At 51.9% G+C, this 281,157-nt stretch overlaps 13 protein-coding genes, 1 long non-coding RNA gene and 1 pseudogene across 25 annotated transcripts; 4 read left to right on the top strand and 11 right to left on the bottom strand.

Moving 5' to 3' along the window:
- Window positions 1-42,497: 42,497 nt before the first annotated feature.
- On the bottom strand, window positions 42,498-45,722 carry SPACA6 (sperm acrosome associated 6). Its single transcript, XM_049802458.1, has 8 exons — window positions 45,449-45,722; window positions 44,825-44,899; window positions 44,421-44,489; window positions 44,145-44,168; window positions 43,981-44,058; window positions 43,613-43,716; window positions 42,979-43,132; window positions 42,498-42,652 (listed from the first exon to the last, which is right to left on the bottom strand). The coding sequence occupies exons 1-8, from the start codon at window positions 45,720-45,722 to the stop codon at window positions 42,498-42,500; spliced, it is 933 nt and encodes a 310-aa protein (XP_049658415.1).
- Window positions 45,723-51,540: 5,818 nt separating this feature from the next.
- On the top strand, window positions 51,541-54,332 carry LOC126039378 (fibrinogen-like protein 1-like protein). The gene is given in 4 exon segments (XM_049802457.1): window positions 51,541-51,544; window positions 52,066-52,197; window positions 53,703-54,247; window positions 54,249-54,332. Coding segments are annotated over 4 exon segments (765 nt in total).
- Window positions 54,333-57,505: 3,173 nt separating this feature from the next.
- Window positions 57,506-84,083, bottom strand: LOC126039989 (fibrinogen-like protein 1-like protein). Its single transcript, XM_049803950.1, has 3 exons — window positions 84,008-84,083; window positions 59,315-59,434; window positions 57,506-58,246 (listed from the first exon to the last, which is right to left on the bottom strand). The coding sequence occupies exons 1-3, from the start codon at window positions 84,030-84,032 to the stop codon at window positions 57,612-57,614; spliced, it is 780 nt and encodes a 259-aa protein (XP_049659907.1). The 5' UTR covers window positions 84,033-84,083; the 3' UTR covers window positions 57,506-57,611.
- Window positions 66,585-70,397, top strand: LOC126039988 (fibrinogen-like protein 1-like protein). Its single transcript, XM_049803949.1, has 3 exons — window positions 66,585-67,027; window positions 68,622-68,684; window positions 69,769-70,397. The coding sequence occupies exons 1-3, from the start codon at window positions 66,844-66,846 to the stop codon at window positions 70,395-70,397; spliced, it is 876 nt and encodes a 291-aa protein (XP_049659906.1). The 5' UTR covers window positions 66,585-66,843.
- On the top strand, window positions 73,666-76,246 carry VPS37D (VPS37D subunit of ESCRT-I). The gene is made up of 4 exons (XM_049803948.1): window positions 73,666-73,804; window positions 74,786-74,957; window positions 75,315-75,397; window positions 75,583-76,246. The coding sequence occupies exons 1-4, from the start codon at window positions 73,679-73,681 to the stop codon at window positions 76,069-76,071; spliced, it is 870 nt and encodes a 289-aa protein (XP_049659905.1). The 5' UTR covers window positions 73,666-73,678; the 3' UTR covers window positions 76,072-76,246.
- DNAJC30 (DnaJ heat shock protein family (Hsp40) member C30) lies at window positions 83,388-85,215 on the bottom strand. Of its 2 annotated transcripts, none has more exons than XM_049803952.1 (2): window positions 84,008-85,215; window positions 83,388-83,753 (listed from the first exon to the last, which is right to left on the bottom strand). In XM_049803952.1, the coding sequence occupies exon 1, from the start codon at window positions 85,213-85,215 to the stop codon at window positions 84,580-84,582; it is 636 nt and encodes a 211-aa protein (XP_049659909.1). In that variant the 3' UTR covers window positions 83,388-83,753; window positions 84,008-84,579. The 2 variants fall into 2 exon arrangements, with proteins under 2 accessions (XP_049659909.1, XP_049659910.1); XM_049803953.1 differs by having other exon boundaries at window positions 83,388-83,704.
- Window positions 85,216-85,267: 52 nt separating this feature from the next.
- Window positions 85,268-91,413, top strand: BUD23 (BUD23 rRNA methyltransferase and ribosome maturation factor). Of its 2 annotated transcripts, XR_007506295.1 has the most exons (13): window positions 85,268-85,355; window positions 85,461-85,498; window positions 85,831-85,926; window positions 86,143-86,225; window positions 86,323-86,419; window positions 87,244-87,340; window positions 87,704-87,754; window positions 88,279-88,364; window positions 88,580-88,625; window positions 88,936-88,997; window positions 90,108-90,197; window positions 90,347-90,684; window positions 91,334-91,413. XR_007506295.1 is itself a non-coding variant. In XM_049802356.1 (12 exons), exons 1-12 carry the CDS (start codon window positions 85,308-85,310, stop codon window positions 90,399-90,401), a joined length of 849 nt encoding a protein of 282 aa, XP_049658313.1. In that variant the 5' UTR covers window positions 85,268-85,307; the 3' UTR covers window positions 90,402-90,737. The 2 variants fall into 2 exon arrangements, 1 of the variants encoding a protein (XP_049658313.1); XM_049802356.1 differs by lacking the exon at window positions 91,334-91,413 and having other exon boundaries at window positions 90,347-90,737.
- On the bottom strand, window positions 91,074-185,705 carry STX1A (syntaxin 1A). 2 transcript variants are annotated; one of them, XM_049802354.1, is made up of 10 exons: window positions 185,614-185,705; window positions 167,161-167,238; window positions 165,861-165,960; window positions 121,355-121,429; window positions 117,690-117,763; window positions 104,436-104,544; window positions 97,413-97,486; window positions 96,958-97,095; window positions 95,073-95,183; window positions 91,074-94,382 (listed from the first exon to the last, which is right to left on the bottom strand). In XM_049802354.1, the coding sequence occupies exons 1-10, from the start codon at window positions 185,641-185,643 to the stop codon at window positions 94,305-94,307; spliced, it is 867 nt and encodes a 288-aa protein (XP_049658311.1). In that variant the 5' UTR covers window positions 185,644-185,705; the 3' UTR covers window positions 91,074-94,304. The 2 variants fall into 2 exon arrangements, with proteins under 2 accessions (XP_049658311.1, XP_049658312.1); XM_049802355.1 differs by lacking the exon at window positions 91,074-94,382 and having other exon boundaries at window positions 95,078-95,287.
- Window positions 141,052-144,296, bottom strand: LOC126039324 (uncharacterized). The gene is made up of 2 exons (XR_007506296.1): window positions 143,916-144,296; window positions 141,052-141,403 (listed from the first exon to the last, which is right to left on the bottom strand). It is a non-coding gene; the product is annotated as an uncharacterized LOC126039324 (long non-coding RNA).
- Window positions 185,706-196,797: 11,092 nt separating the features above from the next.
- LOC126039377 (Meckel syndrome type 1 protein-like) lies at window positions 196,798-220,955 on the bottom strand (annotated as a pseudogene).
- An 8,657-nt stretch (window positions 220,956-229,612) lies between these two features.
- LOC126039375 (schlafen family member 11-like) lies at window positions 229,613-234,932 on the bottom strand (the record flags this gene model as incomplete). The annotated part of the gene is given in 5 exon segments (XM_049802453.1): window positions 229,613-230,480; window positions 231,508-231,828; window positions 231,866-232,172; window positions 232,175-232,264; window positions 234,800-234,932. Coding segments are annotated over 5 exon segments (1,719 nt in total), but the record flags the coding sequence as incomplete, so codon positions are not given.
- Window positions 234,933-237,075: 2,143 nt separating this feature from the next.
- On the bottom strand, window positions 237,076-241,394 carry BCL7B (BAF chromatin remodeling complex subunit BCL7B). Of its 2 annotated transcripts, none has more exons than XM_049803448.1 (6): window positions 241,221-241,394; window positions 240,740-240,815; window positions 239,985-240,081; window positions 238,713-238,898; window positions 238,408-238,487; window positions 237,076-237,999 (listed from the first exon to the last, which is right to left on the bottom strand). In XM_049803448.1, the coding sequence occupies exons 1-6, from the start codon at window positions 241,310-241,312 to the stop codon at window positions 237,907-237,909; spliced, it is 624 nt and encodes a 207-aa protein (XP_049659405.1). In that variant the 5' UTR covers window positions 241,313-241,394; the 3' UTR covers window positions 237,076-237,906. The 2 variants fall into 2 exon arrangements, with proteins under 2 accessions (XP_049659405.1, XP_049659406.1); XM_049803449.1 differs by having other exon boundaries at window positions 238,713-238,883.
- Window positions 241,395-241,967: 573 nt separating this feature from the next.
- TBL2 (transducin beta like 2) lies at window positions 241,968-246,731 on the bottom strand. Of its 8 annotated transcripts, XM_049803213.1 has the most exons (8): window positions 246,556-246,731; window positions 246,340-246,470; window positions 246,020-246,204; window positions 245,501-245,542; window positions 245,210-245,361; window positions 243,947-244,073; window positions 242,951-243,103; window positions 241,968-242,559 (listed from the first exon to the last, which is right to left on the bottom strand). In XM_049803213.1, the coding sequence occupies exons 1-8, from the start codon at window positions 246,680-246,682 to the stop codon at window positions 242,103-242,105; spliced, it is 1,374 nt and encodes a 457-aa protein (XP_049659170.1). In that variant the 5' UTR covers window positions 246,683-246,731; the 3' UTR covers window positions 241,968-242,102. The 8 variants fall into 8 exon arrangements, with proteins under 8 accessions (XP_049659170.1, XP_049659163.1, XP_049659167.1 ...); XM_049803206.1 differs by lacking the exon at window positions 245,501-245,542 and having other exon boundaries at window positions 246,556-246,730; XM_049803210.1 differs by lacking the exons at window positions 246,020-246,204; window positions 246,340-246,470; window positions 246,556-246,731 and adding an exon at window positions 245,786-246,019 and having other exon boundaries at window positions 245,456-245,542.
- A 306-nt stretch (window positions 246,732-247,037) lies between these two features.
- MLXIPL (MLX interacting protein like) lies at window positions 247,038-269,619 on the bottom strand. Its single transcript, XM_049803447.1, has 17 exons — window positions 269,085-269,619; window positions 260,741-260,847; window positions 260,501-260,583; window positions 260,207-260,296; window positions 259,394-259,438; window positions 258,889-259,087; window positions 258,015-258,092; window positions 253,364-253,536; window positions 252,688-253,285; window positions 251,978-252,051; window positions 251,344-251,524; window positions 250,547-250,659; window positions 250,252-250,371; window positions 249,778-249,905; window positions 249,289-249,412; window positions 247,959-248,088; window positions 247,038-247,488 (listed from the first exon to the last, which is right to left on the bottom strand). The coding sequence occupies exons 1-17, from the start codon at window positions 269,378-269,380 to the stop codon at window positions 247,367-247,369; spliced, it is 2,661 nt and encodes an 886-aa protein (XP_049659404.1). The 5' UTR covers window positions 269,381-269,619; the 3' UTR covers window positions 247,038-247,366.
- Window positions 269,620-279,131: 9,512 nt separating this feature from the next.
- Window positions 279,132-279,781, bottom strand: LOC126039374 (fibrinogen-like protein 1-like protein; the record flags this gene model as incomplete). Its single annotated transcript, XM_049802452.1, is given in 2 exon segments — window positions 279,132-279,256; window positions 279,259-279,781. Coding segments are annotated over 2 exon segments (648 nt in total), but the record flags the coding sequence as incomplete, so codon positions are not given.
- Window positions 279,782-281,157: the final 1,376 nt, after the last annotated feature.

Raw genomic sequence — 281,157 nt, 5'->3', positions numbered from 1 at the left:
CCAGGAGGAGCCCACCCCTGTGGGCAAGGAGACAGCCGCAGCAGCCACCCTATCTCGACCCCATCCAGGTCCCGCAGGCAGATCCTAGCTGCTCGCAGCCATGGAGAAAGGGAGCTCCACAAGAACCACCGTATCTGTACCCCATCCTCGTCCTACCGACAGCCAGGATGTGCCCAGCCCTGTGGGCAAGGAGAGAACCGCACCACCCACCCTATCTCGACCCCATCCAGGTCCCACAGGCAGATCAAAGGTGCTCGCAGCCATGGCCAAAGGGACCTCCGCAAGACCCACTCTATCTGTACCCCATCCGCGTCCTACAGACAGCCAGGAGGTGCCCACCCTTTTGGGCAAGGAAAGAGCCGCACCACCCACCCTATCTCGACCCCCTCCAGGTCCCGCAGGCAAATCAACGGTGCTCGCAGCCATGGCCAAAGCGAGCTCCGCAAGAACCACCGTATCTGTACCCCATCCTCGTCCTACAGACAGCCAGGAGGTGCGCACACTCGTGGGCAAAGGGAGAGCCCCACCACCCACCCCATTCTGTAACATGTCACCGTCCCACAAGCAACTGGAGGGAACACGCAGCCACGGACATTCTCAGCTTTGCAGCCTTTCACAGCAAGACAGGCGCAATTCCCACGCTCCACGCAGAGACACCCTCAGCATTGCCAGCCACTCGTGGACGCACGCTTCCACACTGGGCCACGTCTTCAATGCCAAAGGTGTGAAAGACCACCTTCCGAAAACTCAACAGGCGTCTTTCTTCCAGAAAAGCCCTCAAACCCACCACTCTCAGCAGCAAGTACCACCCAAAGCTTCAAAACAGGGCCGTGGCTACCACCTGCTGCTTTTCGTTCTCTTTTAACCTTTGCCGAGCTGCTGCTCTGTACCCTCATCCTACAGCCTCCTCCTTTCCATCCCCAGCACTACCACTTCTTCTCTTCTAGTGCATTGCATCGTTTATTGAACTGCGCTTTCTCACTGGACTGCTGGAAAAGCGGGATCACACGGATGCAGCACCAACTCCAGGCACCAGCCCACCCTGCTGATGTCACGGCCACCACATCACAGCCAGCAGACTGCTCCTGGTGCTCCATGTCACAAAGGCGCTGCTGACACCACTAGCCCCACAAAGGGATAAAAAGGGCTGCGCCAAGCCAGACTGCCAGACGAGGGGGCAGGGGAGTGAGACCTGAGAGGACCAGGCACCCAGGGGGAAGGCAAGGAGGCTGGGGCTTCCCACAGCAATGGACGGTGACTTCTCTTTTGATGCTTCTCCTGACAATTACAGCCAGACTCCTGCAAAGGGACGCAACGAGGCCACGGCTCCTGTCCTCGCCCACCTCGTCACTTGCACGGAGAGCTCTCAACACGCTACAGGACAGGTAAGACAGCCCTGGCCACTACCCATCCGGGCCTCGCAGGGAGCTTCCAAAAGGCACGGGCAAAAGGAACGACACAAAATTGTGCCCTGGGGGGCTGAGGGCTGCTCCCGAAACAGACATCCTGGCAACAGCCATGGCCATGTCACAGCCAGCAGAATACGCCTGGTGGTCCACGTGGGAAAGGGGTTGGACACACGGCTGGCTGCGGAACGCTAGAAAAGGGGCTGCACCAGACCAGACTGGCAGACGACAAGACGGGCTAGCAAAGACTTACAGGCTCTGAAAAAGCCACCGTATCTGTACCCATCCTCATCCTACAGACAGCCAGGAGGAGCCCACCCCTGTGGGCAAGGAGAGAGCCGCACCACCCACCCTATCTCGACCCCATCCAGGTTCCACAGGCACATCAAAGGTGCTCGCAGCCATGGCCAAAGGGAGCTCCGCAAGACCCACCGTATCTGTACCCCATCCTCATCCTACGGACAGCAAGGAGGTGCACATGCTATTTCACAAAGTGAAAGGCGCACCACCCACCCCGCGTCTACACCATCCTGGTTCCGCAGGCAGTTCAAAGGTGCTCGCAGCCATGAACAAAGGGAGCTCTGCAAGAACCACCGTATCTGTACCCCATCCTTGTCCTACAGAGAGACAGGAGGAGACCACCCCTGTGGGCAATGACAGAGCCACGCCACCCACCCTATCTCGACCCCATCCAGGTCTCACAGGCAGATCAAGGAGCTCACAGCCATGCATAAAGGGAACTCCGCAAGACCCACCGTATCTGTACCTCATCCTCGTCCTACAGACAGCCAGGAGGTGCCCACCCTTGTGGGCAAGGAGAGAGCCGCACCACCCACCCTATCTCGACCCCCTCCAGGTCCCGCAGGCAAATCAACGGTGCTCGCAGCCATGGCCAAAGCGAGCTCCGCAAGAACCACCGTATCTGTACCCCATCCTCGTCCTACATACAGCCAGGAGGTGCGCACACTCGTTGGCAAAGGGAGAGCCCCACCACCCACCCCATTCTGTAACATGTCACCGTCCCACAAGCAACTGGAGGGAACACGCAGCCACGGACATTCTCAGCTTTGGAGCCTTTCACAGCGAGACAGGTGCAATTTCCACACTACACGCAGAGACACCCTCAGCATTGCCAGCCACTCGTGGACGCACACTTCCACACCGGGCCACGTCTTTAACGCCCAATTTGCCCGCTGTCATAGGCAAAGGCAGAGGTGCACCACCCACCATATCTGCAGAATATCTAGGTTCCACGGCAGCTTCAAGGTGCCCATTTGCCGTGGATGAAGGCAATGGCAGAACACCCACCACCTCTGTACCATATCATGGTTCCTAAAGCACCTGGAAGCATTATGCAGCCATGGACAATAAGAGCGTTGCAACACCCCGTTTTATCTGTACCCCAGCATCATACCAGATATATCTGAAGCTTCATACAGCTCTTCACAAAGGGAGCACCATACCTCCCATCATATCTTTACCTCCTCACAGTCCCAGAGCCAGCTAGAAACTGCCAAGATTTTCTTTCATGCGTTAATAATCATCAGTTACAACAGTTTAAACGAGGATTTCTATTTAAAACTTAAACATCCACAGGGTGTTTTAAAGCAAGTTTTGGTTTGTGACTATCTTGTAGCAGTTTATTATGCCAAGAAAAAGAAGCAAGTGTAATCTTGGTGACATACACATAGTATTTGACATCTCAGTTTTGCTGTTCTAGTCAAATTGAATGTTATGCATCCTGTAAGAAATTAGTTTGTACTAACGTACGAGCAATGCCTTTGCAGCGGGTTTTACAATCAGTCATAACTGAAGAGGTAGGACATGGTGTGGAAATCAGCAACCTGGTTCTCAAATAGATTAAAATGTGCCTGGGTAACCTACATTTTTTTGCTCCCCAGTATTCTGACACAGCATCACATATTTCTCTGACAGGATACTATCTGGTATTCTAAGAACAGCTACATAGAAGAAATTGAAGTTTAAAAATACTATTAGCTTTTTTAAGATAAAAATGGGGGTTTCCCCGTGTTTTGAAGTTGTTTAGGGCTACTTCCCTGAGTTTATCATTAATCTGAAATTATTTTGTGTCACCAAGTGAAAACTCAGGAGAATTTTAGACAATCTAACTGGAAACTTCTACAGAGCTCTACAAAGTTCCAATGATGTCCATTAAACTAAAAAGTCATTAAATCTATTTAACAAAAAAATAAAAATAATTTTAAAAAAAACACACAAAAAAACCTCAATACAAATGGAATTCCTTACAGAAACAGTTTGCACTGCAATACGTACGTCCATCTTTTGGCTGGATGACTGTTCTGTTGTGTCAGTACTTATTGGACAAGACAAAATAAATACACATAAACACCCAGAGACACAGTCAAAAGCACTAGCAGAACGTTTGCTTTTTGCACAGCAAAACTACCAACACCAAAAATAATCTGCAATATAAAGAACATGAGCAGGAAGAGCTGAGATGCTCAAGAACTTTGTTGATTGTATAGTAACTTGTTAAGATTCTGTAACATTAGGGCCTCCAAACACAGTTTTAAAGCCTTCACGAATCTGGAGATAAAGTAATTTAATCTATCCAAATAAGAAGCCAAGAAAAAATAAACGACCTACAGTGTATTCCAGCCATGAAAATTTGAAGAGGCATGCAGTAAAACATACAAATATTCATAGGAATTGGCAAAGTTCTATATATATACACAAAGACACACATACGTATACACTCTAACAACGCAAATACATAAACAGTAAAAAAACTAGTTATATATAAGAAGATCTAAGTTAAATGAAAAAATTCATCCTTCTCTTACTCTATCCAAGTATTTTCAAACATCTCCCTTCACACTGAAAACAGGCACTCAGGCTGTTGTTAGATGGCAGACTATAGTACCTCACACACAAGCTGGCCTTATTCCATATTCAGAAATCAAATTTGCAAGATAATGAGACAGTAAAGCACAAATTTTTGCTCCTTAGAGGCAGGTGTCAAGAAACACCATCATCCTCACAAAATCCTAGCAGAAATCTACCACAGCTACCGCATTAAGATTTTGTCCTGGAAACCATGTTGCCTCAGGAGATAGCCCAGGCTGTGGGACCTATTGTGATTTGGAAGGAGAGGAACACGTAGAGAAATATTTGTCCATTTCTGTACCTCACAAGCACTAAAAATCCGTGAATCCCCCATTAAGAGAATTAATTTGTAAATGGGAGATCACACTTTAATTCAGGATTTAATTCAGGACAATGTTTCCTTCAAAGACTTAAGTATTCCTTTAGTAAATTGCTTCTGGCTTATATTACCTGACACAAATACATCTGGAGCTAGGTACATTTTCCTCTGATCATGTCATAGGCACATTAGTTTGTCCTAAGAGAGGTCTCAGCCTAGTTTTTCAAAGGAAATCAGAAAGTCGAGGTTAGCTTTATCCCAAAGAGACACTCGCTAAGGGAATACACCTGAGAGATACTATAGTGGACCAATCTACTTCTGGCTGACATCAGTAGTTTCCAACTCTCCATAGGTTTCAGTAGAAGGTGACAAACTATGCAGCCAAAAAAAGGCACTGAGGGACAATCAAGCTAGGTGACAGCAGAGAACTTGATGACATCATACGTGACAGATGATGTTCCTCACTAGTTTAATTACAGAATTCAAACACATGACACTGGAAGGTTTTCAGTTCTTACCTGTTCTTTTCTTTCTGTCCACATAACAATACTTGATTTCATAATCTTTAAATAAGGCATGGATTTCCTAAAGAGAAAAGTACAAGTAACATCAGATAAATAATTCACCAGACCAAATAGGTGCATAATTCATCTTTGGGGGGGGGGACACGACACACGGGATGGGGAGGGGATGGGGACAGGACACACACACCCAAAAAAAAACCTCCCCAAAACCTACCCAACCAAAAAACTTCCCCAATAAACAGAAAATCCCACCATAGAAACACTATCAAATATTTGTTTTTAAAAGAGCTCGTTATACTACTGTATCAATGATTTTATCTCATATATAAAATTGGCTTATTGAATTTGATTAATTTACTTTTCGTTACATAAAGTCACATAAGCACAACAGCATGTCCTGTTGACTGTCTTTTGATAAAGATGAATAACATCACAGTTCGTTAAATACCAAACCCCCCACAATTTCTCCGAAGTACAGCTAGCATAGTTAAAATACCACACAGACAAGAAATACCGGCAACATCACATCATGCAGTTTACTGAGGGCAGAACACTGTCATAAAATACAACAGCTGGTTTAGTTTCCTATAAGTGCTCAAGTTCACTTTAACAGATTTTCATTCTTTTAATAATGAATATTCTTTCAACCAGCAGATAATTGTGCCCAGAATACCCCCCGGAAAGTGTCTTCTATCAATTACTGCACAAATGCTCAATGAAGAATCAATCCCAAGAGCACTATTTGCTCCCACTAATTAACAGAGAGAGAACAGGGCTGTGGGAGGGGTGGGGTAGGAGCGAGTGTAAGAAAGAGGTGTGTACCAGTTTGCTGTGGCTATTCCCCAACAAGAGCAAGGCGTACGCACATGACCCACAAAAACCACAAACTATTACGAGTTCAGTGGTGAGAATGCCGACATGAACGTTAATCATCCCCAAGAAGAAACTGAGAGTAGTAACGTGGATATAAGTATTCTTTTACGTGGATAAGTCCCATAAACAATAGCGAAAGACCATCCAGTAAGCAAAATAATCAACCAACTTCATCTGAAAGTTTAATTGCAGACAATTTCCAGTAGTCCAGTCTACTTGCCAGTTTGCTAATTCAATATATATAGCCTAAAGGTTAACTGGGTTCTCTGTGACCGGTATCAGGTGCACACCTTTTAGTCAAGCCAGCACCAATCTCTAGTTTCACCAGTTAACAGCTGTCAAATACTACATTAAGAAAATATGGCAGCATTTCACAAGCTACCAGCTATCCTCTAATCAGATGCCATAAGGATGCAGTTTTGGAAGAGCAAAATACACCAGGCATAATTCAAAGATTGGGACCAGGTCGGCAATTTGACTGTGGACACCTCTCTAACGAGAATTAGACGGTGGTTCATTCTCAGTCATGGGAGAGTGAGAAGACACTTTCTGCACAGTTTTGTACAGCTCAGCTGTACTGTGGCACTGAGGACTCTAAAGAAGTTATTTCTGTCCCACTTAGAAAAAGGGGGACATCTTTACCTTTTTTATTTCCTAGATTATTTTACAAGAGTAACACTGAAAATTACATATGATGATTAAGCAGCAGGAAACACTATTTCAAACAGCTCAGAACACCCTTGAAAGCCATCTGTGAATCAGATGATTCCACATGATTTCCCAGTAACTGTTTGAAACTTCAATTGAGAGGGAAAACAGCCTGTATTGAACATATCTTTGTGGGATAATTATGAGGTCTCATGTAAAAAATGATGAGAACATAAGGAAGATTTAAAATGAAAGCCTAATTTAAGCAAAGTAGTTTTAGTAAAGAATTTAACACCAACTTCCACAGGTTGTTGCAAACACTGCCAGGGTTGTGCAACAGGCTCTTCCAGGAAGGTGCTTGTTCTTGTGCTCTCATGGCCCCCAGTGGCAGGGCTGAGACCTCTACCTGTGGAATTGGGTTTGTGTAGTATTTCAATGAAAGCATTTTTCACATAAAGACCATTTGTGACAATTTACAAAAATAAAACACACTATGCTGTCTCTTAAGCAAATGTGTACTCCTTCAAATTAAACAGATACATAGATATCTGTGCACATTAGACTAAGATTCTTCATAATATTTTCAGAATTACAAAGCTGGCTTTTGGACTCGGGCACTTCTCTAAACTTTACCTTCAACATCTTTCAACACTTAGGTCCCTTAGAAAAGGACAAACACTACCATTTTAATCTTGTTAACAGTTTCTACTCCCGACAGCTCAGAGCAGAACTCTCAGGGAAAGCAACAAGAACACTTTACTTGCTGTTCCTAACCAGGTTCAGCTGTGCACCACCAAACATCATGCACCAACCACACTGAACATGGTTGGTCCCTTTGGTGTAAACAGTTACCCAGTATTTGGGCCAGGAAGGAGTGTTTACTCTGGGAGGAGAAACAGGTCATCCAAGTCGGGTGTATTCTCTGGCACAAGCCTATTAACTTGCAACGAATGTAAGCAGAGGGCTGTTTGCCCGAACACAGCAGAAAAAAACCAGCCACTGTTTATTTCCCATTCCCAACCTCCCAGCAGCCCGCCAGCTCATGCACCCAGGAAGCCCAGCCTCCACACCCCCAAGCCCAGCTACGCCAGCCCTCTCCCCATGTCAGGACTTACCACCACCACTGCACACCCCCACGGAGAAGTCATCAAGCCCCTACCCACACTGTGCAGGAGGAAAACCTTTCGCCCTCCCCAGGTTAGCCTCCCCTTGGCACTGCCTTGTGCTGGGCAGCCATGTGAGAAGGGCAACGCAAGCACTCACCATTTATCATCACACAAGGTTTAGCAAAGCAGTAATAATAAACCCCGTGGTCGTACCACACGCGAGCACTCGCTGCCATCCCCAGTGCCACCACTTCGCCCATGCTCACAATATCCACATCCAAACCACCTGTTGGGCAACCCAGGCCACTATTAGTATTTTTTCCACATAACTTTTACAAAACTGCTTCTCCTAAAGGATGTTTTCCTCTTTTATAAATGAATGAATCTACTAGCCTAAAAAAGAGTGACTGACAATTACCATGATAATCATGATTTAACTGTGTCATACTAAGTCTAAACAAAACAGCAATATCCACTAACATGCTGAAGGTCTAGCTGCCTGAGCGTCAATGCACTGAACATCAGGCTAGATTATGGTATTTTGACAACAAAAACTGTAAGCAGTTATAAAGCTATCTGGCAGACATACAGCAGTCATGGATCCCCTGAAGTTTCCAACACAAACGCTGTTTATAGCGGTGCCTATCTTGGCCCTCAATTACTGCTCTCCTAGGATTGACTCCTAGTTGGCTCCTGAACCAGATGTAAAACTCAGCAACTACTCTTGGGCACCGAGGCGTGTCTGTACCTGAGCAAAGTCCCCGCCAGGCAGCTCGTGGGGGGATGTGTCCCTGGTCAAAGCAAGGATGATATGTACCACAGAAACGGAGAGGAGAGAAAATGGAGGACAGACCTTGCTCAGAGTAACAGCAGTTGCATAAACACATGGGCCGTGCCAGCAGCTCTAACTGAACATCCTGGAACAGAAATGTAACCAATAATGCTTTGCTACTATACAGACCCTTAAACTTTCAAAGTTCTTAAAAGCAGACTTTGAAAGCTACTTTATCTTAACATCAGTAAAAATTAAAATCCTAACTAGAAAATAATCAGTTCATAATTTAAAATTAGCAGAAAAAGCAAAACCAAATATATTAAAGGGAGTTTAAGAGAAACCACTAGTAAGTACAGGCTGAATATACTTTTAAAATGTATTACTTACTACTATAAGAAATGTGGTCTTCAAATACTTCAGTTCTTGGCCTGTCCTGTCTTGCCTTGGGTAGAAAACCTGGCAACATGAGTTTTTACCACATACTATCCGTTTGAAATTTGCATCTCTCAAATGGAAAGAATGCCTTCCTTAGAGAGGATCTGTCTTTATGCTTTGTTACCTGCACTGTTTTAAACACAAACAAGAAAGGGAGTCATTAACAGGCACATTTGTCCTATTTATCAGATTAGTAAAGTTCAATGTATTATTTCTAATAAAATCAGCTTTTCATACCCAGGATCTCACAGTGCAGGAAAAGAAATATGCAAGAAAAACTCAGTCGTCACCTGGAACAAGATACCATGTATATAAAGCCTACAGCACCCTAACCCCAAGTATTTTCTCCCTCCAGATGCAATACCGAAATGTGTTATTCTGGCAACAAAAATATTTAACAATTATAATGGCACCTGGCCAGATTTCTACAGTAAGCTTTAGTGGTGTTTCCAATATAAACACTGTACAAGCCTGGTCTATAACTTCGCTCTCAGTAAGTAGCTGAAGGCCTAAACTTCACTCGCATATTCTTGAAATGGACTCAATTACGTTTTAAGTAGTTGAACCAAATAACATGTTTGGCTAACCAAGAAGTTTTAAATCATCTCATAAACTAAAAAAGACTTTGTTTTCATTTGTGCAGGCAGAGCAGGAAAGAGGACTTCTCAGGAAAAAGCTTTACATTTACAAATTATATAATGGGGTGTTCCTTTAATTCAAATTTCAGACCACTGAATCTTTGAGTCCATGACATGATACATGGATTTCAGTGCAGATATTAAAAAAACAAAAAAGTCTGCTGTGAAAAAAAAAAAAAAAAGAAGTAGTAAAAAGAGAAGATCAACACACTTTAAAATAACATTCTGTTACTTACACTCTGGTCATCCTGAAGCTCTTGGCATCTCTTTACCAGTAAAGGAGAGAAGTTGTTATTGTTACCTTCCCTCCCTCAGCCCAGAGCAGTCCTCCTGCCTCCCAGAGCACCCAGAGCAGTTTTATGATAGTTCCAAGGACCTTCAATATGCGATGCATGCCTTTGAGCACTGCTCTTTCAACATCGTCTACAATTGTGTTCCTTGCTGTTGAAATGGATTAGTTGATTCATCTCTGATGGTTCAGGGAGATGCACGCACAACAAGGCAAGCGGCAAGCACAAGAGACATCCAATGAAGAGATTGCCAATTCATTGCCAAGCACTGACCAGAATAAAATTAACAACTACAACCATGCTTACCTTTAAGTCTCTTTGCAAAGATTCTTGATACAAACATCAGTCTTACCACAATACTGCATCAGAGGATATTAATGCTAACGAGAACAGACCCACTATCTGACATTTTTCAAAAAGACCGGCACCAATGGGACAATCTTGCCTGTCTTACTGTAAAACATCACCATACATGACTTCCCTGCTAGGATTCCTTGGATCCTCCTTATGGCCCTTCATCCTAATGAAGCCATAAAATGATTACTCTGGCAAGAGCAGATGACACTTCCCCACTCTTGCAAGACGAATTGCAAGTTAGAGGAGTATGTTCTGCAAAGGCTGCAGGAGAGAGGATTGCTGCTCTGGAGAGCACGTCCTGTACGTGAAGGCTGCTATGCGGCGCAACGCTCTTGATGCAAGCAGCGAAGCTCTACGGAGAAACAGGAAGGCCCGTTGTGACCCTCTGTCCAGCCTGGTCCACAGTCGGTACTGGAATTCTCTTTTTAAGACAGTAGTCACTGCTACAGTATTACCTCAAAATCTGAAGTACATTCAGAGTAACACCTAGGGGTCCCATATTCTCAAGTGCATGGTGTGTTACCAGTTCACACCTCTCCAAAAGCTTCAGAGAAAGAAGATCAGATTGAGACGAGAAGGAATGCCCCCCAAGTAGAACAAAATACCGAGCACATTTTTAATATGGTTTCCATATAGCCACAATGATAGAAAAATATCAGATTGAGGGAGGGAGGGAAAACATGGCATTAGTTAAGGCAGGAGTTGGTCTGGTAAGCTGTTTTACTTACAACACTGACCCAACTAACAGGAATCTTAGTAATCTAAGAATAGATTCAGCAATCTAAAAAGTCACAAAAATATAGCTGTACAGATATCAACGGTGCTTCATCTCAAGATTTAGAGAAGTCACAGCAACAGTGTATGTCCATTTTTAGGTCATTATCACACTAAAGGTTTGATAATGTCCACAGTTCGGGTACTGTGCTGGAGGAATCAGAAGAGGATAAATATGGGGGACTAACTGGCAACTCTAGAAGACTTCACCGAGACAGGCGAGTACAAAATCGATTGACTCGCCAACCAAACAGTAAATGGAGACTTTGCCTTCAAGAACAGTGAAGGTGCTAATAAAAATGTTTACCACATATCTGTCACAAAAACACCTTTCTCCGCGGCTGTAGTGCTAGAATTGCTTGAAGAAATACTAATCCTGCAAGTACCTATTTGCAGGTTGAGCTATAAAGCCCAATGCAGAAAGAATCTTCTTGACATAATTTTGGCTTAATTTGTTCCCCCTTTGGATTTGTTTCATACTGACACTCCATGAAAAAAGCTCCTACGGGAATGCTGACTTACTTGATGTGACAGACTGCAAAGTGCTTTCTTCAGGCCATCCTTCCTTGGCAGCATTTGCCCCTTAACAATAGCCACTGAGCACTTAAAGTGCTGAATGCTTCTGACACATAAAGATCCCTCTGTTTGGTTGGTTTCTCTGACTACCAACCCCTGGTACAATGTTTTTGGTTCAGAAACTTCATCACTAAGGTACATTTCTTCTGTGGCCTTACGAGTATTTTTTTTTTTATTCAGTTTAACACAAGTGGAACTCCAAAGGTAATAGAAGATTACAAGTACAATAATAAATAAATAAAGTTAATATGTAGCTACAACTGGCAGAGGAAAATGCTTGTTACCTAATTTCACCTGAAAAATGTTGGAGTTTTGTTCTCATTTTGAAGATGATGAACCTTCTGACAAAACTGAACACCTCCACCAATCTATATTAGCAGAAGAGTCATTTCTCGCTTGAAAACTATTTTGGTAAATCTTGGCCTCACTCTTCACAGGATAACAACGAATGATAGCAAACCCAACCCCCCAGTGATTACAAATGAATAATTACATTTATGAAAACCTCTTCTAGAAGACTTTGCTGCATTTTAACCATGTTCATCTCTTTCCTGACGGTGAATAAATTGGCCAGGTTAGCTATAGTTTATCTGATTTTATTTGGCTAACCAATCATTTCAAGAAGAAAACAGCAGACAAAACACCTCTGCACAGTGTTTACCAAGGGTGCTAATTTGAAATAAGAACTGTTAAGTTTTATGGTAATTTTTGGAAATGCATGACAGCCAAATACACAGGTGTACTTACTGAATATGCCTGACCACAAACATACTTCTTTCCAAAACTGCTCCAGACCAGAAACTTTCTCTCTACAGCACAACTATTCTACCTTTACACACCAACACCAATAGCTCAACAATGTTAAAAAATCAAAATGACATCTTTTGAAACTGTATTTCAGGATCTGTACATGGTGGTACTGTTCTAGCCTAGTAACGGGTGAACATTAGAACCTTGCATATGCAGAAAAAGGCATCTAAATGCTAGTTTTAAGTCATCAAAACCAAATGGCAAACTTCCAAGATATTGTGTGGCTGCCAAATTGGACCTTAACGCTAGCATTCTTTGTCTGACCAAGCAACGCCAGACTTGATGGCTTCCATATTGGCGAGATGGGCTTCTAACCAGTCCACAGGTGAATTCATGAAGTACCTGCTGTGTGCAACAGGAGCAAGTAACACAACTGTTCAAGTGTCAGACAACGTGATCCCACTCTGGCTATCAACAGCAAGCATCTTGTGACATGCCAGTAAGCCCTCTCTGTCAACACAGTCACGCGAGATGGCTTCTTGAAGAGACGATGAAGATTAGCAGGGTTTTCCAAGTTGTGAGTTTGCTACTGACTAGGTCATTAAGTCGCTGTAAATAGAGGTGAGGCTCTGTGTGTAAAACATCATGCAGGATCATAGCAAAACTGTCACGTCTAAAAATTCGAACTACCTACGATCACACTACAGCACGGCCAAACAGACCAAAAGGTACCCTATACGTGAGAACAAAACGTGAAGTACACTGGCAAGCAAGCTCAGTACTCTGGATCAAATTATGCTCATCACTGAAAAGATTCTCTCTAAAATGAATGGTCCCTTTCTACAGGAGTTACGGAGAAAATGATAGTCTACACATGCTGCACTTACCTGCAGGTAGTAAAATCGTCTGTGCTGTAGAAAAAGAGGGGAAGAGACACACGGAGTGATTTAGAACAAAAGTTGTAATTACATTCTTTTACACTTGTGCATCAAGTTGAATATTTGGAGCCTGTAAAGATCTGGTGACTGTGAACTAAATCACCTCAAAATCTGACTCACATGCATCAGGTTTAAGAGTTCACCCATTTTCTCCTCTGAAGTGCAGTAGTTTGAGCGGAATTTTCCTAAACCACCAACAGATTGCGGAAAACCACTTGCACTGACTACACGCTGCTCACCTCAGGGGAAAAAAAAAAAGAAAAACAAAACCCGGGTTTGCAGCTTCTTAGCTTTACTTTTACACAGAAACTGGACGCGTTGCAGGATCGTGAAGCCGCCCTACCTGTCTGGATGCAGTGAGGACGCAGGTGCCACCTCATGGGTACTGCTAACGGGCCACACACCGGCCGCCGCTTCCCTTCAGGAGCGGTCACACAAGTGCCGTTACCCCACTCATCAGCCTTGCCGACTTGCACACCTTGCTGCCGGCATGCCGAAAAAAGCGCTGCCCCTCACAGCCCCCCCGGCTTTGCCCCGGGACGGGGGCTGCCCTCTCACGCCCTGCGCCCCGACTCCGGCTCCCACAGGCGAGCGGAGGAGGGCGGCAGTTCCCACCGTGAGGGGAGGGCGAGCTGGAGCCGCCCTCCGCAGGCACCGCGGCTACTGGCGGTAACAAAGCCATCTGCCAAAGAAGGCGTCGGGAGGAGAAGCCCGAGCGGACCCGTGGCGGGGAGGAAGGCTAAGCCGCGGCCCCCTAACTCCCCCGGAGACGAGGGCAAGCGCCGGCCGCCGGGCAGCCCAGCACCTCCCTCACGCCGGCCCTGGGGAGCGGCTCCCCCGCCCCCGGGCACGGCCCGCCTGAGGCGCCGGCGGGAGCGCGCGACGCCGCCGGCCGCCTGAGGGAAGGCGGCGGCTGTACCTGCGTGCTGGTCTCGGCCGGCAGGTTCCTCAGCCAGGAGCTGGCGCCTGTCGCTCGGCTCCCGGCGGGTGCTCGCCGGGCGCCTCGCCACCTCCTCGGGGCCCAGCGGTGGGCGCCGAGCCCCCCGCGGCGGCTCCGCGGGCGGCTCCGAGCCGCGCTCGGCTGCTGCCGCCATTCTTGCAGAGCGCTCGGGCGAGCGGGGCGAGCCGCGGCAGTGGAGGGGCGGGCAGCGGGCAAGCCGCGAGCACGGCACGGGCCGCTGGGGGGGCGCGGGGAGCCCACCAGGCTGCGCCGCGCTCCTCGCCCCCGGGCCCTCCCCGCTGACTGGCCGCGCCCGCCACCCTCTCCCTGCCGGGGGGAGGCTGAAAGCTGCGGAGCCCTGTGAGGGGGGCAGCGGGCTCGGCCTCCCTGCCAGCCACAGACGGGTGGCCCGACCCCGACCCCGGCCCGGTGCGGCACAAAGGTAGTTGAAAGGGACGCAGATGCTCTGTGAGGAGAGAAGGACAAGGGGGGGGGGGGGGGGCAGGGGAGAAAACTGAGCAGAGCTTGGTAGTGCCTGTAACGGCCCCAGGCTGCGAACCTCTTCAAGGTGTGTGGGATGCACAGGGATCAGAGGGTGAGTTTCATCCCCACAGTGACATATCTCGAGTCAAATTTTAGGGAAGGTCTTGAGCACTCTGTGGGGAGTTTGGGGCTCCATTATGAGGACAGTCACCCCAAGAGCCATCATGAGGGCAGCGCCTCAAGGAGGCCAAGGCCCGGACACTGGCACAATGCAGCTCATCGCACCCAGAAGGTATCGTTTCCCCAAAGTCCCGCTCTCCATACCTTCCTTAGGTTCAAGTCCACCCAGAGAGACCAAAATGCAGAACGACAACAAAACAAAGCAGATCTCCAGTGAACCCAAACGCTGCATCAGAGGTTAGCAGGCACGATGGCTCTTGCAAGATGATCTCGTTCTAATTTTATTCTGCATCAGAAACATACCAAACAAATTACAAAGCGCCCAGATGGGTAAACCAACACCTGGGTGCCGCGCTTGTGGCAAAAGTCACCCTCTTCTGGCAAAGCACCATGTAATGGTGGATGGGCAGGCACAGGGCTTGCGAATGTCCTGCGAAGAAAAGGAACGCCACATCCCGATAGAAGGAAAGTATTTCTGGGAGTCACTATGAAAGAAATCTTCCCTTGTATGAAGCCTCCATCCGTAAAAATGTTTCACTCTGTTAACACTTGCTTTAGAAAAAGAAAATAGGTTGTTCTCTTGGAAAATTCATTTCTCCTTAGCATAGTTACTTGCAATGTCATTTACAACTCAGTAAATTTAGCTCTGAACATCATTATCGTTGCTATAAATGAATGAAGAATAATTTTAGGATTTGTATTTGTTTGTAGTTAGGAGGCTGACCACAAGGAACAGGCAAAAGAAAATCCAAACCTGAGGAACAGTGGTCTTAAAAAGGAAATTGAAAACACACTTTGAGTTAAATTGAGTATATGCGACTAAGTTCTTGCCAAGAAAATCTAATTCTGGATGATAATTCTCGACTAGGCTTAAAGTGCCATTTTAGAGACAGGATTACCAGTTACAGAAACGGCGCCCCCTCCCCCACGCCCCCAAATAACTATAGTGTTTTTAGAAATTGCTTTAGTCCAAACCAAAGCTAGCAAGTTAAGAGTACAAAGAGTCTTGAACCTTCATTACTAAAATGAATTTTAAAACTACTGAGCAGACAATAATCAAAGTACTTTTTGTTGGTTTTGGTGTATTATAAAAAAATTTGTCAGGGCTGACAAGCTTCCTTCAAGCCCTGTTCAAGGGCTTCCTTTTCCCTGAATTTTTAAGCAGGTAATGTTCCTCCTCCTTCAGTATTTGCATTCTGTTTAATGAATTTTGGAAATCAGAGGTATGAAGGACATTTGTAAATGGTTCATCTATTTGTCACGGGAGAATTTGAGAACTGCCAAATTCAGCCTGTCAGGACAGGCTGTCAGAACAGTATTACCTTAGCCTTCATACATAAACCAAGAAGCAGGAAAAACTACTATAACAAATTGTTAGTGTGAGATCTGATCTAAAGAAAACTTCATATTCTTAGAGAAACAAGATTTTCATAGGTCACCATTCTTTGAGGAGTGTAAGTGAAAGTAAGTATATACCTGCTATTTTTTCAAATTTCAGATGAAGATTTGCGTTTTAAAACTATGAAATACCTTTTTCAGCCCAAGCTGTGAGGTATAGGATTCTTAAGTCCTAAGGATTTACAAAGTAATAATCATGCTACCTATAAAATTATCCTTGGAAAAGATAAAAAAAATTATGAGTGAAAAGTCTGCTAGTGACTATTTACAAACGGATTTTCCGGTCAAGCTATGACATTGAAGTGAGGATACTTAAATACTGTCTCCTTTCCAAAGCATAGAGTAGATTATGTGATGTAAATTATTCTGGGACCACAAAAAAGATATTGCTGTGCTAGGAATACTGAAACATGTAACTATCTCCTCAGAAATACTTACCAGATTAAGCTATTACAGTACAATTAGAGATCTGCTCAAATACTATACAGTTTGGTGAACCTATTGAAGTGGTGAAAGCAGAGTGATTAACTACACCATTAATTTTTCCAGTTTCAAGGTCGACACTCTGGTTCATCTGTATGCTACTGATAATTAATCCTACCTATAGCAATTACCTTCTCAAAAGCTGCCTGCCTTTTTTTTTTTTTCTTTTGATAGGCTGCAGGTGCGTCTGAATGGAAGTCATTAAAAGTTAAAGTGCATTACTAAAAGAAATATCTCGGAAATGAATAGTTTGATATTAATGGCAAAACCAAAACTACTGCAGTATTAGTTGTAAATAGTTCCAGAGAAATGTAAGCATTTTTCTTGCTTAGAGATACATATTTAAAAGATTGCATTCTGTAGGTAAGTGTATTCATCTTTTTATCCGCTCCCCCCCCCCCCCCCCCAATGCTCACATTCGATTCTGTATACAGGCAGTTGATATCACACAGGTAGATGAAGAAATTGCCTGCACTAAAAGGCAACTATGAAGTGCTGCGGGAAGAGAGCAGGAAAGATCCAAGCTCTTGCCATAGTCCGTGGAGGCGGTCCATCAAAATGAACAAGGAGGTAGGGCACGCATCACCTCCTATGACAACCAAAATCAGCCGAACGGGCGTCAGTGCCAAGAACCAATCTGACCTGAGGAAATACTCCCTCTTGAACCCAAATGTCATCCCTGTTTTGAACTACAGTACACCCTCAAGCAGGTACCTGGAGCATTAAAATATAATTTTAAATAGAAGAACAATCAAAATTAGGCACCAGTAAAGTAAAACACCGAGTCCCTTGGAGCCCCCCCAGAGCATCAGTGGGCACATTAATATAGTACAGAGGTTGTGCGAGCCGACAATCCAGCCTTCTTGGAACCTCCACAAACATATCAATGCATTAGACGTGCAGGCCTTTCATTTGGCAAGTTAATCTTCTGCCTTCAGGAATTCTCCCACTTTACCATACAGTTTCTGCCAGAAGCACCAAAACCCTGGGCTGGTGGCACAGGTTACTGTCCTCTGTGCTGGCTTTGGCCAGCGCTTCTTCAGGTCAGCCATTACTGCTCTCAGCTGTTCTTTGGAACAGCTAACTGCTTTGTAACAGTGAAAATAATTTGTGTAAGCTTAAGCAGTCCTTGCTAACCCATGCTGTGAGAAGTGACGCAGGTTAGGGAACCCACTCCCAAGCCTCTGCTTCTCTGCAGGAGTGGGAAACATCTTCAGGAAGATGCTGAGATGGTGCAACTCAGGATGAACTGCGAGTGGTAACAGTCTCCACCCAGCTGTACCCAGGAGAGGAAGAAGATAGCGAGCCAACGCATGTATGTATTTTCCTTAAAGAATTTCATCTTGCTGGTTACAGACCATCCTTCTATATGCAGACATTGTATGCATATGTTTGTATGAGTATACTGTTACTCACTTTATGTTCCTTTCAAGACAAAGCCCTACGCATTTATGCTTTGCACTCTGAACAGTCCAGTTTTCTAATGCACTTTCATTACATTTCAAAATTGCTGCAAAAGCAAAAAGCACTATTTAAAAAAATAGTAGAAAAGTATAGTGATCTGCAGATGTAACTTTGTTTGCCCTGCTGACTTGATGCTATTATACAGATAAGCCACTTTGCAGTAATTTAATTTGGTTCACTAAATTCCTTTTTAATTAAGAGTAATGTGCCCATCCACAGCAGTTGCTGCTGTAGCTCTTCTGAGCTGAAGATTAATTTACCCATGCTTCTGCAGCTTCAAAGTATCACAAGCCATATATATTTTTTCATTTTTATGGGATGAGAGTGTTAAAACAGAATTGTGTCACATTCTTTCTGAATTAAAGATGCACTCAGGCATAATTGTCCATGTTCAAAAGTACAAACAAGTTCAGATCTGTGCAGATAAAATAAAAGCCAAGTTTTAGAACATCTACTGGATCTCAAAGACCCATCTGATGTTCCCAGGTATACAAGAACGTATCTGTGAGCTATTTAGGTAAGTGATTTCTTATATGGAAGAGAAATCTAAACAATTTTCTAAAACCTGAAACCATGCGATTGGTATGTTTCCTGCAATGAGGGTGTGGAATCCATCAGTTGCTGTAAATTCGACGCTTCCATAAAAATCCCTGATTGCTAGCACCATTTCACGTGAACAAAGTGAAAACAATACCATTCTCTTTAGTCTATATTATGCCCACTGTTTCAAGCTCTAGCTGCTCCTTTTGTTTCATTAGGAAACTGAAATTTTGAAACCAAAAGATGTAGATTCAGTTGTCAACACCAGTAACTAGTTCGGTGATGATTATCTAGATGCTCAGTTGTTTATCTCAAAGATGCATCTTGCCTCCCAAATATACTGGAGGTGCCAAAAGAAGTTCCTTTCACCATGTTTCTAACAAATTTAAATACATTCTGTGTTCTCAGTGTACTACCATTCCATAGTGCAGTAACATTGAGGATCATTAAGAAACAAATGGAATTTCATATCAAATTGCCAACCTAGAACAGCACAGTGAGCAACTGATACCTCCAGTATTCTGATGAAGCAAAAACTTTGTAACCCCTCTCTGCAGCTACTGCATAGTCTCAGGCTTCACTTATTCTGCAGGGTTGCGATTCACTAATTAACCATTAGAATAACTGAGCATATCTAGACTGCCATTTTGTTGAGATAGGTATTGTGACACAGCAAGTCCTCCCAATTAACTGCTAAGCTTGTTTTAACATCAGAGATACTTTGATTAATGTTTCATTCTCCAGGCTCTTAGGAGTTGCAGTAATATAGGAACAGACTTCAGGTCCATCAAATCACATCCCAGTAGTGCCCATCTTGTCGAAGAGACGCCAGATGGGCAACACATTGCTTCAGAGACCACAACAGCCACACACTTCATTCAGAGTTGCATTGCCAATAAACAGTTACTTTCACTTTGCTCGCACTCCTTTGCGGGAGCCTTATATGTACTGTACATAGTTCACATTCACTGGGATATGTCAGGTACTGCTGTGTGTAACCAAAAATGGCATGTTTCTTCACTTCTTACATGTTCTTCCATACAGATACGAAAACACTTCAAGTGACTTTGCCTACAGCTGAACATTTTCTTTTTAAGTGGAACCTGATAGCTATTAAACTTGGTGCAACGCTGCTCCCAAGTGTGTTAGGAATGATGGATTATCCCAGTTACAGACTGGTTAGCAACTTCTCCGCAGTTTCCAGTCTGTAACACAGTAGTCTGCAAATGAACGGTAAGACCGTAAAGATAGAAGAGGTAAGAGCTATAACTTATAAAGCGAGTAACTATTCTGAGGAAATCATTACACTGAAATGTAATGTAATAGTCTATTTTGGGAATCATGGTCTTTGCACTAGAATTTATAACCTTTGTTGCCTAATGCATATCATTAGCAAATTCATGTGAAGGTTATATTTAAAGACAGCAAAAAGAGAGTAAATCTCAAAACGAACCACCACAAAACAAATGCAGCTTCTTGAATAATAACTGAGAACAAAAGAAAGTAAGATCAAACAAATATTCTAAGTACAGTCCTCTTCAATAAATGGCCCTAAGCCCAATATTTTCATGAGGAAACCTCAGCAAAACTATCTCCTAAAACAATGCCTTGCCTGCTTTAAATCACCATTCTTCCCTGCATAGACTTTATTTTTCCTCATTCAGAGTCAACTTCAAATTTAGTAATAACTTATTGGCAGAAAGTACATTTTGGCAATTTTAGTATTAAAAAAGTGTTCCTTGGGTTTCTAGCAAAAGCAGGTACATCCCCACATTCCTACACGGAGTGTTTTTATTGGCTAACCTGTTAACGTGCTGCAAATTGTTGTTTCAAATCATTCTGTCTCAGATTCTCTGTAAGGGCCTATTTTTCTAGGAACTGGAAACTGATATTGATAATTCACAGGAAATTGTGAAATAATTTCACATCAAAAAATAGCAAAATCATAATACTGAATTCAGGCATTCCAGAGGGTGAATTGGTACATCTCCATTACTATCTAATTTACAGCCCTTACAGATCTGGCTACTTATAAACCTGAAGAAAATCTTTCACATGATTTAACTGAATAGCTAGCACGTACTTGGAATGAACAGGCATCTTAGCAGCAATTTGTTTTGACATGATAAACCAGTTAGTGATTTATCCCTGCCAACAGAGGTTGGAGTCTGAAACCCCCACAATATTTTGTCCTTAAAAACGCTGTAACTTATTAAATATGGAAGACTGGCATAGAGGATGTAATGCAAGCTAAACTTTCCCAAGGCGTTCTTAAAAAATTGATGAGACTTTAAAATGTTCTGCCAATCAGTTATAAAAAAGGTTTCCACAGAAACTGTCATGCAACATGAGTTTTTGCTATAAACACATTTACTGAAGTGTCGAACTTCTACATGTTCATTCTGTTTTCATGGGGCACAAAAAATCCCACCCCCTTCCTGTTAACCAGGCTCTCTGGCTGAGGTTATGGCAGTAACACATTTTGACTTGTTTATAGAGATTTCCTTGGTTAAGCTGCAATGAAAATAAACACACTTAAAGAGGTTATTATTATTTTGCAGGAATTAGATTATGTGGTTTAATTACTCAACCTTTAATCTCTCCCAAGTGCATGTGATTTGCATACATTATGCCAAGAGAATTGATATGGGGAGTAAATTAATTGTTAAAGTGTCAGAAAGTTGGAAAACTGAATTAAGTATACTAACCCTATTTGACCAAGTTCCCAGTTTCCTGCAGTTCTCGGTGCCAACCCATCTCAGAGTGTCTGTCTGATTTCATCACCTCTAAGTGCAGTGAAAGGGGTTTAAAATTAGAAAAATCCATCAATGTTGACTAAACTGGCAATCTAATCCAAGGCTGGCCCATTGTTCAACTGGTGTGATAGTGCCTGGGTTTAAAGAGGAGAGACCGCCAGTTTTATAAGAACTTTGGTGTGGCGTGGCATGGCACCACCTCTTTCTGCGCATTTTTTCACGCAGACGTACTGCTTGTAAAAAGTGCTGACTTGACGGTCTTGGAGGCTGAGGTTGTCCCCTTTATCCATGGAGCGGCTGTTGTACTCGTGCCCTCACATTTCGTTGCCAGCTGGAGGGTGGGGTAGAAAGGTTCCTGCACTATGCTTTTTGGCCTTTCCCTTCCTTGCTATCACTATTTTTGTTCCATTAGCGGCAATAACAGTGGAGAGCACTCGTTCAGGCAGTGCTCCAAGAAGCTGGTGGTTTTGCTAGTGTCAGCTATAAAAATGTAGAAGAGAATAGAATAGAACAAAACATAATTGTTACTGCTGGCTCCCAGCTGCTGAGAACAGTACCATCTACTGCTACCATTAATGAAACCAGCCCAGGGTTAACAACAGTAAATTTTTTCCACAGACTTTAGATGAGGCCACTATGATTTATCTTGGAGCTGAAGGTGAAACTTCCAGATCTAATACATGTTCTGCCTCTGCCATCAAATTTGTGCTTCCCTTCTGCTCAGGCCATCACTGTTGCTAACTGGTAGCGACTGCCACTGTCTGATGGGCATAGAATTGCATTGCATTACAACAAAAGCCTTCATTAAACCAAGTAGATCTGATTACTTGAAGGAAACTCTTTTGTACTTCAGACTTCTATTTTCCTTTAATATATTATTAGATCAACTGTTTGCTGAAAATCTCACTAGAGAGGTAGACGTGATTAAGCCTTTGCCTGGAATGCAGCAGGCAACCAGTAAGAGCATGTTCTAGAGCAGGCTGCCATGCACAGTCAGTAACTCACTTTGGAAACTCCTGTTCACACATGGTGTTAGATATGCTCTCAATTCTGCCAGTTCAGGCTCCTTTGGGTTTCCAGGCAGAGGATCTGTATACCCCAACCTCAAAAAGCACAATTCAAAGCAGGCAATATAAATGGTGCAGAGGCAGGGAAGCATCGGGCTCTTTGACGGAGATAAAACTGGCAGCGTTTCTGCGTGTGCACTGGCAAACATACCCGTTATGTTTGGCACTTCACTAACACGGCAGGGGTTGGAGGACTTCACTCTCCGACTTGAGTGTCTAAATTCTACTGTAGCCTTGGCTTCAGAAACACAAACCCTTCTGGCCAAGGTCCTTCAGTGACTCTGTTCAGAGCACCTAAAGTAGAGAAAATTATTACCTCTCATCATGCAGAAGTGCTGTAAATAATATGGAAGACTCTATGGCATTTATCGTAGTTAGGGGCCATGGCAAAGGGGGGGATTGTACAGCAAAACAACCCAACAGTTACTGAATTAAGTGCTGTAGGAATTAATATTCCAAACATCACTGAAAGCCTAGTGCAGGCTTCTTTGAAAATCTCAGCCATAGCTGGGATTCTCTTTTAAAAACAAATAAAATGGGTAGCTAAGAGTTACAAATACTGCAAATTAATCTTTGCACTTGCATACAGCCTTCTGCACTCTCTTAACTTGATCCAGGACTTCTGCATCCTATTTTTTCTCCCTTTTCCATATTTGCTGCCAGCTTACTACTGTAATTTGTACTTTGGCAAATACACTTTCTATCCCCATCACCATTTCTGGGTCACTTTACAGACTAAAGCCTTTGAAAACAAGAGATCTCATTTTGACTAGTTATAGTCACAACTACTGCTGCACATGTGAACATCTCATGAATTCTCATCTGTCTTGTCTCTCATTGCCAAGGGCAAGGGTAAAGATAGTATTTCATGGCTTAAGTGGCCTTATAAAACGTTCATGTGCAAATTGTAACATACTCTTCTTTCCAAATCACATTTTTTTATGAAGGCAATAGTGTAAACAACAAAAAAAATAATCTCAATTCATTTTCAAGCAATATATTCTGAACATGTAAACAGCTTCTATCTCTGGGCAGGCCATCTGGGCTACTTGGATGGAGGTCCTGCTTGTTACGTATAGGAAAAATTAATACACTTCACAGTGCTCAAACACTGAAAGCACTGAGTCAATTTAACCTTAGTGAACACAAAGCAAAGGTAACACTCATTTTCATTTCAAAAGAACTTTTTCTACAGGAAATTAATACAAGTAAGTTTCAAAAATGAAACAAATGGAAAATTAAGGGCCATGAAGTCTACCAGTTATAGGTGAGAAGGATACAGGGTGTAAGTCCAAGTCAGGCAGCTAACTGCTCATTTTTTGATCTTGCTCTTCAGTCAATGCAGTAAAATCATAATGGGAAGGGAAGGCCACGGCAGCAACACAGGCAATAAAAATGGAAGAGCTTTCATGCAGCTTCTTAGAAACGGTGATTACGTCCATGTCATGGCTTAACCCCAGCCAGCAACTAAGCACCACACAGCCGCTCACTCATTCCCCCCCATCCAGTGGGATGGGGGAGAAAATCAGGAAAAGTAAAACTCGTCGGTTAAGGTAAGAATGGTTTAATAGAACAGAAAAGAAGAAACTAATAAGGATAATGATAACACTAATAAAATGACAACAGCAATAATAAAAGGATTGGAATGTACAAACATGCGCAGGGCAATTGCTCACCACCTGCCAACCGACACCCCGCCAGTCCCCGAGCAGTGATTCCCTGCCCCCACTTCCCCGTTCCTATACTAGATGGGACATCCCATTGTATGGAATACCCCGTTGGCCACTTTGGGTCAGCTGCCCTGGCTGTGTTGTGTGCCAACTTCTTGTGCCCCTTCAGCTTTCTTGCTGGCTGGGCATGAGAAGCTGAAAAATTCTTGACTTGAAACTAAACACTACTGAGCAACAACTGAAAACATCAGTGTGTTATCAACATTCTTCTCATACTGAACTCAAAACATAGCACTGTACCAGCTACTAGGAAGACATTCAACTCTATCCCAGCTGAAACCAGGACAATCCATTATCGGGTTTTGTTTTAAATGAACAATAGTATCTTTACCAGCATCACATTTATTCCTGCTGGGACAAGGTTAGCTGTCAGCATATGAAGTTGTGATTTGTCTTCATGGCTGTCATCATCTCTCTCGCCCCTGTCATTTTCCAGGTTAGACATACACACTGACATTTCTACACACCATTACAAACAGAAAAAGGCAACTGTTAGGAGAAAAATTTTGGATCATCTTACTAACAGCTGTCACCCTGGTAATACAGTGGAAGCACTTTGTGTTACTGTGTGAAAAGACACAGTCTGAGCTTGGTCTGCTCTTTTTCTAAGACAGATGGGGCTAGGGATACTAGGAAAATAATACACCCCACCTCCCCCTGAAAGGAACAGGCTTTAAAGTTCTGAAGTGAACTGATTCAAAATAGAGCCAGGGTATAATCAAATGCAGAGGTAATTAGCCCACATCACATTCTCACCTCTGTCTCTTTCTACCAGTATCCTTTCTCCCAAGCACAGTTTTGCCTCTCAGACTTCAGTGGCTTTATTGAGGTGTAGATACCCCATGAACATCACATGGGCCAGAAGCAGGGAACACAAGTAAAAGACATGTCCCAAACAGCTCAAGAAGAAAGGGTGTGAAAACTGTAATACTCCTGAACGCACCACTCGTGCAGAAATAAACACATGTGATCAGTGTGCTATGACAAGGTCGAGAAAACTTTGAAGCTGGGCTTATCGTTTTAGCTCTAGAAAACGCGTCAAGAGCTGCATGTTAAGGTTCTGGGGCAGACTCTCCTCAGGCGGCAGCAGGTCTGGCTGCACCCAGGAGAGGGCAGCAATACACAATCACCCTGGTCAAGACCTGATTTTCCTAAGGGTTGGCAAAAGGGAAATAAAATGGGGTAAAGCACTGAAACAAAACCAAGGAAAGAGGTTTTGGCTTTTTTTTTTTTTTTTTTTTTTTTTTTTGTGGTGGTGGTGGTGGTAATTGTTGTTTTGGGTTTTGCTGGGTTTTTTTAATTCCCACCCTACTATTTCTCATGAGTTATCAGCTCACCCTGGACAGCCATAGGTGACATGTGCTGGTGTCTCCTCCAATGTATCTGGTGGCGATATGCATATACTGCTAGGACAAGCACCATAATGCAGCCCGTAATGCCTCCAGCCACTGGGCCGACTGGTGCACTTTTGATCATGTCCAGAGTGATTACCTCATCTCCTAAATCAACAGGGACAAAACAGAGGAAAAAAACCATATGTGCTTGGCAGAAAGGTTGAAATCAACATCTCTGAAGATTACAGAAGATCTTGAAGGCTTTTTCTAGGTGCTTAACTGCACACATGCCAGACAGCACACTTGAAATAAAAGAAATTCAGAGATGATACATCTTAAAGACAAGAATGTATAGCTACACTCAGCTACACATCAATATTTTCAAAAATTTAATACCCACAACAGGCCTGATGCTACTTCTTTACTGCTTGATGCACTATTTATGCTAATTTACCACTAGCATAAGAGATAAACGTGTTACGTGAAGCATGCTCTGACACTGAAAGTGCATGTTATTGAATACAAACAGTTGAATGCAGCATCTGTTCAGAAAGGCAGTTACCATTGCTCCCAAGTCATCCACATACAGGCTCTTGCTCCCACAATGCCACCAAAGCATTCCTTCTGAGGGGCACAATAGGACTTATCCAGATGGGCCTTCCCATCACTGTCTACCATATACCACTCACAGTCCAACACACCAAAGCAATCCCTGAAAATGAAAACTGAAAGATGGCCACATTTACTTTCAAGTTCCAACACTTCTTGTTTGGCACAGCTCAGTCTATTTTAGAATCGTGAGAGAGAGGGAGGCCAAAATCATGCCTAAACCCTCACATATGTAATGTTTGGCCACAAAAAACTTCTCATTAAAATGCTTGAATACCACTAAGTAAGTTATACAGGGAAGCTGCATCTTCAGTATGCATCTTCCAAGTCTGTTTGCTTTGGGTTTTTCCTCCATCACTCAGCCAGTGCAAAAGGAGAACCTCCTACTTGTAACTCCTCCATTAAGACATTTCTCAGCGTGGTGAAGTCTGACTATGGTTCCATCCTTTTTCTGCAGTCCTTTTGAAGATGGAAGAAAGGATTTGGGAAGTCTGGTCAGAGCGTGGTATGTTCTAGCAATCTCAGTTCCCTGGAGACCACTCATAACTAGCAAAAAACAAGCCCTCAAGCTTTTCTACATAATGCCAGGAGTAGTACAGAGAAGCAGGACCCTAGAATCTGACAGGCAGCTACCGTCTCTCACATGCTACAAAGTCACCACTGCAAAAGTACTGTCTACCTTCTGTGAACGCTTTAGTTCACGCATTTCTCCAGAAGGCAGACATACATAGCAGCACTATTGATTTTGCTAAGAGGAAGAATTCATTGTCCTTTCAACAGCAAATCTTCCACTTGCCCAACCCTCGGTTCTCAGAGTCACAAAGTGTGATGGGAAAGCCATTTGTTTGCTATTAATGCTGTTATGTGACTCAAATGAGAATATTGAGGTCTTCTGTTTCTGCACTGCAGCATAATGTCATCATTGGTGTGTGCTGTAATATCTCATTCTGACATCATACTTCTTTTTTTTTTTTCCTTCTCTGTTTTTTTTCTTTAAAACATGTAAGGAAGAGCTATTTTCACTTATTTATTTCAAGAAAAAGTGTGTTTTGTGGGATAGAGAACACCAATTTACCCGCTCTCTGTTCTCTGATTGCACTGAGTATTGATACGCTGTGGGAGAGCATCCTGTGGGCTCGGATCGATTGCTGTGAAAGTCATTGGCTCCTAATGAACTTCACAACTTGGATTCCTATATTGGGGCAAAAAGTAAAGCCTTGTATGGTAAAAGTAGTGAAAGCACAATCAGTGAAAAACATCATTTTTACCTATTACGTATCATCTGCTTAATTATTCGAAAAATACTGTCTATTCTATCCTGTATCACCTGTAACTTAGCATGAACAAACAAGTAATTTTGTTAATTAACTTATGTCACATGCTGTTCCATTAGAGGAGGTCTGTCCTCGCCTGCTTTCGGCGTTAGTGAGGTTGCCGGTACATTCATTTACCTCCAGAGGGCACTCGCAAGGCCACTTACATTCGTTCTGTTCCATTCTTCGGGGACAGAAAATAGAAAATGCATCAGACATTGCACCATGACTTTAACGCCTCAGTGCTGCTCCATGGCAGCAGTTCGCCATGGAGAAGGCTGTTCAGTAACCTTTCTTCTTCCCCCAGGAACACAGGAATGGCTCTACTCTGCACTGGGACTGAGGACAATGTCACAACAGCCTCTCTGAGCTGTTACCCACCCCCTGAAATTTAAAAAATTTAAATTTAAAAAGCAGACAACCCCTGGGCAAGTCAAAGGTCTAGATGCAAGGATCCTTCTTGCCGGTGCGACAAACATGTTAATGATGCTGGTGTAGGCAAAATCTCCTGCAAGTACCAGGATCTCCTCAATGAAAAACTATGTCAATCCACATAAAATCATGGGTATTAATATGCCAGGACAAAAGGCCTGACCCACAGATAACTGCCTCTGAGAAACTGAATCTGTTGTGGTCTTTTAACATTATCTACCCAAACATGTTGTCATGGTTTCAGCCCAGTTGGTAACAAAGGACCACGGAACCTTGTAGGTTGAGATAAGGACAATTTACAGGGACAACACAAAAAGAGAAGTTACAAAAACAACAGTGGTACTAATAAAAGAATATACAAAATAAGTGATGCACAGTGCAACTGCTCACCACCCAGAACCCGACACTCTGCCACTTCCCCCACCGAAAGCCGAGACCTCCCCCCAGCCCGCTCTCCATTTATATACTGAGCAGGATGTCACATGGTATGGAATAGCTCCTTGGCTAGTTCAGGTCTACTGTCCTGGCTGTGCGCCCTCCCAGGTTCCTGTAAAAATTAACTCTGTTCCAGCTGAACCCAGGACACATGTCAAGAACCAACTACTCTGTGTTTTATGCAGACAATAAGGCAAAGGATTAGAGGTCTGCTAAGTCACTGTGCCTCTTACAAATAGCATAGGTAAAGTAACTATTTTGTTTTCATTTCAGTTTTGCACTGCATGTTTTCATTTAGCTTATAAAATAAATGTGTTTTTATAAACCTTGAATCAAGAAAGAGGGAAGAAGTAAATGCCTAGACCGGCCCACTCATTTCCAATCTTCTGCTTACCTGTGGCAGTTAAGACAGAGTCTGTCTACCATACTGCAGGCACAGAAAGCAAGTGAATTGCAGGGCTCATTGACGATTCCCACAAAGGCGTTGGTGCCCAGGATTCTCAGCAGCCTGTACTTCAGGCAGTGACTGCCATGCACAAGGTTTTTCAGATCACCCTAGGAAAAAAACAAATAATGTGATCGGTCTAACAAGAACCCCGTGTTTTAGGGTGCTGAAGAAAAAATACGCTTAGCTTATAAACACTACGAGATGTGGCAGCAGCATTGAGTCTGATATCCTGCTGACAGCAGGTTACATTTCACTCCTTCACATTCCTCACCAGCCCATCCCCACTGTGCCAGCCATCGGTGACCTCCGCAAAGAGGCTCTGCTCTGACGGGGAGACACCAACACGACTTGTTGAAAACTTCCTGGCACATGTACTGCAAAAAAATACACCACAGCTCTGTACAGCTGTGATCTATTTGGTAGGCAGACTCATTCCTCATTCCTATTTGCATGCCACAATCTTAAGATTTTGCTCTGTCCCATACAATTTCCTTTACAGTAATACACTTTCTATTTTGCATTTCAAGGGTGGGGAAAATGTTTAAGCCTACCTGACATAAATCAATGTATTCTGACATAACTTTCAAATATTTTTGACACTCATTTACCACCTTCTCCTCCCAGTAATAATTGAAAAGTATTATTTAAAGAGCAGCTTCTCCCATAGAGCTTAACATCTTTTGAATAATTCTGCAGTGATCTTGCAAGGGTGGATCTGTGGCGTTGCAATCAGCATTTATGGCACAGTGAGAGACAACAGCCCCTGGCTTAGACCTCTCAGCGCAGCTGAGCACAAGAGGAAGCTCACACATGACCCATGGGAATCGCAGAGCACTCAGGTCTCCAAAGACTGCAGCCTGACAAATGATACTCTGTGAATGCTCACGTACACTGCATCAGTAAATGCATTTATTTGGACACCTAACTAAAAAACAAGTTATTAGAGACCTTCACTACCCATGTCATAGGAGGACGTGACACTGGTCAGAGTTGGAAGCCGGAGGTCAGGTGAGAAGATCCAAAGCAAAAATGCCGGCTACTGCTGGAAAGTCCTCACTGAACAACAGAGAACTGCTCTTATTTTCATGATGCTGGATGAGACTTTGCAGACATCAACCACAGTTGGCCAGCAGTCACCCACTCTATCTCTACCCCATTCAGGTCCCACAGGCAGATCAAAGGTGCTCGCAGCCATTGCAAATATTCTGGTAAAGCAATCAAAATTTAATCACATAGAAGAGTTAGGTTTGATTAAGAAGTAAAATTGTGAAACATAATGTATAGGATTGTTAAGTTTGAAATGTAGCCGTAGCAACTTTAGGAACTGTGTTATGTGTGACTATACGAACCTTAATATTGTTAAAGTTTGAAATAGCTAACCATAGAAACCTCACCAGGAAGTTACTGGGTTTTCTATGTTTTGTTTCAAGAAACTAAGGAAACTGTCATGGACAACAGTTTGCTGTTTGGAAACCCCCTCACCCTTCCCATCTCGATTTGAGTATCGAAGATTCCAATCAGTAGAGCTAAGTGTAACTGACCAATGATTGGTTTTAAATAAGAATATTGATAAGGTTATATAATCAAAGGACCAATCATTATAAAGGTTAAATTTAAGAGTGAGCATAGTATGCATTTTTATGTAAAGAGCTTATGTAACAATGACCTGACAGAAAAAGTCTATAAAAACTGATGGATTTTGATGCTAAGTTGGACAGGCCTTTGGATGAGTGATCCCCTGTGTCCCCAGCGCTGCAATAAATAAAGTGCCTGTTTCTTAATTTCACATTGGTGTTAAGGAGTTTTATTCCAGATTTCTGTAACACAGCCATTGACAGAGGGAGCTCTGCAAGACCCACCATATCTGTACACCATCCTCATCCTTCAGACAGCCAGAATGTGCCCACACTAATGGGCAAAGGGAGAGCTGCACCACTGTCACATCCCAATTTCTCAGGACAAGGACTCAGCTTTGCTGATTCCCAGGTCAGGATTAAGGTGAAACGATACCAGGGATCCTTTAACTCACAAAACTCAATTTTTATTTGCTCACAACAAGAGTTGGCATGCTCACCACCAAAATTGATATGCTCACAACAAAAATTGGCATGAAACTCTGTCAGTAAACTGTGTAACATGTGCTAACCATGCATCACCAAACATATACGACAGGACTTGCTTATCTGGGAATCAGTTCAGGGAAGACAATAAGGACATCCTGACATGCAGAAAACAGACTCCACAATCAGTGAGATTGTAAAGTAGGTATGTTCATTCAGCGCTGGGCAGCACGGGGGGTAGTCCCACCAAAGTCACGTGCACCTGACTCAGCAGTTCGCTTCAAATTTATACAGTCAAGTGTTACATATACATAGACTTCGCAATAAGCCTATACATAGGCATTACCTATCCCCGCTTTATATTAAAATTAGCTCCAGGAGGCCATTTCCATAGTCTCCTCTCAACTGCCCTTGCACAGTGCCTCCTTATGGTGGTCATCTGGTGGGCGTGGAGACGAAGGCTATATGTCTTCTTCACGGTGAACTCTTAACCTTCTGTCCCTGCGCAGACTCAGTTGCTCCTTGGCATTTATCCAAATCACAAGGCCAGTCTTGGCTGGTTCTTGGGGTCGACTGCTGCTTCTTATCAGGGACTATCTCCTGTCCCAGCCAGCCTCAACAATGCAAATGTTAAACATCGCTTCTCATCCCCTTGGGCCATGTCTACCTCTATTGAAATTTCTTTAACTTCATGATAAGCTAGATAATTATTAAACAATTCCTATCTACATCCATATATCTACTATATCTACTAAGGTTCTTTTGGTTCCCCATCTCACCACAATGCAGCAGCCCAGATGGGTTTAGCCCTGCACTGCCAATTGGTCTTCTTCCATTGCTGTAGCCACCCCCATAGGGCATTAGCCACCATCCAGGAGTGAGTACAGAGATAGAGTACTGGCCACTTTTCTCATTCAGCAGTCTCTAGGGCTAGCTGGATCGCTTCCACTTCTGCAAACTGACTTGACTCACCTTCTGCTTCTGTTGCTTCGGCGATCTGTCATGTGGGACTCCACACAGCAGCTTTCCACTTCTGATGGTTTCCTACAACACAACAGGATCCATCAGTAAACAAAGCCTGGTGCCTTTCATCTCCTGATCACTCTTTATATGGTGGTGCCTCTTGAGCATGAGGCACCTCCTCAGGCAATGCTGCAAAATCTCTGCCTTCTGGCCAGTTCATGAGCTCTTCCAAGATTTCTGGGTGGTTAGGTTTCCCCAGTCAAGCCCATTGCATTATCAACATTACCCACTTACTCCATGTAGCACTGGTTGCATGATGTGTACAGGGGATGTTTTCTTTGAACATCCAGTGTAGCATGGGCAATCACGGTGCCAAGAGGAGATATGCATCTGTACCAACAACTTCTGAAGTGGCTCGAATCCCCTCATATGCTGCTAGTACCTCTTTTTCAGTCAGGTTGTAATAGGCAGGGTATATAGCTGTTTGATCTTCTTTGTGTTCACAGTGGCTACACCAAAAGCCCATCAGTACTCCTTTGGGTTCTTGAAGTACCCTCTCCTGAGGTAGTCTATGCCAAGGCTACAAGGGGCGTCTGGGCCAGTCACAATGGGGTGCACTTTCCACTTGTGCCCTGTTAAGCTCACCTCAGCCTCCAGTACAGAAAACTGTTGGACTCCCCTGTCACTCCAGAGATCCAGACGGGTTCTGTGCCCCTATACCCTGATGGCACCAGTGTACACTGTGCACTGGTGTCTACCAAAGCCTTCTACTTCTGTGGGTCTGATGTGCCAGGCCATTGGATCCACATAGTCCAGTATACCCAGTCATCCCTTTACTCCTCCTGGCTGAAGGCAAGGACCCTCTATTCCTGTACCCTTGCAGTGCCAGACCAGAATTCACCTCACCAGGATCAAGGGAGGTGATCTCAGTCCTTCTATGTCTGGGAGGTTGTTCATTGCTTTCTTGTGTCTCTACAGCAACTAAGCTGACAGCCTTCTTGGGCGACCCCTTCTCAACAGCTGTCTTCCCTCTCAGTTCATGTACATGGGCTCCCAGCTAAAAGGTGGGTTCACCATCCCAATTCCTTGTGTCGTCTCCATGGTCATGCAGGAAGAACCAGCATGCACCATGCAGCATGCGCCTACTGCTCCCTTTCCCTCTGACCAGGGCAGGAGGGGAGGCTTCTTGGGGCTCCCCTGACAGCCAAGGTGATGGTCCATGGGGATGAGGAGGGACAGAGATTTTCTTCAAAGTTTGGAGCCCAGAAGATGCTTTCTCCACAGTTGGTGTATCCGTATCCGGGCAATACATTGTGTCTAAGCTGTCAGAATATGACGCTGGAGCATTTTGAATCGTCTTCCTCCACATGGCCTGTGTGCAAAGGACATCCTCTGGATCTTTGGAGACCTCATCATTGTCTAGATCACTGTAGATGACTCCCAGCACTGCTAATTATCTCAGGTACTGGATGCCTTTATCCGCAGTAGTCCACTTTCCTGGGTAGTTCACAAGATCTTCCTTGAACACACATCTTGCCCTCACACTTGAGAGGAGCTGTCTCCAGAGACTGCAAATTGCTGCCTCTTTTCCAATTCCTCTCTCAATTCCAGGGTTTCTGGCAAGAGATCCCAGCTGTTGGGCTTCCTTACCTTCCAGTTGCTGACTGCCAGCCCCGTTATCCCAGCATCAGAGCAGTCAGGCAGCAATCCACTCACCTGGCTGGTGGCTGTCATCTTTCCTCATGTCTCAAAGGTCTGACAACAAAGTCAGGGACTGGGTAGTTTCCACCTCCGGGCTGATTTCTTTCACTCCTTCCTCCCATTTCTTTGCCAAAGGGCAGGCTTCCCGATCAAACCCTTCCTATTCCTCTTCCTCCTCCTCCTCCTCCCTTGCTAATTGATGATATAGACCTGTTGACCTCCTTGTCCATTGTTTCTTTTTCACTACCAGGGCAATTACTGTAGTTGTTGTTGTTTGGGTCCCTATCTCAAGCATGGTGTCCTCAGATGTGTTTTGAGTCTCTGTCTCTACTCTCATGTCCTCAGATGTAGTTTCCATCCCATTGTCAGTCAACGCATTCTCAGAGGTGATTTGGTTACCTGCTTTAATCACAGTCCTCTGATAGTACTGAACTGTGGTTCAGTAGGTACAGTGCTAGAAGCTGCTGGTTTTCATTGGGGTAGGCAAGGTACCCTTCTATCGGATAGTGCCTCAGATTACCAGGGTTACTTGCCTGTTCAGGTGTAAAGTCCCAGGGTATGGGAGGTAATAATCACCCTAGGCACCTGCCCAAATCCTTCCATACACTCTGCTACCCAGGGACGGCTGCCTCAGGGCACATTTCAGTGTCACCTCACTCAAAAATTGCCTTCTCTTATGCTAGGACAACACCAGCATCCAGAAACCCCACAATATGCCAACAGGATTAATTACTAGTATTAAACGGCTCACATAAGGGTGAGCAAGGACCTCAGGAGCCTGCATCATAGAAGCACCCACATCAATCCTGGTTAGGAAGGGGGAGGTGTATTCCCTCATCCCCTCCCCAAGATAGCTCCCCCAGACCAGTAAGAGAATCAATGCCAGGGCAAAGCCCATAGCCATTGTTTGTATTAACATGCTCCCAAGGTCAGCAAAATAAAGAGATAAGCAGTGCAGCCAGCAAACTCCATGACCCACACAGAAGCTGGCTATGTAATAACTATTATAACTGTAACGCACTTACTACAAAACTGCTGTTGTCTTGTGCCCCACGTTGGGTGTCAAAAAGGATTGTGGTGGGTTGACCTTGGCTGGCTGCCAGGTGCCCACCCAGCCGCTCTATCACTCCCCTTCTCTGCAAGATGGGGGGAAGAAAATAAGATTAAAAAGAACATGTGGAATGAGATAAAGGCAGTTTAGGAAAGAAAAAGCAAAGGTTGCGCACAGAAACAAAGGAAAACAGAAAGATTTATTCTCTACATCCCCTCAGCAGGTGATATCCAGCCACAGCCTAGGAAGTAGGGCCTCATTATGCGTAGCAGTTGCTCCAGAAGACAAACACCTTAGTGTTGAATGCCCCCCCTGCCCCCTTCTCCCTTATCTTAGTTTCTATTGCTGAGCAGATGTCATATGGTATGGAATATCCCTTTGGTCAGCTTGTGTCAGCTGTACTGGCTGTGTCCTCTCCCAGGTTCTTGCCCACCGACAGCCTACTGGCCTTTTGGTGTGGGGGAGGTGGTTTGGAGAGATGGCCTTGATGCTATGGGAGCACTGCTCAGCCATAGCCAAAACACTGGTGTGTTATCACCACCTTTTTAGCTATAAATACAAATACGCATTAAGGGTGGCACTTGCACAGCAGGGTTGTGTGTACAAATGCTCAAAAGTGAATGGTAACAGACAATATCATGGCCAAAGCCAACAGGTTATGTAAATTGTAAAAATAAATATGTGATTAGTCTTCAGATAGCTTACAAGGAATCATGAGCTGTAACACAAGGGCCTAGTCATGCTCCCAGCCAAAAGCCACCTTTATTGCTGGCAATAAAAAAGGGGTTTCATCTAGTGCATACTTAGAATCATAGAATAGTTTGGGTTGGAAGGGACTTTAAAGGTCACCTATTCCAACCTCCCCTGCAATGTGCAGGGACATCTTCAACTAGGTCAGGGTGCTCAGAGCCCCATCCAACCTGACCTTGAACGTTTCCAGGGATGAGGCATCTACTACATCTCTGTTAAAGAAGCGCAATTCTGTCCAGGTCTCCAGTGTTAGTCGCTCTGCAGTTTGAACCCTAGGTTTCCCAAAGCAGAGTCTCAGGCATCGAATCTCATAAAAATAAATAATTCAATAGGGTAGTACAGCAGCAGGATCAGCTTGAGCTGGGGGCCTCTGGGGACAGACCCTAAACAAAGAATTCCCTAGGTAATTATACCCTTACAGACTATGCAACCACCCTTCATGCTATCTCCATATGCCTTTTGTGCACCCTTTGGTCCACTAGTGATTCTGGCCTGAGATCTTCCAACAAGCTCTGACTCCTTATTGGATTCCTTCACTGCCTCCAGGCAAGCCGTTATCTTGTCTAGTTGCAGCTGCTGTTGATGGTTGTACCCTCCTTATCTTTCGGTCTGTGCTGGCTCTGAAGGCCTTGTCTTGCTTGAATAGATACAAGTTCAGTACAAGTTCAGCAAATCTAGGTGAAAGTTTACAGCTTGCAGCCTAAGGCTTCAGCAAATCTAGCTGCTCATGCTAAGTAAGTGAACAGCATACTAAATCACACAACATTACAAGTCTAAGCAATTCATTCTATTTAAAAATTACATATTTAAGCTGAACAACTAATATTTCTTAACACTGGGCAATCTGTTCCAGTGTTTCACCATCCTCAATGTAAAAAATTTCTTCCTTGTGTCTAGTCTAAATCTACCCTCTTTTAGTTGTCCTATCCCTACAGGCCCTACAAAAAAGTTGGTCCTCAGCTTTCATATAAGGCCCCTTTAAGTACCAAAAGGCTGCAATAAGGTTTCCTCGGAGCCTTTTCTTCTCCAGGCTGAACAACCCAACCTCTCTCAGCCTTTCTTCATAGAAGAGGTGTTCCATCCCTCTGATCATTTTTGTGGCCCTCCTCTAGACCTGCTCGAACAGGTCCATGTCTTCCCTGTACTGAAGACTCCAAAGCTGGACACAGCATCCCAGGTGGGGGCTCATGAGAGCAGAGTAGAAGGGCAGAATCACCTCCCTCGACCTGCTGGCCACACTTCTTTTGATGCAGCCCAGGATACGGTTTGCTTTCTGGGCTGCAAGCGTACATTGCTGGCTCATGTCCAGCCAGGCAGCATCCCTATACTCTTCCCAGGATACCTGTCCCTGCTTCCACTGCCTTTGCATTTCCTTCTTGTCCTTTAGTTTGACCAGGAGGTCTCAACTCACTCATACCAGTCTCTTGCCTTCCTTTTCTGATTTCTTATACCTGGGGATTGAATGCTCTTGCACTCTGTGGAAAGCATCCTTCAAGATCTGCCAGCTCTGTTCTGCTCCCTTGTCCCTGAGGGCAGTTTCCCAGGGGGTCCTATTGACTAACTTCTTGAACAGCTAGAAGTTTGCTTTCCTAAAATTCAGGGTCCCAACTTTACTCTCTGCTTGACCCATACACCTCAGGACTGTGAACTCTACCAGTGCGTGATCACTGCAGCCCAGGCTGCCTCCAATCTTGATGTCACTGATTAGCTCATTTGCTTTGGTGACAAACAGGTCCAGTATTTCATCCCCTCTAGTAGGGCTGTCTATTACCTGGCTTAAGAAGTTATCTTCAATGCACTCCAGGAGCCTCCTGGATTGCCTACAGCTCACTGTGCTACTTTTCCAGCAGATGTTGGAGTGGTCGAAGTCCCCCACCAGGGCGAGAGCCTGTGAGCGCGATGCCTCATGTAGGTGGAGTAAGAAGGCTTCAATAGGTTCCCCTTGATCAGGTGGCCTGTAGTAGATACCAACCACAAGGTTCCCTTTGTTGCCTCGGTCTCTAATTCTTACCTGTAAGATTTCAACCTGCTCCTGTCTGTTCTTCAGAGACAACTCTCCAAATCTATCCATTTCTTGATGTAGAGGGCAACCCCTTCACCCCTCCTTCCTCGCCTGTCCCTTCTGAACAGTCTGTAGCCATTGATAGCCACACTCCAGTCATGGAATTTGTCCCACCAAGTTTCAATAATGGCAACTAGGTCATAGCTTTCTAGCAGCATGGTGGCTTCCAACTCCTCTTGTTTGTTGCCCATGCTGCATGCATTGGTGTAGAGACACTTCAGCTTGGCTGTCGAAGGTGTCACCTTCTTAGAGGAACACCCTTTCCTTTGAGGTATTTCACTGGTGTTTCCCTGTTGGCTCCTATTACCTCAGGATCCCTTGGCTCATCTCCATAGGACTTCAAGTGTGGTATAGTATACCCAGCATGTCTCAGAACAATAGGCTGAGGGTCCTCACTAACACCCAGTCCCTCTAACCTTGGTGTGTCATACCACAGCTTGTCATGGGCAAGCCTGATATTGTCCCCCTCCCCCTTCAAGTCTAGTTTAAAGCTCTGTCAACGAGCCTCACTAGCTCATGAGCAAAGACCCTCTTCCCCCTTTGAGAAAGGTAAGTTCCATCTGACACCAGCAGGCCTGGAGCTGTGTAGGCCATCCCATTATCAAAAAACCCAAAACTGTGGAGGTGGTACCAGCCACAGAGCCATGTATTAATACTCTGGGTCCGTCTGTTTCTTCCAATGTTGCTGGAAGGATAGAGAAAAAAGTAACCTGTGCTCCAGATTCCCTTACAATCTGCCCCAAGGCCCTGAAGTCTCTTTTGATTGCCCTTGGACTATGTGTTGTGGCTTTGTCACCATCCACATGGAAGAGCAGTAACAGTTAATAGTCCGAGGGCTGTATCAGGCTAGTAAGTTTCCTAGTGATGTCCTTCACCCAGGTCCCAGGGAGGCAGCAGACTTCCCTAAGAGGAGGGTCTGTTTGACCCTCAGTTCCTTTTAGAAGGAGTCACCTACAATATAACCTGTCTTTTCTTCCCCATGGAGGTGGCAGTGATACAGGGGGGGTAGGCCTGTCTGACCTTGGCAGCACCTCTGGTGTAGATGGACCGTCATCCACATCATCCATTGACTGGCCTTCCACATCCAGAGCCTCATACCTCTTGTATAGAGGCACCTGGGAAGGCAAGGCGGGCAAGGAGGGGGTTTGCCTGCTGCTTTGACCATGGACTTGCCTCCATTCACTCCTTTGCTTTAAGCCACTCTCTTTCTCTGTTCATGTCTCTCTCACACCAGGGAACCCAGAACTGGACTCCAGGTATGGCCTCACCAGTGCTGAACAAAGGGAAAGAAAGGATCACCTCCCTTGACCTGCCAGCAATACTCCTCATAATGCAGCCCAGGATGCTGTTGGCATTCTTTACCATGACCATAGACTGGTGGCTGATGGTCAGTTTCGTGCCCACCAGGATCTCCATGTCCTTTTTCGCAGACCTATGTTGCAGCTGGATGGCACTAGGATTGACTCCTGAGTACACCACTGGTCACTGGTGTCCAGCTGGACTTTTGCCACTAATCAGCACTCTTTGTGCCTGTCCATTCAGCTGGTTTTCAGTCCACCTCCCTGTTCACTTATCTAAGCCATATTTTGCCAGTTTGTTAGGATATTTTGAGACACAATGTCAAAAGCTTACTAAAATCAAGCTAAACAATATCCACTGCTTTCCCCTCATCCATCATGCTAGTCCCTCATTGTAGGTGGCTATCAGGTTACTTAAATATGGTTTCCCCCTTGTAAATCCATGCCGACTACTCCAGATCCCTATCTTTGTCTTTCATGTGCCTGGAAATGGTTTCAAGGACTAGCTGCTTCATCACCTTCCCATGTATCAAGGTGAGGCTGACCAGCCTGTGGTTCCCTGTGTCCTCCTTCTTGCTCTTGAAGCTAGGAATGACATTTACTTTCCTTCAGTCTTCAGGCACTTCTCCCAGTTGCCAGGATTGATCAAAGATTATTGAGAGTGGCCTTGCAATGACATCAGCCACCTCCCTCAGCACTTGTGGGTGCATTCCATCAGGGTCCATGGACTTCTGTATGTCCAGTTTGCTTAAGTATTGCCTAGCCTGATCCTCTTCCACCAAAAGTATGTCATACCTGCTTCAGACTTTCTCACTGATCTCTTGAGCCTGGCATCCCTGAAGGCTGGCCTTCCCAGAAAAGGTAGAAGTGAAGAAGTCATTGAGTATCTTGGCCTTTTCCAAGTCCTGTGTCATCAGGGCCCCTGAACAGGAATTCAGCAGCAGGCCTGTATTTTCCCTAGTATTCCTTTTGTTTATGTACTTGTAGAAATCTTTCTTGCTTCCCTCCACAACCCTGGCCAGATTCAACTCCAGGCCAGCCTTGGCTTGCCCAACCCCATCCCTGAATGATTGGACAGCATCTCTGTATTCCATCAGCCATCATACCCTGCTTCCATCTCTTGAACACTTCCTTTATATGTCTGAGTTTACTCAGGAACTGCTGCTACTTTTGCTTGATTTCTTGCTTGTTTGCAGGAAATATGTAAGAAAAACATAATATAAACTTATATAATAAAAACATGTCCCCTGTCTCCAGCTACTTTTTTGCTTTTGAGGTACGGAGTGTGGGCTGGTGGCCCCCACTTGCATGGGTTCCTCTGCTTGGAGAGGCAAGGTGGATGATGCAGAGAAATGGCCCATCAACTCTGAGGATGCTGGTACACTCTCTGATGCACTGCCAGCCTCCTCTCCAAAGTGATAACCTGAGAACTGCCTCAATCTCTGGGAAGGGTCCACTCTGGCCATCTCACCATTGAGACCCTCAGTCAACCCCAACCTGCAGTGGGCCATAAGGGCTCATTCCCCTGGGGTCAGTCCCTTTGGACAGTCTCAGCAACTGGATTTTGTGCTTGGCAGCTGACGGCTTCTGTGCTAGAGCTCCAGCAAAGCTGCCTTGAGCTGCTGTCCTCCAGCTGAGCACACCCCCCAAACAGCTCCAGAGCATCCAATAAGGAACCAGGGTCCTGAAGGACACGGTCACGTCACCATGTAGCAAATGACCATGGAGAAAGCCCTCCACTGTGGGACTGCAGCAAACCAGCTCCCTTTCTGCCCTTGGCTGCTCCATGTTGTTCTGAGCCCCTTCAGCACTCGCTGTGGTCTGAGGCAGAGACAAGAAAAGAGCCCGAGAGGTCTGAGAGGAAGGGAGAGCCCATGCCTGGTGGCTGCATCCTTCTGTTTCCCTCCTTTGCCAGTTGTGTATGCTCCTGTCCTCAGCATTCAGCATGGGAAGAGCTTCATCCCCTTCCCTTTGCTTCACACAGCCATCTGCCTGAGGGAAACCTGTGTCTGAAAGGAATGTGATTCCCACCCCCCCACACCCTCACAGTCCACTGCTTAGCAGCAGAGGAAATAGGCAGGGATCACAAAAACACAGTGTGTTCCTAATGGGAAACTATTATTTGGATGAGAAATGTGAGCTGCAGCCTCCAGGATGAGCACACGGTAGCTCTGTTGTGTTACCAGATGACTGCAAGAGGAGAATGTTCTTGCTCAGATCAGGATTGGCCTCTGGGGGATGAGGGAGCCCAGGCCGAGTCTTCGGCCCAGAGATTGCAGCTCAGGCTCCTCAACCACAACCAGTACTGACAGCACTGCAGATTTAAATACAATTGGAATGTCAGCCTAGGTGATGGAAATGTTTTACCAATTGCGTGGGACTGAATACACCAATGGGATATGGGCATACTCTGTGTGTACTGTGTTTGCAGCTGGTTTTTTTCATGTTTTCTGGTAGCTGTTTTTTCTAACATAAGTCTAGGTACATTTGAAGGCAACATAGAGCACTGGAGATACCGTGATCACAGTCTTAAGGGCTTGTTTGGGTTTTTTAACCTCTTCTTCAAGGAATCCTATAGCATTCTTCCTCTACTGTTTGGCCATTTTGTTACAGACATGTCTACAAAATCTGTAGCAGCAATTTATCCAAATTACCAAATTGAAGTCAACTGGGTTATACAGTGGTATAAAAGTAAATATGTGATAAAATGCTTTTAGGCAAATAATCAGAGGAGAAAGTAACTTGGCATTTGTAGTGCCCATGACATTTGATACATCAGTATCAAGAGAAAGCTTTCCTACAGGTAGCAGTCTGACCTTCCCTTAGTGCTAGCTGTTGAAATGCAGGGTCAGGAGTGTCAGAACTATATTTTGGACTGTTTATGCGCTGCCAAGTACCAAGTTTTTCTGTATGCAAGCCCAAAACTTCCAGATCTCTATCTCCAGCATAATCCAGATTTTTAGAACTGTGTGGTTCTATTTTTAGACTGTTCCCATTTGCACATGCCACCCCAATGCAAGAAAAGCATTTGCAGAAATTTTGGTCCTCAGGGGTGGATCTATGTGTCAAGCTCCCCCCTAGGGTGAATCCAGGCATTTGGAATCCCCTGGGGGACCCTGTTGTCCAGGTCTGTGGGATGTCCAGGGGTCACTGCGGTCTGGGAGGCTCCGACATTGCCAGGTGGCCCTGGGAGGCAGAAGGAGGAATGGAGAAAGAGGAGGAGAGGGCAGGAAATCGTATATCCCCATCCCAGGGAGGGGGGAATCATGGGGCATCTGGGGGGCCCAAGGGACAGTTGGGGCATCCTGGAAGCAGCTGATGGGTCTAAGAGTGAAAGTAGGGGACCCTAGGGGCAACTGGGTCAACTGACTGTAACTGGGGCCCCCAAAGGGACAGTGGGGGTTCTGGGGAAAGTAGTAGCGTCTCAGGGGCGGTTAGGGAATCTGGGGGAAGCAAGACAGCCTGGAGTGGCCCTGGGTGCAAGGTGGGGGTCCCAGAATGGGCCAGAGAACAGTGGGAGTCCCAGGGGGAAATAGGACTCTAAACTGTGAGTTTAGGAGTCCTGGCAGTCTATGGCCCTCATTGGACATCTGGGTCCCCTCACATTTGTAGGGAATCCTGAGGGACTGAGGGTGTAGGAGGGTTTGGGAGTCCCATGCTGGTCTGTGGGGAGCCCCAGAAGCATAGGGGTTTTGAGGTTAAGGTTTACCACATCAGGACAACTCACAGCAGCAGCAGCATGAGTGCCATGGAGCCAAGTGCCAGCCCCAGCCCCAGCGATGCCATGTGGTGCAGGGTGGTCCTGCTGTGGGGCCAGTGCAGCACAGCCTTGAACCGAGCCTGGAGTCCCTGCTCTGCCTCCACACTTCGCCCTGACACTGTGAGGACCCAGGCACCTCGGGTCATGGGGTACTGCTCCCCAGGGAGCAGGTGTCCCTGCAAGACCTGTTCCAGCCACAGACCTCACTGCCCCAGGATCCCAGGCATCTGGGTGTCCCTGCTCCACCCCATGTGCCCTACTTCCCCAGAGGAGCCAGGCATCAGGAAACACCTGCTCCACTTCACCTGTCCACCATGGACCCAGGTGTCCTGGCACCCAGCTTACACCCCCATTCACCCCCTGTCCCATGGACCCAGGTGTCTGGGGTCCTGCTCCACCCCACACTGCTCACTGCCCCCAGGGCACTCAGGTGTCTGGGCGCACCGTTGAGGTAGAAGTACTTGCGGACCAAGGGCTCAGAAAGGACCCCCAGGCGACAGGCGATGGTTCCTGGAATGGGGTCCTGGAGGGTCAGACTGAGAGGTCCCTCTGCACTCCCCTGCAGCTCCTCAAACAGCGCCAGATCCTGTGTGCGCAGCTGGGGTGTGGAGAAACACATCAGTGCAGCCTGGTCCACCAGGTACATGAAATGGCATACACGTGTATGCAAAGGCGCCCATGTCCTGCACATGATCGTCATGCTCCCTTCATGATTCTTGTACCCTTTGCTCATGCATGTGCATGCACCTTATGTATGTGCTTGTGCCCACAGGGATGCACAAGCAGGGCCTATGCAAAAGTCATTTCCTTCACACACGTGTGCACATGAATCTGCAAACACAGGAGTGACCTGGCTCCTTGCTTGCATGCACCTTTCACATGTGTGAGCACTTACTTGCATTCTGTGCATGCTTACACACATGCTACTTATACCACACATTATCTACTGTATAAGCAATACCAGTATCTATTGATAGTCCTCACAAGTGCACAACTGTGTGCTTGCAGGCATTGCTACCCATGCCCAGTCCTCCCATGAATGTCTCTGTACACCCTTGCACGTGCATGTGCAACTCACATCCTTGGCAAACATCCAGGTAATGGGCAGGTCGGCGGGGGTGGCAAAGGGCACATCGCAGTGCAGTGTGATGGCTTCATCCATGTGGACCCACATGTCCTGCACTGGAAGCGTTAACAGGCATGTGAGTTCACATCTGCTGACGCACTTACAGAAATGATTGTGCTGCTGTGCAACTGCATGTGCTTGTGTGCTCGCAGTGGGGATGGGTAAGCACGCACCTTGGCACACTCTTGTGCACTCATGGTAGGCCAAGCAGACGTGCCCGTATGTGGGAAATGAAAGTTGGCCCCAGAGCCCTGGAGGCATCCAGTTCCAGGGTGGGGCTTAGCCCAGCCTGGATGCCTCGGTCTACCATGGCCTCATACCTGGGCAGTCCAAGGGAAACTGGCAGTCCACGAAGCGGCAGGTAGCACACTGGAAGATGCGGGCGGCTGGCTGGTACCCTGGGAGGGAGGGACTTGCTTGTCCCAGGAGGATGGGAGATGTACTAGGGGATAGAGGGTTGCAAGACAGAGGGATGGGCACTCACCACAGGGGGGGACACAGGCTGGAGCTGGTGGGGAGGAAGCAGTATTAGACTGGGGATCATTGGGAATCCACATCCATGTGATGAGCTGTCAGGGCTCAGCCCTTGTCTAGCCCGGATGGGGTCCCTGGGGGTTTCTCCAGGATGGGGGTGCCCAGAGTGGGGGTCCCTGGGATGTAGGTGTCCAGTGTGGGCATCTCTGTGACAGTCCCTTGAGTGGGGGTCCCAAAGGTTCCCCAAGGTGGGACTCCTGGGTGGGTGTCCCCACTGGCCCCATACCTTCCTCTAGCTGGCTCAGCTTCACCCAGATTATGTTGATGGCTTCCTGCAGAGACACCTCAAAGGGCTCTGGGGTGTCCCAGATGTCCAGGTGAGACAATGTGCCCTCCCCCGATCCCCATAAACCCTCCCCAGACCCCACAGATCCCCTGTACGACTCACCTAGACCCCATATAGCCATCCTAGAGTCCCATATATTCCCAAATACCCCCTCAAAAACCCCCAGAAGCTGTATACCTTGAAGCCCATATACCCTTAGGATTCCCCAAATATCCCCTTACAACCCTCAGACCTCCATATATCCTATAATTCACCACACCCTCCCATTCAAGGCCTCCATGTCCCATCCCCCATACCCCATGTCCTGGCCCTACCCCCTCACATGTCCCATTTCCCCTGCTCACTCATGTCCCTCTGCTTCTTCAGAAAATGCAGGGCATTCACGATGATCTCCCGAAGTGCCTCATGCTGCCCCGACCCTAGGACCAGTACAGGGGCACTGGGACCAGTACAGGGTTGGGGTTGGAGGTTCAGGGATGGGAGGGTCCAGTAAGGGCTGGTGGTTTCCAGGGGTTCTTGGAGTCCTGATCAGGGTTTAGGGATACTGGGAAGGGACAGGTATCTGTGGGGTTTCCTGAGGTCCTAGGTAGGGCCAGGGGTTCCCAGGGAGTCCCCAGCATGTACCTGGTCAGGGTTGGGTGACTCTCAGGGTTCCAGGCAGGGTTGGCATCCCCAGAGGTCCCTGGATTCCAGGTTGGGCATGGTTGGCAGTCCCTAGGGTGCTTGTCTGGGGTGGGTCCCTGGGGTTCCTGTTTAGGAAAGGGGTCCCCAACTTCCCAGGATCCTCGCCAGTGTCAGTGTGAGGGCCTTAGTTGAAGTGGGGAACCTCAGAGGGCTCTGGGGTCCTATTCAGTGGGGGGGTCCCGCTTGGGATGGAGGTCTCTGGTGGGTTGGATGTGCCAGTCAGGATGGGGGTCCATGGGCAGGGTCCTTGTTGGGTTGGGTGTCCCTTGGGTCCCATGACGCACCCACAGTGACAGAAGCAAGTGGCACAGCAGCCTGGACAAGGGCCTCAAGGCAGCGTTGATGTCGGGGGTCCTTGAGGGAGGCCCCAGTAATGTCACGGCAGAGCTGTGACCGCTGAATGGGGGACCCAAAGCAGAGCAGGCAGGGGTGCACCCCAGGGAGCCAGGACACCAGGGCCACCCAGTGCCACAAGCCAGGTACCTCTGCCTGGATGCCTGGGTTTCCAGGGAGCCAGGGGGCCAGCACCAGCAACAGGGGTACCCACCACCACCCCATGGCCCCAAAGCATAGCACCCAGATGCCTGGATCCCCAGGGAACAGTAGGGTTCCTAGGAGGAGCCCAGGCACCCAGGTCTCCAGGCAACAGAAGGGTTCCTAGGCAGAGTCGGGTGCCTGGGTCCCCAGCGGACAGTGGAGTTCCTAGGCAGGTCCCAGATGCCTGGGTCCCCTCTTGAGGAGTGGGGATACCCAGACACATGGGTCCCCTGGGGTGTGTGGGCTGGAGAAGGGGCTCCCAGCCCCTCATTTTGGTCTCACCAAATCCTCTACCTTCAGTCCCTGCCAGTCACATTATTTGGTGTCCCCAAATCCCCTCTATTTAGATGTCTAATTCCTTGCCTTCACCCCTGATAATTCTGTCCTGTCAGCACCCCCAGTCCAGTCTCTTGCAGTTCCCAAATCCCCTTCTTTGAAACCTATGCAAGGCTTCTCCTTTTCATTCCTCCATATCCCATCCCATGAATACCTCCATACTCACCTGCTGAAGCAAGCTGCCCAAGAGCTGGCCCAGTCCACAGCAGAGTGGCAGATCTTGGTGCACAGGTGTATTGGATTTGTGTGGCAAGGTTTTGGTAGCAGGGGGGTTACAGGGTGGCTTCAGTGAGAAGCTGCTGAAAGCTTCCCCTATGTCCAACAGAGCCAATACCAGCTGGCTCTAAGACGGACCTGCCGCCAGCCAAGGCTGAGCCAATCAGCGATAGTAGTAGCACCTCTGTTATAACATATTTAAGAAGGAAAAAAAGCTGCAGGGCACACAGAAACGGCAGCCAGAGAGAGAAGTGAGAATGTGTAAGAGAAACAACCCTGCAGACACCAAGGTCAGTGAAGAAGGAGGAGGAGGAGATGCTCCAGGCGCTGGAGCAGAGATTCCCCTGCAGCCTGTGGTGAAGACTATGGTGAGGCAGGCTGTCCCCCTGCAGTCCATGGAGGTCCACGGTGGAGCAGATCTCCACCTGCAGCCCGTGGAGGACCCCACGCTGGAGCAGGTGTGTGCCCGAAGGAGGCTGTGACTCTGTGGGAACCCCACACTGGAGCAGGCTCCTGGCAGGACCTGCAGATCTGTGGAGAGAGGAGCCCATGGAGCAGGTTTTCTGGCAGGACTCGTGACCCTGTGGGGGACCCACACTGGAGCAGTGTGCTCCTGAAGGACTGCACCCCATGGAAGGGACGCATGCTGGAGCAGTTTGTGAAGAACTGCAGCCCGTGGGAAGGACCCACGTTGGAGAAGTTCGTGGAGGACTGTCTCCCGTGGGAGGGACCCCATGCTGGAGCAGGGGAAGAGTGTGATGAGTCCTGCCCCTGAGGAGGAAGGAGTGGCAGAAAATAATGTGTGATGAACTGACTGTAAACCCCATTCCCTGTCCCCCTGTGCTGCTGGGTGGGGGGGTAAGTAGAGAATCTGGGAGTGAAGTTGTGCCCGGGAAGAAGGGAGGGGTGGAGGGAAGGTGTTCTGAGGTTTGGTTTTATTTCTCATTACCTACTCTGGTTGATTGGTAATAAATTGAGTTAATTTTCCCCAAGTCAAGTCTGTTTTGTGATCTCTCCTGTCCTTATCTCGACCCATGAGCCCTTTGTTATATTTTCTCTCCCCTGTCCAGCTGAGGAGGGGGAGTGATAGAACGGCTTTGGTGGGCACCTGGCATCCAGCCAGGGTCAACCCACCACTACAGGGTGGTTTCCTGAGGCAGGGAAATGCCACGGCAGTGGAGAGACCAGCCGGCAGCCAACAGGTCTCATGAGAGATGCTGTTGAGGCCTAGGCATTGCCAGAGCAACCGCGGCCGCCCCCGCACCTATAAAAAGCAGACTAGCAGCCAGGAGCACTGCAAACAGAGCCGGCAAACAGTGTGGCATGTCAGCCAGGGTGTGGCACAGCAGTTTGTGGGGCAGTTTGTGCAGAAGTGAGCACAGGAAGGGCATCATCACCCTACCAGCTCAAGAGGTGAGTCCCATTGGTGGTCACCACCCTCTCAGAATGAGCTTAGCTATGGTATCCACCTGGCAGAAAGCCATGTCCTCTGCATTCACCAGAATGTATGTGGCAACCCAGACAGAGCTCCCACGAAAACATACAGCCGTCCAGGCCTGAGGCTGCAGGGTGTGCCACAGCCTTTCACTGATAAGGATGGCAGTAGTGAGAACAGCTGTGTGAGGTGTGACGGAGTGGGTGATCTGCTCAGCCTGGTGGCAGAGCTATGAGAGGAAGCAGAAAGGTTAAGGAGCATCAGGGAGTCTGAGAAAGAGATAGGCTGGTGGAACCATGCTCTGCCCTCCCTGAGACAGACAAGAACAGCCACCAGAAAAAAGCCAAGATCAAGGGGATCCTGCATCCTCCCCTCAGAGGGCCATGAAGATGATTAAGGGGCTGGAGCATTTCCCCTTTGAGGAAAGGCTGAGAGAGATGGGACTGTTCAGCCTGTGAAGAGAAGGGTCAGAGAGGGGTCTTATCAATATATATAAATACCTGAAGGCACGGAATGAAGAAGTGGGAGCCAGGTTCTTTCCAGTGGTGCCCAGTGCCAGGACAAGAGGCAATGGGCACAAATTGACATACAGGCAGTTCCATTTGAACATGAGAAAACACTTTTTCACTGTGAGGGTGACCAAACACTGGCATCCTTGGGGATATTCAAAACCCAACTGGACACTTTCCTTGGTGGCCTGCTGTAACTGACCTTTCTTGAGGAGGGGGTTGGACCAGGTGATCTCAAGAGGTCCTTTCACATCTTGCCATCACATCCCAATGAGATGGCAAGAGAGGCCATCACATTGCCACCTGCCTCAGCAGACTCCTTGTTTCCCCAGTGCCAGAAAACATCTTACTTCAATGGCAGCAAAGAGGGGCTGGTCAGACCACACTTACTAAGGTCCCACATCACACTACTCTCTACCCTCACCCTCCTGGATGGGCACACCTTCCAAAACAATTCTCTAGTTGAATCAAGAGCCTCCCATCGGTTTGTGGCCTCTGAATTTGTTGAGAGCACCCAGACCCTTACCCAACCCATCCCAAACACTGTGACTGTTACAGATGGGAGAACACATGGTGGGGCCATAATCCAAGAGACCTTAGAGTAACCATGACACTTGGGCTCCCAGAGAGTCTATCCTTTGGCCCTAGTTATGGAAGCACAAACCTGTCTTTAACTGGCACTTGGGATCCTTGTGCTTCCCTGTAGGAAGGGAAGACCCAGATCCCAAGGCAGGGGCCGGCCCTAGGAGCCATCAGGGTTTGCTTCCCCTACCACAGGGCTCTGCATGGACAGTTCCAGAGATTCCCATGTTACTGCTTGTGGAGGCAGGACGATGCCAGCACCCTTGAGTCCTTTTCCCCCTTCTGAAAGTGTAGTTCACTGAGTTAAGAAGTGTAGCTGGCCGTGTCCGAAGTCAGCTCCGTCACTGAAAAGGGCTATCATGAAAAAATCTAGACGTGATGGCCTGTTCCTCCTTCCCCTGGAGAGCTGCCTTTACCACTGGCTACATGGCAGCTGTGCAGCAGCTATGTCTATGCCCAGTCTCATTCCTCCAGTTCTGCCCCTGATGGGACCTGCTGACTTGGCCTCCAGGCTTGACCTCGGACCTTCCCTATCTCTGCAAACATGCTGGGTCTGTGGCCCCAGCAGGCAATGGACTATCACTATCTCCAGACTGGAGTCTTATCCCGACTTTCTACTGAGCATCCTGCACAAAGAGGTCCCTGCTGCCCAGGAACCCTGCCGGGGTCTCCCGGGTGACAGGATTTGCAAAGGGAAGCAGGGTGTATGAGAAGGGAGTGGAGGGCTTGGGGAGTACCTGAAGGCATACGGAGTGCTCTTGCATGAAAATGAAAGCAGATGTAGGACACTGGGATGCACTGCAAAGAAAATGGGGGACTCTAGGTGGCACCAGAAGGCCAACGGAGGAGTCTGAGGTGTACAGGAGGGAAATCAGAGGCGCCCGAAGGTGCATTCCCCACAGGGTAAATGGAGTAATTCTTAAGGGACAAGAGGACCAAACGGAAGCCTCTCCATTGCACCAGAGGGCAAATAAAAGACCCTGGGGAGCATCAGAGGGCACATCAAAACCATTAATTCAATTCTGTGTGCATTCAGATCCCCTCAACGAACTCTCTATTCCTCCACATGTCACTGTGGTCCCTTCCATTCTTCTGTATGCAAGCTTATGCTCCCTCTGTTCCCCTTTGTGGACCCTCGGTTGCCCCCCATTCCTTTTTGAGTGCTTGTAGATCCTCTCTGCTCCCCCACCTGTGCCTTGGAACCCCACAGTTCCCATCCATGCATGCTCAGATCTCCACCCCCCAGTCCCCCCCATCCTTTCTGTGTGCCTTACATCCAAACCATGCCTCTCCACATGCTTTCAAATTCCCTCTGTTCCCTTCTGGGACAGCTTGTAGATCCCCTCAGACTCATTCTGTTCACTTCCAAGCACTCTCAGATGCTCTCCATTCCTATCCAGCTGCTTTCATATCGTCTCCATTCCCCTCATTTTGCTCTCTTGAAACCCCTCTGTTGTCCTCCTTGGATAAACAGATCTTCTCCAGTCCCTCCCTTACTTACTCAAGCATCCTCCATTTCCCTTTGTATGCACCCAGATCTCCTCTGTTCCCCTCCTTGAATACTCAGATCTCCTCTGTTCCCTTCAGCATCTGCTCAGTGCTGGCTTCTCCCCTCTGTGCACACTCACATCTCTCTTTTCCATGACAAGTGCCCTCAGATTCCCACTATTGCCCTCCACTGACACTCAGATCCCACCCATCCCTTCTGTGGGTGCTCAGTTCCTATGGGTTCCACTGTCAGATCCCTTCCAGACCCTCTGTGCACCTTCAGTTCCCCTCTATTTTCCCTCCATGTACCCTCAGATTGCCTCCATTTCCTCTTTACGCACACAGGGTCAAGATTTCTGCTTTCCCCTCTGTGCATGCTCAGACCCCTCCATTCCCCACTGTACATGCTCAGATCCCCATTGCTGCCCTCCATCCACCTAGTTTCGCTCAATTCCTGGGCAGACACTTGCTTTCCTCTGTAGCCATCCATCCTGCATGACCAGTCTCCAAAAAACAATGCCCCAGAGACCACAGCCATCTCAACTGGCCTACAGAAACATTTTAGCCAGTGTCTTTCAGCAGGCCAAATCAGCTGCATCCTTCCAGATCAGGACTGTGGCCCACTGGGGAGTAGAGACTTCTCCTGCTTCCCCCAGATGGAGATCACCTCTGTCACAATCCTCTGTCTGCTGTCATGCAGTCCAGAAAACACCAGCTGCTCCAAATACTGTCCCACAACAGGCAGTCTTTCTGGGAGTCTTGGGGCTGCTCTGACTTCCCCACCAAGAGCTAGGCTGGGCTTGTAAAAAGCACATTAAACAAGAACCAGCTGATCTGGCAGCACCCTGCTGTAATGGTGGGAGGCGGGAACATCCCCAGTGTTTGCCCTCCACGCTGGTTGGTGACTGGCATTCAAGTGTTTCTTTATTGAGCTGCACTCTTCAAAGGTCCCGAATAGTTCCCAGGGGAAATTCCAGCCAATGAGCTAAGCACTCACACAAAAGACCATTCCAAGGACTCTTGCTGGCAAGGGATTTATTTTCTTTGCAGCTCAGGAAGTTATGCACCTAGAACCACAGGCACCTTCATCTTGGCTTGTGTTTTCTAAGGGCACAAAGGAAATCCAGCCTGATTTCCTCCTCTGGGAGAAAGGAATCTGGGAGAGGGGGTAGGACCCACTCAGACCGCCCACTGCAGAGGGCCCTACAAATGCCTCTGTGAGACCTGCTGCTCCACAGTTTTGCACTCCAGAGAGCATTCCAGCGTGGACGCCATGGGTGAGTATAGGGCTGGGAAGCAGAGGGTTCCTTGCTAGCAATGGCAGGAGCACAGGTAGGGCAGCCCAGCAATAGGGAGAGGCTCCATGCGCTGGTCCTCACACACTGATGGGGAGCAGTGGCATCAGTGCCCTCTAAGGGCATGCTCACCTGCCACCCCTTTGAACACCAGCAGCTTGTGCCCTGACTTCTAGCTCACCCCAGCCAGTCCCCTGCTTCAGGGGCCAGGGAGGAAACTTGGCTCAGTCGGGTTTGGGGTGCTTTCCTCCACCCAAAACTATCATCTCATGCATGATTTTTTGGGAGCTGGTCAAGGGGAAAAGGCAATGTTGTCTACCCCTTGAGGCATTTTGGCAAGCTTTCCAGCTTGCACAGACTAGGCTGATGCTGCTCAGCATGTTTGGTGCACTCCTGCATCTCACACGGTTGTGTTACACTGTGCAACACTAGAGCCATGGGATTTCCTGCCTCTCTGGAAGGAGGGTCATGTTTCATCTTTTCTCCATCTTTTCCCTTTCTAGCAGCCCAGTGCCTTCTGCTCCTTGCTTGTGTGCTGGTCTTGGCTGCTGCAGGACACTCCATACATATACAAACCCTAAATATCTTCAAGAAATCTCCCTCTAACACTTTGGCGAGTGCTCTGAAGAAAACCAGTATGTAGCATCCTGTGGGCATTGCAGTGCTCTCACCAACACCTTTCAGTTCCTTGGTCTGGGTCAGCCCTGGCCGGTAAACAGCCCTAGCCCAGGCCAGTGGAGGCTGGATAAAATGACACTTGGGAGAGGGTGTGCTATGATGCCTCAGATCCAAAAAACACCTCCATAGTGTATACAGGTGTCCTGGTTTCAGCTGGGATAGAGCTAACTGTCTTCCTAGTAGCTGGTACAGTGCTACATTTTGAGTTCAGCGTGTGAAGAATGTTGATAACACTGATGTTTTCAGTTGTTGCTCAGTAGTGTTTAGACTAAAGTCAAGGATTTTTCAGCTTCTCATGCCCAGCCAGGGCACAAGAAGTTGGCACAGGACACAAACAAGGCACCTGACCCAAACTGGCCAACGGTGTATTCCATACCATGGGACGTCCCATCTAGTTTAGGAACTGGGAAGTGGGGGGGCAGGGAATCACTGCTCCGGGACTGGTGGGGTGTCGGTCGGCAGGTGGTGAGCTATTGCCCTGCGCATCATTTGTACATTCCAATCCTTTTTTTACGACTGTTGTCATTTTATTAGTGTTATCATTATCCTTATTAGTTTCTTCTTTTCTGTTCTATTAAACCATTCTTACCTTAACCGACGAGTTTTACTTTTCCTGATTTTCTCCCCCATCCCACTGGGTGGGGGGGGAATGAGTGAGCAGCTGTGTGGTGCTTAGTTGCTGGCTGGGGTTAAACCACGACAACAGGCAGGTGGGCTGGGGAGACGAGGCATCAACCCCAGGCTTTGCTCAGATGGGGAGAGGAGATCTGCCCATCTGGCAGGATGACTGAACTGTAGTGGGAAGTCCTGCAGCAAGCGAGCTGAAGGCATGGGGAGACCACACCTGCCAGCACAGGGGGGTTCCAGCGTTGTGTGCTTATGTACAGCCATCTCTGGGTGGGGAAGGACCCTACATGATCCCTAGCCCTGGCCTGCTTCAGGATGGAGGATGGTGGATGTGAGGAGGTGTACGCAATGCAAGCTGCAGTGCTGTGTGTGTGCATGTATGTGTGTGCGTGCACTGTGCAGACTGGTAAGGGTGTCTGTGTGCTTGAAGGGGTCATTTTTTTCCTGTTTCCTCAGTCACAGGCAGGGGCAAGGTCCTCTCACGTTCCTCCCCAGCATGACCCTGCTTTAGTGACACAACCCCTTTCTCAGGAGACCCAAAGGAGCCCACTAGTGTCCATATCAGCCTTCTGGACTGATACCAGCACAGCCCAGGGAGTCTGGGGCCTTTCACTGGGGCTACCTCCTCCTGTTAGGTGTCCCATATGGAAGAGCAACAGAGGGCTAAGGCCAACCCACTCTTACCTCCAGCCAAGCACATTGACTTCTCTGGGCTGGGACAGCTGATTATCCCCCAGGTACTCTGGCCAGATGTCCCTCTATCCTGCCACAGGGTGAAACATGGCGTTGTCCTGTTGCACAAGCTTTTGTTAAATCACCCTCTCTCCTGCCCCAGGTTGGCCCAAGGACTGCAGTGAGGTCTCTGCTGGCAGCCCCAGTGGCATCTACATCATCCAGCCCACAGGACTGCACCCTATTGTGGTGTACTGTGAAATGAATGTGACGGACGGGGGCTGGACGGTCATCCAGAGAAACTGGCAGAGCACAGAGATCACCTGGGCTGAGTCCTGGAGCACCTATAAGTACGGCTTTGGGAACCTGCACACCAAGTACTGGCTGGGCACTGAGTACATCCATCAGATCTCCAAGCAGAAGGTCTACCAGGTCAGGTTTGTCATCTGGGATGCTGCAAACAACATCAGGTTCGCAGACTACAACCTCTTCAGCCTGGAAGATGAGTCCCACGGCTACCAGCAGAGGCTGGGAACTTACTGGGGGACAGCAGAGGATGCCATGGACTCAGATGATCCCAGGAATGTGCACAACAACATGAAGTTCTCATCAAAAGATCGGGATCAGGACACTTACAGAGGGAACTGTGCCTCCCACTCTGGTGGTGGGTGGTGGTACTCGGTGTGTTATTCTGTACGGCTGAACGTCAAGGGGGGGCATAACCTGGGGCAGCCTGTGCAATGGGAACTGCAAAGCTTCTGCCATCCTCATCAAACCAGCTCTGTACCATTAGTACTCTTTCCCTCTTCTGTCTGCACTGGGCACATGGTCAGAGCAGTGCCCTGCTGGGGCCTGTTTTGCTGGCTGGGGGGTTGGGGGTGAACAGGGTTGTTACTGTATATCAAGAGCTGTTTTCTTTTCCTCTTCTCTTGAAAAGTAGCAAAGCTCCCTGTTTTGTCTCTGGCCTTTAACATCTTGTGGGTTTTTAGGGATCATCATTAGAACAAGTCTTTATAAATGCTGTGATTTCCAAGCATGTTCCTTCTGGGGAGAAAACTGTGCTGAGAAATCCAAAGCCCTCCTGATCCAGCAAGGTCTTATTCTCTTTTCTCTTTGCAGGTATAGATGAATTCAGAAGAAAAGTGTCGGGGGCAGCCTGGTCTCTCTTGCTGACAGCGAGATAGAGCTGATTAGGAAGGACGTGCTCAACCTAGCGTCTCGTAACTTGCACAATCTGTAAGCAGACTGTTACACCCATGGGGACCAAGGACGGTTTCTTCTTGGAGGACTGATTTTGTAACTAAAGATAAGCATGTGCTATAGAAGCAGGATGTAGGAGTAGGATTTAGAAAGAGGAAGAATGCTGCAAGCAAGCAAAAATTAACCGCGAGAAAGGTCAAGCCGAACTTAGATGTCAACCAATCATGAGCTCAACTTTTGTAATATGTATTAGGTGATTAACCGCTGTGCCAATCAGTGTAAGTCACATATCGTTTATTGTCTGTTTGAAATATATAAAAATCGGTTGTTGTATTTAATAAAGCAGATCCTGACTTGCATCAAGCTGGGTCTCCGTCTCTCAATCGCGGCAGAAAAGTATCAGTCATCACTAGCTAACCTGATCTAAGTTGCTCTGAGCCCAGGCAAGCCATGTACGTACCATTTCCCTGCTGTAGTCTGTGTTCATCCTGCAGAATAAAATTGCTTTCAGAACCTGCAGACATGCGCAAATGTCCCTCATTTGTTTGGGAACTTCTCACAACTGCTGCCAGTTTCTTGCTAGAAGCAGACCTGAGGCTCCTGGTGCAATAAGAAAAGACTTTCAAGGGAAATTTTTTCATACGACTCAAATGAGGTATTAGAGACAAGACTTTCACTTAAAGAAGAGAGTTGGGTTTTAAGGTGTGGATCTTTCAAAAAGGGAATGCAGTACCACATGGCCAAGTGCAAACACTGAGGGTAGGAGGGAAGTATCAGCTCAGTTCAGCCCTACGAGCCGTGACCTGGAGCTAATAACCAGAGACAGCAGGCCAGGCCAGCATCATCCTGCCTTGTTTACCTTGTGAATGCTGGTCCAGGCCTTGGAAGGTAACTAGAAGAGTGGGCAGGGAAGAAAGGGACAACAGCACTGCCGGGCCACACAGCGCTGCATGGTTGGGATATCTGGGGCAAGTCTAAGAGCTGAGGCAGCCTGACATGGCAGGGGTCCCAGAATTTGAAGAGGCCTGGATCAGCTTGGGTCCATATGGGCTTGCTCCAGTGTGGTTATATCTCTGTGCACTGGATAGCTCAACAGTGGCCATGGTACCTGTGATAAGGTCTACAGGGCTGGGCAGAGGAGGGTAATGTCTTGCTGGCTGCACTCTTGCTAATACAGCCTAGGATGCAGTTCACCTTCAACACTGCAAGGGTGCATTGCTGACTCCTGGGCAAATTGCTGCTTACCAGGAAGCCCAAACCCTTTTCTGTCAAGCCTCCTCTCTCCAGTTAGGTTGTACATCCAGGCTGGAGTGCAAATGACTTTTTAAGCCCACGGGCATATCTCTCAGTCCAGAAATGCTACTCTCAAGTCAGCTCAAACTGGGAAGCCTTTCTCAACCAGCAGCACCGTTATACATTCAACTCCCCGTATATCAGGGCTGCAGGCCCACAGTTGCCTCCAGGGCAGCCAAGGCTGCCTGTGCAACCTCTTCAGGAACACAGCACTGCCATAGCTCTGCAAGGTGCCCTGGGACCTCTGTCACAGGTCTTGGCCTGAGAGTCCCAAGTTGTTCAAGATTCACAGCCACAAGCCTTCCCTGAGCTCAGCTTTTCTTCCAAAGACAGAGGAGAGGAACTGTGGCTTCTTTCAAGCCCTAAGTTCAAACTTCTCTGCATCACAAAGGAGATCCATAGCCACATTCCTGCTCTGCAGCAGAGCACAATGGGACTGAGTGACCTGCATCTCTCATGCCCTCAGGGAGCCCACCACCCTCTCCACACTCCTATCCATGCTGGTTTCTGCTCTTTCCCAGCACAGAGCAACTACCCAGCCATGGACAGGGGCAAACTGTAAGCAAGGGGTTTGCTGGCCCTGTTGGCTAATTGTAGCCTTACAGCCACAGTTCAGTGCACAGTGGCTGGAACAAGCCATTGGAGGCAATATTGCTTCCAGAGACCTGAGAACCAAACCACAAGCAGAATTAGGTACAACAGCGTTTCTAAGCTGTGTACAACCATACCAAAGGGAGAAAAGCTCATGTTACAGGCTGATGCTGGGGTCAGTCAGCAGCAGGAAGAATTGGTGCCAGGCCTTTTACTATGGAACATTGAAGTATTTCAGAAAAAAAAAAGAAAAATTAGCACAAACCTCCTGCATGCCACACCAGCTCTGCACCAGCTCAGCCTGGGAGCAGAATCAGCTCTACAGCTGACCTGGCCCAGCACTGCTTGAGCAAATCATCTTGAAACCAGCAGCCACCATGCCAGCCCTGGGGGAGGCGAATTCTGCACATCTTGGTCAGGTGTGTCTCCTTACCCAGGAGAGGACCTGCATAATACACCTACTTTCCCCCAGGTCCACCACCCCAGAGACTGGACAGGTTGATCCCCCAACACTTATGTGCAGCGTCGCAGCAGCAGATAGACACAAGGCAGCAAAGTCTGGCTCCAGGGTTTATTGCAGCTGAATTCTCCCACCATGGGTAGCAGAGCTGTGGGGCATATGGGGCCCAGTGAGGGAGCAGGGTCTGAGCAAAGCGGAGAGACACCAATTGCACAGGGAAGGGAACGTTCACTGTCTCCCCCTCCCCAGGACAGGAGTGGGCACACCTACCCCAAACCAGTGCCTGCGTCCCAGTGCCAGCCAGCACCGCGGCACTGGGCAAAGCTGCCCGTGTGCCTGGAGCTCCAGGCGATTGCTCTTGAGCCCCAGAGCTGCTGTGTTTCAGCTGGTGATGGTTCAGGTGCTGCAGGCAGTGCAGGATGTGCACTGGGACTGGCACAGGGCTGTTGGCAGGCACAGGAATGGGATGCTGAGCTGGGGATGGTGGCACTCCCCCAAACTCCTGGGAGGCTGGGCGCTGCGGCACGGTCAGCACACATCTGTGGGTTTGACCAGGATGAGGGAAGATGCGCAGTCACCATTATCGCAGAATCCTGGCCAAAGGATGTGTTTTTTGGCATTAAGCAGGACATTCTGGCACCTATCGTACCACCAGCCCCCATAGCTGTTGGCGCAGTTCCCACTGTACTGGTCCTGGTCCTTGTCAGTCGTGCTGAACTTCATGTTGTCGTGTATGCCCCCCTTCTTGGGGTGATAGCTGGTCAGATAGTCATCCCCATCACCAGAAAACCGGCCCAGCCTCAGTGGGTACCCACTAGCCTCACTCTCCACCCTGAAGATGTCATACTCAGCGTAATGGGTGACGTTGGCTTTATTCCGTACGATGAAGCGGACCTTGTAGGTGCTCTGCTGTGTCAGCAGGTGCAGGTACTCGGTGCCCAACCAGTGATCGCCCTGCACATTCCCGAAGCCGTACTTGTAGGTGGTCCAGGATTGCTTCCATGTGAGCTCAGTGTCATGAGAGTTTCTCTGGACAACAGTCCAGCCCTTGCCTTCAGTGTCCATGTCGCACCACACCACGCGTGGGGGAGACCCTGCCGGCTGGATGACGTACACCCCACTGGGGCTGGTCTTGCGGAGATGGCTGCAGTCTGCGGGGAACCCTGCAACAGCAGCAGTGGCAAACATAGGTTGGGGTGGGAGAGAGAAAGATCATATAACTCTGTCAGGGCAACAAGGAGTTCCTGTAGGGGAGCGAGGACTCAGGACAAAAAGGGCTGGTCTTATCTGTGGTCTACTCCACAGCATAGAGTGGCTTTTCCACTGGCTCATCCACAGGGCAACTGAAGGTCTCTAAGACAGTGGCCCTCGTAAAAGCCCTAGGATCTATTTCTCATGACTTGCTATTTTATTTGGAGCCTTCTAATGCATCTGGCCAAGAAAAGAGGGGAAAAAAATCTTCCAGATGCCAGTGATGTCCTCCAAGTATATCTGGCCCTCACACAAGGCCCTTGATATATTGAGGTACAGCTCTTGCGTGGATCAGAAGTGTCCAAAATGCTCCACTGGATGAGGATGTGTAATGAAGATTTATGTTTTCCCTGGGGGTCATGGCATTGCAAAAGAAGGCTAAGTTCTACCTCGATCTTGCAGGGACCTCTTCCCCCAGCTTGTTGCAGTTTATCTGTTAGCAGGACTGATCTGTCATGACCTACTTGCCAAACTAATTTGCTGTGTAATTTGTTTTTCTTTTTTTGTGTCAATGAGGGACAATTTGCTGTGGGAATTCTGATTCAGCCCATGAAATTCTGGTTTTTTGGAGCACACAGGTCTTGCAGGGAGTGTAACCCTCCCTTGCAGGAGCAACACAAGCTAAAAAAAAAAAAAAAAAAAAATTGCTGGGAGGATGTCTCCTAGAACTGAAGTGTAAAAAGACAGAAACACCACAGAGCAATCCTGCCAAGTTATGATGTTTGGGCAGAAACCCCTTGGTTTCAGTATGGAGCCACCAAGGGGGTGAGGATGGCTTGACAGGTGTCAGGCGGCTTACCTTACAAGCCATGGCCCAGGGGTCTGTGTGTATGAGGAGTTCTTGTGTTGTGCATCAGCTGGGGTGCATGCTGGCCTTCCTAGCACTTAGCAGACCTGAGAGTCAGTGCTGAGCTAGGGAGACACTTTCCTGCTCTGCACCTTGGTGCCCAGCCAGTGCCCCCCACCCACTACATACTCACCACTCCGGGAGATGGCAGTGGGTACTGCTGGGCCAGCGCTTGCACAGAGGAGAAGCATTGCCACCACTGTGGGTAGGAGGACAAGGTCCCCACGGAGCAAACTTGTCCCAGCCTGGTGCCCTGGGGAGGAAAGGGCCCAGCACCATTAGGATCCCTGGGCAGCCCCCTCTGCCCCTGCCAACAGCCCCCAGAGAGCTCAGACCAAGGAAGGCAGAGCCACGGGGTGCAGGTAGGAGCATAGGGCTCCCAGGGTGGTGGAAGCTGCAGCTTTGGTGCAGGCTCTGCCCACGCAGGGCTGAAGCAAGGTGAGAAATGGCTTCATCACCCTCCTGATCAGCCCCTTCCCTGCACCAGACAGCAACCTGGAGATCTGTTCTCAGAACCTACAACCTAAGAGTAGCTAGGAGAAGACAATGACACAGGTAGATCTGGGAAGAGTAGTTTGCCAGAGGGGAGGGATCACAGTTCTTTTTGGAGTAGTCATGCTTAAGCCTTTTATATAAGCCACTCCAGCCCAATGACAGCTAGTGGGAAACCAGATCCAAAGGATGGGTCCTATTGCACAGATACCACCTCCCAAGCAGACAGGAGGAAGTCTCCTAGGCCCACACAGTGACACAAGCCCAAACCCTCTGTTCTGGCCACCAGCACACCCCTACACCCTGCACTAGCTCCATTACTGGGGGAGATGCCATCATGCCTGGGGAAGGACCCCTTTGCAACCACATATGCCACATGCATTGGTCAGGAAGGGAAAGGACCAAGTTGAAATCTAGGTCTTCACATTAACTTCCCTTGACAGGACATGGGAATTCAGGGCATAGGTAGCCTGGGGAAAGCATAGGCTGGCACCAAGCATGTGTGTCATTTGGTGCTTTGGTCTTGCGTCCCCTCTGCTACCAGGGTGCAGCATTTATCACCCAGGCAAGATCACAGCTGCTGTCCGGCTAGTCATCTTGTGCCTTTGTATACTCACCCTGGTCAGGTCTTGTTTGAGCCCAGCACCACACATGAATGAAGTGTGCAGCTGGGAAGATAACTCACCCATCACAACAGCACAGCTGAGCAGAGAGCAGGAATCCTGTGGTGCACCCTCCCATGCCAAGCTTTCCACGGTGACTTTATAGGCACTGCACACACCCACTTCTGTTCACACTTGTTGTTTGTAGAGGCACAAGGAGGCACTTGCAGATTGTGACTTGAGCAGTTTTCAGATCCCATGACAGCACAACTAAACCCCCTGAGAGGAAGGAGGCATGCCCTTCCAGCCAGAGAAGTACAAAATAATCCCCTCCATGATGAGGGATTTCAATTATTGACACTCCCAGCTACACAAACACTACATGTGAATTGCCCACTTGGAGCAGATTCTGGACAGCCATGATCAAACTGGAGAGACCCAGCTTTTTAAGGACAAGGACATACACCCAGTAACTAGAAAAGGAGGAGAGATTAGGTCTCCTATGTGCCCAGTCCCAAAGGTGACCTTGGAAAGATGAGGACAGGCCCTCAAGAGACGTGCCTGCTTGCTAACTCGCCACTGGCAGGTTTCAGGATCAATGAGTTAAGTCATTAGGCTGGAACCAGTGTCCAGCAGCCAGAAGTCACTGTATACACAATGTCCCCTGGCACCCCAATCTGCATGCTCTAAGTAGAGAGCAAGGGCTCCAGGTAACAAGCAGGTGCCTGTGGGTCCCTTTGCCACTCTCCTTCCCAATCTCTGTCTTTGGCCTGGTGAGACCCTGCAGATCTGCTCCCAGCCCCAGAAATGTTGACCAGGGGTTGCTCTCTCTATGGGAGCAAAATGCTCTCAGGACAGATTGTTTGGGAGGGCTGTTCTTCATGTCAGAAGGTGCAGACAGCTCCATCACTTTGTGAAGCCAATTTTAAGAGAATAAAGATGTGGCCTTTCTACTTTCTTCTCCTGTGTTGGTTTCAGTAGCCTACTGATCAGATGTCTTCTTCATGGCACAGGTTTAAACCTGATGTTCACAGCAAGCCAGTGTCAAGCTGAGGCTCCCATCAAACTTTCTGTACTGCAGTATATCCCACATGAAGCAGTGCAACTCGCAGACCTGGATGGACAGCAGCATCCAGACCTCTCCGGGGTAAGGGATCCCTGGATCACCTTTCGTCTGAATCCTTAGATGTCACCCCTGCTTGCTTGGTTAGAGGTTGGGAGCTCTTGTCCACAGCCTCATTTGGTTTGGGAGAATCATAAAAGCAGCACTCTCAAGCCTATGGAGGGAGAAAGGCCCAAACTGCCCTGGGAAGAGGGACCCCAGGCAGAGGGGCCACATCCTCTTTCTGTGGGGGCAGAGGAAGTGAGTGACTTACGGGCTCCCATGGGGTGCCCCCGGAGCTAATGCCAGCACTGAGCAATGCAATGCCTTGGGGTGGGGTGGGGTGCCTGTGCCAGGGCTGGCAGGCAAGCTTCTGCTGGTGAGCCAGCACTGGGATCACTGGTGGCAACAGGGCTTCCAGGTGCAGCAGGAACATGGGCCCCACAGATCATGCAGAGGAAGGCCTCCCCTGCCCCTGTGTACAGCAGGCTCCACTAGGCTGCTCCAAATAGATGCAAATAGTATTTCCTTCAGTGTCAACAGGACAGCTTATCTACAGACCAGCAGAGACCCCAGTTTTGACTTTAGCTCAAATATTCCAGTGGATGGTGTCTTCAAAGTTATCAAACAAAGGTTTTCTAAATCATGCTGATGTGGGACCTCTTTCTAAGAAGACAGCTGCAAGAGGACCTCTGAGCAGATATGAGTTGGAAGCAGAGCTGAGGACAACCATTCCAGAGAGGCAGAGAAGGGAGCACCATGCAGCACTCCAGGGCAGAGAGCGAAGGCATGAGCAAGCTCTCTGGGAGCAGCAAAGGCTGGCTGCTCCACAGAGGCAGGCAAGTCAGAAGCCAAGAGTGTACCCCAAGGAGGCAATGCCCTTGATGGTGGGGCTCCGTCCTGCTGGGTCTGAGCACAGCAGGCAGAGCTGAGTGTTGGCAACAGCCCCAGGCAAGGCAAGCAGTGAACTGGGTCCCAGATCCTGGACAAAAGGACAGAGTGCAAAAGGCAGGGCTGGAGATAAGCTACAACATGGATCTGAGCGGTCCATCAAGGGAACAAGCTATCTACAGTGCAGGTTTAAGATCCATCCAAGAAAACAAGGCCAGAGAGGGGACTGGAGACCAGTACTTATACAGTGTGGTTCAGGTTAGGACTGAAGGTCCAGGGCCGAGCTGAAACAGGCCTCATGGGCCCAGGTGAAGGTGCCAGGTGGGACTGGTCACCAGCCACTAAGGCTTACTGGTGCACTCAGGGCCATGACAGTAGCAGTTAATCCTGAAAGAACAAATCACACCTGCCTAGCTGGCTGTATGGGTCTCTCATGCTCCATAGGCCCTCAGGCTTTTGCTATAGCTCTTTGAGCTTACAAAGTTGCTTCTCAAGACACGTTCTGCTGCAGCCAGTTCTGCATCTTGCACAAGGCCTGGTGCCATGGCTGTGCTCCTGCAGAAATACAGAGGCATAAGGGCTGGGAAGGGGGCTCTTCGGAGAACCTGAGAAACACAAGGTAACCAAGATCAGGAGGACCTCTGAATGTCTCTGGTCTGATCTCGAGGCCAAAGCAGGGACAACTTAGAATAGGTTGCTTAGGGTCCTGTCTGGGTCAGTTGTGAATATGTCAATGAATGGAGGTCCCACAACTTCTCTCTTTTTATTTTCTTTTTTTTTCCCAGTCTTTGAACACCCTCGGGCTGAAATTTTTTTTATCTAATTGTAATTTCTCTCCCTTCCCTTATGGCTGTTGCCTCTCATCCCATCCCTGTGCACCTCCATGGAGAGTCATAGAATCACAGGGTGACAAAATAATTTAGATTGGGAGGGACCTCTAGATGCCATTTAGTCCTATCCCCGCTCAAAGCAGATCTAAAAAATCAGGTCCTTGTCCAGTCAAGTCTTGATCACCTCTAGGATAGAAATCCCACAGCCTCTTTCTGGGCACCTGTTCCACTATTTGACCAACCTCATGTTAAAAGAAGTCCCTATTTCTAACTGGAATTTCCATGTTCTAACTTAGATCCATTGCTTCTCATCCCACCACCATGTACTTTCTTGAACAGTCTGGCTCCAAGTTCTTTGTATCCTCCCATGATGTAGATGTAGTCAGCAATAAGACCTTTCCGTTGTCTGCTCTTCTCCAGGTGGAGCAAGCCCTGTTCTCTCAGATTCTCCTGGCATGTCCTGAGCTCCAGGGCCCTGACCAGCCTGGTGGCCTCCACTGGACTTGCTCCAGTCTGACAATATGTTTCTTGTAATGAGAGGTCCAAAGCGAGACACGGTGCTCCAAGAGCCTGACTCCATCTGCTCTCCAACCCCCCACCATGTAGCTGTAGGCAGCAACAAGATCCCATCTCAGCCTTCCCTTCTCCAGGCTGAACAAGCCCATCTTTCTCAGCCTGTCCACAATATGTCATGTGCTCCTGCCTCGACTGTCATGGTGGTCTCAGGTGGACTCCTGGAGTTTTAGTCACTGTTGTGCACGGGGAAGCCCCACACAGGACACAGCACTCCAGCTGTCATCTCACAGGTGGAAGTGAATAATCCTTTCCCTCACCCTCCTTGGCTGCGTTTTTCCAGATGCAGCAGCAAACAGATCTGTGCCAAAACTGTGGCTCTTTCAATATCAAACATATATTAAGCAGGAGCTGGGGCCTAGGACACAGCTGGCGTTTCAGAGAAGTCCCCTCTATGGCCTCCCCCCTGCCTGCTTTGCACGTCCTAACCCAAACACCGGCCACAGCCTCCTGGAAAAGCTGGCTAGGGACTGGAAGCTGCTGGTGAGGCTCTGCTGAGGGTTGCTGCCTGCCTTTGCTTGCATCTGCTGTTGAGCAGAAGCAACAGCACAGCAGGGTATGCACAGGAGCCTCCATGACCAGGCAGCCACGCTGCAAGCAAACAGCCTGTGACAAAAGCCCAGCCTGCTCCTCTGCAGGCTCTGACTATGTTGTGCTGTCCAGCACAAGGTGGATGCTGGGGTACAGGAGTCCTTGTAACTCAGAATACTGTGGGTATCAATCCCTAGGAAAAGGATGGTCTGGCATTTTCTGTAAGAAATCCATGGTGTAAGCACTCCTAGTAGCAGAGAGGGGCTTGAACTGAGACCATTTTACACCGGTGTCATGTCACGATTCCCAAAACTCCCTTGTGACTGCCACAAGGGCTGCGGAGCCAGGAGAGACTACGGTGTACGTTGTGCAAGAGGCAGCGTGGTGGTGGCAGGCCAAGCACGTCAGGAGGCACCTGGAGTGGCACTTTCTGAAGTTCGATGCACAATTTGCCAGGAACACTAGAGTACCTCTTCCCTGAAGGGTCTAATGGGGTCCCCAGTGGCTGTTGGGCTTGATGCCTGCTCTGGAGAGGGAGATTTACGCCTGATGTTTGATTTCCATCCAGGAGAGGGAATGTCATTTGGGTATTTACTTACGAGTTGAAATGTGCAGAGGTGCCCCGAGGATGCCGTTCCCTGGGGAAACGCTGCCAGGGCAGGGGGGCAGCCAGGCACTGTAAATGGCAGTTGTTTTAAGGCATTTGCTTATTGGCACCAAATTATTTGCTTTGCCTTTGAAGAAAGCTCTTCAGAGCTTTGCCTTTGAAGAAAGCTCACCTTCATGAGACACAGCCTTCATTGTCTGAGGACAAATCACTTAATGATGAAGAGCAAATAAGCCATAAACCACTAGCCCTGTTGCCAACCAGAGGACAAGTGCTGTGATTTAGGTCTCGTGCCTCCACCCCCTCACCTGCTGAGCCCTATAACTTTCAGGCTGGACACCCCTCCGGCCAGGCCAAAACTGCTCGGCTTCCCACTCCGCAGGGTCCCCACAGAGACGGCATGGGTGAGTGTGGGATGGGATGGGAGGGGACAGCAGCACTGTGTGTGGCTGCGGATCACAGGGCATCACAGCACTTTGTCTTCTGCAGGGCTCCCTTCTCCCCACACCCCAGCCACCCCAGTGCTAAGTCCATTACGTTGCCTGGGCTCACTGTGCCCCGGCTGGGAAGTGGAGCAGGAGCCTGCATGTTCTGCTATTTTCAGGCTGTATCAGCATAGCCCTGGAGTGCCAGATAGCCCATTTTACAAGCCTCATATTTACCAAACATATTTTGTAATTTTCAGTTCTCCAAGGAAAGTATTAAATACCCTAGAATAGAAAACAGGTTTTTTAGACATTCTTGTTTAAGGAGAGATATTGAACTAGTATCAAGATCTGGAGGTTAGGTGCTCGAAAGCATCCACTGCTGTCCCCAGAAGAACACCCAGGAGAGGCTCATCCTCTCCCCTGCATCTCGCTACCCAGACCTTTCATGACCATTCATGGGGCAATGGGCCAGCAGTGGAGGAAGCATGGCTTCTCTGGTGGCCTAAAGAAGAGATGTCTTTAAACATGCACTTTAAACACAAGTGTATTGAGATACTAAATGTCATGTAGGAATTGAGAAGCAAATCAGTTGAACTGAAGTGTGTTTAAAAGATCTTTGCTGTAAAACTGTAACCAGCACAAATGATTGGGATGACTCTGAGCATTCCCAGAAAGGAGTGCTTCTCTCTAGGGTGGCTGCAATTGCACACAGCGGTTCCAGGCCAGCATCATTGGTCATTTTCCTTCTTAGTCATCTCAGGGAATGGTGCCAAACCCATGAATCTCAGGGCAGTGCAATAGGTTTGGCTCTGCTCCTTTTTGAACAGTGGTGGGATCAGATTGGTAGTCTGCCAGGGTGAGCTACATCTATCGTATCAAGAACAGATTTCCCCATGGGCAGGTGTCTCCACAATGCCCCACTCCCTAGGAATTGTGATAAACTTTCTATAATTTTATTTAGATTCAATATTGCAAAAAGTGTGCTGGTTTCCTAGCTGTTCTGAACAAGAACAAACCAGAGCAGCTGGCTACATATGGAAATTTTGACATAGTCATATAGCCATATAAAGGGCATAACTTGTACCATCCAGGCAGTAATTCCTGGAAGTTTGTGCTGCCCCTCTCAGTCATGCTGATTTCACACAGGGCAGAGAAGGAGACACAGCCCTGCCTGGGGCTTGTTCCCACACAGACATCTGGGTTCTTACTGCCCACAAACCCAGATTGGAGGCAGGAGTAGTCCCAGTTTACACCATGTGAGTGTGTCACGGGAGTGTGATGGGAGCTAGGAGGAATGGGGATTCCTCCCTCCATGCTCACCCTACTTCTTATCTCCAGCCCTGAGACCTGGTTTTTACAGGGATTTCTGATTACAGTCACTTTGCGTTTGTACAAGGTTTTTGCACTTCTCCTGTGTCAAACACCACCAGCAGCAGGTGACACTGCTAATGACTCCTGCCAATGAGTATATGGCAGCTCACCTAAATGAGTGAATTGGGGCTTACAGCTCCAAGAGGGAGCTGTACACATAAAGAATTTTATTTTCCTATTTTACTCTGCAAGTAAAGGAGTCAAATGGGATTCATGACTTTCTAGTGGAAGAGTTATGATCTCTTTCTTCTTTTTCCAATCTCTTCCCATTTCAGCTAGCCAGCGCCTTTGTCTCCTGCTTTTCACTTGCCTGGTGGCCCTGGCAACATCTCTTCTTGCGTTGGAGATACAAAACTTGCACCTCCTCAATGGCACGACAGATGAAATTATTAATGTTCCCCCAGAGTCCTCCCAGCTAGGTAAGTATACCACGACAATAGGGAGAGGCAAACAAAGTCATGTTCAGTCAGATCCTACAGAGATGTCCTCAGCAGCCTAACCACACCCCTGTAACACAGAGGAAGGACTAAATACTTCTCTATGTGTGGGCAATGCCAATGCAATGTAGGCTGTCTTACTGGAACAAAAATCATCTCCTCTCAGAGTCCTCCTCTGCTTGCTGCCTGTCTCTTCTGTCTGGCATGAAGCTCTTCTGTCCATAAGTGAGTTCAGCAGTCCAAAGCCCAGAGTTCATAGGATCCCAGGAGAAGGGACAGGTTCGGTCTCATTGGCAGCAAGACCAAACCAAGGGTGTTATGGGCCATGGGCTCTTCCTTGGAGAAACAGTGTTAAAGATATTAAGGGGGCTTCACACTCATCTCTCACCCAGGCCATTGGTAGGGTGCTCTGAAAACATGAGCAGCATGAATTCAAGATGGGTAAGCAGGGAGGCATGCCAGAGAAGACAGGCTAAATTTCAGAAGTCTTGACTTGTGGAGGAATGCTTCCAAATGGATGGCAAGTGAAGGCAGAAAGAAGCAGGGGCAGACTGTGGTTTACAAAAGGAGCATGAGTAAACAGCTTCACATGGCTGTAGTAAAAGTAAATACCAGGGTAGGAAAGTCCTCTAGACCACATTACATGAGCGTTTCCCACTCCACACAGGCTCAGGCCAACCACCACATTTACTGGTGGGCTTCAAGATGCATTTGGAGAGAGTCAAAAGGAAAGGGGTCGAAAATCTGGCAGGCAGGCTGCATCAGGGAAGGCTGAAGAACTGAATGGTTTAGCCCCAAAATCAGAAGACCGTGGAGGAGGAAGTGATAGCAATATTACAGTCTGTCTGCAAGAAAAAGCGTACTCTGTGTGTAGTAAGAGAAGGAATGGGCTTATACACAGTGCGAGAGGCTTTTTAAACACTTCATAAGGGATGGGATAGGAAAGCACCAGCTGAGAGTGAAAGCAGGGAGCAGATATTTGAGGATGACAGAGAGCAACGGCTGCAGGGTTAGGCGTCTGTTTCAGAGAGGGAACAGGAATGGCTTTTGTGATTCCATAAGCCTGTGATTAATTCTCTGTTTTATAGCCATCAGTGGATATGCAGAGGATGTCTTTGCAAAAGAACTGCATTAATTCACTCTTCCAGCAACGCCCTTAAAATTCCCTTCTGACCCAGCTGAGCAGAGCCCCTCTCCCAACTCCTGATACCTGCAACAGTATTCCTGTGTCTGTTCTCACATTTCTTTCCCCTCTTCTTCCTGAGTCCCTTCCTAACTGCTTCTACTGCACTTTAACAACAATCCTTCCAGTGTTGCCACCACCATTCAGGGTCTTTCCCCCACACAGTGTGTCCAAATCCCTCTCACCAATGAAGCACCTGCCTCATTTTAACACCATGTAAATTACCCCAAACTACCAACTGGCTGATATCTGAAATGGTAAAGTCCCTCTGGAATTAGGAGCAACAACAGAAAAACAGGAATATCATCTGGAGAAAATCATGCTCTTACAGCAGGCGTTTGACCTGTCTACTCTCAACACTCACTCCTGTCTCCTCTGTTTCTGTTAATTCAGGTAATGAAGGCAACCATGTTCGACAGGTCAGAGACATTGCCCACCACCCACCGGTGGGCCATGGTAAGTCTCTTTTCAAGGAGCACATCTGCTCATAAGGTTTCACCATTGCTGGGCTCATGAAGAGCTCTCAGCCACCGTAGCCCCTGTCCCCTGGCTCCTCCCAGGAAAAATGTTTTTCTGGTAGGCTTCAGAGGTGTCACAGCTCATAACCGCAAGGAGACTCTTACCAGTCATGTCCTGGACTCAGTAGTTGCTGAGGATCTTTAGTATGGGGAATTTTCTACCTAGAGATCCAAACTGGAAAGTGATGCTTCATTATTTGCCTTTGGAAGTTGTTATTCATTATTTTCCTATTTTCACTATACAGTTGATGAGAAGACTGGGTAAGACAAGGACTGACTGCATCACTGAACTGACTGAGTTCAACAGTAGCCCATAGGACCACAAGATCGGTCCTATCTGTGTAGGAATAACCAGTAGCAGAGATAGTGGGAACAGAGCAAGTCCCTTCCCAGAAGTGTGTAGGTGCATTCAGCTGTTTGTTGTATAAGGTGATGACACTCTGGAGCATGGAAAGGCCATAATCAAATCAAATAAGTCAGGAAGTCTCTAAAGAGCTGCTCAGGTAAGCCCAGAGAAAAGCAATGGATTTGCCCTATTGAGATCACAAGGGCTGATTTAATTGTTAGCCATATGGATGTCTTGATCACACTCTCTCCAAGGTTTCTGAGATTACTGTAAAGCTCTAAAGCTTCCATGCTGTAACAACAAATGGCTTTATAACCCAGATTTGCATCTGTCTGTGTGGTGATACATAACCTGCACGCTACAGGCAAACCACTGCAGCACTGCATGACTGAATCCAACCTGGGCTAGGGTGCATTGTGTGCTGGGTGAAGGAAGGTCTCAGCAGGCCAAGACATTTTGGCAGCATGTTCCCATCAGTTTGAATCCTGTCTTGGGATGATAGGAAGTCCAACTCTTACATTGATCATGTCAAGATTTTGATTCACTCCTGTGAGCACATGACAGGAAGACAGCCCAAGAATGTGTGTGCAAAAGGATAGAGGCACAAAAGAAACACCAGGTGCTTTCAGTGTCTCATTGTGTGGGATTTAATAACCATCTCTGTTTCCTGTCCCAGGTTGGCCCAAGGACTGCAGCGAGATCCCTGCTGGCAGCCGCAGCGGTATCTACATCATCCAGCCAAAAGGGCTCCACCACCTCGTGGTGTACTGTGAAATGAATGTGACAAACGGGGGCTGGACAGTCATCCAGAGGAACCAGAAGGACACACCAGTCACCTGGGCTGAGTCCTGGAGCACCTACAAGTATGGCTTTGGGAATGTGCGCAGCGAGTACTGGCTGGGCACTGAGTACATCCATCAGATTGTCATGCAGAAGGTCTATCAGGTCAGGTTTATCATCCAGGACTCCACAGACAACATCAATTTCGCAGACTACAACCTCTTCAGTGTGGAAGATGAGTCCCACGGCTACCGTCTGAGGTTGGGCTCCTACACAGGGACGGCAGGGGATGCCATGACCTCAGACAATCCCAATACCATGCATGACAACATGAAGTTCTCCACAAAGGATCAGGATCAGGACACTTACAGTAAGAACTGTGCCTACAGCTATGAGGGCGGATGGTGGTACTCAGCTTGTTATTCTGTACGGCTGAATTTCAAGGGTGGCATGACATGGGGCAGCCTGTGCAAAGGGAACTGCAAATCCTCCCTTATCCTCATCAAACCAGCTTCATATTGTTAGTGCTTCTTCCCCCTCCTGTCCACACTGGACACTCTGCGAAGGCTCTGCATGGCCAAAGAGCTTGAGCCTTTCTGGAGCAGAGGGAGGAGCCCAAGGGTAGTAGCGTTTTAGTGAAATGCCACTTTCCAGTTCTCTTCTCTGAGCGCAGGCTCCCCCTCTGCTCAGCTCTTTTCCCCTGTGCTTGCCAATGATTCCTTGTTATTATGTTCATAATCAAGAACAAAAAATTCACTTGTGAAATTTGTGGATTCCACATGTACCTTCCCTGTGGGAGGAAGACACTGAGCCCTGGAGTGACTTTTCATCAGAGTTTCTTAGCTGCCTCCAGAACTCACAGCAAGCAAAAAAACTACATGCCACAAATTTCCGTATACTCTGTGCCTCTCTGCAGTGTCTGGTAAAGCATCCCAATAAATTTGCTTACTTGAGCTCATTCTTCATTAATGAATGTCTGTTCTGTAACTCTGATGTGCTTGCACTGGGATGCCAGAAATCTCATGTCAGGTGCTAGGACTGGAGTCTTGGGGCTTTGGAGGGAAAAAGCCTTGAGTGCTTCTCACAGGAATGGATGTAAGAAAATTAAATCTAGTTACACTGAGATAAAGGACCTGTGATCTGCACAGGAGGGTTCAGAAGGGACCTGTCTTGTGGGAGAACTCATCATCACCACGTTCACAAGTCCAGTGTCAAAAACTGTGGCAATATCCTGGTGCCAAGGTCCTGCTTCTGCTGGGAGGCTGTGTCTGTCAGGATTTGTTCCTTGCTATCTGTCTGTCTGCACAGTCATGCTTTGATCCTGAAGAAACATGGTTTCAAAGTTGTCAGTAGATCTGTCTGCTGTGACTGAGAAGCAGTGAATTTAAATTGAAGCAAAAGAGAAGTAGGTTAGGTATTAGGAAGCATTTGAATTAGGAGACACTAATGAGGGAAGAGCTCATTACAGGAATGAACTCACCATAGTCAAGTTTCTGAGATCAATTTAGATCAACCTTTGCCGGGAAAAGTGCAGACAGAGCTGATGATGTGAGGCTGCAGGACAAGGCCCCTGCAGCTCCTCCATTCCGTAACACTGGCACTGCCTGGGCAGACTGTCTGAGAAGCACTTTCACCTTCACAAACCATTTCTGTCTTTGTTTTGGGGCAGCACAGCAACAGCAGAGAGTTCCATTTCCAGGACTGATGGCTAAGGGAAAACCCAGCCCTCGCTTGCCAGCTCTAGAGCCCAGTGCCATCCAGGAAGGTTTGAGAAATTAGAAAATACTGAAAGAAATGAGCAGTGGAGTAAGAAGAGCCAGAAAGTACCTTATACTGCTCCAGAGAACTGCCCTCAGCACTTCAGAGCATGGAGGCACCTGTACCTAGGGATGTCTGAGGAAAAAGATTGCTCAGGGCTACTTCTACGGAAAGAAGCTCTCAGGTGAAGCAAGCTGCACTTGCCCCCCTGAGAGCCTCCAGCACCAAGCACTGCCACCCCCCCAAACCAGAGCACAGAGGACTGGTGGGACCTCAGAGTAGAGCCCATGCCTGCCTTGCAATGGGCACCACAGCACAGGGAGGGGAGGCACAGGACAGCTCCATGATGAACTTGACATTGGCTAGAAGAGAGGCTCTCCTGCACCAGGGGCACAAGATGGCAGTGGCAGGTGGAGGATGGCTGTCAGGATGGTGCCCCACCCCCCCCCACCCCCACCCCCCACCCCCCCCCCCCCCGCCAGTGCCCCCAGGGTGGATTTAGCTTCCAAAGTCAGCAGGCTCAATGACATCAGGTGGCACTGGGCAGACTGTGAAATGACAAGCAACAGGCAAAATTGGAGTTGCATTTGCACTGCTGGACTAAGGAACAAGTGATCCTTATCCCAGTAGTGCCGTCTTCTGCTAGGGCTCTCCAAAGGCAGTGGAGAGACTCAGGCCAGCAGATGCAGGAGAGCATCTTAAAATATCCCCACAGTACAACAGAGCTGGCACCCACAGGCCCAGGAGGATGGGCTCAGCGAGTGGGTGTCTCTGCATTGCCATCTTGTCCCTCCACCACAGCACATCCCAGTGTACAGACAGGTTCTCATCCCTCCTACAATAGCACCAGCTCCAGACGGCCCCTTATTCCAAGCTACCCATCCAAATGCTTCCTAAATCCTGCTGGGCTCTTGGCCACCCAACAGCACTGACCACCAGCCCCCAGCAGCTCCCTGGCAGCTTCCCTTCACTCAGCTCCAGCAGCCAGTGTTGGTTTGAGGTGACACCTGAAGTCAAGCATGGACATTAAATGCTGTCTCCAACCAGATATTTGCTCCATGGAAATGCCCTGGCCAGGACAGAGCAGTCCCCGCTCTAGCAGCAGTGCACGGCTCTCGTTGCAGCTGCGCTTCTTCACTAAGGTAAAACTTCCCTGGGATGCAATCCCCACCTCCCCTGAGGTCCTGGTTTGCTACTTTTCCCCAGCTTCTCCACCACATCTTTTACTTGAAGAGTAAGAACTGGGCAAAGATACAAGGAGAGTTTCCAGCACAGAGATGTCCTGAAGTGGAGCTGATAGTCCTCAGGCAGGTTTCTGCTCCCAGAATTTTTCTTTTAGGTCTCTGAATCCCTGCAAACGTTTAGTGGCCTCAACACCCTGCAGCGAGCAGTTCCCCATCACAAGTGGGGCAAGCGCTCCCCTCTCTCCCTTCCCCAAAAGACGAAGGGGACCTGCAAAGAGCGGCAGTGACAGCGTGCATCATTGCTCTCTCTCTCTTCCCTCCTGAGCAGATGGGTACAGCGGTGCCAGGATGCCCGCAGGATGCCACGAGTGCAGTGCCTTGAAGTACAGGGTGAGGCCACGGCAGTGATAAGCAGGATGCGCTCAGTGTGGTGCAGCGCAGGGCGCACCCAGTGCAGTGCAGGACGCACATCGTGTGGTGCAGTGCAGGACACGTGCACGGAGGTCAGGATGCGCACAGTGGGGTGCGGTGCAGGATGCACATAGCAGGGTACAGCACGCACAGAGCGGAGTGCAGCGCACAGGATGGACAAAGCGGAGTGCGGCGCAGGACGCAGGCAGCGGGGTGAAGTGCAGGATGCACGCGGCAGGGGGCAGGACGCAGGCAGCGGGGTGCGTCGCCGGTTCCAAGCCCCAGCCGGGGGCGGGGCGGGGCGGTGCAGAACCGCAGCGCCTTGTGCTCAGCCGCGGCTCCTTTAAGACCGCCGGGGAGGGCGAGCGCGGGACGGCGCGCGGCGGGGGCGGGGCGCGCGCAGCTCCCGGCGGCGCGGGGAGCCCTGGCCCGTGCCCGCGTGTGCTCCGGCCCATGTCCCGGCCCCCGGCGCCGCCGCCCGGCTCCCCGCGCCGCTTCGGGGCGCTCAGCACCGCGCAGCTCCGCGCCCTGCTGCAGGACGAGCCCCGGCTGCAGCGCGCCGCCCGCCTCAGCAGGAAGGTACGGCCGGGAGCGGGGGGGCGGGTCCCACAGCCGGCGGAGCCGAGCCGAGCCGAGCCGAGCCGTGCGGCGCTCGCCCCCAGCGGGGCTTTGCCGGTGCGCGGGGTGGAGCCGCCCGCAGGCCGGGGCACCGGGCATCACCCCGCCGGTCCCTGGCACCGCTGCTCGTCGGTCTTCCCCTGACAGCTGAAATCCCGCCCGCCGAGCCCCGGAGGCTGTGGCGGAGCGGCAAAACCCACCGGCTGGCTGGGGTGGCCGCGGGGAAACCTCGGCTTGCGCGTCCCGGCCGGCGGCTGCCTCGGGGCTCCCGGTGCCGCTCGGGGTCTCGGCAGCCGTCGCCTGCCAAGCAGCCTCGGGCCACCAAAACCCAGGGCAGGGCTACAGCCGCTGCCCTCGCTGCTCTCAGCTCTTACTGCCCCGAAATTTGGGGGAGGCTGGTAGGCCCCGGCCCCTAGCCGTGCCCTGTGCGTCTGCCTTCGTTGCCCGCAGCTGGGATGAGCCCCGAGTGCTCCCTGGTTCCAGCGGTTCCCGGCGCTTCTCTGCGGCAACAGGGTCGGGTTATTCTATAAATCGTTCTCAGCCTCATTTCATCATTTTTCCCCTGGGCCTCTCAAAGCGCAGCCTGGCACCGTGCTCTACTCCTCTCTCTGGGTGGGCGGAAAATGTGTGTGCACCGAGAGAGGGTGTGTTTCTCTCTCCTGGCATCGTTGTTGGCTGACGAGTACTTTCCTCTGCAAAGGGGACTGGGTAGCCAGCTGTGAGCTTTCCCACATTCAGGGTAAGCTGCCCTGTAGTGTGCATAGCCTGGGTCCAGCCCTCACATCCCCCCCCGGGACGCACTCCCTTTCCAGGCAGAGCAGAGGGATGGGGACAGTGTAGGAGATGAGGGTTTGTCCCTGGATGGAGATGGACACCCTCCCAGCAGGCTGCCAGCTCTGACTGGTTCTCTGACCTCCCCCCACTCGCTTCCCATCCTCGCAGTTTCAGAGTCTGCAGCTGGAGCGGGAGATGTGTTTGGCTTCAAACTGCACCCTGGCCAGGGTGAACCTGTCCCTGCGCCCGCGGCTGGAGGACGGGAAGGCTTCCCTAGCCATCAAGTACCACGAGCTGCGGGAGATACGAGAGGCATGTTGGGACAAGCAGCAGCGTCTAGGTGAGTGAGGTGCAGCCAATGGGACAAGGCAAAGCCCAGCATGGCCAGAGCAACCCATGTTAATACAAGGGCCCGGGTGGGCTTAGCATCCTCGAACCTGTTCTGGGGAAATGGCCCAGCCATGATCAGGAGCAGCGGGGGGGGTGATGCTGCCTGCGACCTAGCCAGCCCTCGGCTGGCACTGATTCTGTGGTGGGATGCAGGCCTCAGTGTGCAGGTGGCGCCAGGGATGTATTTGAGGGTGTTTCAGTTCAAGGGGGGCGAGATCTGATGCTTGAGGGTAGGAAAGACCAGAGCCTCAGCAGTGGGGGTGTCTGGCGGGAGGTTTTTCGGCAGCCCCATCCTCTCCTGACACAGAGACTTACCTGGAGAAGTGGAGCCCACAGAGTGCCCTGAGCCAGCTCCAAGCCAAGCTCGATGCCTCTGAGGCAGAGTCGGAGGTGAGTCAGGCGAGACCCCTGTGCTGCTGCCCCTTTCTCACCTTGTCCTTGGACTCCCCTCCGTGCCCTCCCACGTGCCAGATCCTGGAGAAGAGTTCTGGGTCTGGGGATGCTCAGCTATCTGTGCTCCCTTTGTGGTCCCATGGCTCTCTTGACTTGATGCTGCCCCACTGCCTGTCCCACAGGCACAGATAAAGCAGTTCCTGGCCCAGGACCTGCCCCTTGATTCCTTTCTGGAGTCCTTCTGCCAGAGCCGCACACGCTCCCACATCTACCGGACACAGCTGGAGAAACTGCAGGAGCTGCTGCAGAAAGACCGGGTGGGCAGGGACCCTGTGGGCCCCATGGGGTGCCCAGGTGCCCTGGCTAGCCCAGCACCAACCCGCCTTGCCCCGCTTCAGAATGGAGTAGCCCCCAAAGCCTTCAATCTCTCCTACGGTTTTGTGCCTGCCTTTCTCATCCCCTCGGAGGCTGTTGTGCCCTTTGCCATGCCGGCTGCGTCTCGCAGACACCATCTCCCAGCCCTGGGACACCAGCCAGCATCTCCCTGCTCCAAAATCCCCAGCCCAGGCTCACCCCTGCGCCTCGTCGGACACATCCGCCTGCTCAGCCCCCAGCCCTTCCGCAGGCAGCAGCGGCCACGACACCAGAAGCTGGAGCCTCCACACCGGTAGCATGGCAGGGATGGGGGATGTCCCCGCTCCTGGCCCTGTGCCTCCACAGGGGCTGCACAGGAACACCCTGGCCAGGGAGCAGGTGGGGGTGCGTTTGTGGTGTAGACACAGCTCCGAGGGGCTGCGGTGTCTATTGGGCAGGTATGGGGTGGGTGCTCACAGCGGGTTGGCGGTGTTTGGCCGGGGGTGGGAGGGGGCGGGTGCCATGGCCAGGCAGTGGGTCCTACACTTGGGGAGCTGCTGGGGGGAGGTGTCTGCATCCACAGCAAGAGGAACAGTGACATGAGGTGGGGGTGGGTGGTTTGTAGGGACGTCAGTAGACTTTATCAGGTGGGAGATAGCAGGGAAGAGGGCCCAGGATCACTGGGCACCATGTGCTTTCTAAATAAAGGCTCTTTTCCACTTTCTGTGTTACCTCTTGGCTCTGAGTATGAACAGAGGGATGGGACAGGCAGGGAAGAGGTGATTGCGGGGGGACACTTGCCAGGCTTGGTGGTGACTGACACTCAAAGAGGGTCCTCCAGCCTGGCAAGCCCCCAGGCATTGCACCTGCACTTGGCTCAGCCCATCAGTGCCCTGGGGAAGGCAAAGAGCCCCCACAAGGGGAGCAAGAGAGCCCGGTGAGTGTGTGTTTCCACCCAGATAGGTGCCAGGGACTACCTCCCAGCAGTTTGGCCCTGCACATGGTGAAGACTTCTGGTAACCAGAGATGCTGGATGCCAGCAGCCAAGTCTTCACCCCCATGAAGGGTTATACCCTACAGCTAGCCAGTCTCACTCATGGCCCTGCGGCAGCTTGTCTCATGGGCCTGTGTACACCTCTGCAGTGTTTTTAGTACCCATTCCCCATCCACCTTTTTGCACTAGCCCTGGCTTCAGACACCACTGGAACGGGCAGCAGGAGGCCGGAGCTCACCCTGTTTCATCCCAGGCTCCTCTGTTGTTTTCCTTAATTTCACGCAATGGATGGTGAGACAAGCCTGGGGCAGGGGATAGCCCTGGTTCCTCTGCTGCAGCCTCCTGGGCACCCTGGGGTACTTGTTCCCTACTCTGCTGGTTCTAGCTTTTGAGTTTTCAGGTTCTTCTTGTGCATTCAGCCCCTGTCTGGTTATAGCATTTTTTCTTCCTTCCCAGTTGCCTGCCCACCCTGCAGCTTGGCACTGTTATGTGGACTGCTTAGAAATCGCCCAAAGCAACAAGGGGCCCTGGCTGTGGCTACAAATATGGACCATTGGCTTGCAGTGTCTGATCACGCCCTCCACCACTGAGGGTGCTGGCTCTTATGCTGAATTCCAGCCCTCACTTGTGGAAATGGTACCACTCATCCAGTATAACTAGTTAAAACAGGTTTAAGACTAGGATAAATTGGGGACCAGCCACTGTGGCTTTATTGGCAGGCAAGGAGATGGTAGTCACTGGAATATCTGGGATTTCACACAGCACCTCCTGCTTTCCTGGGTTCTACCAAGCTCTGTTTGGGCTCAGCCTGTCAATGAAAGGTACCAGGACATGTCTGACTGCCACTGTCAGGCTCTGTGGCTTGCCACCTCTGTGGCTTGCCACATGCCAGGAGGAAGGACCATAGTAGGCTGGCAACCACGGCACAAGAGCTTGGTTGGGCTCCCATACCAGTCCCACAGGGCTAACCTAACCAGGGAAATAAGGGGACCAAGCAGGAGCACTCAGGAGGCCACTTGGTTCATGTGGGGCTACCTGTGCTGTGTCTGGAGGGGGCTGGGATGCACAGGCAGCCTTGTCCTACCCAGTGTCCTGGGGTCCCCCAGACAGTTGCCCAAGCTGCCCCAAGGGCTGCACTGGACACTGTGTGAGATGACCAGGGCTGTGGGTGCAGCGTGGGGACATGGGCCTGAGTGATGTGTGGGTGTCAAGCTATGACGGCTCTGGGCACGCACCACAAGGGGTGGCAGTGGGAAAGCACAAGGCTTCTCCCTGAGGATCTGGATGCCCACCTGGGAGATGAAGGCCACCTTAGCACTTGTCTCAGGAGGAAAGGAACCCAAGGCAATGGCACGAGGATATGGTGCATGCTGGAGCCAGGCACCTGTACAGTCCGAATGGCAGCCAAAGGCAATGGTGACGAGCCGTGTCACTGCCTTGCAAGATGGGACCGGGTGCAGCACTGGGGCCGGCACCAGTGCACCTGTGACCATGCACGAGATGCCAAGCCACCCAAAAACCAGTCAGGCACAACCAGTGGGTCTCCCCAGCCAGTGTGTGCTTTGCATGGCTCCCCAGGGCTGAGCAGTCCCAGGCAATGCTGCATGGGTCTGTCACCAGCTCCAGGACTAAATTCCCTGGCCCCCAGCAGGTACTGCATCACTTTATGGCAAGGGCAAATGCAGCCCCCTGAGTGTGAACCCTCAAGGTGAGCAGCTGCCTCTCTCCAGCCCGGGGAGAGTGAGCATGTCCCACCAGAGCTGACAGCACTAAAAGCAACGGAACAAAGTGAGCTGGGATGCTGTGGCCCTGCCTGGCTTTCTGTCCATAGGAGCCCTGCAGCACCCCTGGGCACCTGCCCAGCTCAGGTAGCAGTGGGCAGGCCCCGGCAGCCTCATGGTCCTGCTGGACTGGCCACCACCCCACTTCACCCCCACTTTAACCACTGGGAAGCTGCCAAGCAAGGTGATCCCCTGCCTTGGGGAGGTTCCTCCAGCCCTGGAGTTGGTCCTGTCCAGTTTGGAGCACATACTGCCCCAGGCGGGTGGTTGGACTCCCCAGTTGCAGCGGTCCTGTGTACATGCAGGGAGTGTACATGCAGACTAAAGCACCCTGTGCCTCTGGGGAACATGGCAGCATTGGGTGTCTGCCTAGAGTGTGTGGTCAGCACTTCACCATGCTGGCAGCTCCAGCCCCTTCCGCAGGCAGACCTGGACTGAAGACAAAGTCCTGCACAGGACACAAGACAGGGACATTGGTAACAGACAGGAGCTGGCAGCAGCATAGTGATCCCTCTGTGCCCCTCTTTGCCTGCACAGTGGCTCTCCCTGCCTGCACCAAATGCTGACTGTCCCACAGGGCCATGTCAAGGGGGGTCAACATGTCCCCAGGGAGGAGGAAGCATTGCCAACAGGTGTGCATCTGCATTCATTTCCACACTGGGCCAGGCAGCAACCAGCTCAGCCCCAATGCCAGCTGGTGTGCAGCCAAACCCGGGGGGGCAGGCAGCTCTGCCACAGAGCCCTGCCAGCTCTGTGGCCTCCCTGGCACCCCCAGGCGTGGCTTTTTGGAAGCCAGGCTGGGTAAGCAGCAGCCCCCAGCCCAGGAGGGACAGGACACCTGGAAGAGAAGGGGTGCCCCCAGCACGAGCAGCCTCCAGGAGACCCTTTGAGCCGCAACCCCAGGTCAGCAGGGGATGTAAAAGCCCAGGCTAGGGCCAGTCATCGAGGGGTGGTGCCAGGGTGCCCCATCTGGGCCCCCCTGTATGGCAGGCACTTGGCAGACAGCAGGGCTGTTAACAGAGGAAACTCTATTAACTGTTAACTCTATTAACAGAGGGGTAGCCGCAAGGGATGCTGGTAAAGGGAGGGGCAGCTGCCCCCTCATCCACGGGTGCTGCCAAGCGTGTGGCCCTTCCCTGGGGCAGAGGTAGAGCTGCCGCGGGCCCAGCAGCAGCCAGACTGGGGTGCAGAGCGCTGCCTACAGATCCCAGGGCAGGTGAGGGCTGGGGCTGTCCCCTCACCCCCCTCCCTGCCAGGCCAGCCCCTCTTGGGTGTGTGTGTGGGGGGGGGGGGGGCGTGATGGCCAACACTCCAGTGCTGCTCTGGACCCTGCTCACCTGGCCTGCAGCTCCTTGTCTCTGCTCCTTATGCTCCCAGCCCTGCTGGCACCCCCAAAGACCTGCCAGGAGCCAGGTTTAACCCATTCCTTCCCAAAGAGTGGGCCAGCTTCTCTAGATGGAGGGAAGAGGCCCTAATGAGGCACCAAGACCCCATGCCTGCAGGCTGCACCACCCAGCAGCTGAGGCAAGCAGCTCAGCACCCCAAGCCTGTGGTTACAGGGACATCAGCCCATGAGAACAGGCTGGGATAGGACTAGGGAACGAGGTCTGCACTGAGATTGCAAGGCACCAGGACTGGGACTGTCAGGCTTCATCCAGGCTTGTCTCAGCTTGCCTGGAGCTTTTGTTTGATTTACTTAGTTTGTAATGGCATCTAATTACCAAGTGGCCATTAACTACTTAGTTTTAGTTTTGCTTCCCTTTTACAGTGGTGTGGCGTGTCTTTTGTTAGTAATTCAAGGGTGGATTGAGTAACACAGAATAAACCCTGGGGTGAGGGTGCAGGGTAGAGCAGTACAGGCCTGGAGGGGTGGGCATAGGGTGATAGCTGAGACCTCACCAACAACTCACCCTTGGGCAGTTCCTTTCAGTGATACAAATCTAAGAGCTGGCAAAAATAGGTGTCAGGGGCAAGAGAGCAAGGAGCCAGCATCCAGCATGCACACAATACATCATTTAATAAAGCCAGACATAATGTGGAACTGCAGAGCAACGAAGAGAGGAGTAGGATGTGCTAGAAAATGTGTAAAAGTGGCCCCAGTGGACTTGAGAGTGAAGAGGAAGAAATCCCCACTGTGAACATCACACTCCTCCCAGCAAAGGCCTCAGGATGCCAGCAACTCATGGTGACCTCCTCCCCAGCTGAAACTGCCATCCTCACTACCCTGAGAGCACAGGCCAGGAGGAAGCTGTACAACAGCTGTGACTGCAGTATATTACTGAGATTAATTTTATACTAACTGGATATATCCTTAAAGGAGGCAAAGCCCACAGTAGACCTGGGAGTGGAAGCTGTTCCCTGCTGTGACCACAACCCACAGCTGCCTTGCCCCCAGCTGCAGGAAGATGCGCTGTCTCTCACAGAAACAACCCTTTGTGGCTCAGTACCCCAAGGATCCCTCCTTGTTGTCCCCGAGGTCTGAAGACAGCCAAGAACACAGTCGGTTGCAAAGCTTCACTGTCTGCTGCATGGCTCAGATCCAGCTGCCAGAGGAAGGTGCTGGAGCAGTGCACAAGCCTATGCCTCCTCACAGCAAGTGTGAGGGAAAGCAAACTCATCATGGCTCTGACTGATCTGCCCAGCACTTCTCCCTCTCTGAAGACAGCTCTGTAACCCTCTCTGATTGCTCAGCATCCCACTGCTGGGAGCAATGAATTGTCACCTCTCAACAACAGTACTGCTGAACCACTGCCACAGGAGAGGTAGAACAAGGGGGTTAAATACAGAGTAGGTCCCTGTGCAGCAAGCCTCACACATCCTATCAGCCCCACTTGTGCCCTCTTTCCTCTCCTTTTTCACTTTGACCTTCTGATTCTGGTGGGCTTGTACAGCTCACACAAGCCCCTGCCATCACACCACTGCTGTCACAGTTAGGTCCTGCTGTATTTCCCCTAGCAGTTGTGCCGCAGGCACCCTACAAGCGCTGCGCTCACCTGGCTAAAGGAAAGCCCCAAGAAATCCAGTTGCTCTTGGCACCTTTCTATTGGAGAAACAACTAGGGAAAGACAAGAACATGACAACAGTGTTGACACAAGAAGACAAAGGGGTAGAAACCTGGTGTGCTGGGAGCTGGCAGCTGGTCTGTGCATTTGGACTAGCTGCAGCCACTTGGTGCCCAAGCTCCTGAAATCCTTCCCGGAGCAGAGGAGCATTCAGGCCTGACCAGGGCAAAGGGGACGCTGGGGAGAAGTACACATTGTACCACACGAAAAGTGACACACTGGATGCCCCAAAGTATCCCTCAGTACCCTGCTTCCATGCTTCCCCTCCTGTGAGCAAAACTAAACACTGCCTGCAGAGAACACGTCACAAGTGCACAGCAGAGGCACTTCTGTGTCAGAGGCAGCACAGAACAGGTCTCCAGCAGGCAGGAGTGAACTCCACAGTGGCCCAGGGAGGACATCCTATCCAAGCCCCGCTGACTGCAGGCAGGATGCCCACCCTTCCCAGCATGGCCTCAGGGAAACAGCACCCCCCTCCTCACCCTCTTCCTCAACCTGCTGCAGTCACTATGTGCAACACCAGCCTGTCCCCTACCCTCCATTTTCCAGCAAGTACAAGGAATATTTCCAACCAAGCCCAGCAAAAGAAAGGTGCGTCATTTCATCACCAGTTTATGACCAGTTATATTTAATGTTCAAGATACATCATGGAGACCCGAGGAAGAACCAGTAATATAAACTGCCCAAACCACCCATTGAAAGGCACATGGATTAGCTCAGTTTTGGTGCCTGGGTACTTCACCCCACAATTTCAGACACAAGCACCAGACACAGAGCAGGAGCTAGCCCAGTCAGCTTACTGCAGCAGCTCTTTCCCTCTCCCAGTGTTAGGGAGCGGAGTGATGCAGGCAGCGTACCACCTAGCCTGTTCCTCCTGCTCCACACCAGACCCTCTCTCTGCCAGGAAGCTGGCTCACAGCTGGGTACAGAGCCTGCCTGCAGGAACAGCTCACAAGCCCTAGGCCTTGGCACTACATAGATTTAAGAAAGATCGATCCAGATGACGCCTCGTGTTTGGCAGGGCTGCCTTAAAAACCTGCAAGCCACACCAGGAACTGGAGAGGTGCTCCCTAGTACCCACCATTTCCTATGGACATCCTAGCTTTTCCATCCTGGAAGAGAACATTTCCTGCCAAACTCTGCCAGAGAAATCGCCTCTGATCTTTCAGGTAAGTTGGTTTATGGCATGAAAATGCATCAGCACATGACACAACTCTGGAGACTTTCACTCTGTAACAGATACCCTTGAACACTGGGTTCCCGCTCTTTACATACTGACACTTCAGCACTATAATCCCACACAGAAGGATGGACTGACAACCAGAGAGGATCCTGGAAAGCTCGCACTCTGCCCCTGGGCTGAATTTGCTCCAAACACGCAGCGGTCTCCGGAGTCTGCAGCTGGAAGTGGTACAGTGCTTTCCAGAAAAGGCAGAAAGCTCTCCTGTACAGTATATACCCTGTACCAGGAGGCATTCTACTCCCTGCCATGCTACTGTCTCAGGCTCAGTTTAGTATCACAGAACTACACAGCCAGAAAACATGGGGCATTTGCTTTTAACATTTTTGTGTTGAGAGAAAACATAACCCAAGGTCACTGCAGTGAGGGGAGAGGGCTTGGTTCCTGCGGAGACCGGTGCCAGCCAGGCGCAGCAAATCCAGTGCAAAATAATGCAGATGAATGAAGTCTTTGGTACAGTTCAATACCACGAAGCTTCGCTCACTCCACGTAGTACCAGGATAGCACAGGTGAAACCTTTACCCAAGGAAAGACAGAAGCTCCAAGACACACAATCTTTAGTTCTTAAAACACTTCAGTACTTAAATAGGCAAATACTCTTATGTGCAAATGATGCTTAGATACATATAAAAGACAAGTAATGGCACTCAGTGCTCAGAAGCATACCACTCCCAGCCACGAAGGCCTGTGTGGGATGGTCTTGTCTGGCAAGCCCAAGACAGGACAGGCTGTTCTAAACACAGCAATGTTTTGGACAGCACCTCCAGCCGATGTCACACACTGACCAGGACAGGAGCTGCCACGGGCCCAGGTTTCATTATTGCAGGCTGCTGAAGCCAAGTCTTCCATACTTGCAACACAGCAGGGCAAGCCCTGAACAGGGACAGACGAGGGCAGTGATGCAGTTTGGAGACCAACACTCCTAAAATTCCCCAAAGACGTAGTATCAACAGATGTGACAGCACAGAGGTGGCAGGTCTTAGATTAACAGAAAACCACAGAGAGCCTTAACTCGGCACTGCTGAGAGCACCCCCCACGAAGACACACAGCACACAAACACCACTGATAGCTATTTAATCTCTGCTGTAGCTTAGACCAGGCACATGGTTCCCACCAAGGTCAAACAGCAGTGCCAATGTCCCCTCCACAAAGCAGAGTCCACGAACCACATTTACCTGTCAGGCACTGTCTGCAGGTCATACTGGCAGAGGGGGCACATAGCAGCCTGTCAAGCCATGTCTGCAAGGTCACGCTGGTGGCAGGGGCACATCACAGCCTGCGGAGCAGAGCCCACATGCGGTAGCCAGTGGTCACATGCTGTCTGCAGGTCACACTTGCAGAGGTCACATCGCAGCCATATATTGGGCCTGCCAGTTGCCCTCCACGTCTGAAGGTCATGCTGGCAGAGGGGTCAGGTCACAGCCCACGGACCAGAGCCTGCACAAGGAGCCTGCAAGTTGTGCACCATCTCTGAAGGTCACACTGGCAGAAGGGACACGTCTCAGCCTCAGGAGCAGAGCCCACGCATGGTGCCTGCTGGTCACGTACTGTATCTGGAGGTCACGCCAGCAGAGACGAAATGTCATGGCCGGAGGAGCAGAGCCTGCTCATGGTGCCTGCCAGCCCTGCGGGTGCAGGAAACGCCCCCCAGCCAGCTGCCATGCCCACTGGTGACACTCCATCCCACCGCAGCAGTGGAGCTATGTGGGTGCCCCGGTGGCTACCCTGCCCTGCAGCGGCCCCGCCGTCACTTGAGGCCGTAGAGGACAGCGAAACCCAGGAAGAAGATGAGCCCGACCGAGAGGTCGGAGAGGATCCGGAAGCGTCCCTGGGCCGCGGCCTCCTCCCGGCGGAGGCGCAGCTGCTCCCGCCGCGCCCGCAGCACCCGCTCCCGCTCCAGCTGCTCCCCGTAGTGCGCCCGGTAGAAGGCGTCGAAGTCGAAGGGCAGCGGGACGGGCCCACGGCGGGCGGCAGCGGGGGCCGGGGGCGGCGGCGCGGGTGGAGCGGGCGGGCGGCCCTTGGGCTGTGGGGCGCCGCGCAGGTCCTCGCGGCTGAGGAGACCGCGGTCGTACTTGCGGCGCAGGGCGGCGCTGCCGAGGACCCGATAGGCCTCGCTAACGGCGGCGAAGCGGGCGGCTGCGGCGGCACTGCCGGCGTTGCGGTCGGGGTGGTAGCGGAACGACTGCTCGTAGTACGCCGTCTTGATCTGCGCCGCTGTCGCCGTGGCCGGGACCCCCAGCACCTCGTACAGGTCGCGGCGCGCCTGCGGAGCTCCGCCGCCCGTCTGCCCGCCGCGGGACGGCGCCAGGACCCGGCCGGGCCGCAGGGCCCGCGGGGCGGCGGGCAGGAGGCGCCGCAGGCGACCGAGCGCTGCCGGCTCCATGCCGCCGCGCCGCCTCAGTGCCCGCCCGCCGCCATTTTGGGTGCGTCGGGGTCCTCCGCGCGCGGCGCAGAGCAGTGACGTCACGCGGCGGCATGGCCGGCAGCGGGCGCCGGCCCGAGCACCGCGGGCCCCCCGAGCTGGTGAGCGGCGGGCGGGAGGGAGGGCCAGGCCGTTCTCTTCTGTTCGTCCCGTTCCACTCCCGGGGGTCCTGGGCCTCACCGGCTCCGCCTCTCTCTCGTTGACAGTTCTACGATGAGGCCGAGGCGCGGAAGTACACGCAGAAGTACGGCGGAGCGGTCGATGCGGGGCTGCCGGGCCGCGCGGGCGGTCCTGTCGTGAGGCGGTGGCGGGGCGTGTGGCTCGTCATGGGACGGACAGTGGGGGAGCCCGCCGGGCGTGTGTGTGTGGGGGGGGAGTCCTGCCGTGAGGCCTGTGGGGGCACGACCCCGGCGACTGGCAGCGGCGGCGGAGTCCCGTCGTGAGGCGGAGCGGAGGGGGGGTAACCCCGCCATGCGGCGGCGGCGGGGGGGGTGAAATCCTACCGTGAGGCAGTGGCAGGAGGCATCGCGCCGCGGGGTTGCAGCCTGCTGCCTATGCCCTGGCCGTGCCTTGCAGCTCCCGGGTGGTGGAGATCCAGTCGCAGATGTCAGAGCGGGCTGTGGAGCTGCTGGGACTGCCTGAGGACCGGCCGTGCCTCCTCCTGGACGTGGGGTGAGTGGGGGCCCTGCCCTGTGTCGTGGCAAATGGGGCATCTGGGCCTTCAGCTGGATGGGCGCCCGGAGCAAGGGGCATCCAGGCCCCGTGGCACCAGCGTCTCTCTGTTGTGCGCTGAAGAAGAGGGAAAGCCTGCTGTAGCATTGCGGCTGGCCGGCATCACCCTCGGACCAGGCCCGTGATCCCTGTGCTTTCCCCTCTTCCTCCCTTCAGCTGTGGCTCTGGGCTGAGCGGGGATTACATCTCCAATGAGGGTCACTACTGGATTGGCATGGACATCAGCCCTGCCATGCTGGGTAAGCAGGTCCTCCTCCCCTGCCACCCTTGCCTCACCTCCGAGGTGGTCCCCAACGGTGTGAGCTGGTTGCCTGAGCCATTCTCTGTTGTGTGCAGATGTGGCTGTGGAGAGGGAGGTGGAAGGAGACCTTCTTCTTGCAGATGTGGGTCATGGCATTCCTTTCAGGCCTGGTATGTTTGACGGCTGTATCAGGTGAGTTTGTGTTTATCAACGAGCTCTCTTGATACTCCACATAACTGCATTGTCTGTGCAGTACACATGGTCTGTGTGTGCTGCATAATAGACGAGCGTCACTCTTTTTGCTCCATGCAACATGAGTCCACCTCTCTGGGACAAGCTGCTGAGATTCTGGATGGTAGAAGCAGCTTCTGACAGCTGTTTCCCAAGTGATGTTTGTCTTTTTTTGTGTGCTGGTGAGTGAGGAAGCTTACTGAAGTAAATAAAATCAAATTGGGGATATTGTCAGGAGGGTTGAGACCTGCTCCAATGAGGAAGACAGAAAGTATGTCTGTACTATTGCTCAGCTGCAAGGTCAGTCCCTGGATCAAAGGTTTGATGGTTGGTTTTGGGATGAAGGGCTAGGTGAAGGAGACAGAAACACTTTTCTGCTTAGAGAATACCTCAGAACTCTGGGTATTCCCTTCTGCTGGGAAGGAGCAGGGACTATCTTTTGCTCACCCGAATGCTCACTTTGGGATTGCTTATTTTGCAAAACCTGCATGGCCACGCAAGGGCCACAGCTAAGCACTTGAATTACTTGAGCACCTGGCCTAATGAGGATGCCTGGTGATTCTTTTGTGCTTGAATAACTACTGTGGCTTGCTGGGTTTTGGCATAGTGAGTCTCTAGAGGTGTTTGTGTAACTGCAAAACAGAAGGCAAAGCCACGTGGAGAAAATTAAATCGTTTCCCTGAAGTCTGGCACATGCTTAGTGCTGGAAGTAAACTCAAAGGGAGGTGACAGGCTCTGCGAAAGAATCAATGGCTCAGTGTCCCAGATGTCTTGTTTTCTTTCAGTATTTCTGCAGTGCAGTGGCTTTGTAATGCTGATAAGAAATCACACAGCCCTCCAAAACGCCTTTATCAATTTTTCTCAACTCTTTATACTGCCTTGGTAAGTGTCATGCTCTCCCAGTCAGGCCTCTGCCTACTTTTACATCCTTGCTGGTGCATTTTAGCAAGATATTTTAAGTCAGGTATTCTAGTAAATGCTGCTCTGAAATGGAGGACTGGCAGGAGTACCCATTTCCTATCTCCTTGCCTGCCTGCATGGTGTCTCACGCTTCTCTGATCCCTGCTGTTGCTCCTGTGCCTTGCTGTGCTGTGGAGGAGCTAGCTCTGTAGTCTGAGCAGCTCTTCTGGGAGAGTTCTCTAGGAGGCTTTGGGGAGGTGGGTGCTAGTGTCTGGGCTACGAATTGGCTGACTAGAGGGGTTGCCTGCACTGAGACAGGTTTGTGACCGACTTTATTTCCTGTAGGCCCGAGGATCCCGAGCTGTCCTGCAGCTGTACCCCGAGAACTCAGAACAGGTACAGTACATCAGTCAGTGGGGAAGAGGAACAGGCAGAGCCAGGCCGAGAAGTCATGTGCTCTTTGGGGCTCTAAATGCATCGTGTTTCTCCACATCTGGTGTGTGTCTCTGTCCTTCCCACCATCTGTAAAGCTCTTCAAGAGCCCCCAAAAAACCCTGTAAGGAGAATGCCCTATGCAGTTTCTATTGCTTCACAGGTTGTCTTGGGCTGAGCCTTAAAATGAAAGAAATTGGCAGGACATGATCTGCATCTGCTGTCCTGGATTTTCCTGTGTGGCTGGGTTTGAAGATGGTCATCAGCACTGTAGTGTAACTCCCCAGGGCTGGAAAATCCAGCCCAGTATCCCTTTCCTGGACAGTCTGCTGTACCAGTTAACCCAGGCTAGACTAAGGAGCGAATTAGCAGGAGCAGGAATGACCCTTCTTTGGCATGTGCAGTTAGCTGTGGTTGAGCCCAGAGGTCTCTTGGGCATTGCTGGTGGATGACTGCTAAATAACTTTTGCACATGCTGTTTTTTCCAGCTGGAGCTCATCACAGCCCAAGCCATGAGAGCTGGCTTTACTGGGGGAATGGTGGTAGATTACCCCAACAGTGCCAAAGCCAAGAAGTGAGTCCTGTGTCTCCGTGTATGTGTGTGTTTGGGGTGACGCCTCGGTTTAGCAGTGGTTTGTTGTTTTTTTCCCAAGCTGTTCTCTCCCATGATACAGTCCTGGACAGAGGTTATAGCTTAGATCTGACTCTGTTCTAAACAATCTTAGTCTTGCCTGGGGACTGGGAATCGTGTGTTGAATCCCAGCTTCATGCTCCTTATTATTCTTTCAGGTTCTTCCTTTGTCTTTTTGTTGGGGCATCTGGCACATTACCAAAGGTGAGGAGCAATGTGAGGCAGCACAGTTGCCCTCCTGGCTGCTGGGTGATGTGGACAAGCTGTGGGTGAGAGTGGGAGCCAGGCAGCTCTGCGCATGCAGATGTGACATCATTTATACATTTGCTGTCAGTATCACCAACCCCTGCTCTCCCTGAAATCTGGTTTCTTTGCCACAATTTCTGGAAGACCAGTTTGTTCCTGCTCTAGTCCATCCTCTTGCAGAGGCCTGGGTTCCCCTTAATTTAGATGGCATGACTATTAGCTCTGTCTGCTCCAGAGGAGAGTGAGACTTCATAATTTTGCTTTTCAGGGCCTTGGTACTGAGTGTGCTGATGGAGAAGTGATACGCCAGGCAAAGTTCACCAATGAAAGGTACCATGTAGGGGCTGAATCTGCAAGTTCTCCCCAGGCAAGGAGCATGGAGGGTATAAGGGGTGGGTTTTGCTGACTGAGGACCACAGCACTACCATGTGAGAAGTGACAGAAGGGACTGGGAGGACCCTTGGCAGCCCAGATGGGCACTGCTTTATCTTATCGAAGGGCCCCAGACACAAGGAATGGAATGGGTTAGTTTGGAGGGCTTTGCTGTGGCATCGTGGGGCTGTTGATGCTTAGCCTAGAGCTGCAGCTGAGCATTCAGTTTGAGGTGCGCTTTCTGTCCGGCACTTGGCTCTCCAGCTCAGCGCTGTAGCATAAGTCAGTGGTGATGGGAGGGGGAATGTTTACAGTGCTGGTGATGCCAAGCATGGCTTTTTTTTGTTGGGGAGGCAGGCTGCTGTGCCTGAAGCCTGGTGTTCCCTTTATTCTGCTGTCAAATTCTTTGCTTAGCTCTGCGTAGCTGTGGCCTAGGAGGTTTCTCCTGCTGGCCAGGTCTCCTCCCATGATAGTGATGCAGGGAGGAGCCCCTCTTGCAGCCAGTGGGAGAGACAGAGAACAAAAATCAGAGGAAAGTCGTCGTGGCTGCCAGGAGCTTGTGGCTGCCATGTTTTCCTGCCTCTTACACTGATGTCTCTGCTCACTTAGTCCAGAGGGTACCTGATCTTGGAGGGCAATAGCAGAACTAGAAACTTGTTGGGAAGCCAGAGACTTTGTCTGCTTTGTTCTTAGTAGAGCAGACAAGGGGAAAGTGGTTGTGCTTCAGCCTGTATTCCCCCAAGATCCCACAGCCCAGTGTGCTGGTGGTGTGTCAGATACGGCACAGAGGAGTGCTGGCCTGCTGCAGCCTGTGGAGGGTAGGTATCCCTTGGCTCAGAGCTGGGGCTGGAAGCAGCCTTTTCCCCCAGTGTGTCTGGAGTTAAACTGTTTGGCTACCAGCCCCAGTGCTGGCTGAGCCTCTTACATCCGGGGTGGGGTTGTGGGAGGGGCATTTGGTGGTTTTATGAAGCAGAGGGTATGCTCATTTCTGTGTGGCAATCCTCCAGGGCAGAAAACTGTACCCCTGCACCTCAGTTCCTCTCCAGCCACTGTCTGCTTTGTCTTTAGGACACGGTTCAGAAATGCTAAAGGCAAGTCTGTGAAGAAAAGCCGGGACTGGATCCTTGAGAAGAAGGAGCGTAGACGACGACAGGGCAAGTAAGTTCAGCTGGGTCCTGCCTCAGCTGAGGCTGACTGTGCTGGTCTGGCCTCCTGTCACTTGTTCAAACTCCTGCCATGAGCTCACTGCCCTTCCCCTCCCCTCTCAGAATGACCTGTGGATTGTGCTTAGCTGCTTTTCTCCACAGGGAAGTGCGAGCAGACACAAAATACACGGGTCGAAAGCGCCGCCCTCGCTTCTGAATTGCTTTGGATGCTGCTGGTGTGGAAGATGGTGTGTTGGTCCCTCCAGCGAGCCTCCCATGGATGGTATAGATGGGCACCCCAGGCCTGGGACTTGCTGGGACAGGTCATTGTGGCTCTTGAAGCTGTAAACTGGCTCAGGTGCTGCCCAACAGCCAACTGCAAAGCTTCCAGCCCTGTTTTCCTGGTGAAGGTAGAGTGGCAGACAGTGCTCTGGCCACTTGGTGTCTGCAATGCCATTGCTTATCTTCCTGAGAGTGCAGTGAGCCATCTGGAGCTCCAGGTGAGCCAGAACATTAAATTCAGCCTCCTCACTAAACAGTCAATGAATCAGAAGTGTTGCTGGTCTCCTGTGCAGGGGAGTACTGAGGTGGGAATATAGCACGTAGTTCCCTGCCAGCTTCCCCTCTGCTCACCAACCAGGACTTGGGCAGTATAAGGGTGTGTGTCCCATGAGGGCAAATATTCCTCTTGGAAGAAGTGTTATTCCTGTGTCGATTGCTCCTGTGGGTGCTTCACATCAGGTGCTCCCTGTACGCTTTAGTGCTCCCAGGGTGCTGGGCTTGTCCACACCCCAGCCCATGCTCCCCATCCCCTCCTCCCTTCCCCTGAAACAAAGAGGAGCCAGCCAGAGCTTTACAGTTACAAATGTTTATTCTACATAAAAATTCCACAAAACGGGAAGCTGTTTTGCACCCAAAGCTTTGGGAGAAGAAAGGGAGGCTAGCAGGGAGGGAAGGGTGAAAGAGAAAAGAGGCAACATACAGTGTCATCCAGCCCAGTAAGACAGAGCAAGCCAGGGTCAAGATCCACATAGAAAACAAGGACACTTAGCTCACAGTACAGCAACAGTACAACTCCACGGGGGGGGGGGGGGGGGGGGGGCTCGGAAAGCCTTCAAGTACATTAATTACAAAAAAAACAATCCCCAGTTCAAGTGCAAGCTGTGCGTGCCCCACACTGCTCGTGGAATACTGCATCGACACACTCCTGGCGCTGGGAGGGCAGGTGGCACTTGGAACAGAGGTGGTGTAACCCAAAGGACAAGCGGTCTGAGGTTGGGGGCTGGAAAGAAAAATGAAATGTCTTCCCAAAGCACAACCACACTGTTGGTGTTTTGGTCTGTACATGCAACGACAGGTAGGTAAAAAGGAACTGAACGGGGCTTCCCGTAGTGCAGGGGTAATTATTGCACCGAAACACCCTCCCCTCACAGCAAGGACAGTGTGAGCCTGCCTGTGGGGCAGCAATGGCAGCCTGCTCCTCTGCTTCCCTAACGTAAGAGCCTGGCACCACCACTGCCTGCAGGATCCCAGCAAAGTGCCAGTGGCAGAATCGCCTACTGTGGCCCTGTCCAGCTCCTGCTGCTGGGGGGCTGCTGGCAGTGGTGGTACCAACAAGGAAGGAGCAAGTGCCAGAATCCCCCCAGTGCTGTTCTTGGCCTTGTGCCTTGATGGGGTGGGCCACAGCCCTGATGTCATGTGAGCTTGTGCCACAAAAGCTGCTGCTTGGAAGAAAAAAAAAGTCGCCTTGTGCTAGCGGTGGGCATCGCTGCAGGGCGAGAGCCTGAGAGGAGCTTTTTTGCCTGCCTGCCCAGGAGCAGCCCTGCCAGCAGTGTTATTGCTTCCCAGAGGAGGGGGCCTTGCACTTTTGCTGGCTCAGCAGAGCAGAGCACAGACTCTGGTGGCAGGGAGCTGCACAGGGGCAGGAGCAGCAGGGACTCGTGCATCACCTCCAGCTCCCTTTCCTGTAGCCAGATGCATCCCTGCAGCAAGGACCCTGCCCATGCCTGCCTCCTGCCCTGGAGGGTGTTCCAGAGCCAGCCTGCTCCAGCTTGCAGGGGTCCCGGTGCCCCAAGCCCTTTGTGCACACAGGCTGCAGTGTAGTAGCTCACATCAGTTGTTGCAGGACAGTGAAAAAAGGGGGCTCTGGTCTTGGATGTTCTCATGTGGGGGGCTTGGGCTGGACAGGGCAGGGGACCAGGCTGGACACGCTTCCCAAGGGTGGCTAAATGCTACCAGGGGTTGTATTTTGAGACCTTGGGTAACAGTGGCAGGGAAAGAGCTGTGTCTGGGTTGCTGCTGGGCAGGGCTGCACCTGGGGAAGGCAGCACTGTGTCTTGGCTGCAGCCTGCTGCCTTTCACCCCATACCTGTGGGCACCACACACAGGGCCAGCACCTGTGCTAGAGCACCCAGCCAGGGTGGAGGAGCACACCGTTGGAGCAGCCCTGCCCTCACCCTGACTGGAGCAGGGAGGCGATACGCTGCCCGCAGCTGGAGTATTTGCTGCCATCAAGTGCCCTTTCTCTGCTACCAGCATCTGGGCTCATGTCCAGCCCCTATCCCATTGTGTGGCTGTGAGCTTGGCCCCAGGTGCCTACCCTGCTCTGGGCTTCTCTGTGGTGCTTTGGCATGTGCATGTGCCAGCTGGAGCCCTGGAGTCTCCAGAGGAATGTGAGGCCAAAGCCCTGCCCCCAGCCTGAGGAAAATGGACAGTAGCAACACAGGGCCCCTCTGAGCTGCCAGCAGGCTCAGGCCACCCCACAGTGGCTGCATCCATGTAGTGAGCACAGCGGAGGGCACAGGGCACCCAGGTGCTCCCAGAGCACCCCAGTGAGTGCGGGTGCCTCACTGGATGGCCCAGGGGGTGAGCAGGCAGAAGGGCACTGTGCCAGGAGGAGGTGACAGGGGTGGGCAGATGCCAAGAGGTGGTGAAGAGATGGAAGGGGCAGTCAGGCACTGCCCAGCTCAGGAGCTGGTAGGATAGAGAAGGAGGGAGGCTGTTGCTCCTAACTTGCAGAGGGGTGGATGCAACAAGGGCTGCTCCTGGGACCATGACAGGAGAAAGCCCAACTGCGTCCAACCCCCAGCCATGGGTTCCTATGTGGAGGAGTGAGGCTGGAAGCAGCCCTGCTCCCAGGCAAGCACTGCCAGGGTCTGCAGGCATCAGAGCCAGCCCCAAACCCTGACAGCAAGAGCCCAGGCCTGTGGGCAGCAGGAGCCAGGGCCACCGTGTGCCGGGGCTGAGAACAGAACAATGAGGCTTTGGTGCAGGGCAAGTGGCCAGTGAAATGTGCTGGCCTTAAAGTACCTGTGCCAGGGCCAGCACCAGGGTGCAGCACAGGTCCCCATGTGGCCTGTCCCCATCCCCAAGCAGCAAGTGATGGCCCCAGGCAGCAGCTCCTCATCCCACACTGTTCCATCAGGTACCCACCACCAGCAACAGCACATCCAGCCCCTGGCACCCACCTCGGGGGAGGGCTTGCCTAGGAAGGGGGCAGCCCCACCATCAGCAGAACAGTAGGGATGGAGCCCTGCAGCCAGGCACAGCCACGGGATGGGCAGGGACGGGGGAGGCAGAGCCTGGCAGAGCACACCCCTGGGGATGGGCCCTGTGAGAGAAGCAGCCCAAGGAAAGGTGTTTGCAAGCACAGGCGTGGCTGACAGACATAAGAGCTCTGGCTGGAAGTCATGGAGAAGCTGGGGGAGGTTGACTGGGCATTGTGCTCCTGAGGACGCCTAACACCCTTCATCAGTCCCTCCTCATCCTTGACTGTCAGTAACACAGACTGCCCAGCACAGGAGGAGTAGCAGCGCCCAAGGGCACCTCTGTCCCGCCCTGGTCCCAGCCAGCCACCCAGGCTGGAGAAGTGATGAGAGCTTGGGTTCCCCCTCAGGGTCCCCCTTGCACCCATCACCATCCCCTGCACCCTGCCTGCGCCCCGGGGCCGGCGCTCCCTCCACACAGACGCACCGCACACACAGCATCACAAACAACCATGCATTAGAAACTGAAATGCTGCTGGGAGGCTCCGGGGCTGCGTGGTTCGCTCTGGCGTGGCTGCGGCCCCATGGCACGCGTGGCTCCGTCCATTGCACACAAACAGTCCCGTGGGGTGAGTCTAGCCGAAAATGCCGCCGAAGGTGGAGGCAATGACGATACCCAGGATCACGCAGCAGATTATGATCATGATCTTCTTCTGCTCAGGCATCCCAGCACCAGCAGGGAGAGAGGGCAGAGGGGACTGTGAGTGTTGGGGCAGGCTGGCCCCAAGAGCTGGGGGCTGCAATCTGCCCTGTTCCTGTTTGCCCATGGTGGGCTCTGAGCAGCACCTTGGGAGCCAGAGGGGCTCCGGCAGCCCTGGGGCAGGGATGGACACCCCAGCTCCCCCTTCAGCCCTGGCCTGGCAGAGCTGAGCTGGTGGCCCCAGGGTCCCCAAGCTGCTGAGCTGATAAGGGACCAGGTGTGGGGACTGGGACAGGCAGCTGGCACTGCACTCAGGGTCAGAGCTGGACCATGCCTTTTCTCTAGGTTTGGGGGTTTTTTTTTGCAAGGGACATGGCTTTCACAGCAGGCCTGGCCCATGGGATCCACCCTGTCCTTTTTCCTCCCCTCCAAGCAGCACCCCTGCCCCACAGCTCATCATCAGCGCTGACGCAGCCTGTGCCGGGGAGCTCTGCCTCAACTGGTGCCACCAGCAGAACCTGTGCTGCACCCAGTGGTGTGGGGTAAAGCAGTGCCCAGGCACCTGTAAGGCTGCACCATGGTACCTGCTCCTCTGTGCAGGCAGTGGGGCAGGCAGGAGTGCCAGGCAGAGGCCTGCCCCCAGGACAGAGGCGTCAGCAGTGTAGGCAGGGGAAAACGGGCCCCAGCCAGTGCCGTGACTCACCCGTCTGGCTTTGCTCTGGTACTTCACCGCTTTTTTCGTGTCAGACACAGCCCGCTCCACGTAGTCCACCGAGTGCTCCACATTGTACTCTATGCGGTCAATCATCTCGCCCTGCAGAGTGGAGACAGAGCCCACGCACCCGCGCACACAGACGTGAGCTCCTTCCTGCTCTGCTGCTCCCCGGCACTATGTGGATGTCACCCTGCCCAGCAGCCCTGCACAGGAGAGAGAAGGACCGTCAGTCGCCTGCAGATAGTGGGTGCCCCAGGGTGCCCTGGGGTGGGAGCTCCAGACTGTGGGCTCTGTCCCAGAGGGCTGGGATCTCTGTGCACATCCCAGCAGGGACGCAAGCAATGGGATTCCCCAGTCCAGTCCTGGCCTGATGGCCACCCTGTCTAATATCTCAGGTGACATCAAGGCCGCAACAGGACCTATACTGACACCAGACCACACGCTGCTGAAACTGAGGGAGCAAGGGCTGCACCAGCAGAGCCATGTGGGATGCTCACAAAACCACGCACATGCAGAGGTGACCACTCTGATCCACACAAGTGCCCTGCCGAGAGCAGAGGGCCCTGGAATGAGGCTGGCAAGGCTGGACTGCAGGGCCCTGCAGTGCCTCCTGCCCTCCTCTGCCACCCTGGCTGCAGGGATGGGCTGGGGATGTGGACTCCTGCAGACATGGGGACATGGACTGGGGTGAGCTCCTGTCTACCTCCTTTGTCCCCATCCTGACTGCACAGGGAAGCAGCCAGGTCCTGCAGCAGCTGCAGAGAGAGTCTGACAGTTCATGTGACTGACAGGGTTGGCAGGGCTGGGTGGCTCGAAGCCCAGCACCCTCTTGCATGGCATGGAAGGAACTGGGGCTGCAGAGCCAGGGGGGTCATAGCCAGCAGCTCTCCAATACTCATTTCTCAGCCTCATGCTGGAGAGCAGGGGGAGGACGAGCCTTGCAAGCCCAGGAGTGCTCTGGTGTTACCCCCTCCCAGAGCACTGACAACTCCCCCCCCCCAGGCTCCCTGCTGCTTGCTCCTTGCCTTGCTTGAAGCTCCTGCTTCTCCTTCCCACCTGTGCCATGCCAGGGGCAGAGCAGGCAGCTGCCAGCACTGCTGCCAGCCCAGCACCGCTGCCATCCCAGCATCCCTCTGCTCCTGGTGCCAGCAGCTTGGAGCCTCCTAACCCACAGGGCAATGCAGGGTGCTGGCATGGTCTAGCCCTTAGAGCGGGACAGGGAACTGCGAATCCCCCATGTCTGTCCTCCGAGGCAGACAGGACGGGGCACCAACACTGCCGTGCCACAGCCACCCTTGCCTGCCTGCCACAGGCAGACCCTAGAGCCACACGAGAGCCACAGACATGCAGGGCACAGCCATGCAGAGCAGAGCATGCAGCACCGGCGGGGGCTTGGCGGGCTTTACCTGCCACTGATGTCTCCTCGGGCCGTGGCAGCATGGTGGGCAAGAAGGGGGGTGAGCAGAGACACCAGAGCATGTGCTCAGCTGAAGGACCAGGTGCCACGGGCTGGTGGCACAGCCAGAGGCAGCCTGGCAGGACCACTGAGGCTGGTGGCACCCTGAGCTCACCCAGCAGGGCCCAGCGCTCCAAGGGAGACAGAGAAATCTCTACCTGCATGGCAGCCACCTGCTGCCCTCCTCCAGAGCCCATCACCAAACCTCCCGCCCTGGGCACACAGCAGCCCCCAGCTCTGGGGTGCAGGGTGGGTGGCTCTGGCCCCAGGGAGCCCAGCTTAGCCCCAGTGGGAGCTGCATTGGTCCCAGATGCAGTTTTTCCCCTCAGCACCCACCCAGGCAGGGCACTGCTGGCAGCCCCATCACCCTCCAACATCCCCAGGTGAGCTAGCCACTGGGCCACAGCATCTCCCTACCTGGCTCTCCACCAGCATGGCCATGTCCATGAACATGTCATGCAGCTCTCGGATGCTGTTCTCCAATTTGATGATCTCGCTGTGCCGTGTCTCAATCTCGTTCAGTGCCTGCTTGGTGATGTTTGAATCCATAATGATCTGCAAGAAGACAGGGCCACTGAGCACCGTGCTCAGCCCCTCAGATGCTGGGATTAGGGGCACCAAAAGAGGGAAGGCAGGAGCCCCGGAGCCCCTCCAGCCAGGCAGTTCGCAGCAAACCTGGACCCCACCCTCTGGCAAGGATGCAGCCCCTGCTCAGGCAGCATCCTCCAGCCAGACCTGAGCACACAGATCCCACCTCCTGGATGGGCTGTGCTCATCCCTCCTGTACTGGGGCCACTGTGGCAGCACATCCACCAGCGAACCCACCCAGGATGAGGGGGGCTGGCTCAGCTTTAGCCCGTGCCGGTGCTTACCCCGGAGGAGAAGATGGCTGGGTTGCCGCTCTCCAGCATGTCCTCCAGTTCCTCGCTGGTGGTGGTCCTGCCAGCTGCAAGTGACACAATACGGGTCAGCCATGAGCCCCCTGTTCCAGCCACGGGTCCCACAGCCCTACCACAGGGCTCTGCTGTCTCCATGGCATCTCCTGAGAGTGGAGTGGAGCAAAGCTTCCAGCCCTGAGAGTGCACCAGGCAGTTCGAGGGGCTGCCATCCCACAGCCCGGCTCTGTGCAAGCCCTGCAACCCCTCTTTTTGAGGGGGTCCAGCTGCCAGCTTGGCCCAGCTCACCCAGGACAGCTTGTCTGCCCCTCCTCCCACAAAGGGACAATAACATCCTCCAGGATGAGTCCAGGGCACCTCTGAACAGGGGCATGGAGGAGACATGGCAGAGCACGGGGACAGACCATAGGACAGTGCTCCCTGCTTCCAGCAGTGCCACACCAGGCTCAGACCAGGGAGGTGCCCAAAACCTTGAACCCAGTCCAGACCTTTACCACAAGTGTGTCAGTGCCCCAGGGAGCACTGCAGGGGACCCTGGCCACCCAGCCATGTCTGGCGACCACCCCACAGGCATGGTGCATGCTGACACCCTGCCTGGGGAGTTCCTCCAACAAGGACACCTCCATGCTTCATGACGCATCTCTTTCCTTGTGAGGTCCTGCACCTGGGTCAGGGCAATCCCCAGGACTAGCACAGACTGGGGGAGGGAGGGAGAGCAGCCCTTTGAAGAAGGCCAGAAGGACTGAGAGATTCTGGTGGGTGACAAATAGGACATGAGCTGGCAATATGCACTTGCAGCCCAGAAAGCCATGTGTCTCCTGGGCTGCATCACCAGCAGGTCGAGGGAGGGGATGCTCCCCCTCTGCTTTGCTGTCCTCAGACCCCCTCAGCACTGCAGCCAGCTCTGGGGTTCCCAGCACAAGACAATGGTTTTAAACTGAATGAAGGTGGGGTTAGGTTGGACTTAGGGAAGAAATGTTGTACAATGAGGGTGGTGAGACACTGGCAGAGGTTGCCCATTAAAGCTGTGGCTACCCCATCCCTGGAAGTGTTTGAGGTCAGGTTGGACGGGGCTTTGAGCAACCTGCTCTAGTGGGAGATGTCCCTGCCCATGGCAGGGGGGCTGGACTGGATGATCTTTGAAGGTCTCTTCCAACACAAACCACTCTATGAGTCCATGATTCTCTTGCCCTGAGATGCAGAAACAAGAAGAGCACCCGGGCCTCCTGTGCTCTGCTCCTTGCTGGGGCCCCACATGCATGGGCGCTCTGAGTGTTCATGACAGGAAAGCACATTTCTGGCTTTGCCTCAGGAAAACAATCCCATATCAGCAGATACTGGTGGTGATAGCAGCCAAGAACACGTGAGAGCCTGCAGGCTCTCGGCAGTGTTACCAGTGCCACATGGAGGTTGTTTGCTGTCTCCTGGCACCAGGAGGTTGCAGGAAGGGAGAGGGAGTAAATCCAACCACACACACGCAGAAGACTCCAATACAAGGACTTCATTATCTGGTAATGCTCATTAGCTCTGATTTCCCACAGACCAACAGGGTTTACATCCATGGCTGGGCCAGTAATGTGCAGCCTCCTCATCAAAAGCATGTAACAAAGCTTTCTGGATGCTTTCTGGGCCATGTGATAAACAGAGCACCAAGACCAGGAAGGGTGGCAGGGTGCAGAAACCTGCTGTGGTCCCTTGCAAACACCACCAGGGACCTGGGGCTCTGGGAGGCCGGAGAGCACACTCCAAGACTTGTAGGAGGCAGCTGGGATCGTTCCCCTCATCTGTCTTGTGCCTGCACTTCCTTGCCCAGCAGTGAGAGTGTTGCATGGTTCCTTGCTGCCTGCATCAAATTTGTTTCTCCTCCAGGGAACACAGGCAAGGAAGCAAGGAGAGGGCTGAAAGGATGGGAGCAGCTCTCTCGAAAGCCTCCAAGGAGCAGGACTAGCTAGAGGGCTGTGACAGTGCCCTTAGCACAGGGGACAGACCCTACATGCAGGGTTCTGAAGGGGTCTGGCACCTGAGGGGTGACATCTGAAGTCTGTGTCATCCCAGCTCCATTGGGCAGGGCTGCATCCAGTGCAGCAGCTCCCGCAGCACCTGCAACAGGTCATCCACAGCAACCAGCACATATGGGACATGGCAGGAGAGAGCAGGAGCTGAGAGCTGCAGGCTGGAGCTCATGGGGTTTCTAAAAGCAACATGGAACTGTGATGGACAGGTGGCACAAAAGAAGGAGACATTTGCTGGGGTGTCCAAAAAAATTACAGTTGGAAGAGAAATAGAAAATAAGAAAAGAACAAGAGAAAAAACAGTGGTCAGGAGGGAAAAATGGAAATTCCTTAAAACAAAATTTTTCTTTTATTGGTCTTCTTGAAATGAAATACTTTCTCTGCAATTTAACTGTCCACAGCCAGGAAGGAATTCCTCTATTATTTATATGACTAATATCTCATAATCTAAAAAGGTAATGGGATTTTTATTTTAAAACTGATAGAAACGCCTCAGTGATACTGCATGGCCCAGCTGGGATCCAGGGCACAGACCCTACAGGAGCCAGCACTCTTCTAGCACACCCAGGGCTGTCTGGCAGGAGCTTGGGACAGGCAGCCCGGGATACATGGGAAGAGAGCAAAATGGGATGAGTTCAGTCCTGCTCAGCCTGGACACTGAGCTTTCAAAGTAATAGGACAGCTCCTGGGCCACCAGTCCAGGTCACGGCAAGCTGTGGTGCTGTGTGGAAACTGGACCACACACTCAACAGGGAGAGCAAAGAAACGTAGAGAATGGTGGCCCAGACAGTGTGGGGAGAGGACCAGGGCGGTGCCATCAAGTGTCCTGGCCTTGGGCTCTCCCAGCAGCAGCTTCTACTGCTGTAACTCTTGGGGGACAAGCAAGTTGCCTTCGACAGACACGAGGAGCCTCAAATGAAGCCTGCTCCCCTCCCATGGTACTGGGGGCTGGAGGGAGGGACTCAGCCTAGTGGCTCAGCGGGGAGCCCAACCCACAGCTCATTGCTTCTCCTCTGCAAACGGAGTACACATCTTTAAACCCAGCTGTGTACTGCAAGGAGACCAAATAATGAACAGAACAGAACTTAAGAACATGTTTTAAAAATGTAATAAAGCTTATAAGAAGGAAGAAAAGGGACTTGCCCAACACAGCAGAGAGATGATCCATGTGTGAGATGCTAGCATCAAGAACCAGAGGATAGGAGCCGCAATCTCCTCCTCCATGCTTGGTCTGCAGCCCCGAAGAGAAGCAGCAGGAGGCAGATGACAGGGACGCCTGCCTCACAGCAGAAGCCATCCTTTGCAGAACAGGAGTGAGGATGCTCTGGGAGGGCTGAGCCAGGAGCCAGTGTGGTCCTAGCACATGCAGGGCCCTCATCAAGCTGGCACCCATCCCACAGCACGTGAGCAGGGTGCTGAGAACGGTGTCCAGCAGCAGGGCCAGACAACACAAGTTGTGAAATCAGCTCTGGGGTAGCTCTAAAGAGCCCCATCAGGAGCTATAGGAAATGGGGCTGGAGACAAAGCTACAATGCAGGGCCAGGGTCCTTCCAGGAAACATGGCCAGAAAAGGACTGGGGACACTGGAACAGGTCACCCAGAGAAGCTGTGGCTGCCCCATCCCTGCAAGTGTTTGAGGTCAGGTTGGACGGGGCTTTGAGCAACTTGATCTAGTGGGAGATGTCCCTGCCCATGGCAGGGGGGCTGGACTGGATCATCTTTGAAGGTCCCTTCCAACCAAACCACTCCGCAAGTCCACGATCCTATGACATGACTACAAAAAAGATCCAAAGTCCCAGGAGACAGGGCTGGAGACAAGCTATCTTGAACACAGATCTGAGCCCCCAGACTCTCCTGGCTCAAGAACAGCTTGGGATGCACCCACAACTTGCCTTTCTGCACGTCAATTAACCTGGTGTCACACACTGGGGCAGGGGCTGATTAATTCTCGCAGTGCCTTTGGAGATGGCAGATGCTTTATTTTTGGCTCCTTGGTCTCGCACATGACAAAACTGTTCATAAAAACAAGCAGCGTCTGTGCAGCACCTCCATGGTTTCAAAGCTGCACACTCACCACAGAAAGCTCGTCCAAGCTTCAAATCCAATTTCTCTGGGAGCAAAACCTAATTAGATTGAAGATGTCATTTCTCATAACGGACAAAATGGAGAGGAAAAAAACGAAGGACTGACACCTCCCACCATAGGCACGGGGAGGCTCGTGCCTGGGGAGTGCAGCTCCCAGCAGCAGACGCAGGGACACCGCTGGTGGGGGCATGGTCCAGCCAGAGGACAGCCACCCAGCATCTGTCACCAACCCCAGGACACAGGATCCTGCAATCCCTCCACAGCATCTGCAATCTCGGTGTTTCTGGGAGCAGAGTGAGTGAGTAAGGGGGTGGTGAGGGCAACAATTAAGGCTGGGGCAGAAGCAGTGGGAAAGGACAGGACATGCACTTCATCACATCAGACAGGCTCCCAGGCTCAGCATGTGCTGGCTGGGCAGGAATGATGGCGAGGGTCACTGAGGCACAACCTCTGGCACACACAGATATGGTGGTGCCTGCACAAAGAGAAGGGGCAGATCCTGAGAGGGCTGTGGAGAGCCCCAGAGGGTGACTGTGGCCTGGGGCAGTGACTCTACATCACCATTTCTTCTGCAACTGTCCTACTTCCAGAGCAAGAAGCAGATGCAGTTAGAAGGGACAAGCTCGCCAGGTGCTGGGGAGCCTCCTCAGAGCAGCTGAGAAGTCCCTGCTCTCATACTTTCAAAACCCGAGTGATTTACTGGCTTTGCTGTCAGAGCTCCCGGCACTTTCTATCTTTGGATTGATCAGCTGAAAACGAGAGCTGAGGATTTTGTAGAGCTTTGTGCAGTCGCCACATCCCAGCTGAGCTCCATTCAAAAAAGCCTGTTCAAGAGCCCCCAGAGCAGCAGGGACTGAAGATGCTGGCTGGGACACTGCAGGACAAGCAGAGCTCTCTGCCCCAGAAGCACTCCTGATAAAACTTCAATAAGCTTGTTACTTTTGATAAGACTTTTTGCCAGAAGAGATTTTCCACTGTCCTGACAGAGACAGCTTTTGGAAAGGACTGTGCACAGGACTGTGTACCTTCCTAGCACAGACCCCATCCTGCATCTGCATCTGCTCTACACCTCCACCCTGAAGGGAAAGCAGGTTCCTCACCGTCACTAACTAGGACACCCTCTCTGCACCCAGCCACTGCACCACGGTGAGTCCTGAGCAGCCTTTTCCTTGTGCCCTGTCAATGCTCTGTCAGGCACTGACAGCCCAGCAGGATGGACAGAGTGAAGACAAGTATATTTTAACATATCTGCATAATTTAAGCAAAATGGCAGGGTCTTTCCAAAATCTGGTAGTAGAAAAACAAGATTAAGGTTTCTTTCAAGTCTGCAGACAATTAAGGACCTGGCTAAGTCCTTTCAAATTTTCTCCTGTCTTAGAAGGAAGGCATAGGGATACCTTAAATTCCAATTTACATTACAAGCCACCCCTATGGCTGGGTATCACTTACAGAACAACATCAGCTGATGAATGAGTCAGCTGGAGCAGTGACACACTCACCATCCTGCTTTACATTAAACGTCAAGCTCTTGTTGAGCCTCCTGTCAGTCAACCTTTCCATTCAGCCAGTGTGAAACATTTCTATTATTATTATACATTATAAAGACTAATCTTAACAGAGGGAAGGCTTGCACAGCTGAGTCTCCTTCTGGCCCTCCACAGAAACTACCATACCCCACTGGCACCCAGATTCCCAGGCATCTGCAGTTCATGAAGGACATTCCCATAGGTGACCTTCAAGGACACCATTCTGACTCAAAGATCTCCTACCATATTATTCATGTTGAGTTGTGAAAGGGGATAAAAACACCCATTTGTTTGTGAGAAAAAAAGAACTTGGACTAGGCTTCAGACTTGCATTTTGAGCACAGAAAACCAACACCTCTCTGACAATGAGATTATTTGCAAAAATCTCTTTTAAGCTCTGCATGCCCTGATTTCCTGACTTCTCCTTTGTTTGCTTATTCCCCTAGTTACAGTGGTGGTATGATTCTTCTTTGCTGGGAGTTGACCACATTTCTCTAAAACTAACCAGGTATCACCGATTGCCCAGAAGAACCACCAGGAGAGCAAGTTTTGTGGACAGGAAGGACTGGACTTCTCTTAGAGCAATGGGCTCTGAATGATGCAGCGAGATCTTAGTGCCACGGTGGTGACAGCCTCAGACGTGTTACCTGGGGACCACTTTTGGCCAGAATACACCACTACTGCTGCTAAAAGCCATCATGGTCCTGGGTCCAGGGAGATGCTGGGGTAATTGTCCCCACTCCAGAAGCAAGGTCCCACTTTTCCTCCCCATGCTGGAAGGCTCCCCTGAGCACCAGCCCCATGAGGACACAGGGCATGACAGCCCACCCCAAACCAAGCAGCTGCCTGGGGCAGGCACCGAAGCTTGTGCTCCTCCTGCAACAAGGGAAACTGCTGGAGCAGCGAGTGCCCCCATCTCAAGAGCTCACCTCTCTGGTTTTATATTTAGTTCAGTTCACCCACGATGAAAAGCACCAAGAGGAAAGGCAAGGCAACACATGGGAGTCAGGAATTCTTGCTAGCTTGTTTGAATTCGAGATTAGCTGCAAACAAGGAAGAAATTTCTCTCCCTGTGCTCTCTGCACTCTCTATGCAGCACTTAAGAAAATCTGAGATGACTTTTGGCACTTTGCTGGATGAGCTTTGCTGGATGCACTTTGGCACCAAAATGCAAGGTACCACCACGTGCCTATCTCCCAGCAGGACCCGTGTCCCAGTTGCTCCCACAGGTGCACACACAGCCCTGTGCACCCCTGGGTTTTCACGGGGGAGCTCTGCACAGTTGCGGGAGCAGCTCTGACCTGGCGAGAGCCAGTGCAGGATGTGGCCCCACGGTACACGCAGCCCGGCTGCCCTCCCCCTCCAGGTTTACTCACTGATCTCCAGCTGCCTCTGAATCCTGCCCTTGCAGCGCTCCCGGTAGTCTGTCTGCGTGGTGTTGTACTCGGACATCACCTCCACGAACTTGCGCGACAGCGTCGAGTGCTGCAGAGGGGAGAGGAAGAGAGAGTGGGGGTGAGGGTGCCATGGGAGGGAGAGACCTGCCACCCCCGAGCCAGGGGAAGGCTCAGCCCCGAGCACCCCCCACACCTCTAGCAGCCCAAAAAGCATTTCTGGCCCAAAAGCTGCTCTGAGGAGTGTGACAAAGCACAAGGGGGGCAGGTGGCAGCAAGGTGACATGGCCCTGGCGGGGAGTGAACTGGACGCACCCTTCACCCAAGCCCAAGCCAAGCATAGCCTTCAGCCCCCAGAGGACACCCCAGGTGGTCATGGCTGGCAGCACCCTCCTTGCACCACACGACAGGTTGTGCCAAAGCAGCCTGGAGCCGAGGCCACAACAGTGCCCTGCGTCGAGCGCTGCCTGCCTCCGTCACACTGCTGGGATGTGCCAGACCTGCACAGGCGCAGGATGGACCCACAGTGGTCACTTTGCAGGGCTGGAGCTGGGCAGGAAGGCCCTGCGGGGACCCTATGCCCTCAGTCATCAAACCTCCACCCTGGCTGGCAGCACCATGGCATAGCTGGCAGGGAGAGTCGAGGGGCCAGGGCACACAGGCTGGGTCAGGGGGATGGGAGATGTCCGGAGTAATTGTCCCTGCTCCAGAAGCAAGGTCCCACTTTTCTTCCCCACGCTGGAGGGCTCCCCTGAGCACCAGCCCCATGAGGATGCAGGTGACAATGGCCTGCTCCAAACTGAGCAGCTGCCTGCATCGCTGCCAGCCCAGGGCGGATGGTGTGGCAGAGCTGTCAGCCCCCTGCACGCACAGCACCCTCATCTTACTAGGCTGCTTTCCATTCTCCAGGAAAAGTGCCAGAAAACCTTGGAATTACACCTGAGCAGGGTCCAGCTGAACACACTGACCCTCTTGGTGCTGGCTGCTGCCCCCATGGGGGAAGCTCATCCCCATGTGAGCACCCACCCTGGGGTCTGACTTGCTGTCTGATCCAGCTGTCTGGCTGAGCACAGCAAACAGCCCTGAAGATGTTCCAGGAAGGTCAGGACAGAGCATCATGTGCATCCTCCATCCAAACGCTTGTATCTCTTGAATGAGCCCTTCCTGCAATGTGCTAGAAATCAAGTTTCACAGGAACATGGACTCACAGAACGGTCTGGGTTGGAACGGACCTTCAAAGATCATCCAGTCCAATTCCCCCCCGCCTTGGGCAGGGGCATCTTCCACTAGATCAGGTTGCCAGATCATAAAAGCCTTTGCACTTCTCTTCAGGGTTGTGGAAGGCTTTGTTTGGAGGTAGTTTTACTTGCAATAAAAAAAAAGGGATGCATTTCCTTTCCTTTGTTCCTGGGAATGGTTGGGTTGTATATAAAGGCACAGAAAAACCCACCCTGCAGCTGAGAGCTTCACTCTGACCGATGGCACTTGCACAGCGTGAAGAACTGCCAGCAGTGGGACATGGGACTTGGCTGTGCCCACTGAGTGGGGCTGGAGCAGCCCCTCTGCTGGTGCTGGCTGCCTTTGCACCACTCCAAGCTTCTCGCCCACCATGGCAGCAGGTGTTCCCCACCACACGCTCCCATCCTCTCTGATGAACTAGGTGCAAAGGGCTGGCAAGGGGCTGTTGCGGGTCGCCCTTGCTGGGACTGAAGCTCTGTCACCCTAAAACATGTAACGGTGGTTGGAAACGGGCTGTGGACCTGTCCTGGAGCTGGGGAGGGTGATCAACCCAAGGGGACATGGGCATTATGCAGCTCCTTAGACCTGTAAGCATACAGATAGAAGAGCTCAGCCCTCACCTGCAGCTATGAGCAGGCTGCACTGGGCTCACGGGGGCTACGGAGAGGGGTCAGATTGTTCTCTTGCTCCAAAGCAGCAGCTTCTCAGCACGTTGCAGGGACTCTTGTGACAGAATATCATGGACTCACAGGATAGTTTGGGTTGGAAGGGACATTCAAAGATCATCCGCTCCACCCCCCCGGCAAGGGCAGGGACATCTCTCACTAGATCAGGTTGCTCAAAGCTCCATCCAGCCTCAGGTCAAACACTTCCAGGGATGGGGCAGCCACCGCTTCAATGGGCAACCTCTGCCAGTGTCTCACCACCCTCGTCATACAACATGTCTTCCCTATGTCCAAGCTAACCCTACCCTCGTTCAGTTTAAAACCGTTGCCCCTTGTCCCGTCAGTGCAGACCCTGGTCAAAAGTCTCTCTCCCTCTTTCCTATAAGCCCCCTTTAAGTCCTGAGCAGCCGCAGTAAGGTCTCCCCGGAGCCATCTCTTCTCCAGGCTGCACAGCCCCAACTCTCTCAGCCTTTCTCCATAGCAGAGGTGTCCCAGCCCTCGGACCATTTTGGTGGCCTCCTCTGGACCCACTCTAGCAGGGTCCACATGTATCTTATGCCGGGAAAGCCAAGGAGCTGCTTGGCTTTCTGGGCTGCAAGCCCACATTGCTGGTTCATGTCTGATTTTCCACCCACCAGTCCTTCTCCACAGGGCTGAAAGCCTCCCTTTCCAGAGAAGGCAAATCTGGTGCATGAGTTTCAAGCGAAGCCAAATCCAATACTGTGTCAGGCAAGAAACACTGGTGCACTTCTTCAACCGTGCAGCAGAAGCAACAGCACATGACTGATGGGCCACATCTAACACACCCATCCTGGGCACTCAGCATCACTCTTGTATGCAGCAGGCACCTGCAAGCTGGGACTAGCCAATGGTCCTGGTGCAGGGGGAAGAAGTTTGTCTTATCTCAACCTCACTCCATAGACTGCTCATGCAGCCCAATCTGGGGAGCACAGAGCAACAGGAATAGGGAGAAATGGTGGATGGCGAAAGGAGAGAAGGCAATGGAAAAGGGATAGGAAAAGAGGACATTCAGAAAGGATCAGAAAGAAGATACAGAGAGACTGACATGATGAAGAAACTGCCTATGAGCGATCGCTCTGGGACTTTCAGGGCCACCTGCATGGCCTGAGCTCACACTTAAGAGAGTTACAGCCCACAAGAACTGAACCGAAGGGCAGTACCCAGCCCTGCTGAGCTGGAGCAGCTCTCAAAGCCTCTATGCAGTGGGGGACCGGTGTAATGCAGCACCTCTGCAGGGTCAGACATACCTGGTGCACACTGGAGCACCCTAGCCAACACACCCCTACCTCCAGGAGACCACACTGGAGACATCTTGAAGATACACTTGCATTTGCTTTGCAGCTATTCTGAGCAAGCAGCAGCTCGGTATTTATGACAGAGCCTCAGAATCAGCCGATCTTACTCCTCCTCTGCTGGCAAACCTCACACAAAAGCCCCCCAGCAACTTAAGCTTCAGCAGGCAGCCTCTGCTCAAGAGCTGCACGGCCCAAAGCAAGGTCAAAACAGCTCCTGAGCATCATAGCTTGAAATTCGGCAAAGATGTGATGTGCCATCCAAGCGGCTCTCCTGCCTTTTCAAAATTGTTTTCCTAAAATCCAGTTTATTCTTATTCAGCTGAAAAGTATCAACATATGTTGATCTGCAGCCAAATATAGCCTGGGTGTTGAATGACACCCTTTTTTGCTAATCAGTATAACACACCATACCTTTTTTACTTAAAAAGTTATTTAACTTACTGTTTATTTTGTCAGATTGTTATTTTATGTTCCCACAGGCATCCCACATGTCTACAAAATGCATTTGATTCTTGAAGGAACATGGAGTTTCATGCAATATGGGCTGGAAAAAGCATTTTAAATGGCTTTCAGTCATTAAATAAAACTATCTGAATATTCAGAGTAAATAAAAAGCATATCAAAATGTACCTTGCATTTGAAAGAAACTCATTAAACAGAAAATATTGACTAAAGTTAGGAAATTGGGTTGTTTTACCTGGGGCCTGCAACTCTTCACTCCCCAAATGTGGGGAAAGCAGCCCAATTTGCTGAACCACCAAGCTGGATTTCCAAAGAGCTCATACAGCTCTGGGTACCCAATGGGGGCTTTGAAACCCCCACAGGCAGCCACTGAAATCTGGGACCTTGGCTTTCAAAGTTTTTAATTACAAGAAAGACATTTCTGAAGTGTTCACCCCATGGGGGAACCTGTGGGGAATGCCAGCCTTCCTCCTGAGCCTGTCTGGGTTACAGGGGGAGCAGAGATCCCACTCCTGAGTTCCCACCAGATAGGTTTGTTTCAGTGTTTGAACTAGTCCAAGCAAGGTGAGTATTTCCACCGCACAGGCTAGGTAAACCAAGCCTGAAAGCCACTAGAGCAAAAGCTATTCTGAATAACAAGGACCGAAAGTACTGGCATTTGGAAGAATGTAAATAGCAGCTTTTGCTCTGTTATGAGCTCAAAATTTGATACGTATAGAAGCATGGAAAATACTGTCGAGACATCTGGGATCCTGCATCACTGGCAATGTTTCTGAGCTGGGGATGCCCTTGGGAGCTGTGTCTCCAAAGCCCCTGTATCTTTCTGCTGCTGGTGAGCTGACTGAGGCAGGGTGCTTTATTCAAACTGCTGCTGTGAAATGGGGACAGAGTGGTTTTAATGTAATGGATTTAGAACATAACAGCAACTTTTCCCCATTGCAGAAAAAGCGCAGGAGCAAGGCTGCCCTGGGACCACTTTGCCAGGGGCTTGTGGAGTTTGGGACAGCCACTGAGGGACAGACTAGTGCTCCCATGGAGGAGACCAGCACCATCAGCTGTCCCAGGACCGTGGCTGCAGGACCAGTCCTGCCTGATGTGCTGGGGCACATGCTCATATGAGCCTCCCTGCCTTGTTGGCTCCAACACAGCCCAGCCAGCTGGCCTGGGGTAAGACAAAGCCGTTCCTATGAAAGCTCCAGGTCTGATGAGGCTCTTCTGGCTGGAGATGACAACAGCAAAGACAGAATAAAAGCCCATAATCTTAATGCTCAGTCACTCCAAATTTACAACATGTTAACAAGGGCAGAATCGGCTCCTCGTTCCTCCTTTTACTCAGTGATTTGCTCACAGCAAAGTCCATACAAACTAGCAAAGCCCTTGTTGCAGAAATACTACACAAGGACCATGCTTAAAGTAACAGACATATCTAAATCAGCCCTGCAGTTCAACTCATCCCAAATCCCACACACAAAACTAGGAAGGGAGGTGGGAGCGGGGCCAGGCTCTGGGGGAACACAGACGCATTGCCCAAGCACTTGGGGAGGAGCTGGGAGAGGCAGAGCTCGACTGCAGCGGTGTGAGGGGTGTGCAGGGCAGTAGGATGGGCTGCCCTAAGTACCAAAGAGCCTAAGGAAGGCTAAGGAAGCTGTGGTCCCACTGCTCAATGAGGCAGGAGCTCTAGTGACATGGGACACTGCAAAGGCTAAAGTTTCCATTTCTTCTTTTGTCTTGGTGATCACTGGTAATGTTTGTCCTTGGCCTTCTGGTGCCCTCTGAGCAGAGACCAGTGGTGTGAAACACTACCCACGGAAAGGGATGTAGACTTTGGGCATGCTTAAGTCAACTGGAAATACACAGGTCCATGGAACCAGGTGGGAAGTATCCAAGCATGCTGATGGAGCTGGCCAACGTCACTGCAAAGGGCCAAAGATGGCAGTGATCATGAGTGGTTCCAGAGAACTGGCAATAAAAGGGAAACACCACACATCTTCTGGGAGGAGGATCTGGGGAATCCGTCACCCTCCCCTCAGTCACTGGGAAGGTCACTGAGTAAATCCTCCCAGAAGGACAAGAAGATAATTGGAAACAGCCAGCATGGATTTACTGGGGGCAAATCACACTATGCCATCCTGATGGCCTTCTGTGAGGAGATAACTAGCTATGCAGGTAAAAGGAGAGCAGCGAATGATGCACACCCTGAGTTTAAGGCCTTTGACACAGACTCCCACTGTATCCTTATAGCCAATTTTGATAGGACACAGGTTGGATAAGGTTAGTGGAAAATTGACTGGCCTGTCAGGTTGTGATCAGCGATACAAGTCCAAGTAGTGGCCAGTTCCTAATGGTAACCACTCAGTGAGTGATGGTGGGTCTGAAAATACCATTAAACATCTTCACCAGTAACCCATGATGGTGGAGTGGAGTGCACTTTCAGCAGGTTTGCAGAAGACACCAAACTGGGGAAAGCGATAGAAGACAGGGCTGTTATTCAGAGGGACCTCAACAGTCTGGAGAAAGGGGGGCTCTCATGAAGCTCAAAGGCAAATGCAGTGTCCTCCGCTGGGGACAGGATGCACATCACAGGACAGGCTGGGTGCCAGCTGGCCAGAAAGCATCTAGAGCTCCTGGAGTCCTCATGGATGTCAGGCTGGCCAGGAGTCAGCAGTGAAGGTAAAATTCATCGTGGCCTGGGTAAGCAGGACAGCCAGTGGGCTGGCGACAGGGATTGTTCACTTCCACCTAGCACTTGTGGGACCACAACTAAAAAGTGCCATGTTCTGCTTGGGGCTCCCCAAAACACATCGTGTGGGAGTGAAGCCAGTTGAGGTCACCAAGGTGTTCTGGGCTGGAGCACAGGACAAATGAGAACAGGCTGAGAGAAGCAGGGTTTCGTCAGCTGAAGGTGACAAAGCTGTCAGGGGGATTTTATTGCTGCCTACAATGACCCAGTGGGAGAATGAAGAAAAGGTGGAGCCAGACTCTTCTTGAAGGTGCACAGGGGCAGGACAAGAGACAATGGACCAAGCTGGGACACAGGGAATTCCAGTTAAATATTAAAGGGGAAAACATCATCATAAGGGCAGTCAAACACTGGACCGTGGCCCAGAGGACCCATGGACTGATGCCTATGGCATCTCCATCCTTCTAGATACCGAGAATGCAGCTGGACAGGCTATGAGCAACCTGATGCAACTGGCACTGCTCTGTGGCAGGAGCTGGGATCTCCTGAGCTCCCATTTCACCAATGTGCTGTGATCCTACGACAAGGAACAAACCTGAGTACCAGATTTCTATCTGGGCCGTTGCTTGTCCCTGGATGGCCGGGAGTCCAAGGGGGACATCTGTGCTACAAACACAGTCAACGCCAGCTGCAATAGCTCCATTGCAATGCAGTGGCCCCACTGAGGATCCATCCCATGGCACCAAAAAATCAAAATCACACCAGCAGCACACTGGGTACCGGGACAAAAGCAACACAAGCGACGGCCAGGGATGTTTTCACACTAACGGTATGTTCCAGACAGAAAACTGCCTTAACACAAGGTCACCCCACACTGTTCCCCATGTGACAGTGACAACAGTCGCATCGGTACAGTTCACCCATCAGGCACACACAGCCTGGCAGCACTGCTTGCCAGCCCTGACAGAGCTGTCAGCTCCTCTTACCCAAAGTGCGCCGTGACAAGCGAAGCCAACAATGCAACCCTTGGGACGACACTGGTCTGTGCCCAGCTCACCTCCCAGCCTTCAGTCCGTCCCGCACACACAAGCATGCATGCTGGGCATGGGGTCCCAGCATGGGGTTGGCATCCCTGCGAAGATGAACAGCTGCAGGAGCCCAGAGTCAGAGACCACCCAGGTCAGAAATGAAAGCCCCAAAAGCGGAGCAGTGTGCTACATCGCCCATCTCAGCCTCCCAATGCAGGGGTTCCAAGCTGCAGCTTCGAGTAGCTCCTCTCCCCTGATTTCCTGCAGAGCCTAGAGAAATGTTAAGAAATGCCCAAATTATGAGAAAAAACTCCCACTTCCTTGACTGAGTGGTCCATGGCCGAGAGAGTTGGGGTTGTGCAGCCTGGAGAAGAGAAGGCTCTGGGGATACCTTACTGCAGCTGTTCAATATATAAAGGCAGCTTGTAGGAAAGATGGAGGAAGACTTTTGACCAGGGCCTGCACTGACAGGACAAGGGGCAATGGTTTTAAACTGAAGGAGGGTGGGATTAGCTTGGACATAGGGAAGATATGTTGTACGATGAGGGTAGTGAGACACTGGCAGAGGTTGCCCATTGAAGCTGTGGCTGTCCCATCCCTGGAAGTGTTCAAAGTCAGGTTGGACAGGGTTTTGAGCAACCCGATCTAGTGGAAGATCAGGTAGGGGGGTTGGACTAAATAATCTTTGAAGGTCCCTTCTAACCCAAACTATTCCATGACTATGGTGGAGCAGAGCCCTGAGCCTCACTCTCCCATGTGCCAGGATGATGTCTGAACCACAGACCTTCAAACATGGTGCAAATCTAAACCATGCTGAAATTCATGGCCCTGGGCTACACAGCACCAATTTGTGGGCACCTGTAGTTTCCTCGGAGACTGCAGAAGTAATGCCTTTGCCTGGGAAACATGGGCACACCACAGCCAACACCAAGGACAGCCACCTTGGATTGCCACCTCCCTGCTCTCCCCCTCCCTGCCACTGCCACCCAGCACATGCATTTGAGATGGCAAACAGCTCCTGAAGAGCACAGAGCAGAGCACAGCAGAGTGGAAAGCCCGGTGGGGGTTTCACAGCACTGCTGTCAGCACACAGCAATGTCTCTGGAGTGGTAAAGGAGAGGTTTTTTTCTGGGAAGAGATCTTCTGACTCTCCCTGACACTGCCCAGCTAGAGCAGAGCTCTGCCTGTGCCAGGATCCTTCTGGGGAGGGACGAGGAGAGCTAGCCTGCAGAGGGACTTGCTGCTGTCCTGCTTTGCTGTTGCACCTTCCTTTGCTTTGGCTTTGCCATGTCCCAGCAATTCTCCTTTCCACTTGCTCTAGAGACAAACCTTTCTCTTGCCCCGGTTTTGCAGAGGACTGTTTCCCCGCTGCCTCAGGCTCAGCCGTGACAGCCTCTCACCACTTGTGCAGGGCCGGGAGAACACTGGGCTCTGAGCTGGAAGCTGCCTCTGCAGAGGTGATCAGTTAATGTCACCTGTGTATTGATTCAGCACTGACTGCGGCATGGGAGAGCAGACTACTTGAGTGGCTTCCCAGACTGAAAAGGAGATAAACTATAAACACCCAAATTCCTCTGGCTTCACTGCAGAGCACTTAGAGAAAGTAGGATTTTTACTGAGCTGTACTTGTGTGTAGACCTCCTGTGAAAGCAACAGATCCATGCCTGGATCCCCAGCCCTGGGTGCTGAAGAGCAATGCTGGCAGCTCCCGTTGCCTTTATCAGTTTAATTGTTTGCTAAAACACAACCATTGCTGCAGAACAAGGCCTTGCTTCTCTGCTCTGAGACATCTCGTTTTCCTCCACATCCTCCAGTACAACCAGTGAGGACAAGGCACTGGAGCTTGCCCTGCAGCTATGCAGATGCAGATTCCACTGCTGGAGCAATGACTGCATCTTGCTAGGTGCTCTCTCACCAAAGGACCACCAGAAGGTTGGCCAACGTGCAGTAAAAACTACACAGCAACACTGCACTGACAAAGCTTCAGCCCAGAGAAGGCTCATTTTAAGAAGCTACGATAACAAGAAAATTGCTCATAGCCCTGCACCAACCATGCAGCCATCCTGCAGGTGCCCTGGACCCAACATGCATGCCCTCAACACAGTCTCTGGCAATGCAGATGGTCTGCCTGGCCACCACAGTGTGCCTCGCCCCTGGGGAAATGTCTCCAGCCTGGCTGACCTCTCACCGCACAAGCCCATGGCTGAACCGGGACAGGCAAGGCTGCTTAAAACACACACATGAACCAAAGAAGCTCAGCACTAGAGTGCTGCAACTGAGCTAGCAAAGCTTAGCATGAGACTGCACTGAACAGGAAGGCAATTTATTCAATAAAAAAAAAAATTTAAAAATAAAGCTGGTTTCACTCCCTTCTGGATTCACTCATTTTCTTGTGCCCCAAACTCACATGCACCACAAGACACATGGCCAGCAGTGCTTGTGTGTGACACGTCCTACAGGTCCCCCTCATCTCCTGGGCTCTTTGTCACTGGTGGCCACAGAGGTGTTTGGGATGCACCTTCTGTGCTCACCAGGAGCTACCAGCTACCCTGATCTTCCACCCCACTGACCTTTCCTGCCTCAGGGTCATTAGGCAGCACAGCTGATTTACAATTATGGAATGATTTAAATTGCATGGGACCTTCAGAGGTCCTCTAACTCCTGTCCTGGAGTAAGCTGCCAAATGGTTTTCCACCCTAAGCCTTCTTAGAAGCTGCATTTATCCATGCTGGCATCTCAGTGACTTTTTGGGTTAGGTGCCATCAACCCATGCCAGTCTTGTATCCCTTCTTCTGTCATTCCCTCTGGTGCTTCCATGTGTACACTTCCCATTCAATTTATCTAACTGTTTCTCACCTCTCCCTACAGGAGACACACACCCATGAGCAGCAGTCCCCAGACTCAACGCTTTTGAAGCACAAAGTGAGAGGACAAAGAAATGCTTGTGCCATTTCCCAAGCCATAAACATTTCAACAAGACCTCTGTAGCAAGGACCAAGCAAATGAACACTGCAGAGCACAGAGAACAGTCCAGAAAACCACGAACCATGTGTGGGAAGTTGGAGACGAGGGGACCTGTGGTCTGAGCAGGCACCTGGGGTCACCCCAGCGAGACCCCCACGACAGCCTGATGCATGGTATTTTGCAGGACAGAAGTGACTCTTTCAGCCTATACATGAGCCAGTGGCTTTAGTCCAGGCAGCTATAGAGGGGACAGTGCTAAAGTCAGATCCCATGGCAGGGTGCAGCAGCACCCAGGAGTCAGCCATGGCTTAGGCACACAACTGTCAGTGGATGGGCTGATCCTGCCATCAGGACCTAATCACCATTGTACAGCAGGGACAGGTTCACCGATCCTCAGCTCAGGTCTGCTGGAGCAACACCCTGGTGCCCCCAAAGGCAGCAGTACTGGAGGGAGAAGCCAGGTCAAACCCCACACTTGAGAAGGCCTCTATGGATGTGCTTCCCCACTGCACCCATGGCCTGGGGCAACACCACAAAGCCAACACAACACCTCTCTAGAAAAGCCTTGGAGGGAGCTGCTCCATCGAGGGTGATACGCAGATGATGGGAAAAGCTGTCATCAAACAGTTCATGCAATCAAGCCTCTGATTTTCCTTCTGGCAGATGGAGGATCCAAAGCCATAAAACATCATGTTCTTTAACAATCACTTCCCCATGACAATTAATGCACATTTTCAGCCCACTACTGAGTAGTATGGCCAAGTTATACCACCTCTAAATGAAACACTTCTTTGCTTTGTACACTTTCTGGAGATGAGTAATCTCCTCTGTCTAGTGCCTTTTCATCAAGCTAAACCAATTCAGCTTTTAGAGCTCAGGCCATAGCTGACAATGGACAGACTCAATAAAAAAATGCCATGGTCACACAACACAAGATGCCAGCCCAGCACAAATTCACTTTTTTTGGATCCACTTTCCTCTATGACCTGGAGTTAATGAAGTGTTTGTGGGTACAATGTCGGGCGCCACCTACTCTCCCTCTCCAAGTCAGCACGAAGTCTTGCACATATGCTGGGGCCAAGGTGCCACGGCGTGCCTATGCCTGATCTGGATAAATTTGCACTGCTGGCTGATCCAACCGAGGCCACTAGAGCCATGGCCTTGGTCTCTCCTGTCTCCATCCTGACATACTCTGTAATCCTGGGATGTCCAAGACATAGCTCTGACTTCAGAAAATGACTAAAAAACCCCATGTCCTATTTTCACTAAGTACAGATTCTTTAGGAACTGAAGCCCTAGTTTCAAAAGCAGCTGGAGACCACGGGTAACCTCATCTTATGAGACCTCGGGTCATCAGCGGTCAAATGCTTCTGAGTTAACCTAAGACCTGTGAAGATTTTGCAGGCTGTATGAGGGGTGTATGAAGCTAAGTTACCTCCCCTGTCTCCAGCTCCCCCTCAGCATCCCTTCCCTCGGCACTCCCCTGGTGCTTTGCACTGCCTTCCCAGGTCGTGCCTGCCTGCTGCCCCCCCAAGGAAATTTTCTTTTGGCACTTTCTGCCAAGTCATTGGCCTTGCCACAACCCCACTGACAGCTGGTGTTCTCAAAGTCTTCCCACTACCCACCCACCGTGGACATCAGAGAGATGTTTGTGACCTGTCCTCGCTTTCCAGCTGCCTCAGGCCAGGACCCAAGCAGTGCCCAGCAGAGACATCTGCAGCAGAGTTCCCACTGTAATCAGCTGCTCCTGAGAGAGAAAAGCCTCACTACAAGACACTCCAAAACTTCCTTCATCAAATATTTCTAAGCTATTTCTTGACTTTGGGGGGGTGGGAGGGGAGTTAGAATTGTAGGATAATTCAGGCTGGAAGGGACTTCAGGAGGTCATGCAGCCCAACCTCCAGCTCAAAGCAGGGTCAGTGACTTCTAGTTTCTAGTGAGTGCTGTTGGACCCACAGACAAGCCCCACGTCCCTCAATCTCCATCTCTTGTAGAGCCAACATGTTCTGCCCCACCTTGGCTGCAGACTGAAGTGTGAACAGCATGACTATTCATCACAGCTGAGCATAACACAGCCTGAGGACCACCTGGGCCAAGGAGAGGGAGGTGCACCCCATCTCTACCTCTACCCCTGGATAACTCTGCTAAGAAGCCCATCAAAAGAAGGTGCTAGTTATAGGTTGTTTCATGGGAACAAGAGGAAGAGTTGTGACAGCCCTTCAAGGGTCTAACATTTCCTGGACTGCAAAGCTGGATCGATGCCCGGTGGAGGGGCAACCACAGCCCCAACAGGGAAGAACATTTCCAGCAGGCTGCAGGCCTGCACAGTACTCGCTGAAAGACCACCCGTCTTCTTAGATTAAGTGAAATTTTAGGTGAGTTACCCAGCTGCATCAGTAAGCCTTGGTCTCATTTACGAGCAGCTCAAGCATCCTTCCAGGCATTGCAGAAACACAGACTTCAGGTTTCTGAACACATTGCAGGCAAATGTTCTCCCCCCAAAGCTGGCACTTCAGAGGGTATTTTTGCTCCAGTCAAAATCACCTTTAGTGAGATGCTCAACATGGATGTGCACAAACCCACCCGCCTGTTCGTCCATGCAGACGCCCAAACTTGCACACAAGGATGAAGCTGATGCACACTGCCCTCCCCTACACAGCTTCCTCTGCACCTACTTATGTCACAGGTCTTTCAGGCTGGCTTTTTCACTGATCTGTTCGGAAATGTGCTGCATTACTTTACTTTGCCCAGTATTTGCACACCAGAGCTTGACTGCTCTAAAGCCAAGCAAGCCCTCCTCTCCCATCACCTCCCGGGACCCCACAACTGCCTCCAGCTGCTTCTCATCCTCCCCTCCCCAGTGCCACAGGGCAGAGACTCACCTGAGTTTTCCTTATCCGCAGGTCAGCAGATGACCTGTTCAGTCCTTCCTCTTGTTCAATACTCTGCTCAATACCTGGTTGGGGAAGAAGGACACAGATTAGAGAAGGAAAAGGGATTGTTTGGCAAAGGGACTGTAAAAGACTGAAGCCTGTGAATCGAGGAGCGTCTGGCACTGAGCAGGCCTGAGCTCCTGACTCTAGCCTGCAATTTAGCCTGGACTGGCAGCAAAGCCCTGTTTCATTACTGCAAAGCACTCAGTGCCTGGCCACTGGCCAAGACTTGGTGCTGTTGAGGGGAGTACCCATCACCCCCAGGCTGGTGAGTGAGGATTTCAATACAAAATTGATGTAATGCTCAGGTCTGATCTCCACACTTTCCAGTATTCAAACAAAATGGAGTGCTGTTCTCCCCTGCTAGGCAGGAGGAGGAAACCCAGAGCTAAAATGTCTCTGCAAAATACCAAAGCTCAAGACTTCTCCAGGGACCCTAAAAATAGCAGGTCTGCCAGCTGCCCAGCCCTGCCCAGGGAGGACCCACTAGGCTGGCGAGAACACGCTTCGTCTTGCTGAACAGTCCTCTGCAGCAAAGCAGAGATTTGCCCTTTTAATTATACCTAGTAGTGCAACTAAGTGGGATGAATTCCTCACTTGCCCAAAGATCATAAATCACAGCAGGGAGGAGCACTGCCCTGCTCAGTGTCCCACTGTGGTCTGGACAGGGAGAGGGCATGGGGTTACAGTTCAGGAGGTCTGGCACAGAGCAAGGCAATGCAAATCTGTTCCTCAACACCAGGTCGGGACATGCTAATTCAAAAACTTAAATTCAGGGACATAAAAAGCCTGGAAGAAAGCTCCCAACAGCAGGCTGGCCCAGTGTGCAGAGATACATGTCTCCATGTAGACCACCAGGTGTGAGCTGGTGGCATCCCTTGAATTTGGCTGAAGACCCCATTTCCAATGCAGATGTTCCACAGCTCTCTGACCCTGGCTGTCCCCAGCACCTTCCATGTTGGAGTAGGTCCCACGAGCCCAGCATGGGACAGGTTCCTCCTGCACCAGGGGCTTCCCATTCCCTGGAGCTGCCCAGTGGCTTCCCATCACCATCAAGTACAGCAGAGCAGAGCGCAGGACACCACCACCATGGTAGGCATCTGTGTTTCTGCTGCATGCTGGTTAGCACTGGTGACCCACAGTACCAACTTGCAGAGAGCAGCAGCACTGTAAGGAAGACTGTGGGCCTGGGGAACCCTTTGCAGTGCTGGCAGAGGGTGTCCAACAGCACAGCATGCTCCGGGGAAGTGCTGGAGAACGTTGGCACAAACTCTGCACTCTGTCCTATTCTCTCCTGGAATGAGCGTCTGTATCTAGAGCTTATCTGAAAGTTCCCGTCCCACACAGCCAGACGGCCATGGCACTTCTCCTGTGCACCCCCCCTGCTTGCAAGCACACTGGCTGCTGCCTGCCCAGCATATTTCATCAGCAATTGGTCTTCCTCCACACTTGTTATAAATTGTTCCCTGTTCCCAAGGAACAGTATTGGCAAACATTGTACATTTATGATAATTAATGAAATCACATTTTCCCAAGAAGCTGGTAATTAGAATTAGCCACTGCATGAGCAATGCCTGTCCTAAAGAAGTCAATTTGTTGTCAGCAGATGGTGTTTTTGATCAGTCTTAACTGTTTTCTTTCATTGATCATGCTGGCCATGAGGTGATATGGGACAAAGCACAAGGACTAATCATCTGTTGCTCCAGGTAAATACGATACCAGTGAGTCTTTTCTGGAAGAAGGAAACAGGAATCAGAGCCCGTCCTGTAATCCTTCAGGCTCTCAAAGCCCCTTCAAAAACACAGAACAAAATACATATGGAAAAAGATTTTTGTTTTGCACAGGCTAAAACCCCTGTCCCCACCTGGACACCAGAGATCCCAGTATAGGTGGGGAGGGCTCTGGTCCATGGGAAGGGATCCCCTGGTCAATGAAATGGGTAAGCTGGCCCCTAGCTCTCCCTCTGGGGTCTAGCTGGGATCATACGTCAGGAGGACAGAGGGCAGCAAGGGGACAATGGAGGTACAAGTCATGCCAGTAGTGACGAAAAACAGCCCCAGCTGTATCTAAGTCCTCCACGACTGCAGGGCTCCCACAAAACCCTGGGATTAGGGAGAATGTTGCTGCCATGGGGGAAGCACCAGCTCCTCTCCCACCTTTCAGACATGGCCAGGTCCCTGCAACAATCTCAACCAAATCCCATGCCGATGTCGAAGACCACTGCAGGCAAATCTGAGCCACGCCAGGGTGACCAGTCTCCTGCCTCAAGATGCTGCCATGCTTACTGACACCCTGAATCCCCTGGGGTCCAATCTTGGGCTTCTGGACTCATCCAAGTGCTCCAGCACAACCCCAGCCATCAGTGGGCTGACAGTCATGTTGTTGTCACTCCCTGCTTGTCAAAGAGATTGACTGACTCTTCCAATGGTGGAAACTAATGGTCACGTTGGCCGCACTCTGTCCCTGCACTGCCCAAGGTGGAGGCATGCCAAGACAACAGGGAGTGCTGACGAGACAGGATAACCTTCCCCAAGCCCAACGGCCGCTTTCTTCCCTACCACCTGCCCCATAGAGCCCATGCCTGGAGACAGCAGTGCCTCCTGCACTACACTAGCAGTGTAGCCTGGACGGGCAGGAGGCATTGCTGCCTGGGGCAGCACCACCAGCAATCCAGCCTGCACTGGGGATGTAAAGGTAAGACCAGCCCAGCGAGAGCTGGATGGGGGCAGCAAGAAGCACAAGCCCCAGGGCAGCATGCCCCATGCCAACACACTGCCAGAAAGTCAGCAGCACCACCCAGCCCAGTCAGAGCCACACAGGGAAGAGGGACCATGGCTTTCCAGATGGGACCCCTTGGTGCTGCACCTGCCTAGGCTGCCTGTGCCAACCTGGCTCACTTGGGAAGAGCCAGCTCTTCTTGGAGGCTTGCAAGTCCCACAGCAGCACCTCTTCAACCACCCAGCCCTGGCAACCCAACCTTTAGCCATGCTGTGGGTTTGCTCAGAGCCAGGGCTTGATGGGAGACAACACCTGCCAATGCTGGCAGCATGGGACTTGCTCACAGCCCACCAGGTGCTCAGGGGCCCATTCCCTCACCTCTGTCCTGGGAACAGGGCACAAGTGGGCAAATTCACAGAGGGCAAATAAAAGCAGCTAGAGGATGCTAGGGGGAGGGAAGGTGACGGCCATCCCCGGGTGATCTGCAAAGCAACGGCAGATGCCAATTCTAGCTGTTCCTTCCCCCAGCTCGGAGACCCCTCCCAGTACCAGCTCAGGTTGCCAGTGAACACAAAGACGGGCTTGGGCTATGCTTCTGTAACCTGCCCTTTCCTACCTAGAGCAAACCACCCCAAAACTGTCTTGACCCGAGTCAAACACCACCTGCTGCCAGCACAGGGTTGAGATGACGGCCAGGGCCCCACAGCATTTCTGGTCATGGGGGACTAGTGGGAAGTGCTGAGCACTGGGGGAATGGAGCAGGACCCGGGCCAGCAATGCTGCCTGCCTGCTGCATTCCCAGCCCAGCATGGGAGCTGTGGTACCCACCACCTGGGGCTGCAGGGCAGGAGCACAGCAGGCAGAGCCCCACAGCAGCATCGCTAGCAAATACTCACTCTTTAGCTTGGAGCGCACTTTGTTCGCCGTCTTCTTTATGTCAGACATCAGCTCTTCCAGCTCTTCCTTCGTTTCTGGGGAGAAAGAAAAGAGCAAACAAACACAGACCTTAGAGACATGGCTAAAATCTGCTGCCCATCCCCACAGCATGTGGAGACCAGAGCTGCAAGCACTCCCACCTCCAGACAGGGAGCACTTCTACCCCATGTACCGCATTGGATTTTCCTCACAGTCCTGAGCTGGGGAATAACCCTGCTGCTAGTCAGGCAAGCAGGGAGCCGGGGAGCCGTTCTGCAGGACCCCCTACCCTAACCTGCCCTATATGCAGCACTCTGCAGAAAGTGCAAAGGAAGGGATACACAATGCACAGTGCTGGTTCCTGTAGTGGAGAGAAAACCACTGCTGGACACCAAAAACCTTCTGCTCACCAAGGGCTGATCTCTCAAGCCCCTGCCACGACAGCCAGACCTCCCTAGGGCATTAACGAAAGGTCATGCCTTCCACCAGCATCCCCTGACTAACAGCCAGCGTGTGTGTGTGTGTGTTCACACCCTAGCCTGAATTTGCTGCTTTGGGCAGAAAAGTAGGGGCTGAAGTGGCCAGAAACCCCCTCAGTGACACAGCCCACATCTCAGGAATGACTCTGAGCAGCCCAGCAGTGGCGGGAGGGTGTAAGGCTATTCTTGTATTTCAATGGGCAGGGGCAGAGGAGGTGCAAATAAAAACAAGAATAAGCAAGTCCCTTCCTCCCTGGCCCCTCAGGCATCCCATGCATGCCTGTGTGACCTGCACGTTGCTCCCACCAGGAGAAGAGCCCTGCCGAGCACAGAGCCTGTCGGTGAGTCTCAGCATCTCCCAGAGTCACCTCTCCAAGACTGTGAGGTCTTGGAGAGGTCTTTCACAAGAGTTTCCCAGGATGTAAGGACTATTGACTCGGCTAGAGAGAGGAGGAACCTACAGAGATGTAGGTTCCTCGAGATGATGTAAATCAGGTGGGGTAGTTCCGATTCCTGCCTGAATGATGGGATCTGGCATGGGGGCTATCTGCCCTCACTCCCATGTGCAAACACCAGGAATCAGCTGAGATCACCACCACTGACAGCACAACCATTGTAACATCTCTGGGCACTCATGTCTTGTAAGACTCTTCTCTGCATTACAGCAGTATCTCCAAGACCCAAGCTGTGCTCTGCCAGCCTAGATCGGAATGAAGCTCCTTTATCAGCCCTGCAGAGGGCTGATATTGGTGAGGGATATTGGTGGGTGACAACTGGGACATCAGCCGGCAATGTGGGCTTGCAGCCCAGAAAGCCAAGCAGCTCCTGGGCTGCATCACCAGCAGTGTGGCCAGCAGGTCAAGGGAGGGGATGCTCCCCCTCTGCTCCGCTCTCCTCAGACCCCCCTGGAGCACTGCAACCAGCTCTGGGGTCCCCAGCACAAGACACACATGGACCTGCTAGAGTGGATGCAGAGGAGGCCACCAAAATGGTCCGAGGGCTGGGACACCTCTGCTATGGAGAAAGGCTGAGAGAGTTGGGGCTGTGCAGCCTGCAGAAAAGTTGGCTCCGGGGAGACCTTACTGCAGCTGCTCAGTGCTTAAAGGGGGCTTATAGGAAAGAGGAAGAGAGACTTTTGACCAGGGCCTGCACCAACAGGACAAGGGGCAACGGTTTTAAACTGAACGAGGGTAGGGTTAGCTTGGACACAGGGAAGAAATGTTGTACGATGAGGGTGGTGAGACACTGGCAGAGGTTGCCCATTGAAGCTGTGGCTGCCCCATCCCTAGAAGTGTTTGAGGTCAGGTTGGACGGGGCTTTGAGCAACCCAATCTAGTTGGGAGATGTCCCTGCCCCTGGCAGGGGGGTTGGACTAGATGATCTCTGAAGGTCCCGTCCAACCCAAACCACTCTGTGAGTCTGTGATCTCAGCCAGGTTCCTATCCCAGAAACCAGAGTGTCCTCGAAGGACCTGAGATGTGCAGGTGTGCCCCTTGCCACCCTGTGCTTCAGAAACTGCCAGACCCCCTGAGCACAGCAGTAGGGCTGGAATGGGGGGCACAGCACGTGTGCCCAGCACGCAGGTACCCATCTGTGCTCTGCCTGTGCAGCCCTTCATGCTGTGCACCTGCCAAAAGGCTAGGTGGTACGAAACTCCTTGTGTTCACCCATGGGCTTGCGGCAGCCCAGCTGGCTTGCCAAGGACATAACCATGCCCCAGCTGTGGGACCGGCCAAGCCCAAAACTCAGCAGTAACACCACCACGTTGCAGTATCTCAAAATCCAGATACTAAAGAAATACTAACCACCTCCCATTCAAATACGATTTCTCAGAAATGCTGCCACCCTAATGCTCCCTCTTGATTTTGATGAGATCAAGACTTACTTAATTAAATAAAACTTTGTTTAATAGACTCTACACACATTAACTGAGTCATTTCAATGGCGGTGGTAGCTCTGATGCTGTATGCTCTCAGCTGCCAGTCACAGGCATAATTAGAAAATCATGATGATGGGAATGTGCTGCGGGAAGGTCATATTCTGTCGACGGTTGTACACATTTCTGACTCAGAGCTAAGATCTTCAGTACTATTGGGAAAAGGAGAAAATGAACATGTCTGCGCATACATCCACCCCAGGCAAGCCAAGACAGCAGCCTCACCAGGGGGAAGCGGTACAATTATGTATTTGCTAGAAAAGAAGCACAAATGCAGAGAAAGGAAGAGGACATTTTCAGTTGCAGTTCTCATTTAAGTGACTAATTATTTTTTTTTCCCATTCTTGAAAGACCTTGTATTTAATAAAGAAACAAACCAGCCTGGGCTGAGTAACTCCCTGCACCTGGACGGGCTGGGGCAAGCTGACAGGAAAGCAGACAAAAACCCAGGAGGGTGGGAGACAACAGGCTGCCACGAAGATGGGGACAGTCCGAGAGCTGGGCTTGTTCACCTGGGAAAGGAAAAACAAAGGGGGTTCCTACTGCTGCCTATGACTCCCCAGCAGGAGGGTGGAGAGAAGCTGGAGCCAGACCTCCTGCTGGTCCTTGGAGGTGACCTTCAGCTGCTTGCTGAAGCTTGGATGTGCACAGGGACAGGACAAGCAGTGATGGACCAAGCTGGGACACACAAAATTCAAATTAGGTATTAGGAAAAAAAATTGTCATCATGAAGGCAGCCAAACACTGGAGCGAGAGAGGTTGTGGGAAGTCCATCCTTAAGGATATTCAGCATGTGGCTGGGTGAAGGCCTGAGCAACCTGATCTAATGGAGCTGCTGGAGAGTACTGGACCAGGGACCTCCAAGGTCCTTTCCCACCCATATCCACCTTTGATCTTATAAAACAATTTCACATAACTTGCTGCTATGTACTTTCCCTTCTCCCTGTCAATTCAGGCTGAGGGATATGCTGCAGCGATGATATCACTGGGGACACACATGGCGAGCGGTGAGCATGGGTGAGCATTGCCCCGAGCTGGCCACTCAGGAAGGGGACAGGACCACATGGATGGATGGAGGGACACAGGACATCAGCAGCTATGGTGCCTTCCCTTAAAATATTTCCAACTGAGCAGCAGGGAGAAAACACTCCTTCTGGCTGGCTTTGAGTCACAGGACGTGTGAGGATTACTTGGCGACCTGGCAGGCACAGTCTTCCCAGACAATTATTTTCACATCCATGGCATCTGTTTAAGTAACTCACTCAAATCTATTTAACTGTTCATGGCGAGTAACATTCAGCAACAGGAAGCTGAAGTACCACAACATCACCGCCGCTACAGCTGGAGTCACCCCAGCGAGCAGAGCAGCGCTAAAGGGCAAGATGTGACGTTTAAGAGGACGGGCCAGGCTCCCCACATCCTACAGCCAACCTGGGATGTCTGCTCTGCTCCTGATGGCACTGAGCACAGCAGGGGAGCAGGGATGCCCCCATGGCCACCAGCACATGTGTGGGGCTGTGTCCCCAGTCCCCCCTGGGAGGGGGGAGGGGGCTTTGGTCTGGGGTCAAGCCTTACACCCCTGAGAAGACCCATGTCTGCTGTGACCTGCCCCGGAGGGGAGCCCAGGCAGCACAGGGGAGGCAGGGGTGCAGGCAGGGGTGCAGGAAGCAGTGGGAGCTCTTTCTCCTCCCTCTGCCAACAGCAGACGGGGCACCTTGGCAAATGCCCAGCCGAGGCTGGTAACACCACTCAGCTCCAGCACAGCTTCAGCTGCTTGGGAAAGAGGAAAAACCGATTCCCTCGTGCTTCCCTTCACCGCAGCTCTCTGAGGTCTCAAAAGCATCCCCCATGCAACAGGGAAGGGGGCAAACACAAGGAACCGGTGCCCAGAGCTGCCACGTAAGATGCTCCTCAGGGCTGGGGGGGGGGGGGGGGGGCACTCCTGTCTGCAGCCAAACACTCAGCATTGCCGTTCACCATTGTCAATAAAGGAGAAGGGGAAAAGTCTCCAAACCGGCCAGCAGCGAGCAGGAGGACAGCAGCAGGCAGGCAGGCAGGCACCAGACCTCCACCCTTCACAGTTAACTGCAGGTGACTGACACCCGCCCACCGCAGCACACCTGAGCACCACCGTGACGGTGACTTTGCACACACTACAGTTCTCAGCCGTCGAAGCTTCCTCACTCACTTGTTGTTCAGATTAATAAACCTTCACCTCTTTGAGACCTGCAATTCTTTACTGACACCAACCAACCAATGTAATAGAGAAAAGTACAATTTCAAACTAATTCATAACTGAGTTACCTGACAAAGCTGTGAAGAAGGATCTTTTTGGCAAAGAGTTAGCTCTTTCAATAAAAAATTAAAGAAGATCCTGACCACAGTTCCTCCAAGGAAATTTTACACCTTTCTTGCCTTAAAAATTTTCTTCTGTCTCTCGCAGATTACCATTGATGTGCCTGTTTATCTTGACGCTTAAATTCACAAAATGTAGGGTATTTTTTAAAGGCAAATGCAAAGAGGAAGCACAGGCTTGGCAGGTCCACAAGCTACCTGATCTCTGGGAGCAAACCATAAGGAATCCTTCCTAGGGATCTATGGAATTGGTTGAAACATTTTCCATAGTGTTTCATGGCCTTAAAGTAATAAAAATGAAACCTGTTTTAAAAACCACCAAGGAGGAGATTGTCTAGAAAGACTGTTCCAGCCCCAAGCTAGGAACTACTGACCACTCAGCCCCACCTCCACACCTGGTAAGGTCACGGGGCAGATCCTCCTGGAAGATGTGTCAAAACATATGTATGACAGGGAGGTGATGAGAGACAGCCAACATGGCTTCACTAAGGGCAAATTGTGCCTGACTAAGCTGGTGGTCTTCTACAATGGAGTGACTGCATCAGTGGACAACAGAAGAACTACAAATGTCATCTACCTGGGAAGGGGTGGCATCCAGAGGGACCTGGACAAGCTGGAGGAGTGGGCCCATGTGAACCTCAAGAACTTCAACCAGGCCAAGGGCAAGGTCCTGCACCTGGGCCAGGGCAATCCCCAGGACCAACACAGACTGGGGCATGGATGGATGGATGGATGGATGGAGGGCAGCCCTGCAGAGAAGGACTTTCCAGCTGAAGTCCCATTTCCCAAAAGAGATCTGGGATATCAATGACCTCTAAGCAGTCCTTCAGTTCCCTAAGGCTGATGTTACTTCTTGGAAACAGAGCTCAGAGTCTGACATTGCAACTTATTTATTCAAGCTAAGTAAAACAAGAAGAAAAAAATTAGATGCTTGGTTTGCAAGGCACTGACTCAACCCTTTCCTAATTTTCTAGAATTTTTTTCAACTCTGACCAATACAACCATTTGCAGCATGTACGACAGAATGGGGGAGCACACAGAAGGGTCAGCAGGAGAGAGCTGCATGACTGCTGCCCCAAGCAGAGCCAGGATTGTCCCTTCCATGCAGAACCAACACAAGGAGCTCCAGCTGCTTGCTGAGCTGCAGAAATAGGACACAGCGATGCTGTCCATCTGCCTTCACCAGGAGTGAGAGCACGGGAGGCATCCGGTACCATCGTGAGAGGCCAGCAGCCCTGGGACTTTTAACTTCCAGCATGCCAGGAGGGACAAATCCTGCAAGGAGAGATGCTGCCAGGGTTCAATGTCAGTGCAAAATGTCACAAGGCTTTTTCACAGGAGCAGAACAGAGATGATGCACAGAAGTGTCTGAAAAGCTCTTACAGATCCCCTGGGACTAAGGGCGCTCCCCGAAATGCCTTGTCTGTACCATCTGGCTGTGTTTGGAGGTCATCCGCAATGGATTAAAACTGTAGCTTTTGACTTTTTAAGACACTAAAAAAGGAAGCAGGTGAGATGTTTTACTGATGTTTCTATTACATATTTTTAGGAAATTAAAAGCTGGTTATCAGTAACACCAGTGGGACTGCGCTTATAAAATGCCCTTTTATATTAGCAATGATGGATCCTGTTTCACACATCCTGGAAACCCAGCATGGTCCTCGCAGGCTGCTGGTCCAGCCAGGCAAAGGCGCTGAGCTGCAGTCACTGAGAAGTGCAGAGTCCAAGTCCACTGGCTAGACACTGGGAGTTTTGCACCAAGAACTGGGCTTGCAATGGTGGAGTGGCCATGAGCAGCCTTGCACCCAGGAGTGCAGCATGCAAAGCCCTTTCACAGCCTGTTGATGAGCTGGCCGATGGCTGAGCTACCCACTAGGGTGTTCTCATCCTGGTTGTCCTCCTCTGACTGCTCTTGCTGATCTGGGCTGGCCTCAGAGCTGGGAGGCAAATCTCAGGATGAAAGGAGAGCCATGCTATGCATTAACTGTTTCTCATCCAAGCCACACTTGTTGGTTGCTTATAATCCAGCAGCACAAATGATGGGATCAAAGTTTGCTCGCAACAAAGCATTTTGGTTTGGGGATGAACCTGTGCAAAAGGTGGAGGGTACAGAGACGGTGCAGCGCAGTGCCTCATTCCAGTTTCTCTTTTTTCGGAGAAAGTGTTGAGATTTCATTTTTTTCCAATTACTCACACTAAAACAACAGTTTGCAGATGGTGATGAAGAGCTAGGCATGAAGAGGAGCCATGTAAATGCCATAACCCTGCCTGGATATTCACATGAGCTCAAATCCAACTTGTGCGACAACATGGCTCCCAAGATCTGCTACCTGTTCTGCCTGCAGCGGGCTCATGGAGCCACCTGCGATCACGGCCATGGAAGTAACAGTTTGCATTCAGCAGCAAACCCAGTGGGACTTGCAGCTTGCCTCCGGCATCCCCAGCCTGTCATGTCCCACACTGGTACTCCAGCTTACAGCTCCACTGGAGCTGCTGTTTCGAAAGCAGGAGGTCGCTGAGATGATGGGAAAGAGCAACTGCTCAAAGCAGGGGGAGTTTAGGAGATCTTTTAATTAATTTTTCAGCAATAATTACAGACCCTGAGTTACGATAAAAGCTGGAGAGTGTAGCTCTGTTTGCACAGCTATGAGGTCCTGCTAATATGTGGCTCAAAGCAGGCAAACGGCCCAATGAAAACACAGTAGTTTTGCACAGGACCGATCCAGTGGGCACCGCACGGGCGAGGGCAGGCGGCTGCAGCCAGCAGCCCTGGGAACTCATCCTGGCCCATGACAGAGCTGCCTCCACAAAGGGCACCCAATTAAGATAGCAAAATTTATGTGAATGAACGGCTTTGGATGGCTGCTCCCACCAGCTGCAAATGTAACCATTTGTCAGAGATCTCCAGCCCTGGCTGTTTTACAGTATCACCCACAAGGTTTTGGGGTGCCCACCACTCCAGGAGCAATTAGCTGGCTGATGAGCAAATCACTCCTTCCCTTACCATGGCCTCCTCCTGTTTCCTTCCCAGCACCCCGTCTTCCCCATGGCTCCCCTCTGAGCCTCTCAGTCCACCCCCCATTAGCTCCAGGGTAGCACTAAATGCCATCACGAGCTGCGCTCCGCGAGCACCCTGTCCCTTTGCCGCCTGCTCCCATCCTGCTCAGGGCCACACGCAAACCCCGGGGAGCTCCAGGATGGATGCAGGGTGCAGTGGGACGGCGGTGCTGGGGCTCATGGCGGGCAAAGCTAGCCCAGCCCTTCCGCAGGCACTCAGCAGGCAGAGGTACCAAGTAAAGCTGCTCAGATTTATTTTTACAACACCAAACCGCATTAATTGTCTTACCCTCCTTTAATTCCCTTGATAGAATTCCACTACAAATACTCCATTATTTTGCCCAGAAGCAAGGTTGGATTAATCAGTCAATAATTACCCAGCTCATTCCCTCTCTCTTTCTTTAAAAAAGGGACACTGTGCTACCTCCCAAGCTCCTGATGCCCACCAGGTATGTGGAGACTTATTGGAAATCAACACTAATGGCAGAAGCACCATCTTACTCAGCTCTTGGAAAACTTCCTGATCAATAACTTCAGGTAGACACAATCCAGCAGTGTCTATTTTTGGTACCAACTGTTCAGCAACAATCCAAATTACTGTTGGAACATAAGAATATAATCATCATAAGTTACATCATGTGTTTTCTCAAACACTCTAAAAAAGCATTTCCCAAATGTTTCTGTCCTTTCTGCATTATTCCCCCATTTACCATTATTAACGCACCAAACTAGCTGAGAGGTTTCTGCTCTTCTTTAAACATGTCACAAAGAATTCAGACCGTCCTTTGGGCTGGTGCTTGCTGGGTTTTCCAGCTCTGTGAAACTCCTAGCTCCAGTTTCTGTGCCACTGGGAGAGAGAGAGTGGGAAAATACTCTCCTCCTCCCCACTACATACGGGAAAACAGACGAATGTAAATCAATGACAAGTAAAACTCCAAAAGTAGGAGTCACAAGAAAGTGGAAAGAACCTCAAAAGGATGCAGTGAGAATATAGTGCTTTAAATTTATTCTGTGCGTACATGATATAAAGGAGCAAGTCATGACCATCCGCACCAAAGCTTCTTGCTTTTAATCTTTTACTCAGTTCCCCTTTATCTCCTGAGACAGAAAGGGGATTGAGCCCCTTCGGCACAGGTACACCATATTTTCATGACGGGACGATTTGCTTCTCGTTTCTACCAACCTCAAGGCCGTTGCGCTGACGCCCAGCCAGCCCCAGCACTGAGACCTGAACATGAGCAGTGCTGCTGCACAGGGGGTCCTCCCCCGCCCAGGCTGTGGTGAGGATATTTAACACGTCAGTGATGCAAATCTTTCTTCCAGGTCTGAGCAACATGAACTAGGCTGAATTTGGGATCACAAAAGAGCAATTGCAATTCTCTGGTTTATTAATTGGTTTTATAACAGAGATGCCTGGGGCAATTAAATAATTCTTTTTTGTCCCGTGCTTCAACCATAGGATCACAGACTCACAGAGTGGTTTGCGTTGGAAGGGACCTTCAAAGATGATCCAGTCCAACCCCCCCTGCCAGGGGCAGGGACATCTCCCACTAGATCAGGTTGCTCAAAGCCCCGTCCAACCTGACCTCAAACACTTCTAGGGATGGGACAGCCACAGCTTCAATGGGTGACCTCTGCCAGAGTCTCACCACCCTCGTCGCACAACATTTCTTCCCTATGTCCAAGCTAACCCCACCCTCATTCAGTTTAAAACCATTGCCCCTTGTCCTGTTGGTGCAGGCCCTGGTCAAAAGTCTCTCTCCCTCTTTCCTATAAGCCCCCTTTAAGCACTGAGCAGCCGCAGTAAGGTCTCCCCGGAGTCAACTTTTCTGCAGGCTGCACAGCCCCAACTCCCTCAGCCTTTCTCTGTAGCAGAGGTGTCCCAACCCTCAGACCATTTTGGTGGCCTCCTCTGGACCTGCTCTAGCAGGTCCATGTGTATCTTGTGCTGGGGACCCCAGAGCTGGTTGCAGTGCTCCGGGGGGATCTGAGGAGAGCGGAGCAGAGGGGGAGCATCCCCTCCCTCGACCTGCTGGCCACGCTGCTGGTGATGCAGCCCAGGAGCCACCTGGCTTTCTGGGCTGCAAGCCCACATTGCCAGCTCATGTCCCATTTTGCACCCACCAGTATCCCCCAGTCCTTCTCTACAGGGTGTTCTCCCTTCTCCCCTCCCTCCTCCAGTCTGTGCTGTTACTGGGGATTGCCTCGACCCACATGCAGGACCTTGCACTTGGCCTGTTTGAACTTTGAGTTTCACATGCCTTGCTAGCACTCTGGCTGTATTCTAAAGCACATTGACCCATCCTTCCCTTTTTATCCTGGCCTCCTTCAGGAGGATGGCTCTGATCCACCCTCAGGCAAGCGCTCATCCTGTGATGAGTGTGGTGACCCAGCTGCGCTCTCCACCACCCCTCAGCACTCCAGCCCATGCTGCTTTCTCCCCAGGCCAGAAATAGCACTCATTTATCTGACCCTTTTCTAGAAGGCTGTCACTGAATGCAACCCCAGCTGAATCAGACTGAGTTAAAAAAGAAAATCATTATTAAAAAAAAAATAAAATAGTTTTGGACCTCTTCAAACCCCAGAGCCCAGCACAGGAGGCAGAGCTCTGGAGGGCCACTGACCATCCCAGGCCACATCACGTGCTGCTCTGCAGGACTGCACAATCATACATGCCACAAGCCTACCTCAGGACCTACATCAGACACCTCCCCTGGCCTGTCTGGTGGACCAGTTCCCTTGGGCAGGGGCAGGAACAGCTCTGCTGGAAGCAGAGGACTCCCAAGTGGAAGGTCCCACAGGTCCACCAATGCAGCCCACTTCTGCACGACCCACCATGGGCGCAGCAGTTGTCTGACCCAAGACACACAATGGCTCTTCCCAAAAGCAGAGGTACCCTGAATGCCATATTTAAATTGTTCAGGATGAGAGAGCAAGTCCAAGCTAAAGAGTCTACACCAACGAGGGGCCCTGGCCACTGAGCAGAGCGAAGGGTGGTGGAGCAGCAGGGCCTGATCGAGGGACTGGGTCCACAGAAGGAGGGAAGTCCTTCAACCCATGGACAAGGTGATGCAGATCACATACAGTGACCCCATTTGGACAAAGAGAAACAGGGCTTCGTGCAGAAAGGCAGCCAGACAGGGAATTGTGGAAAGGTTATTTTTAGAGTTGCACATTTCCATGATAAAGAGCAAGTATTACCTCTAGCTGGAAAGAAACGTTTTTCTAGCACTGGTGGAAAAAATGACCCAAAGAAGTCCTACCACCTGGAGCTTCAGCTGCGAGAGAATGCTCTTCAAGACGCTGTTATTCATACCCAAAGCAGCATGTGCAAACTAAAAGCCCCATAAAGCACCCACCAAAGAGTTCAGACATCTCTGCTGCCCAATCCAGATTTTTTTTCTTAAAAAAAAAAAAAAAAAAAAAGGCCTGATTTATATTTTTAAACACGGACTGAAGTGCAGGGAACTGTGTGACTGTTCACTCAACTCCTGCTTGGATTTTGGCTAACATGCTGGGAGCAGCACCATTAGGTCCAAGGGAAGAAAACATGCAGGCAGGACACAGTGGCCAGAAAGGGCTAGAAGTCATTCCACAGCCGCTGTTGCCCGCAGCTGGCTGTCTCCTGCAGCTATCACCCTAGTTTATTGGTTGTCTGGTGGTTTCTTCAGAATCCACTAACTCATGGAAATAGTATAGACTAAATTTCCAAGCTGGAAGGAATAACTATGTCAGCTTACTCCAAAAGTTTTTTAACTGGATCCAACAGCAGTCGAACTCCTGAGGCTTTCGTGCTTCCCAGTGTGATGCCTGCACCATGATGGAGGAGGAAGGATGAGCACTCTCACCCTCTGCTAGGTAACTGTTTTGCCCATGGATGCATGAGTTACAAGTTGCAAGTTATGAGTTGCAAGTTATGAATGAGAGAACTTCTGAGTTAGAAACCCCATGAGTTAAGTGATGGATTAGTGAATTCACATTAGTCTACTCTGGGCAAAGGGTATTGAGCTTTGTTTGTCTTGTTTGCTTTCTTTCCGAATGAGCTCATAAAATAAACTTTAATTTACAGAGTACATTATTGTCCTGTGATTTTGAGAGATCCAAATGTCCCATGACAAACTGCGTTGCTCGTGACCTGTTCCCAAGCAGGCTGGCTGGTAGTTCTGCTGTTGTGGGTCCCAGTCTCCCTCACCTCTGACTCTCCCCATTCTCCCCACCCTGGGCCCTGAGCAGGGCAGTGGCCATCTGATAGCTCCCAACCTCAGCTGGAGCTTCCACCAGAAGGTTTGCAAGGGCAACACCCTGTCCAGGCCAACCAGTCATTGCAATCTGCAACTCTGTCAGATGTCAGAGCAGATGGCTTTGGGCACAGGGAGGCCAGGAAGGTCCCTAAGAGCCACCCACTGCATGGCAGCCCGCTGCATCCCCATAAAAAGCAACCCATGAACGATCATCGTAATGCATTTAATCAACAAAGGGAAATAGACTTTGGTGATCAGAAAGCTTTAGCAGCAGCCCAGGTCACTGAGTGTTGCTAAAGAGGCAATAGGAAAGGGATGGGGAATCTCAAAAAGGGAAAAAAATCCACCTCACAGGGCTGGGCACTTGCTCAAGTATCTCTTTCATAGAGTCATGGACTCAACAGAATGGTGTGGGTTGGAAAGGACCTTCAAGGATGATTCAGTCCAACCCCCCTGCCATGGGCAGGGACATCTCCCTCTAGAGCAGGTTGCTCAAAGCCCCATCCAACCCGGCCTTGAACGCTTCCAGGGATGGGGAAACCACAGCTTCTCTGGGCAACCTCTGTCAGTGCCTCACCACCTTCATCGTACAACATTTCTTCCCTATGTCCAACCTAAACCTTTTTGCTAGGCCACTGGTAGGGACAGTGCTGGCCCAGGCTACCAAGCCCCAGCAGCTGGCTGCCCTGCCAAGCCCCTGCTGCGACCCTCCAGGGAAAAGCCAGCTCTCCCTGACTTCGGGAACTGGCTTCATTCACTGAGGCTGGCGTCACCCAGGGCCATGGTCAGGGCGAGCAGGTGACTGCAGTGGTAAGGCAAGGTTTGGTCCACCCATCCTCTCCCGCACCCATGTCTCTAAACATAAAAGCAAGCCAGTTCCGTGCCTTCACGTGAGACGCGTGCTGGGGCTGAGCCCTCTTCCACGATCCCTGTGACAAGGCTGCCTTGCTCTGTTGTTTGTTTGTAAATTTACAGAAATCAGAAGCAAGTTGTTCCTGATGAGGAACTTCCCCTGATCCATCTCAGGAGCACGAGATTGCACCCACCGCTGGCTGGAGACTTCCCTCCCCATGCAGGGCAAGCACATCAGCAGCCCCTGACCAGTCCTCCCTGCCACCATTGCCCAGTTCTCCCCAGCACCTCCCCAGCAACCAGTCCCTGCAACTCCTGAGACGCTGCTGCTTGTGAGCTCTTCCCAGCTTCCCCCCACCCTTGCTGCCCGAGCCAGCAGGAACCTGGCAGCTGGCGGCTGCAGGCAGTGCCAGGAGCTGTGTGCCGTGCCGCGGCAGGCAGGGCCGACGTGCTCTTCAGCATGCTCGCTCCAGCCTCCCACTCCTCCCCAGCATGGCGTCAGCCGCCAGCGTCACCAGCGTGTCACCAGCTGCCTTTTCCACAGCACTCATTAACTCATCAGAGGGGAACTCTCCCCTCCAAGGGAGGATGGAACAGGGAATCCCAAAAGCAAGGGGACCACTGTGGCCAGCAAACCTTGCTCGCTCCCTGCTTCACCGCTCCAAACTTCCAGCATTGTCCTTGCTCAGTGCCCCTCAGAGAAGGCCACGTTACCTTTGACTGCTCAAAATAAAAATGGAGAAACTAGGAATGGTGGTAGGAAGGGAGGAAAACCAACCTGTCTTTAACAAGGAAGATGAAACAACACAGTTTGAATGAACAGAAGATAACAGAGATCCTACAAAATTACTGCAAAACAACGCAAGGATGTGTTTGGACTGTACAGAAAGGAAGGGGAAAAAAGGATGGATGCAGGTCTGGGATTGCACAGACCAACTGCCAAGTACTCATTTTCCCTCCTCAGCTCATGCATAGGAAAAATTTTTGTATACTGTCTCATGGTGGCCCCCACGCTTCCTCCTTGGCACCAACTCACTCGTTCCCTCCTGGCCCCACATCTCAGCAGCCTCCTCCAAAGCCCTCCTCCTGCTGCTACATTGGACTTGTCTTGCTCCCGCCATCCATCTCCCTTAATTACAGCTTCCCAAGCCTGTTCCCTCTCTGCGCGCTGGAATTCACCTTCCCCTGCCACATCACTCTCCAGATTCCTTTCTTTGCTGGGATTTGCCTTCCCCATTTGCAGCGCTGCTCACTCTTAGCTAATTACCTAGCACAACAGCAGGTTCTGCCCTGCCAGCTTTGCCCTAAGCATCTGCTGGTGGCAGCTGGCTGGCCAACCACCGCTACCTGTCTAATCATTTGCAGACTTAAACTATCTCTTTAAAATTTAACTACTATGCAAGTGAAGCCGTCTGCAAGCACTCACAGCCCCTGCTGCCATGCAGCTGGGCAATCCCACACATCTCGCAGAAGGTCCTCATGCAAGAGCATTGCCCAAAACTTACTCTCCCCAGGACCTTAGCAACCCCAACATGGCCAGGAGAGCCCTTCTGCCCAGGAAGGGACATCCCTCTCCCTGCAGGGTGGTATTTTTACCTTTTAAACAGCAGGTTTTGTATTCCCTGGGGGCAGTCCTTGGGGAAATCTCATACTGGGGTGCCTTCTAGATGTCTGTGGCCATGCCCAGAGCATCCTGGGTCACAAGACAGGGCTGTGTCCCCCACCCTGTGCACTACAGTCATGGTGTATCCTGGTCTTTCCCACCAAACCCTAATAGACAGAGGCTTTTCCCCATCAACTGCCTTCTTCCAAGTTATCCTTCCCCACATCTCTGGCCCCTTGATCCAAACCCAAAGCACTCATATGCAGGTGTGGGGCTGTGCTCCATACAGAAAACACACGGCCATTGCCCACACTTTGCATCAAGACGTGCACGCAGTTCTACAGCAGCTCTTGTAGGGACAGCACTGTTTTCCTCCAAGACTGCAAAACTCAACTATAACTCTCAGTGAATGACAGCCTTCATACACACAGGTGATGCTCAGGAAAGACAGCAGAAACCTCCAGCTGTTGCAGATGTGAAAAAGGCACTGCTGCTGAGCACACTTCAGTGGGGTGGATCTAACTCAGCTCAGAAGCAAAATTAGCTTCAGGACAGGTGAAGGTTTTAATCAAAGCAAAATGTGTAAGGAAGGAAAAGTGGCAAGGAGAGTGTATCTTTGGTTTTCCTGCAGTATGTAGCAGCCAGGGGCTAGGCAGGGATGTACAGGTGTATCACACTTGTGCCACCAGGCTGGACACAGGGACCAGATGATTAAAGATTCAGAGTCAGACTGGGGAAAAATGATGAATGACTCCCATGGTGGGGGTCACTCCTGGGTCAAGTTCAATTCAGTATTTTCATTAAGAGCTTGCAGGCTGGAGGAAAATCCACTCACCGGCTCACAGAGGTGACACAGAAGAGCTGTGCTTTCTTCACCTATCTGATTTAAAGACACCCTTGATTAATGACAAAACCAGGCTAAAAATCAATTACAGAGATACTGAAAAAGGATAAATCTCAGCTGGTTCCCATGGACAGCAATAACCTAATGGTCAAATACAACTCCAGGACCTTGTATCCTCTCATACACTGGGAGAAGGTTACATGAGAGCCAGCAAGGAAGGAAGCAGCCAGTGGCAGGATGATTCATGCAGGGATCGAAGACATTTTTTTCTTGGGAAACAACAAATCTGAGCAGGACTCAGGTAGACAACTGCCTCTCCGAGCTCAAAGCAGCTCAGAGGATGGGCAGTGCAGACAGAAGGGGGCTGTGATCCCACCTCCAAACACAACATTGACACTGTATCCAAACAGCACTTCCACATTTCCCAGATGAGGATGTACCAGGAGAAAATCAAGTGCAACAGAGGCCAGAAAGCAGGATTTCACCCATGAGAGGTCTGAAGATGCCACCTGATCACAGCACGTGGGCACTGGCCCTTGCAAAAGCTGCTCACACACAGAGCAGCTACCTGAATACTGAATACTACCTAATCTCAGCAAAAGATCTGGTTAATCCAATTTTCCGGAAGTACTTGGTGTCCACTAATGCTTGGCTTGCCTGCTTCTTGCAGTCTGTGGGTAGTTAATCCCCTGTTCAGTCCCCTCCTTCTGGGGTCAAGGAATGATCAGGATTTCCCATACCAGCCTTAGCCAGGCCACAGGACTTGCCAGACTGGTGCTGGGACAGGGACTGCACTCAAATGCTGTGTTGCAGAAGATACGACTCCTGTGTGCAATGGTCAGGAAGGGACAGGTTCTTATTGTTTCCATCTCGGTAACTAATAATGGTCTCTGAACTTCTGAAGACCAGACACTAGCCATCACCAGACATGGTCCACTTGATAATGAAGATCTGTGTCCTCAAGAAGTCTTCTCTGATCCAAGCTCGCATGCTCTGGACCAAACTAAGCACCAAATCTGCACTTGCGTCGTCAGGAACCTCCACTGACTGGGGCCCCACCTCTTTCATGGAGGACACATCACCCACCCAACTTCTTTGGCATGGCAGTATTTCAGTCTTTCCTGCTTTTGACCTACCACAGTCTCCAGAGGTGGAGCAGAGGTCCATGCCAATATCAACCAGCCTGTGGTTCTGTAAGGAAAGGGTTTTTTTACTGGTGACTGATCACAGGTCACCCAGAGATGCTGTGGAGTCTCCATCCTTGGAAATATTCAAATACCGTCTGGTCATGGTCCTGGACAACCTGCTCTGGGTGACCCAGCTTGAGCAGGGATGTTGGACCAGGTGACCTCCAGAGGTCCCTTCCCACCTCAGCCAATCTGTAATTCTGTGAAAATAAGGAGCTGTAGTGCCCTGTGATGTATCAGGCCAGACAAGAGAAGCTGCTGTGCTTTGTGTTTCATGAAATCTGTGAAAAGTAGCCATTTCACAGGATGTCATGGCTGCAGAACATCACCTGTCCCCATGCAGCACCACTGATGCTGGTCCCTGGGCTGCGGGGTAAGGGGAGGTAAGGGGGACAGCCTGCACCTTGCTGGATACATGCAAAGGGGTACCTCCTCATCTGGAGACTATCTGAAGCAGATGGGAGGAGACCCAATAAAGCAAGGAGGTGTCATTAACAGAAATTGTTCAAGAACGAGAGTAAATGCCTTACAGAAAGAGATTCCAGAGCCCAAAAGAAGACTGTCTTTGTTACAATCTGCTATCACCTTACAAGGAGGAAGTGCTGAAAACCGAAGAGCTGGTTAGTCTTTGCCATGTCCTTATATATCAAGACCTTGATCTTCTGGACCACCTCCTTTGTCAAACTCAAGTTACCGAGTTCAGTGGAGGAAGAACCAGGACAAACACCACGGCTCAAAGCATACGGGTGCCCAGGCAGCACCGCAGTCCTGACCAACCCTGCACCATTTGTTTAGAAAACTCGGACAACCCCCCCATCCAAGCCTGACTAAACTAATCGGCTGGTTTTTTCACTGTATGTTGTTACTGACCATGTCCTGCAACACATGATGCTCTTCATCTTCTTCCCTGGACAGCCTGCACACCACAGGAGTAAGAAATAACCAGCAATATGCAGCAGCAACACACTCAACAAGGATGCGAAGTCCAACGGCTGGAGCAGTGCTGCTCATCCTGCAGCACTCTGTGGCCAGATGGCTCTGAAGGGGTGAATCTACGTAATGTTTTTTGGCAAAAAAATCCAGAAGTTTCACAGTGAAAACACCATCCAGAGCAGTAACAGTTAAGGTTGGTGCTGCCTTTCAGTATCAGTTACACAGGCAAACACTAGCAAGCACAGCTGCTCCCCTTCTGGCACACACACTATCTCATCTGGGCCAAGCCCATTTCCTCTTATCATTAATTATTACACATTAGGAGCCTGCAAAGTTTTAATAGCCAATTCCAAAGCTCTTCCTAGTTCCTAGCAACCTTCTGCTCCCACACTGCAGAAGACACTGTGCAGCAGATGAAGCCCCCAGCCCTCTGGACGGGCACTCCTGCACCCCAACAGCATGGAGAGATGGGGGCCAGGACCCTTCCCCACTGCCAATGCTTTCCCCAAACAGACACAAGTGTGAGGCTGGGCAGCACAGGAGGGGAGGACACAGCTCACAGCAGAGGCCCTTCCTCCACCAGCAAGGATGAAGAGCTTTGCAACAGCTTTTATCTAGCGCTTTCCCAGTGCTTGCTCCAAGCCATGCTCTAATGACATTTTAACGAGCCCTCAGCAGGTACTGCATCCCTGCGTGACAGGGAAGGGCACTCGCCCTGACCACGCACACAGCGGTGGTTTGTCAACACCGTGACTGGGCTTTGCCTGCTCGCTCTTGACATTTCAATAGCTTCTGCAGGAGCTATTTTTGTCCACCGCTGTGTGGTCTCTGCTGAGGGCAGGGCTGCTACACAGGCAGCGAGAGGAAGGAGGAGGCGAGGGAGGATGCAGGAGTTGAAGCCCCCAGACAGATGCTCCTGGCGGCAGCAGATGGTGCAGATGAGCATCGCTGCCAGCAGGCTCATCCCGTGGCCCACCTGCACGGTGTCCCTGGCTGCACAGGCTCCTCGAGATGAGGGCAGATTCGCTTACAGCCTGCCCCAAGCTGGGGAATTGGAAACCCCCACAGCGCTGTCGTGAAGGAGGACATGGAATCACCCCATGCATCAAAACCAACCCCGCCAACTCCCTTCCTACTGCCCCCGGCAGCAGCAGCACCCTGCACATCCCAGTGTGGGGGGCAAAGGGTGAGCCTGCACCAGAGCAGGAGCAGTTCAGCAGAAAGCCAAGGAGCCTGCACAGCATCTGCCTTTAGAGGATGAGGGTAGAGAGCGCATCTCACTACCAGGAATGGAACCTGGGGGCAACAGCTCAGGGTTGGCAGTCAGCACCACCCTGATGCACTCCACCCTGTCTGGGCATGGTTTTGCCTGGACGCAAAGCAGGATGGATTTTACATTTGCATTCATTCAGTGATGTTAATTATGAGTCCCAGCCACATGTAATGAAGGAGAGGTTTCCAAGCCCCGGGTCCCACCAAGCCAGAACTGCTGCCTAAAACTCCAGGTCACACTTTAGACAACCTTGGACAGTTCACAAGTTAGTGCCTTCATGTAACTTAATTTGGTCTTTTACTGAATTCAAAGTTTGGAAATAGGAGGAGGTTACTGCCTGAACACCAACCCCAACAGCCAAGCATCATGGTCCTCCTGCTAGAAACAGAGCTAGGCGGGCTCATGCCTCAGCACCAGTGCTCCCCACTGCCAGGGACACCGAAGCAGCTGTCTGCAAGAAGGCACTACCGCAGGCTCACAAAAGCCTCCTTCCATCACAAGAATCTGGATTTTTCACGTAACAAATTACTTCAATCACAAAAATATGGATTTCTTTACATTCCTTCTGTCGCTCACAACCAGCAAGCTCCATCCATATTAGTCACCACCTTCCCCACCAGCAGTGCGTTCAGACAAGGACAGAGGCTGGTCCCAATAGGAAGCCTTTCAGCAGCAAAGTTAACTACTAGATTCTTCGCTCCAGGCTGCTGAAAAAATCAGCTCAGAGCTTCTCTAGTGAGAGAGCAGGAGCTCCCCAGGGTTTGGATGCTGCGAGCAACACCCTGCTCAGAGCTGGTACAGAAACGGGTCCACCGTGGAAATGGAGCTACGATGCCATACACTGATGTCTCCTTTTAGATAGCATTTTTTCACATAAAACTGAACAACAGGACAAACAAAAAAGAATACAAATGAGGGTTTAGATATTGCTTTATTTTATTTGCAATTAAAAGCAAAAATTACACATCCTACCCACAGCTAAATCTTGACAGCAGTTCCATTTGACATGGCTCCACCACTGCAGAAGTAGAACTGCTAAGCAGGATCTTCTTAAAACTCAGAGGAAAATGAGGTGGGTGATATTCTGCTTACGTTTTTCAAATTGCTTTCCCACCAGGCTGCTTTCCTGTAGCACCATAAGCTATTAAAAGCCCTTGCAGTACACTGAAGGCACAGAATTATCTTCCAGATTGGGAGCTCCAGATTCATCTTGGTCACGGCGAGATGTATAATCCACACATGGTGCCATTACCCACTCTAAGCACTGTCTCTGCAAGAACCCAGATGGATGCCAAGAATAAGGCACTTCTTATAGCTGTAGCATTTTTAAGAGACGTTAACATGCCTTGCATAAAAGTGTCCTAATTTCTGACTTGGGCTGAACACACATGAGTCACTCAGCTGCATTATTCTCAAAGCCTATACCTGTACAGAAAAATCCCAGCTTCTCTCTCACATACCCAACCTGCTTAGCAAAATGGGCATTATAAAGGCATGGACATGCTAGTTTTTGATTCATGATTCAAAACCTTTAAGCTCTCAATGGAAAAAATGTTACTACACACATCATTTCCAAACACTTCGCAAAGAGCACTCCTCAGCTTAGGATGACACATACATAGTGTCATCTTCTACCATCACCACAGGCTGATGCCTTTACAGGTGACTCTGTGCTCAGAAGGACCTTGGCCCCAAAAACCTGGGAATCAGCATGAGGTTTGAATTGTCTTTCATCAAACAACAGCAGGTGGGGTGACAAGAAGCAATGCAGAGACACCAGTGCTTCTTCCAAGCTGAGGTACAACAGGGAAGAGTTCTCCACCCACAATGACAGGGCTTTACTGTCTGCATTTGGAGAGCAGATTTGGCATCTGGCTCTTTCTGCCATTCCTCCTATAGAAAGAGGCTGCCTTTCAAGTGTCGACATTGCCACCTCTTCTTCAAAATGTTCTCACTATGCTAAAAAAGAACAAGAAAGGAAAGGACCGGTGGAGGTCGCATTGGCTACGGTTTCTCACCAGCAGCTTTGGCCGACTAAGAGAACTTCATAACTTCAGCCTCGTTTCTTCAATGGAAAAGCTTCAAAGAGAACACCTGCCTATCTGCAAACAGCGTCACACTGCAGCCGGGAAGAGCAGGGCAGCATCACAGGTTGCTCCAACAAGCCAAAGGCAAAGGGAGCATAGAAAAAAACCTTCCGGCATGTCTGCCCCTGCTCTGCTTTTGACCCAGAAACATTTTGGGAGAAATTTGGGGGTTTCTGTCCAGTGATTAATTGAAGTAACCACAGAAACAAACCATCTATACTTCTTTGCTCTAGATAAACACTAATGAACATTGAGCTTCCCCAACTACTCTCAGGGCTCCAGAGACTCCTCAAGGAGTCAGCTCCTTCTTGAACCCAGGTGTTCTTTATCTGAGGTTGAGGGCCTCTTTCTGCTGAGCCTTTTTACAATTACATCTTTAAAAGATTAAAGACCAATAATTGTTTGAAGTGGAAATTAAGACCTGAAGATAAAACCAGTGAACCTGAAACCCTTCAACACAACCTGTCCAGTTGTAATAGCCCAACTGTTTATTACATTTTTGAAATATTAATATAACTCTAAACCTTTTTATGTTGCAGTAAAAAGCCAAGCAATATTCAAAGCATCAACCACAGGCATGGAACGAGTGATGGTTTCACATCACGGCACTAGAGAAAGGCTGGAACTGACACAGACTCAAGCCTGCACATAGGCACATCAGGATTTGATTATTTTCCACCAAAACTTTCCCCAGGAGCTGTTCCCTTTGTAGCTGTGGTTACAGGGACAAAATAAGAAGTTTCAACACTTGTACCCACCACTTTTGACCAGACCCAAGAGGGAAAGGCTTCCAGCAGGCTCAGACCGGGGCCAAGAAGGTAACAGCTAAGAGAACACCAACAAAGAAGCTGTTGGGTTGTAGGAAAAGGCACACACACCCTCGCACGCACACAGGCACACTCAACAGCTGCTTTGGAGATAGTTTCCACCAAAACAGACTAAAGCAATATCACAGGCATTTAAATTAACATCTCTGATCTGACCTGTCTCAGATGGGGTCAGTAAATGGGTAGGGTGCCCACAGGGCGGGTCCTCTGCTTGGGGCAGTGGCAAAACTCTGCCACATGGGATCCAGCATGGGACAACCTTCTAGCTTGCTGACTCACCAGCATGCGGGGTGGTGGGAAGGAGACAGTACAACAGCCAGGTCCAGGAAGCAACTGCTATAGGAAATTATCAGGTCAATGCACCTCTTGATGGCCTCCAGCTCTGACTGGGGGACACATGGAGAAAACAGAAAGGCTCCAAGTACAGCTGGGCACATACAAAGCCTTCCACAAGAAGGCTGCATGTGCACCTGCCCAAAATAGGGAACACCTGTGTTTTATCACAGGGACAGAACACCAGTGCTTTTCTCTAAAGCAGAGAGTGAATCCCGTATGGAGATCCCTTGCTATAAAGAAAAAGTGGAATAATGCTAGTTAACAAATAACCAGAATTCTCACTCATCCTGTGCTCCTCCTTGCAGCTTTCACCTTGTCCAAGATAAAAGGTTTCACCTTGTCCTGGATAAGAGCTTCTCATCCTTATCGACATAACATAGCTGGACTCAGTACCCAGGGTACCAGGCAACCCTCCTCGGCCACCAATAACGGGAGCACAAGAAAGCTCAAAACACAAGAGCAGAGATGCTTTCCTCAGGTGAAGCCCTTTCCAACACAAGGTACAATGTCTCAGCACTGTTTCACATCTCACCTCTGTGCTGCATGACTTCTCCTCTGGCTGATGACCAAGTTGTGCAGTCATCAGTACTGCAGACATCTTGCTCCCATTTCCACAGCCTGCCTCCGGGCAGTGCCACCAGAGCGGGGACACCAGGGAGGTCTTTATCTCCCCTGTTCCTCAGTGCCATGCTTTTAAATGGGACAGGAGCTGTACTTCCTTTCCCATGCAGAGTTATTTTAGATTTACAGGTCAAAATGCTACTACCTAAGCGCCACTACCAGCCGTGACAACCTCTGGCAGTTATCTGAGCAATGAATGATGGATCACTCTTCTTATTAGAAGCGTACAAAGAAGTGGTTCGCAAAGGGCTGGAGGCTTGTAATAAATAATATCTGCACAAGATCGTCTTCAGCTGTGCGCACATGAGTATTTACAGATCAGAAGCCAAGTTCTGACCTGTTGGATTCTACACCAGTTGATTAATTATTTACCTCTAAGCTAATTAATCATCCATTAACTCTTCGTGAGCTCTTCTACCAGTAGGGTACACTCATGAAGTGACTCAATAAATGCTTCTAACATCTACAGCTTCATACAATTAAGAAGAAAAATCTTCCATGGGAGAGCCCCAGGCCAGAAATCAGAGGAGGCCACATCCCAGCTGCATTTTATCTTCTTTCCCTGACAATTATTTGGCCCTGCCTGATTATAATGCCCTCCATTATCTGCCACGTGGTGCCCACAACAGAGTGCTTCTCCAGACAGTGCTTCTTTTTTTACTCACAGCCAAAGCAGCTCTTTTATTTGCATTTTTGCTAATAATCTGATAACTTGATTAGGAAAATAATACAGTTCTGCTCCACCTCTGTGGGGCCTGGAAACTCATTAACAGTGCTAGGAAACGGCAAGAAGCTTAAACCTATTAAGCAGGCTCTGCTGGCATTAAATGGAAGCTCAAGATTTATGCTGCCTGTCCTCAGAAAACATTTCTCTCCAGCAGACCTGCAGAAACTGAGGCAGGATCAGTGCGGGGGAGAAATGCCACCATGAGGGAAGCATCAGGGCCACGTACAAGCCGTGCTCTCCTCTGAGAGCCTTCAAACCTAGTGCTGCCCCATCAGAGCCTCTGCAGCCTTCCTGCCTGAAACAGCAATAATTTTTCCCATTTCCCCAACCAAATGCAAACTAAAGGCCTCCCAAACCCCAAAGGTCTCAGGTCTAGGGTGTTTCCGCTGCAATGCCATAACTCATCACCACTTTGTTTCCCATGTGAAGCATCTGCATCAGCATCTGCCAGCAATGCACAGGTTCCCCACTGCTATTTAACTCTATTGATACTCGCAGTTTCTTCTGTCAGAGAACTTTTCTTTATAGCTTAATTGGAGGCTATAATTCAGCAGATCTCCTGGATGGCAGAAATGTTGTGAGAAGTCCCCCCATAACCCTACAGCAAGATCCTCCAGCCCCTTCGATGCTCATGTTCTGCTACTTATTCTGCACATGACTTCAGACACCCTTGCACCCCACTCCAACACCCAGGGTCTTTCCCACACACCACTCACCTCAATCTGCTCATTAAACTTCAGACTGAGATTTTTAAGGGGATTTGGTGTCATACACATGGCTGACAAGTCCCTGATTTGAGGTCCTTGCCTGCCTGCACTGTGGTGTGACACAGCTGCCACATGGGGCTCAGTCTCAGTCCCAGTCCCCCCAGTAATGTCACCTGCCTGTCCAGAGCCCAAAACATTTGTTTCAGAGTCCTCTGAGCAGCAGGAGGCAGGAGCCGGTCACCTGTTCATCTCCAACTCTGCAGGCTCAGTGCTGGGGGAACTCATGGTCCAAACTCCTAACACTGGGATTTTAAGAAATAGATCCAAAAGAAACGGGGATGTCACCCCTCCACCACAGCAGTTCCATCACATGCCTGGCAGTTCTGCAGCTGCTTGAAGAGAAACCTCCAAGCAAGCCCCCAGCCAAGCCCTATGCAGGGTGATACCTGGGACACACACAACAGCTTTTCTCACATGGGCACAACTGTGGATCACCTCATTTCCATCCTAAATGTGGCTGCCATCACCCCTGCTCTCCTGGAGCACTTCCATGTGGCACCCCTCTCCTGGTGGCACAACTGGCAGCAGCGATGAGATCTCACAATGTACTCAAAGTCCTCATCGAATAACAAGCACCACGAGCCTGCTCAAGAAGTGGGGTGTCAAGCCAAGACCTCCAGCATCCCCCAGACTCTGATGGGGACCCCTGTGAGAACCAAGATTTCAACACCCAGGACCACAAAGGGGATGATTTCAACACCAAACTGAAGCCTCTGCTGGTCACACATATCTGGCTGCCTCTCACTGGATCCCCACCATTGGAAGTGTTCAATGTCAGGTTGCACGGGGCTTTGAGCAATCTGCCCCCATGGCAGAGGGCTTGGACTGGATGATCTTTGAAGGTCCATTCCAACCCAAACCACTCTGTGAGTCCATGATTCTGCGGGGAAACCCAAGATGCTACAGCCTGCACCGGGTGGCAGTTGTGCAAGCCAAAGGAGGTGACCACTCAGCTCCACTGCACCCGCAGGCAGAGCCCAGAAAAGGGCAAAAGCACCCAGTTACTAGCATGAGGGGCAGAGGACATTTCTTCCAAAGCAACCAGGCTGCTCCCATCTCTCCCTCAAGTATTGGGATAACATCCTGGCCATGACACTGAGCTCAGCATGGTATCACCTCTCCTCCCCACTCCCTCCCCTGCATCCCACAGCCACAAACTGCTCTTCTCCCTTTCTGCAGGGAGGACCCAGCTCATCCCTCCGCCGTGCTGTGCCCACCCCCTGCTCCACAGGCACCAGTTCCCTCTTCCCCGCAGATGGCTCAGCTGAGCTGTACTCAGTGTAGCTCAGGGACAACTGCTCTCAGTTTGCTTTTCATGTTGAAGCTGGCTGTTTCCACATCAGGTATCAAAAGGGCTTGCATCCACAGAACAGCTGCTTTTTCAACCATGTGGTCAAGTCTGGCTCTGTCTTCTTCACACCCCTCCACCAGGTGTTCATGCTGATCACCACCACGAACTCAGCACCTCAGCCAGTCTGCAATCCACCTCACTGTCCACTTATCTATTCCCTACTTTGTCAATGGTAATATTATGGGAGACAGTGTCAAAGTCTTGCTTAAAACCAAGACAAACAACACCTGCTGCTCTCCCTGCACCCACCGAGCCAGCCATCATAGAAACTATCAGGTTGGTCAGGTGCTATTTTCCTTTTGTAAACCTGTGCTCCAGATCACCTTCTTGTCCTTCATGTGCCTGGAAACAGTTTCCAGGATTAGTTGCTCCTTCCCAGGTGTCACAGGGAGGATGACCAGCCTGGAGCTCCCCTGATCCTCCTCCTCGCCCTTCCTGAAGACTGGAGGGACATTTGCTTTCCTCCAGTCCTCAGGCACCTCCCTGATCACCATCGGCTTTCAATGATAATTGCAAGTGGCCTCACAATGACGCCAGCCAGCTCCCCCAGCACCATGGGTGCACTCCATCAAGGACTTCAGATCTGTGTACACCATTCTGAAATGTTCCCAAACCCGATCCTCCTTCTACTGAGGGTCAGTCTTCACTAATCCAGACTTTCAAAGTGATATCAGGGGCGCTTCCTGACCTCCCGTGGTTTTGTTTAAAGCCCTTCAACAAGACTGTGTTCCTGCAGTGCCGACCTCCCAAAGTGAGCAACTATTTCTTATAAAAATCTTTTTTAAACATGAGCTAATGCCTTTACTGTATCCAACGCCTCTTCCCTCCATCACCAGAGCCAGAGAGAATCAGCACCATCCAGCTGCTGGGAAGACACTTCTTTGCTGCTCATCCCTGCCCTGGTGCAGGCACCTACTCAGCAAAAATGACTTGTTTTCAGAAATACCTCCACTTCGCAAACAATAAATACAAGTCCCCTGAGTCAGTGACCACCAGCAGATACTCACCCCCAGCTCCACCAGAGCATCCCCCCTCAGGGGAAAAGAACGTATCTTTTAAGGTCTACTTGATTACTGTAAGGTTTTTGCCCCAAAAATTAAAAAGCGGGGAGGAAGAAAAGCAACTTTCCAAAATACAGCTCACAAACCACCCAAGGTCCAGACAGCGCCCACCCTACCAAACCGCTCTTCTTCCCAGGGGCTGGCACTGTCCTAACACCCACCCACGTGGGATATCAACACTTTCCACGTCATAACAGGACACAGCAGCCCACGGTCCAAGACATCATGAACTCAAATGCAGCCTTTGCCTGAAAAACACTGTTAAGACCAGGCGCTGGCAGGGGACTACGTGGAGGCAACGCAAGGGCAGCAGTGAATTCACAGAGAGCAACCTCAGCTCACATAGCTCCAGACTCTCCTTATGGCTTTGGTAATAACCCTTGATGCACCACGTCAAGGGCTGCTCCCAGAGGTGGAGGAAGCATGGAGAGGAGAGGCGAAAGCCTGGCCTTCAAGAAATCATCAAGAACAACTCACTGGAAAAAGAAATCAGTTCCAGGAGAGGGTTACTCATCGCTGTGGCCACCAGCAGTAATGTGGGACATCGAACTCAGGTGCCCATTGGCAGAGAAGAGCCAAGAGGGAAGGATCTGCCAGCTGAGACCTGGACCAAAGCCTTCACCAGCAGGGAAAAAATAGATAAAACTGAATGAAAGCCCCTAAAAAAAGAAAACCCTCCGAGGCTGGGAGACTGGGCAGAGCAAAGGGCCATGCAAGGTTCTGCTTATCTCTGGCTTACCAGGGATGACCAGACACCCAGTGACCATCACTGTCACTGACATGGTGCAGGCATTGCTATTGGGGTGACAAATTAACAACTAATTTCCTTGTCCCTATCAGCCAGCATCAGCAAACATTACATATTCAGGCTGCTGAGTCTGGAATATGAAGCCAAACCCCATTTCTAATCTCTCAGTCACAAGCCAGGATTTATGGTAACAGCTCCCCAGCCCACATGTCCTCATGTCAACGCCTCCGGAGGAGACTGGTCCAAACACAGCACACCATTGCCAACAGGAAAGGAACTGGAGCGTGCTAACGACACGACAAGTCCCTGAAAGAACAGCCCAGCAATCTACTGATTGCATTAATTGCATCTACGAGCCAGCCACGTTATGCAGAAAGTCTCAGGCGTGAGACAAATTATTCAGCAGCGCCACATCCCATTAAACCATCCCCAGCCATAGGCCAGGACATCACTATCGGGGACAGCCCCGGCAGGCTGGGTGCACCAAATGAGTGAGAGGGTGTCCAGGGTGTAGACACGACTGGGGTGCACACTCCCATCTCCATCCCACTGTGGGCACACAAAGCTGCAGAGCATCTGCAGAGCGCACCAGTGAGCACCCACTTATTACAGGCAGGGGATCCAAGCCCTGATAATTAAGCAGCAAACTGCACAGCCTGCAAAGCTGGGTCAGCAGAAACACCACTGGGGTTTGGTGTTTTCGGGCAGGGTTTCAGGGAGGGGAGGGGCAGCAATGCAGAAGACCTGATGTGTGCACAGCCCCTGCAGACCTCAGAGCATGCAGGGATGCAGGACCGACAACCTAGCCATGCAGCCTGTGGGTTTCTGCTGGGACCTCCTCTGCAGAGGTTGATTAGGTTAAATCTTCAGCGGGACAGCTGGGAGGCACTCTAGTGTCCCAGCAGCCGGCAGTGGGAATGGCTTCTCTCCTGTGCTGCTTCTCTGCAGGTGTTTCACCTCACTGCTTGCTGGAAGCTGGCTGCATGCACTCTGCCAGACCGCACGCACAGTGCACGACTCCGGTGCCATCCCTCTCCTCCTGGCATGGCAGGTGAGCCAGCACTTGGCCATAGTGCTCCAGAAATCACACTAGCCTTGATGGCTGCAGCACACTTCCTTGCAGCCACCGCTGCTGGAAAACACGGGCTTGGCCATGACCTTGGAGGTTCAAACCAGTACAGAAACGAGAGAGATGCTGTTGTAGGCAGGACGGCTTCCAGCACGACTGCTGAATCACAGCTGAAGTGAGCTGGCACTGAAGCAGAGTTCTCCCCAGAGGAAAAGCTGGGGGAACTCGGAGAAACTAGAATTGAAAATATATGGGTTTGATGGATGGACTATAGTTGGACAGGGAATTGGCTGGATGGCTGTGTCCAAAAAGTTGCAGTCAATGGCTCAATGTGCAAGTGGAAACCTGTAATGAATGGTGTCCAGATTGGGACCGATACTATTTCATATCTTCATCAATGACACAGGCAGTGGGATCGAGTGCACCCTCAGCAAGTTCACAGGTGACACCAAGCTGAGTGGTGCACTCAATATGCTGGAGGGAAGGGGTGGCATCCAGAGGGACCTGGACAAGCTGGAGGAGTGGGCCCATGTGAACCTCAAGAACTTCAACCAGGCCAAGGGCAAGGTCCTGCACCTGGGTCAGGGCAATCCCCAGGACCAACACAGACTGTGGCATGGATGGATGGATGGATGGATGGATGGATGGATGGAGGGCAGCCCGGCAGAGGACTTTCCAGCTGAAGTCCCATTTGCCAAAAGAGATCTGGGATATCAATGACCTCTAAGCAGTCCTTCAGTTCCCTAAGGCTGATGTTACTTCTTGGAAACAGAGCTCAGAGTCTGACATTGCAACTTATTTATTCAAGCTAAGTAAAACAAGAAGAAAAAAATTAGATGCTTGGTTTGCAAGGCACTGACTCAACCCTTTCCTAATTTTCTAGAATTTTTTTCAACTCTGACCAATGCAACCATTTGTAGCATGTATGACAGTGGGGGAGCACACAAAGGAAGGGAGAGAGGGAAGAAAGGAGGGAAGGAGGGACAGCAGCCCTGCAGAGAAAGACTGGGGGATACTGGTGGGTGACAAATGAACAACAGCCAGCAATGTGCATCTCCTGGGCTGCATCACCAGCAGCATGGCCAGCAGGTTGAGGGAGGGGATGTTCCCCCTCTGCTCCGCTCTCCTCAGATCCCCGCAGAGCACTGCAACCAGCTCTGGGGCTCCCAGCGCAAGACACACATGGACCTGCTAGAGCAGGTCCAGAGGAGGCCACCAAAATGGTCCAAGGGCTGGGACACCTCTGCTATGGAGAAAGGCTGAGAGAGTTGGGGCTGTGCAGCCTGGAGAAGAGATAGCTCCAGGGAGACCTTACTGCGGCCACTCAGTACTTAAAGGGGGCTTATAGGAAAGAGGGAGAGAGACTTTTGACCAAGGCCTGCACTGACAGGACAAGGGGCAATGGTTTTAAACTGAACGAGGGTGGGGTTAGCTTGGATATAGGGAAGAAATGTACGATGAGGAGGGTGAGACTCTGGCAGAGGTCACCCATTGAAGCTGTGGCTGTCCCATCCCTGGAAGTGTTTGAGGTCAGGTTGGACGGGGCTTTGAGCAACCTGATCCAGTGGGAGATGTCCCTGCCCCTGCCAGGGGGGTTGGACTGGATCATCTTTGAAGGTCCCTTCCAACCCAAACCACTCTGTGAGTCTGTGATTTTATGAACTTTCACAACCAGCAGTACAGGGGCTGCTGGTGTTGGCAGCAGAGGGGTGGCAGGAGTGGCCTTTGTGAGAAGACACCAGGAGCTGCCCCCTTGGTGGGCACAGCTGCTGCCAGCCTGCTCCAAGACAGACATGTCACTCTGCGAAAGCTGAGCCCGTCAGTGGACAGTGATGGTACCTTTTTGATAAAGTATTTAAGACAGGGTAAAAAACAGTTTGCAACAGCAGCTGTGAGAGAGGAGAGAGAATATGTGAGAGAAACAACTCTGCAGACACCAAGGTCAGTGAAGAAGGAGGGGGAGGAGGTGCTCCAGATGTTGGAGCAGAGATTCCTGTGCATCTGCTGGAGAAAACAATGGTGATGCAGGTTGTCCCCCTGCAGCCCACGGAGGACCCCACATCAGAGCAGCTGGATGTGTGTGAAGGAAGCTGTGACCCCACGGAGAGCCTGTGCTGGAGCAGGTTTTCTCCCATCTTCAGACTGAAGCTGTAACTGTCGTCCTGACACCACAACCCATCTCCCACCCACAAGCTCCCCAGCACCTTGTCATCCCCAGACTTCCAAAGCAGCCACACTCCCTGCTATTCACCCCAAATTCCCTGAGCAAACAGCCTCAGCCTCACCACGACCTGAGATAAGCTGGAGAGAGCCCACCTCCATGGTGGAGGAAGAAGCCAGGGGACACACTGGTCCGGGCTTTGGAACATGCATGAAGCCAATCCCTCCATGCCAGGCCCATAAGGCTTCCTCCCACTCCTGCATCCCCTGCGCAAATACCTAAAGCTGGGCAGAAGGGAGGTGGTCACAAGCCAGCCAGTGTGGGCAACCTGGGGACATGGCAAAGGAGCCTGACAAGGGGAAACAAAAATAAACCCCAGGTCCTAACCAAGCTTTTGGGCAGCTCCCAGCTACAAACAACGCCCAGCTTGGGAAATCGGCGGTCACTCATACCCAGTAATGTTCCACAGATGCCCGAGCTGTGTGCCTGCTGAGTGGGTGGCAGGACTGGTGAACATCCATGTGGATGTCCACGTACACCCCACAGGAGGGCTGATGAACACCCGTGCAGATGTCTGCACAGGCGGGAGCAGGGCTGTTGAGCAGCAGCTCCCAAAGGCACGAGGAACAGCCTGGATCTACCTGCGGGTGCTCCTGCCAGCACCTCTGATGCCCTCGTTAAACATCCAGCCACCTCTGCCAACAGAGATGATGAGTCCACGCTGGGCAGGCAGTCAGCTCTGTGCAGGCAGCGGGGCTCTGCCTGCAAGGGCTGGAGCTGGCAGCTGCCGGAGCAGCAACCGCTCCAAATTGGCAGCTCCCAGGCATTTGCCAGGAGGCAGACCCCCACCACCCAGCTCTCTGCAGGGCTCCCAATTAACGGCAAATGGGCAGCAATACCCTCTGCGGCAATTAATCATCTTCCTGGGTTACAGGGAAATCGTTATTTCCAACTACCCCCGTGCAGCTGCTGATGCACCCACACGCCAACGCGGGATGCACAGCCTGGCAGTGCCGAGGAACAGGCAGCAAGCAGGCAGCAGCCCCCGAGATCAAAAACGCGGGTGCAGTAGGAGTGCGGCAGGCAGAGACCCAAGAGAGAGGGGGCTGGCGCAACGTGTTGGGAGAGTAGGCAGGAGCTACATGCTGAAGGTGGGCGGTGTCGCGAGGCAATAAAATACAGGGATTTGAGGGGGTGTTTAGGGGGAAATAGCTATTTTCTGTGTGAATATTTTCTCCTAAAACAAGCACTGGAAAGATTTGAAATGACATTCAAACACTTGATTAATGCAGTAATTCAATCCAATATACAGCAGCAGTGTGTTAACTAACTTTTAAAAAAGGAACAGGATTATATTCCAAACCTTCCCCTAAGAATAATTTTTTTTGGCCTTACCACATTGTAATATTAGGCCATACTTCTGTATGCTATTTCTGAGCACTGGGTAAAATATTGATTTGGGTCTCCAGCCAGGAGTGTAGATTTTCTCTATTTTCAGTATTCTCCTTTATTTCCCCTTTTTTGAGCATGGTGGTTTCTGCCCCTCTAGGTGTGGATCCACATGCTGCACAGCCCTGCTGCCATGCAACGGGCCAGCACAACTGGACTGGACTATCCTACAATCCTATTCTAGGTCTCTTTATTTTGTCATTATTCAGCAGTAAAAAGGTCATAGGTATCTCATGAATACTTCCAGCAGCACTATCAGCGTTGCCTGAACTCTGAACAACTCCAGTCTTGTTCTTGAAAGAGTGAAGTAAGCTCAGCAGTAAGCACTCACCCCAGACCTGCAGGGAAGGGTGGTGGGCAGCTCGGCAGGTCCTGCCCACGCAGGGCAGATGTGCCCGCCCGCCGGGTTTGCCGCTGGCCAAGGCAGAGCAGCTCATTTCACCAGTTCCTGCCATTTCCCAGCCTGACCCACTCAGACACTGGTTGGTCTTTCCTGAACTGGTTTTATGAGGACCTCTGCTCTCCACTGATAATTGTCAGGGATGGGACAGGCAACCCTTCCCAGTGGTGAGCCACCCACCCTGATATCAAACCCATTCCCCAGCTGGGCTTGTCTAGCTGGGTGCTCCCTGCAGGAGTGGTCCCATCACCATCCAACCTGCTCTCCCAGCAGACCGCCAAGTTTCCCACTGGGTACCTCAGCTGTCAGCCCTTCGGTCGCTCTCCCGGTTTCTCCTCAACAGCTTTTTCAGTTGATGCACACTGTTCTCAAACTGTGGACAGCCAAACTGGCTGCAGCACTCGCGTCTGTTCGCGCCAGAGGACAACACAGCAGACGCAGGAACTCCCCATTTCTGACTGCCGCAGTCTGGACACAACACGATCCAACGGGTTGGAGAAGCCACTTCTGGCAAACACTAGCCCTGTCTAGCATAAAGTCTCCCATGCTGCAGCCACAGTCTCCTCTCCTCAGCGTGTGACCACCTACTCAACCGGCCCAGCCAAACGGCACCCGCAAGCCTGTGCCAGGGACCTGTCCCACCTCCTCCTCCAGACCCAGCCCATGTGCACTCCTTGCTGTGCTTCTGTTTCTCCACACTGTAAAAGCTCTGAGAGTCCTTCAGCACTCGGATTTCCTGCTCCGTCTGCCTGCTTCCTCCCACCACCTGCCTAAAATCTCCTCTTTAATCAACTCCTCCTCTCTCTCCTTCCACCTGAAACAACCACGCACGCCGCCCTGCCGCACGTGGGTAAAGGTTACCCAAAGACACACACACAACTGCCATTTTCCCAGCTGCCCCAAACCTGATGGGTTTTTACCAGTAATACCTCCTCAAGCTGTTTCCAGCAGTTTCCAATTCACCGTCACTGACTTCTTCATCTCTCAATAACTTAGTTATAGCTTTGTAAAGCCAGTTCTTGGAACTCCCCTGTAGCAGAAGCCCCTGGGCATGGGTGATGCAGCAGCAGCAGTGCCTGCAGTGTGATCCCCAGGCATGGGGGATGCTGGGGACCCAGATCACAGGACCTCTGGCCACCCTCCTCCTGCTTGCGCCCCTGCCCTGCTCTGCCGGCCAGATCAGGCTGCCCCCCTGCTCTCAGCATGCCTAGAAAGCACAAAGCCTTCCTCATGCCGCAGTGTGCAGCAGTGCCAAAGTAATCCTGGGAAAGCACAGGAACAGGATTTATGGCTTGCTCATCTCAGCCCTCCTAAACCTACTTCTGCAAATAACGGATTATCTCCCAGTGTTAACACTGAGACAATGGAGATTTAGCAAGAGAAATCTGAGATCTAGCTGCAAAGCGTACACTGCTGGGTTTGGATGCGATCTGCTAGAGAGCATCCTACCCCACCCCTCCGCCCCACTCCAGCCTGCACAGGCAGCACCCCCAGTACCCCGTGGTGCGCCAGCCCTGAGGCGAGGGCACGCTGTTGTGCACCAAGCCGCACTGCTGGGCGACACGGCAGCTCATAGAGGGGGGATGTGGCTCTGAAGAGCGTCAGTACTGCAAAAGCCACGTGCACGCAGGCAACCCCCGGTCTCGTTGTTTCCGTTTCCCAGCGCTTCCTGAAGCAGCCCCATGTTTCTGCTCTTTCACCCTTTGGCCTTCAACCCCCCTCACCTGCCTCCCCCGCCAATGCCAAGCCTGACAACTAAAAGTATTAGAAATCACAGAAATTTTCATGCCACACGGAGTACAGAAGGGGATGGGGAGGGGATCCTGGCTACTGTAAGCAGATGAGAGAAACTCAACCACAGGCCAGAGTCAAAAGCAAGCAACACTCGGGAACAGTGCCACTGCAACACATGTCCCCATGCTACCCAGCATCCTGCCTGCTGGGGCCAGCACCGCACCCCAGCTTGCTGCCTGCTGGAGCAGGGGTTCCCGGCTGCTGCAGAGGGGCCTCCGGCTCCTCTTTTCCCCCCAACATCCAGGGCCCAGCCAGTCCCAACCACTATGAATCCAGCAGGGAAAGGTGAAGAGAGCCCAAGGAGAGCCACACGGCTGCGTGCCTCAGGCAGCAACCCAGCCTGCTGAACCCATTGCTTGCTGGAAGAGTCCCAACATGGCCAACCTGCTGGGCAGGAAGAGCGAAACTCTTCCAGCCAGCACTGCAAGGGGCACAGCTGCCATATCCCCTCTCATTTTTGCTCCTTTCCCTTTTTCTTCCCTCTTTCCAACCTCCCCAGGTCAAACAACTCAGGCTGCAGGAGAGGGCAGGCAGCCTCACCATGCAGCTGGGACCACCAGTGCGGCACACCACGGCCCTGGCCCAGTCACAGCTCAAGGACCAGCCAAGGCTTGTAAGTTCAAGGGCAGGAGGCGCACGGTGGGGAGCAGAGCCGAATTCACACGCAGACAGGAGGAGCCAGTGGAGAAAGACCTGAGAGTGCAACAGGCAGTGGGGTTCAGGGCAGTGTTGGCCCCATATCCCCTCACCCCCAGGGCTGCCCACCTCCTGCCAGTCACTCTGTCCCAAACCACCCGGGACACACCAAGAACAGGGGCTGCGGTACCATCCCGGGGCTCTGCTGCTGCAAGATGCACAAAGCCTAGGAGCCACAGGAGCTCTCCTGCACTACAACAGGAGCAGCAATACCTCCAGCAGCAAGGATGGGCTTCTGCTCCAAAAGTCACCTCCTCGTTGCCCATCATGCAAGAGGCTCTGGAGTGCAACGGGATGCACAGCCCAACAGAGATAAAGTTTTTCAGCAAAAGCTGCACCTGTGGCAGCAATAACATGTCTTCCAGGAGTGCCACTAATTGTTTGGTCTAAATTAAGCCCAAAACAATTACAGAGCAGCTGATTTTTATTCTTTTTATGTTGCCATGATTCAGACTACAGTTAATTGATATTTACTCTGCATTCGCTTGGTGTCGCGGATCACCCAGCGTTGTTCAGGTTGACGGAGCAGACAATAGGTGCTGGCGATCACAACGCTTGGGCATGCAGGGGGGTGCACAGCTGCTGTATGGTAAAAGGGAATCTCACCTGGCATAACATATGGCACATCAAGGGGACATGAAAGGAAAAGCCACACAGGCACAAGAGAGAGAGGCAGAGATGTCCCAGACACCCTCACTGCGGCGTTGGAATGATGCACAGAAAGTCTATGCATCCTATTCCTGTGGGCAGCACCTGAGGGCTGGCAGTGGTTGCCACCATGCTGGGGGTGACGTGGCTGCAGGAGCCTCACACAAGTCCATGCTGCTGAGCGGCAGCAGTGGCCAGGGAAGGTGAGGACCAGCATGAGCATCCCTGCACCCAAGCTTGCCCCTGCTGTGCCTGCACCCCATGACGCCCACCAAATCGGTTCTGGGAGGTGCTGGGCTGGTTTAGCGCTGAAGGGAGGTGTTTTGCCATCTTGATCCCAAACTCCCTTAAGGATCCCCCGGAGACATCGGGGAGGGCTGGACAGTTTGCTCCCTGACACAGCTGAGCCTCTTGCTCACATGCACATGTGCCACCACGACACACCAACCCTCACTCTATCCATCTCCTTCAAACACTCATCACCTGTGGGTGCCCAGGCCCAGCACCCACCACCCGGGCATGGGAAGCCCTGGCCTGTCCCACACAGACAGACCCCAACTTTCACAGGGGTAGCAACATGACAAGGTAAGAGAAGGGCAAACCCAGCCTGAAAAGCTCAAGAAATTCTGACCAGCAGCCAGGGCCCCCCAAAAATCCTGGAGACCTCATGCCCCGGGGTACCCCAGTCCTTCAAAACCAGAGCTGAGGCAGGTGACAGGGAAAGCAGGGATTGCGCAAAGCCCTTGCAAAACAACCAAGCTGCTGCGTGGTTGAAGCCAGAAGGGCAAACAGCTATTTAAGCTAAATATATTTGTTCTTGGGATGACGTTGGTATGTAAATTGATCATAAAAAGACTCAGGCTGGAAATAAGAAGATGGCTCCTGACCACTGGAGGTTAAGTCCCAGAGTGGCCCTTCAACAAGAATTACTGGGAGAAGAAACAAAACTTGTTCAAGAAGGAGCTGCAGAAAAAAAGGGTGATGAAAAGCATCTCTGTGTAACACAGAGACAGGATGCAGCCACTGAAGGCAGCCCCCAAGCACAGCATGCCATTGCCATAATGACCACGGGCATCGTTAGTGGAGCTCTGCTCGGGATGCCCAAGCCAAGCGAGGTGTTGAAGCTGCTCTGCAGGAGCTCCTGAACCTCCTCGGTGGGCAGAGGAACCCCCGTCCCTGCACAAAGCACCCCTCCATGTCTCCATCTCACACCAGGTTTGCTATACTGGGCAGCGTCAGCAGAGCAATGGGGCCATCCCCTGCCACAGCTGCACCACGCACGGGGTGCAAAGACAGCCTGAGAAGACCTTCCCCTTAGGGACCTAGCCTGAGGAGGAAGATGAGCAGGACGCAGGAAGGTAGGATGCTGAGACCCAGGGTAGCAGATGGCATCTCCTCCCCACCAGCCCGACGAGCACCCACACCCTTCCACACATGCCGCTGCCAGCACAACAAAGTGCACCTTTGCCACAGTGCAGCTTCTCGTTTTGGTGTGAGCTCACCGACCTCAAAGACGTGGCAGGAGGAAGCAGGCAGGCAGCAGGACCGCTGCTCCCAGCACTGGAGGCAGCAGGGGCAGTTACAGGGGAGGAAGATGGGGCTTCCTGCTCCCCCTCCCCAAACAGAGTCCAGCAAAGCACATGCTCCCTGAGTCCTCCAGCAAGCAGGTAGCTCTGCTGCCATGCCAAACCCTGCCAACCCCAACAAGGCTGAAGGACAACCTCTGTTGGTGGGGTCCCTGCCTTCTACCAGCTGCATTGGTGTCCTCGCCATCTCCAGCCCTGCTCTGGAAGGTGTGGTGAGCAACCAAACCCTGCCCAAACTCCCTGGGCCACTCATGATTTTATGTCCATCAAATCCACACCATACCTTGCCATCCAACCAGGCCAAGTGCAAGGTCCTGCACCTAGGTCAGGCAATCCCCAGTACCAGCACAGACTGGGGGATGTAGGGAGGGAGGGAGGGATGGAGAGCAGGCCTGCGAAGGAGGACTGGGAGATACTAGTGGGCAGAAAATGGGACATTAACCAGCAATGTGGGCTTGCAGCCCAGAAAGCCAAACATCTCCTGGGGTGCATCACCATCAGCATGGCCAGCAGGTCGAGGGAGGGGATGCTCCCCCTCTGCTCCGCTCTCCTCAGATCCCCGCAGAGCACTGCAACCAGCTCTGGGGCTCCCAGCGCAAGATACACATGGACCTGCTAGAGCAGGTCCAGAGGAGGCCACCAAAATGGTCTGAGGGCTGGGACACCTCTGCTATGGAGAAAGGCTGAGAGAGTTGGGGCTGTGCAGCCTGCAGAAGAGACGACTCCGGGGAGACCTTACTGCGGCCACTCAGTACGTGAAGGGGGCTTATAGGAAAGAGGGAGAGAGACTTTTGACCAGGGCCTGCACTGACAGGACAAGGGGCAATGGTTTTAAACTGAACGAGGGTGGGGTTAGCTTGGACATAGGGAAGAAATGTTGTACAAGGGTGGCGAGACACTGGCAGAGGTCACCCATTGAAGCTGTGGCTGCCCCATCCCTAGAAGTGTTTGAGGTCAGGTTGGATGGGGCTTTGAGCTACCTGATCTAGTGGGAGATGTCCCTGCCCCTGCCAGGGGGGTTGGACTGGATCATCTTTGAATGTCCCTTCCAACCCAAACCACTCTGTGAGTCTATTCCTGCTTCAGGCTGAGGAGCTGGATCTGCCTTTGCCATGCCCCCATACTGCACCGAGGACAAACCCCACAGCCCTGCCTGCATCAAAAACCTCACCTGGCCAGACCTGAGCAGGACATGACTGGGGCAAGGGTGGCACCGATGAGGCTGCAGATCAGGGGTGAGAGCAGCACGGTGAATGGGGGGACACACTGCTTTGCTTTGCATGTCCAGGATGTGCTCGGACACCCTTCACCAGGTCCCTTGCTCTGCTGGGGCCACGCTTGCTTCACTGCAGCTCCAGCTCCTCTCACCTCCATCTCCAAGGTGTGCTGAAGTCTGTGTTGGCTCTGATTTCCCATCCCAGGGAAGCCACGAGGAGCAGCACAGAGGGTGGAGGAGCAAAGAGAGGCCAAGAGAACAAAGTCAGGCTTTTCACCAAAATCCTTGTTTGTCCTCTCATACTTCTCCTCCTGAAGGAGCAGCACACGAGCCTGAGTCTGAAGTCTGCAATGCAGCATGACTGCAACTCCTATTCTTCAAGGAAACCTCCTCTCTGCCCTGGTGGGACCAGGCACCAGGGGGAATACACCCCCAGAAAAACCATTGCATGGCAGGAAACAGAGCTAAGAGGTCATGGAAAGCCATGCCCAAGGAGAGCTGCTCCAGCAAGAACCAGCTGTAGCCTCCCTTCCTCCCAACAGTGCCCAAGTAGCATCTCCTCTGAGCAAAGTGGGCTTCCAGCTGTGACACCTACCAAAAGAACCTGGTGAGTAGCAAGGTTATACTTACACGAGGGCACAGAGCCTGCTCAAAGGCATCTGGCAGGAGCCTAGGTACCAAGACAACTCCAAATTACCTTTTTGGCACCAGTCAGTGTTGCCTCAATGCATTAGACAGAGGTGAGCAGCTACGATTTGTCTCCTTGACCACCTGGCACATCTCCCTGCCAGGAGATGGTCTGCTAGGAATTACAAAGGCCATTCTCCAAATAACTTAAATCTCCTCCAGCAGATGGAGAGCCTGAACAAAGTCAGCCAGGCCAGTCACCTGCGCCCTGGTGTCCAAAGCCACCACCTCGAGTCTGCACAGCTTAAATTATGAAACTGGAGGTCAAGTGTACATGCAACTGAACCTCCCCTTCCATCCTGGTGCAGAGCTGTCATGGACCTACTTCCAGGTCTGAAATATTTATTGGGTCTTCTGAAGCCTGTGGAGATGGACTGAGAGGACAGGCTGAAAGAACACAACTTCAGATTTGAAGATTTACGTTCCCAGAGGCAATTCATTCAGCAAACAGCATCCGTTATATAACAGAGCAACGAGGAGTCGCAGAGCGTCGCTGCGGGGAGGGATGCGATGCACAAAGACGAATGGCAGAGAAGCCCTTCCCAACCGCTCCAGAAAAAAAACCCAACGTCACTTCATTCCACTCTGACTGGCAACTTGCCACTCAAAGCCACCTTCTCTGGGAAGCAGCCCAGACCAAGGACTGAGGACAAACAGCCTGCTTCAGGTGCCAGGAGCGACAACAGATGCAGCAGCTCACTGGGAAGGATTTTAGGAACAGGTTTACCAGGAGCTGTGACTGAAATCAGGAGTAGCAGTAGCAATGGCCCCAACGCAAGGAGGAGTACAGCCCCTCAGCCGCTCCGAGCCCACCCAAGCCCTGACATGATGCTGCCCGACTCGCAGCGCAGAGCTGCTCAGCGGGGAGACCCTTCCCGTAGCGCCGCAACTGGGCGCGAGCCCACTGAAGCTGCAAGGCGCAGGCAGGCAGGCAGGCAGAGGGCTGCCACCTCGCCGGGACGATGGCAAAGCCAGCCAGCTGCCCACCCACAGGGTGCCAAAATAAGCCCAGGCAGCAGCAGCAACATGGATCCAAGAACAGTCTGTACAGCCAGAAGAGGGATCAGCAGGAAGGGAGGGGAGGGATGAGCCCTTCTGTGCGACATGGATCCAGCCCAGCACCTCCGTCCTGCGCCGGGCAGGTGGGTAAATCCAGGTCTTACACAGACACCTGGACCTCCCCTTCTTCTGCAACAGCAGAGCACGTGCAGGAGAGCACCAAGGGCTTGTATACGCCTAAGCACACAGTCATTTAAGAAACAGGTCCCAGTAGGTTTGTATCTATGAAGTCTTTCTTCTCTATTAGTGACCCTGAAAAAGCAGCAACCAATTCAGCCAGCAGACAGTGTACATACATCCATCCCTCCCTCCCTCCCTCCACTCAGTGCTCCAACAGCAACTCCCAACTACTGTTCATCTGCTTCCCAAATTACCAGCCCAGCTTTGTCCTCATCTTCTGAAGCCCCACTCCAAGGTCCTCCAGCTCTAGGAGGGACTTGCCAGTGGCATTTAAGGAGTTTGTGTCTCTTGATGGAGAAGCAACAACACACACCAAACTGAGCTGCATCATGCACAGCACATTTGCCTCCAGTCAAGAACGAGAAGTCTGTGTCTTTCTTCTGATACCCTGGAGGATGACTTCCCATCACCTTGCAGTGAAGGTTTCACATGATGCTGAAGTCTTAGAAATCACTAAGAAATAACTACGGTGCTGTTCCAGAGGGGACGAGCAGCACCCCAAATCCCGCAAAAGCTTGGCCCCTACAGAGAGCAATGTCTTGCCTCGATTATCATCACAGGTGTAATTCACTTGCCATGTTAAAAAGCAAACCATGCACACCAAGACCAGTCTTTCACTGCCTACATTTTAGTGCCCTTTGGCTGCTTCCCTCTCCCATGGCTCATGGAAAACTTGCTTCTAAATTTCCAAATTAATCTCAATAAATTCACTTCCCTGCATTACAACAAGCCTTTGCATTAATTACCAAGTTCTCTGTGAGCTCAGAAGTACAGGAAGGTGGCGGTAAGGCTGGCAGACACCGCGCTGGTACCCACCATTCCCCACTGCACTGCCTTCATCTCACCGAAGCACAGGAGTGACCTCCAGCCAAGGTTAACAAGGAGGTTAATCCTGTCTCTGGTTGAACTTCTGCTGAGCTTTGTGCATGTCACCAGCAGGTGAAGGAGCAGATGGACATGGAGCAATGCTGCCCTCGGTCTGGCTGAGTCGGAGGGAAATGGAAAAGCTACAAGTGGTACATCATCAGTTATCACAGAATGGTTTGGGAAGGGACCTTTAAAGATCACCTAATCCAACCATGAGATATCCCAAGAGCAGTCCCACAAGACAGCACATAGCCTGCCCTTACAAGGCCAGATGAGTTTAATGCCTCTCTAGATCATCTACTGAGACCCTTGCAGCTATGTCCAAGTTTGTGTCCTGTCCTGAGGACACTGAGGACTATTTCCAACACCTCACCCCCAGTGGCATGGAGCGATGCTGGCACACAGGTGCTGCCCTGGGAACACGGCTCAGTTGACACCACAGCACCGGCAGCCCTGGCACACAGCAGCCTCAGGGATCTGGAGGCTGGTCTGAGACAACACCAGGCGTCCACCCAGCTAGGAAAGGTCAGTCAAAGCGGAGCAGCTCTTGCTGATTTGTGGTGATGCATCTGTGAGGAGTGGGCCCATGCAAACTTCACAAAGTTCAGCCAGGTCCTGCACCTGGGTCGGGGCAATCGCCAGTACCAGCACAGACTGGGGGATGGATAGATGCATGGATGGAGGGAAGGAAGGAATGATGGAGAGCAGCCCTGTGGAAGACTGGGGTATACTGATAGGTGGCAAACGGGATATCAGCTGGCAACGTACACTGGCAACCCAGAAAGCCAAGCAGCTCCTGGGGTGCATCACCAGCAGCGTGGCCAGCAGGTCGAGGGAGGGGATGCTCCCCCTCTGCTCCGCTCTCCTCAGACCCCCCCAGAGCACTGCAACCAGCTCTGGGGTCCCCAGCACAAGACACACATGGACCTGCTAGAGCAGGTCCAGAGGAGGCCACCAAAATGGTGTGAGGGTTGGGACACCTCTGCTACAGAGAAAGGCTGAGGGAGTTGGGGCTGTGCAGCCTGCAGAAGAGACGACTCCGGGGAGACCTTACTGCGGCCACTCAGTACGTGAAGGGGGCTTAAAGGAAAGAGGGAGAGAGACTTTTGACCAGGGCCTGCACCAACAGGACAAGGGGCAATGGTTTTAAACTGAACGAGGGTGGGGTTAGCTTGGACATAGGGAAGAAATGTTGTGCGACGAGGGTGGCGAGACACTGGCAGAGGTTGCCCACTGAAGCTGTGGCTGCCCCATCCCTGCAAGTGTTTGAGGTCAGGTTGGATGGGGCTTTGAGCAACCTGATCCAGTGGGAGATGTCCCTGCCCCTGCCAGGGGGGTTGGACTGGATCATCTTTGAAGGTCCCTTCCAACCCAAACCACTCTGAGTCTGTGAGCCTATCTACCATTGAGCACCTGATCAGCCCCACCGCATCTCCTGGACACACCACAAAAATACAAAACAATAATTTCTAAACAAGGTGTGGGATCTTCTTTCGCTGCCCAAACAGTTTTTGGCATTATAAACTGAATTTTCTACAATACCAAGGCAAGGTAACACTGTAAAACAAAACCAGGAGCACTCTCCATGTCCTGGATGCTTCTGGAAGTCACGTCAATGTCACCATATCTTGTTCACTGCAGATCTCAGACTTTTAGATAGATTATTATGCTTTTAGGCCACAAATGCCCTTTGCAGCCGGAGCTCTGGCTCAGCCCCGAGCAGACACTGTGTCGATGCATGCTGTATGAGCCCAGCAGCCAGAAGCAAAGCAATGACAGCTCTTCCCAGGAAACACCCAGACAGAAACACTGCAAAATCTTACAGTGCAAGCACAGAATAAAAGAGCCTGGAGGATGACTGAGCAACAGTCTGAGACACATGAATTCCCTTGACAAAAACCCTTGCTTCCAGGCTTCGCCAAGTAAATTTTAGCTGAGGAGCAGGTGCCAGGAGAGATGAGCATGAGCAGGAGACTATTTCCAGAGAGCCAGGTTCTTCCAAGCAATTAGCAATATCCATTGATTTGACATAGGGCTGGACATAAGAAAATGTGTGTACAGACAACCTCCTGGGACCTCTAGAAACAATTCACAGTTGGATATGAGCAGACATGGAATTGCACTGGGCAAATGAAGAGAAGTGGATGGGATGGGTGTCGATGACAAGACAGAGACTTGGTCTCAGCTTCCCAGCCCCCTAAACGCACTTTTGCACCAGGGACACTGCAGCCTGGAGGGTATGAGAAGTGTTCAGCAGTCACCCACTGGCCCATGAAAGCAACACCTTTGCCGATGACAAGGGCTGCTGGCAGCTCAGAGCCATCCCGTGTGTCAGCTCTACAGCAACCATCAGCCCTGTGACCACCAGCACCATGAGGGATGTTGGTGAAGGAGAGCCCACAAGGGCTCATGGCAAGACTGAAGGCTGGGGCAGCAGAGACGTTCAAATTATGTCCCTCAGTGGGTGAGCCTTTCCAGGGTCCAGCCCCACTGATAAGCAGCTCCGCTCAGCTGTGGTCACCCCTGCTCTCCCTTGCACAGCTCAGCACCGCGGTCCCACCTGCTCCTTTGGGCTTTGCACAAGGCGGGAAGGCTTTGCAGACACCAAAGTTGGAAAGCCTCTGCACTAAGGAAGCCCGGTTGACCCCACCAGCCCCAGGTGCTCTGCCAGTGCTGGCTCCACTGGCTCCCCCAGGAGATGCACTGCTTGCACGTGGGGACAGGGAAGGTCATCACCCACAGCTCTAACTCTGCCAGATCCCACAGACTCCCAAATGTTGCCCCTTCCTGGGTGCTGTGCTCCTTAACTTCTGTTCCTGGCAACAAACCTCCTCAGGAACACAAGACAGAGGAAGAAACAGCGATACATCAGTAAGGTCTGGAAGGACAGACTCTTTGGCCAGCCAGCAACAAAATGTCCTTCAGGACAGGAAGGGCAGGGTCACAAATGCACACCACAGGCCTAAAGAAGAGCTGTGCCATTTCTGGGCTAAGCAGGCAATGCTCAGCCTGTTCTACAAGTGCTGCCTCATCCATGTACCCTCCCCAGGCAGCCTGGGGCAAGACAATAGCCAACCAGCATAAAAACAGCCATTTGCTCTTTTCAGCCTCCACGTTGCCCCACCCTTCAGGAATTCCCCTCCAGCAGCCTCGCTGGACCCTCACCACCTTTCAAGGTCAGAAAGCCATTAGTCATGCCTCCACCTCCTTCCCACGAAGGTCCCAGCCCTCCCTCACCCCAGCCATCAACCACCTCAGCAGCTTGTGGCTTTCCAACCATGGTCACCTGCAGACAAGAGGACTTCTGCCTGACTCCAGCCACCCCACAACTGGCCCAGAACGGCACAGCCACGTGCCCACAGGGACTCAAGGAGATCACAGCTCACTCACTCTCATCGGGGTTGGGCGATGCAAGAATGGCGCTGTGCTTCCTCTTCACTTCCTCCACGTTCTCCGAAATTTTATCGATGAACCCTCGAATTTCTTCCACCTGTGGAGATGGACAAGACGACAGGTCTCCTGTGAGAGTACCTGGACTTTTGGAAAGGGGAGGGATTAATAAACCCTATCGCAAAGCATCCATGACAAATCTGAACCACAGCAAACATCCTCCTGGACAAATATTTTCCATCTGGATCCTCAAACTGTAGGACCACCGTGAAATTAGACCTTCCACATCACAGCAGCCAGCTTTGCAGTCACAGCAATGTAATGCAGACTCTATGTCCTGTATCCTTTGCAATGCACTGAGAAACATTTGGGGTTTACTTAAATTAGCATCAGATCTATGGATTCCCAGATTCTGCACCTCCAGCATGGAGAACATTGCTGAGGTTGCACAAGCCAGGCTCTGTCCTGGCTCAGTCCCCCACAGCTCTTTGCTCCAGGGGCTGAGAAGCCCAGTTGGACCCTCACCCCACAGACCAGGGAGGGCACATTTGCCAGCAATTCCATGCTGGCATCTTCCCCACACTTCTGTACTACAAGGAGACATGCCTCTACTTGTGCCCTCTGCCTGCCAGCCTGCCCACCCCCTAGCTCTGTCTTCTCCTTCGACTCACACCACCACTTTGCTTATCTTCCTCCATCTGCACATCAGATTTTTTTCATTCCCCACTCCATTGCCTGCACAGATACATTTTAACACCCCCTACACACATGCCATGCTAAGGGTGTGCTAAAAATCCACATGCAGATCTTACAGCCACCTACATGCCAGAAGACAACCTCTTGTTTGGTAACGAGAGGCACAAAAGTAAATCAATCCCATGAAGAAACTGCTACTCCGCAGAGGTGCTGTCAGGAGAGCCGGTCCACTCTAGCAGCAGGCTGGAGGCAGGCAGGCTGCAAGGCTCACCCGCTCCCACCGACTGGTCACCTGGCCCAGCTGCCCCACTGGTTTCTGGAGGAGGAGGTGGGACAGCAAAGCATCCATAGGGCCAGGTAAGCCCATGACAGCCCCAGGTCTGCATGGAAGCCTGGTTCCTGTTAATCAGCATGCTAAGCGTAACCCCCAAGGACCCGGAGCATCAGCTGAGCAGCATCAGCCAGGGCAGGACCCCCATCCCCACCTCGACCACTGCTCCCAGCCTGCGGTGGGAGCCTGTACCACAGCCCTGCAGCCTGCTCCAGAGCTAACAGAAAGCTCTGAGCTAGGTTTAAAGCTGCACTGCAGAAACAAATCTCTCACCTGCTCAAAGAACTCATCCATGAAGCGGTCCCGGTCCACACTGACGGTGACTTCATCATCGTCGTCACTGTCTTTCGCCTGCAATGACATGGAGAGAGAGGCATCAACAAGTGCTTCCTGCAAAGTTTGCGGCTCCATTTCAGGGGCATCTTCCCCTTCTTTGCTCACTTGCTCCCAGGAGCCGGGGCAAAAACCAGCCAGCACATGGGATGCCCCGGGCACTGCCGCACCAGAGCACTACAGACACCAACAGAGCAGAGGACGGCCAGCTCCAGCAATAAAGGCATGACACAAAACACCACTGCAGCCAGTTGCTACACTGAGTGGCCTCCTGTGGCAAGTGCATAACGAGACTAATGACACCTATGCATTTACAGAGAGCTGGAGTCAGGAACTTTATGAGCTATCCTCAGCTATGTATGAGCACAACAGCTCTGCAAACAGCAGTGATGGGAAACACAAGAGATGCTATGATGGGAAAGCACGAGGGGTGCTGCGATGGGAAAACACAAGGGATGCTGCAGAGTACAGGAAAGGTTGGGAGAACAGAAAATACAAGAGAACTAGTAAAGCCTCAGCAGACAAATGAGGGGTTGTCCTTGCGTGCAGAAGCATGTGTGCCATTGTCATCAGAGATGAAAACACCTGCTGTCCCAGCAAGGTAGAGGACGCGAGCTTGCAGGGGAAAGAAAAATTACAGTCCTCTGTATAAGGAGACATTTAAAAGATTATTATCCAAAGCAGATACACGGTGGATGGAAATGGAAAATTAATGGAATGAAAAAGTTTTTTCTTACTCTGTCTTCACTAGAGAGGAGTCAGTGGAATGGAGAAGATTTAAGAGAGAGGACTATCTCTGCTCATCTCATAATTGTCCCACATTCTGCAGATGGTTACACATCACCCCATGGCCCCTCCATACTTTGCAGAGAGCTAGCCAACACAGTCTCCAGAAGGATGCCTCTCACTTCGAAATAAGTCAGATGAAATACCTATCCTTCCCTCTAAAATGGTCTTTTCAACCTAGGGTGACTCATTTGAGTGGAGTCACCCAGAGAAGACCTCAGCTTCCAGCCTTGCCACCGCTCATGGCACTCTTTGCCTTGGTAACCACTTTGTGAAACGCTTATCCAAAGACCTCGAGATGGGAGAGCTACCACGACTCAAGTGAAAATCTCACCCTGACAAGAAAAAGCAGACACATTGCTGCCCTTACCACACCACTCTGTGGGCACAAAGAATAAATGTTCCCTGAAGCTGGGAATTAAGAATTTGTCATTTTGGCCACAACTAGGCCCCCCTGCCAGGGCTCAGCAGGCAGGAGCTGCCTGCACAGCAAGACTGGGGCATGGCAGAAGCTACCAGCCTGCCAACGGGTCAGTGCATTTAATTGATGGAACTGGGCAAGACCGACCTGAGGATGAGCACCAAGAGCTTTCTCTTGCTTTGACTTAGATCTCTTCCCTGCCTTGCTAAAAATACACCCTTGTGCTGGGAGTACAGACCGGGAGCGGGGTCAGTGGCCCGCTGCCTGCACAGGCATGCCTGTACCTGTCAGGACTTGCAGAGAGGTCTGCATGCTCCCTGCAGAAGGCAATGCTCTTTGCATCAGGCAGGACACAGCTTCTTCCCTAAAGCTTTTTGCTCTCAAAATGTGGCAGTTTGCTCTTGCAGCAGGTCCACACAAGCCTCTCCCGCACCCCGCCAGCAGTCCCAGCCCAGCATCAAGAGCCAGAGCATGACTCAGGCTTAGCATAGAGCTGGATGCACAGCCACATCCAACACCACCCACCCAGCCCTGGGGCCAGGGGCAGGATTTGGCCGCGGGCTCTGTTACACCCCTCCTGCACCCCAACGCCACCAGGCAGCCAGGCTGGAGGGACCCCCGCCCTCTCCTCCCCCCGTCCCCTGCCATGGCTGCTTCGGCCTCGCTCAAACCCGTCTTAGCAAAATAAGGGCTGTCACCCTCAAGTCCCAGCTCCACTGCTGACTGCATCATTTGTTCAGCCTGTGAGCAAGCCTGGCTGCACCAGCACAGCCACTGCTGGCTGTAAGCAAAGGTCTGCTCGGGTCTCCAAATGAACCAAGAGCAATGCCTACACCCGCTCCATTGCTCCCAGAGTGGCGCAGGCACTTCCCTGGCACCCACAGCATGTGAGCAGGAGGACTCACCATTGAGGAAGTTAGGAAGCGTCATCTCCTAAAGCTAGGAAGGATGTCTGCATGGATGGATGCTTGCTATGTGGATGTAGCTACCATCCATGTTTGCATTTCAGTTTACACGCCACCGGAAATCCCGCTTGGTTCGTGCTGTGCTTGACTTTAAGCATCAACTGCCTTCAATTAAGACAGGTGGTACCCAGAGCCCGTCAGATGGGCAGTTATAACTCCCTTAACTCCTGGATGGACTGAGGGACATTTTGCCAGCACACACAAACAGGCATGGTTTCTACTGGACTTGTGCCGGTGTTATCCCAAACAGCAAAAGCGGTCACAAACTCCCACCTACACCCCCTCCGAGGATGTGAGAAATACATAATGCCAACAGATCCTGGGGACACACATTGCAAGTGATGGAAGATGCAGTCGCCAACGCAAATGCCGCCCTGGACTCACGCGCCTCCAGGTCACGGCATCCTCCTTCTCAACATCCTGATCGGCCTCTCCATGTCAGTGACAAAGACATCCCCGACAGCCCCTGCAGCCAGCAGCCTCCACACGTGGGATTTTAGCTGTGGGGTGCCTTCTTTATTAGCTCAGTGCATTAGCTTTATTAGCTTTGGCTGCTGGATGGTGGGCTGCATTTCATAGAGATTTCTCAGAGGAAATGGTGCTGCTATTGCCCCTGCATCCGCTGTACCACTCCTCTTCTGCGCTCCTTCCAGCTCTCCTGACTCCAGCTCCGTACCATGAAGCTTTTCTCAGGCAGCAGCCCACCCCCAACCCATCCCCAGCACCCACCACAGACAGACTGGCTCATCCCTGCACCTCAGGGCACACAGGCAAGCAGACCATCCTGCCTGGAGGTTTACCCCACAGCCCAGGGGCTGTGCAGGGGGTGAGGGCCGGCACTGCAGCCCAGGCTGGGGGCAGACCATCTGTAGGGCTCTGCCTGCAGAGCAGCTCTGCCAGGGGACACGTGTCCTACCTGCAGCCCCGTGCCACCTCACCATGTGCCCAACAGGACAGCCATCCACAGGAAGGGGTCAAAGGAAAGGGGGCTAAGACCAGCCCTGCAGAGGAGGACTGGGGGATACTAGTGGGCAAAAAATGGAACATCAGCCAGCAATGTGGGCTTGCAGCCCAGAAAGCCAAGCAGCTCCTGGGGTGCATCACCAGCAGCGTGGCCAGCAGGTCAAGGGAGGGGATGCTCCCCCTCTGCTCCACTCTCCTCAGATCCCCGCAGAGCACTGCAACCAGCTCTGGGGTCCCCAGCACAAGACACACATGGACCTGCTAGAGCGGATGCAGAGGAGGCCACCAAAATGGTCTGAGGGTTGGGACGCCTCTGCTACAGAGAAAGGCTGAGAGAGTTGGGGCTGTGCAGCCTGGAGAGGAGACGGCTCTGGGGAGACCCTACTGTGGCTGCTCAGGACTTAAAGGGGGCTTATAGGAAAGAGGGAAAGAGACTTTTGACCAGGGCCTGCACTGACGGGACAAGGGGCAATGGTTTTAAACTGAACGAGGGTGGGGTTAGCTTGGACATAGGGAGGAAATGTTGTACGATGAGGGTGGTGAGACACTGGCAGAGGTCACCCATTGAAGCTGTGGCTGCCCCATCCCTGGAATTGTTTGAGGTCACGTTGGACGGGATGATCTCTGAAAGTCCCGTCCAACCTGAATCACTCTGTGATCCAATGAAAGCCCGCTCCCGGGACGAGCAGGATGGGAAGCACCAGCAAGCTTCTTCAGTCCTGCACAGGAAAAAGCACCGCTGTCACAACTTCCCCCAATCCTAGCCAGTTTCTCTTGCTTTCATTCTGACAGGATCTTAATTTGCAGGAATTTTGAGCCCCTTTCCGAAGCCTGTGAGGAAAGCATTCCCCATCATTAATCTTAAACACAGGCTTGTACCATGACCACACAGGCCAGAGAATACTGGCGGCAGAGGAAAGGCTGCCTCTGAAAGAGCAGTGTACTGCCCACGAAGATGCCCATCTCCTTGTCACCTCCTGCCCATCCCTTCCACATCCAAAAAGGTCCTGGCTCATTGCCCGCAGGATGCCACATCACTGCTTGGTCCCATTCCTGCTGCTCACTGGACTCTGTCATTTGTTAGTCCCAGAAATCCCGGAGGAAGGCAATGCACTGCACAGAGGGAGGGTTTCTGCCAAAGCCACATGCAGCCTTGTTGGAGACACTTTTATTTTCAAGGCAGCTCACCCCCCAGGCACAGCAGAGCGCTGATGCACAGGCAGGGCGATGGTTATTTAGGACAGGCACTGAACACAGCACTGCCCTGCTGTGTGTGGGGACTGCGTCACAAAAGCCCAGCCGGGAGCCCTGCGAAGAGGAAATTACAAGGATGGAGCCTGCTGGTCGGGAGGGCACATGCCACTCCAGGCTGGAGAAGGGCACCATCTGTCCAACCCACGTCACTGGAAATACCCTCCATGCCACACCGCCCCCGACACAAGGCGTCAGGCTGATCACTCGGCCCCACCATCCCTGACCCGACACCCCCGCATGAGGGAGGCAGCAGTGGCGTTAGCTGCGGGGCTAACAAGGACTCGAGTGGGAGGAGATACCACTGGGCAGGCACAGCTGGGATGCAGGGCACTGAAGGATCATCAGCTCCCAGCATCTCCCTCCATCCCAGGGGCCAGTCCAGGCATGCTGCTGGCCCTCACAGGCACTGTCACCCCTGGCTTGAAGTGTATTCCCATACACTGCTGCCAAAGTAGAAACAAAACCAAAACACGCTTCCTAAGGAAACATAAAGTGTCCACCCAGCTGACAGCATTTTGGCTTCACGCATCCCAGCTGTGAGCATCCCAGGTTTTCAGAGCCACATGGAAAGCTCCTGTCTAGGTCAAAGCTGCCCACCAGTGCTGCTCAACACAAGCAGAAAACAATTCACAGCCTTCAAAAGCCTGGGCTTGCTTGCCAGCGACACATAAGGAGCATGCACTCCCAACACCACACAGGCACACTGTGCACGCCATCCTCCCGGTGCTTCTCAGCTGTCAAAACAGCCATCCATCCAACTCTGCATCCTCTGGGCACGCCTGACGTGTTGCAACCTCAGGCAGCAAAGGCTGCCCCAAGACTCCTTACAGGGAGAGAGGAAACAGACCCACAGCAAAGTGCTGCAAGTCTAAGTGTCTTCGATGAGACTAGCTCTAAAAACAGCTTACAGCAGGTGATGAGCCCAAGTTAATTAACACAACCAGCCAGCAGGCAGCTCTGCTTGCCCTGCAGCCTTGGTGGGTCACTGGCATTGCCCACTTTATGTATATAGGTACCGCATGGCAGTGCTGACCCCTGCCTGTGTCACTGGCACGGGGAGCGTGTGCTCTGCCACCGGCACATCCAGAGCAGAAGAGCAGGAGGGGTTTGATCAACCTCCCTCCTGCCTCGGGCACTTTCAGGCAGCACCGGGGACCCACGGTCTCTGGGCTTTCACACCCCACACATGGTAGGCGAAGAAAACCTTCTTTCACAGGGTTTTTTGTTTTTTCCAGCCCACCCGAGGCCAAGCGGCGAGCAACACAGCGGGCAGCATGCTGGCAGCGGGGATGGCTCTGGGAGCCATTGCCTCCCTGCTGCCTCTGGTGCTGCTGAGCGAGGGGAGCGGGACGGGGAGGACAGGTCAGCCAGAGCCCCTCCGGCATCTTTCAGGGCCTCGCAGGGTTAAAGATGCCCCTCCACAAGGGCCGAAATCCCAAGAGGAGGCAGAGCTGAGCTTCAATACCCTCCCTTCCAGCAAAGTGGAGCAGTGGATGGGAAGACGGTCCAGAGCTCCAGAGCATTCCGGCTCTGTGGGTTTTGCAACAAGCACACCACTGATAAATTCATTATCAAGCAGTTTACATCCCTCTGGTTCGAACCAGCCCCGTCTGCAGGCGCTTTCTGGAAGACAGCAGAGGAGCACAAACCAACCGAAAAGACTCAAAGCCTGTTCCCCTCCAAAAAGCAAGAGGTGGCAGGCAGGGTGAGCTGTGGCAGGGTGTAACGAGGTCTCTATTATCTCAGCAGTGGCTACATGCAGGCTTTAGCTCCTGCCCTCTTCTGTTAGCATTGCAGATGAATTTGACCGTGTCCAGATGCATCTGCAGAGCCAGTACAGGCAGCAGAACTGCGCCAAGGCAGAGGAGCAACGGGCTCAGCCGCCACTGGGCACCTCTGCATCCCAGGGGACCATGCTGACCCCCAGCTCATCCCTCCGCCAAGCTGTGCCAGCTGCACTCACAGCCGTGCCAGCAGACCCTTTCCTAGGAAAGGCCTGCACACACAAACAGGCAGCAGGCAGCGAGCCCTGGCCCTGCCTCCAGCCATCACGCGGGGCTGCAGAGTCCAACGCCATGCGCTGCATCCCATCCTCACCAGAGACAAGGCAAGCTTCGCAAAAGCACAAGGAAAGGAAAAAACCACATCAGCTACTACCCCCCTTTAGGGACCATTAAGTTAAGCAAAAAAAGGCCTCATCCCCAAGAGATGCAGGATGCTCCTCACTGGCTTTGCTTCCACACCGAATCTGGGTTTTTATATTTACTGGACACCTCCACGCTGATCTGCCCAGCCTGAGAAATTTCAGCCATCCGGGCTTGACTTTCTTTGCAAAATGAACTGCCCTTTCTGTACTAAAAGAAAAGCGTCCCGTTGGGATGCACAACACAAGGCTGCTCAGTGCGGGGATGCTCTCTGAGCAGCACTGGGTCATGGCCAGGACTGCATCCCCGCCTGGAGCAGCATATGGGGGTCCAACATCAGTCATCTTGTTCCCTGCGTCCAAGTCCACGAGGCCAGGACATTGCTGTCAGCATCCGAGAACTCCTGCGGCAGCTCACTCCCCATGGCTCTGGCGTGTGGCTGCGCACATCACTAAGAAGGATGATCTCTTCTTGGCCATCTTAAAAAGCCTACAGGACGTGTACTACAGCGTACGGATGCCCAGATCCCTGGAAACATCCCAGCCCAGCTCTGCGATGCTCAGCAGCAGAAAAGCAGCTCACTGCAGCTCTGCTGCTGAAGCTTCACGTGAACAAGGTCCAAAGCACCCATGGATTTCCTACCCACCAACTACCACGCTCACCCTGGGAGGCTGCGTTGACCCTTCTCACCTTAGGGTTTGCTTTAGCGTTTTGCAGCAGCCAAACCAAGTCTTTCCTCAGGAGTCCAGAGGCAGAAGTCCTGCTCCAGAGGGTTTTCAGGAAGGTGGTGTCAAGGCTGAGGATGAGGACAGATGGAGGGTCTGCTCCCGGGAGAGCACCCTGGAGAGCTGAACCACCTGAGACCATGGCTTAAATTACCTACAGCCTCAGTCTTAGCATTTTTTGCAGACTATATATATATATAAAACAGCTATGCAGCATAATAAACTGCGTATTTTATAGCCTCAATTCAGCTATGTGCAATTCTAACATTCACCAAAACCAGCCCATACTTCCCACTACCAACTTTTTGATGAATAAAAGTTCAAGGCACAAATGACTTTAGCATTCAGCAACATCTGCATGAGTCAGTAGGCATTTCCAATTTCCAACACTAGTAGTGCAAAGGAGAACAAGATTTCAAAGAGTTTTGTCCTTAGGTGTTGGCTTTCAGTGCTGCAGAATTACATTACCAGCCTTTGGTATGAAGCCCAACCCTGTTATCAGAGCTGTGGTTAACTCTTAAACTCAGTTTTAGAAGCAGGCATGTAAAATTCCACTTAACTATTAAGAACAAATGTCAGAGGTGACAGAGGTGCCAGCAGTCCTGCACAGGGCAAGTAGTTTAGCTCACTGACCTCCTCCTGTAGCTCTAGAACATGGACAGTACTATGATCTGGAAAAGCATTGATACTTTACAGTCAACACTTTACAAATTTGCAATCATGGCTAAAGAATAATTTGGGTGAAAAACAGCAGACAGACTTAATTCATCTGAAATTAATTTCTTAACATCCTTCTGATGGTGGCATCATCGTTGTTACAGCTTCTGTGCAGACCAGAACTTTGCACAGGCAGCAGAAGCACCTGCAGCCATGGCACTCATCTCCTTTCTCCACCCCATTGCATATTTGCCAAGGTCAGCACTCAAGAGAGGTTTCTGCCAGGATCACCACCATGCTTTGGTGTCTACCAAGTGTTCTACAACTAACACCAAGATCTGGTGATGCCCACCAGTGACCTCGAGGTCTGTACCAGGAAGCTGCCAGCAAAAAGAGAAGGAAAGCCTCAGGCAGAGGGGGCAAGGCAGGCGGCACCACAGCTCCCACGGCCTGTGTCACCAGGAGAGGATCAACACATGAAAATCAAGGCAGTCCATAAAACGGTTATCCTTCAAATCAGACTACACTGCCTACAGACACTCATGGAATATGTTGGTTTGGAAGGGACCTTCAAAGACCCTCTGGTCCAACTCCCCTGCCATGGGCAGGGACATCTTTCACTAGACCAAGTTGCTCAAATGATCATGAATGCTCAAACATGGGAATGACATTTCTTTGGTGCTCTTGCCTAGACCACATAAAGGAATCCTAGTACCATCCAGGTGAGACACCGACCCTCCCAGGAGGCAAATGTCTTCTGGAAAAAACAAAACGAACAATCATTTCATACACCACACGTCCTTGATGGAGGATCTGGAAGCAATGGCAGATTAAAAGGACTTAATACTAGAAAATCTGCAGTAGACATCACAGCAGAAGTACTGCATGATGAGAAGTGGCCATGGCTGGCAGTGAGCTTCTGAAAACTCACAGGTCAACATGAGTAGAAGATTTTATCTTTAATTATTTTTTAGTTAGTTCCCACGAAAAGAAACCCAGGTCTGTAAGTATTCACTAGAAACTTAAATATCATACTATTAACAGAAAGTTCAGTCCCATCTTGAAGCAGATTTTGACGCTATGCAGCCCAGGTTTGTCCCCTGCACCTGGTGATGAACACCGAGGTGCTAGTGGACACCAGAGGAGCAGGGAACAGGGAGGAGGAACCTTCTCCAGTGGAAGGAGAACACGAGCCTAAGAACAAACGCAAACAAATAATTTACGCAGGAGATCTGGAATTTTACAACCCAGACAGGACCCAATCTAGTGGAAGATGTCCCTGCCCATGGCAATGGGGTTGGACTAGGTGATCTTTGAAGGTCCTTTCCAATGCAAACATTCAACAATTTGATGACTGTGGTCCTGCAACAGCTGTCCAACAGCAGCAGGGACAAGCCACTTCTCTACAACAGGTCTCGACAAGGCTGCAAAACAGGCCAAGGAGGCCTTGTGCAACAGCAAGGTCTCCAATGCAGATGAGCACACACAGCATTGGCCTCAACCTCAAAGGGACCTGGATGACCTCTCCCCATGAGCAGCGCTGGTACCCTTGGAGACTGAGGGGAAGCTTTTCCTTAGCCTGACCTCTCCACTGCTGCTGCAGCAGGAGGACTTCCTATTCTCCTCTGGATGCCCTCAAGGACAGTTTTTGGCCAGCAGTCAGCAGATGTCCTGGGCTCCACTCACTACTTCCATGGCTCCTGCAAAGGTGATGGAGGAAGAGACCGTCCTGCCAGAGGAGAGTGACTGTACAGGGCTATCTCTTGCACCTCCACTGGAAATACTCAGTGTATCACACTGAAGGAGGTTGCAAGTTGTTTCAGGACATCTCTGATACGGGACCTGAGCACTTGTATACAAGGATCTGCTTGTATTCAAGGCAGGTTAAAGAAAAGCAGGTAAAACATCTATTTACAAAACTTGAACTAGACAACACACAGAGGCAGCTCAAGAAATGGTGAGCATCAAAATTACAGTGGATTCACAGTGGGTTTCTTACCACAGCCCATATTCAAGAATGTCTGGTTAAGCCAGTCACCTGGAGCTGCTTGCACAGGGTCAGCATCAGTCCTGCAGATTTGAGGTCTTCAAGAAACTTTCTTCCTGACGTGACTTGCTGGCTTCCAAACACAGTAGTGTGGAGCAGGTAATGGAGAAGTGCAGTAGAGGAAGGGCCATGTCTATGACCTTCTGCAGGAATGGCAGTGGGGTGCCTCTGGGTTCACACCACCACCTCCCAAATATCACTGCATCCTGTGCCAGCATCACATAAAAAGACATATGGGGCTGCATCACCAGCAGCGTGGCCAGCAGGGTGAGGGAGGGGATGCTCCTCCTCTGCTTCACTGTCCTCAGACCCCCCTGGAGGACTGCATCCAGCTCTGGGGTCCCCAGCACAAGACAACGGTTTTAAACTGAACAAGGGTAGGGTGAGGTTGGACATAGAGAAGAAATATTGTACGATGAGGGTGGTGAGACACTGGCAGAGGTTGCCCAGAGAAGCTGTGGCTGCCCCATCCCTGGAAGTGTTTGAGGTCAGGCTGGACAGGGCTTTGAGCAACCTGATCCAGTGGGAGATGTCCCTGCCCATGGCAGGGGGGTTGGACTGGATCATCTCTGAAGGTCCCTTCCAACCCAAACCGCTCTATGAGCCCATGACACACCATATGCTGGAGCCTGTCCTCTGCTTCCAGCCATCAGCCTGCTTCCCTGTTTAGGGGGCAAGGCAGCACCTTCGTTTCAGACACCAGCCCTGCCACTGGTCACCAAAGGCAGAGATGCAGGCAGCCTGTGGCACATTCCCTCTGTCCTCTCCCCCTGCCTTCCAGCTCAGCAAAACTTTCTACTCCCCAGGCTTCCAGAGTTGCCTTGTTTTATATTTTTTTTCTAAGTAAAGACGGTCCCGTTGGCTTTATGCCTGGTCTGGTCCTGACACAGCACTGTTTCTGTTTCCCATGCTGTCCTTCTCCGCTTGCCTTCCCCTCCCCGTGCATCTCCTCTAAGGATAATCCCACAGATGCCGTGGTTCAAGGACATTCAGCCATCCCCTGCCGCAGGTTTGCTCAGGTCACCCTGCAGCTGCCTGAAGCCAGGACGTTACTGCACACTCTGTCTTCCTGGGTCTTCCACTGAGCTCACTCTCCCCCTTTTTGCTAATATACGTAATTTTCTGGAAGTAGCAATTTATCACAGTACTTAGCTTAATGAGCCTTACTGTACATGTTCTGCCTGTAGTGATAATTTTGCATATTTCCTGAGAAATCTTGTTAATGGGTACATACATAGGAAAACAAACATTTGTATAGCTTCTGAGCAGCTCACACAAAGGCAAACACACTTGCAATCAAAAAAAATGGGAACTAGCCTAAACCCCTTTGGCTCGAGCCCTTTTAGACATCCAGCGCACGGCCAATGTACGCGGCTTGCTAACACGTCTTATTACTCCTCGGCATCCACAGCATGGTACCAGGTTTCAGGAGGCAAAGAGTATTTCTCCATTCAGGTTGACTTCAGTGGGACCACCAAGCCCCCACTGCACCAGACGTTGAGCTCCCCAGCAGACACCAAGGGACACTGGGGCTCAGCATCCCCCTCCGAGGCTGGTGCCGGTGGGGGCTGAGCCCGCTTGTCCTTCAAACCCCCGTCCATTGCCCCACTTCCCCCCCCCAGGGTGCAGACCCCCACTGCAGGCCCCAGCCTGCTCCTGGGGTGGGGAAATGAAACACCATCCAGAGCTGATCTACAGGCTGGGCTTTGCATGCTGCTGTGTTTAAAGCACATCAAAGGGTCTTCCCAATTTTAAGTTTTCTTTGGCTTGCCCTACTTGGGTGCATGCCCACTGCTGCTAACAGCATCCCTGCAGCACAGGGACACCCAGGACCCCACAACTGCTGGGGAGCAGAAGAACATCTCAGACAGAGAGCGTGCAAGGCAGGCGTTGCAGACTCACTCGACATCACCTCTGTTACCTTCTGCCATACCCAGCTGACAGGCCTGGCAGACCCCAGGGAGCAAGGACTCACGCGTGTCTTACCCCCTCCTGCTCCCCAGGACCATGAGGGAGCAGGCAAAGCAGCTTCCCCTGTCCTGGAGACACACACTCACGGTGGGGAGATGGTAGGGCCAGGCGTGGTCCAAGGGCAGCCATGGTGCACAGCCTTCCCCAGCAGCTTTGCTCCTTCCACCCCCAGAAAATCAGCTTTTCGGCATCCCTACCCATCCCACTGACTACAGCCAGACCCGGCGGCTGCGTGGGCTGCACATACACAATACGGAGCTGCTGGCTGTCACCTGCCATGTGACAGCCCTGGCTCCCCGACGCATGAGGGAAGAAGCAAAGCTGAATTATTTACGTGACCCTTTTGGTTGAACAGAAGGGCTTGAAAGTGCACCGGGGAACCAAGAGGGTTAAAAAAGGAAAGGAAGACAGCATTTAAATAAGCAAATATATCTATCTCCAGAGTCAGCAGGGACTTTTGCATTGGCGGGTGGCTCCAGAAAAGCCCTGCTGCCCAGACGGAGATCAATGAGACCCAACTCCTGCTGCAAACTTTGGTTGACTTCACATTTGTGCCCCCGAGAAAGAAACTGTTAGCAGGAGCAGCACAGGATTATTAACCAGAGGGGATGGAGCAAGGTCTGGCTGCAAGTCCTGGGGGGCCACGCTGCAGATTTCAGCTGCTGCAGGAGGGAAGAGGGTGGATCCACAGAGCTGGACCTGGAGCCGACCTTGCATTCTCTCTCCTTTTATTTTTAACACACACCTCCCCGCAACTCCCACAGGCAGGAGGTAGTGCTCCAAACAGAGATGTGGCAGACAGGCAGGCAGGAGCGGGGGGTTTCAGCCAGCTGGGGAGGATGATGGCATGGCACAAACGCACAGACATTGCTGGAGAAAAGCACCTGAAAATGGCTGCCAGAGAGGAGCAATGGGCATGGAAGGAAAGGGCCCAGCAAAACCATTTGAGCATTTCTGCAAGCTGGAGACAAGCCAAAGTGGGTCTTGGTTCTGCACCTGTGCCTCTCCCATTGGCATGGGTTAGGAAACAGCTCCTTGCTCAAAAATGAGGTATGATAAGAAACAAAAGGTAGACATGAAATAAAGAGCAATTGTTCAAACCCTGGAGGGATTATTCTCAATTAACACTCATTTGAGCAAGGCAAGCCTTTAGATCCAACAGGAAGGTCACCAGAAATGTGACCATCACTTTGTACCCTTGCTTTATTGCAAGCAAGTAACAGTCAAGGCTTTGGTCCTACAAACACCTCTGCAGCCACTCAGACTTAAGAAGACGACTGGTCCCACCACACAAGGTCTGTGCTGGGGGGCAAAGGGAGACCCTCCAGGTCCAAACTAGCCGCCTTCTCCTGTCACCAGTCCAGAGAAGGTCTCTCTCATGCTGGGGTTGCTTCTGCCAGCACTGAAACCTCCCAGGCCTGTACACCATCCTGCAAGCACAGTAGCCTTGCCAAACCTCTCCCCACAGCGCCTGAACCCACGATTTGGGCAGTGTCCACCCTAGCATCTCAAGGAACACTTCCACCATGTAATTGCAAAATAAAACATCAGGTGAGCACTGCCTGGTAGGGAATGGGGAGAGGATCTCTCAACAGATAAATGGTCTTTCCCAGCCCAGTTAGAGCCCAGCAACGGCTACAGTCACCAAAAATCAATAACTATTGGAAATTCTGCTAACTGGCTGTATGAAATGTTGACAACAGAATCCCATCCTCCCAAAATCACCCAGCCATATCTTTCTTAACAGCCAGTAACACCAAGCATGTTGAGTTCCTCCAGAGACAGCAACCCTGACCCGAACCATCCGGGTCCACCCAGCCACCAACCCCCCACGCCCCTCCAGACCGCCATGTCCCCTCGAAACCTCCTGTCCTGGCCCAGGCTGGCATCTCACAGCAGCCTGCAGTGCCTTGGCATCGTCTCACTGCTTCAGCAACCCGGAGCAAGTGTAGGGAATTGAGTCTTGCTGGAAACAGGGCACTCTGGGACCAGGAACTGCCACATGCCACTTCCACGGCTTGCTCAACATCTTGATCGACACAGACAGCGGGATCGAGTGTACTCAGCAAGTTCGCAGGTGACACCAAGCTGAGTGGTGCACTCAATATGCTGGAGGGAAGGGGTGGCATCCAGAGGGACCTGGACAAGCTGGAGGAGTGGGCCCATGTGAACCTCAAGAACTTCAACCAGGCCAAGGGCAAGGTCCTGCACCTGGGCCAGGGCAATCCCCAGGACCAACACAGACTGGGGCATGGATGGATGGATGGAGGGCAGCCCTGCAGAGAAGGACTTTCCAGCTGAAGTCCCATCTGCCAAAAGAGATCTGGGATATCAATGACCTCTAAGCAGTCCTTCAGTTCTAAGGCTGATGTTACTTCTTGGAAACAGAGCTCAGAGTCTGACATTGCAACTAATTTATTCAAGCTAAATAAAACAAGAAGAAAAAAAATAGACGCTTGGTTTGCAAGGCACTGACTCAACTCTTTCCTAATTTTCTAGAATTTTTTTCAACTCTGACCAATGCAACCACTTGCAGTATGTATGACAATGGTGGAGCACACAAAGGAAGGGAGAGAGGGAAGGAGAGCAGCCCTGCAGAGAAAGACTGGGGGATACTGGTGAGTGGAAAATCAGACATTAACCAGCAATGCCAAGTGGCTCCTGGGCTGCATCACCAGCAGCGTGGCAAGCAGGTCGAGGGAGGGGATGCTCCCCCTCTGCTCCGCTCTCCTCAGATCCCCCCAGAGCACTGCAACCAGCTCTGGGGTCCCCAGCACAAGATACACATGGACCTGCTAGAGCAGGTCCAGAGGAGGCCACCAAAATGGTCTGAGGGCTGGGACACCTCTGCTATGGAGGAAAGCTGAGGGAGTTGGGGCTGTGCAGCCTGGAGAAGAGATGGCTCCGGGGAGACCTTACTGCGGCTGCTCAGTGCTTAAAGGGGGCTTATAGGAAAGAGGAAGAGAGACTTTTGACCAGGGCCTGCACCAACAGGACAAGGGGCAATGGTTTTAAACTGAACGAGGGTAGGGTTAGCTGGGACATAGGGAAGACATGTTGTACGATGAGGGTGGTGAGACACTGGCAGAGGTTACCCAGTGAAGCTGTGGCTGCCCCATCCCTGCAAGTGTTTGAGGTCAGGTTGGACGGGGCTTTGAGCAACCTGATCTAGTGGGAGATGTCCCTGCCCCTGCCAGGGTGTTGGACTGGATCATCTTTGAAGGTCCCTTTCAAACCAAATCACTCTGTCATCCTATGATACTTGCACAACTCCCTCATCTCCTCCCGCTTTCTCTCAAAACATAATTCAGAATTATTTTACCATTTGGACCTGTCTCACACCCTGGAAATCCTGACATCTCACCCAAACTGAGTCACCACCTCCCAGGCAGGATGAAGCAGCATGGGACCCTCACCGTCCTGCATGCACACACCATTTCGGCCTGGCTCTGCAGCATCCTGGCCATGGAGCCTTGCTGAGCCAGGACAGCAGAGCCCTCGCACGTTGAGCAGAGCTTCAGGCTCTTTCTCCATCTGCAGCAGCTGATGGCTGTTTATAATGCAGCACCCTCAGCACCTGCCCTCCTCAAGCTTTGGAGGACACAACGCAAGCAGAGCCTAAATAAAGACATTTTAGGTGTCTGGAACACAAGGAGAAGTGGCTTGGAGACTGTCCCAAAAACAAAATAAATTATTTTTTGCATTATTTTTGTCTCATCCCTTCCCTGTCACCAACACTGCAGAGGGACAACCACAGCAGGAGGGACTGCTTTTGGGGGTTTCCGGGAAGGGGACCAGCTCCAGCCCCACTCCAGAGAGGCAGGAAACACAATCCAGGGCCAGAGCTGTGGCACCTACCCTGGAGCAGCTGACAGCAAAGCTCTGCTGGTCTCATTCCTGACATCCTTCACAGCCAGTCAGCTGCTCTTCCGCCACAACAAGAGGACATTTTTCAGCCATAAGCTAAATTTCCTGTCCCTGGTTCAGAGCAGGCCTGGGGGCACTACCAGCCCCAGGGCACTAGATAAACTTGAGTGAGTCTGAACACAATCAGAGGTCAAGATTACAGGATTAGCATTTTGAATTTCAAGTACCATTATAAAAATCCCATTAAGACATGAAGCTCTTGTTCTGCACAGCAGTGAAAGCCCTGCATCCCCTCCTCAGCTCCAATAATGCCAGCTCTTTATTTTTCAATTCCTTCTTATCATCCCTGGCAGAATTTAAACACTGTATTAAACCAGCAAGAAACTGGCCAAGGCTATTAATGAGGCTGGCTACTGGCAGCACAGGAGAAAAAAGGCCAGGCACTCCCTATACTCCATCCACTGCAGCACCTTGCTCCTCCCAGGTGACTGCCACCACCAAGGCTGTAAATCCACATTTTCCACACGTGCTGCCCCGCTCCTCCCAGCCCTGCCAGGCTCTGCCCCAGCGTGGGCACCCGCTCAGCTCCAGGGCATCCGGATGCTCCAAGCTGGACCTCCATCCCCCTGGATGCAGCAGGGAGTCCCGGGGAGGATGCTGCACCCTTTGGCATTAGGCTGATGAATAAGGATCATCAGCAGGAGTGAGGCGAAAAGGCATTTTTTCTTAAGACATATTTAAAGGAATTGAGATATTTTAAAATACTCTACTGCATCACTTCTCAGCCAGCATTGGCTGCCAAGAGGACATTCACAGGGCTGCTTTTTACTATTATTATTAAAGAGCCTATTTTCTGACGCTATTTCACAGCCTGCACTGCTGTTGGAGAAAGAGCCCCCTCCTGTCTGGGTGCTTTCCAGGCTCTCGGGCTGAGCGGGGGGGGGGGGGGGGTGGGGGGTGCAGTTGTTCTTTATATAGCCCCTTCCTCCTCCAGCGTCGACAGCCACCCCCTTGGCATTGACGACCACCCCATCAGCCCCTTGTTGGCATCACCCCAGCTCCATCCTCCCGGTGTTTTCCAGCCCGAGCCAAACTCCCGGCTGAAGCGATTCTGGTGGGGTCTCTGAGGGGACTGGCCAGCCTGGGCACCCACAGTCATCCCTGCTACCCCTCACTCCACATCTGGGTCACCCCCCCGGGATGGAGCACGGACAGCATGGCCAGACCCTCACTCCCCTCCCAGGCAAGTCGACAGGCCCAATCGTGAAGTAAAACAAAACAACAAACAACCAACCCACCAAGAAAAACCAGCAAAGCAAGCGCTGGTGTGACCGCACGAGGCGGGAGGCTGGATGCTGGAGCAGTGCCCTGGGATTTCAGGCTCTTGTCCAACCCCGGGCATCCCCACTGCCCCCGCATGCTGCAGAGCTCGGCCCCACGCCGGGGGCGGCAGCACCCCTCGCCCCGGGGTGAGCGGGGGGTGTCCGGGGTCCCGGTGCCCCCCCCGGGCGGTGCCGCCGCCGCCGCAGTGTCTGGCAGGCAGGGACAGGCAGCAAAGGGGCTGTGAGGGTCCCTGCCGTGACACGCATCGAAGCCGCTGCTTGCGCTCCGCCAGCCAAGCCCCCCGTGACCCGAGATGGGGGGGCGGTCTCCGAGCGCCCCACCGGCGGGGCGGAGGGCGGGTGCCGCCGGCCCCGGGCGCTCCCCCCGGGCTGGCTGCGGCCGCGGACGACGGCGCCAGACGCGCCCCCCCCCCCCCCCCCCGCTCACCCCTGCGGCCTCGGCGGGACCCCCGGGCCACGGCACCGGGCGCCAGGCGGCCGTTTTGCAGCGGCAGCGTAGGTGCCGGGCCCGGGCTGCGGGGGGCACTGGGCACCGCTGGGCTGGGGCCCGCGGGCACCGGCTGGCGTCCCTCCCGGCGAGGCAGCAGCACCCGAAGGGCTGCGCGGCCCCGGGCTCTTCCCAGGCCAGATGACATCAGCAGAGCCAGGAGAATGAAGAAGCAAAATGGGTGCAGAGCGGGGCGGCCGAGGCGAGGGACGGCGGCGGCTGGGCACAGGCACGGCAGGGCCAGGGCTCTGCTGCCCGCGGGGCACCCCTGCCCGCAGCATCCCCGCCGGGCGCTGCCCTCCCTGCTCCGGGTAAAAATAATCATTTTCCTTCCCCCCCCCCCCCCCCCTCCAGCTGGGATCGCTTGCAGCCGGCTCGGCTTCCCTGGCAGCCAGTCATCCGGTGCCCGGGGAGATGGGGGTCCCCGGGGCCAGCGCCCGCGGCTCGCACCGCCCGCCCGGGAGGCGCAGCCGCCCGGCGCCGGGGGGAACCAGAGAGGCCCACGGGGAGCGGGGGGAGGGGGGGGGTGCGGCGCAGCCCGGGGAACCCCGTTCCCGCCCCCCCCACGAGGACCGGGGGGGATTCAGCCCCGGCCGCCCCCCCAGCCTCCCCCCTGCGCCGCCGCTCGGGACACGGCGGCCCCCGGGCCGGGGTAGGGGGAAGCAGCGAGGTGACGCCGGGCGGTCCCCGAGCAGGGGCAGAGGTGGTGCCCGCGCTGCCCGCACCTCCTCCCCCCTCCCCGTGGCCGGCGCCCCCCACTCACAGCGCGCAGCTCCCCGGTCCGGTCCTTCATCCTGCCCGGCCGCTGCCGCCGCCGCCGCTGGGTCCGGCCTCCGCGCGGGGGAGGGGCGGGCGCGGCACATGCGCGCAGCCGGGCGGAGCGGAGCGGGAGCAGGGCCGGCGCCGGCGGCCGAGGGGCGCGACGGGGGAGGGCGATGCCGGGAGGGGCACCGGGCGGACACACCTTGGGGTCGCACTGGGGGGGGGGGGGGAGGCAACCTGGAGCGGGGGTGGGAACAACGAAGAGGGGGCACAGCTACGGGGGATCAGAGTGGGGGGAGTCACCGGGGGGTCACACCTCGGGGGCATCACATCTGGGGGGGGAACACGAAGAGGACACACCTGGGGATAACACCGGGGAAGATCACACTTGGGGCTCACACTCGGGGCTCAGCTGGGGTCTCTCACCTGGGGGGGTCACACCTGCAGGACATCACATCAGGGTGCTCTCCTGGGGGGGCACACAGCAGGGCAGCCCTGACTGCAGGGTCACACCTGGGGGTCACCGGGGCAGCAGCAGCACCGGGGCCGGGTATCCAGCAGACACCACAGTTTGGGGACACCAGCAGGAGGGGCTTCCCAGCCCAGGGACTGGCAGGGGTGGTGGAGGGGGGGTGTCCACCCTGGAGGACCCCAACCCCGGGCTCACAGGGAGCAGTGAGGTGCCAACAGGGCTCAAACAGGCAGTGCCAGTTCGCTGCTTTAGGGGGAACTGATGGTGTCGGGGAGACACCCCTATGCCCACCCTTCCCAGGGACAGAGCAGGAACAGGACCTCCCACAGCCTGTGCCTGCCGTTTCCTGCATGTTCTGGGGCTGCCCTGGGGCCAGCTGGGCCAGCCTTAGGGCTGCCGGCCACAGCTCCGGCAGCCCTGGACATGTCCAGCATCCCTGGGGTGCACCTGGTGCAGAGGCTCAGGTCTCCTCCCAGAGCTCCTGTGCCAGGGAGAAGCTCCAGAGCCACCAGTGCAGGGGGTGGCTCTGCATGGGAACAGCTTTCAGTGTATTAAACCAGCCAGGTGGGAGTCAAGCAGAAATGTCACAGCAAAACCCCGCTCCTGTTCCCTGCAAAACATCCGGCCACCAAAACTCAGTGTCCTGACAAAGACCTCTTCCCCACAGTCCTCCAGGTTCACCCACTGAGCAGATAATCCCTGGAACTAGACCTACACCTCGATAAGAAATGGCCTGAGCCAACCCTGCTCAGGTTTAAATGTTTCCATAGAAAAATTAAGATGCCTGGATTAAACATTGATGGGACCGTGACTGATTTTAGAGAATGAAGATGGCAAGATGCCGTTTGCCAAGCAAACTGCTGTGGGATATGAAATGAAGGAGTACCAGCCAACCGGGAGATGCAGTGTGCCCGTGTCAGAGGAGGTGCTCAGAGATTTCTCGGGAGCGCCTCAGACACAGCCTTAGCCTGGGGCTCCCGATGCGCCTGGCAGGGACGCAGCTGCAGGACGAAAGCCTGGGTTTTGGGGGCACAGTGGGGCTCCCCTCACAGTGCTGCACCACCTCCAGCACAGATAAATTTGGCGTTGGTGAGTTTTAGCAGTTCTTCCCTGTAGCCCTCACTCCTCCTGGCCCTTCACTCCCCGCTGCCCTCGGCTCTAGGACGGGGACGCGGCTTCCGAGGGCCCCGACCCCTCCGTATGCTCCATCCCAACACGCCGGCGGCGGGGCTTGGTGCTGGGGGTGCGAAGGTCCCCCCCGCGCCACAGGAGCAACCCAGAGCTGTGGCGGGGAGGACGCCCGGGCTGGGAGCTGCTGCTGCTGCTCTCAAGCTGCATCCTTCACCCCCCCTTCGCAGGCGACTCGTCCTCCTGAACGCCACAGGCCGGGACGGGCAGACGCCCCCGCCTGCGGCTGGCAGCGCTTCAGGGAACGAGACGCCGCTTCTTCGTCCTCTGCCGGCGGCGGTGCCCGACGGCCGGCGCTGCCGTGCCCGTCCCCGCGGGTTTTCGGAGGAGCGCAGCCGGCCGGCCCGCAGCAGGCCGCTAGGCCTCGCCCCGCCGAGGGGCTGGGGAAGGGCCGCCCTCGGCACGCGGCCCCGCCCAAGGCCCGCCCCGCCCCGCCCAGCAGCGCGGTGGGGGGGGCGGCGCCCCCTGGCGGCCGCCGCGGGGACCTGCGGGGGCGGGACCCACCGCCCCCCGCCCCCCCCCCCCGCGGCGGGACACCCTGGCACCCACCGCAGAGAGTGCGGGGGGGAGGGCACTTTTTCTGCTCCACTGGGAGAGCGATCACCATGGCCGAGCGCAGCCCCCCGGGGCAGCACCCCCGGGTCAACGCCAGGGCCGCCCTCGCCCTGTGGCTCCCGGGAGCCGCGCACGTTCCCGTATTTTCCCGTGCTTGTTCTTGAATCGCCCAGATCCCTCCCTTTCCCCACCTTCGCTTCCTCTCTTGAACATCCCGTAATAAGTTCTGTGCAACGCCCCCGCACCCCAAAACGTGTCCCACAGCCCCCGCGGGCCCTGGGGCTGAGGGTCTGTCAGGAGGGGCCCGGGCAGGGCGTCCCTTCCTCCGAGTCCCTCACTTGGGTTCCCACCTGCCCTTGTGCCTCTGGGCTCCTCCTGGCTTGTACAGGTGGGACTCCGTGGGCTGGTGGCTCCTGGGAGGGACCCAGCCGGTGGTTATCTGGGCTCCCCATCCCACCAGTGTCTCCCCACGCTCCTTTGCAGGTGGGCAGAGGCGCTTTATTGCACATCGAACTGGTGGGAAGAGTTCCAGTCACCAGGAACAGGGCTGAGTTTACTCAAGTGACAAGAAGCAGCGTGCACTTCCAAAAGAGATGTCGCCCCCCTCTGCCATCATCCCCATGAGCCCTCCCCATGGCCCAGGCTGGGTGCCCACCTTCTCCCTGTTCTGTTGTCTTCTCCTCTGTCTCCTCCTCCTCCTGGGGAGGCTAGGCAGGCACGTCAAGGAGATGTCTCTCCTGCCATCAGCTCCCCCTGAAGAGCAGTGCTCATTCAGCCCCCAAGCCCACGCCTGCACACCCAAGCCACCCTCCTGTCTACATGGAGCCACAGCAGTGGGTGCAGACCAGCTGAAATTACACCTGGAGCCAGCATGTCAGTGCTCAAGCCTCAGCACCCTCTGTAGCCACCCTTGGGATCCCCATGGATGGCTCTCGGCACGGCCCACACTGCCATGCCCCTGCCACATGCTGCTGATGGTTTCTCACACCTCTCCGAGCCCGATGCCTCCAGGAACAACCTCCTACCCTCCGCAGGCATCTCTGCTCACCTGCCCCACACAGACATGGGCCCGGATCACTCTTGAGACAGGACTGGTGTCCTCCAGCATGCTGCTGCCCACTGGCTTCTGTGGAGAGCTGGGACCATGTGGGTCAAGGGTTCCTGCAGGGGAAGGGACCAGCTTTCCTCCCAGAGGATTTGAAGCTCCTGCTCCCATCACATAGGCGTATTAGCTCGAAAACCAGCTTCTTGCACAGTACGAAGTGGAACAGGCATCTGGGTCTGTCTTTGGGCCACCACCACCCAGGTGCATTTTAAGGGCTCCAATATCAAGGGACAACCGTGGGCACCTCAGCTGGGAGTGCAGAAGCAGGGTCTTCACTGCATGGAGAGGTCTCGCTGGCGGAGCTTAAGTGTTGGGCACAGCTGTATGGGTTACCTGGACCCAGCCAGCTGTTGTAGCGTTTCTCTTGTTTGTGCTGGACGCACTTACTGCAGCTTGTTAGGGCAAGGGCTCACTTCACCCACACTCCCATGCGGGAGGCACAGAAGACCTTGTTGCTGCAAAGTGGTCTAATGCCAAGGATGGTCTCACCCATGGAGGGACATACAAAGCCGCCGTAATACAGCAAGGAAAAGCCCATGTCTGGTGTCCTCCCACATCGTGGCAGCTCAGCTCTCCACTGCCCACCATGAGGTTTCACCTCCCTGCCTCTGCCTCCACCTCCCCAAACACCTCTGCCTCCTGCCGAGGGAAGAGGCCATTCCTTGGATGGCTCCATGTGCCCCGTGCTCTCCATGCTCACCCTTCCCCAAGGCAGGTGAGAAGAATGAGGCCCTCCAGACCCAGCTCACCATTCTCACCTCTCACCAGAGCCAGGACACTATGCTCTGGCTGTCCCAGCTGTGACTGTGGATGGGTCTGACCATGCTTTTGTCTATTGTCACACTGGAGCATCCCCTCCCCTGCTAGAGCTAACGCTGAACAGCTCATCCTGCCTGTCCCCTTGTGGCACTGCTGTGGCCCCATGGCTTGGCTCTCTCCACAATGCTGCTACTCAGCATGCCAGGTAGATCTCCAGTACTAACATCAGGCTTCTAGAGCAGCGCCCCCTGCTAGCAAGAGAGGTCAGCACCTTCCTCCATCCCAGACATTGAGCAGGACCACCCTGCCTTCATCTGAAGTGCCCTTTCTAGCTAGGTCCCATCAAGAGACTCCCAGATAAATATTTTCCTCCTCTCCTAAGCTCCACAGAGTACCATGGAAGCCAGCATGCCCACTTTGCAAACCTCCCTGCTGCTGCACGACAGCCTTTCCCATTTCCAGTCCCAACAGCTTCTCACCTCCAGTGAGGACTGTAGGTCCTCTCTCCCTTCCAGCCAGCCCCTGTCCACCCACCCTCCCTCCAGTGCTGGGTGCCACCACCCATCTTATACAGGGCACTAGAGAGGGCTGCAGGAGCTTTCTTGTGTGGCAAGAGCTGAGACAACAGAGCAACCTCTGACCCCAAGAACTGAGATGCAGCTGCAGGCAGACAGGCTCCCCAAAAGCCCTGGAGATGCAGCAACTAAGTGGAGGAGGCTCAGACAGTTCTTCATTCATGCTGCAAGCAACAGGGACTGCAAAAAAAAAAGTCAGAGACACACTTCACTTTAACAGTGCCTGTGTCTGCAGCACTTGCTGTATTTACGAGCTTTCAGGTGAGTCAGGCAGCTGACAGAAATAGAAAATGCAGCACAAAAACCCAGAGTCACACACACTCCACTTACACATGAAAAATTACAAAGGTATTTTGAATGGAGGTTGCAGGAGGATGACTAGTAAAATCTGCGGCTGATCTAGGATCCATCCTGAGGTTTCTGAGGACTTGCCTCCATTGGGAGAGACCAGACCATGACTGCCGATGAAGGAAGAGCTCAGACATGCACAACAAGGAGGTGCAGAATTAATGCTCACCAGAAATGCAGAGTAAAGCAAGCCCTTGGCCCTGAGTGAGGCTGATAGTGCGGACATGAGCAAAATCCAGACCTCAGCCTGGCTCCACATGACACGGGAATGGGGACTGCAAGACTTGCAGCTTGGCTGCAGCTCAGAAACCACCTGAAGCCATTCATTCATTTTGCAGCCACTGCTGCCACTTCAGGGACACTATTCCCTTTGGAGGCATGGGACAGAGCTCCTGGAGCAGCTGCCAGAAGTAATATGTCGAGGAATAGACAGGAAAGCTGTTCAGGGAGGGCAAAGACCTGAGCCGCTGAGCACAGCAGTGCTGACGGAGCCAGGGAGTATTACTTGGTGCCAAGAACACAGGCCAAGTCTTGTGGCATGGGAGAGACAGGACCTCAGAGGCAAGGCAGGGATTAGCTAATTAAGATGGGCCACTCCACACCACCTCCCGGCATGGGGAGCCTCAGCCCAGCACCCTGCTGCCTGTGCGTGCCCATGCCAACAAGGACATGCTGGGGAGAGGAGGAGTGGTGCAGGGAAAGGCACACATGACCAGTCACAAGCGGATCCAGCTGACAAGCTGTAGGTTCCCTCTCCCCGTGCTAGGGGAGCAGAGAAGATGCCAACAGCAACTACTCCAAACACTTGTCTCTATGCCAACAGTTATTAAAAAGTTGCTTTTGAAAAGCTAATATAACCTACAATCTCACGTGCCCAAGCGACAAGAGGATGCTTTGCCATTGCTTTTCTGAGGACAGGACTCCTGTCTCCACAGTGCCTGTGGGGCAAGAGTCCAGCCAAGCCCTGTAGGAAGGGATGACGTCAGTGAAGAAGGGAGATGACGTTAGGAGGGAAGGGAAACTGTGCTGTGACTCACAGAGGTTGAGGCAGGGCACCCAGAAGGCATCTGACAGTTGTGGAAAAAAGGCAAGAGATGTGCCCTGTGCACGAAGGGTCTCTCCCCAGGCTACAGTTTTGGTCAGCCTGGGTTTGCAGGGCATGCTGCATCCACACCACGCAGCTGTTCTGCACACTTTGCACCATCTCAGGGTGTTTCTGCTCAATGCAGGGTGCCTGGCGAGGCCAGGAGCCCCAGGAAGGTAGGGAGGGCACAGGCTGGTGTCACAGTATCAAAGCTCAGCTCTGCTCTCATGGGGTGAAGGGCTGCAAGGGTGCACAAAAGGAGTGGAGTGGCTTGTGTGCTAATAGTGAGGGACAAGGGGCATAGCTGGGTGCAAAGAGAAAGCAGGGCCAAAACTACTCCAGGATTAAACTACACCTAGGATTAAACACACAGATCTAAATGCATACAGAGGTCTGTGTGTGACATGCACACAAAGAAGAAAAAGTCAAAATGGGACAGAAGAGGGGAAAGGATGGAGAAGGTGAGGTGACCAAGGGGAAGAGAGAGGGAATCCAGCCCTTGCAAGTACGACTGCGGTGGAAAACATTGGACATTGCAAGCAAAGCGTTGAGAAGCAAGCTGGGCTCAGTGTTTCCAGCCATAGCAGGAAAAGGGGCTGTTCACTTGGGTCTACAGCTTGTCTGATCTCTCAGACTCCCGATGCCATCTCCAGAGCCATAAGAGAGCATCACAGCACTCACAAGGAGACCAGCTGCAGAGAACAAGATATCACAGGCGCTGGCAGCGTGGGATGGGAACCCCCCAGAGAAACAATAACCACCTGGCAGGAATCACACGCTCCCTCCTCCTCACGCCTCCAACAGCAGCCTGACAACAGGCTTTGCTCAGCTCAGGCACAAGCTGCCACCATCAATTGCTCTGTACAAGAAAATTTGCTACAGAAAAAAAACCCCAAAACCATCTGGAAGGGATGATCGTTAGTCTCCATCTTCATGTAAAGAATAGGTTGAATAAACATCTCTCAGGCTTTGACTAAGGTGATGTTGCCTGAAGGAAAGCAGTGGACTAGATCTTGATAGCCAGCTTGACCTTTCTGGCTTTCCAAGGACAGATTAAGTCACAGGAAATCCACCTTTCCCACCCACCTAAAGGGCCAATCCTCTTTCTGAGATCTGGAAAGCTTGAAACAACCTGGAATTGCATGCCTCCAAGACAAGTTGCTCTTTCATACATTGCAGAAATCCTTCCAACTGTTTTGAAAGTCAGATATTTTTTTTAAATGTAAGGACTTGTGAATAAATTATAGAAAAGTCTGATTCTGTCAGTCCTTTCTGATTTTTTGTGTTACTCTAGAAAAAGATCTTGACAGATGCTAGAGAAAGGGAAGTGCCTTGTCTACACAGCACTATGGTTCACTTTAAAAACCTGCTCGAACCAAAGCAGCGAGAGAAATTAAATCAAGCCAAAGCAATCATTTCAATGCAGGAAAAGGGGCATACAGACACTTATTTTTTGACTGATCCAATGAAGTGTGATTTTGCTCGGGTCAGTTGTACTCTGCCTTGCACTGAAATACTGACATGAGCTTTAGAGAACACAGGCTGCACCTTGAGTAGACAATAAGCATAATAAAAAGGTAGCTGGGTCTGAAAGGCAAAGCAGCCCACTCTTTCACTTCACTGCTAGGAGAGGGCCTGCAGGGAGCTTTCCTCTGATACTCCAACCCAGCAGCTAAAATTAAAATATATTGAGCCAACAAGCAGCCTCTGGTAGTTGTTTAATAATGACCACTTAAACCCCACAGTGTAGATAAAACACACCTCTCCCTCCCCACGCACCATACAGCGGCAAGACAAATCTCTGTAGGACACGTGCCTGCTGCAGCTCCTTCTCCTCCAGAGCCTGCAGCTCTGCTTTGCACGCAGCCCAACATCGTTCCCAAACACACCTCTTGGCTGCACAACCTCTGGCTGCTGGGACGGCAGTGTGGAAGACAGGCAGCACAGCCCACCCTCCCAGGCCAGAATGTCCCCTGGAGTCACATCAGGAGAATAACACTGTGTCCCCAGTTCATCACAAGTACTGGGATGGGACCAAGCCAAAGAGGTGTTTGAGGTTTGCTGGCAAGGCTCTAGTTTGAAGTTATCATCACAGCCCAAATCTTCCTCAGTTGAGAGCAAAACCCATTCCTGGGGTCTGACTTCTCTGGTGGAAAGCTGCTCCCCCAGTCACGTGAATGACTCATTTCTAGTTTTTCTGATACATTTACACTGGAATTTCTAATGGCTGCTGATTTGCGTCATGCAAGCCCTGCCAACTGCCCACAGCCTTTTCATCCACCAAGCCAACATTTCTGCAATTACCCTTTGTTTGCATAGTTTATTTAATGAGATGCCCAGAAGGCCCCTAGGGACTTTCAGCTGGCTCCTGCCCCCATGCAGACCACATCACTGGTAAGGTTGCAGGATTCCAGCCCGTTCAGCTGGAGGTTCAGCTGGCACTCAAAAAACCATCGCAAGCTCCAGTCTGCCCTGAAAAAGCTGCAGCTGATATAGTCAGAGCTGCTGGCCATGCACCAGGGACAGCACCAACCTCCGACTCTCACTGCTAGGCCCACTCTGGTCCCCCCAAGAGTCTGAAGCACTGCCTAGTCTGCGCCTGCTGCAGGCTCCTCCTGCCCTCCAGCCCCCCTCCATCTTCAGTTCACGGCATTGCCTAGTCTGCCAGGCTCCCCTGTCCTATTAACTAGAGCCCTCCCGTCCCAAGCTCTTTTGTACCTACAATTGCCCCTTCCTCTCCCTTCTCCTGTTGAGCTTCACTGCAAAGGCACCCCTCTGGTGCAAAGTGTAGGGACGCTTTTACACAGGGGAAATCCTCACAGCTCCCAGGAGATCACTGGCCTCCCTTTCTGCCTGTCCCCATGGGCCACCTCCTATTTCATCTGTGCATACCTGATGGATGCATGACCCCCATTCCAGCTGGCCAGGCTCCTCAGCAAGCTCAGAGAACAAGCCCTGCACCAAATGCCAGTTTTTATTAAAAGATCAGTGACATTTTCATACATGTACATGTATATGGAAATTTGCTAGTTTCATTTATAAAAGGGCATATTCAAAGAACACTTGCTGAAGGCTTTCTCCAAAACACCTTTCATGAGCACCATTTTGTTCTGTCAGGCGAAGGAGGCTGCAAGTATGAAGGTGAAAAACTGCTAACAATATCTTACTTCGGAAGGATTACTTCTTTGGTTATAATAATTTTCTATTTTCAAATTTTGCTCTCTTGAGTTCCTGTAAGATTTTACACTATTCAGAGTTTTAACTAGCAAAACTAGTATCATTATGTAAACCTTACTGTGCCTCTGTGTAATCTCAACACTCAATACACCAAATCCTGCCATAAAAATGTGCTGAGCAACAAGCACGAGTTGGGAACCTGATCTTATAATCAGAAGAGTCCACTCTCTAACATGATCTGCCTTTGGTATCATCTCAATCAGAAAGGTGTTTTGTTACTTTATTGATAAAAAGAATATTCTCTTGACCTTGTAACTCAATCCTGAAAAGGGTTTCAGAGACATGCAATTCAGCTATCAGCGACAAGCACAACAGAAACACCCACAAGGAAATTAAGTATTGCTTAGATAGCATGCAATAAACACACAGGGCCATGATGTGAATTATGATTAAAAAAAGAGATAGCAAGCGCTACATACTCACTGAACGCTTTTCATCCTGGGCACTGAGTGGGTCAATCTCTGTGAAAGGTGACTAGATCAGTAAAGACCATGATAGCGCGCACACCCCAAATCTGCTCCTCCAGAACTGGGCTTGTGCCTTCACAGCCATCACATCAAAAGCCTAAGTGGAGAACTGACTCATGCACAAGACACAACATCTAGCTCGAGGCCAAGGACGCTGTGCTCTGCTTAACAGGCCATGCTATCTAATACACACTCTTCCATCAAAAAGGAGGGGTAGCAGGCGAGGAAGGTGAGCAAAAATCCTTTCATAATTGAAACTGCCAGACACATTCGAGCTGCCAAACAGATCTAGGAATTACAACAAAGGTAAAGGAGGTACAAAGCTAGGAGTTTGGTTTTCCCAGTGAAGGCTGGGACAGGATCAAAATGGCAAGAAGGAAGTGAGGAAGACAACGGAGCAGTAGGGAAGAGGGGGATGTTCTAACAATCACACACATTGCTGCAGCCATCAGTCTCATGTTCCCTGTGAAGGAGGAACGTGCAGAGCAAAAGGAGGAAGGCCGATTCCTATTTCATATTCTGCCTGTGAATTCTAACTTTACAGACACATTCAGACCTGCATGATCTCAGCCCGAGACTTTTCTTCCTATGCCTTGTGTTAGGAGCAGAGGAGAACACATGGAAATGTCACTCATGCACAAATCAACACAGCACTGTCAGTCTGCAGGTAGCCTCGCTTGTGTGAACTTAAGACAGGAACAAAAACAGGGGGAAAAAAAGTCTGAGAAAAGAACAGAAGAAACTGGGAAAAACTAGGTACACACATGCTTCCCCAGGAAGCAATCCAGTGTACTGCAATCAGAGATGGAACAATGAACCGTAGCTCAAACGAACAGCTTGAACAGTTCGAAGTTCAGCTGATGTGCAAATGTTATAATCTGCTCCTGTTGTCTGCAAACTGTCCAGCCGCAGCCAAAGTTCTCCTATGAACTAAGGGGAATGTGAGTTTTCAGTTGTATTCTTGAACAAAGAATCCTTCTGCTCATCACTGCAGAGCCAGAAATGTCATGAGCACACACAAGGCAATACAGAATGTAACCCTTTTCTTGAAATTTTTCTAATAATTTACTATTCAATTCCTGAAAAGGTGTTAAAGGTGTCACAGGTCCCTTGTCAGTATTTTAGTCTGCTCAGCAAAAATGTGGACAATTGGTTGCATTGTTAAGGCCTGGTTAACAAAATGCCTTGAAGAAATGGTGCTCCTTCCACAGGTTCCCATGGAAATGCAAAGATTCTGGGTCTGGATGTGTTACAGACTCCTTCCTCCACCCAAGGAAAACGACAAAGGAAGGGCTTTGAAAACTTCCAGGCCCCAGCACTGTGACTTCTACTGAACAACGGGAGCTTGTGTCAAAGAGAAGATGTTAAATGCTCCCAGGCAGTGGAGGTGGTCAATCATGGTTCCTGCGACTGGTGCACAGTGGAGGCAGAGGTGCTGATGAGGTCTTGGGGAAGGCTCTCGCGTGCTTCCTGCATCCAGCGCTGTGCCCTCTGGAAAGCCTCTACAACACAGCAGGTGACAGAATGCATCAGACAGCCTCAGGGAAGGGATGAGTCTGTCCACTGAACATCAGCTCTCCTGGAGCAGGAGTCTCACTGCCTATTACTAAGTTCCACCAACAAAGCACTTGGTCCTTGCTGCTCTCTTCACTTATTTCTAGCACTGTCTTTGCTCTGTGCATAATGGAATCGGAGACAGAGCCTGTGCATCAGTGCCACAAGCTATGCTTAGTGCCAGGCAAGACTGGGCAGCCCAACCTAGGCTTTGCCCTCACAGCATGGTTATCCCTCCTGCCTGCCTGCTGAGGGCTGGTGCCTCCTGAAGTTTCCAGCTCAGATCTGAACATTTAACCTCTGCTATGCACTCAGAGGGTTCACAGGGGACCAGTTATCCCCACAGTAATGGATCCTCTTGAAATATCCTGTCCACTCTGTAAAAAGGGGGCAAAAGTGAGCCAAAGGCTAGTCAAGGACAATGACATTGAAAGCCCTACCCAAAACGTTATAGACAGAACTGTGCTGGCTAAAGCCTCCAAGCCATTCCAGTACACTCTGCACACACTGCCTCAGGGCACTGGTTTCCAGAAAGGCTCTGCACAGAAGTACAATAGGAGGTCAGGCCTGCTAAAGCACAGCACACAAGATGGTGCTTGTACTCACTTTGCCGCACTTGCTTAGACTACTGCAGGCAGTAAAGCCGGAACGTGACACTCCCTGTTGTCTCTGTGCAAAAACCACAGCAGCTCAGACGCTCTCCCTGCAAAGACGGCACAAGTCAGAGTCACCACAGCCTGCAACCTGCTGCAGCAAGCTGACCCTAGCGGAAATGAGCATGCCCCACCATGAGCATGCACTCCTGTGAGCACAGTCTCTCCCTTTCCCGCTGCACACAGAACACGAGATCAGAAGGAAGGGGCAGATGGTTCCAGGCTGTGCTGGGGGCAGGACCTAAACACTAGCAAGCTGATAGTGCAGTCCTGGAGGAAGGTTTCAACAACTGCACCAAGGCATTCCCACACAAAGCTGCTACTAAGATCAACTTGCTCATTACATCAGCAAGCACCTCTGCAGCTTTCTTAAGAACATGAAAGTTCTGCCTGCCTCATACCTATTGGCTTCGGGCTTCGGGAAACTGTTCCAGCCACAGTACAGCCCAGATTCCTTACAAAAACACAAGAAGAAATCTATAGCTAGTAACAAATGCTGACCTGACAGACACTTCCTGGACAGGGCCAGCACAGGCAATGGTAAGTCAAGGCTTTGCTCCACGTTCACCCACTTCTCTAAGCTGCACACATCTCAGAAGGCAGAGAGCTCTGCCTCAGCATTTTTCCCTTCCTCTGTTCATGATCACAAGTCTCACAAAGGAGACATTCTTTAGTCAGAGGGACAGGGCCACCAGCTCATCCTTGTTCAAATCTGGTCCAGGCTGTCCACAGACACCTGAAGCCAAGAGCATAATCTACCATCTCCTAGCAAGAGCAACGCCCTGCAGCTAAGCCCACCTTGAAGGTTGCTGGTATCCTGATGTAGGTTATGTCCTCCAGCTCAGGAGATCCACCAGTGAAAAATCTCCTCAGCTCAGTGAGTGTCCCCAGCTCCACAGGGCGCCAGATAGGGATGGTGAGCATGTGGAGAACTGACCGAGGACAATAAGACAGCTTAGCAGCTATGACTAACAATCTATTCAGAGTCTCAAAGGACAGCATGGTAGATGGATACCTGCTGACCCAAACTGCAGTAGGCTGGAAATGGAAACACTGCATGGTATCTCTGTAACATTTTCCCAATGAGTCAGCCCCATACAGTCCCAAAGCCAGCGTTGAAAGTGCCCATGAGGAGCATCTCCTTACTACATGGGAGTGTCAGAATAGTTGTGACCTTCAGATTCCACGTGGGACAGAGAGGGCTACTGCTGTTGTAAACATGGATATAGAGCATCATCCCAGAGCTTTATCACACGAGATCTTGTGACGGAACCACTGAAGGAGCAAGGTCAGCAACACATGATGTGGCTCAACAACAAGGCAGAATGGTGCAGGATGCATCAAATCCTTCTTTGCTGCCCCACTGTGTATGGAAGGGTTAAAAGATGGAATTTTGGTCCATGGATGAACACTGAGTAAGAAGTAGATAATTAAGAACCGCAGTCAGCACAGGGAACAGATAGTTTATTGTCTATTGTTTGAAATGCTGATCATGGGGATAAGGAGGTTGAACAATGTTAGGGGAGGTAGTACGTGCAATAATGGAGGAATACAAGGCACCACACATAATTTTGCTTACCTTGCAGAAGTCCTGCTATTGGTTAGAGCATAGTGGACATGACTGATGGATTATGGTAATATGCTGCGTGTACAGAGCCCATGAACCAATAGAAGGGATGGCTATGGCACGTGCAGCGCACCTGGCCAGCGGGCACATGTGCCATAGGCTCCCCATGTTGCAATCAAGGCATGTTTCAGCACTCACTGGCCACAAGTGTCGACACCTGTTCGTCCACAAATGTATAAAATACTGGGGTTTTCCAAAAAGCAGTGGGCCAGTGAACAGCAAGGTCACCATTGCCTCCGTGGGGACGCCCACGTAAAGCTGGCACCTACCAACTGCTGGGCTGAGCTCGCGGCGCAAGACGGCACAAGAATGTACGGAACGTATGGATGGTTCATCTTCTTCACAGCCCTTGGGTCGGTATGTTAATAGGGGTTTTTTTGCTTTGTAAGATACCCTTAGCATAACGCATGTGTGTAGTTATGAAAATGCTTGCTTTTTCCCTTATAGTCAGTGTGTGTGTGTTTACCTTCTCGGAAATTCTCAAAACCACCCTAAAACACCCACTGACAGCTAACTATCCCCTCCATTATGCAAAGGCAAAGCCTCCCCAGGACCAGCTGAATCCATTCCCAAGAGAATCAACTCATTCTCCCAGACAACTAACATAATGCCCCAAGTATGTTTTACCTGGAGATGCTGGCAGCACCAAGGAACCATATCCTTCAATGCGATACCTCTGCCAGAAATCCAGGGAGACGACCTCAAAGTAGAGAACAGGCCACTGAGGGAGACTGTCTGCAAGGAAGAGCAGCAGATCACAGCTTCGTGAGGGAGACTCTCACAGAGAAAAAAAACAAACTAAATGCCCAGTTCCACTAGTAGTAAGTCCTTTCTGTATTTCTTCTACAATGACTAACCTAGATGTATGGGTGATTATTTTCCCCTGTAAAAGCTGAACCCTCAGATTTGAGAATTATTGAAAAGATGTTAAAAATTTGGGAAAACTCTTTGTTTTGAGAGCAAGTCCAAACTGGTTCCTCAATTATCTTTGAGCAGACAAGACAATCTTTTGTGAATGATCTGCTGCCAAACAGGGGAACCTTTTTATCTCTGACCTTTCCCACCATTACTGGAGGATTATTAACTTGGATTCTCCTACAGGTCTCCAAGCATTTTTTTTTTTCCATGGTGAAACAAACTCATCGTGTTTATTCTAGGCTGAAAATCCATTAGTGTTGGTTGAATACTCAAATCCAATGCATACATTGGATTCAAATGGCAAGGCATGCTGCAAAGCTGTCCCTAGCAATTGCAATCCAAAGAGCAATGGGGTCGGTGAGGAAGCAGCAGTAGCATAGTAAAGCAGCAGGAACAGGCAGCAAAGAAGCCCAGCTTAAAATAGAGCTGGAAGATTCAAAGTGACATGAACTATACAAAGAGTATACAGGTCATTGAGTGTGTCTACAAAAGTAAGACTCAGCAGAGAGTTTTAGTTGTGTACAAAAAAAGCTGCCAGTTTCTTTTGCTGCAGTGTCCCAGGGCTCTATGCAGTACACCATGCATGGCAACACAGACCAGCATGCCAGGGATTTTGAGACAGACAAGCTAAGATCCAAGTAGTTTTGCAATTGGATAAAGCTGGCTACAGCCTGGAAGCAGGGCAACATCAATGAGTCCATACAAATGCTATTGCACTGCTGGGCAGGGCAAATACAGTATGTGTCCAGATGTTGTGTGGTGACAGGGTGAACATTTGCTGAACGAGCAACTTTTCCCTTTGTTTAAGTCTGTCCTTTCATCTTGGTGAGGGGCCAACAACATGCCAGACAGCATGATGCCTACACTGTGATCAAAAGATTTCAGAGTTTCACATTTCAGAGGAACAAGGGAACACACCTTCTGATTCGTCTCCTTGGGTGAAAAACATCTCCAAAGTGAAGGGGTAGTAGAAGTATGCCACGTTATCCTAGAAAGGGAACAGGAGAGAGACCAGATTCCTGGACAAGAGAATTCACCCAGTAGCATTGCAGGGGGCACAGAGAGCAGGGAAAAAAGAACTAATGGTGGAAAAGATGTAATGATACCCAAACAAGATCAAGTACATCACACTAACAAACACCTGACTGCATGATGGACCTGCATATGCTCCCAAGTGCCATGTTGATGGAACAGGCTGTTAAAAAGAATGAAAAAGGTGAAAGAGTAACACACCTCAAATGACAATTCAGCCAGTTGTGTAGCTACTACACCACCACAATCTTTACAGGAGCCAAGCAAAATACCTCATACAATGTTATTACTGCAATGTTTTATGATAATTATTTTTGTAATATGCAAACTAGCTCACACAAAAGACATTAAAAATTTGATAAAATTCAGATTTTGTAAGAGAGGAGTTGGAGACAGCAATGGACCCAACCTCCCAGATAGGAGGAGGGGTTAATTTTGAGAAATCAATTTAGAGACTGTGTGCATTCCTGCCCCAGGCAAGTGAGAACAATGCTTCATTAACTCTGAGCATTTGAGAATACAAAAATCAAAGCTCCAAAGGCAATCAATCAGCCAGAAGGAAGAAAAAAGTGAGGTTCCAGAAACTGCTTTGAAGCAGTTTTGGTTTGCCTAGTTTTATTTGGACACAGTGGCACCCTGAAAAATGGCAAGTATAACTAGAATGAGGAGAATCCTAAACAGGCTCTGCCCTTGAAAGGAGCTCTGTATTGGCTTTGAGTGGCAAGGTTTCAGTAGGGGGGGGGGGGGGGGTTACAGGGGTGGCCTCTGTAAGAAGCTGCTGGAAGCTTCCCCTGTGTCCAAGAGAGCCCATACCAGCCGGCTCTAAGATGGACTCGCTGCCTGCCAAGGCCGAGCCAATCAGCGATAGTGGTAACGCCTCTGTGATAAGATTTTTAAGAAGGAAAAAAAAGTTGCTGGGACAGACAGAAACAGCAGCCAGAGAGAGGAGTAAGAACATGTAAGAGAAACAACCCTGTAGACATCAAGGTCAGTGAAGAAGGAGGGGGAGGAGATGTTCCAGGCACTGGAGCAGAGATTCCCCTGCAGCCCGTGATGAAGACCATGGTAAGGCAGGCTGTCCCCCTGCAGCCCAGGGAGGTCCACGGTGGAGCAGATCTCCACCTGCAGCCCAGGGAGGACCCCACACTGGAGCAGGTGGGTGCCCAAAGGAGGCTGTGACCCCGTGGGAAGCCCACGCTGGAGCAGGCTCCTGGCAGAACCTGCAGATCTGTGGAGAGAGGAGCCCATGGAGCAGGTTTTCTGGCAGGACTAGTGACCCCGTGGGGGACCCACACTGGAGCAGTGTGCTCCTGAAGGACTGCATGCTGTGGAAGGGAACCATGCTGGAGCAGTTCATGAAGAACTGCAGCCCGTGGGAAGGACCCACGTTGGAGAAGTTCGTGGAGGACTGTCTCCCGTGGGAGGGACCCCACGCTGGAGCAGGGGAAGAGTGTGATGAGTCCTTCCCCTGAGGATGATGAAGCAGCAGAAAATAACGTGTGATGAACTGACCGTAAACCCCATTCCCCATCCCCCTGTGCCACTGGGGGGTGGGGGGTGGTAGAGAATCCAGGAGTGAAGTTGTGCCCGGGAAGAAGGGAGGGGTGGAGGGAAGGTGTTTTGAGATTTGGTTTTATTTCTCATTACCTACTCTGATTGATTGGTAATAAATTGAGTTAATTTTCCCCAAGCTGAGTCTGTTTCGCCCGTGACGGTAATTGGTGAGTGATCTCTCCTGTCCTTATCTCGACCCACAAGCCCTTTTGTCACATATTTTCTCTCCCCTGTCCAGCTGAGGAGGGGGGAGTGATAGAACGGCTTTGGTGGGCACCTGGCGTCCAGCCAGGGTCAACCCACCACAAGCTCTCAAGTCAGGACCTTTGCTGAATATATCTGTAGCTTGTTACACAAGTTCCATTTCAGAGAATGCCTGTTCAAACTGCTCTGCAGGTCCAAAAGCATCCTTACCCAGCCCACTGTCTTGGTGGCACAGGTCTGTGTCACTCCTGATAGCTGCTGGAATGCAGGGCTTGACCACTCTGGGAGAAGAGGAGAACATGAACACAGTGGTGAATGCTTTGGGTACGAGGGAGGACTCATGAGCCAGAGCAGCTCAGAGTCAGTCCCAGATGATTGGGATAACAGATAACATCACCCACAATGAATTTCCCTAGGTGTGTCTCACCCTGACTTGTTCCAGGCAATGGCTGCTCCCCAGAACACCCTGAACTGTTGATGAAAAGCAGCAACAAAAGTAGAATCTTATCTAAATGTACTGAGTAGCACAAGTGGTACCTCTTCAGACAAACATCAGGATATAACCAGAGAGGAGAGCCAGAGCCATAGCTGCAGGGGAATTAAATCTGCAGCAGGATGTGCATGTTAGTGCTGGGAACCTTATTTATCAGTCAAAATTTAAAATGCTAGTGTCAGCACAAAACATGAGAACGTGATGGTGAGCACTGAAATCAGACAGGGTCACTGCTGAGATGGAGAAGACAGGAAGGCTATTCTCCACAGTATAAGGAATGAACTTGGGGTAGACTGCTGGACACCATCACCACTGGTTGAGAAGCCAATGGACATGTCCCAGCCTGAGTTGGAAGAGACAAGAGGGGAAGATACCACTTTCTCCCAGATCTGAGATTAGTTCAAGCAACTGAGTTCTACAATTTTAGCTCTGAAGACCTCTGACTAGATCCCAGCCCCGACATTAACTTTTACTGACTTTCAGCAGAGCTGATCTGATGGACCATGCTTCATTCCTTAAACTTCTGTGATATGGCTGGAAACGTGAACACTTACGGTTAGGTAACTCCAGGAAGATATGAACATAGAGGTTGTCATACTCATAGCCTTGAGCTGAAACTGAGAAGAGAGAATGAACTTCAGCTGCTCGCTTCCACACAAACTCCTCCAGTAGCCACTGTAGACTTTTGGAAGAGCCAGCATCAGTAACCTCAAGGACAACCATTTACTTCTGGAAGCTGGGAAAAGCCAGGGTCTTCAAAGCGACAGAATATGACCCTCAGAGAAGATTCCTTCTCTAGACTAGCCCTGTCACTGTAACACTAACCAGATTAGGGAGGTCACATATTTAATTTCTTTCTTTGCTATAATCTCTATTAACTTCCCAATCGGCTCTCATTTTTTCAGATCTCTATGTCTTCCTGGAACAGCTGCAGTATTTGTAACCTCCAATCTGTAAATGCCACTCAAGGGGTTAGTCCACTGTCCTGGTTTCAGCTGGGATAGAGTTAATTGTCTTCCTAGTAGCTGGTATAGTGCTATGTTTTTAATTTTGGTATGAGAAGAATGTTGATAACACACTGATGTTTTCAGTTGTTGCTAAGTCATGTTTAGTCTAAAGTCAAGGATTTTTCAGCTTCTTATGCCCAGCCAGCAAGAAAGCTGGACGGGCACAAGACGTTGGGAGGGGACAGAGCCAGGACAGCTGACCCAAAGTGGCCAAAGGGGTATTCCATACCATGGAACGTCACATCTAGTATATAAACTGGGGAAAGTGGGGGTGGGGGATTGCTGCTTGGGGACTAACTGGGCATCAGTCGGTGGGTTGTGAGCAACAGCATTATGCATCACTTGTATATTCCAATCCTTTTATTATTACTATTGTCATTTTATTAGTGTTACCATTATAATTATTAGTTTCTTCTTTTCTGTTCTATTAAACTATTATCTCAACCCATGAGTTTTAATATTTTTTTTTCCAATTCACTCCCCCATCCTACTGGGGGCGGGGGGGGGGGGAATGAGTAAGCGGCTGCGTGGTGCTTAGTTGCTGGCTGGAGTTAAACCATGACATCCACAAAAACACGTGAGGAGAAGGAGGAAGTAAAGGATTCTAGAGAGAGAATCACCTACTCTGGACTGGCCTGTCATCCAAGAATCCTTGGACCCTTCATAGCCTGAGCCATCCCAACAGAATCAGATTTGCCCCTATAGTCACTGTTTATAATGAGGACTCACCTATTTCTCCATTCACAAAAAAGCTTCAGTGTACCAGGAAGAGTCTGTAAGAACAAGCCGATAAACAAAATAAAGAGCTCAATGACCACTGGTGGAACCTCATACATCCCCTCCCAACAAGGTCTCACATGGATATTTCAAGGACGTTTGTACATGAATGACTCACTCTGCTGGCCAGGTAGGAGTCATGACTTCTCATATCACCTTCCAGAAGTGAACAGTGCCTCTGGAGACAAGGTCTCTAGAGAAACCAAATTCCTAGACCGCAGGAGTTTACTGTTCTGTAACTCAGTCTCTTACAGACTTCAAGATGGTTATAAAATGTAATGAGAAGTCACTTGCAGAAATCATAGTCCTGTTTCTTCTGTAGTGTTCCTGCACTTGCCCGAGGTGGGGAGACCGGGGGGAAGCATAAGACGAGCTGAGACAGTCTATCAAAGTACAAGAAAGTACAACTTTCACACTTTGCCAAACAAGATTTGAGCAAAAAAGAGTGCAGTCTGGGTAATTCAGTGAGAAGGGAAATTGTGCATGAGTCTGGAGGTGGGAGGGGCTGTTTACTCTTAACAAAGTGGCACATAGATGTGTTTGACGTTCAAGAAGTTGAACTATCCCAAAAGATATAAACCTTCCTTTCATCTTAAAATATTATAGTCAAAGGCCTTGAGACAATGCATGCAGTCTCACAGAGACTGCAGCATTCAGCACACTCTGCTGCTGGTCCAACAGATGCAGGATGGATCTCTGCAGGCCCCATATCCATCGCAACCTGTCCCTTTTGAAACCAATTTTCTGTTGGAAGCCACAAGGTAAAAGTTGCCAACACACACCCAGAATGAAACAGTCTTTGGACGCTGTGGTACAAACGGCAGTGGTGCTAACCAGGTCAACAGCCTCCAAAGGCAGCAGGGCTCCAGGTCCCTGCTGAGTGCTGTGGGTACTCACTGTAAAGGGAACTAGGCCTTAAGCCTCATTGTTTCTAAGACTATTCATATCAGACATATAACTAATGATTAGAGATTGCTTTAGATGTGATTAATAGAATGCAGGTGCTTATAAAACAATACGCATAAGCTGCTTATTTGTCCTATGTGTAGTCCCCACCATGGCTGGCTAAAAACCCAGTCAAGCTGAATCAACAGAAGAAGGATCATACATCTTAGACCTAAGACATGGAAGTAAGAGATAACTTTGGAACAAGATAAATTAATAGAATAGCCTGAGTGATTTTCAGAAATTCAAAGGTGATCTTTGCTGTGTAAGAAGATAAGTGATTGTGGTGACCCAAGACCTTCTGCCTACGACCACTAACTTCAGAAGAACCGGGACACGAGAATTGACGAGATAAATTGATGAATGACAACAACATGGGGATGGAGATCAACTGGAAAATTACAAAGATTTTGGACTGGGATAATGGGTGGTAACAGGTGTATCAGACTGAGAAATTTTTGCAGGTTTGCCACTCCCTGCAGTGGTGGTCCAACTCTGAGTTGTTAATAAAGCAAACCTAGAGAAATCCATGACTGAAAATCCTTTAACAGAACTGGCACCCCAGATGGGACTCTAGGACACAAGAGGGAAAGAAAGCAACTGCATATTTCTCTGGACAAATCTGTTACCAACGCTCAGGGTGAGTTCACCTAAGAGACTTGGACATGGGTAATTCCAGATAAAATTATCCTGGGAAACTCTTGTGTTTAAACTTGCAAAAAAAAAATCAAGAAAGATGGGGTCAGCATCCAGCGTTGAAAGGAGGACGCTCCTTGCTGAGGTTTTAGAAAATTGGAAAATTGCCTTGGCACAGGCATTGCAAAAAAGGAAATTGATAATATTGTGCCAAGAGGAATGGCCATTCCTGATGAGAAATAGAGGAGGAGGGCCAATGGGTGAGTGGCCTCCTAAGGGAACATTTAAACCCTGTAAGCAGAAGTTTTTGAGAATGATTTTGGAAGACTCCAGAAGTCAAGATATTGATTACTGGTGTATTTGGTATAATTGGGCACAACAAAGGAGGAGAATTCCCTTGTTGAAAATGAGGAAAAGTTTACTTCCCTCGGCCCCTGAGGCTGAGGAAACTGAGCTTTTCTCTAAGGGTGTTGGCATGTACCCAATGCGTTTGGACTACATCCCAAACCCAACAGCAGGACTGGGTGCACCTGCTGAAGTTTCTGCAGTAACTGCAGTAATGAGGCATGAACCTTGGAAGCAAGGTGATTTAGTAGCTTGGCAGTTGAAGATGCCTCAGCTGCGTGATGATGCTGAAAAATGTGCTCAATTGTTATTGAGAATTGTCACTGATTATACCCATAGTTGGAATGATATGAGGACTCTGCTGCGAGAATTATTTCAGGCAGAGGAAAGAGAAAAGATTTTTCAAAAGGATAGAGAAATTGCTCAGAAAGGTCAGGGGTTAAACCCATGGCCTGAACAAGATCCAGAATGAAATCTCACAACCACAGAAGGAACTAGGGCTCACTGAGCTGCCATTCAACAATTAATAGAAGCAGTTTGCCAAGCTGGTGAGAAAGTAAGTAATTTGACAAAGGTTTTAGAATGTAGGCAGAGACCTGATGAACATCCAAGTGACTACTGGGGACGATTAAAGGCAACTTTATTGAAATGTGGGGGCATGATCCATGACAATTTCCAGGAGCCTTTAGCTATCAGAGTTTTTGTAGATCAATCTGCTCCAGACATAAGTAAATACTTCAAGAAACATATGCCAGGTTGGCAGGGTGAGACATTAGCTAACATTCTAAGTATTGCTGCCTTTCTTTTTGAGGGAAGAGCTGAAGAAAGGCAAAAACAGGAAGAAGAGAAATTAAAAATTGAAAGAAAGTGAGAGCGGAAAGAGAAGGAGAGAGAAATTGGGCTGTTAGCTGCAGCAATTACTCAGAATTTTAACCTGCAAATGAAAGGTCAAGGATTTTCTCAGGGGAGATTTAGGGGAAGAGGGGGGCAAAACAGAGTTCCCCCCGTTTCCCAACATGCTAACTCTTTAAAGTGTATTTATTGTGGAAATTTAGGACATATGTAAAGAGAGTGTCCACTGACACCTGTTGCACCCCAAGAAGGACTTCCACCTGCCCGACCACCACAACCTCATTTGCAGTAAAGAATGGTACTCTTCTTCTCTAAAAGAGCAATGGAAACTAAAAGAGCAATGGAACCTGTCGGAATCAAGATGAGCGCAGTCAGATTTCTGCAAAGGTAAACGGTACTTTTGTTACTTTCCCAGTAGACACAGGAGCGACATTGTCTTTGTTAAATTTTGAAATCCCCCAGATGCCAAATGAAGCTGTGATAATATGGGGGGTGGTGGCGGAAGAGATAAAATATTTGTCTACTCCTCTACCAGTAGTCTTGAATGGAAAATTAGTCTGGGGAAGATTTGTAATTTCTCCAGACTCTCCTGTTTCCCTTCTGGGATGAGACCTCTTGCAGGAATTTGGTACATTTATCTCTTTGGCGCCTACAGGGATCTGATTAATTGTAATGGATTCTGAAGTAATCCAACTCAAAGAACAAAAACATAGTGATTCAAAAATACCACCCAAATTAGCTGGAGTTCCCAGAGAACTTTGGAGTACCTCAGGAGATGAAGTAGGATTATTAAAATCTGCTGAACCAGTTGTGGTAAAAACAAAAGGAGGGACTCCTCCTTCAATTCAGCAATATCCAATTATAAATGAAGCCATTCCTAGCATTGGAAAACAAATTGTGCATTTTTTAGAAAAGGGGATTTTGAGAGAATGCCATAGTCCCTATAATACCCCAATTTTGCCAGTGAGTAAACGTAGGACAGATAAGGATGGAGAGCCTGAATATAGATTTGTTCAAGATTTATGAGCAGTGAATGAGGATGTTAATTGCTCCACACCCTGTGGTGCCAGATCCTAGTCTGATTTTAACCCAGATTCCAGTCTGGGTGCAGTATTTCACAGTGCTTGACCTTACCGAGCTTTCTTTAGTATTCCAATTGCTGAAGAAAGCCAATCAATTTTTGCCTTTACTTGGCAAGGGAAACAACTTACTTGGACCAGGCTACCACAAGGTTTTACCAGCCCACCAACGATTTTTTCTCAGATTTTGAAGAATGATTTACAGGATTCAGTTTTTCCAAATAAATCGATCTTGGTGCAATATGTTGATGATTTATTACTGGCAAGTAAAACTGAGAATGATTGTATTCAAGATACTGAATATCTGTGTATCCAACTTGTTAAAAAGGGACACCATGCATCTCCATCTAAATTGCAGTTTTGCAAACAGCAAGTAAAATATTTGGGATTTATATTAAAGTCTGGAAGGCGAGAAGTAGACCCTGAAAGAGTTCAAGGAATTCAAGAAACACCTGGACCAGTGACAAAAAAAACAGTTGAGAGGATTTTTAGGACAGGTAGGATTTTGCCATCCTTGGATCCCGGGATTCAGTGAAATAGCTAAACCCCTGCATGAAGCAACTCAAAATGAGGAAATGGAACCAATCGCTTGGGGCACTGAGAGGGAGAAAGCCTTTCATACTTTAAAGGCTGCACTCTTATCTGCCCCAGAGTTAGGGCTTCCTGATTATTCAAAACCTTTTAAATTACATTGTGATGAGACAAAAGGGGTTGCGAAGGGAGTGTTAGTACAAACTTTAGGACCACATGAGAGACCTGTTGCTTATTTTTCTTCTACATTGGATCCAGTGACTAAAGGAACTCCTTTTTGTATCAGAGCAATAGCAGCTGCAGCTGAAATGGTTGAGAAAACCAGAACAATTGTTTTAGATCATCCACTAACTGGTTGTGTACCCCATGAGGTAGAAATTTTATTAAAGCAATATGCGGAGAAAGCTTTTTCTCCACAATGGGCACATAGACATGAAATAATTCTTTTATTGATTGAAAATTTGAAACTGGAAAGGTGCAATACTTTAAACCCTGCAACTTTAATGCCTTTACCCTCTGACGGAGAAAAAGATAACCACAACTGTGTTTATCTCATAAGTGAAACCACCAAGCCATGAGATGACCTGTGAGATCAATCTTTAGATAACCCTGATTTGAACATCTTCACGGATGGCCTCATCTTACTATGAAGAAGGTTGAAAATGTACCGGTTTTGCAGTCACCACAGAAACACAGGTACTGTTAGCTAGACCCTTGACTGCACCCTTAGGTGCACAAGGAGCAGAAATAATTGCTCTAACTGAAGCTGCTAAATATGCAATTGGAATAAGAGTTAAAATTTATACAGACTCTAAATATGCCTTGCCTTTTGTGTATGTCATGCTGCAGGGACTTATGGAAGGAAAGGGGTTTTCTGACTTCGGCGGGAAAAACTGTTGCCCATGGACAACAGATCAAGACCTCTTAGAAGCAATCCAATTGCTCTCTGAAATATCTGTGATCTATATAAATGCACACACTCAGAGACAAGACATGATCGCAAAGGGAAATTCTCTAGCCAACCAAGCTGCTAGAGCAGCAGCACGACAGGTCGTGTCCGTTATGTCTCTGTTACAACATGAAATAACTTTTGAGCTCCCAGACATGAATCAGCTGTATGAAGACCTCCCTGAAGAATAAAAACAACAATGGACGGTGGACAGGAGCCCACCGTCGAGAAGGGCAGTGGATTCTGAATAACAAACCTCTCCTTCCAAAAAGGTATTTATTACCGATAATGTGGTGGCACCATGAGAGGACCCATGGGAGACCAGAGAACCTAGCGCTCCAAATACAGAGACTCTGGGCAGCCCCCGGAATTTATGCAGCAGCAAAAAGAATTTTTGAAGGATATAAGCTTTGGAGACAATATGCTTCAGTGCAAATTAAACCTCCCGGTGGGAAAAGACCGCTAGCCACTTTTCCTTTTCAAAAACTCCAAATTGATTATGCAGACGTGCCAAAACCAATTGGGTACTCTCACATGTTAGTGATTGTTGATCAGCTATGAGGATGGGTGGAAGCTTTCCCGGCTAGGAAAAATGATTCTAAGGCAGTAGTAAAAGCCTTATTGAAAGAAATCATTCCAAGGTATGGGGTTCCTGAAGTAACTGACTCAGATCAAGAGAGTCATTTCACAGCTGCTATCCTGATTCAGATTTATAATTCTTTGGGGATTTTTAATAAATTTCATACTCCACATTGTCCCAAATCATCTGGACAGGTAGAACAAATGAATAGGACGTTAAAGGAGAAGTTACTAAAAGTTTGTAAACAGACTGGTTTGAAATGGCCTGAGGCCATTTAAATTTAAAAACTAAATTTAAATTTAGCTTTGTGGGACATTAGGGATACTCCAAGGCAACCAATTGGAGTTTCTCTGGCTGAGATCCTTTTTGGGAGAATACTTGCTGTTCCAGGTACATATCTGCCAGCAAAGACTAGTCTCTTGGATGGAGATGAACAGGTAACACAATACCTTTTGTATCTGCAAAATTCTTTTTTCCAAATGCATAACCATGCCTACTGGTATCAGGGAATAAGCCCTGAAATCCAAGTTCATGATATACAGCCAGGGGACAAAGTTTATATAAAGAATTTCAAAAGAAAAACCAGATTTGAACCAAAATGGGAAGGACCTTATACCGTTCTACTAACTTCTTTTTATGCCATGAAGGTATCTGGGAAAGAAACTTGGATCCACCATTCGCATGCCCGCAAAGAATCTGAGGAATAATGAAAATTGTGAAGTAGTATTCCTTTTTGTACTTGTTTGTATTTTACCCTGGAGTGACACCTTGTGGACAAAATTTGCATTGCGCTACTGAGATGCCCGTACCAATAGAACTGTTATTACATATAGTGATTGTTCTTTTCAACTTTCGGGCCAAATTACAAGCCTACAGGCAAAGTCTGGACAGGTCATTTTTTCGGCTAGTTATCCGAAGACCAGACAGAGAGACCCTATTTATCCACTTCTTAATTCTCTGGAATTCTGTGCCAATGTTAGAAGCAGTCTTGACGATTCGTGGGACACTTGGTCCAACAGTCATGGCTTTTCTTGAACAGTGGTGGGGATATGGCATTCCAAGAACTTATCCTGCATATCATATTCACCTTCAAGAACCAACATGGGGAATTGGAACATGGTGCTTTGACCATCAAATGTGGGGAATTTATGGTAAGGGAGACTGGTGCTGTCATCGATTCTATCTATTGAGCAATCGTTTTACTTTCAAATTTAGGATTGTAATAATCAAATGGGGACCTAATGTTGAGTGGAATTTTTGGCACTGTCACATGGTTTATCCTCATTCATATTATAAAATCATCTCTGAATGTGTTAAAACAATTTGTATGGAAACCTAGGGATGTTCACGAAGTAGAAAATGCCTGGACCACTAATATGCATGTGTCATTGATGAAATCTTTTACTAATAATCTAAATTTAAGTGAATGTTGGATTTGTGTTGCTCTACCAAAGTCAGTGAATCAAGGATTTCAGTTAGTAGGAATACTGATTCCTAAAAGTGCAAATTGGAAAAAATACTGGTTTAATACTACTTTTTCCGAATCTTATGAAGAACAACTTTGGGAAATTAGACTACCAAATTCAGGAGACTATTCAGAAGTCCACTGTGTACAAAGACATTATCCCCCAAGTGGTGATAATCAACATTTATGCAAAAATTGTTCATTTGTAGGAAACTGGACTCAATGCCAAAACACAACTTCTATCAACTCAGGATTGTGTTTAAGTTGGCGAGCACCTGAGGACTTAGGTATTTTCTGGTTATGTGGGAGCAAAGCTTATAAAGCTTTGCCTCCAGATTGGGGAGGTATTTGTACCCTAGGAGTAATGTCTACAGATTTGGGAATTCACCCAAAAGCTGTCTCAAGTGCAACATGGCATAGAACCTTCTTAATTCGAACCCAAAGAACTCTAAATACCTTGACTAAAAGACCAACAGGATTCCATTCATTTGTTAGGTGGTTAATTCTGGCTTTAGGAGTAAGTGAATTGGAAAAAGCAGTCTTAAATGTCTCTGGAGAAATTGAAAAATTAGCAAATTCAACTGCTTACGGACTTTTCACTCTCCAGAAAGAGGTAACTGAACTTTCAAAAATTACTATCCAAAACCAAATGGCTTTAGACGTGATTCTGGCTTCACAAAGAGGAGTTTGTACTGTCCTAAATACCAGTTGCTGTATGTATACTGATCGATCGGCGGAATTAATAACAGATGTCCAGAAAATTTGCGAGGTTAGTGCTACAATGCAACAAATTCAAAGAGATGACACATCCTGGGGATTTTCTGATACATTCTCTTGATTAACGTCTTGGTTTCCGAATTTGACTACTTGGGTGGAAGAACTAATTGTAATAGTCTTAGTTGTTATAATCACAGTAGTATGTGTGATTGTTTTGTTTCAATGCTGTATAAGTTGTAGCTCTAGGATAACACAGAAGATAGAAAGAGAGATGTGAAGTTATCAATAGGATCGGAGGAGTGCGATGAAAAACAAAAGGAGGGAATTGTAAAGGGAACTAGGCCTTAAGCCTCATTGTTTCTAAGACTATTCATATCAGACATATAACTAATGATTAGAGATTGCTTTAGATGTGATTAATAGAATGCAGGTGCTTATAAAACAATACGCATAAGCTGCTTATTTGTCCTATGTGTAGTCCCCACCATGGCTGGCTAAAAACCCAGTCAAGCTGAATCAACAGAAGAAGGATCATACATCTTAGACCTAAGACATGGAAGTAAGAGATAACTTTGGAACAAGATAAATTAATAGAATAGCCTGAGTGATTTTCAGAAATTCAAAGGTGATCTTTGCTGTGTAAGAAGATAAGTGATTGTGGTGACCCAAGACCTTCTGCCTACGACCACTAACTTCAGAAGAACCAGGACACGAGAATTGACGAGATAAATTGATGAATGACAACGACATGGGGATGGAGATCAACTGGAAAATTACAAAGACTTTGGACTGGGATAATGGGTGGTAACAGGTGTATCAGACTGAGAAATTTTTGCAGGTTTGCCACTCCCTGCAGTGGTGGTCCAACTCTGAGTTGTTAATAAAGCAAACCTAGAGAAATCCATGACTGAAAATCCTTTAACACTCACCATTTCAAATTCTGAGCCCACAAGACCGCTGAGATATTCCTTGTGCTGACTGTACAGCTGGAAACACAGAACAGGCAGATTAGAAAAAGTGTCTTTTTGATTATGTCTTTACTTATTGCAAAAATTGTAATGGGCATAACTTAAAACCAGTTTAAATTGTTGACAGGCTTAGTGTACCAAGTTTTTTTAATTGTTATAGCAGATAGAGAGAATTGTACTGGGTTTGCATGGCAAGGTTTTGGTAGTGGTGGGGCTACAGGGGTTGCTTCTGTGAGAAGCTGCCAGAAGCTTCTGCTATGTCCGACAGAGCCAATGCCAGCTGGCTCCAAGATGGACCCGCTACTGACCAAGGCCAAGCCCATCAGTGACGGTGGTAGTGCCTCTGGGATAACATATTTAAAAAGGGGATAAAGTTGCTGCTCTACAGCAACTGCAGTTGGAAAGAGGAGTAAGAATATGTGAGAGAAACAACTCTGCAGACACCAAGGTCAGTGAAGAAGGAGGGGGAGAAGATGCTCCAGGCACTGGAGCAGAGATTCCCCTGCAGCCCGTGATGAAGACCATGGTGACACAGGCTGTGTCCCTGCAGCCCAGGGAGGTCCACGGTGGAGCAGATATCCACCTGCAGCCCAGGGAGGACCCCACACTGGAGCAGGTGGACGCCCAAAAGAGGCTGTGACCCCATGGGAAGCCCACGCTGGAGCAGGCTCCTGGCAGGACCTGTAGCCCTGTGGAGAGAGAAGCCCACGCTGGAGCAGGTTTTCTGGCAGGACTTGTGACCCCGTGGGGGACCCATGCTGGAGCAGTCTGTGCCTGAAGGACTGCAGCCTGTGGAAGGGACCCATGCTGCATTGGAGAAGTTCGTGGAAGACTGTCTCCTGTGGGAGGGACCCCATGCTGGAGCAGTGGAAGAGTGGAGTCCTCCCCCGAGAAGGAAGGAGTGTCAGAGACAATGTGTGATGAACTGACCACAACCCCCATTCCCTGTCCCCCTGTGCCACTGCAGGGGAGGAGGTAGAGAACTCGGGAGCAAAGTTAAGCCCAGGAATAAGGGAGGGGTGGTGGGAAGGTTTTAGGATTTAGTTTTTATTTCTCATTATCCTACTCCGATTTGATTGGTAATAAACCAAATTAGTTTTTCGCCAAGTCGAGTCCGTTTTGCCCGTGACAGTAACTGGTGAATGATCTCCCTGTCCTTATCTCAATCCATGAGCCTTCCATCTTATTTTCTTCCCACCCCCCCATCCAGCTGAGGAGGGGGAGTGACAGAGAGGCTTTGGTGGGCATCTAGCATCCAGTCAGGGTCAACCCACCACATGAATACAAGAATCTAATAGAAGAAAGATGCATAACTGCTAACACTGCATGGAACTTCAGCGTCAGAGAAGACCTTGTCAAAAGCCAATCTAAGGGAAAAAGCAGCTTTGAAGAATCGGATCTCAAATGACATGTTAAAACCTCAGGCACAAACTATTCCAATGAAATCAACAGAAGTGTAGTGGAATCATGATTTCCTTATTGACCACAAAACCAGTAAGGAAACGTACAAATGAAAAGCTAAAACGTTAAACACCTTTGTAAACTGCCACAGCCAAAAAGGCAATTTAGAAAGATCAAGACATAAAATGAGATCCAAATATCCTGGGACATTACAGGTAACAAGAAATCATTCAATAAGTATAACAGGCAGCAAGAGGAAGACCAAGGAAAAGGTTTGCCACTGCTCAAAAGGGAAGGAAAACCATTGGCAGGTGACACTAGAAAGGCATGAATTTAGGTGGTTTCTTGCATGAGTTCTCACTACGTAGATCACTGCAGTCAGAGGCCAACACACATAATAATGGACAAGGTCTCTACCTAGAGTAAGGAATGAAGCAGTCAGCGAGTATTTGTTGGAGTTCTCAAATTGCTGGGCATGATGAGACTCACTGCCAGTGACATTAATTTTGTCAACTTTAGGTGTCTACAGCACTAACAATTACATCTACATGAGGGTCTGAGCTCTCTCTGTCAAATCAGGAGAACTAGTCAATATCATCAGTGGAGGCCAGTCCTTACGTCTCTGAACATGTGCTGCTCACGTTCCTCCTCCTCTGGCTGCACTTGGACAGACGCATTCTCAATGGTGTATTTCCACACCTCTCGCTTCTCTCCATCCAGCTTGATCCTGCAGAGCCCCAAAACACATGGGCAAAACTCCCCCGTTACGCAGAGAATAGGCACAGGCAGCAACAGCATCAACTGTGCCACCCTGACACAGCAGTCCCCCCTCCACCAGGCCTGTGCAGTAACACAAGGGTGTTAACAGCCTTCTCCTCACTCCCAAGTGCCTGCCAGCATCAAGGACTCAAAAAGAAAGACTTGCTTGTGTCCAGCGTATGCATAACCTGTAGCCCTAGGGACTGGCACCAAAGCCCCACACATCACACACAGAGTGACACCACACACAAGTACATCATAATCTTGTCTTAGGAATCTCTGGAATAAAACTAAAAAATATCCCTTGATTTAAGTGCTGATCTACTGCCTGAAGGATGACCAGGAAACAGCCATTTCAGCCCTCTGTATCAGTTCCACAACAGGTACCAGCCCTGTTGCACTCACTGGTAGGCTCCTTTGGTGCCAGTAAAATCAGGCTTCACTGTGATCACCCCATTGCCATCCACCTTGATTGTGCAAAGAACATGTTCATACTCCTGTGACCAGGCCTAATGGAAGACATCAAGAAGCACAGTCTAAATAGAGAACACGGACACTCTTGCTCTGGAACAGCAGAGCTGGTAAAGGCACATGGAGGTACAGAAGGGAACAAATACACCCATACTTTCCTACATTAGTTTAAGAAGCCTTTTGGAGGGATACATTCAGTTACCTCCCAACGGAGGAAAGAGGCAGAAAAAAATACAGCCCAAGTTACTGAGCTCTTAGAATTCTCTCCCCTTAACTAATGAAAGAAACAGGAGATTTGAGTAAGGAGGGAAGATGGGTTTCCTTCTAGGAAATTAAGACCACTTCAGGACTTTACTTACTTCCCATAAGGTCCGAAGTCCCCCATGATGTACATAGTCTGGACAGGAGCGTTAATCACATGATTGTTCTTTATAAATTCTTCTGAGGGTTCCCAGGTGATGATTTTCAACTTCAGAGAACTTGCTTCTCTGTCAACAATAGAGCAGCACAAGTCACAGCTCACCTCAGCAGCCCAGCACAGGCAGCACTGAACCCCCTTGTCCATGTTTTGTCTGGGATAGAGTTAATTTTCTGTCTACTACCTGGTATTGTTTTATGTTTTGGATTCAGTATGAGAAGAATGTTGATAACTGATGTTTTCAGTTGTTGCTAAGCAGTGTTTATACTAAGTCAAGGATTTTTCAGCTTCTCATGCCCAGCCAGCAAGAAGGCTGGAGGGACACGAGAAGTTGGGAGGGGACACAACCAGAACACCTGACCCAAACTAGCCAAAGGAGTATTCCATACCATGGGACATCATGTCTAGTATATAAACTGGAGGGAGTTGGCCTGGGGTGGATCGCTGCTCGGGAACTAACTGGGCATCGGTCGGCAAGTGGTGAGCAATTGCACTGTGCATCACTTATTTTGTATATTCCAATCCTTTTACTAGGATTGTCGTTTTATTATTGTTATTATTATCATCATTAGTACTTTCTTCTTTTCTGTTCTACTAGACTGTTCTTATCTCAACCCACGAGTTTTACTTTTTAGCCTTCCAATTCTCTCCCCCATCCCACCGGGTGGGGGGCAGTGAGTGAGCGGCTGCATGGTGCTTAGCTGCTGGCTGGGGTTAAACCATGACACCCCTACAATGAGGAGTCAAACTGCCAGATTCCAAGTGCAACACAGCTCAAGCCACCAACTTCCATGGACCAGGCTGCTCCGCAGCTGGGGCACCAGCACTAGGAAACCTGCATTAGCAAGCTCCGAGCCCCAGTTTGCACTCACACTGGCCTATAGTCTTGTCTTCTCCTTCGCACATTGGCCATCCTGTCTGCCAGATACGATGGTACCTCATGATCTGAGTCAGTTACCTTCTGGCAGTGCTGGAAGAGAGAAACAGACAGGAACTAGCTTAATTATAACAGGACATCTTTCCCAAACACAGCTCCACTCTTGGAAGAGAACAGGTATGTACAAACCCACACGAAAGGACAAACTGCTAAAAGACTGTAGAACTCATTTGCTGCTCTTGTGGCAAAGTACAGCGGAACTCCACCCAGCAAGTTACCTACAGAGCAATGCTACAAAGCCAAGTGCCTCCAAGCTGCCCCTGACCATTGTTCTGAAATAAGATCTCATCCCAGGCCTGGGGCACCAGGTGAAGCTGCTTTACAGAAGCAGTGCATTCTCCTGCATACAGGATACCTGGCTTGCTTCTGCATGGCCAAGAACCAACAAATGTTCCCTCTGCAAGTAGGCCTGGTGGTTTTGACAGTTGCTGCTGTATAGCTTATGTGTAACTAAGAGCTGGTACCTCTTCTAGGTTGGTGAATTGGTCATGATCCACGTAGGTGAAGATGCGATAGCTCTTCCGACCTCCAGTCCTGGCCTTCTCCAGTTTCAAGATCTCCTCATAGTACTGCCGGTCCAGGGGAGTCTGGCAGGCTGACTCATTTTGGTACAGATTCACCTGAAACTGAGAGCACCACAGGTAAAGCGCAAAAGCTGCCTTTCCCCAGCCTTGTCAGTCACAAACGCTTTTCAAATGAGATTTCCAAAGCCGCCACCGAGAGAGACAAGATCCTTTGGGAATCCCCTCAAACCCAAGCTCTGGAGCCCCTTTGACCCCGCTCAGGCGTGCGGCGGCCGACAGCACCCACTGATGCCCACCCGCAGGGGCTGGGGCACAGCAGCTCACCCCGAAGCAGGAGACAGACCCTACAGGGAAGCGGGGCAAGGGGGGCCGTCGGGCGGCACAACGAGGAGGAGCTCCCGCAAGCCCCCCGGCCCTCCTCCGCTCCCCCGCGGCCCACCGCCGCAGACCCACCTGGCTGAAGAGCTTCTCCTGCCACCCCACCTCGGCCTCTTCCTCCTCGTCCGGGGGCCGCCGGGCAGCTGCGGGAGAGGGCCCGGCCACCTCCGGCGGCGCTCCCCCCCCCCTCCCCGGGCGCCCCACGTACCGGTCGCGGAGCGGACGCCCAGGCCCAGGAGCTCGGGGCCGCGCAGGCTGGCGAGCGGCGGCGGGGCCTCCGGCTGGAGGAGCCCGGCCGAGGTGACCCGCTGGACGCGGACCCTGCGGGGAAGGAGAGAGGCAGCGTCACGGCGGGCCGGGAGGCGGGGAGGAGGGGGAGGCGAGGGCGGCCGCTAACCGAAGGTGCAGGTTACGGACGGGATCGCGGGAGCGGTGCACGGCGCCGCCCGCTCGCCGCGGCGGGCCGCGCCGCCGCCTCACCACGGAGACGGGGCGGCGCGGCAGGCACAGCGCCCCCCCCGCGGCCGCGCCCCGCTGCCAGCCCGGGCGGCGGCCGGGGCAGCTGCCCCCCGCCGGGCGCCCGAGGCCGCGGCAAGGCCTCCGGCTCGGCCCTTTGCCTCCGGTCCCCGCTGCGGCAGCACCGGCGGGGCGCGGCAGGGCGGCTGCCGCAGCACGGAGGTCCCCAGCCTCCCCGTGAGGGGGTGTTACCGTAAGTCGGCACTTCAGAAACTCTGAGACTCAGGTTTGGAGTTTTAGAAAGCAGGCATTCTTTATTGCAGCGCTGGATGCACGGGGGATCGTTCTGCCTATCGTGCATACCGATTCTTTCAGCAGATGAGATTATATACCAAATGGATATACATATGCGTGGTTTTCACTGGAAATAATTAACATATTCATCTGAATTCCGGGAGCTCATTAATATATGTAAATGTCCTTGGCGCAGGTGCACTCGAGATCTTTGGTGGTCTTCAGGGGTCCTCTGGTGGTCTTAGATAGTCTTCCTCACTTGTCCGCTAGTTGACCCTTTTCTAGTGATTCTGTGCAGTCCGACACTTTACACATTTGATACAACTTATCCTATTCTCATGGGGTTGTGTCCTCCTCCTTTTGACACCATGTCCACAGTGCTCAACCTGCTCATCCAACCTGTGTGCACTCTTTTATTTTGGACAGTCAGATTTCGGTGCACTGACCCGAAGCGTTTAGCAGTATCTCCGTCATAGGACCCTGTTCCTCTCACTGCTCCAGCAAGAGAGGGCTTAGACCTTGGCATCCTGAGTTTTAGTGGGGCTGTTGGGCACATCTGAGTCTGACAGCTTGGGGTCTTCTCTGTCTCTGTGGACTTGATCACAAGGAAGCAAGTAGAGCGCATTCTGCTGCAGAAGCAGGTGTACCACTTGGAAGCATGAGATGCAGAACCAGCTCCTCCTGCACTCCTGCCAACACACCCTGTTGTGTCTTTGCAGGCAGCTACTGGCCATCCATGGGAGCTCCTTGGAGGAAAAAGAGGAGAAAGAGAAAGAAACTAATTCTTCTGGGCGAACCCCGAACAGTAGACTTCATTGCCAGAGCTATTGAGAGGAGAGAAAAGGTACCTGACACGGGCTGCTGCAGCGAGCGTGTCATACTGGACTGTAGAGAAGCGTCACTCCACACATGCCGATTGTCACAAGATTCTTCACTGTGTGTGCACAGGACCACTGACTAGTTGCTTTGGCGCTTACTTGAAGAGAGGCGGGTGACTCTGCCATCTGAGAATATATTCTTCACTTCCATTAGGCTCATGACACACACCCAAAGACCTTACTTGTGAATGTTTCTGTCAGCAACGTGACTGCAAGTCTTGTCTGGAATAGCCAGCTGCCAGGTGGCTTTTAGCCTGGTTGTCGCTTATCTTCCTAGTCATTACAGACAGGCTCTTTGGTGGAGCCTGCAGGAACCTGGGAGCAACCAGTGTGGGCAGAAAGGCAGAAGAGAAGGGGCAGAAGGGAGGGTAGGAGTGAAAACAGCCCAGCCCTCTGCAGGGCAGACTAATGCTGCCTGCTGTTGTGTTTTCGTCCCCCTCCAGAATAAACACTTGAAGAGGAAGGAGAAGCTCCCAGAACACATCCAGAAATACTTGGATGAAGAGGAAAAGGAGAAAACAGAGCTGGCAGAGCAGAAAAAAAGTAAACTGCAAACCCCGCCAGTGACCAAAGAGAAGGCTAAGAGAGAAAAGGAGAGAAAGGGAGACACAGAGGAGCCAGGTACTTTGAATTCCTGCAGAAAAGAGCACTTTATCTTCTGGGGGGCTGAGACTGCAAGATACCTCTAGCACCCCAGCTGTCCCAGCAGCATTGCTGCAGCGGAGCTGGGCAGGTGACTGCTGCCTTTCCTGAGCAAGAGGGGTGACAGGCAGTTGTAGTGAAACCCTGGTGACACTCAGGCATCACCCCAAGGGTATGCTGAGGTCCTTCTCCTGGTTTTCCCCATCCCGCTGGGGTCCCTGCCAGAAGTGGCCTGGGGGTCTGCATGCTGGGAAGCAGCACCCTCCAGGTGCGGGGCTGTTGTATGAGAGTCTCTTCCTGTGCAGTAATCCAGTTCCTCTGAGCAAGCATCAGTCAGCCCCTCGACTAGCACAGAGATGGGGGACTCCAGCCCCGACCTCCTGGAGACGATGATGGAGTGGGAAGAGGCCGGAGAAGAGCTACCCACAGTCTGCGAGGATGACACTGTCCCCCCTAAGCGGTAAGAGTGCACCAGCTCCAGCCGAGGCCTGGGGCACTGGGGTGGTGGTGAGCCACTGGTGGGGGGTCAGGGAAGCCAACCCCTGAGCCATGAGGCCTCACAGAGCGCCCGGGGATTTCTTCAGCCATGGGAATGAGCTGGGTTAGAGCCCGATGGCAGGGGCCAAAGCAGGTGCTTGAAACTGCTCCTGCCTTGAAGGGGTTGTGGGGCCGAATGGGGCCACGTAGGTGTGGGGCTGGGAGCAGGAAGAGGCAGGAGGGTCGCAGCTGAAGGGTCAGAGAGACTTTGTCCTTGCTGTTGCAGGAGCCTTTCCCCACGGACACGCCAGGGCCTGCGGCAGGTGGCAGCGTGCATCCTGGGGCAGGTCACCCGCAAGCGCAGGGGGCAGAGGGATCAGAGGGCCAGAGGGATCTGCAGGACAAGCTCAAGTGGTAAATCTCTCCAGACACGGGCAGTGTCTCCTCTCCCATGCTGCCCTTTCTCCCGCTTCCCGCAGCACCAGTGGAGACAGGGCGCTTTTCCTGGCACTGGCCTCTCGGCAGAGCTGCCTTCTGCAGGTGCGGCATGCACCCAAGTTGGGAGCCCCGGCTGGAGAGCAGTCTCCTTGTGCTCACACCACCTCCTCCCACTGTGTGTCCACAGCGAGCTGGCAGTGCTGCAGTGGCGTCGGTTGCGGCAAGAGGCATGCAGCAGCCCACAGCTGCGGGAAGCTGGACCCCAACCTGCACCCCCTGCTAGGGCAGGGAAGAGGAGGGCAGGACCGGTACGTGGCGTGGGCTCCTGGAGGGAATGTGTCGTATCCACCTGTAGAGAAGCATAGTGATACGGATGTCATGTCTTACAAGACCCCATATGCTGTGCTTAGCTGAAGGCCAAAGCACTTCTCCCAAGGCTTTCTCGAGAGGCAGCAGGTTGTTCTGTCCATTTAGAAGACGGCCTTCACTTCTGTCATCTCCAGAAACACCCGAAGAATTGATCTGGTGGCGTTTGCAATGGTGACAGCACTGCCAGGCTTGTCTGGGATAGCAGGCAGCTGGGTTGCTTTCAGCCCCATGGCCCCTTGGCTCAGGGGTCATTGCAGAAAGGCTCTGCAGTTGGGCCTGCGAGGACTGTGAGCAAACCAGGTCTGACAGAAAGGCTGAGAAGAAGGGGCAGGAGAGAGGGAGCTAAAATCCCCTCAGCCCTCCACCGGGGAGACTAACACTGCCTGCTGCTGCATTGCCATGGCCCATGCGTGCACAGAGGAGGAAGGACGCAAGCTCTAGGACTCCTTGTGCAAGAAGTGCCAGCAGAAGTCAAGGGCAAAAGTAGCACCCCCAAAGGCTTGGAAAGAAGAGTGACAGCAATGGGAAGCCCAGGTGCTGCAGGCAGTGAAAAACAATGAGGAAAAGAGTATTCCTGTCCTGCGGGGACCCAAGGTGGGAAGGTCCCTAAGCCCTAAGAGTGTGGGGGCTGACTGTCCTGTGTGGGGCTGTACCAGTTCCCTGCTGCCCAGTGACACTTCCTGTGCTCACCCCTCTCTCTCTGTGCAGGGCTCCTGCATTCGTGGCACTCCAGAGTGGGGAGAGGGCAGAAAAGGGCCATCCGTGGAGGATAAGGAGAGCCCAGAGGACAAGCTGAGTCTTTGCTGTTTGGAGTCCTCACCTCTGAAAAGGTGAGTGTGGGCCAGCTTCAGGCCAGACCTGGGCCAGCTGGGGGCTGGTGACCCAGCTGTGGGTGGGGGAAGCAAATCCCAGAGCCACAGGGCTGGACATGGACAGCATCCTGTTCTTTCTCATACCGTGGGAATGGCACGGGTCAGTCCCCGATGCCAGGTGCCTCTCTGCAGCCCCAAGCACAGCTGGCACTGAGGGCCTGTGGGGTTGAATGGGACCATGGCAGTGGGGGCGACTGGGAGAGGGGAGAGGCAGGAGGGTCTTTGTCGAGATGTGAGACTTCGTCCTTGCTGCGGTAGCAGCCTTTCCCCATTACCCAGTGGGCTTTGTGAAGAGCAGCGACCCGCCTCCTCGACAAGGTAGAGGGAAAAGCCCACTACTGTGGTGGTGAGGAGGATAAGGATCCTCAGGTAAGGATCTCCAAACATGCCTCGTGTTTGCTCCTGCCCGGCAGCGCCCTTCCTTCCTTTGAGTCCCCACAGCCCCTGGGCAAAGAGGGTCTTTTCCCGACAGTCCTCATGGCGCGGAGAGCAGCATGACCATGGTCCATTGCATGGACGATGGGCCTGCTCTCTCCAGACAGAAGCAGATCCCACCACATGTGTCCTGACTAGACTTGCAGTGGTGCTCTGCACCTCACTGTGCATACAAGACTACAGAGCTTTGTATTCAACTCCTCAGCCCTGCGGAGCAGATCTGGTCCAGATTGGCAAGTGCCAGGAGAGCCTCTCTGGCACAAAGACTCCCAAGAGACATGTCCAGCAAGAGCCTCCTCCAGCATGACGACCGCCAGTGCTGGCCAGCCAGGCTGTTAACACCAAAGCTTTTGTCTGTTCAGTAAAGCCCTATCTGCAAACCACTGGGTCTGATGCTGTGGGTCTTTCCTCGGTATCTGTGAAATCTGCACTCAGCAGTGGGTGAGCTTTGGTGGGGCAGGGAAAGGCCATTGCAGGAAGCGGGGCTGGAGCTTCAGTCCTGCTCCAAGGGCAGCCCTCTCCCAAGGCTTTGCTGTACCAGCTTGGCTGTAGCCCCGCTCTTCGTGGCCCTTGCATCTCCTGGTCTCTGTCAGTGTGCCCTGCTGTAGCTGTACATCTCTGCTGAGGAGGGGATTTTCCATGGGTGGAGAGGAGGGAGGAGGAGGAGGAGCAGTGCTGGGCACTCAGGGGAGCAGAGCTGCAGGGGGAAGCATCCAGGGGCTCGCACAGCCTGGGCGCTGCTGGGCGCCCAGGCCAGCGCTGTCAGGGGTACCCAGAGCTGTGCAGCCACGGAGAGGGAAGCTACAGGGGGCAGCTTTTCAGCTGGGTAGCTTGACTCTGCCAAAGATCTGCTTGGGCTCCCAAGTCTTTTGTTTGACACCTCCTGGCTAGGTGGAGCTGAGGTGAGATGGGGACACCTTCGAAAACTTCTCTCCAGACACCTGGGTGGGCATAATGCATTCAATAGGGGGCCCGAAAGCGGGCTGTGCAGGAGGAGAGAAGGAAGCCCGAAACTGCTGGCTGTTGGGCACCCACACCCTGCGTGGGCTCCAAGGGGACTCCATGCAGGCTGTGGCAGCGACGCTTCCAGAGCCCAGGCAGGCTTAACAGCGCTACATGAGGTTGGGTCAGTCTGTTAATCCTCTGCGGGCTATTTTTTCCTGAAAAGCCCTGAATTTGTGGGGACCTGACCTTGCTGACATAGAAATACACCATTTCCTTTTCACACTGCGGGATTGCTGTGCCTTTCTCATGGCACCCAGGGACCTCCCTGTGCCTTTCTGTGCATCCTAGGGTCTCCCAGGGCTGGCAGCAGGCAGCCAATGGCCTCTCCTAGGGCACTGCCACCCCTGAGGAGCAGCACGGTCTCCCGATGGGCAGGGGAGGATCAGGCACCTTTGGCCATGCTGATTCCTGCCTGGGGGCTCCCAGCACCAACCTAGAAAGCATCTCTGCACCCACCTCTCCCATTGCCATGGCCAGAAAAGCTCTTTCCCCTGGTCGTCCCCCCACTGATGCACCAGCAGGTCTGGGGAGAGGGTAGCTGGGCTGCAAGTACAAAGAAAGGCTGGGTGAGAGGCCAAGCCCTGCTGGGCTGTGCCCCTCGCCACGTCCAATGCCCCAGTGCAGGGCTGAATGCCTATACCGGCTGCACAGCCTCAGCACCAACCGTGGGGCTCCCCGAGATGAAGGAAGCTGCGGCACAGCCAGGAGCCAGCCCTCCGGTTCGCCAGGAGAGAGCCTGGAGCAGGAGACCAAGTGATGATCTCAGTGATGGGCTGAGGTGAGCCTCAGGTCACAGCCCCACTGGTTAGGCCCAGCGGCACCAGGTCAGGGCCTTTGTGTGTGGATGACACTGGTGAGGTGTAACCCCACAGGCCCAGGGGCTTTGCCACCCCCTCCCACCACCCACAGGGTCCTGTGGCAAGTAAATTAAAGGCATTACTTTAAAAAAGCAAGGTTGAGCAACTCGGCCTGCACTGCCTAGGAGCTGCCCCCAGCAGTGCATGTACCTCTCCACCAGCTATGGAGCTGCCTTTCATCTGCATCTGGAGCATCCCACCACCTGCCACACTGAAACCACAGGTTCACTCCTACGGCACGGCTTACTTGAGGGCAGTGCCCAGCCAGAGCTCTGTCGCCTTCTGCAAACTGCAGAGAAACAGCATCACACCACTGCTACAAGTCCTTGGGACAGGCAGGGCTGACTAAATACTTCTGCTCCAGGTGGGGAGTCACAGAGACAGGACAAAGCTTCATGGGGCAGGATTGCGACTGCAGAAGTTACAGCTTCCTCTCTCCTGTGAGAGAGGCGTCTTCTTTGCCTTTTCTTTCTTTTTTCCTCTCTTAAGGGACACAAAAGTCCTTCCAGTTGCTACGTGTGGAAAAGGGGCATCTGCCCAGCAGCGGTCCTGTGTTGCACCACCCTCACGAAGCAGGCTGTGTGTGTGTAGGCGGGCCTGCAGCCATGTTCACAAAGGGGAAACCCTGCTCAAACCGCTCCTCCTATTTCTCCCGAAGAGACCAGCTCCCTCTTTACCAGCTAGGTACACTTGGAAATGTTAGAGCCTTTGCCATGCTCTGCGCCCAGTTGGGCCCAGGCCTAGCCCACGGTACACATGCACCCTCTGTTGTACTGCAGCAGCTGCACCAGATGTAACAGTCACAAGGAGGTGAAGTCGGCAGAAAGCTTGCGCAGCCCTGGAGCTATCTTTTGGTGACATTTTCTTCCCAATGGCTCGGGACTTAGTGAATGTGCTCTCCCTCAGAGATGGGTCATGTTAACCCCAAGCTGAGGGCACAGGAGCTGGGCGCAAGAGTTACACTGGAAGCGCCAGTGAGGGTAAGCCAGGCTGTAGCCCTCATTCCTGCTGATGGTACGCTGCTCTGCCTGCAGGGCCCACGCTCCTGCTGGACAGCTGACCTCAGGAAAGCCCAAACCTCTGGGATTATGTTTGTCTCTCAAGATGCAAAGCATCTTCCTTGCAGAAGCAGAAGACATCAGGCTGATGCTTCTGCTCCCCACCACTCCCGGAGTACCCCTTTCCCCTGCTGGTGCCTGCCTGCTGCTGTGCTGATGCACCCAGCAACACCTGCAGCAGCTACAGGCAATGGTCACCGTCTTGCTTTTGTTGAAGCTTGGCTTTCTGGTGACCAGTGTTTCTGTCTAACAGCTTAGGGTTTAGTTGGCTCCGTGCCCCCAGCAAATAAGAACAAACCACCCAGAGAAGTCAGGAGTTTGGGCCTGCCCCTTGAACTGGACTCCCCTGGACATGACCAGGAGCTCTGCTGATGTCCAGGAAAGCAAGAAGACCCAGGAAGGCCATGGCCAAAGAGGTTTGAGCCCGGGCAGGACATCCATTGTGAAGGGAACACTGGTCGCATGGTTGGGATGGTCTCTGTGCAGCCCAGGGTACTTTTGGGACGTCACCTCTGAGCTACTGTGGCTGCCCTGTCCTCACTGCAGCTCCCCTCAGCAGAGCCCAGCCCCCCCCAGGCTGCTGCTCAGCAGGTACATAAGGCACAGAGGCTTGGCTATGCTGTTGGCCTCTTCTGGGATCTTTCTTTTGGGGCTGGCAACAACTTCGCATGCTGAATCCCAAAGGTGCTTTATCTCTCCCATACTCCTGTTAGTATTAGAGTAAGCAGTAATAGGAACTACGTTATTAGACAAACATTGGCAAAGCCCTGGCAACAGTTGGCATCTGTGACAGAAAGAAAAGATGTGATTATGTGGTAGATTCTCAACAGGTTTTTGCACAATCAGAGTCTGAAGAACCATACTGCTTATGTCAAATTTGACATGACAGTAAGAATTGGGCTGTCAACATGCACACTATATTGCAGCAGCTTGTTGACTTCAGTACTTCAATAGTCCCAGTTAGAATGAGGGAATCTTGGTGACCCACTGCAGTTTCTAAACAGCTTGAGTGGGTACAAATGTGAGCAGCTACCAAAAGACAGGAGCACAAGGGGGAACCCTCAAGTGAGGGACCTCAACAGGCCAGAGAAATGGGCCGCCAGGAACATGATGAAGTTCAACAAGGAAAATTGCAAAGTCCTGCCCCTGGGGAGGAACAACCCCAGGCACCAGTATATGCTGGGGGCTGACTGACTGGGAAGCAGCTCTGCAGAGAAGGCTGCTGAGGATGCTGGTGGACAACAAGTTGAACTTGACCTAGCAATGTGCCCTTGCCGCAAAAAGGACTACTGATGTCCTGGGCCACATTAGGAGTGTCGCCAGCGGGTTGAGGGAGGTGATCCTTCCCCTCTGCTCAGTATTGATGAGGCCACACCTGGAGCACTGTGCCTAGTTCTGGGCTCCCCAGCACAAGAGAGACATGGACATACTGGAGAGAGTACAACAGACAGCCATGAGGATGATTAAGGGACTGGAGCATCTCTCCCATGAGGAAAGGCTGAGAGAGCTGGGACTGCTCAGCCTGGAGAAGGAGAGGCTCAGGCGGCACCTCATCAATGTGTATCAATACCCAAAGGGAGGGTGCAAAGAGGATGGAGACAGGCTCTTTCCAGTGGTTCCCAGTGCAGGACCAGAGGCAATGGGCACAATCTGAAACACAGTAGTTTCCCTCAAAGCATCAGAAAGCAGTTTTTTACTGTGAAGGTGACAGAGTGCTGGCAGAGGCTGCTCAGGGAGGTTGTGGAGTCTCCATCCATGGAGATATTCAAAAGCCATCTGGACATGGTCCTGGGCAGCCTAGGTGTCCCTGCTCGAGCAGGGGGTTGGATGACATAACCTCCAGAGGTCAATTCCAACCTCAAGCTTACTGTGATCCTGTGCTGCCTCCTTCTCCAGGAGCACATTCTTGCTACCCCTCATGCCAGCACTTGCACTTTGGCGGCTGCATGTCAAGGTGGAGCTTAACTAAGCTAAAGACTAATTTGCCAAAAAAACCCCAAGTTTCCAACTCACTACACTGTTGCACACCTGAGCTTGCTTACGAGAGGTTTCGGACTGTACTCCTGGGGACAGAACTGCCTCCATGGGCAGAAACCTGCACTGAAGATGATTCAATGTGTCCACAAAACCACAGCCCCATATACAGCAGAGGTGAAGACAGTCACCACCACTCCCAAAAGCAAGCTGTGGCTCTACCTTTTTGGATGAGAAAAAAGACAATTTGTTTGAAAATTCACAAAAATCTCCCCACCATTGAAAAAAATCAGTGTTTTGACCATTTGCACCAGCACCAGCAGGGATGTAAACAAGAATGGCCCCTGTTGTGTTTCCTACCAGTGGTTCCACTCTGGTAGTGCTGAAACAACTCAGAATATGCCATCAGCTTAAAGAGCAGAGGAATTGAAAGTACAAGTGTCCAAACTGTTCTATGATTTATCCAAGTAGTTTGTAATTGTTGACTTCCTTCTGCAATTGCCATTTTCAGCAATTTGTTCTCTCCAGGTGGTGATTTCCTTTAATTAAAATCAATTTTATGACATCCTACAGGTGTACACATGATGAAATATATATATATGAAACTGCCTACTTTTTTTTTTTTTTGGCATAGACTACAGAAAGGGCATTAAAAAAAAATCTTAAGGCTGCCCTATAATATCACTGAACAAAAAATGAGCAAAGCATTCTAGTGTCCACAGGCCCAGGCAAGAGTAAACCATCATCTAAAGATGTCTCTCTTAAGAAGGTCTTTTCTCTGTGATGCAGCAAATGGAGTTTGGTGCGGGTTCTGGATGCCACACAGAGCAAAAGATTGAGAGATATCTCCTTTTGTGCACAGACAGGGTGGATGCCAAACACAATTCTCCTTTCTAGGCCTGAGAAGTGTCAGATGCTGTCAAGAACAATATCTTCTAAAACATTCTCCGCTAGCCCCAAGACCAACCTCACCCTGCATTTCCTTATTTGTCTTTTTAGCTCAGGTTCCAGTATCTGACTGAACACCCAGGCTGCATGCTGTGTACTGCACAGGATTGCGGATTCTTTGATGGGATAGCCTTGCTGGATGTAGCTGTTGCACTGCCTGGTCACGTACTCTGCCATTTCAAATGTTCCCATATTATTTTTAATTATGTAGTCACCTGACAAAGAATGGGCACATTCAGCCTGTTTAAACAACTCTTCCAGCACCTCATAGGGCATATTTGTGTTACGTTCTTGGAGGATTTCCTCCATGAGATTAAACATGACATTGTATATTTGCTTGGCATTACAGACCACTTTGGTCAACCATTCCTGAGGACATAGTTCTGAAAACTTAAGACCACAACTGTATGGGTGAGTAGACTGGAAGAAATCCAGGAAGACCCAGAAAATGCCACTTTTTTTCTTGACTAGCTCCTGGGCACATTGGTGCCAGTTTTCTTCAGGACGAAAATTCTGAGCTTCATCAACTACAATGTGTTTCACTTCTGGGAAGTCACCATTTAAGATGGCAACATGTGTCACAGACTGGCAGATGTCATTTCTAAAAAAAAAAAAAAAAAGAAACCAAAACCCCCCAAAACCATATGGTAAACAAAAAGAAGGTGCAAGCAGACAAATCCATATTGACTGCCTCCATTTCTCAGTGAGTTCTTGCTTAGAGGGCTATTGCTGCTCGCTGTCTAAAAATGCAAAGCTTCCTATCTCAGCTGCAGCATGCTCTACCATTTTCCTGGTGGAAACATTTATTCAAGTGGATTGGCTGTGCGCTGGCCTTGGCTCTACCCTAGGAGGAGGCTCAGGCCCACCCTTCCTCCACGGGGACCCCATGGCAAGGCTCCCCATGGGCGTCCCTCTGCCTTGCTCTCCCCAGCCCAGGGAAGGCAGCGTGGTGCCCAAGCTCCCGTGGGAAGGATGGGTACCCTTTTGTCCACAGGATGAGCAGTGACTGGCAGCACTTCTGCCTGCCAAGGTCAGGACCTGGTGTTTGGGCACTGCTGGGCCTGAGCTGGGCTGCGACTCCCTGATGCAAGGTGCCTTGTCCAGTGTGGTGGCCTTGCTGACCTCTCCGTGCTGACACAAGTGGAAACACAGCGAGAACAGGACTGGGGAACTGCTCTGCCTGAAATCCTCTACCAAAAGGGGAGCAGTTTCTGTTCTCCTTGCCTAGATGGCCCAGGTCCAGGAGCCAGCTCCTAACACAGCTGCACAAGAGCTTGCATCAGGCCCAGCACAGTCAGTGTGGAGACAGAGAAAGGCAGGTGAGTAGTTTTGGTGTCAGCATCAGCTGTGATAGCCTGTGAAACTAAGGCCATCGTCTTTTGAAGGTCTAACACCATCCAGCAATCACTGAACATGGGATTCTCCCTGCAGTCAGTGAACGCTGGATCTGGGCCAGAGCTCGGCTCAATAATACTTTCAATATTAACAGCTTTATTGGGATGATTATTGTGTGTTTGTGTCAGCCAAAGTTATATATTTGGCAAACAGATATAAAATCAGCAGGGCTTGTGCTGTATGTACAGAAGATGGAATGAAAGAAAAAAGAGGAAATACACATTACTGCTTACCCCACAAACTTCTTCAAGGCTTGATTTTCACAAATGTAGAGTATCTCTTTTGTGGAACGGTGAAAAATGTTTCTTATTCTCTCAATGATCTTCAAAGCCACGATTGTTTTCCCTGTTCCAGGAACACCAAGGACACATTGGTCCTTGGCTTTGTGCAGGTTCTTGGAGAGCAGCTCATACTGCTTGAGAGTGAGAAGGTTGAAAAACTCACAGCCAAGATGGTCACTTAAGTAGAACTTAAAGCACAGCACAACAATCACAAGTGCACGCAGGAATGAGGGGATGTCCCTGGAGGTGAGGGTGTAATTCTCTGGGTACAAGCTGCCATAACCACATGGGGTTTTTTTGGTTCTCTTGCTGGAAAATGTCATCCTCTGCAACTTCCATCTGGTTCTCTGTGCCATTCAGGTGCAGTATTTGGGGAATCACACATACTTTTGAAGCATAGCCCCCATCATTGACTAGTTTCTGCTTTAATGCATAAGCAGTTTCTCTTGAGTTTTCAGACTCAGCAGAAGGGGCGTCCTTGACTACAGTATACAATACTGGCTACACATTTTCAGCTACTAAGAGAGCATCACACACAACATCCTGTTTTCTCTGCAATCCAATGTCAACAGCCCAACTCCCTGAAAATATCAGTACCCCCTTGTTAAGTGGATGGATTGTTTTTTCAGTAAATCCTCTAATCCAGGATACTCTGAGAATAGGTTGGTGCAGATGGTTTCTGGCTTCCATTTGATTTCACTAGAATCCACTAGAAAAAAGAAAAAATGAGAAAAACAAAATACAGCAAATAATTTACTCAGCAGTCCAGTTACTGGAGGAATATATTATACCATGAGGTCATCAAAGTAAATGATTTAGTGTGAGTAAAAACTTCAGCATTCCCATGTGGGAATTCCCATACCTGGTGGTAAATCTGTAAGGATTTTTTAAATGAATAAAAGAGATATAAACTCCATGCTTCAGGCATGCCTGACTTCTAAATGGAATAAGAAAAAGTCTCTTTGGAGGGATCTGCCTCCTTTCTATCTCCCTTCTCATTATTTAGGTAGGTATTCCTCTGACCTCTGATATTGCTGCCACAGTGAGAGACCAGTGCTGGAACCAGATGAAGCAGCCCACTTGCAGCATCTCCTACGCTCCTGACTGGTTAAACACAATGCATATAACAAGGAAAAAGGCACCTAGGAGCATCATCAGTCTCCTGATGTATAGATACACATTCCTATTAAACAGAGGGGAATACATGAAGATACTTCTCATCCCAACGCTAAACCTGGTGCTCCTCCAAAATAACAAGTAACAGTGATTTTAAAAAATACTAACACAAATCATCTCTTAACTTTACAGGTTAAAATTACAGCTATGCACATTGATAACACACAGACAAACCTCAAGGGCAAGCATACATTTACACTGACTGTGTCACAGCCTTCCATTTAAAAAACACATTCTCATCAAGAAACAAATGAATATCCTTGTACCAAAACACTATTAACCAGTGAGGAAATCAATCAGCTGAGAGTAATCCTGAAAACAGATGTGAAAAGATAGCAAAATTACAAAAATTAATTAGAAAAATTAGCAATTAATACATACATCCATAGGTCAGAATTTGAAAAAAAAAAAAAATCCACGGACTATGTTTAATGAGAAAGTATCTGTTTGCTACTGATTGGAGTGGTTCTGACACTGCACAAGAACCTGGAACGCCACGTCTCTCCCATGTGTCTCAGAGCTTGACCTAAACCCACAACCTTGCTCTGCAGGAACATTATAGGATTTACATTGCCCTGGGCTACTTCTATTCCCTTGTCTTTCAGGGCTTGGTATGTGGGAGTATCTGTTGCTCAGCAACCACTGCTGCTTTTATAGCTGAAGTGTTTCTGAAATAATCAGTCTTCACCTAAAAAATAAAAGCACAACAAAGTTCTCCACCCCTGCATGGTAAGGGCTAAGATTTACTTTCCCTTGTGTGTCCCAGCCTGAAGTTCCCCTGTAGCAGTGAGTAGGGCAGCAGAATTAACTTATTGGGTGAGATAAATGTCTAAGCTGATCAGACACCTGACACCCAAATACTTGGCGCTTAGCCTGCAGACCAGCAATACAGCACTGCTAGTACCAAGCCATAGGGAGTGTACTGAGTTTGCAAGGCCTCAGGCTTGTCTGGTTGCTTTGTCTGAATTTTTGTTGACCTGTTTGGAGCTTTGTTTTTACTTGTTTGCCTGTAATAGCATTTTTTCTGATAACCAGGTGGCTGTGGATAACAACCATCAATTTATACAGCTCTTCTGCACAGGATGAAATCCTTCTGCCTATAACAAGATGATGCAGAGTGCAGAAATACTGGTCTGGTAGGACAGCTGAGGTCTTGAGATGTGGGATACAGGATGCAGGGCTGAATTCAGGTGTGGGGCAGTGAGACAGAGCACAGGAGATCCCAAGGCCAGAAACAGCTCTCAGATGGTCAGATAAAGAAATGCAGCTCCAGAGCTGAGCAAAACTGGTTTTAAGAGAACAAGCATCTAACTTCTGCGAAACACGCCATGTTCACTAAACTCCAATGAAGCAGTGAACTTGCAGACCAGTGAAGAACAAGGTATAAAACTGCATTAGCAAACCAACAGCATGTGACCCAAGTGGATCCAGAAGCAGGAGACAGAAATCATCAGCATCAACTACGTATTCTTGATGAAAGAACTGAGGATGCTGACAACTCACCCTAACAACTCCTAGTAGACTGGAGCCATCAACAGCAGGATCCTGAGTGACGGTGGAAGGCTGAGTGTAATGCCAGGAACAGTGATGGATACTAGGAAATGTGCAGGTAACTTTATTATTATTATTATTATTACTTTTTTCACAGTGGTATTCATTTATTGTCCTTTTGTTTCTTTATCTGTAATAACTAGACCTTGACTAATGATAATTCTTTGATTAGACTACTTAGATTTCAGTTATGCTAGAAATAAATTATTGTCTCTCTTTTTTGTCCATAACAAGACTTTTGAGCATAACAGAGGGAAGACAGTGCTCAAACCCCTGGGACACTAGGTATATTCTCAGCAGTTGTGTGCATTAGGGATTATACATGGTGACAAAAACAGGAGAAGAGATCAAAACACCCGAAAAATCAGAGAAATCAACATTCTTGGAGCAACTGCATCTTTTAAATATCCTAACAGTTGTTTGCCTAAAATATTGTATTTATATCACGTTACCTTCCTAGAAGTTCTGTCAAATACAATCTTAAATTCAAAAAAATATCCAGAAAAAAATGGCTTACCTGGGTAGAGGCATTCTTGGAGTTCAGATGCACACTGGAGACCAGCTTTTGAATAAACTGGCTTGATAAGAGGAGGACCATTTGCCAAGCTGAGCTCATTCTCAAATTTATCAGCCAGATCTGAAAGATCTTGGGGGAAGAAAGAAGTATGTTATAACCATCAAAATCCTTCCATATGAACTTTTAAAACCCAGCACTAAAAAGTAAGTAAAATGATCAATTTAAAACGTCCCCTCTCAATCCTACTCAAGAAAATGCTGCCTACATAGTTAAGAATGGCAGTATTCTGTCAAACCAACAGGATCTTGATTTGCTATAGAAGAGGGAGGGCTCATAGCATAGATGGCTTTACAGTTCAAAGGCTAGATCTACACCCCATGTGGGATGAGTTTGTTGGGACCCTGGTGCACAGGTGAAAGACACCTGACATGCCAGTTCAGCACACCAGCATGCTACAGGAACCACCTACGTGTACCATGAGTCACTTCAGTAGATGCACATCTCCAAAAGCCCTTGCTGTTGTTCCCCTCCTATCAACATCAAAATAAAGTTCCCCTCCTATCAACATCAGCCTCTCTGTCGTTTGTGTGACTGTGTCCTTTGAAGAGACCAGACATTCCAGCTCTAAGTGCAGACCAGGGCCACAGGAGAGGTTTCACACAAGGCCAGAGCCGCCTGGCATGCTGGGGTTCCGCTGGTCCAGGAGGTCCCCTTCGACTAGTATATGCCTTGCTCATGTGGTCACTGCCATGGATACACACTCAAGGGAAATCTGTGTTACAGGGAACCTGTAGGAAAGGAGGGTTAGTTTCACCTTAAGAGTGAAAAACTCTTATTCAAATCTGTGGTGAGAATAAACTCTTTAGGACTCTCTCTGACATGTCTTGTGGGGTGATGGAACAAAATGCAGGACATAGCTTTTTTAGGGGAAGGATTTCACAATGAAGCGGGACAACGTGCCTTAAAACAAGCAAAGCCTTGCACCCCTGCTCCTTTAGAACAGCCTTTAACAACGACAAAGCCACAGCAGGTGTGCAAAGTGACATTTGGCTATAGAAAGCTTTTGTTGCCTTTTCTGATTGTGAGAGGTCTTCTTTCTGGATCTCTCTCCTAAAACTATTTTCCCAATATCTACCGCCACATCGTTCGTTTTCAAGTTAACCAGCAGCTGCCCTTCTTGCCTGGCCATCCTGCTCCTGAAATGATAAATTATTAAAAACACCTCACGATTGATTATACACAGCAGCGTGACAAAAGAAACCATAGGCCTTTGGCTTAGGCTTACACGCTAGATTTAATAAACTGGAAAATAAAAATCATTACTTGCAACACACAAGCAAATCAAAGACAGGCTATTGCAAAGACACCCACAGACGTCATGTTAAGTAAGCTGATTTATTGGGCTCTTTTGCATATCGGGCTCTAACAGCTACCCTGAAGCTACGTACAAGCCATACCCCAGATATCTCGGGCAGGCAGCCGCGGGCCGTTTGCGGGAGCAGTTCCGACCGACTCCCCATCGCGGGGACGCCGCCGCCCTGGGCCCCCCCGCCCGCGGCCGGCAGAGCCGAGGAGCCCGGCGAGACGCCGCGCCGCAGGCAGAGCCCCCCCCGGGGCGGGCGGGGACCGGCTGCCCGACCCCCCCCGCAGGGCTGCAGAGCGGAGCAGGCGCCCGCCCGAGAACTGCGCGGCCGGGCCGGGGGGTGCCCCGCTCGACAGGGCCGTCGCAAATGGCGGCGGGGCTGTCCCAGGCTCCTCTACCCGCGCCGGGCTGGTCCCGCCGCCGGCAACCGGCCCCGGCAGCGGCCCCGCCGCCGGCTCGGCTGCGCCCGGGGCTCGGTGCCGCGCTCCGCCTCCCCCCCCGCGCCCGTTCCCGGACAGCGCTGGGCACCGGCCGAGGGGACGGCGGGCCCGGTTGTGGAGAACGGGCCCGGGCCCGGCCCTGCCTTCCCAGGGGGGACGCGGGCGCAGGGCCGGGGGAGCGGGGGGTCCCGGCGCCGCGCGGCTCTTCCCGCCGCTCCCGCCCGCCGCGAACCTCCCGCCAGCGGCCCGGCCCCGCCCCGCAGACACCGGGCGCTGTATTTCAAATAGTTTTAATTTTAAAAATATTCTATTCAGTGCTAAAATAACTTTCCACTTCCGCGCGCGGCCGCGCCTTCGGCTTCGCCAGGCTCGATCACAGACTCGGCGGGACATGCAGTGGCGACGGGGGAGGCCGGGGGCTGGCGGCAGGAGCACGGGGCTGGGGGCGCGGGGGGGGGTGTCTGCCTGGGAGGGGGAACGGGGGGGGGGGGGGGGGGGGAAGCCGGCACCCTGCCGCATCCTTCCCCATCCCGGGGACTGGGGGGTACCTCGGCCGGGCGCAGGAGTTCCCGCGGCTCTCGGGGGGCCAGGGCAGCCGCGAGGGGAGCAGGCTGCAGACCCTGCCGGGATGGGGGTCTGCCCCGGGGGGGCTTCGCCAGCACCCGGCGGCAGAGCAGGGGCAGGCCGGTGGCACCTGCCCTCCACGGGGAGGGCGCTCCCGGCTCTCCCAACACCAATGGCTTGAACTAGCAGCTTATTGCACAGCGTCCCAGCGGATCCCTGCCGCGGCTGGGCAGGACTCGGCCTCTTCCCGCCTCCCACCTCCTGCCGGCGCTCTCAAGGGAGGGAGCGGACAGATCACTTCGCAGGTGGAAGGCGGCTCTCCCGGGAGGGCGGGCAGGCAGGCCCGAAGCAGGCAAACGGCTTCTGCCAGTGCCCCGGGCACCAGGGAGAGCAGGGAGTCCCGCAGACAACTCCCCCCGCGCAGGCAGACGGCCGGCCCGCCCGCCAGAGACCCCCATGCTACAGAACAGGTCAGCAGGGAGAGAGGGAGCCAATAAATAGAGGCAAAATTTGCAGGTTCTGGTGGCAGCCCCATCCGCCCCGGGGAGCGCAGGCTGTCTCGGCCAGGGCTGGCGGGAGGCTCCTGCCCCGGAGAGCAGGGCAGGGCAGTTGGATGGCGAGTGGTGGGAGCACCCGTCCCTGGGGAAGGGGCGGGCTGGAGGGAAGCTCCCCGTCCCCCAGGGGAGGGCGGGCGGCTCTGCGAGGGGCTGGCGAAGGCGCTTTCCCCAGGGATGGGCAGGCTAGCTCTCCGAGGCCGTGTGGCACACAGAGTTCTGATCGGCACAAAATCTCTTCAGAGGCGGCGCACCAGAGTCCTCCTCCTCTTCAGTTACCTGCAAGAGCCAGAGGTAGAAGTCATGGGCAGTGACAGGAGCTCAGTGTGCCCACCAAGCCACGTGGACCTAGACAAGGCCGTGTCACACTGTGGGGACACCCCAGGCTTTCCATCTGTGAGGAAGCCCCAGGGCACCAGGAGTGAGAATCCACTTCAGCCCTGGAGTTGACTAGAACTGCTGCTTTACTCCACCTCCACATCCTTTCTTCACACTTTTAACACCTGAACTGAACCAGGGGACAGCTCAGGAAGCCAGAAGGTTTGAGGAGCTCCTGGAAGGCACTTTGGGACTGCAGAGCAAGTCCATCTCTCCAGATGTTTCTGCTACAAGGGGCAGCAACGAGGGTGAAAGGGCCAAGCTGGCTCCATATGCATTTAGTCATGGTTTCAATGCCCCTTCCCTTACCTGAGTCTCAAGGGGCACTGGCTCTTCCTTTGTGAGAGTGGGAGGCTCGTCTGCAACTTCTGAGGAAGGCAGGGAGGGCTCTGGGGAGAACAAAAGGGTTAACGAAACTGCCCACCCAGGAGCACCAGGGTACCCAGCTCAGTGCTGAGCCAGAAGAAGAGACCTCCAGAAGACAAGTCTCTGCTGCCCTGTCCACTTTCAGCAGTACTTCAGTCACCCATCAAACAAGCAATGGCTCTGGCAGGACATTCCCCAGGCCCAGCCATCCACCTCCTCCCTTCCCAGCCCAGCACCCCAGCACCCACCTTCCAGTGTCTCCTGCCCCAGGGTGGGTGGCTGTGAGTCATCTGTGCGGAAGTCAGACGTGTGGGCAGGACTCATGGACTCGCTCTGCTGGGGACTGGGGCTGGAGTTGGGGCTGCTGTCCACCTTGAGCTGGTAGACATCCGACAGGGAGCTCTGGTTGCTGTTCTCATCTGCAGAAACAGCACCTAGTGAAGAAGAGCACCTTGACCCAGGGGCACAGGCAGCCAAGGGCAGCACTGAGAGCCAGGGTCTTAGGGAGAAGGAAGAGCACAGTCAGAGGCAGTCCAAGTACAGCGGATTCACCATCACTGATCAACTTAAGTGCTGCCAGGCATAGGACTCCCCGCTGGGACACAGCTGGCATCAGATACATGCCACAGGAGAGGGGGTGCTTCTGCCCCAGGAATGAGTCTGAGCAGACAGAGAGTGACCCTGGGCTATTAAGAAAGAATGACCAGAAGGCACAGGGGTAATACAAAGCGCTGTGCCGACAAATTGTATGTCTGCAGCTTGCGAGGGCCCCGGACATTCAAGGGCAGGAGACCTCTTGCCTGTGTACCAGGCTTTTGTACCCCTTCCGTTTGTGGGGCTGCAATCTGACAGCAGCACCAACGCTCAGCACCTGCCTCTGGACAGGGAGGCAATCTCGACACACATCTTTTCCAGGTAAAGTGGTCCCAAACTGCAGACCTGCAATGCTAACCTTCTCACCGCATCTACTGGAAGTGCCAACACAGTCCCCAATTTTCCTTGGCTGCACAAATTGCTGAGCGGAGAGACTGGGGACAGGCATACGCTCTGCTCCAGCAGTGAGCCCATGCACTGCCTGAGCCTTGCTTGACTCCACCACAGAGCCCGGCTGGCCTGTGGCTAGCTGCGGTGCTCCGGTACCAAGAGCAAGGTCAAGGAGATCCTCTGCCCTTTCATCCTAAGGTCCATACAAATCACTGCTGGAAGCAGCAGGCTCAGCTGCAGGCAGCTACTGGCCTCTCCCCAGCAGGGACCACAAAGTGGGAAAGGAACCCTCACTCCTCCAGTTCCCCATGAAGCTTCCTACAGGAAGATCCCAGAAACAGACAATTAAAATTCTTTCTGACAGCAAAAATGGACAGTTTCAGCAGGGACAGTCCAGAATTGGATCAGCACAACCCCGCACTGAAGACACACACTGCTCTTCCCAATACACGCAGCATACATAAGCCAGCAACATCCCAGCTTCTATAAGGCCTTGAAGTCTTTCCCCAGCTTGAAGGAGGCTCAGCCAGACTCACCTTGGAACTCCAGGAGAAGAGAGGAGTTGGCAGAGGTGTCGGCTGGGAAGCCATTGGGTTCTCGGGCAGTGCTGCTACTTGATTTGGATTTCTCTTTCTTGAGGAGAAAAGGAAAAGCAGAAATACACGGTTAGAGGAGCCCACCACTGGCAAGAGACTGCAGAGGTACACAAACTGCTCCAGAGAAGCCACTCCCCTTTCTCTCTCCCAGCAGCCCAGAGGGGTGTGCTCATGCAGGCCTTTTCCCTTTCCTTTTTGGGCACTTTTCTAACTGAGAGGCAAAACTTCAGCTGTGAAGGCCTCAGAATGAGGAGTAAAAGGGGAAATTGACCCCTATCTAGGAGTACCACCAAATAAAAACAAGTTCTCCAGGGATTAAGGCAAAAAGGATCACAGGCAGTGAGAGGGGATCATCCAAGAGTGTGTGAGGTCAGGTGCAAGGGAGAAAAACGGTACGGATCCACCAGCACGGCTGCATTGCTGCAGGGCAACAGCAGATGGAGGTCAGTAGGAGACGTTACAGTCCAGGCTGCACTGAGGCACGACCCCCGGGCAGAGGCCCGACCCCGCTACAGAGGCCAGGGGAAGAAGCAGCAGGGAGCCCCAGGCCTCTCCCCTGCAGAACGACTGAGACGAGCTGCTCATCCGGGGCTGGGGGCGGCAGCTCCCGGCTCGGTTCCGGCCCCCCCCGTCGCGGAGCGGGCCGGGCCCGGGGCGGCCCTGAGGAGAAGGGCCCGGCCCCGCGCGGTACCCACCTCCTTGCTGTCCGCCACCGGCACCCACTTGAATATCCGCAGGGAAGTGTCGCCTACCGTCACCCACTTCTTCTCCCTGCGCGGACACAGCCGTTAACGGCGCCGAACCCCTCCCCCCCCCAGGAGCCGAAGCCGGGAGAAGCCGGGCCCGGGGCTACCCTGGCAACAAGCCCCGCCCGCAAGGCTCCGATTGGCGCGGGGTAACGCCAATCCAAAGCACCGCTGCAGCCCGCCTCTTCACCCCGCCATCCTCGTCGTGATTGGTCGGGCTGCCCGCCGATCACCGGCGCTTCCGGTCCCCTCCGCACCCCCGAGCAGACGGAGCGAGCTAGTTGGCTGCTGCCTCGCTATCCCCGCCCACTACCCGACACAGCACGCCGATTGGATATTCGCTACCGGAGCACCTCCACCGGCACCCGTGTGGTGCGGTGATTGGCTGCACGCCGGGCAGGCCCCACCCCCCCGCAGCCCCGCCTCTCACCATCTGCGGACGCGCTCGATGGCCGCCATCACTTTTTTGATGTCATCCTTGGCGCGGCTGCGGGTCTCGGCGCGCACCGAGCGGCCCGACATGGCGCCCGCAGCCCCGGCAGCCCCGGCTCCGCAGCACCCGCCGCCTCTCTCCGCGCATGCGCGCGCCCCGCCCCCGCCCTGCACGTCCTGCGTCACCGCGCTCGCCACGCCCGGAGGAAGGACGCAAGGGGGGGGGTGACGGAGAGCGACGGCGCGTACTGCGCCTGCGCCGCTCGCCCCGCCCTCCTGCAGACAAGGACGTGGTGCGGCGCCGGCGCCGCCATCTTATGTTGGGTCAAGTCCCGCCCAGCGCTGAGCACGACCCGGGGGCCTCTAGTCCGCGTCGTGCTCATGGCGGTCGTACGTGACCTGAACTGCCCCACCCGGATGGAAGGAGCCCCGCAGGCAGGAGCATTAAAGCGCTGCCTGCTTCCGTGCACCAGAAAGCAAACCGTTTAGCATCGCAGATTGAGCTGGGGCAGCTCCTCTGCAAAAAAAACCCAAACAAACCACACACCAAAACCCCCTTTTCTAAGCCCAGAAAAGCACACTGGTCCCATATGAGCAATCGCTCCCACAGGATAGCAGTGAGACAGCAGGTGGGGACAAGCCCTTGGAAGAGAAAGACGCAACAGCGTCACCCCTCCACTGCCCCCCACCTTCCCCAAGCAGACGCAGCGCCTAGCTCTCTGTCGCCAGTCAGAAAGCACGCAAAGAAGGCCCTGGGCACGCAGTCTGCATGCTCTTTTATTACCAGTTGTTCAGTGTTATTAAAAAAAATAATCCCCAAAGGCAGAGCACGGCTGTCTGTGACCATAGAGAGCCGGGACGTGCCACAGTGGGGGAAGGATTAGTGCTTCTTGCCATAGATTGCGGCCAGCGCTTTGCGGGCACTGGAGATCTGCTGCTCCAGCCTCTCTCGGGTAGCTTTGTTCCCAGTTTTTTTCAGCATGGTCTCCATCTCCTCCACCACTGCCCGATGACCAGCAGTGTTGTGGAAGACGCGGATGGCCCGGTCCCCACACGACACCAGGTAGCGGCTGTTAGTGTCAAAAGCCAAGTCTGTTATACACTGTCCGTGCACGGCGAGAAAGCGCTCCTCCTCCTCCCCTCTTCTCGTGTTGTACACAACAATGTCTGTGCCGCTAGAGATGGCAACGACACGAGCGTCAGGGGACAGGGCGATTCGACAAGGCTCCACCACCTCACACTTCCCCGTCAGAAGCAGGTATGGATCCTGTTGCTTCTTATATTCCACATCTGTGTCCCAGAACTTCCACGTCCCATCCTTCGAAACAGTCGCCATCCTGCAGCCAGGAGACAGAGCACAGGCGAGTGCAAGGAAATTGGGCAGCACCTCTTCCCCTGCCACACCTGCGAACGAGGAATCCTTTGTGGACAGAGAGCTCTTTTGGGAAGTACGGATCTGTACACACATACAGTCCTCGTCCTTTTCGCAGAGCACGGATGGCAGTCACCCCCAGGAGGAAATCCAGAGGGAATACACAGATGGCACAAGCCAGTCGGGGGTTTGCCGCCCTGGGCTCCCAGGAGAGCACGCATGGCAGTGTTCCCCACACTGCACAGGGGTGCAGCCCCCCTGTGCAGGCTTCTGGCATACACTGGAAGGGGTGAGTTCATGTGGCCTGAGGGCGAGCCAGGGTGTACTGCTTCAGGCAGCGGGTAACACACACTTACCTCCTTGAGTCATTAGAGAAGGAGAAGGAATGTATGCCAGCGGTGTGGCCTTTCAACTCAAAAGCCCTGGCCACCTCCCGGAAGTCTCCATTCTTGCCAAAACACACCTCCCACACCTTCACATCAGGGGTAAAGCCACAGGATGCCACAAACCTGGGTGAACAAACAAGCAGAGACACAGGGCATCTGTTACAGAGCACCTACTCCGTCCAGGCCGTGGGGCCAGCCCTACAGAGCTCTCCTCTGGCCACCCGAGCAAGGCAGGGGCCAGGGGCAGCCCTCCCAGGCAGAGGGGCGCCTAAGACAGGGCTCTGTGAAGGCAAAGCCATCTAGACTCCTACGTTTGAATCTTTACTTTGGTCAGCTGATGAAGTTTCCACTTTTCACTGAAGCCAGGCTGGTAAAGGGAACGCTAAGGAAGGCCACCAAGGACCAGAACAACTTAGGAATGAGAAACTCATAGGCCAAAGCAAAAAACCTAAATGCTTTTGATCCCCAAACCCACTGAGCTTGGAGCATGGCAAGTCTTCCTGCAGCCACAAGTTAGAGACAGGGTGGGGAACAAGATTTTCCTGATAAACCCAGTAACAAAGATTTTAATTTTATAATTAATCTTTAAAAGGTAACAAACAAGTTAGAAATGCTGTTTGCTTTTCATACACCGCTTGTGTTGTCCCACCTCTGTTATCTGAGGCCAACGCTGTTCTCCTCAGCTCTTCAGGAGATGATTAATAGGAACAGCAGTGCTGAGGCACAGCGGCAACCCACCAACTGTCTGAGACTACAGAGGTGAGAGTCAGTGCTCCTGGAGGAACTGCTCTTGGAGGCCGGAATCCCTTTTTAAAATGTGGAACCCTCCAAAATTGCATTAAAATAACAGTTAACTGCTGATGGTCAGAACTGATGACATCCTCTGGGAAGGAGCAAGGTTCCTGTTGGCTCCTGTGGCTTCCCACTCTGCAGCAGGAGCAGCCTGGAATACCTCACACCTCTCACCTCCCGCAGGGCGACACCATGGCGTAGGCATTGTTCATCTGGTTAGTGTTAATGCTGGCCAGGACTTCACCCTTTGGGCTCCATATGAGGATGGTAGTGTCACTGGAAGCTGTCATGATAAACTTTCCTGGAGGAAAAAGACAAAGATCAGGAGACGTCCCAGGCCTAATGCTGCCACAGACTTATCAAAGGCCTAGGACAGTCCCCAAGCAGGGCAACCTCTCCCTGAACCCAGACAGCAAAGAAAACCAAATGCAGCACCAAAATCCAAGGAGTGTCAATCTCCTGGGACAAAGCAAAGAGCAGTATCAGAAGACTTGGGTCCTGGTTATGCCTTAATGCACCCTTGGCTTCAGCAACCATCAATGGGCACTCATAGACCAGGCATGCTTCTCACCCCAGCACCCTTCAGACCCCACTTGCAGAGCTCAGGACTAAGCTGGCACCACAGGAGTAACGCAGCAGTTTCGGTCTTCCCCAGATGATTAAAGCACAACTCGAGATATCTGTAGCTTTCAAGTCTCAGATGGTGACAGGTAGCTGACTACAAGTCACACTACTATTAACCATGATTACTGGTGTCAGCATTTTGGACTCCTGCGTGTTTCCACTTGCAATGCTTTCCCCTTTTCCATGTCAGCCCGGACAGGGAGTTGCCTGTTTACCTCTCAGCTACTTGTTACAGGTTTCAGTTTTCACTTTCACAGCTGAACAAAGGTCTCAGTTAACATTTTCTCTGCTCTCCTGTTACAGAGGTGAACTCACATCCACCCACTTCCAACTGCCCACTGTCACATACCTGCAGCATTAATCCATCAAGCCCTCACCACTAACACATCCCCCCCAGCCTCTGTTGTAGAAGACCCCAGAAGTCCAAGATAGACCACATTAACTCACTAGAGAGATTTTTGACTGGTTAAAGAGAGACGAGTGGGCCAGAGAACAGCGATCCTCTCAATATTGAGACCAGACCTCTTTGCAACAGCGTCCCTGAAAATGTAAATTGAGAGACTGTGCATATTGGGGAGCTAGTTCTGAGCTTACAAGAATATAATCTGTCTGAAAACGACATCTTTCACTTCACTCAGCAGTAAACAAAGGCTAAAAAGTGACACCTAAGAGACTACAGAGAATCAGGTACTGGTGCAGAAATGGGCCTCGAGAATGCCCAAACCTCCAACACTTTCAACCCAGCAGCTCTTGCTTTTCAAGAAAATCAAAGCCGATCTTGAGCTTCAACAAGTGAGCAGCTCATTTCCATACCTGTCTCTGCAATTCCTATGTTAATGACAGGAGCCTTGTGCTTCTTTGGGAAGTCCCCTGAAGTTGCAGTGAAGGTGAAGCTGCCATCATCCTTCTTAGTCATTTTATAGACACGAATAGTCTCGCCATTCGCCAGCCAAACGATGAATGCCCTGTGGAAGGACAGACACTCTGAACTGTTAAGAAACAGCCTACCTCAGCTCAGCCTAGCGACAACAGGTAAACTAATAGGTCATTCAGTGGCACCTGGGGAAAGGGATACACTGGCAGATCAACAGCTGTATGCTTTACAACGGCACTAGGTTCTCTCCCTGTGTTAGCTCAACTGCAATGCTGAATGGAAAAGAACAGAATTTATTACTCCATGTCTGTAAACGAGATCCCTTCCTCTCTCTTAAAAGAGGCCACTTCACAAAGTGCCAAGGCATGCTTTTCCACCAACGTTCCTTGCCAGCAAGAGCTCTCTCCCCAGTCCCCAGAGTGGCTCAGCAACTCAACCCTGCTGCAGGGCCTGCTGACAAAGACCTTAACAAGCACCCTCCACAGGCACAGCAAGCTGGGCACTGGGATATTTACCCTGAGAACCACGTTAAAATGCCAGCTGTTTTCATGAGAGGCCATGAATCTGTGGTACCATTAAGACCCCGTGAAGGATGTCGCCTCCGTGCAGCCCAGAGGACACATCACTGACCCCGGCCGAGGCTTGCGCTGTGTGACCGGCAGCTCTGTCCACAGGACGTCCTGGTGCCTATACGCCCCAACCGGTCCCTGGGCTGGGAGTGGGTGAGGCGTGGTGAGGCCTGGCCCTACCGTGAGTCAGGGCTGAGGCGGACAAGCTCGGCGTGGTCCAGCCCCACGTTGGCGCGCAGGCAGCGGTGCTCGCGCGCCGTGAAGTCCCGGGTGCTCCACAGTCGGATCGTGCGGTCGTCAGCGCACGACGCCAGGTACTTGCCGTTGCTGCTGAAGTCCAGGCAGGAGACGGAGCCGCTGTGGCCCTGTGGAGAGAGCGCGGTCACAGCAGGGACGAGGAGGCGGAATAGGAGAAGGCGGGGAGCGGGGGGGGGGGGGCCCTGGCGGGGCAGGAGGCGCCGAGCCCGGCGGGATTACCGGCACCGGGGCACACACGGTACCTTGAGGGCGGCGACCAGCAGCCGGTGGCCGAAGCTATGCTGCTGCGGTTTGTCCCGCCGGGCTCGTGCCGGCAGCTTCGCCTTGCGGTGCTCCTCCGGCCTGGCGGCGGCGTCGCCGTTCGTCCTGGGGCCTGCGGGGAGCGGAGGCTCGGCTCGGCTCAGCTGCGCGCCGCCCGGCCCCGGTCCCCCCACCCCCGCCGTACCCGCGGTACTCACCGTCCGGCGGGGCGGCGGGCAGGCCCCGCGGGGCGGCGCGGCGCAGCGCGGCCGCCAGCAGCAGCAGGATGAGGAGGAGGGCGAGGGCGCCCGGCAGCACCGACCCGCCGAGCGCCACCGCCTCCATCTTCCCGCCGCCACCTCAGCGGGGCGGCGCCGACCAGCCCCCCTCCCGCTCCGCCCGGCGGGACCCGGCGCGACCCGGCGCGCATGCGCGCCAGTGGGGGCACGCACAGCTCCACGCTGCTCCCCCTGCAGGGCGGCCGCTGGCGGCGGGGGGTGGCACTGCCCCGCTGCGGGCCTGCCCTCTCCCTCACCCTCTCCCTCACTCTCACCCTCTCCCTCACCCTGCCCGCCCCTGCCCTCACCCTGCGGCCTCCTGCCTCCCCCAGCCCTGCCCCAGAGAGACCCGCGGCAGAAAGAACCACGCTGTGGCCTGTAGGCAGAGTGAGTCCTTTATCAGGCAGGGGGGCCGAGCCCCGCTGCCCAGCAGCTCCCCCAGCCCAGGCCTCCCGGCTGAGGGCGGACGGGGCCCGGTGCTGTGCCAGCCACTGCGGGGTCTGGCGGGTCCTGGGGCACAGCACCAGGGGGACGGCAGCAGCCCCCGCCTCTGCACAGGCAGGGACTCCCCAAGTTGATGCCCGTGGAAGTGGGACCCCCGTGGCCCTGGGCCGCCACCGACCAGCACTGCCCCTTGCTTGTGCAGCCTGGCCGTGGTGGCCCTGCTGGGGCCTCCTCGCTGGCATTGGCGGGCGCTTGTCCGGCAGCAGCAAGGGTCTTGGCAGGGCTGGGAAAGCCCCTCCGGGGGCAGCTAGGAGGAGCCACCGCCACGGCCCATCTCTGCCACTGCCCGTGTCGCCTGCTCGGGGACGCAGGCCGGGTCGCTGAGGATGGAGGTCGAAATGCTCAGCTGGCGGAGGGAGCTCAGGACGGCTGCGGGGAGACGTGGGACATGTCAGCTGCCCCCTGTGCCTTGGCGGCTGGAAGGGGCCTGGGTTAACCCATCCTGGGGAAGATGGCTCTTCGCTTCCCTGCTCCAGCCCCTGGAAGAGCACGACAGCTCCCTGCCACAGCCCCCAGCAAAAGGGCAAAGGGAAGCCCACCTTGGGGGGTCTGAGGAGGGTCAAGCCCTGCCCAGCCAGGGCACGGGCTCTCGGTTTAGCACAGCAGCAGCCAGCTCAGCTGGAGCGTGGGTGTGAAAGGAGTGTGGCAAAGCACCAGGCATGCAGCCCCAGGACATCCCATGGGTGCTTCCCTCCTGCGTGGCAGAAGCATGGTGCAGCACCAGCCCCACTGCCCCCCAGGACGCCTCCGTCCCTTTCCCCTCTGCTTTTCCATCAGTCCATGCCAGTGGGCCAGCCTGGCTTCTTTAAGGTGCCACAGACAGGAGCAGTGTCACCTACTTGGCCGAAGCGCTGGGAGGGAGCAGTGCTGGTCCAGCCATGCAAGAGATGTCTGGGTGAGGCTCTCCATGCTGGCTGTGGAGACCATGCCGTTGAAAGACTCGAACAGGGGCCGGATGATGATACTGAACTGATGGGAGCGGAGGAGTTAAGGACCAGCCTTGCCAAGACCATGGTTTCCCACCTGCCAGGTGTGGACAGCACCCTCCTACAGGCAGCAGGACAAACCTCCCTGCCTGGCTGTGGAGCAAACCTGCTGGGTGCCTTCCTCAGCACAGCACCACCCTGGGCACCAGCCCGTACTGCTGGGGTGATGGGGACCTGAGTGTCACCCAGGGCAGGCAGTGGGAGAGCTGCATAACCCCCGTCACAACTGGGCTGCCAGAAATGGTTGATTATACACCGGACAACTGTTCCAGAGCAGATCAGGGAGCCAGCTAGTGAAGCGTCCTCTGAAGTGCCCAGGAGCAGGGCACAAAACCAATGTGTCCAGTGTGCTCCCCTGATGCTCCCAGCCTGCAGAGACCACTGCCGGTGACTGGTGATTTTGTGCATATAGTAATCCACCGCAGGTACCTCCACCACGAGCATGTCCTGGAGCCCATGTCAGCTTTAGTATACCCAGTGTCCTGTGGAAGGAGCTCCACAGCACTCCCCAACTCTGCATCAGGAGCCACCTTTGCCTTGCCTGGACAGCCTGCACTGGATCGGACTGTGGGCAGCAATGCCTGCCCATCCCTCTGCCACTTGGGATTTTGTAGACCTCACAGTCTCTGCAAGCTTAATGGTCCCAGTGTGTTTAATCCCTGCTCACAGAGAAGCAGGTCCAGCCCTTTGACCACCTGTTCCCTGGCCCTTGGTCCCCTCCATCCTTTCCACCATGTGGAGCCCAGACTTGTGTCTCAGGCATGGGCACACCTGGGTTTCCAGGTTGTGCCATGCGGCCACCAAGACCAAGCCATCATGTCACCAGCTTTGTGTCTGGACCTTTCCTAATCCCTATTTGATGGCTGCTGCCTCTCAAGAGCCAGTTCCCATGTCACCAGGAGCTTGTCCCCGCATGAGCTCAGCTCCACCAGTGACAACTTCTACCCAAAGACCAACCGTTTACTCCTACGCTGTTTGCTTCCTTGTAACAGAAGCTTCTCCTAACCACAGCATCTTGGCATGTTCTCACCATGTGCCCTTGGCTGGGAAACATCTCCCCATGGTCCCCAGAGCCTCTCAAGCTGGAGGGACCCCACAGACCCAGGAGCAGAGGGTTAACCAGAGGACCCAGTGTTTGGTGGAGGGGTCAGAGCAAGCAGCAGGCACTGGCCCCAAAGGATACGATCCAGAACTTCCAGTTTTGCAGTGTGGAGGAGTGGACATACTCGTTGAACATGCTGCGCATCTGATCGAAGCGCTGGCGTGTGATGGGCACCCCTGTGGCTGGCAGCTGCTCCTGGCAGAGGCTGTGGGGCACAAGCAGTGCTGTAGGTCTGTGTTCAGGAGGCTGGGAGCCACAGGGGCCACCCCATGGGGAGAGGCTCTGGCAGGGCCTCAGCTCTCAGCAAGGGTGGGCAGGCAGTGTCCCCCTCCCAGGGCAGCTGTGAGGCATGGCCCCATGCTCTGGTCCCACACAGCATTGCCTTTTGAACATCATCCCTCCCCCAGACAGGATTTGAGAGGGGACAGAGTCAGATGCAGGTCCTGGGAGGTGCTCAGGAGACCTGTTGTGTCCTGCTGCCTCCCCAGCGCTGCCGCTTGCCCTGCCTGGCTACCCTGATGCAGGCAGTGGCTCCCTCCTGCCTCCCCCAGCCAGCCATGCCCCCCTTACTTGATGGAGCTGTTCAGTTCCTCGATCTGCTCCCGCAGACGCTGTGCCTCGTCCTGCAGGGCTGCCCGCTCCTGCTGCAGCTTGCAAATGTACTCAGCTGTCTTCTGCAAGGTGGTGGCCTTGCTGACCTATGGGGCCACAGGATGAGACGGTGAAGGGAGCCCCTGGGGTGGGCAGGGCGTGGGGCACCCGGCACTTTGTGCAATGGGGCTGGCAGCACGAGGTGCCATGTTCCCCACTGCCGAGCCTTGGCAGCTTCTGCCACAGGCTCCAGAGCCCAGACCACCCTGGGACAACTGCGCTGCATGGGTCTCCATGTGCCTGGTGTGGGCTCGCAGCCTCATGCCCCATAGACTGGGGTGCAGGGCAGGAGCCCTGTGCACTGGGGTAGACCAGGGACGTAGCGTCCCCAGGTGACACACCATGTCCCTGTGTGCCTGTGGCTGCCCAGTCTGCACAGCCCTGGGCACTCACCTTGATGCTGGGCTGGGCGCTCAGCGTGCTCACCAGGCTGTGCAGCGTGTTGAAGCCCAGCTTGATGTTGAAGCGTCTCTTCTGCTCGGCAGAGATGTGCGTGATGCGGCGGCTCTCCATCTGTGGGTAAGTGCTGTCAGGCACATCCTGGCAGCGGGAACAGCCCTTCGCCACCAGCCCCATCAGGATGGGCTTGCCCAAAGGTTGCAGCTAGGCGGAGGGCAGCAGGAAAGAGGGGTGCATATGGAGATAGTAGTGCCCTCCATAGCAAAGGCAGTGCTTGCTCCTGCTGTACCTTGCTGGTCTCAGGCCTGCCCCGACAGGACACACGGTGGTGCAAGGAGATGCCAGTGCCCAGCCCTACAGTGGATCCTGGGGAAGCCTGGCCAGGCTTGGGCCAGTCACTGCCTGGAAAAGGAAAAGTGATGCTCTGGGGAGCGGGGCAGCAGCAGCAGCAGCCCCTCATGACGGGCTGACACCAAGGTCCCACGCTGGGACAAGCAGAGAGGAGCAGCCTGCAGCACTACCTCAGCCCCAGGGCAGCCAACCTGCTCAGTGACAGGGATGCTCCGGTCCAGCATCCAACCACATCTTACTGCTTTGTCTTATCCCAAATCCCACTCATTTTACATCTGCTCAGAAATGGGAGCATATGGGACATGACATTTTAAATTCCCGGCGTTTCTTGGGGTGGAAATCGCCAGGAGAGAGTCCCAAGGGTAGTGAGGCTGCGGTCTGCAGCACCAAAGTGAAACTGGGAACGACATCAGAGCCTGGTTTCCAGCTGCCACTTTGGTTTCTGTGGGTGAAAGCAAGGTGCTTCCCACTCGAAAACCAAGCTCCAGGTTTTCAAAACCACAGTTCGACATTTTGCTCCTTTTTGTCTTTTCCTGTTTCTACTTTTGCCCCTGTAGAAGGAGGCAGGTGAAGGGGCTGTGCCCTCCCCCGCAGAAGGAAATAACCCATGCTCAGTTGGGTATATGTAAATAGCTGGGATTGAAGTCAAAATGAAACATTCCCACAATGTTTGGTCCAAGCTACCTGCAGGAAATGTGGTGTCCTGTGGAGCTCCTTGGGGTGCCCCAGACTCACCGCAAGCCGACGTGGGGGACAGCTGCTCCACCTTGGGGACTAGCAGTGGGCCCGGCTGGGTGCCCGCCAGTGGCACCGGCACTGGCACCGCTTGGGAAGGGCTGGAGCCAGGAGCCAGTCCTGGGCTCGCTTGGGCCATTCTGGAGAGGAAGGTAGCAGGGACTTCGGGGGCAGCGCTCTGCTGCTGGGAGAAGGCAGAGGGAAGTGGAAGGTTGGGGGGCCAGCCCCCCATGCACACCAGGGACCAGGCCTTCTTCCCCTTTAGTCAGTCAGTGCCCAGGCACTGAGAGCCAAACACCCGCAAGGGGACCAGAGGGGGTGATGTGCAGCCCCATCCCACCATCTGCAGGGGCAGCCCCAGCCCCATTTCCCCAGGGCAGCATCGCCAGGAAAGGGGCCCTGTAGGTGGGATGTTACCCGCATCTGCCCTGTTTCTTTCACAGGAGAAAACACTCAGGTGACTCCTGCCTCCCCAGCACCCCGGCCACATGCCCCCTCCTCCCTGTGCCTATCCAGCCCCATATTGCAAAGGGTGACCCCACAGAGCCCCATCTCCCCACCTGCCCCATCTCTACCCCTGCCCCAGCAACAAGGAGAGGGCAATCCCCAACCTGGGGAGTAGGTGAGTGCTTACCAGAGAGACAGGAGATGTGGGCATGAATCCTGCACCCATCGGGCATGGGGCATCCAGGGCCAGCTCCTGCTTGGCTGCAAGAGGGCAGGGAGCAGAAGGGCACTGCTGCATGAGGGTGTTGGGGCTCAGGTGACCTTTCCTGCCCCACGGGACAGCTAGCCCCAAGCAGCGGCGTTGGTGCAGCCGCTTCCCTCCCTGCAGGAGGGTGAAGCAGCTCCTGGAGAAAGGTACCTTTGCTCTCCGCAGCAGGGGTGTCCTGGGGAGCCTTAGTGCAGGCAGAGACACCCAGCCCCTCCCCAGACAAGCACAGGGCTGGACATGACAGCCTCAGTGGGACCTGTCCCATCATAGGCACTGGCAGCAGGTCAGGCAGGGCACCGGTGACCCCTCAGCCCATCCGTGCCAACAGGGCCATGGAGACCGGGCTGAGGACACAGGGAGTATGCAGCGGTGCCCGTGGCCAAGCCCTGGGGCTAGCTGGGCCCCATCTCCCTCCCAAGCTGTTGGAGCCGGGGGGAGCTCCCCGGGCATGGCTTCACCCCTGGGTTTGGTGCTGCCCCACCATGGGGACAGCCAGGCGCCCTGCTCAGCATCCCCAGCATCCCAACTCTGGGAAGAAAGCAGGATTCCCCTTCTGATCCCCCCCACAGCATCCCCCCTAAGTCCAGCTTGCCCCTGCATCCCCCCCCGCCACCTCTCAGCCCCATTACCTGTGGTCAGCAGCTGGCTCAGGCAGGCGCTGGGCACAGCCAGGTGGGGCGGCGCGGGGGGTCCCGGCATCTTCTTTGCCTTCGTGCCACCGGGCTTCGCCTTCAGCCGCCCACCCCTGCCCTGGGGCAGCCCCTTGGGGGGGACAAACCTGGGGTCGCCCAGCAGGGCAGGGGGCAGGATCTGGGGGGTGGCCGGGCCGGGGTACCCCAGGGGCACCATGCCTGCTGCATAACCCAGCCCCGGAGCATGGGCGGCGAAGCAGGGTGCCGAGAGTGGGGAGGCAGGGTGGGCCAGGAGCGAGGGGCCAGTAGAGCTGGCGTAGGGGAACTTGGAGCGGGGGGCTGAGGTGGAGGAGAATGGGGGGTCCGGGCCCAGCAGCGGTGCCCCAGGGGATGGGACGGGGGGGGCGTAGTGGGGTCCTGGTGGCTCCAGGCCAAGGCACTTGCCAGGGAGGCCATACTGCAGCAGGGGCTTGTGTTGGAGCTGGGGGCTGAGGCTGCCGGGCGCTGCGGTGGGTGGCTCAGGAGGCAGGGGGGCTGAGGGGAGCTCGGGGCCCAGGAAGGCACCTTGGAGGCCAAGCTGGGAGGCACCACCAGGCTGCAGGAGACACAGGAGGGTCAAGGGGGATGCCTGGGGTACCGGCAGCCGCAGGCCACGGGCCAGGATCCTGCTCACCTGGAGGAGGGTGCTGGGCAGGAGCGGGGCCTCAGGGCTTGCAGGCAGCCCCCGGGCACCCATCAGGGACCCCCCACCACTGAACAGGGGCTCAGCCATGGGCACAAAGCAGGGCGGCTCCTGGTAGCCCGGTTGCGTCTGTGATGGCAGTGGCCGGTGGCTGGTGAAGATATCTGCAGGGCCAAGCGGAGACAGAATGATGGACATAAGGGGACCTTCTCAGAGAGGGGGTGGCAAGCCCCCAGGCACACCGGGTGGAGCCGTACTCTGTTACTGGCACTGCTGGGGACTTGCCAGTCCCACCTTCATCTTGGGCTGGGGCAGCTCCGGGCTCTGATTTGGCCCCTGGGTTATTAAACACTGGAGTATGGAGGGAAGAGGCAGCCCACGTGCCCGGGGCCAGCCTTACCACATGCATGGGGACAGGAAAACCTGCCTGGGGTGCCACCCGAGGGTGGGGACCCCATCCCCCACACCCAGCTGGGTGCCACGTGCTCCAGCGCCAGGGCTGCTCCCAGGGGTGTGCGTGACTGTACTGCTCCTCCTGAACCAGCCCCAGGCTGGGGCAGGAACCACAACACCCAGGCTGTGGGCCAGCCACAGTGGCGGGGCTCGGAGGAGCGTGTCACAGCATCCCCAAGTCGTGGGGGACGGTCCCTTGGAGTTGTGGCGAGTGGTTGCCTCCCCACCCCGGCGCTGCCGTGCGCGCAGCCTGCGGCTAACCACATCCCATGGCCTTCCCGAAGCCGAGCCCCGTGACCCTGCCACGACTCCCTCTCGCTTCCTCTCCCCTTCCCGCAGCCCTGCTCCTTCCACAGGCCCAGACACCATGGCGTAAAGGGCTGGCCTGACACTTTGGGCAGCCACCTCCCCAGTGAAACGAGCTCCCTTGGCACATCAGCCCCACATACGCCTCCGCTCGGTGCTGGTGCTGCCGCTGCCTGTGCCTGTGCTGGCTTGGGCATCACCACTGGGAGGGTTTTCCCTGGAGAGGATGATTGTGGGGTGGGGAGGGGGCTGCTGGATGCTCCCCTGTAGGATGGAGCAGGAGCGCTGGCTAGGTTTGCAGGCAGCTGACTGACAGCCCCTGGCACAGGCTCTGTGCCCAAGCAGCCAGCCCAGGACACCGGTCCCCTCCGGGGAGCACCCAGCCATGCTCCTAACTCCTTGGCTCATGAGCATCACTGCCTCCAGGCCCCATGCTGCCGCCAGCAGAGCCTGGCCTGGGTGAGTCCACATGCTGTGTCTGCCTGCCCAGCGTGTTCAGCCATGCCCCAGGCACTGTCAGGGCTGCAATGACTGCTCTTCCTCCAGGCTGTGGCACAGGCTCCAGCACCTGGGGCGCCCTGGCTAGAACCTGCAAAGGCCTGAGACACTTCTGAATCTACACCAGAGGAGCAAACATGCCAGCAGAGCGGGATGCCATGGGGCTGATCATGGTGACAATTCCAGCAGTGCCATGTGCTGCCAGCTGAGGGTAACACTGGTGCAAGATGGGGCAGCGCCACTGCTGAGCTGCCCCACTCAGCCCTCAGACTGCCCCTTCCCCCTACCAAGGACACAGTGAATGCCTGGGAGCATGGCAGAGCCACCCCTGCCCCTCCATGGGCCAGCACTCAGTGTGGGTCACAATGCTGCCAGGCAGGGTCTCAGCCTCCCCGGGGCATAGCACCCAGCTCCACGCTGCCCCCAGCCCTCCGCTGTGCCCACACTAGGCTGTGCCCTGCCACCACACTGAAGCTCTGTGGGTATTTATAGGCATTTCTAGTGCCCAGCTCTGCAGATTCAATTCCTCTTGTGCCTCTTGCTGTGCGGCAGGGATGGAAGGTGGCTGGCTGCTTCTGGGAGCCGTGTACTCCCTTTCTCCCGCTCCTTCCCCACCCCACAGCTTTTGCCAATGCTTCTCTCCATCATCGCATCACTCTGACCTGCTCCCAGGCAGTGCAGTGTGGCCAGGGCATGTCGCTGCCCAAGGAAGAAGACCCCATGCAGTTAGCACACCGCACCTTTGGCATCCCATTCAAACCTGGGGCTGCTCTCCAATGGGATCAGAGCTACAGAGCCCATTCCCAAACCAAGGACCCTACAGCATTGGCCCCAGGCTCTGCGAGAGCCCTGCAGCACGGCAGGGCGATGCCACCCCATGGGACAGCCAGCCCAGCCCCCAGTGCCCCGGTGCCCGGCACAGGTCCTACCTGGAGCACGGTGCCAGCAGGGCATGGGGCCAGGCTGCTCCCTCGCCTCTGCCATCAGGACTTCTCCATCCACCCCACACCACGCTCTGGCACCCGCCGCAGACATGAGGTGCTTCCTCATTTGGGGATTGGTTTTCACACAATGACTGACAGGCGCTGAGCTCTGCCGCAGCCACCAGACACGGTGACAGCCCTGTGACCCTGTGGGAGCCCTGCGCCAACCACTGTGGTGCCCACCCCGCACACTTGCACTGCAGTGCTCTGCACGAGGCTCCTGGGGGGATCCCTGCTGCCGAGCCGTGAAAAGCCATCGCATGCCCTGCTAGAAAAGTAGCCTTGGGGACACAATTAGGTTGGCTGGCACCCACAGCTCTGGCACCCAGCACCCAGCGTTCTCTCCCCATCTCTACTCCCCAGTCCTCCCACGGCCCCATGGGCACACACCCCCAGCACTGCCCATCGCATGGTGTGTGCACACCTCTCTGCTGCTCCTACACCTGTGCCCCACACACCCTCACCGCCTAGCGCGCACCTGCATCCCACCAGCATACACATCGCTCACACACAGTGCTCGGCTGTTGTAGGACTGTCACCTCTCGTCATTAGGGCTAGATGCTCTGCACAGCATCCCAGGAAATGCCACATCTGGGACAAAACTCCCACCCCCAAGTCTCTGAGCACCCTGCAGGTGCTGCCCTGCTCCCAGGCTCACAAGCCTCTCTCCAGCCATGCTCAGCAGCCCAAACCTGGGCAGACAATGAGCCACAGCTGGGATGCCATCCCTGACCCCAGCTGGGCTTGGGACCCTCCCCAGGCCCAGCAGTCCCCCCATGCAGAGCTGCTGGGAATGGGCAGAACAGGAAGGAATGCTTTCCTGCGATGTAGCGGCTTGCAGTAAGACCCATCCCATTCCCAGGCAGCACCCTGGACCAAATGCAGGCCTTTTCCCCAGGAAAAAAAAGACAACTTGGCTGCCCATAGAAATATATTGGTACAGATGGGCACTGTCGTGCCCTTTGCCACATCCTGCTCAGCACGAGGCCATGGCATGAACAGCAGCTAAGCCCACAAAGAGAGGTGCTCAGGCTGCTGCTGTGACACCATTGTGGAGAGGTGCTCCTTGAAAGGGGTTGGTGCAGCTTTCCAGCACCATGTGGGACCTCTTGGGGGAAGGGACACTTGTCAAGTCTCAAATTTGACCCACTCGATGCCATTCCACCTCCCAGCGCCTGATGCCCACATGGGGCACCTGGGGACAGGAGGCAAAGGGCCTCACTGCTAGTGAGGACAGACCCTCTTCCCAGGAAGTCTCACCCTGATGGGAACTCTGGAGGGAATGAGCCAAGAAGGGATGGCAAGAGACTTCCCACCCCATCCATCCCTGGGGCATGCCACCACCTGCCCTGGCACATCGGAGTGCCCCAGCCCGCTCCCCACCAGCATCTGGTCTTGCATCACCCTGCAGCCATATGGTGCAAGCACCCTTGTTTCCTCCTGCTGAAGGAAGTGGAGACCAGCTGTGGAGCTCACAGGGTGCTCACAGAAGCGCAGAGGAGTCTAGAGATGCTGGTGCTGCCCAAGGCCACCAGCTACCAGGAGGGCTGCAGCCACCAACACACACCAGCTCCCACCCTGCAAAGTGTGCCCAGGCCACTGGCTCTGGCATGTTCAAGGGCAGAGCTGGTCCCCGGTGCAGCATGCACCAGCGGTGCCTTGCCCTGGAATATGGGGACACTACACTGCACAGCTGGGATCAGCACATGTCCCAGCTGACTCCATGGCGCTCATGGACACTCATGGCTCAGATCCTGCATGGCAGTGCTGGTGGCAGCCCTATGGGAGGAGGCTGCCATTGCCCACTTCCCAGCGTTCCCCTCAGCCGCCCCCTTGCCCCAGCTGGACGCCAGTGCCACATTTGTCTCTGGGCCAGCCTGGAAGGGACAGTGACTTGTCCCCAGGGGATGTAGCACAGCCCAGCACGGGGTCTCAGCTCCAGGGTCTCCATGGGCTACTCACCCTGGGGCTGGCCAGGCAGTGGGGTGAGGAGGAGGATGCAGCAGCAGAGAACCTGCTCTCTGGAGGTTTCCTCTTTCTTGTGGGGGACAATTGTCCTTCCTCTGTCTGCATCCAAACCGAGGTGGTTTGGCACTCCTGGAAAGACCCTATGTTTGTAGAAATCCCCTCCCACAGCTCCTGGCCAGGCCCTTCCTCACCTGCTGTGGCTCTGCCCTGGGTACAGGCAGGCATACCAAGCCCCTGCCCTGCAGACTGCCACAACACCCTGGTCCATGCATACTGCTTTTTCCATGCCAGTCAATGTCTGGTGCTTTCTGGCTGTCCCAGCAGTTTCTGGTGCTGCCTGGCCAGCCCTCTGAACCACCCATTTTGGGCTGCCATGGGGTGCAGACCATGCTGGGCTGTGTGGGATGTGGTACCACATCTCAGCTGGCTCTTACCTGAGATCTCCATATCATCCAGGCTGGGCTGCAGGGGTGCCAAGTCTGGCTGTATCATGTCAGCATTCCCAACATATGCTGGAAGAGGGCAGAGCTGCAACATCAGGCCCCAGCCACTCCAACCCCAAGACCTTCCCATGAGGCTTCCTCCCACCACTGCCCTCACACCTGCCTGGCTGCCACCCCTCCATGGCACCCTGCATTGCTGCACACTGCGTCACTGCACCCTGCCCTGCAGCCGTGCATGGGCAGCAAAATGGGTGCCCACTCTGTGGAGACCAAGGGCCATCCTGTCCCACCACCCTGCCCGCCAGCACCTCTGGGACCTCATCCAGTGCCCAAGAACCCCAGGGAAATGCTGATCCTTGGCACAGGACTTGCCTGGTGCTGCAAGAGCTCCAGGGACCTGGCCAGGCAGGGACAGCAAAGAGTGGCCATGGAAGGCAGGACCTGCCCACTGCTTACCCAGGACTGGCAGCCCTGCCCTGGGGTCTGGTGCAAGGTCCTTCACAGGGTTAGTGCTCCCTGGGCAGCTCAGCCCATCCCACCTGGGGCAGCCCGGGCGGGTCTGTAGGGAGCCACCAGAGGAGGGGTTGCTCCCAGCCTGCCCAAATGGAGTGAGGCATACTCACTGTTTGGGCAGGGAGGGAGCATCGCCTCCTCCAGTGGCTCCCTGATCTGTTTGGGCAGGGCAGGAGCATCCTCTCCTTGTGCCCCGGCAGGATGGATGCCAGGGGACCCTGTCAGCCCAAAGGACACAGGCAGCAGCTCTCAGGGGCTAAGCCAAGAGGCAGCAAGATGCTACAGTGCGCGCTGCCCACCTGGACCTCCTCCTCTACATCCTGCTAGAGCATGGTCTGAGGATGACACCTACCATCCTCGGGAAGTGCCTGGTGGGTGCTGGGTGTCTGTGTCATGGTGAAGAGGGTGTCAGAAATATCCGAGAGGAAGGTGTCCAAGTCGAAGTGCTGCCTACTCCCTGGCTCCTCTTCCTCATCCCCAAGCAGCATGGGCACCACGTTGCAGAAGAGCTGGTTGCACCATTTCTCTGTTGGCCTCCAGACATCCTCATCCTGTGTGAGATGGAACAAAGGAGCCAGCGGGGCACCTCTCTTGGGGTAGGGTCCATGCCTGGCTCCCCAGCTGCTCTCCCTGGCAGTTCCCATGATCTCCACAGTGTTTATCACTCCAAAGCTTCACACCTGGCACATTGGTGCTTCCAGAAGGGTGAATCCGGCATCCCAAGTGCTTGGCATCCCATCCCATTGGGCTCATCACACCCTGGGGCTTTCATCCGCCTTTCTCCCAAGCTGCCCAGCACAGGGGTCCACACTGCATCCCCCTTTTCCCCCCTCCCCACCCTTCCCCAGTGGACTCACCTGCTTTGGACTGGAGAGCTCTCCCTCCCGAGTGGACTTTCGGAGCTGGAAGAAGACAGCCTGTGTCACCCCTCAGCCAGGGCGGGCACGGTGCAGGGCAGAGCCAGGGGCAGGGCAGAGGGGGGCAGTGCTCAGGAGGGGGTCCCTGGGGGGCTCAGTGTGGCTGCCATGAGTTCACATCTGCCTTTACAGTGTCTGGGGCTGAGCAGCTGCCATAGCACTGGGACCAGTGGTGTGTGGCAGTGCGAGGCTGCCAGCACTCAGCCTGCCTGTGTCAACCCTGGCCTTTATCAGTCCCAGGCAAATGGCCTGGGGAGAAGGCTGGACCACGCTCCCCCTGTGTGGTGGGCAGCCAAGGTCGTGGTGCCAGCATGCCTGAGAGTGGGCACCCAGAGCGACCCAGAGCCACCCGGCCTGCCTGGCAGCACGTGGTGCTGGAGTGAGACACGGCCGGCAAATTCCAGCCCAGCTGGAGCACTGTGGGTGAGCCATGGCTCTACTTGACCCATCCCAACACATGTGTTGTGGGTATGTTGCCAAACCCAGTCCTGGATCATGCACCAGGCAGGGCACAGTCAGCCCAGCTTGGGCTGCCGGAGCACACCGCAGCACCACAGGCAACTGGCGATGGGGTCCCCACTGAGCTCCCCTGCACCAGCACCATGGCAGCAGCCAGCATCCCCCTCCCATGCTGGCAAGAGCCTGCCATGTCCCGCTCACAGTGAGCCACAGCTCCATGTTGGGCATGCTGATGTCCTGTCCCACTGCTGGCACCACTACAGTACAGGGAACAGCATGGGCCGAGCCACTTACCCGCTTCTTGTAGTAGATCCTCCACTTGTGGTACTCCCTCATCACCACCTCGATGCGGCGTTTCCAGTAGTTGCCCTCCAGCACGACAGCCTGGAGGGGGGCAGGGCAGGGGGTCATGGCTGAGCCCCCCAGCCCCAGCACCCCCCAGCCAGGGCCGGTTTCCTTGTGCCACATCAAAAATACCTTTCCCGGCTATGAAATACAACAAGCTCTGCCCTCTGCATGTCCCTAGCTCCCACCTCTGCCACCCAGACCTGCTCCTGGCTGAGAGAGCTGGAAGGGACCATGCCCTACCTCTGGTTTTCGGTGGTCATCAGCCTCTGACCCCTCCAGCGGGGTGATGAAGCCACACACAGGGTTCTTCCTCCGCTCCACATCTGCACAGGGAAAATACAGATGGCTTTACCCATGGGTCCATCCCTGTGCTGGGGAGGGTGCCTGTGCACCCGTACATCACTGTCCCAGTGCCAGCCCTGTCCCACCCAGCATCACCTAGCACTCAGCAGACAGAGCGGGTTCTGGCCCCATACTCACACTGGATGTACCATGCTCTCCAGATAGCGTTGTTGAGACGAATTTTGTCCCGGCAAAGCAGCCGCAGCCCCTTGAAATTCTTCCACTTTGGAGACACCAGCTTCCCACTAAAACACCAAGCAAAGGAGAGGCTGAGGGGCACCATCCCAGAGCCCTCCCAGTTCAGGGTCTCCCAAGGGGCCATCTCTCGAGAGATGCCTGGGGCCACCAGCCTGGTGGCAAGTCTAGAGCAGGCATAGCTGTGTGGCTCTACTGCAGGCTGCTTGCCAAGCACCCATGGGAACACCCATAGGAGCACACTGAGCTCCTGTTCACCCTGAGAGCAGCACAGACCTAAAATGTGAGCTTCACAGACCCACATGAGGCTTCTTAAGCCCCTGCGATTAAAGCACAGCACATGGAGGAATTGATTCATTGAGGCTTGAACCCCAGTTCCGAGGTGGGACCCCGCTGCCCCCGACCAGGACAGCTGCATCCTGCCCTGGGGGACGGGAAGGGAAGTCTCCCACCCAGGCGAGACACCCAGAGACATGTGTTGCTGTGGCTCTTGCCTCATCGCAGCATTTGGGCAGCTATTTCTGACCCTCCTTTTAACTCCAGGCAAGGCTTGGAAACACTACCTTCAGCTGGGGCCAGACACAGGCAGTGGGGCAGGCAGGGGCAGCCATCTATGTGGGTCTGGGGAGGCAGGACAACAAGCTGGAGGACATTAAAGACATTAAGGGACGCTTGCCTGTGCCCCAAGACAGGCAGAGAGTGGGACCAGCCCTGCCCTCAGCCCAGCACTGCCCTGGGCTCTTCTCCGCATGCATCCCTGTATACCTGTACCCTACACCCCGGCCCCCAGCCCGAGCTGGGCTCCCTCCTTGCTGTTTCCCAGCTCCCAGCAGCAACCACGTTTGTTCTACAGCATGTGGTGGTGGTGGTGGTGATGGCCCTAATGGGGCCTGCAGTGCAGGCAGCCACATTTCACCAATTGTCTTGTTTCCTTCCAGCCAAGGGACATGACCCCCTTGCATGCACCCACTGAGAAGGTCCTGAGGGTCCTGCTGCCCCAGGAGCTCCATGGGGGAGGCTGGAGTGCCTCTGCCTTACTTTGGGGTCCTTTTCACTTCTCCCTGTGAGTGCAGCAGCTGCCCTGGCTCTCCCATCCACCAGGGCATGGCTTTGGGGCAATGCCGGCTGCACGGAGGGGCCCTTTGAGAGCAGGCTGGAGGCCGCATGGCATCCCTCTCTGGGAAGCCCTTGGCCCTCTCCAGCCAAGAGTTTGTCCCTTAAAGGTCTTGGTGCTGCTTTGGGTCCCATTTATCCTCGGCAAATGCAGGGAGGAGGAAAGGTAGTGGCTGGGCTGGGTGTAGGGATGCTGTATCCCCTCGTTGCCAGCATCTCCTCAGGCACACCCCAAGGTGCCATCAGGCCATGTCCCTGAGGAGGTGCTGGGGATGAGAGCAGTGCCCAGCTAATACTTTAAGAAGCCACACACTTGTTCATTCAAGCTTGTGAAACCCTTAGACAAAGCCTCTGGCCAATTCTGCATTAACCTGCCTTGAAATCTGCCCCCCGCTGCACAGCATGGCACAGCATGGCAAGTGGGGCTCCTTCCCTCAGTGCCTGTGCTGGCTCAGCTCAGAGTTTGGCTTGGAGCTCCGTGCAACCCAGCAGGCAGGTGGCTTGTTGCAGACAGGGTGCTGTCCTCGATGTTAGAGCCAGGCAGCCCAACCAGTCAGCAGTGCAAGGCAGAGAGACCACAGTGCTGGTCCTGCAAGGCTCTGCGGCCAGAGAGAGCGTGCCGGGGCAGAGGGGAGAGAAGAGTGCTGCTGGCCCATCTCACTGTGGGGGACAAGGATCAGGGACCCCTCCAACTCCAGAGGGTGATGCAGGGATGTGTCTGGGAGCGGGTGCTCCCACCTGCAGGGGTGGACAGGGACGGTCTCCCCAGGGAGTCCCAGCCCGACCCACTGCCCTAGGGACTGGGGAAGGACCCGTGTCCCCATGGCTCCAGCCCACAGAGAGTTAAGGACTTGGCTACGCACTGGCCACTCTGCTATCACCAGGATTGAACTTTCCCCAGTGGCACAAGGCAAACAGCGCAGTGGTGCCAACCAGAGGAGCCAATGGAAGGGACGGGTTTCCTGGGCACATGGCCAGATCCTGCTGGTCAAGGCTACCCAGCCACAGTCCTCACCAGTGCCCCCCACCCTGACAGCCAGCTTAAACGAGCAGCCTGAGCCTGAGGGCCACAGCCCCGCAGCCCCAGATGGGCACCTCAGCCATGCACGAGGCTGGTGGGGCCGTGGCCTGGAAGGCAGAGGGGAGATGCCTTTGGGCTTTGCCATTAACCATCTTTTTTCCCCATTAACAAACCTTTCAGTTTCGGGGCTTATCAGGCTGATCTTTGTTCCCTTGTTTGCCTTGAAAATGACCCCACCCTTCCCTGAAATTATCTCCCCCAGGGAGATGGATGCAAATCCCATGCTGAGCCTCAATAAAGGTTTGGGATGCCCCAAACTTGAGGTCCTGCTGCCCCATGCTGCTGGACAAATGGTGACACAGACCCCAGAACTGCCTAAGGGGTTTCTGTGGGATGGGGTGAGCTGGTAGCAGGGCTCAGCCTGAGACCAAACCCAGCGTGGGTCAGCACCAACTCTGTTTCAGCCAGTTGCACCTTGTTTGCTCTGTGATTCATTTAGTCCATCCAGAAGTTTAAGGTCTTGTGGTCCCTGCTTTCATGGCATAATGAATGTTTTGCTCTCCATCAACAGCAAGAGGAGGGAGGAATGATCTGGTGAGATGCAGGGCTGCACAAAGAGAAGCAGGCAGCAGCAGGAGGGGAACAGCTAAGCTGAGGGTCCTCTGGCAGGTACAAGCCTGCTCGGCGTTTCCAAGTGCAGCAGGAGCAGGATCCCCCGTGGGGCTGTCAGAGCCCCCCTTGCTCCCCGGGCTGCTGGGACACAGCTTGGCCCTGGGCTGGCTGAAAGAGGACAGCCTTTCCTGGGAGTCCTAAAAGCTCATGTCCGATTTCTTATAAATTTTGGTAGCAAAGTCATGTTTTTTCTTGAGTTTTTGTTTCAAAATCTAGAGTCTGACAAAGGAAGTTAAATATCTAACCACAATTTTCCTGCAAAGTGCCCCCAAGCAAAAAATGACTGTGTTCAAATCCGACTTCAAATCTCTACTATCTAAATGAGCTTTTTTCTTTACCGGGTTGCACTGATGAAAAGGCTGCTGTGCCAGCTTGGCCGCTCACCGTGCTGCCTCCTGAGGGAGCGAGCTCTGCCCGGGACAGTGCTGCAGCCTGCATGGGTGCATCTGGGGTAATTCGAGGGCTGTGTTGTTAATAGACTGTACCGGTGATTAGATTGGGACCTCCTCTGTGTGTTTACTTGCAGGTAGGAGTGCCTCTGCCCTTACAGCTCTGCCTCTTGGGCAGCCATTTTCCTCTGTGCAAAGGAAGCATGAAGTGCCCCAGATGAGAAAGGAAATCATTTACATCCTCTTGCAAATAGTTGTCTGAGAAGCTGGATAGCTGCAAGCCAAGCTAGGTACATGTCCACAACCAGTTATGTTGGGGATCTCTGGAGGTACTATCCCACTGTGCATGAGTGTGGGAACAGGCTTGCACACCAGCCCAACTCCTCTGCACACTGCTTGGACAGGATCAGCCCCAAATCCTTGGGAAATGACAGAGAAAAGGCATGCAGCTCCCTGCCACTAATGACAGCACAACCACACTACAATGTGGATGGGTTTAGCCCAAGCACGAGCCTTTCCCCTCACCAGACCCGCTATTGCCCATCATGCAGATAACTCGTAGCAGAAGCTGCCCAGCCCGCCGCAAAGCCCCAGAGGGATCTGCCAAGCCAGGACTGCTCTTGGCACTGAGCTCTGCTTCCCTCACCTCCCACTTCCTTCCAGCCAGGGCACAGGCAGTGCCCAGACCACCTTAGGTCTGGATGAGACCAAAGCCTCATCAAATGGTGGAGGTGGACCCAGCCATCGCAGGATGTTGCCACATTGGTGCAAGCCGCTTCCAGCCAGCCTGAGCTAGTGCACAGGGCTGAGGGCAAATGCTGTAGTGAACTGTAGTGAACTGAGGTGAGTGATGTACCAGGTGGGCAAAGGAAAGTGCAGGCTAATCCTGAGACGAGGAAACAGGGAGAGGGCAGCTCAGCTTGTGCATCACTCGGGTCTCTGCCTGGGTGCTTTCTGCCCTGTGCATGAGTGTTTAAGGCACTGTGAATTAGAGAATCAATCAGAGAGTATGGCAAATATATAGCAGCAATTCCACTTCTTCTGGGAAAGCCTCAGGGCCTGCTATCAGCTTTCCAGGAGGATGAATTAGTAGGGAATCAGCGCGCAAGGATGTAATTGAAGCCTACCTTTTTTTAAATCACAAGAGGGGCAGAGTTAATACTCCACGTCACTTACCAGTCTGATGTCCCTACCTGCTAAATCTCCCCTCTTGGTATTTGCAGGGGAGAAGAGGAGGTTAATCTACATCGCACTCTGGGAACAGCTACAGGAGGCTTCTTCTGAAGCACACGATAGACTTGTACAAGGTTAAGATCACAAGTGGTTGCAGTTTGCAGTTCCTATCTGCACCCCGTTTTTCTCCCTTCAAGAGGACAGTCCCTCAGGTCAGTCACCCAATGATTCCCTGCAATGGGCCACAGAAAGGTGTGTGAGCCCAGGAGACCTGCAAGGCAGGACACTGGGGAGTCACACTGCAGTGATGAGGAGAAAGAGCTTGCTCAGGTGGGCAGATTGTGCTAAGGCCAAAGTGTGAACAGTTCCTTAAGGAGCTCAGCTCCACACACTCAGCTTTTGGGGGAAACGTGGAGGGGCCAAGTGTGCTGCAGGGAAGTCCACCTACAGGAGAAACAACAGTCTAAGGAAGGGATTCAATAATTGCAGCACATTGCAGGAGAATAAGGAGTGGAGGACAATCATTAAGTCTTTGGCAGGAGAGCTGCTGGAAGTGTCCTTGCAAATGGGTACAAAGGGCCTGGGAACAGCTTCATCCCAGCACCAGGAGGAGGACCTCAGTGGGCAGAGTTGGCTCTCTTTGAGGGATCTGAAGAAAGAAGTTACTGCTAGCAGCAAGCCTTGATGTGGAGAGAGCGCTTCTTTCCCAGCGAGGCACTGATGCACAGTCCAGCCCATTGGGGGATAATAGGTCTGATCCTCCAGGCGATTGCTCAAGCTGAGACAGGACTGCCATAAACACCTGTAAAGTGCCACAGAGGAATGCTGGAGAGGGGAGGAATTACAGTACTCAAATGACTGTTCAGCTACCGCCATTGAAAAATGACACTGTTTAGAGAGAGTTTAGTGCCTTTGAAATGGTGTAAGCCAGGACAGGGAGGAATGGGTGGCTGCAACACTCACAGCTCAGCCAGCAGGTCAGGAGAAGTGATAGTTCCCCTCTACCCAGCACTGCAAAGGCCAAGGCTGGATATTGTGTCCCGATTGGTTCCCCTGATAAAAGAGGGAGTTTCACAAACTGGAGTGATCCTGGAGGAGGACGTTAAGGTGGTCAGGGACTAATGTACATGACAAAAGAGGAGGGTGAGTGATAGGTTTGTTCAGCCTGAAGAAGAGAAGGTGAAGGGAGGATCTATTTATTGCCTTCAACTACCCAAAGGAGGCTATAGAGGAGATGGAACCAGACACTTCTCAGACATGCACCGAGAAAGGACAAGAGGCAACGGACACAAGCTGGAACAAAGAAAACTCCAATTAAAGCCATGGACAGAACTCTTCCCTGTGAGAGTGGTGCAGCCCTGGGACAGGGTGGATAGGTGGTTGGCTCACCATCCTTGGTCTCCATCCATCAGAGTGATGGCCCTGAGCAACATGATCTGGCTTTGGAGTTAGCCCTGCCTTGCACAGGGATTGGACTATGAACTCCAGAGGTGCCTCCCAACTGATACCTTTCTGCAGTTTCTGCTTTGTTAGGGAGTTAGTCTACAACATAATTGTGGATGCACTCCTGAAGACTGGAGGACATTTGGCTGGCGACTCCAGCTGAGGCTGTGCTGCACCAACACCCCTTCTGAGGAACCTGGCTGGGAGGGAGGGTGTGAAATGGCAGATGATGCAGAGAAGTATCAAGTCAGATAAAAGTAAGAGTAGAGGTGTGCCAAGTATCTTTAAATTCTATTTTTCCCCTCCAATACCTTCCTCCAACTTTTGCTTACAAGTCTGTCAAAAATGTATTAGCAAAGCTGCCATGGGTTTCCAAAGTGAGAAAAGAAATGCCTGAACAAGAGCTAGCCAGCAGAGTGGTCAGCTCTAGAGCCAGAGTCCAATCCCACCTGCGGAGAGTCATATCCAGCACTGCATCACAGGTCCAGGTTCACCTGAACCCAATCTCTGATCAATGCTTATCATCCTGTTTGTAGGGTGCTGGCAAGCTGCAGAGCATGACAGCTGAGGGGTGGAGGGGGAGAGCACCTAAGCATGAAAGGAACTCCAAGAGAAAAGAACCGAGCATGAAGTTTGCAGAACATCCAATGTCAACGTTTTCCTGGTTGGGGCCCACGGCCTGCAGCTACCCTGGCTCTACAGCAGACCAAGAACTGCTCCTATGGGTGCTGAGGAAGACCTAGTCTTGCACCAAGGCAGCCAGGAGACATCCAGGGTGGCCATCAGTAGTGGTACTAATGCTTTGTAGCTTGATGTGGATCCTCCTCACTGAGGGCTGCTGTCCAACTGCAGTTATGGTTTGCCATAGTGCTGGGCTTGGGGCTCGTGTGTGCATTATCATGCTCAGTGCAGGAGGGAAACAAGGCCCTGAAAGAGTCCAAGGGGTAGAGAGATCTGGAGTGATAGAGCCCTGTCTCTAGCGTAATGCCCAACCCTGGGTGGCATACAGCTGCTGTGGTCTGCTCCAACTGCCAAAGCACTTGCACCCTTTCCCCACTGCCTGGGGAGCAGCAGAGCTCAGAGTCACACAGAGGCTGTGGTGCATTTCAACAGTCAAGAGCTTGAGCACGCTGGGTGGAGCAGTGTCTGTTCCTCCAGCCCCAAGCTGCAAGGATCAGAGTATGGCAAGTATGGGGCTGGGAGAGCAAAAGAGAGTGAGGCCATCAGTGCCTCAGTGTCCCCTGTGCATGGCACTCAGAGGTGACTTACTTGCCTGACCAGGAAGCATGACCCTCAGCTGGGTCACTCCACGCTGAAGCTCAGTGTGCTCCTGCAGAGTACCAGCTTCACCAGCACCCTGGAGGAGAACTGTGCCGCATCAGCTGTGAGCAAACCATGCAATCTGGGATGTGGCGATGGGCCAAATGTACACAGCTATGTGGCAACTAGTACCCTTGGAGTGCTGTCCCAGTGCCTGGCGTCACTGGGGGTGCTCTGGCAGTGACCACATATTCCATCACCTTGAGCACTCAAGGACTTCAAGGCATACCTGAGAGGCCAGCAACTGAATGAGACCCTGCATGGAACAAGGCAATGGGCAATTCTTCAAGGCTGTTTTGCTGAGGTGTTGTTTTCATGTGGCATCAGTAGGACATCGTCATTCCAGGTTTGCGCCAGGACACTTTGGGAAAGCTGTGCAAGCAGTTTTGTACTGATGCCAGTAGAGCAAATCACCCTGATACCATGCTTGAGAGAACTCAAAACCCTGCGGCCTTGGCAAAAGAGGAGAGCTGCCTCCAAGAATGTGGACCAAGGCACTAAGAGACATGCAGGCTCTCCTGTTCTCACTAAGGAGCTGTGGGATGAGCAGGTCCCTAGTGGCCTGGACTTGGGTGATTTGTGTGGCTGGGGGAACGATGCAGTTACCCATCTGAATTTGCAGGAGGGAAGCAGGGAACCTTTCAGGAGGCCCTGGACAAAGCCCCGTGCAGCCATCCAGCCCCTAGTGGTGCTGCATGTCCTGGAATAACCTCAGGACATGTGGACAGAGTCAAGAACGGGAAAGCAGGACTCCTGCTCTGGCCTGGATTGCCAAAAACTGAGTGCTGGCTGCCCACAGGGTTATTACTGCTTTACAGATTGTGCAGGGTCTGGCCATGAGGGTGCTACAGCTGGATGCAATCACTCCAGAACCCATGGGAAGATGGAGGAGGGTTAAGATACCTGTGAAGAGAGGAGGAACTTTCCATCTGACTCTATGGCCAGCAACCCAGCATCAGTTCTTTCTCCCTGAAACCTCCCAGGATGGCATTTTTTGAGCATATTGCCCATCACAACCCAATGGAGAAGAGGAGGATGTCTGCTGGCAGCAAGTTCCTGGATGGCCAGTAGGGCTCAGACAGCCTCATACCTTCAAAGAGGGGGGGGGGGGGGGGGGGTCCGAGACGCGTGCCAGCAAGAGGGCTCTGGGACTCACCTGTACTCCAGGCTCATGCACTCGAAGAGCCGGGTGAGGGTCGGGTCAATGCTCCGGGGATCAGCCAGCTCAGGCTCGGTGCGGTGGTGGCGCCGGCGGGGGAGTGAGTCGCTGTGCGGCGACGACACCATGAAGTGGCCACTGTGGATGACCTGGGAGGGGTTCTGCGCCCCAGCACCGGGTGCTGTGCCACCCACAGCCGTGTCCTCGGAGTCCGAGTCGGAGTCGGAGACGGGGCATGGCCCAACCGGGGGCTCTGGGAAGGGACCTGGGAGCCCCCCCTGAGCTCCTGCCATCGCCCAGCGCCTGCTGGGGAGCCCTTATCAGCCTGCCCCAGCGCTGTGGTTCACATCCTGGTTGTGCCAGAGCCCTATGGGTGCTGTGTTAGCGTCGAGCACATGCTGTTGGGCTCCCCGGCACAGGACACCCACACCACACCTCCTCCTTGGCGCCGCTTGCCCCACCCTGGACCACGCTGTCTCCTCCACGCTCCAAAGTTCGGCTTTCAGTTTGCCGGGGGCGGCTCGGTCTCAGCCCTGTTTATATTGGTGGTGGCTGATCCCGCCCATGGCGCACCGTCAGCCGGGCCACAGCACCCTGCCACCCGCCACCGGCCACGGGAGCTTCAGCTCCACGCCGCCGTCCTGCTCTTGCAACACACCTGACAGCCCCAGCTTTTATTCCCCCTGCAAACCCGGGGAGGAGCAGCTGCGGGTCCCCTGTCCCCCCCTTCACCAGGGGCCACGGGTTTGCTGGCAGTCGGCTCTGTTTACCCCGGGTTAATCGCTGCTCCCAGCATGCTGGCAGGGAGAAGAGCCGGCGGTATTTACCTAGTGCCTCTGGCCTAATGTATCTCCCTGCACTTCCAAGGAAACAAATACAGATTAAGGGACACAAACAGGCAAAATTATAGCAACGGGCACCCAGCTCAGCACAAAGCACGCCGAGTCACTGAGCCATGCATCAAGCTGAGAAACAGCCCAGGCAAAAGCCTGCTCCGAGGTGAGAGTCGGCAGCAGAGGCGATGCAAATGCTGAATGCAAGACAGGACAATGATGAGCTCAGGCACGGTGGGATTTACACAGTTTGCAGTCACACAGTCCTGAAACTGGATTACATTCACCTTTGAGGTGTCCTGAGAGATGCAGGCAGGCAGGGATGATGCACCAGCCCCCTCCCCATCTCTTGCCAGGGCTTAGCATGTGCCATGCCAGCCAGACCTGTGTCACAAGCATCTCCTCACTAACCAGAGCCACAGAGGGACAAAGTGGATATAATTTCAGGCTTAAATCGCTTTTTTTTCTCTCTAGTTTCTGGCCTTTTTTTCCCCAGCTCCACAGCCTGGCACAAGCACACATGCCTGGAGAGCACCCAGGCGCAAGCTTTTAGGCACCTCTGATGAAAACATGGGATAATCAGTGGCATAAAGCTAACATAGATGGCCACAGGCATCTGAACTTTAATCCAGTTTGCAGGTGGAGCAGAGCACCCTCTGAAGCACACAGGTGGGTCCTGCAGGTGTTCTGGAGGAGTGAGCAGCAGTCCAGGGTATTTTTCAGACCTGGAGGAATATGCACAAATAGCTGTTTTGCATAGTTTTCACACTGATTGGTGCAAACCTCACTTAGGAACTATTTCTTCGTTTTTCAGCCACATTTACATTGCTCTGTGGCTCTCTTTTCCTCCTCTGTGATTCATTACAACCATGTCAGCCTGTCCCAAGCTGCCTGTCAAGATGCTGAAGAGAGAAGCAATTTTAAAAGTACTGTCTGCAGACATTTTAAAGCAATAATGGGAATGTAGGTGTCCTGGGAAACTAAGAATTAGGCAAGCCACAAGAGAAACAAAGATATTGGAGATAACACAGGCTTTCTGGGAGTGCTCCTCTGTGCAGGGCCACGCTGCACAAAAGGGAATTTCCAGGTTTTTCCCCAGGAGCATTTGCCATCTGTTCACCAGCTGCAAGCAGACTTTGGTCCTCTGGGACAACATATGTCTAAGGGAAGCAGAGAAATACATCAGTGAGGCTTTTAGGGACATCATAACTCCCTCATCTCCAGTCCAGCAGCTCTTGTGCTGCAGAGGAGGGAAGTCTCATAGGCAAAGGGCACCCAGCCTGGGGGAAGTGGTGACAGATCCCACAGAGGAACCTTCCCCGGCAGACAGTGGACCAGAGCAGGGGTCCCACACAGGAACAGGCAGGCTGCAGTGCTGAGGGTTTTTGTAACTGGCTGTTTGGATCCTAAAGTGCGTGATGCCAGCTACAGCCATATGGATGCAACGCAGTCTTGGAGAGAGTGCACCAAGGGAGTTTTGGTCCTGAGTGCAATGCAAGGTGGATGTTCCAAAGGTGTCTCAAAACATGCACTGTCACTTGGGAGGTTAGAGATCAATTCTCCAAAATGATCCCAGCACCATGCACAGAGGCAGAGGGAAACAGCCCCTGTGTCTGGGAGGAGAACAGAGTTGGGACAGAGTTGGGACAGAGAGGTCAGATTTATTAGTAGCTGAAGAAACTGGGAGTCGATGGGATCTGCACAAGCATGGGTATCTCCATTTGACCCAGACAGAGCTGGGATGCTAGTGTGTGCATGCACAATAGTGATGGATGGGGATGGGTTGGACTCAAACCTGAAGGGCATTCAACAGATGCAGAGGAGCACACAGCTCCCAGCTTAGTGCCTCAAGATAGGGATCCTTTCAAGTCCTAAAAATTCAAAATCCTTAAAAAAAGGACTAGAACTGAAACTGCTAGCATTCCTACCAGGAATAAGGTAGGGAGGAGAAATATGTTGTGAAAGCTTTATTATCAACCAAGCAGCAAAGTTGGTGGCCTGAATATGTCATGTTCAGAGAGACCAGAGAAACTGTATGGGTAGAAACAGTGGGAAATGTCCACTTAGAACGTGTTAAAAGGAGGTCAAAAGGAGCAGGCAAAAGGGTAAAATGCAGGGAAGGCATTTACAGACACTGTGGTGAAGGTTTGGAATAAATATAATCAACTTAACCGCAGGCAGACATTGAGAGGGTCAAAAGAGCCAGCAGGGACACCAAACAGAGCAGATGACACTTTTGGTTGCCATTCAGAAGGTGGAAATCACATTCAAAGAACAAGAAAAATAGAAAGCATTATGAATTTCAACAAGTGGAATGTAAAACCACAAAAGGCAGGCCAAAAGTAATTTTACTGTGCAATTTGAGAAAGACAAAAACTAATATTAAAAACTCATTCACAGCTGTCAGAAGTGGAAAGTCTGCCAGAGCATCTGTAGGCTCTGTAGAAGATGCACCAGGGATGCTGAGGGCAAGGAGGGCAGAGGGAGGAGCACTGCATGAGTTCCCTGTGGTGGTGGGGAGCCTGCTGTGCTGAGGCTGCCATGCCACGGGAGCAATGGTGCAAAGCATTTCCACCTCCAAGCCCTTGTGGGGTTGATGGCAGAAATTAAAATTGAGAAGTCAGCACAAAGAAGCCGCAGACCTCATCATCCATCAGATGAATAGTCCCAGACCTCCAGGACTAGAGACCATCGTCTGGGAGCCCTCGCCAAACTCCACCAGGATATTTCTGATCTGCTGACAGCATGCTGTGACCTGTTACTTGCCTACCAAGGCAATGGAGGTGGCACAGATGGTGTCCATTTTTTAAAGGTTCAGTCACTCATCTAAGGATCCCCAGATTTAGAGGTCTTGTTTCTGCACCTAGCAAAGTGGTAGAAATTGTAATAAACATGGAATTCATGGGAACTCATGGATAAATACAATAACTTGAGAAAGACTCAATATAGCTTTTTAGAGGAAAGTCATGGCTCAGAAATCTGTTGCAGTTGTTGGAAGGAGATGTGGACAACAGTGATCCGATCAATATAATGTAATCCAAAAAAACCTTATAAGAAGATCTATCATAGAGTTTTCAAAGACACTGAGCTATAACAGATCAATAGCTTGCAAAGCTGGGAAGCAAAGATAAGACTAATTGGTAAATTTTCACAATCGCCTATTGGATGCTACAAGTATCTGTACTGAGGCCGGATTTTTCAGCATATTCATAAGTGATGGAGAAAAGGCAGTAAATAGCATGGTGACGTTTTCTGGTGGAGAAAATAGTTCGGAACAGTCATATCTAAAGGTGGCTGCAGAAAGCTGCAGAAAGATGTCAGGCTGCAGAGTGAGTGGGTGATAAAGTGACAAATGAAATTCAATGTTGATAAGGATAAAGTGAAGTACATCCCTAACTGTATGCAGTGGTGGACTCTAAATTAGCTATTACTGTTCAAGAGGCCAATGTGAGGGTAATTGTAGGCAATTCAATTGAAAACATCAGCTAAAGGTTCAGGAGCAATCAAAAAGTAAAAAGGCTTTAGAAATGGCAAGGAAAGGAATGGGCTTTCAGCAGAAAACATCACTTGCCACTGTAGAAACCAGAGGGTGCTCATGGCTGTGTACAGTTTTGGTGCCTGGCTCAGAAAAGATGTAGAAGAACTGGAAAAGTCACAGAGGTGAGGAAACTGGGTGATCAGAGGTGGGAATGGCATCCCTGCAGGAAAAGGCTGAATAGATCAGGACTGCCCATGTTAGAAAAGAGATGAAAGCAGATGAAATTCCTGTAGGTAGGTTCCATCCCAGACACCAAATGGTGGCCAACAGAGAAGACTGGATCGATGCTAAAGGATTGGACTGCAGGATGGTGGCACATGAAACATGGGTGCAGTCCAACCAGCAGTGCCTGCAGTGTTTCTTGCTTTGCAGGGGTGGGTGAAGGAGATGATGCCATGCTGGTGGTCTTGCCAGATTTCCCATGGGGTCACTGGCTCTTCTTTATCATGGCAGTTGAAAAATGGAGGAAGAGACTGAAATCTCTTGTCATGGGCTCATGGTACCCACTTCTGTCTGGAACAGAGGCTCTTCACCAGGAGCTGGCATGGCCATCTGTCATGGCTTAACCCCAGTCAGCAACTAAGCACCATGCAGCCGCTCACTCACTTCCCCCCACCTAGTGGGAATGGGGGAGAGAATCGGGAAAAAAAAGTAGAACTTGTGGGTTGAGATAAGAACAGTTTAATAGAACAGAAAAGAAGAAACTAATAATGATAATAATAACAATACTAAAATGCCACTAATAATAATAATACAAGGATAGGAATATACAAGTGATGCACAATGCAATTGCTCACCACCCACTGACCGATGCCCAGTTAGTTCCCGAGCAGCAATTCCCCCCAGCCCCACTCCCCCCAGTTTATATACTAGGCATGACATCCCATGGTATGGAATACCCCTTTGGCCAGTTTGGGTCAGGTGTGCTGGCTGCGTCCCCACCAACTCCTTGTTCCTCTCCCTCCAGCCTTTTGCTGGCTGGGCATGAGAAGCTGAAAAATCCTTGACTTAGTGTAAATGCTACGTAGCAACAACTGAAAACATCAGTGTGTTATCAACATTCTTCTCATACTAAATCCAAGACTTATCACTCTACCAGCTACTAGAAAGAAAATTAACTCTATCCCAGCCGAAACTGGGATACCATCCCTTAATTTCTAGGGACACCCGAGCCCTCCTCAGTGCTGCTGCGTGAGGCCACAGGTGGTGGCAGGAGAGAAATACTAACAAAGGTGTTGTTGAGATGCAGCCGCACCTCCGAGGCTGAGGAGTCCTAAGTGATGGAAAGTTCCAGTGTCATGATGGTATGCAGTCTTGCTGCAAAAACATTTGTTTGGGAAGGCTGGATCTCCAGACTGCTGCAGCAGAAACCACACACTCCCCAGACAGCTCAGAACCAGACACAGTGTACCTGTTGCTGCCTGTTTCTAAGGTTTTCAGAGCTCAATTAGTGGCTGTTGGAGGAGGTTGAAGCAGGAGGTACTGGTGCAGTTTTGCCACCCAGATTGCAGCCTGTTCACTTGGTTGGTGCTGTGTTACAGGGGTCAGATTTAAGGCTTTAATCTTATGACACACTCCAAAGTCACTGAAGGATCCGGGTGCCAAGGCAAGCTGTCCTTTGGCGTGGCCAAGTACCAGGCACATGAGAAGGTCACCTCACACGATCTTTGCACATCACCAGAAAGGGCTCCAGGGACAGCTTGGGAAACACATGGCTTTAGGGTCCAGATAAAGCACAGCATTCCTGCTAGAAACATAGAGCTTGTAATGAAGAGCAGTGAAAGTGAAATATGGCCTTAATGAGAACTAGCAGGCAAAGAACAGCTTTGTCAGCATCACTGGTGGGTTTTGCTCTTGAAATGTGAAAATGCATGACTCACCATGGGGATCTGGCCGTTTCTGTCTCCAACTGCTGCTGGAAGTGCTCCCGCCTCTGCATGCAAGGCCACCTGGGGAGGACTGCCACTTGTCATAGTCTGTGACAGTCCCATTTGTGGTGGTGCTGCCATATCATGCCTACAGTGCATCACTTCTCTGCTTCCTCTGCCTATAAGATGGGGCCAGCCTTTGCTTGCCCTGAGTGTGTAGGTGTCCATGGAGCTGTATTTATCGATCTGGGCAGGATTTGACCAGGCTGCTGTGAAATGAAGGAGAAAGACAACCCACAGAAGTAAAATTTAGGAACTGGAACAGCTCTCTGTTCCACAGCAGGCAGGCGCAAAGAAAACCGAGCAGCCACTTCAGCCACTGCAGGAGGCTGGGTATTCCCACAAGCCCACGATGAGGAGACCCCAGGGATGGGGTCCTTCTGTGCAAGAGCACTATGGCAGACGCAGGCGGACACATGGCATGAGACATCTGCATCACATCGTGCTGTGCCTCCCTCCGCTCGGCTGGGTGCCAAGAGCCGGTCTTCACGCAGACATCACCTGATGTGGCCTTGGGAGGAACCAGGGCCAAGGGTGCACTCGCAGGGAGGGGAAGTGCCAAGTGGAAGTGGGTCAGGTCACAACGTAATGGCTAAGGGAAAGTAGCAAAAGCTTTTGGGGGAAGGTAGAATATCAGTTTCTTCTCCAAAAGAGATGGTGGCATCCCATATAATTAAATCCTTTGGAAAAGGTTTGGAAACCCTGCTTCAGAGAGAGCTGACTGTATTCCCTCTGCCTGGAAAGAAATTTTCTGCTATATATCCATGCAATGAGATTCTTGGTGCTTTCTTCCTCAGATGGCCTTGCTCACACTCTCCTGTGTGTATGGCCTGTGCTGATGGGCTCCCAGCACTCCTTGCAGCAGTAGGACAGAGCAATGAACATGGAAGAGAAAATTGCAGCCTGCAGCTAGACTCCTTGGGCAATATTTCTGGGCTCTCCTTCACACTGGAAGCTGCCTGGCAAACCCTGGGGTGACAGCACCCTCTGGAGACCGGGACAAATGCAAGCAATGAGACCCCACCTTTCTCAAATCACTTCTTTTCACGTTGCCTTTGCATTTTAAGTGCATTTCATGATGGTGATTGGTGCTATCTTGCTTGGCCAGAAAGAGGACCCTGCTGAAGAGGGCTAGCTTGCCACACCATGTCTCAGTTACTATGGCACAAGCTGGCCGGGCCTCTCCAGAGAGAGCAGAAGAGACCTTAGGGCACACAGCAACCTAGAGTTTGTAGAAAAAGCAAGGTATCACTTGACAAAAGTCACACTGTTTAGAGATAACATGAGGACATGGCACAAAAAGGACTTTTCTGCATCCAGCTAAGGAGACTCACCATGAGGATGGGATACCCGGCGGTATCCTCCTTCCCGTTGTGGAAGGGGAACCTGCTGATGGGAACACAGTGCAGGTGGGTGTTGCTGCCTTTCTGCTACCTTCCACCATATCAGCGGTGCACAGCAGGTACACATCCATCAGGTCCTGGAGGGGAGGGCATTAGCAGAGGGGCACTTTAATCACACGTCTCCAAACCTCTCTTAAGGCAAGAGTGTTAGCCAAAAAAAGATTTCTAAATGCAACAAGAAATTCCCAAGTTTGACAGCTGAGAAGATTTTATTTAAGTTATTATCATCTCCTACATTGGGTATAGTCTTCGTTCTGAGCTGGCAGCTGCCTCCTCTTGCCTGTCTTGCACCACATGACTCACTGCAAAGGGGGCTTGAACAGGAGGTGGTAGGAGGCAGGGAGAGAAATAAAAGGCAGACATGCAGATCCAGTAAAACCATAGTGTAAAAAAATCTTACAGAAGCATAACAAGGTAATAAAAGATTTGTTTCCACCAATTTTTATTTGCTAGCCTATCTTTGCCCATTTATGAGGAAGGCAGCTCTCATCTCACTGAGCCAAAGACACTCTCAAATTCACGTGCCGTTGTAGGCATTTTTAGTACATTAGTACCACAGTGGCTGGAAGCTGAAATGGATGGCATCTGCTGACGTGCTACTTCCCTCAAAGAAAGGAGCGTATTGATCCTTTCAAGAAAAATGTAAAGCCATGATTTTTGTGGGAAATGTTGTTTTGCATTGGTGGGCTAATGATCAATGACGGTATCGGTGTGTCCATAGGCTTGACACTGGCAGAGATGATAGATCCTGCTTGACGACTTCTGCATTTGGTGAGCTGTAATGTTGAGTCCTGACATAAATCAATGCAAATGTTGGTCTGTTCACTTATCTGCTGATACCTTGTACCAGAGTTCTTCTGAGCCCTTCCCATGCTCCCTCACTTTGCTCAGATCTGAGTCTACCCTTCACAAACAAGACCTCTCACACACCATCTTAAAATCCCTAAAGACGCAAAATATCTCACATATATCACCTTTCCTGGGATGTGTTAGTTATACACAAACTGTGCTAAGCCTGCAGCTTTTCTTTGTTAAGCCTGACTGCGTTAACCCTGCAGCTTTTTGTGTGCTTCAGCTCTTGGAAAGACCAGGCAGTGTTTTGGGTGTGCTGTTAGAAAGTCCCGGCACAGGAACAAGGGATCATGCAGTCGTTTTTGAGGGCAGGCTGGCTTCCCTTGCTCACCTTGGGCTTGAGGGCTTCCAGGTCACATCCCCCTGCCAGGGGAACACTAGGGCACCAATGGACTCATCCTGCTTCTCGTCTCTGCAGGTCGTGACTGTGGAAGTGACCCTGTGGTAAGCAAAGGGAGTGCAGCAGTGCCTGCCTGCAAACCATGACACTGGCTGATACGGCAGCAAAATCCCCTGCCTGTGAGGAGCAGTGCTGCGGATGCCAGAGGGATGGACTGAAGGAGCCAGGAGGTCTTTTCACAAGGCAATTTTATGGCACTTTGAAATCTCTTTTCAGTTTCAAAACAGCAAAAGCAGGATGATGCCTTCCCTCCATGCTGTCATCTCTCGGAAGTCATCGTGGCCCTGGCTCAGGAGATGGACTCCCCATGGCGCTTAGGGATGTGAGTTGCATGGACAACAAAACCTAAAACTCACTGTTGCTGAGAAAAGTGAAAAGGTTTTGACATTTCCTACGCTTGCACAAAACTATTGTGAGGCAGAAGTCCGCATGCAGTGTTTCAAGTTTTATTTATGCATTGCTTTTGCCCTGCAGTCCCAAATGCCTGTCCTACAGGAAAGCTGAGCTTCAGTGGTGGAAACCTTCTAGCACATTAACCTCTGTGAGCACTTCAAAGGTTTGAAATAGACTGTTACAATTAATACTGTTTTTTGAATACAGATTTATTTGAATATTTAATAACTATTAAGCCTGAAATGTAGAAGGTACAGAGTGGGAATTTGACTGTGCACATTAATATCTTGAGCAAGATCTTCAGCAAGTGAAAATTAGGTAGTTTGCCTGAAGTTAAGGATGTAAATTAACTTACAAAGCCATACATGTCCACTGGGTTGGCTGTTTCACATTTTATTTGAAGCACACTACAGATCTGGAAACTCCAGATTTTGCAAGAGACTGTTCTGATTATTAACATAATTAAAATTATCTGACTCTGAACAAAAGGATAAAGGCACAGTGGAGGAGTAGAGGGAATCTACAGGAGAGAGAAGAAGTGGAAAATGCCTTATTTTCTTCAGTAGGTAGGATATGGCCAACCTCAAAAAAGACCCCCTAGGACACTGGGTTTGGCCATGACATATTTTGCCTTTTTCCATCTCTTTGCAGAGACAGAGTTAGCCTCAGGTTGGACAGAAAGGAAATGAAAATGCAACTAGCAGGAGGAAGCTGGTTTGATGAGGATGGCAGAAGCTTTGCAGTTCCCATTGCACAGGCTGCCCCACGTTATGGCCCCTTTGGCATTCAGCCATACAGAATAACACGCTGAGTACCACCACCGCCACCGTAGCTGGAGGCACAGTTCCCACTGTAAGTGTCCTGATCCAGATCTTTAGTGGAGAACTTCATGTTGTCGTGCACAGTGGAAGCACTGTTTGTGGTCCTGGCGTCCCCTGCCAACCCAGAGTACATTCCCAGCCTCAGCCAGTAGCCATGGGACTCATCTTCCAGGCTGAAGAGGTTGTAGTCTGCAAACTTGGTGTTGTTTGGACCATCCCAGATGACAAACCTGACCTGGTAGATCTTCTGTCTGGAGATCTGATGGATGTACTCAGTGCCCAGCCAGTACTCGGTGTGCAGGTTCCCAAAGCCGTACTTGTAGGTGCTCCAGGACTCAGCCCAGGTGATCTCTGTGCTCTGCCGGTTCCTCTGGATGACCGTCAAGCCCCCGTCCATCACATTAATTTCACAGTACACCACGATGGGGTGCAGTCCTGTGGGCTGGATGACGTAGATGCCACTGGGGCTTCCAGCAGAGACCTCACTGCAGTCCTTGGGCCAACCTGGGGCAGGAGAGAGGGTGATTTAACAAGACCCTGTGCAACAAGACAGAGGGGCAGTCCATAGTCCTCCCGTAGCTGGTTCTGCAACACCAAGACATTAATGAGACCTGGATTGCCTGAGGAGCACAGATCATGCAAATGTCACCCTCACCTGAGCACACAACGCCTGCGTCCTCACTGTGCCTGCAGTTGTGCTCTCCTCAAGCCTGCAGTGAGCACTCAGTGAGGAGCTTCTCCTCCCCATTGCAGTTAACGTTGTCCGGCCAGATAGTCCCAGATCCACTCCCAAAATAAGCATTGCCTGGGGCTGATACTGCCTCTCTGCAGCTGAGCTGCCTACACACCACAGAGGCACCTCTCATGTCCCAGCTGTCATCACACACCGTTCCCCACTCATTGCGGTACCAAACCTCCACCTATCCGGAGCACTTTTTGGAGCCATTCACTAGCCGGAGCTGAACTGGAGCATGGAAAACAACAGTAGAGAGGAGATCTGGAAATGGGGGGACCACACCAAAGAAAGGTGGAGCCCAGATCAGGAGGTACTTTCTGGCTCAAGAAGTGGAGTCCAGGCAGTAAGATGTAAGGCCTCTACACCTCTGATCCTGCTCCTGGCCAGGGAAGGAGCCTTTGTCTTCTAAAATCTCCATTTCCAACTATTTTTGGTGTGTTGTGGCCCCAGAGACTGGGCACAGGTTTGCCATGTGTTCCCTCAGCCATGTGGACGTCAGCTGTCCTCTTCCACCACTGCAGGAGCTGTGTTTCACCCTCCTGGGACGGTGAGTACCCCAGGAGCAAGGCTGAGGGTGAGACAGGGAATGGTGCAGTCTGGTGAAGTACACTCAGACAAGGGTATTTCAGAGGAGAAGAACACTCTTCTAGTTCTTAGCCATGGGACAAGTGAAATAGCTGGAGATGCTGGTGGCAGGAGAACCCTTCCTTTCTTCTGCATCCTTCTCACTGACTGTCCCTACCATCCTCCAGCACAGCAGGGGATGTGTGGGGAGGGACAGCCTTGGCTTCAGGAGGGGATCAGAGCAAACCCTCTGCACTTCTCCACACCTACATGTGAGCAGAAAGGCCTGTGACCGCAAGGTCCTGTGTCTGCACCCATCTGACTTTTGAGGAAGGGCAGGCGACTTGTGCTGGGGCATGTATCTGTCTTGAGGGATGCTGGGGCTCTGCTGACACCTTGGGGGGAGCACCAGGTTGGAAGATGCCCTGCCTGACAGCCTGCTCTGGGGTGGTCCTAGCTGTGTCCTGCTGGCACAGATGGAGACCTTCCATGTACCTCCCATTCGCTGATGTGTTCAGAGCATACACAGTGTTACTCGAGACAGATTGATTGAAGAGGAGCAGGCTTTGGATGCTCTGTCGTGGTTTAACCCCAGCCAGCAA

This window comes from Accipiter gentilis, chromosome 6 (genome assembly GCF_929443795.1).
Source record: "Accipiter gentilis chromosome 6, bAccGen1.1, whole genome shotgun sequence".
NCBI classification, from domain to species: Eukaryota; Metazoa; Chordata; class Aves; order Accipitriformes; family Accipitridae; genus Astur; species Astur gentilis.
Note: the sequence above shows the minus strand (reverse complement) of the source record. Positions and strands in the feature narration are given on the sequence as shown.

Coding starts and splice junctions, on each gene's coding strand:
- BUD23 (XM_049802356.1), top strand. CDS start 85,308: ATGGCCGGCAGCGGGCGCCGGCCCGAGCACCGCGGGCCCCCCGAGCTG. Junction 87,341..87,703: donor CAACTCTTTATACTGCCTTG/GTAAGTGTCATG, acceptor TATTTCCTGTAG/GCCCGAGGATCCCGAGCTGT. Junction 87,755..88,278: donor ACCCCGAGAACTCAGAACAG/GTACAGTACATC, acceptor TGTTTTTTCCAG/CTGGAGCTCATCACAGCCCA.
- LOC126039988 (XM_049803949.1), top strand. CDS start 66,844: ATGATCTCTTTCTTCTTTTTCCAATCTCTTCCCATTTCAGCTAGCCAG. Junction 67,028..68,621: donor CCCAGAGTCCTCCCAGCTAG/GTAAGTATACCA, acceptor CTGTTAATTCAG/GTAATGAAGGCAACCATGTT. Junction 68,685..69,768: donor CCACCCACCGGTGGGCCATG/GTAAGTCTCTTT, acceptor TTCCTGTCCCAG/GTTGGCCCAAGGACTGCAGC.
- TBL2 (XM_049803213.1), bottom strand. CDS start 246,682: ATGGAGGCGGTGGCGCTCGGCGGGTCGGTGCTGCCGGGCGCCCTCGCC. Junction 244,074..245,209: donor CATAGGAATTGCAGAGACAG/GTATGGAAATGA, acceptor TTTTTCCTCCAG/GAAAGTTTATCATGACAGCT. Junction 242,560..242,950: donor TTCTCTAATGACTCAAGGAG/GTAAGTGTGTGT, acceptor TCCTGGCTGCAG/GATGGCGACTGTTTCGAAGG.
- STX1A (XM_049802354.1), bottom strand. CDS start 185,643: ATGAAGGACCGGACCGGGGAGCTGCGCGCT. Junction 104,545..117,689: donor TGCGGATAAGGAAAACTCAG/GTGAGTCTCTGC, acceptor TCCCCTCTGCAG/CACTCGACGCTGTCGCGCAA. Junction 97,096..97,412: donor CAGCCATCTTCTCCTCCGGG/GTAAGCACCGGC, acceptor GTCTTCTTGCAG/ATCATTATGGATTCAAACAT.
- VPS37D (XM_049803948.1), top strand. CDS start 73,679: ATGTCCCGGCCCCCGGCGCCGCCGCCCGGCTCCCCGCGCCGCTTCGGG. Junction 74,958..75,314: donor GGACAAGCAGCAGCGTCTAG/GTGAGTGAGGTG, acceptor CTCCTGACACAG/AGACTTACCTGGAGAAGTGG. Junction 75,398..75,582: donor CCTCTGAGGCAGAGTCGGAG/GTGAGTCAGGCG, acceptor CCTGTCCCACAG/GCACAGATAAAGCAGTTCCT.
- SPACA6 (XM_049802458.1), bottom strand. CDS start 45,722: ATGGGGTGGTGGTGGGTACCCCTGTTGCTGGTGCTGGCCCCCTGGCTC. Junction 44,490..44,824: donor GAAGAAGCAGAGGGACATGA/GTGAGCAGGGGA, acceptor GGGACACCCCAG/AGCCCTTTGAGGTGTCTCTG. Junction 44,059..44,144: donor AGCCTGTGTCCCCCCCTGTG/GTGAGTGCCCAT, acceptor CCTCCCTCCCAG/GGTACCAGCCAGCCGCCCGC.
- DNAJC30 (XM_049803952.1), bottom strand. CDS start 85,215: ATGGAGCCGGCAGCGCTCGGTCGCCTGCGGCGCCTCCTGCCCGCCGCC.
- BCL7B (XM_049803448.1), bottom strand. CDS start 241,312: ATGTCGGGCCGCTCGGTGCGCGCCGAGACCCGCAGCCGCGCCAAGGAT. Junction 240,082..240,739: donor CGGTGGCGGACAGCAAGGAG/GTGGGTACCGCG, acceptor TTTCTCCTCAAG/AAAGAGAAATCCAAATCAAG. Junction 238,488..238,712: donor GGGGCAGGAGACACTGGAAG/GTGGGTGCTGGG, acceptor TGTTCTCCCCAG/AGCCCTCCCTGCCTTCCTCA.
- MLXIPL (XM_049803447.1), bottom strand. CDS start 269,380: ATGGCAGGAGCTCAGGGGGGGCTCCCAGGTCCCTTCCCAGAGCCCCCG. Junction 258,093..258,888: donor CCAGGCACTTCCCGAGGATG/GTAGGTGTCATC, acceptor GCCCTCTTCCAG/CATATGTTGGGAATGCTGAC. Junction 253,537..258,014: donor GGATGATATGGAGATCTCAG/GTAAGAGCCAGC, acceptor TTGGCCCTGCAG/ATATCTTCACCAGCCACCGG.
- LOC126039989 (XM_049803950.1), bottom strand. CDS start 84,032: ATGACCTGCAGACAGTGCCTGACAG. Junction 59,435..84,007: donor CTGCAGACAGTGCCTGACAG/GTAAATGTGGTT, acceptor TTTCCTCCCCAG/GGCACCAGGCTGGGACAAGT. Junction 58,247..59,314: donor CACTGCCATCTCCCGGAGTG/GTGAGTATGTAG, acceptor CTGCTGTTGCAG/GGTTCCCCGCAGACTGCAGC.